General features: G+C 40.2%; 1 protein-coding gene across 1 annotated transcript; it reads left to right on the top strand.

Moving 5' to 3' along the window:
- Positions 1 to 129,993: 129,993 nt before the first annotated feature.
- LOC110962647 (cadherin-12-like) lies at positions 129,994 to 270,266 on the top strand. Its single transcript, XM_022210641.2, has 13 exons — positions 129,994 to 130,171; positions 173,376 to 174,057; positions 201,608 to 201,732; positions 203,867 to 204,036; positions 207,230 to 207,349; positions 215,020 to 215,187; positions 215,347 to 215,534; positions 227,785 to 228,038; positions 231,598 to 231,734; positions 243,909 to 244,030; positions 244,395 to 244,509; positions 253,686 to 253,937; positions 269,373 to 270,266. The coding sequence occupies exons 2-13, from the start codon at positions 173,749 to 173,751 to the stop codon at positions 269,984 to 269,986; spliced, it is 2,574 nt and encodes an 857-aa protein (XP_022066333.1). The 5' UTR covers positions 129,994 to 130,171; positions 173,376 to 173,748; the 3' UTR covers positions 269,987 to 270,266.
- The last annotated feature ends 18,092 nt before the right edge of the window (positions 270,267 to 288,358 follow it).

The raw sequence follows: 288,358 nt of genomic DNA, 5'->3' as shown, positions 1-288,358 counted from the left end.
TATAATTCTAGTTTATTTTAACCTGACCTATTGTTGCTCTATTGGTCATGCTAAGTTTGCTCTTTCCCCTTCCACTGTAGAAACTTGTGGAAACATAAAACATGCATATATTAGAGTTTTTTGTTTGTTTTTTTACATATAATTTGCCTTCCAATCTGACTGAAAATAAACACATCAGTAACCTGGAATTACCCACATGCATTAGGAATCTCCATCTGGGGGAACTTGCCACAGATGTAAACATCATGCACATCCATGTTTTTTCCTTGTTATAACAGATTTATTTGATCCTACAGAGAACTGAGAGTTGACTCTGTCCAGTCTTGGTCTTTTCTTCTGGTTGATTATGTAGAAATGAAACACCATCTCCAGGATGGCAGTGTTTTCCAGAGCTATAGATTCATTAGTTGTTGTTGCACAGCTGGGATTACTCTAATCCATGGACATGTGGAGATTTTCCAAGTCTGGCATCAACAGGTTCTTTCTGCAACAAACAGTTTCTTCCTCTGACAGCAGCAGAGCAGTGAGTGCAGGAAAAATACCAGATTAGTGAGTTATATTGTCGTTCAGGACATCCTTGCGTCTTTGTGTCTCTATCTGCATCCTCTGTCTCAACTTCAGCTACATGTAGCTCTGTCGTAATCCTCATAATGGTCCATTGGGGAATCAATCACTGCTTTAGCTGAGTTTCCAGCTTCAAACGTGAACCAGTGTGCAGAATGAATGAATCAATGTGCAGAGTTACTGAGTTAGTTGATCAGAACTCTGAGATGTAGATCGCTAACAAAGTTAAAAAAAATGGCTGCTCCAGGTGGTCAGTTAATGGTGTCTCTTTATTTCTTTGAATCTCTGCAACAAAGAGAGAGTTAAAACTTCACATGACCCATAGGCCGTTTTTTTGTGTGCACCATGTCAAAGGAATCTTTCCCTCAGTCTTTTCTGTTCTTCCTCTTATTTGAGTCTCTACTGATTAAAATGTGCCTAAAGAACAAATGCTGTGCTCTACGTATCTCTACTGGATACTGAAACGACAATGGAGGTTCAAGTGAGGCAGATGTTGTGGATAAAAGGGGTCATACACATATTAAACCACAAAAATCAATGCATTGACCAATCCTTTTTACCATTTCTGCCTGTGTAGCTCAGGATCAACTGGTCATCTAACTGTTATAATTAAGATCACTAAGCAAGCATGAATCAGTGTTTGTCAGACTGTCAGTCCTTCGCACTCTACGTTGCGTTCTATAACTGGTCAGATTTCTGCGAAAATGCAGGCAGAAGGTGTTTAGAGACAGATGTTAGTCTGCACAATGCAGCACATTCTCACTTCCAGTATAGTTCAGAGGCTGAAACATAAATAATCAGAACTGGTTGCTGAAACACAAAACCATAATTAGAATTATAATACTTATTGTTATTTATAAAGGGCTTTTCCAGAACTGTGTAGAACACGGTTTCACGTAGATAAATTCATATAAAATTGGTAAAAACAGGAAACTAAAGGGCCGGCAAGAAAAGAAAACCCGCCACTAAATAATAAAGTTCACATTAAGAGAGAAAATAATCAGTTCAGTCTAGAAATACTGGCTTGTGGTTGAATGTCTTCCTGTTTCAGTCCAGTTGCAGTTTCATGTCTATCTGGACTCATATGATACAGATGTAGTGATTACTTTGAAGGAATTTAATAAAAAATGTTATGGGGTCACACTGACCGTGACCTTAGACCACCAAATTCTAATCAGCTCATCTTCGAGTCCAAATGCAAATTTATGCAGGAGTTAATGAAATTCCCTCCAGGCATTCCTAATCACATTAACAGGACGGAAAGCTGCTGAGGTCACAGTGACCTTGACCCCTGATCTGGATATAAAACATTCTTACTTCACCGTTTTTCCTGTTGGATATTTGTGTAAAATTTTGTCATAATTAGTGTAATGAATTCTCAGATTATGGCCTAAACCGTGTTTTTTTAAGCTACATGTGACCTTTAACCTCTGACCACTAAATTCTAATTATTTCATCACTGAGTCTAACTGAACATTTTGTACCCAATGTGACAAAAAATGTCCCTCAAGCATTTCAAAGATATTGCATTCACAAGAATCAGACAGACATCAGTATGTGCTGTGGCTGTGTGGTATGCACGATAAAATAAAGATCCATCAGTGTGAACATTTTGTCCTGGCTGTGAACATCTTGCAAATGCAGTAATTACAAATTCCTGCTGACACAGTGATTAAAAGAAAAAAGTCATCCCAACTGTGGTATGTTTTCATAAAACATTCTGGCTAAACATTTACGCTAACTTGTTTTTTAGTATTCACGATTAATACAAAACCCTTTCAAATTTCAACAAAGTACCAGTGGTTTGATTTGAAGTTAGTCCATTCATTAAGTTCAAAAATGGTAAATGGTTGTATTTATATAGTGCTTTTATCCAAAGTGCTTTACATGATGATATGTCACATTTACCCATTCACACACTGATGGTGGAAGCTGCCATGCAAGGCGCTAATCACGACCCACCAGGAGCAATTAGGGGTTAGGTGTCTTGCTCAGGGACACCTTGACATGAGCTTGATGGGCCGAGGATCGAACCAGCAACCTTCCAGTTACAAGACGGCCACTCTACCCACTGAGCCATGCCGCCCCCTGGCATGTTCAGTTAGGAGAATGTCAACAGTGTATTGTTTCTGCTGTTGTTTCTATGTTTATTACCACAAAATTACATAATTTAAGTATCCTGATTAGTTACAAAATGGACTTCTTAGAAAATACAAACATACAAAAAAAAGTCCCATTGTGGCCCTACTGACAGTACTCTTTTTCAATTTTTTCTCTTGAGGCATAGAAACAGTTCAGGATAATTCCTGAATTTCAAAAGGCGTGAAAAAACTACATATTGTGCCTATTTCTTCCCTAAATTGGGCATAAAGACTAATTATGTAGCTAGTTTAGGAGAATTACACATTTCCACAGCACCTGCTATGTTTTTGTGCAGTTCTGATGGTGTCAGCTGTTTAGGAAAGATGTGCCAGTTTAGTTGAACATTTCATGTGAAATTTAACAAATAAACCCTCTTCCATATTAGCTTAGAAGTTTTTGTTAAAACAAATGATAAAGCGACAGACGAAGACAGGCTGTATAATGTGACTGTACGACTTCCAGGAGCCAAGCAGGGTGCATGATGCTGGCATAATGTTTCACCAAACCCCTTATCCAGGGCTTAAACATGAACAGTGGCAGTATACAACACAAGTGAGTACACCCTTGAGCAATGTTACTTAAATGTCAAATAATTAAAAACAGCAGTACTTTTCAATAACTGTATTATTTTCAGTTTGAGTAGAATGTTTCCTCATATGAATAATGAAAGCAAACATTTAAAAAGACTAATTTGAAACTAATAAATCGCAGCTAGAGATTAGTGAGACTAACAGAGGGGTGCATGAGGAGACAAAAGCAGAGAGGCGCTTAGGTCTGGAGGTGTTTTGCGTCTCTGCAGTTTGACATTTGAACTGAATTAGCTCCACCCTGACCAAGGACATGCTGCACTCCATTCTTCAGATTCATGGTTCACTCTGGTTTGCATCTTTGTGGAGAAGGATTCATACTGCAGCAGGATAATGAGCCCAAACACACCTCAACGCTTTGACCTGAAGACTAGAGAAGACAAATTAATGTTAGCTGTAATGGACTTGCAGTTATCAGACCTTCTATACTACCAAAGAGAAACATTCCTTACCACAAGAGCCTCTTTGGACCATTGTCACATCATGCTGAGATAACATGACTTGTAAGATTTGAACTGGTGAAGATTTGAAATGACAGCTCAAGGAATGCTGTCGTTTAAGCAAAAAGGGGCAAACACATACTGAGATATCATGTTTTCTTGATGCTGACATTAGCATTTCTAATTTGTACTAAAATCAAGCTAAATCCGAAATTGAAGCATCTTTACTGGTGGCCTCAAACTTTTGTAATCCATCTGTATTTCCAGGTAACACTACAATAGAAGTCAGGACTACTGAGAGATTCTCAGAGAGATATCACAGCTACATTGACCCTGCTGCAAAAAACATAAAAGTATTTTTCAACCCTTGTACTGCAAACCCACAGATGAGCTCCTGTAGCACAAACTGCTAAAAACTTTAATGCTGTCTATGATAGAAAGATGTCAGAACAAACGGTGCATCACAGCTTGCAGTGGCTCCATGGCAGCAGATTGGTCATGGAAAGTTCCTACATGAAGGAATAGAGGAAGGTCATATTCCTGGTCATATTTTCTTTTTCTCTTGCCTTGTTTAGGCTGGAAGAGATGACAGAAGAAGGTAAACCAACAGTGTGATGTTCTGGACAACGTTCTGCTGGGGAATACTGGGTCCTACTTTGGTACGTACCACCTCAAAATTGTTGCAGAACATTCATAGAAACAGTGCTCCCTGATGGCTCTGGCCTTCTTCAGCAGGACAATGGGGTTATTCCATACGTCACAAGATGTTCATGAGGTGTTTGACAGTTATGACAAAAAATTCAAAGCCTCCAAATCTTAATTCCAATCAGGCATCTGTGTGATGTGTTGGGAAAACAAGTCTGCCTGATGGAGGCTTTTCTTCACCACATCCAGGACTTTAAAGATCTGCTGCTAACATATTTGTGTCAGATACCACAGAACAGAGATCTTGTGGAGTCCATTCCTCAATGGGTTAGAGCTGTTTTGACTGAAATCCTCTCGGTCTGATCTCCAAATCATTGGCTCCTTCCATCGCTGTAAGATGAGTAAGAGAAATCCAGCCAGTGGTAGTGGGTGCAGCAGAGGCAGCGTTTAATTAGCTGCTTGTACATGAAAGATCCTCACTGCCTGAACAGAGGTGCTAATTGCAAGATTAATCAGATTAACCTTGGCAAAATTAGAACAGTGAAAGTTTTGGGGAGCCACTGGGGTCACAACAGCCTATAAAGGTGAAGTATCCCACTACCAATTTTGTGTTTATTGGAACTCTCAAAGTCTTTGATTTTTCTTTTTTTTTCAGTGACCAAAGAGCTAAATAAAACATAATGACACAATAAGAGCTATACAGTACTCAGCAGTGAACAGATATATTGCACCACTTTGACAGACACAAAGCAAAGTCAATGTGTAAGAGATAATTGAGTGTCAAATATGAGTATGACATATGGCATATAGGTACCTGATCCAATTGTCCGCCTGCTGTAGTTGCCAACTGGAGTGGCCCTCCAGTTCACAGCAGACTTTCTAGGGAGCAGATCAAGGGCTATTGTCACCAGGTTCAGTCTGGGATGGCTTGACGTCAGGCGTGAACTAACCGTGACGTCACCTGTTGGTTTCAACGCTGAGAAAATGAAGCCTGGATTTTGCTACTTCCTGGTCGCCATTTTGGATTTTCTGGAGCCAGTGACGCAAAAAACGTCATCAAACAGGCTGAACCGGAGAGCAACTAGGGGCAGGACCAGTCAATGGGCGGGCCAGACTGAGAGCTGAAGACTCTCTTATCCCGCCCACATTTTACCGCAGAGGCTTCTGTTGCTGTCTATCAAGTATAGCCACGCCCCCTGGCTCCACCAACTTTAACAATTTATTTAAAATTCAGTATTGATTTATTTTAAGATCGGCCACCTGATCTCTCATTTTGACCATGAAAACTAACGGAAAAAAATCCTGAGCTGTAGAACATCAGTCTTTCAAATTTTATTTTTTCCAAAAATGAATTGGGGTCTATGGAGAAAAAGCTTTTTGGAACCAACCCTAGCGGACGGCGTGATATTTCAAGTTTTTGACACTTCTGGGTGGGCTTCAATTTTGGAGCCAGATGATACGTCCATCTTTATATACAGTCTATGCTTGACGTGGAGTCAGTTAGCAGGGCGAGCAGCTTATTGCAGAAGCAACTCAAAGACATTGAGGTCTGAGGCCTGGACTGAAGGTAGGGAAGCAAGAGATGCAACCAGTCTATGGACATGATGGGCCAGTGCGAGCTGGTTAGGAGCGAAGGGGCATTGAATATAAAATCCTTGCATACAGCACCCTTCATTATGCTATCTGGATGATTTATCTTACCAGCAGAACATTTCCCAAATCAAGATTGTCCAGCTCTTCCTCTTTATACATAAACCCTACCACCCTCTGAAGACTCTAGTGCAGTACATAGATATTTACTTTCACTCAGTTAAGAAATAAGTCATCTGTTGACATAATTATGCCAGGGATTGCATTTGAATCTGCAACATAATTTGGATTGCCCTGTACTAATTATGACTGCAATTTCCAGGAGACAGGCCTGTGTGCGTACAGTTCAAATTGGTTTACATATTTTCTGTCAAATGTTGTTTTTATATGAGATCTTAAGAAGCCAGCTCATTAAAAGCCTTTTATTTTTTTATTTTTTTAACAAACTGTTAGCAGACATTGTTTCATGCAGAGAAAAGCTGTTAAACAAGCATTCATTCCAAACATGATTTTTACAAGGTCCTGTACTCCCAGCCCACTCCGGCAACAACCAGCTGTTGCAGACCAGATCTACAAAGCGGACTCACTGTCATGTCCTGCTGCTGTTCCCTCACAGTCTAACTGAGCATCTTTGTGTCTTGCAGCAGAATACGGTGCAAAAAAATACAGCATTTTGTTTCTTCCTTCTGTACACATTCTCCAATCCAGTTTGGCTCTGGTTTGTTGTGAAATCTCTCATTATTGAGTACAACTCTTTCCTCAAACCAAAAAAACCGCACAGCAGGTGTTGATGCTGGTGTCTTCCTCATAAGGCAAACGTGACTCTTCATTCCCGAACGCTCGGTGGAGGGTTGCAGAAATGACAGAGTCCTTAGTTTAGAGTTCAGATAATGATGCAGCTCTCTCTTCATCTTTGTCTCTCTGTCTTTCTGTCTGTGTTATTACATCAGTCAGATTCTCTAAAGCCATAGCACTCGCATCACAAAATAACAGCAAGAGCTACCAGCCCAAAGTGCGGCATCTTGGAAGCAGTTATGGGTTCATGGTCCCCTCTCATAAGCAGGAAACAGTGAGGCATGATGGAAGTTAATGAGCTGTCGCACTCTGTTCTCTGCAGCGCTCCAGGAAAGGGCTTAATGGCGAACTGCACTTCTTTCTATCTATCAGTCTTCAGAATATTCTCTCGCTCCTTCCCCGCTCCTTTCAATTTCATACTCCAATCTTAAGGCTGCTCTCCTCTCCAGTTCTGTCTCTCCTCCCCGTCTCATTCCTTGTCACCACCCCCTCTTCCCCCAGCTCCCCGTGTTAAGCACTCAAACTTCCCCACTCTTTCCTCTCTGACCTTCTCCCTCCACCCTCGGCATCAATTTATCTTGTCTGATGAGAGTTTGCAAAGTGGATCTCGATAGAAAGCAGCTGGGGATCCGTGTCAAGGCTCAGCTCTCTTAGCGCTATCACAGTGCACTGCCAAAGCACCACTTTTCACTTCCCAAGGATAAAGGGGAAATTGGTTTCTGCAGATGGAGTGCCAAAACTAGCTGGCAAATACACTAACAGTCCGCATGCGGCAGGTGACTTCATCCTGTGAAAATCCACAGGAAAAACTCTGGTACAGTAGGAATCAAATTAGCCTTCCTTAATTCAGATCATTTCCAACTTTGTTATGTAATCCCTTAAAGAAATGGTAATGTTTTCAAACGCATGACTTCATTTTTCATGCACAGCTAAATACTTCCAGGGTTACAGTCTGACTGGAAAAGCCATCAGTTTGCTATTATCTGCAGATTAAGGCACAGACATGTGCACCTGCGGCTACTAAAAGTCAGCAAAAAATCTTTATTTGTATCATTAGTAACTACTTTATTATTAAAATTTGGTCAAATTACTATATGTTAAGGGAAAGGTTTTTCTCATAGTGATAAACCCATAATTCTGCAGTTCCACTACTACAAAAAAATTGCTTTTTGGGCATATCAACCATGATGGGCTGCACAAAGAGCTTAATACAAAAACATGTTTCATCACCTTTAATCCATAGTAACTCTGTGTTTTTGGCGTCTTATGTCTGCATGTCTGTCATCAGGGGCCAGTTGCATAATATTAAATTGATTTACTGATAAAATAGTTCAGCGGGCCTCTTTGTATTTTGACAAATACCCTGTAACAACCCTAAATAGTTCCTCCAGGAATTTGTGATGTTGCGATAACAACAATTAATGCAACTTAAACCAGTCTCAATGAATTCTGTACAACCTGGCAATTTTGTCCAATCACCGCAACTTTTCCATAGTTTTGTCCCGCCTCCCGTGAGTTCCACCAATCATAGCAGTCCCCAGCGCTAACGTAATGCATGTACGTCTCCGAATTCACTTCGTTGTTTATGGTTTGAAGATGCAGACATGTCCCATTCTAATGTCTCTCATTTACCAACTAAAATTACTGCTGAAGACCGTGAAAAACAATTCCCTTAGGTTCTTCACGAAAGTGGAGGTAAACTGTTTTGCACCGGTGGAATACTGTGAATATTATATATGTGGAATACAAATGAAAATCATCGACTGACAAACACTTTTCTACCTCCAAACATATCAGGAGAACGGCTGAAAGGAGCGGATCACAGAGCAGAAAAATCACCATGATGGAAACTGTTGATCTGTTGGAATGAAGGGAAGTTAGATTCATTAATTGACATGACAAGCCATGAGCGTGTGTCTGTGTGAACACGTGTGTGCCAGGATGTGAAGCTAACTTTTTAAGCCACTGACAGATATGTCTAAATATGATTCATTCCATGGAAAAATGATCATTTTGTGCCTTAAATCTACCAACCACTTCATGTTAAACCAGTATCTGGCTGCTGTGTTGTTGTGTCTGGTCATGTAAATGGGTTGGAGCGTGTTAAAGATTTCATTTAGGAACAAATATTGTCAATTAGAATGTTGAAATGTTAAATGTTGGAATTATTGATGATTCAGTTTCATTTAGTACAGAAGAACAGAATTGGAATAAAAATAGAAATGCGTTGAATTCAGGACCTCGTACCGAGCAGGTAATGATGGGGCTACAATGATATGCTATAAATCCAACGTACATTTTAAAACCCCTTTCGTACAGAATAGTTGTTTGCGTTTGTTTTTTAAGAATTATAGAAACATGTCCATATTGTGCTTTAGATTGTTTGGAAGCAACCCTGTCATCTAAAAATTACATTCATAAAGACTAAACTTCATTCACAGTTTGGCTGGATTTTGTTCCAGAGCCCAAGAATTTACCAGAAGACCTCTGCTGGAGAAGGACAAGATTTTCGTAAAGAACCATTTGTTTCCTGGCATATGTGCGATCGTCACATTTATAGTGCAGCCAAACACGGTCACAAATTGTGGGCTACATATGAGGGGCTTCCTACACGAGCTTGGCTGGATGACCACTTTTAGATCATGTGCACCCCTGTGGACAGGCAAAGCATGAACTGACATTCAGAGAAGAACTTGCAGATGCTACCTACATCAGACAACAGCCATGTACCTTTGCCCTTCTGTTAAGATATCTGAGGTATTAACACATAACATGAAAGAGAGAGAATATATTCACAATGTGTATAATGTGTGTCTGCTACTTAGGAGACCCAGTCTGTGCCGCTGGAGGATGCACAACCAGCATCACCTCCACATGCAGAAGCGCATGGGGTAAGTTTAGAGAACTCCTCCCCATCCTCACCAACAGAACTGTCTCACTACAGACACGAGGGAGTATCTATTCTGCCTGCGTAAGGAGTATACTACTGTACTCAAACGAATGCTGGCCATCAAGAAAAGAGGACAGTGTACAGCTAGACCGCAATGACAGAACAATGGTGAGGTGGATTTGCGGAGTGAAAGTGGAAGATCAGATTAGCATGGACACATTGTATGAAAGGCTTGGCATCCCACGCATTGACTTCGTTATGCGTCAAAACCGTCTGCACTGGGCAGAGCATGTTCATAGAAGTACATCCTGGATAAATAAATGTCAGCTGCTTCAAGAAGAGGGGAGCAAACCTAGAGGAGGCCTAGGAAGTCATGGAAAGGGACCATCAAGGAGGATCTGCGTGCCGGATGATTGGAGAAAGAGACTGCAAGATGCCAGAAGACCGTCCAACACCCTGGAAGGGGTTCAACGGATGTAAAATCCATGATGATGATGATGTATAAACATGCAGTCTGTGTCTGATAACGCTGAGTGTTGACCTGCAGTCAGTGGGTCTTTGCATTTAGACCTGTTATTTATTTGGTTACCCTAAATGCACATATTTTGCTTTCAATACGCAAGATTAGCTTGTTGGAGAGAAATGATAAGTCACTCATCATGAAATACTGAAGGACTACCCCCAGAAAGTCCCCCTGCATGTTATCGCAACAGGTTTTTTGCACATTTCACACCATGCAGCCTGGATGAACAACACCCTCTCCTTGACCTTAACCATTTCTCGTGTCATTTTAATGCTGTAAAAATCACATCCGAGAAGGTTAAAATGCATTGACGTGAGATGTGCAATATGGCTTCAGTGGCGTCTTATTTGTATGAAATCCCAAGAATGGGGACCTGGCAACAAACAGGTCAAGGGAAGCAATGCTGGTGAATGGGCTCTGTTCGTTTCCCAACAGCCAAGCTAACAGAACTCTTCCTGTCTTTAAGTATTGTTGGGCTTGAATCAAATGACCCTGAAGGACTAATGCTTGTTCCTCAGACTTCCATAATACAAATGTATTTACATCACCTCACACCTCTGAATGTGTTCCAGTTGATCCTGGTTATAATCCGCTCTATGCCTATCCTTATCTACATTGATATGCATTATCCCCCATCCAGACATAGATTAGATATACCAGCTGTACATGTTGATAGCAGATCTCATTGATTTTCTCACACTCTACTTTTCACCGGTATGTAAATGCTGCTTCATGAAACCCAACAGTCTTTAAGGAGTGTAGCACTGCAGCCCTTCCAAGCTGAGATAGAACACATAGTAAAGACTTCATTTTTGCCTATCCATGTTCCCGAAAATTGGAATGGGACGACTTTACAGTACATCAAACATTTGTTTATATTCATTGATTATTATTTATTAAACGTGGGCCAATCTATCTAATTAAGCAGAAAGAAGCAGACAGAGGAAGCTCTTCTCTTTTCAACTTTAACTTCCTAATAAAGCCACCTTATCTTCAAAGAAACTAATTGGGAAGCAGCAAATGTCAGATCTCCATTCTGAGGCTAAGGTTCATGTTTATATTCCAAAGGGAATTTCATCTATTTAAACTTCCATGGAGACATCACTGCTGCTGGCAAATTACCAGCTGATGACCCCCGTGGAGGTTAACTTTCTGGAACAGTAACTGGGAGCTCTGAACTGGGACAAAAGAGTGCTTTGCCATGGTTAAGCTGGTGGACTTAAGTTCAGACACCAAGAGCAAGAGCTGTTCCACTCAGTTTGTTTTAATGTAACAAGAAAATGGAAGCTTGAGTGTGGATAGGCCACTTGAAATCTGGAACTGTGGCCTGATTTGGTTAGTTGGAGCCTGGAACTGGGGTTGGACCAAGCAGGGCAGAAGGAAATGTTGAAGAGAACCAGACAGAGAAAGATAGCAAATGAGGAGGATAGACGAAGCATGACGTCTAGAAACAGAATCTGAATCACACGTCAAACTGCAGGCACAGGAAGTGAGACAGAAAACAGCATTGCTGATGATTTTGTCTGATTTTGTCTTTATTTATTTACAAAATCAGACAGTCTCCAGACCCACCTCAGAGTGCGCCCTTCCGCAGTCTCCAGGAGATGAGATATTAATATCTTCGGTCCATAAGTTACTGTGGCATTTCATAATAATCCCAGTACAGGACAGGAGTCCCACTGGGTGTAACAGTACAATGAATATCACACATTTACGTTGGAAATAAATGTCCTTTAATTAGACATTGTCATGCAAAAGTTGGATTTCCCTTTAATGATGTTCAAATCTTTGTTGAGTGTTTAGTTGATGTTGGTTTCTAAATGTTTTCTGACACTCGGCCCCAAAGATTGAAACCTTCTACGGCTCACAAGCTGCAACAATTCACACATTATCAACTATCTTTGTGACTAAACTAAGATAAAAAGAGAAAAACTGTCTGATTCCTGCATCATGAATGTAAATCTTTTTGGTTTTTATGTCAGTAAACTGAATATATTTGGGTTTGACATTTTATAAACCAAAACAAGAAATGAATTAGTGGAGAAAACAATCAACAGATTAATGGACAAAGAAAATGTGTTTTCCAACATATATGGCTGAATTCCTCCAACATTACAAGATACACACAATTTAAATTCAATTTTATTGATATCAGAATCGGAATCGGTTTTTATCACCAAGTAGGTTTATACACTTACAAGGAATTTTCCCTGGTGCTCTTGGTGCAAGTACAGATAAAATAAAATAATAAGTAAAGAGATGTAAGAAATATGGTTAAAATAGATAAGGTATGTGCAGTTACTACGCAGTAGTAATTGATATAGTCAACAGAGCTGACTTGCAGTGGCACAGGCGATGCAGCAGAGGGGAGAGAAGCTGTTCTTGTGGTGAGAGGTTTTAGTCCTGATGGACCGCAGCCTCCTGGCTGAGGGGAGGGGTTCAAAAAGTTTGTGTCCAGGGTGAGAGGGGTCGGCCAAGATCTTGGTTGCACGCCTTGAAGTCCTAGAGGGCTACAGATCCTGGAGGGATGGCAGGTTACATCCGATCACCTTCTCATCAGATGATGCGCTGCAGCCTGCTCTTGTCCCGAGCGGTGGCTGCAGGGTACCAGACGGTGATGGAGGAGGAGAGGATGGACTCTATGATGGCCATGTAGAAGTGCACCATCATAGTCTTTGGCAGGTTGAACTTCTTCAGCTGCCTCAGGAAGTACATCCTCTGCTGTGCCTTCTTGGTTATGGAGGTGATGTTCATCTCCCACTTCAGGTCCTGGGAGATGATGGATCCCAAAAAGCGGAAAGACTCCACGGTGAGCACTGTGGAGTCAGAGAGCTTGATGGGAGCAGGGGGGGGGCTGTGTTCCTCCTGAAGTCCACCACCATCTCCACTGTCTTCTGGGCGTTGAGCTCCAGGTTGTTCCTGCTGCACCAGGTCACCAAGTTGTCTACTTCCAGTCTGTAAGCAGACTCATCCTCATCAGAGATGAGTCCGATGAGGGTGGTGTCATCTGCAAACTTCAGGAGTTTGACGGACTGGTGCCTGGAGGTGCAGCTGTTGGTGTACAGGGAGAACAGCAGTGGGGAAAGAACACAGCCTTGGGGGGAGCCAGTGCTGATGGTCCTGGTCTCAGAGACTTGCTTCCCCAGCTTCACATGCTGCTTCCTGTCAGACAGAAAGTCTGTGATCCATCTGCTGGTGGAGGCAGGCACATTCAACTGGAGGAGCTTGTCCTGGAGCAGGGCAGGATGCTTGTATTAAAAGCAGAACTGAAATCTACAAACAGGATCCTGGCGTAGGTTCCTGCTGAGTCCAGGTGCTGCAGAATGAAGTGGAGAGCCAGGTTGACGGCGTCATCCACAGACCTGTTGGCTCTGTAGGTGAACTGCAGGGGGTCCAGAAGAGGGTCTGTGATGGCTTTTAGGTGAGGAAGCACAAGGCACTCAAAAGACTTCATCACCACAGAGGTCAGAGCGACAGGTCTGTAGTCATTAAGTCCAGTGGGTCTTGGCTTCTTCGGGACAGGGATGATGGTGGAGGTCTTGAAACAGGCTGGAACGTGGCATGTCTCCAGTGATTCATTAAAGATGTCATTGAAGACTGGAGACAGATATAATGCCAGTTACAGGTCAAATTGTCTCAAGACGCTTTATTTTTTATATATTTTTTGTCATATTTAAAATATGACAAAGTAAGAAATTTAAACCTCTTGACTAATCCAGTTTATTATTTGGTTTTTAAGAGACTAATCAACAATTAAAATAACTTTCTCCACTAAAACTAATAAACATGAGGTCAAATAGAAGGAACAGTTTTAAATCCTGCAGTCCCACGAAGACAAGAATAAAGTTTGTGAACAAAAACTAAATCTGCTGATGGATTCCATTAAAGTCCTAATAAATGATCATAAAGTGTGATGCTAAAGGTTTGTGGTGCTAAAAATCTCAAAGTAAAGATATCAAGTTGAACATGTGGATGGAGGCTGATAAAAGTTGACCTCCCTTCATTTCTCTGGAGCGACTCCATGGATTTTAGGGATGCTGGTTAAAGACCTGTTCTTCTAGTCGTCTTCCTTCTAGTCGCTGTAAAAAGTCACTCCATCCTCGCCGACTTCAACACCTCTTCATGACAACTTGTTCTGCCTCCGACCTGGTGGAAACTCCAGAAACTCGGGGAAACCCGTCGAGACTCGGATTTTCGAAAAACTGGTCGGGCGGGGGAAGGTGTGGTGGGCGGTGGGGGAGTAGAGGGGGGCGGTGGGCGGAGTTTGGGTGGAGTCAGGGCGGAGAGTAGGCGGAGAAGGTCTGAAACAGGTTTGATGATGCTGATGAAGTGCAGCTGATGAAGCTCTGCTCAGGCTGCAGCTTACCTGTCTGCACTGCTGCAATAAAGGACACAAAAATGAAGCAAGGTGCTGGCAAGGAAAGTCTGGAGGCAGAAATTGAAGGTGTGACATTGTTAACATTACAAAAATAGCTGGATCTACCTCAGTTGCCAAGTGTGATATGGCGACACCAATGTGGCAACATTTTTGGTATATTCTAACCCTTTAAATAAAACCATCAGCTGCTGGGCTAGCAGCTGTCCAGCACTAACATTATGAGCATCTTTCTCTGCCTAAAATTAGCTGTAAATCACTGAGGGTAAAAACTGTTCCTTTGGAGGAAAAAAAATGCTAATTTGAGAGGTGTGATGTAATTTCAGGTAAAGGTTATCTTCTTTGTTCAAATGAATCCCAGGAGGGAGGAGCTCATTGCCTCAGGGTTCACTTTTTTTCAAGGCAGTCGGATTGGTTGCAGAACAAGAAGCGAATGCAGCTGAGGCTGAATTAACCAGAGTTCACAAAGGTTCTGTTAGACCATCTCTGTTTCTCTCTTCCTCCGTTGCTTCTTTTTTCTGCCTCCTGCCTCATCCTCTCGTTCCCGCACACTCGCATTTACACACATTCGTATTCTTTTAACATGTCAGGCCACTGCAGTCGGAGACAGAAAATGGCCGGTAATAAAAACGGCAGTGGGACTGTCAGTGTTTTTAATGAGCTGTAGTGTCACATAGATCTGGGGGCTTTTTGCTGTCCCCTGTGGGAAAGAAGACCTTGTCCTTTTAGTTTCATGAGAAACTTTTTAATGAACAAAGAGCTGGAACTTTATTCTCAGGTAGACTGCAGCTCGCCGTGCCCTCCCATCAGGGAAAGCAGAGTTCTTCCGAGCAGTAAAAACAGTTTAACCCGTGTTCCAGCACCGAGCTCTTCGGCAGAGATATGTCAATATATTACATTTATTTGAAAGAAAAATGAACTGGCTTTGAAAGTGCTGTATCTTAAATTCACGACTCCATTTGTGGAAGATACTGTAATGCATTCAGAGCAGAACAAATTAACATGTCACTCCCTCCTCTGTTCTCTTTAATCGAAAGGAAATGTTGCATGAAGTCAGACCGCGCGGTTTTGTGAGAACTCATTCTACTCGGCATCACCATCGACGAAATCATGACAAATCAAATCCCTGCATGGTGCTGATGTACTTACATGTTCAACGTTCAGATATACAATAAGAACAAGCTAAAAAGTGGAGTTCTACACCTCGAGGAAGCGCAAAAGAGCTGATTTTTTCTCTGCTTAAGGAGGAAAGACAGCGACAGGAGAAGAAAAGGTCCCACGCCTTGTCTCCATAAGTGCTAGAGGCCTGAGCTATTCTGGGACTGGAGCTGTGTGTTAATTTAGCATAGCTGTAGCCTGGTGAGACATCGGCAGACACACTTCAATCACTGTGCAGCTACTCTTTAATCCTAATCCTTGCCCTGGTGTGATGCAGAGACACATTTCCCAAAATACTCCTGATCATCAGTCATATGTGGCTGTGGGCAGAGACATCTGAAATCGAATCTCGTGGAGCATCGACCCTTGAGCACCTGGGTCATGCAAAACAAACGGTGAAGTTTTTCTTCTGTTTTTCTTAGAAGTTTCATTGTATCTACACTACTGTTCAGAAGTTTGGGGTCACTTAGAAATGTCCTTGTTTTTGAAAGAAAAACAGTTTTTTTCAAAGAAGATAACATTTAATTAGCCATGAATTCAGTTTAGGCATTGTTAATATGCAAAATGACTATTCTAGCTGGAGATGGCTGATTTTTAACCTCTTTGATGCACAACACGGGTCAAGAGATACCCATTTTCCACTGAATATGGGTCACTTTCAGCCCATGTTGTGCATCAGAGGGTTAATGGGATATCTACATAGGGGTACAGAAGCCCATTTCCAGCAACCATCACTCCTGTGTTTGGTGCTGGTTCACTTCAACATCCTGCTCCAAATCCTCAGATGTTTTCTACCAAAGCTCCTTGAGGTCCAATAACCTCGATATGAGGCTGGCATTGTAACCAGTCTTAGGGGCCATTTACATGAGGACCATCTTAACAGAAAACGCATAAGTGGCGTCCTGTCATTTCACGTTTAGACGAGCGGTTTTGAAGGAAATCTGCGTATATACGGTGACTCTATAGTGTGTGGAATTCGATTGGATATGCATGCCAGGCAGCTGAGTGGCGCCGTGATAAAACTCCGCCATGTCTACGCGCATGCGTACTATCTCCCTTTTCGGATCTCCGCCGCAGTAAATGTTCATGAATGGAATGTGTACAGATTCTGTACGTTTGTTGGTACGACTCCTGTAGTGTACATAGAGCTGCCAGAGTTGCTTGAAGGTACGAAGGATGGAAATAATCACACATCTTTGTTTACTTCCTTGTACAAAGCACCGGCGCACGTATGTGACGTAATCGCGTACGCGACGTGGTCAGATCTCGGCAAAGTTTTGCGTTTTGCTGTTTAGATGGAAACGTAACGGCGGAGAGTTTTCTACTTTTCCACTCTGGAGGCTGGTTTCAAATTTTGGCGTTTTTAAGCCCCCAAAACGCCGTCCTCGTATAAACGATAGGGTGTTTTGTTGAAATATTTTGACGTTTTTACCTGCAAGCATCCTCGTGTAAACGGCCCCTTAGATTCAAAGAATTAGTAACCCCAGCATACTTTCTCAAATCCATATTTGTAGCTGAAATGCAACGGAATGTGTAAAATCCTCCGCTTCACGAAATGGTTCCTTCCATCCAGTTGATTGTAGGAGTTGTGATCTCCATAATCCACATCAATAACAAAAACCAAGTTGTGTGCAGCCATACCAGTAACTGCAAAAACTCCAAAGACAGTGAGTGGCTCCGAAGCTCTTATTCAACCACATGCCATGAAAACATCCCAGTCCTGATCAAATGTGTTCCAGCCCGCTCTAATGTACGTTCTAATGCTACATTGTGTTAGCTAATGGTGCTGAAAGGCTCATTAATGACTAGAAAACACGTGTGCAGTTATGTTAGCACATGAAGAAAAGTGGAAGCTTTCATGGAAAACATGGAATTGTCTGGCCCCAATCTTTTAAACAATAGTGGACATGAAACATCCAGGTAGCATCAAGGAATTTTAAACAAGTCTCAATGATTCATTTTTAATTCAAATTAAAGCTGAATTTACCTCCAAAAATGGAATGCAGCAGTGGTCTAATGTTGAGAAATCATAGCCAAAGGCAAGCAGGCAAATGTAGCATTAAGACTAGCAGCGAGCGTCTTTCGGTAATGTGGTGAATGACAAAACTTACAGTGGTGTTTTACTTTGCTCCAAGCGCATCTCAGAGTGCTGCATTCAAAGCAGATAAGCCAAAAGAATACAACAGTCAACCCAAATCCCAAAGAGAAACGGTGTGCCATTAAAATTTTAATTTTGCCTAGAGGCATGCATCTTGTCTGTCCATCTCTCTGTCATAAGAGTCTTTCTTTGCTTCACTTAAAATGGTATTGCTCTGGTGCTTTTCATATATATTTGTGTCTCTGAAATCCATCATAAATGAACTCATATCTGAGGATCAAGGTGGGGATTCAGACTAACTTTTCTTTACATTGGTTGCACTGGTGCACTGAACTTTAAAAAAAGTTTTTTAAAAAACACATTTGAAGTGCTATCTTCTTTGCCAGTTTCCACACACGTTGGTGATTCCTTAAATTTTATTATCATTTCTCACTTCTTTGGTTTTCCGCGGTTTCATGCTGACTCACTGTGGAGATGGGGGCTTCTCTCAGCGTGGGACAAATGTCTCGGAGATATCATGTTACTTTAAAGATTCCTAAATACTCCGACAACAAATGTGTTTATCCCAGCTTTACTTTGACTGCAGTCTTTGCAGTTAAGGCGATGCATAATGTTGGCTGTTTTATCATATCTCAGTTTTTCCCACCGGTGAGAGAATTTACTTGTGGAGGCGGGTGGCACGGCGTGACCGATGTGCACGCAGAGGCTCATGCAGTTTAGAGAGTGTAACCCAGGTTGTTCTCTGAAGATGCAATTTCACGGATGCCTCCTAAATGCCTCACATGAGCACTATAAATGAAAGCAGAGCCTTTCTCTGATAATATATATCCTTTTTTCATCTTAAGTGATGCCACCTAAACCTGACACTGCTGCCACCATGTGAGAGAATCTGCAGTGTTTGGGAAATTTTTAGTCTGGAGCTTTGTTCTGTATTCCTATTATAAATCGGTCTGCAGGAAGGTGACTGCATTGCTTAAGTCTTGTTCGTGGACTGTTCTCTGCTATTATGTAGCAATGAAAATGCTAGTTTGTCCAGCAACATGAGGTATGAATCAGAGCATCCTTGATAGATGATTCTAACCGTGTTTAACACTATCCAACACCCACAACCATGCAAAGATATGCAGCAATGAATGGATGGACTTGTAGAATTTCTTTTTTTAACTTTTATTTTAAAGGTAAACAATATATAAAGCCCTTATAAATTTCCCTGTTGAGGAATCAGTGAAGCTTTTTTTTTTTCATATCATGGAACTGCCGGCCTTTTTCTCAAAAAATGAACTAATCTGACTTTTGGGTTTCATTGAATTATTCATACTATCATAGAAATATTGATGTCACATATTGTAAAGTTTGTTTTAAGATGTTAAAATATGAACAAGGTTGTTAAAAAAAAAAGAAGTGGGATTTTTCTTTCATCTTTAAAAAAAGCTTTTTAATTAATGCAAATAAAAATCTGCTCTACAAGAAAAAAGGATGTTTTCTGGCAACGATCCAGTTCGGTAAAGGCAAACTAATGACTTAAGCTCACAATCTGAAGGGAGCTGATGATTGTTTTAATGCTCTGTGTTGCAACAGCCACACATATGTTGCCGAAGTCCCCGTTCTTCTCAGGTCTCAGTTGTTCCTGCACCACCTGAAGCTATTAGTAGCAATCACCTGAGCACTCAGCTTTGAGATTCAAACATTTGCAATTACTTCAATCAGTAATGAACATTTTCCTGGGGGAAACCGGCAGGGTGCTGTTGGAGCGCTGATAATTAATTACGCTGTCATACATGTATCAAGCTGAGAGTGTGTGTGTGTGTGTGTGTGTGTGTGTGTGAGAGAGAGAGAGAGTGCAGGTGTTTGATAAGAGCACAAAGGGAAATGTCTCCACATCATTGCTTTGCAAATAAAAGGGGGATACTGGGAGGGATACAACCTGACTGATGATTTCTGTGATTTTCACCCTGGGCTGATGGGTGAGCTGGTACTGCATCCAAAAAAGAAAACCTTTCAAAATCTTTTTTTTTTCTGTTTGATAGAAGCAGCTGCAAGCAACTTTTGCCACAACATTATTAAAGTTTGTGTTGTCACCAAAGGAAGGCTAATACGTCGCTCCGAACACCCCGTAGCTTAAGATCTGGTGTCTATGAGGGCCATAAAATATGGTTCACCATGTTTTTAATGATCAAATTATCTCATTTTGTCAACTTTTATTCACCCCTTTCCTTGCATCTGTCTCCCACTTTAAAGGTATCAAGGTTTAAATACAGAGTTTGATCACGCCAGCTATGAGAACAACATTTTATTTCCATAACCTCATTTACATTGACAAAGTGCTATTCTTCTTACCTATCCATCCAGTTATTATCAGTGCAGCTGTGCACACCGACACCTGCAGACACAATATGCATGCAGTTGTTGTTCTTACCCAGCTTCGATCTGCAGGGAGGAATGCCTTCCATACATGCACGGCAGGTCGTATCTGCATATTCTATGCATCAACACTCCCACCCGTCCATGCACACAGATTCTGGGCTGAATGTCCAATGACCGGTCCACGCAGGCTCTTGTAAACTTGAAAAGATAACAAAATTTGTGGCAAACAGACTCTTGTGCATGTGCTGACTATGAAAGTATAACACTGGCCTTACAGAACAGACAGAATCCATTTTCACTCGATCGTGTCACGTAAGAGCTTGGAGTTTACTCATACAATCTTTTCATAAAAGTGAGCAAATGGATATTTTTGCACTTCAAGACTATTTTGATGAGATAGTTCCAGTACCTTTCGTCCACATGTTTGACATGTGTCCCATTCAGTTCACTGATCTCTAAACATTCAACCAGTTCACTAAAACACACCGAAAGGACTGTATGTGTCCCACCAGAAAGCAGAACAATATAAACCTTTATTTTGCTGTCTACACACTCTTCATGCAAAGTGAGGAACTGTTGCTGCTATAGTATTTGTATCTTAAAATGCACTTCAAAAAGCTGCAGTATGAGTCAACTGGATTTATGGTTCCTGAGGACGTGTCACTAACTGGTGTGGAGTCCCTGATACACTAGAATGTTGTCACATCCAACTCACATGGCTCATGGACCATTAACAACCCACACTTATATGCCTCGAGGTGCGAATGGTTCTGAAACATCCAGGTCAGGGATGACTCAGGATTTTAATGGTAGAAAGACTTTCCGGGGAGAGTTTCCCAGAAAGTCCTAAAATGACTTCAAGTGGATATCTAAAAGCAATGGTTGGAGATTTGCTCTGATCCGTTTTATTTCCCATCTATCACCCCCTCTACCCACCAAATGTCCACGCCCAGTCATTTATCTGCTTCAGTATTCTTTCTTTGCAACATCCAGCCATGTCTGGAACCCTCTCAAAGAGGCAGGTGTCGCATTGTCAAAATCTGCAATCAAGAGACACCTTCATAAATGTAAAGACAGAAGGTTAACCTCGAGATTCAAACCATTGCCAAGACCAGAAACACAAGACAATGCAAGAGAGAAATCTAAAAATGCACACCTAGTTCTGGAACATGAGTGTTTGAATAAATGAAAACACGATGAACTTGTAGCAGAACGATGGGAAGAGAAGAGTATAGAGAAGGAAAGGAAACCACATCATCTTGTCAAGGCAGCACTGTGACCTGGACTTGTGTGGCTTCTGATGAAACTCAATCACTGGTGTTTATTGATGATATGACTGCTGATGGAAGTAGGTGGTTGAGTCTTTTAAGAGCACAAAGTTTTACTTTCTCGTCAGTTTCAGTTTAAATGCTAAAACCTGACAGGACGGTGCTTCACAGTGTAAATGGATACTGACACAAAACATACCATTAAACAACCTAAGAGCTTCTTCAGAAAAAGGAAAAGAATATTCTTAAATTGTGACTAGAACTCGATCCAGCTGAGCAGCTGAAATACTTCAACTGATGGACTTGTCTGCATATGTCTGGATGAATCTGTGAAGTGCTACGTGACATTATTGATGACCGTCCGTTGCGTTTACTGACAGTAAAACCTCTGGAAATGACACCAGGCTGCTACAACAGAACAACACACCTCTACACACATCAATGGTCAGCTATAACTCTGTATTCTGCTCATTACTTAAGGACATGGTAATCACCTCCTTTCCAACTTTCTCTGATGTTTTTTCAAGTTTTTATCTTTCCTTTTGTAACACCGCTACCATATAATGTGTGCACTATTGGTGAGATTATGCGAGACAGAGGAGACTGAACACCCAAAAAATCATTTTATAGATGTAATCATACAAAAAAATCCTTATTATTGCTATTTATTCTATCAGTAAAGCCCTAATACAATTTTAAAGAAAACTATTTATTGTCTCATCTTGCTCTTCTACAACATTCATCCAATACTTCATTTGTTGAGCTGTTGCCTCACCTAGCTTTCTGTTGCATCTGCATGAACCAAACAACACAATCTGTGAGTCTTCTAGTCTTTCCAAGCCTGATATCAGGTGCAGGCCATGCCAATCTTGCAGTTAAATCTACTTATAGTGACAGTAGCAATTAGCTGAGGCACTCCTTGAGCCCTCTGCCTTTCTTTGAAGTTTCTTTGAAATCTCTACCTGGAAAAACATCCCTAAACTCAGGAACAGCTCCACAACTGTGAGCCCAAAAAGAACAACCTTGGGCTCAATGGATAAGAGACATTTTGAGATGTTTTAAATATAATAAGCCTCCTTGTCCCCCATAACCAGGTCAAAGGGATATTTGGAATTTTAATTCCGACAAATCAAAACTCTATATTGGAGAGTGAATAACAGCCTTATAAAAGAGTGGATAGGTACTTATCTTACCTTATTTTACCTTCAAATCAAATTGAAGATGATGAAACAAAAATAAATCACAACACTTTTACCACTCATTTTAGTCAAAACAACACTAGATGGCCTCCAATGAATGCAACTCACTCAGAAACCTTTAACAATTGGCATTGGGTTGTGTTTTAAGAACAGATACAGACCAAACCTTGTGCAGTGACCCCTAAGGTTAGAAAGGATTATGGTCACAGGGAAGGAATGCAGTCTTTTCCATTACACAGTGTATTGTAGGTTGCTGATAATGTTTGTGTTGCCTAAATTACAGTACAAACGGAAATTTGTGCGCAAATTCTGCTCTGTGGTGTGAGAAGTGTGAGCACCATCCATGTCTAAAGACCCGCCTGACAGTTTGACCGTCAGTAAAGCTGTATTGTATGTATGAAGTCATCTTCACTGAAGCTGTGATTAAGTTAAAACTCATTACTGAACTTGTGTTTTACTGTCATCATTTTTCTTCTTTTCCTGAGTATCTGAATGAGAAAAGAATAAATTAACAACATCTTAGAGAATAGCTATTAATGTATATGGCATGTGTTAACTGGTATGCTGACATCAGGTTTTAGGGTAAAATACCATGTTGACTACATACAGACCGTCGATGTATTACTGGATCTGGTACTCCAACATGGTGCCGAATCATAAAATGTAAACTGAGTGCATAAGCTAAAAAATGTTTAGCCCATGAACTTTACATGAGGATAATGTTGTACTCACAAAAGCAGCTTTGTAGGATCTGGAAAAGATTTACCATTCGTAAACTTTCTTTAATTAACAGAATAGCAGAAGGAACTACATGTTTACACTTGGAGGTGCTTCTTCATCTCAGCTGTGGTCTTTGTCCTCATCGGGCTGCCTGGGGATTTCATTACTGCCAAACCACAAGTGGCCAGAGGGACCTGAAGGAAGCAAAACAGTGTGGTGGGGCTGTTTTTGAGAAGTCCTAATACATCCAGGACAATGGGCAGCTGGTTTGACTGTAGACTTTATGTTTCCAGTTGAACCTCACACGAAGCACACTCAAAGTACTTTACTTTGTAAATATGAACCAACTATAGATACAAAACTTGCTGTGTTTACAGCAAATGCCCATCTTACACATGTCTGATGGAACAGTGCTATGCTATTCACCTATACACTGTGATGTAATTGCATGCATATAGCCATGAGCTGAAGTTCATTTTTAGGCTTTATTCTTTTCGTTCTTTTTTTGTGACCGACTCTCAGCAAACACACACATGGATCACTGTCCTGCTTCATACGCTGCTCACACCATGCCTTTTGTGTTAAATTAATTTGTATTATAAGTTTTACACATAACAGCAATCTTATTTTTCATGATAAAGAGCTTGTTTGAAATAATTTTCCGACGAGTTAAAGTTTAAAAAGTCCATCCTACGGAGAGTTGCACAACTAGCTGTCACTGTGAGGTACACCATGGACGGGTTTTTAGTCCATCACAGGTCATGTAAGCTCTCGCTTACGACAAATTTAAAGATCCTCAATTAACCTACCATACATGTGTTTGGACTGTGGGACATGCAAACTGCACACAGAAAGACCCCGGCTGACCAGCAGGTTTGAAGCCACAGCCCTCTTTGCTGTGAGGCAACAATTAATTTCATCAGTTGGTTCACATGTAGAAACCTGAGAGTATTTTTACCTTTAAAAAGATCTGGAAACCTCACCTAAAATAACCTACAGTACTGACAGCAATCAACCATAAGTATCTCGATTAAAGATCACTTTTATTTTGGTAAACTGTGACAATGTAACCTCCAGAACATTAACACTGTATGAGTGTAGCCCTGCAGACATAGAATAAAGATTTTAAAGCCCACATGTTTCTGGCACTCAAACATTTTGCTTATTCAAGAAGGGGGGGAAAAAAGCGTCTATTCCAGAGGTGCTGAGATTAACAAGGTTCTGGCCTACTGCGGGGATTAAAAGGATTACGTGGTATTCACAATAACTTGATGGTTAAGACAGGCATCATAATAACCTTGTTGTTATGCATGAGTTTTGAAGAGGATATTTTTGATTCAAGGACATTGTCTTGTTCTTGAATTTGCTGCATTTGAAATTCTTATGCATTAGCTGTCAGAGGGAAAGCATTGTCCTCTTTGTTTCTATAGGGAGCTATAGCAGGTGTTTTGTGCTAGAAAAGAAGTTAAATTTAGGAAAGTAGATGATTTTGCTTTTTGTAATTAGAGGCAGGAAAACACAGACTGAAAATGAAGGTATTTTGTACTGCATCGTCTTAATTACTTATCTTTATAAAACAAGTATTTTCGACAAATAGGTCTTTGAATTTGGACATTTTAAACAGGGTATAACAGTGCCTGCATAATTTGCACGGAGCTACAGTGAAATAATTTGGTCAGCAGATGCACGGCCCCACTTCTTTCTTTTTTTTTTCTGTCCAAACCATTTCTCTGCTTCCACCCACTGCTCGCCTCTCTCCCGACATCCAGACGCTGGCCTTTGATATGAGGCAATATCCATCAGAAACAAATAATATCTTTTCTCCTAACTGTTTTCACTTAATTCAGTTTTTCAGGGACAAGTGTGGGAAAGCAGCAGAGTGATGCAAACAGGAGCAACATGGCAGCAGAGAGTGTCTGTCATGCAGTGCCCTCAGCGCGGGTCTCCAAGGACTTTTGTGGAGAAATGGGGTACGTTTGGCCCAAAACACTCATGCAATGTGGATATGGTTAATCTCAAAAACAGCACAGACCAATGATAAGTCATCAGGGTCAAGTTTCCCTGAACAGTGTGTGCGGGAAGTGGAGCGCTCCCGAGTGGGAAAACAATATAAAAATAAAATTTAGTGACGAGTTCAATTTGTGTCTCTGGAGACCTCTGTTCCTTACCTGACGTTCGTATCCTCCCCAGCTCATTAATATCAGCTCGGGGACTAGCTCTGTACAAGGCTGCACAATTCAACGGCACAGCAAACAACGTCCTTGAAAAATGACCGAACATAACATGAGATTTATTAGGTTTTATGGCAGGAATATACACTGCATTAGGACTAATGAAATGCCTATAAAAATGTCTTGTGCCAGAGACTTGTATTAGAACATAAACATCAAGAAAAGCACTCAGAGATTGCATCATTTCTAACAGATAAAATCTTTAAGGCCTCTAAACACTGTACGATTTTGACAATACAAAAAGTTCACAGCTTGCTCCACTGTACGACATGAATCTGATAATCTTTGTGCATGACGTGAAGTTTGCTCTGTGAAGATTACACGATGAAAACGATCTCAGCCTATGATGTACGCGAGTCGATGTGAACTCACAAGAACAAAACTTCATCAGCGTGTGCCAATCCGAAAAAAAAATGAGAAGGAGGAGAATATGGATGTGGTCGTGTGTCAGAAAGAGAGGCCAATTTGGGATGCCAACGAGCAGTAGCATTTACTGTTATGGTCTGTCATTCAGTCGTCTGTTTTGCTTTAGTGCCGGATCAGCACGTCATTTCATCCCGCATTTCTAGTGGTTAGTTGTCACAGGTCCAGCAGCAGTCAGTGAGATGATCACTCCAAATTTGTGACAGTCAGAATGTTATGGCAGCTTGTCTTCGGTCGCAAGACCATCACACCGATCGTCCCTGAATCTGTCTTACAGTGCGACATAGGACCACAGATTTAGAACCAAGAACAAAGACATCACCACGACTCTCTCATGGTTGTTATCTTTTGTCTGGGGTGGCCGAATATCGCAGAGTCTGCAGTGGTCTTTAACAATTCATGGTCCTCAGCGGTGGATTTGTAGTAGGATCACAATCAGCTGATGTAGTGTTCATTGGTTGTCATGGTTACAGTGACGCCGTGCCGCTATCTGGCAACGATACAGAAATCTTCAACAAATCCGTGGATCCAGACTATAAGCTGCATCTCTGCCAGAATCTGATCACTTGGTCCTTGTCTCATGTTTGAATTTTTCCCTGAAAATTTCATTCAAATCTGTCAGTCTGATTTTGAGTAATGTTGCTAACAGACAGACAAACCAGCACTGATCGTCATATAAATCCACAGCATTCCTTGGTGGAGTAATAACATATACATATACATGGCTCAAAATGATGAGAGGAAAACTCTGATTTGTTTGTAGCAAGAAGCTGAGAGTTTCCTGGTTACTGCAGAGAAACCAGGGGTGTGGCGTTCTATATTTCTTTATTGCTGAGATAGAACAAATACCAAGTGTTCATGTGTGGAAAGCTGAAATCAGGGATGTCAAACGTAGGGCCCGAGGGCCAAAAATGGGTCCATGACCGAGCAAAATGAATATTTGCTGTGAAAATATTTGAAGACATTGAACCTTGTAGAATAAAATGTCAGTCAGCAGCTTCTGTACATAAGAGATTGGTTTGTTGGAACTTCATTGTTAATGCACTTCCACAACTTTTGTGTAATTTTTCTGTACATATTTTATACATTTACAAGGCAGCAGGACAACTTAACATTCTGAATAGTTTCCACTTTAGTTTAAATGGTGTCAGTTCAGGTGGTCAGGATTAGAAAACAGATGTGGAAATGAATGCAAATATCAAATAATTTCTCAATCCTGACAACTTGTTTTGATCATAAAGTGAAATACTAGATTGTTCAGTTCCAGATACCTGTGACTGAATGTTTTGGGTCTTTGTAGATTCACTATGATGTGTAAGTTGTAATGTACAAATGATAAACTGAGGCATAATACTGTGGAAATTGCAGTTATTCAGTGTTCATAATGTTTTGTAAAAAGATAGTTCATTAAATGTGAGCGATTCCAGACTGTACTTGTGCTTTTTTGCTCTTAAACAAATTAGATTTGCTGTTATTTTTATGTGAGTTTATCTAAGGTGATTTTGACACTCTTGTTAGCCCAATGAATGTAAAGCAGTTCATGAATAAATTAAGGATTTTTTAATGAATTAACTTCTTACACAGTGCAGTAAATTAAAAAAAAAACATAAACCAATAAACACTGCATTTATTTAAGATTTCGTAAGAACAACTGTCATGTCACCAGCTCATATGAGGGGCAGATTTTCATCCCTGGCACTGGAAAAAAGATGACATTTATTAACAAATCTGAGAGGAATAGTGCCAGCACTCAAAACTGGGTTATGACCTTAAACTAGGCCATCTATGCAGAGGAAAACAGAGGGGGGGAAACTGAGCTTGTCCCTGTTGCACTCAAGGTGAAAATTGTACAACCAGAATGCCATGTGATCTGCTTTATTTGCAAGGCCAGTCCTTAGGCCACTGATTAGATCCTAATTTCTGTGGATGCAGGTTTAGAAAAGCAGGAAAGTGTGCAGTTCAAAGCAGACACTGGATGTTCATTTCCAACCAATTCCAATTTTTATGACCCTGTTCATAATGAAGCTGAAAAATCTCTGAATTCACCCTTTAATCAACCCTGGGGGCAAAAAACTGAAACAGAAAAAAGTCTAGCTAAGGCTGTAGCCTCACTGCAGGACGCCACCTCTGCATATGAAATTATCAGCCTCACCTAACTGGAAACTAACGGCTCAGGTGAACAGCGAGCTAAATAGAGGAAAGGCATTAAAACCATACAAAGCAGAACAATAATTTATTATGTCTCTACCCTTTTCAGACATGGGATACTTGACATTGCTGCCTTCATCCATCTGTTTCTGTCTAATTCTGCCATTCAGAGATAGGTCAAGTTAATGTTTCTCACAGCTTCATTCAGACATGCCCTGATGGCAGACTTGCTTAGACTCCTCATTCTGTGATGCATAATAGTCTGGCTGCACTTCTGTACCATTCTGGTAAAGGAGTAAAAGTGCTCTGGCTTTTTTTCTACTCCCCAATCACAGTCGTCATGGACGGATCAAAACAGCAATTGTGTTTCCTCAAAATAGTTACGGCTTGAAGTGCTACAAGCTCTGTTTTTAATATGGATAATCCACAAGAAAGAAACATAGCAGGGATGCTTTACTGCACGATCCGAGTCCCAGGCAATACAAAACTGGACATTTTCAGTGATTTAGGTTGCTAGCCCAGATGGCGCTGTTGCTTTTTTGTGTAATAAAGTGGATTTTGAGAACAGTAAAATGCAGATAGTGGAAGGACAGAAGAAAGCAGCCTAAAATTAGGCGGTAGTGTTCTCTTAGAGTTGAACCAATCTACCATTGTCTTTGGAATTTAACCAATCAGCATCAAGGTCTACACAGCAATGTTTCTGAGCTGATCAGAAATACAAATCCCAGATTACATACTTTGTCTCCCTACAAAGGCCTTGAAATGCACAAAGGTTCAAGCAAAACAAAAATAAAGAAACAAAAACTCCAAGCAAACTACCTGTAGCAAAGCAAACAAATAGGAGGACAGTCAGAACTGCTCTTAGGGGCTCGACACACACGGGGAGCGACAGTTGAGGGGGAATGCGAAAGTCATCGCAACAGGAGATAGATTCAACACACGGTGCGTGATACTTGGCAGCGGCAGGCGACGGCGACACACAGCGCGCTGTGCAAAAGCACAGATTGCTTGTCTCCCTCACTTCTGATTGGCTGTGAAATTGGAGGGATTTTTATGTTTTCAAAGAGTTTCGTGACAGAAAAGCATAAAGATGATGAGCCAGAAGATATTGCTTGATTTAGCTGAAATTTTGCTATTGACATTGGCTTATAAAAGAAAGAAACGACCCTGGGTCCATGCCATATTACAAACTAGGAAAGAGCATGGAGAATACCACCATTTGATGCCAGATCTCAGAAAAGATCCAGAAAAATTCCGAGCCTACTTTCACCTTAGCCCTGAACTTTTTTCCAAAGCGAACCATTAATGTATAGGAGCGGACCATACTGTGTAACATGCTGTGAGCTCATTGGTCAATGAGTGAAACCCTCGCTGATTGGTTGAAGCTCCAGGCGACAGCGACAAAAGTTGAACATTTTTCAACTTTCTTGTATCGCGTCGCAAGCCAGCGGGTGCACGTCTACGTGAACGTGTGCGAATTTTCACATGCACGAATGTCGCCGTCGTGTTGTTGGGAGGGGGGAAAGCAATGTTCGTCTCGTCGCACAGCAGACATGGAAAATAGAAAATGAATGGAGCGTGACTGTTGTCGCCTCCCGTGTGTCGAGCCCCTTAGATTGCAAACTGTCAGGCCTGAGAGCTGAGTCTAGGAAACAGGAAACCAGGGAGCTGGACGACAGTGAGCCTTTGCAGCATCTGAGGACTCAGTGTCTCCTGGGGACCATCTCAAAAGCTACAGTGGTCCCTGAGAGAAGACTCCTGAAAATACTCAGAGGTGGAATTAGGCAGGAGGGTAACCAACTCAGGAGCTGGTTCTGTATGGATTCTGTATGGAGGGTAGCAGTTTGGAGGCTGTCAAGTTGGAACTAAAAGGCGTGTTAGTAGCAGAGTAGAGGCTAGTCTACAAAGAAGTAGAATCCAGTAGGTTTTTGATCTCTAGTGCTGGAAATGGCATCTTTCTTGCCAAAAAGGGCCTTGCTGCAGCTGATGCCATTGCCATAAGGCACATGCAATAGCTGTGTTCATTTCTGAGGGTTTTTTTCTTTACTTTTTCAGGCTTTCCAACAGCTACATGTTGGTGTGAAGAAAATGGAAGATGCTTGTACTTTATATCCTGCCATGTCCTTGATCCATTAGCTGCTCGGTGTGAACATTGACAGGTGTTTAGAGTGGTGAGAACAGGTAGGTGTGGACACATAGAGATAGGTAGAAGATGCACATAGATGTCATCGCTTTAAACTGAGAGATTTGCCATGAAGCTGTCTCATTTTACTCAATACTTGTTACTTCGACTCTCTCCATTTGTGTCTTTTTCTCACCTCCTCTGCTTCCATCTCTGGTTCGAGAGACGCAAGGAGAGGAATTGGGAACAGGAAGCAATTATCCCTAAAGACTGAAACAGGTTAACAAACAGATGATCAAACGAACTGGCAAATAACATGGAGAGACAAAATTGACGCTCTAATTGCTTTCACCTGTGTCTCATCTAACCAATGGTGGCAGGGCAGACCATTAAGCAGGGAAAACAGAGGAAGTAAAACAACTGGAGACATACAAAGGAAAGGATATTTTAAAAACAACAACAACAAAAACAACCAAAGATTACCTCAGTTGGATTGAAGTTAATAATTTTACAGAAGATTTTTTCAAACTAGGGCTTAGAGGGAGAGGAGTAGCCTTTCCAACACACCCATTGCCTTTAACAAGGCACCAACTCTCCAAGCCTTTGAAGAACTTATTACAGTTCTTTTGTGGATTCAAGCTCTCAGTGTCTTCAGTCTTTTCATGTAATGCCTAAATAACTTCAAAATACTGGCATCAGGGCCTTGTGGGGGTTGTTGTATTTGTTTCAGGACTCCATGTTTGTATCGCTGAAGATAGGTTTTCTGAATCGTACTGAGTTTTTGGCTTCATTGTCATATTGCAGAATGACGTCGCGTCGATCCGACACTCCCTGAATGTGAACATTTAAAGTGCCTTAAACATATGCAACGTTGCACATTTATTATGTATGCAGAGTGCTTAATTGTTTAGTTTTGACAAGTAGTGAGCGTGTTTAATCATTTCTTAATACCTTTTATGTGTCACAGCCTGAATGCAGTGCTTTGGTAAAAGAAAAGCAGATTATGTCTGTGTGAATCTTTTATTGTTGTGGTTTGTTTAGTTTCACATTCTAGTTGTGATGCACAGCATCGCTCAGCCCTCATCTAGAACAGTATACCACCATTTCTGTCTGACATATATCACAGCATAATGATACATTGCCAGCGTAGTACTACTGGATTGGCACCTTTGTTTGCTTTTCCCAAACACTGGCACTCAAGTTTAGTAATGATGCACATCCAACCCTGCAAAAAAAGCCAATTAACGAGAATCCAGTGGCAGCGAAGGTACTTAATAATTCTGTTTCTACCATAATACCTAAATATACAGCCTCTGCACTGCCCACTCTGATACCCTACTACATAATAAAAAACCCAAAAAGCTTTCACCTGGCTGTGATGAGTCTAAGAAGTAGAATGTGATTTGTTGCATGCTCCTTGAAGCAAATCATTCTACACCATGAGAAAGTGTCACACTGCTGATTCCTATGTCAGTACTTACCCAGCTGTTCAGATGTCTAATTTTAAGAGGCTGAAGGACTTTGAGTTCTTCTTCCTTTCTTTCTTAGTCCGCTAGAACATGTTTGTACTCATGACTTGACCTTATTCCAGGGTTTGATTCAGTAGGCGTCACCAAACTGGATGGAGAGCACCCCACTGTAGAGGACTACGTTAGGGTTAGGATCTCCTGATACTGCAGGACACAGTGCAAACCTTGTGGAAGCAGATATTTTTGATATTGCTGTGGGCAGAAGTGGGCAAAAAATATCAACTGCCAGGGATTTAAGAGAACTAGAAGCATGGAATCAACACATAAAGCTGAAAGACGATTAAAGCAGCTTTGTACAGTACAGAGGCAAAGGAAGGCACGTCTGACATGGGTAAATTTCCCACTTCTGATGAGCAAAGTGTTGATATACAACCGGACAAATCTGCGGCCTCTAATTTGAGGCGACACCTGCTCTGTTTTCCAGAGTCAGCGTGAGCTCGAGGGTGGCTGTCATCTGAAGCTCAGGAGAAGCTGATGAATGCAGTAGGACAATGATCTTCAACTTTCAAGTAAATCTAGATAGGTATTGGGTAAAATTTCAAAAAACCACTTAAACTAATCAAGATATTGTAGAATGACTTCAGAGATACCAAGAACTTGGCTCAACGAAAGCAGTTTTATGAAGAATATTGCGCAGATCTGATCTGTTTCTGCAAAATGAAGTTAAGCCAGTTATTAATTTCAAAGGTTTACTGATTTTCACCAGCACTGTCAGTGTTTAATGAGTGTGTTCAATAAAGACACAAATGATTGTAACTGTGTAGTGATAACTTGAACACATTGGAGTAGTTGCTTACATGAAGATCTCGTTCTAACTAATTAACATAGAAAACTTTGTTATTCCAAAGCACTCACAAATGTGGGGTGTATTCCAGTACCCATACTACCATACTACAGAGCATGCCAGAAAGACTAATATGTCTGAATGCAGGTTTTTCTTGACATTTTGACCCACAATCCTCTGCGCAGTGGAAGATATGTCTCATACATTATGGTGTTGTACTTGAGCGACACGCTTGGGCAGCCAAGAGCGCCTAGACAGATATCACACTACAGATTGTGATGACATATGAGCAAGATGGTCAAAGCTTGAGGCACTGTATTACAACTAAGTATGGCCCAACTGTATGCATACTGTATGCTACAATATGAACGTTGTATGAGAAGCTGCAGAATGTACTGAGAAGAAAATAAGCAAAGTAAAAGTATGCAAGGTGCAGGGTTGATTTTAAAAGTCTTTTTCTTCCAGATGGTGGAAAGAAAGAACCTCTGAAGTAACATCAGCCACGGTAAAACTGAAACCAGGAGTCTGAGGAGCTGCAATTAAGAATTGAAGCAGAGACATGACCAACACCACATCATGTCTTTCTCAACCACGGCATCAGCCATCTTTCCATTGCATAATTAGTCATATAAATTCCACCTTTTGCAATGAAACTCGACAGCCTAGATTGAATCTGTCCATGAAAAAAATTAGTTTGGCTCCCATACTATATCCTGCTGATTAGTTGGAGCTCCTCCTTTACTTTATTACAATTAGACTCTACTACACTGCACACTATAAACCTTTACTTTGCTACAGTTCCACACCATGTACTGTTCACACTACAAAGGTTGTTTGTTGATTTGTCACAAAAAACTAAGAGGTGTAAACATGAAGTCATGTAAGCGGAAAGTTAACTTTACTTACTGATTCACTCCTCAGTTTAAATGACGATTCCTCATCATCAACATCACACTGACCCTTTTGGAAAAGTCAAATTCTGCAGACTGACAGCAGGCTGCTGAATATTTTGTGTTTATCTTTTCAGTTGTATGAACGTTGGATTTGATCTCAAATGTATCCCATTCACATGTATAACCATGGTGACCAAATAATCCTGCATAATTATACAGATTGCTCATACAGCTGCTACTAAGATCAGAACATAGATTGATTTCATTAGATTAGTTTTTAAATTAATGTTGAAATGACATTTCCATGATCCCACTATTCTGTGGAAGGAAGAAGGCTGAGTTCTTGTCATAACGCCAGGACTAAGAGACTGGACCCAGCTCAGAACACACAGAGGAATGGTTTAAAGGGTGATTTATTGTTCCCAGTGGTGGTGAAGGACGCTTGGTGAGGATCCAAGGAGGAGATGCAGCATCTGGACCCAGTGAGGGAGGACAACAGGTGGGAATCCAGGGAAGGTTGGAGGTTTGGTTGGCAGAAACACACTTGGATGAGGAACTGGAAGGACGTGGAACAGATGAGGCAGCTGACATACTATGTAGAGGCTGAAGGAGCTGAGCAAAGGAGGTGTGAAGCTTGTAGGCGGATGTCAGGCTAAATGGTGAAGTGGAGGCTGCTGTTACTGGCAGGTATGAGACGAGAATCTGTGGCACAAGCGGGATTACTAGAAAGCACACTGGAAGCACTACACTAGAGGAAAGGTTTGGCCAAGTCGGTGCTCCGCTGAGTGAAGTCAGAATGATCTGTCGAGGACTGGAAGGTTGAGCTGGAGTCTTTACGAAGCAGAAGGCTGTTTGGAGATGGAGCTCAGGTGTGTCCAGTGATTACTGCAGGAAGAAGTGGGTCATGCATGCCCAACCTCATGCACAGGAACACAAACGAAAGGATGGGGAGACAGAAAGGACATAAATACAAGGGATGGAGCAAAGCACAGCAAAGATCACTGCGGTTTCCTCTTTTCAGGTCTCTGTGTTTCATTCTACACCTGAGATTTTATTTGACAAAGACACAAATATCTGAACTGTATCAGACATGTTACAGACTTCTTGTTTGTATTTACTTGTTTGGAATCAGAAGTGAGTGATTTTCTGGACTCACCACTTCACCGTTGTGGTTCTTAGACTCCTGTGTGTTGCAGGACAGAATATTCCTCTGTATGCAGGTCTGAGAGGTGCACACTTTAATTCCCCTGAGCACTGCTGCTCCTTTCACACACCTTCGTGTTTTTTCCTGACACTCTGGTGGAAAAAAATGACAATGTTCTTATTGTAATTCCTTGATAGCTGCTGCCCACGACAGCTGAGCAGACTCCAACTCTCAGACACTTACAGAAGACATCCATGTGTCTAGTGGTTGCGTGAGAAAGTCTTCAAAAATCAACGCAAAAAAAAAAGCAAGTAGTGATATGAGAGGACTCAGCAGAACATGCGTGTTTGTTGGCACACAGCCAGACCAATCAAGACATTTCCATTTTACTCCTTCTGTCTCTATGACAGCCAACGCCACCTGTCAGTCTCGATTGCACAAGTGTCTGAGGCAGAGGCCTCAGCTGTTTGACTCACTTCTCATCCCATCCTGTCTATTAAAGCCTCCCTTCCTCACCTGATGCCCCGCTGAAAGATGTTGAAGGACTGATCACAATTACTCTTCAGTCTGCCGGGCCTGTCAGAGGCAACAGCCCCAACTCTTCAGCCAGTCATCATCACTCACGTCCACAAAACAATACCTTACACATTCATGCAAAGATGTACATGCACAGGCACATCAACACAAATCCATGTTTGCCGGCTGTCGCAGTGCTGTGCAGTGACAGATTATGAGATGCAGTAGTGAGTGTTGCCATGGAGACTCAACAGCAAAAGGAACCCCAGGTGAGAATGAGATGTCAATTTCAAGTCTTGTAATAATTTTCCTGTACGGTCGCTGTAGTTTCATCAAAACAGCTTCATTTATTACAGTATTAAAGATAATGCGCTGGGACGGCTTCCACTGAGGAGCAGCAGGAAAAAAGGTGTTAAAGGCGGTTTTTATGACAAGTCTTTATTTGACAGTAGTAGAAAGAAAGTACACAAAAGTCATATGAATTTAATTTCCCTTCTTTAGAGAGTCGGCGAGGTAATTAAGTAGAAAATGGGAAAAAGACAGACTCTGGAAGTGCAGCAGTTGCTTTGGTCTTTAAGATCAGTGTGCTCTCTCTTTTTATTAGCTTACCACCAGGACAAGTACGAGCACCATGAAACAAATCACTCTACCTTTAATAATAAATCTGTATTCTGCTATCAAAATGTTGATCACAATCACCCTCTTCCCTGCCCTGTATCACTGTATTACTTTACCATGGACGGATGTAGGATCTATGGTGAGGACAGCTGCATCTTCTGTCTGTGTACGAGACGGGATAGAGGCAGTAGAAGTAATGATAAAGGTGGATTGTGTGTCTTATCAAGTGGCTTTACAGTAAAACTTGGAAATCCCTTATGTGACACTCAACCAAACACTTAAGGAAATTGTGTCACCCAGAATGCTTAGAAAACATCAGTTTCCTACCACCGCATTATATTATGCTCTGAACCCTTTCAACAGATCTGTTTTATTGTCTGAATTAAATTTGCTTCTCTTAAACTGACTGCCAGTCCCAGTTGTGAGCTTGGTAGAGTCACTTATAGCAACCGTGACCACAACAGCTGTGAACATTGTGTCAAAGCTTTGGGTCCATTTTGCAGGTTTCTGGAGATTTCAAACGGTTTCTTGCCCTAAATGTGAAGATCTGACTGCAGCATATTATTGGTCCTCAGAACTGTGAAGTAACAGAGTGGAACCTAATGCAGAGCATCAGAGGGAGTCATTGTTCCAGGCTTTTCCTCAAAGGCTTCACTTTGTGTATCTTTAGTCGGTAGAGATGTACGCACAGCTCTGCAGCGTCGCAAATCAATTTTCATGTAGGCTTGTATCACATCCGTTACATAACGAAGCAAATATGTGTCAAAATACAGCTACAGATGATTTCTTTTGCCTTTAATAAATAGAAAAGTGTTTCTTCTTGTTCTTTCTGAGTTTAATGAACCAACATTTGCCTTCTTCAAGTTAGACTGATCAGGATTAAGATCCACACGGCAGTTTTTCAAAGCAGTCCACAAGTACATAACCTGGAGTAGCTTTTTTCTCCTTTAAAATGGCTCTATGGTGGCAGTTCTTGTGGTCAGAACAGACAACAGACTAATGTTCAGTGTTCCTTTATGTTAACAATAAAACAGACCTTCTTTGAATGAATCCTGGGCTGTCAGGACATTTCTTTTAAGATAGCTCATAAGTACAAAATTACATTTCAGTGTTTTAATTGTAGAATTCCATGGTGATTTTTTTAGCAGACCAAATAAACCTGCAGTTCATGTTTATTCTTTACAAGTTAAAAATTGACAGATATTGGTGCGTCCATTTCTGTGGCCCCTAAAGAAACATAATCATCAATTAGATACATTTTATATACCAAATATCCATCCATCCATTCTCTATCCATCCATCCTCTATACACCACTTTATCCTCACCAGGATCATGGGGGGTGCTGGAGTCTATCCCAGCTGACTCGAGTCTGTCACAGGGCTACATATACAGACACACAATCACACTCACATTCACACCTACGGACAATTTAGAGTAACCAATTAACCTCAGCATGTTTTTGGACTGTGGGAGGAAGCCGGAGTACCCGGAGAAAACCCACGCATGCACAGGGAGAACATGCAAACTCCATGCAGAAAGATCCCAGGCCCAGGCCGGGACTTGAACTGGAGATCTTCTTGCTGCAAGGCCAAAGTGCTAACCACTACTCCTCTGTGCAGCCCTATACCAAATATGATGACCACAAAAAACTAAATGCAGTTCTTCCCCCAGCGCTCTTTGCCCTTATTCTTTGTGATCGTTTTACTGACACTCCTTTATGCACTCCTTGATCTAAGACAGGTGCACCGAGCAAGGCACAAATTTGAGAAGTCTGGCTTCTCCAGTAAATGAAGACTGGAAGTGGCAGTGTAATAACAGCAGATGTTCACTGTTCTTTGTCAGGATTTCAGCTAGCATGCTAGCAAGCTTAAAAGACACTGATGTTATACAAGGACAAAATACAAGGACAAAATATCTTATTTTTTAGAACTGATAAGTCAGTTTGTTGGTTCTGAGGGTGCAGTTCTTGCAAGACTGGATATTTTCTGTCTAAATTAAGTATAAAGTCGAGGAGTGTAAGAGTCAGTTCCTTCATTCTGATGCAGGAAGTGGTAGGCTGTTTTTTTTTTAATGTAATATCCTTTTGTTTTGCTGGATGAAGGTGCCACCGGGTCGCAGCTTAGCCATTTGATTTGAATGGAACAGTGACACTAAAAAAAAAAAAGAAGTGGCCAAATACCTATATTTTCTCATTATGTTGATATTTTCTTCAAAATATAAGTTAAAACAGATTACTCAGAGCAACTGGGCGGTGTGACAAAACTGGCAGGAGGAGGTGAATACTAAAGAAATCACATTTTACAGTTTTAAGTAATAGACTTTGGCATGGAAGCGTCTCGTTTTGTAAATTATTGTTGTAAAAGCCAAATTAAATTGACCGTGATTCAATGTGGAAAAGGAATAAGAGGAGAAAACATCCAAAGGGAAGTAGATCCTTTTTATAAGCACTGTGTAACGCCTGAGGGCCACAAACAGAATGTGCTACTGCGTCCACTGATCTGTTTGCTGGAGAAGAGCGTGGAATGTTTGGTAAGTGAGACATGCTATTTCGGTTTGGTGTTATCATTACAGCAGTCGCTAATCACACTGCTAATGTGAGATGTTGTCAGAATGATTCTACAACCAACATGAAAGTTTCAAAGGCGTTCAAAGTCAAAGAAAGTGCTGAAAAGAAGAGACGGTTATGACTTCATTTGTGCAGTCTGACTAAGAGTAGAAGGCAAGATGCACAAATAAAGGTAAGGAGAGACTTTTAATTGATGTTTGATGCTATTTTAGTATGATTTTGTGATGTCTATAAGGTACAAATGCATACATCTACTCAACAATGCTCAACATTTCAATTAACCTGACAACCTGTTGTGAAAATCTAAAAAACATGAAATGCATAGAAAATGACTCCATAAATGATTTTGTACGTGTTATTTTCAGATTTTTCGGGCCCCATGCAGCCACTTAAACTAGCACCACCTGTAATCTGCACATGTGGTCACTCCATGCCAAAGGGGAGCATAACATCTTTGTGTTTTGTAGTGTGAAGAAGTCTGAGGACTGCAAGCAAATTCATGCAAATGCAGCACAAAGAAAACCTGTAAAAGATGTCTGTGTGGGCAAAGAGTCTCCTTATCCCTGCTTACACACACAACCTGCTCCAGCTGTAAATATAATCTCACACGCTGCACCCTGTGCCCTACAGTCCCTTTATAATTGGAGCGATGGGAGATACCAGAATAGAAAACACTCTGCATTCCTTGTCTGCCACGCTGGTGTGAAGTTTTTGTGCATTGTGCTAAATCCTAATTTGCATGGTCTCCTGTAGAAAAAAACAATAGCTTTACTATAGGTGAAGTTATGCTGTTGTTGCTGCTGTTTTTCATGGTTATTGGATGGCACATATCCTCAACTGATTTTCTCATTTTGATTCCATTCTCGTCTCCTGCCTGTACAAGCATTTACGGAATCCGACCAAATTAGCTGCAGGGCCCATTTCTATTAAAAGTGTGCATATATTTCAGACGGATATTTATAAATGCGTTGAACAGGGTGCACATGCTGCTGTCTAATTCTTGTTTATTGGGTGTTTATTTTAACACAGTGTCAGGTCGCGTGCCTTCCAGACATTTATCAGAAGACATCTTGTACCTGGTTTAACTCCCACCTTGACATCACCCACCCTGACAATTCAGCTCAAAAGTTTTGTGTCAGGAGCAGAGTCAGGCCTGAACTACCTGTCCTGTGTGCTTCATGTGTGCTCTGTCATCTCCACGTGTCCATCAAGTCCGGCTTCATTATGCACTCCGACACCCTCAAACCGACTGCTATCACTTTCTGCTTCTACACATATCTGACTGCTCCAGTTACAAGTTTCTTTGCCAGTTCAGGCTTTATATGCAAAACATCTAATCATGCTGTAAAATGTAATGCTTTGTTAAAGCATAAAAAGCCGCACTAAAACCCAAAAAGCACCAATATGGTGGTTTTACTGCTAGCAGCTGGTAATGGAGGGCTGCAGGTAACGCTGGTTAATGTAGGCAATGATGAAATGTACCATCACATCTTACTTTTCTCTAAGCTCATCTAACACAGCCGATAAGCCACCAGACGATGTGAAAGAAGACAGAGGACGCAGGTGAAACAGCACGAGGCACAAGCTCTGCAGGACGTCTAGCCTATCCCAAAAAGCGGCTTCTTATTCCACCAGCTTTCAGGAACAAGAGAGTGCTGTCCTGGGGAGCCGAGCTCATGGCTGGATTAACCTTCTGAAGGGTCTCTGCTGACCCCCGGTGTGAATGCCAGCGTCATTATTTCTCACCCAGACACCCAGAAACCAACCAGGACTCGAGCTGAAAGGGTTCATTTGGTCATTTATTAGTAATTCTATGATGTAAAGATTTTCTGTTTAAATAGATTTTTTTATGAAGGCAAATGAAGAGTTCATTTGCAAAAACAGGTAACTCTGTTTTCAGAAAACTCATTTTTTTTTATTGTTTAGATAGATAGATAGATAGATAGATAGATAGATAGATAGATAGATAGATAGATAGATTAAACCTTCAATAATCCCACAGTGGGGAAATTTACAGTGTACAGCAGTAAATAGAACATATGAATCAAAGAAAGAATGCAGCACACAATGCACACAGTGCATGTATATAAATAAAAATATATTCTTCAGAAGAAGAAAAAGAACAATAATAACACAAAAAATTTATTTTTCTCTATTTTTCATGTATTTTTCTACTGAGTCAAATCCACTCAACTTCAGTTTAATTGATATTATCTCAAGTAAACAATAAAAAGAAAGTTTTCTGAAAATTTATCAAAACAGAGTTATCTGTTTTTGCAAATGAACTCTTCAAATTCAGCCTCTTTTGGTTCTGCAGACTTTTGGTGAGATGAAAAACAAACTGACAATATTAGGAAGTAGAATAGAAATAGAAAAAAACATCCATTGTCTAGTTTTAAAAAAAAAATTCTGTCAAAATACTAGCTTTCTCTGCATTTGGGAAATAAAATGTCCGTACACGTTTGACTCTATGATATTAGGAAAAAAACTGATATCACAAGATTTAGCTTTTTAGCAATATGAAACAATACAGGAACGCCACCAGAGGACTTGTACAACTCGATTTAATAACTTTGAATAAATAACATCCTGTAATCATTGAATAGAATAGAATAGAATAGAATCTTTATTTCAGACTGACCGTCAAGGTGGTCCATATCGTTAAAATAAAATACACACATATTAAAAAAAAGAAAACAGAAAATAAACACATATTTAAGAGAAAAGCCTAGTAAAGGCAAAAGCACCAATGGCTCCAAAGCCTCGAAGCAAACCTTACCGAGCTGCACCGAGGATTGCATATTACAGAGATCATGTTGTTTTCAGACGCATCAACCCTACACATCAATCTGTACATTAAATTGCGAATCACTGCAGAGCATTGAGATTGTTACTAGTCCATTTATCACAATGATTCACTGAGAGAAATTTCAGATTCAAGACAGAATATTTTAATTGGATTTAGCCTTTAAATAAAGTGTCCTGATCTAAAATATGAAAATACAGTGAGTAACACAGAAAAGTTGTGAATACCAGAAATACTATTATGTCAGTGAAGTAGTGTTGAAATGTGGATTTTTAAAAATATTTTACATCTTCTTTGAGGATTAGAGGTCACCACCTCTGGTTAAGCGTTTCTGTTTCATTTCTATAAAAATCATTGATAACAACAACCTAGAAAGACGGTTTGAGTTTTGGCACTGAAGCAGCTGACTGCAACATGCTAAAGATCTGAAATGTAAACCGGAGCCCAAATATCACAATTTAATGTTGTGTGAAAATATTCCTACCAAATCCTTTACAGTTTTTTGATTTAGCGTGACATTTTTCACAGCTGTGCTCTACCTCTGGACATTTTCTTTTAACCAGACAGGCTTCAGAAAAGGCTTTAGAACATTAAAGGTCAAACAGGGGAACTGGTAGTATGGGTTTTGTTGAAAGCCCCTTTATTAGTAAAGTCTTGGCCCAGATCAAACTCCCTCATTGCCTCTTTTTACTTGGAGAACACTTATCCAGTATCTAAACTTGTAGATCAGTAGTTTCAGCTTGAAAAGATCATTCTCAGGGCTGCTCGGGGGGTGGTTTGAATAAAGCACAGAACAAACAGGGGTTAAGTGGGGATTTGGGGGCTTTGTAGTTGTCATGGGTGCACATACAAGCGACGGTACTTCAGAAGGTTCTCGGCTTCACCCAGAAACAAGGGGCGAAACTCCCATACTGGGGCAAAATTATATACTGTAAAGTCTTATGTCAGAGTCCACAAAAACTCCAATATTTGAAGCAATTACAGAAAAATAGAATGGAGAGCTTGGAGCTGGTGTGGTGTTGTTTCAGGACAATGCTTCCATCCACACAGCACAGGTGGCAGAAGCAACCAAATGGAGCTTTTAAACTGCACCTTACTCACCCGACCCGAACCGTCTGACTTCTGTCTGTTTCTCAAACTGAAATCCCACTGGTGTGGCGGCCATTTTCAGAGCGATGATGAAGTCATCCAGGCTGTTAAGGAGCATCTGGAGGCTCAAGATGTGACCTTCTCCCACGAGGGGATAATAAAGCTTGAACATCAGTGGACCGATTCTTTTTTTTTTTTTTTTTGGTGAGGCGGAGAACCATTTGAAGCACTTTTCATATAACAACTGATCAGTTATTGTTCTGGCTCCATAAGAGCCACTTATATTTCTTTTTGTTTGCTAAAATGTGTTCATAGGGACTTTATTTGTTTTGTTGTGATGGTTTGACACTGTCCGGTTTATTTTGATGTGACACCGGAAGTGATGCTGCCGACCACTTCCTGTCTAACGGCAACAGACAACGGCTAAGCTTCTTTTGTACCTGTCACTGTGTTTTAAACCAGCACAGCCTGTAAGTTACTGGAATGATATGTTCTGCAAGCGTAAGCTTAGTACTAACTGCTGGAAGTTGTATAAGATGTTTCATGCCAGTAATTTATCGAAAATAATATGATATTAAAAGACGTTAGCATCGACGCTAATTAGCCGTTCGCTAGCGTTAGCCTGTTAGCCGGTTAGCCCTTTTTGGATGTACTCTGCTGTGTATAGTAGTCAGGAGATATTATGATTTATTCTTTACATATCAGCTTATACAAAATATTCTGTTTCTTGTTTACAGTTTTACCATTCACTCGTTCATCAAAAATCCGTGCCATGCATCCAGCAAATAAATAGGTGATAAAAGAAACAATGGTGTGGTTTATTTCTAAGGTGATGGTTATCTGCCTGCCTGGCAAAGTGCGAGGGCAGGACAGTTACCATTACTTAATGTGTATTGCATATTCATTCCAGGTAAAAATGGTTCTTAACAGAACAATATTAAAATTTATTTTGGTAACACCTTTGCCTTTCCAGACAGTCAGTCATTATTTAGCATATGAGGGGGATTTAAATAAAATTATCCATTCAGTGATGAATATCATGAGATCATATTTGCATTTTTACTAGAAAACAATGTTTTGTTTTTGTTTTTTTAGCAGTGAGGGTTTCAAAACAAAAAGTTTTTCATGATGACACATCTTGAAAGTATTTTGGTAAGAATACCAGCTGCTTTTGACTCTGTTGAAGATTTTAAACAAGAACAATCCTGACAGCTGTCAAATAATGGCATCTCTGTCGACGCTACTGATGAAGATCATTTGTTGGCTTGTGGGGCATCCTAGCGCTTCACTGGTGTACAGCGTGTAGAAAATACCATCAGTCCTGTAGATGAGAATCCTGCCCATCTCATGCATGTCTCTCTGTCTTGTCCCACTTCATTGAAAACAAGAGAAATCCGACTACGAGAAGGCAATTGCAGTAAGGTGCTCTTGGACTTGAACAGTGCAGTAATTCAGTGCTAATGCAGGGCTTTTTCTTTGTGCATCCTGGACAAATGCCACAGCCCTGAGGTCACTGGGATGTCATCCAAGGAAATCTCACCACCATTGATGTGTCTTTTTGATTTTCTAATAAAGAGACAACCTGTTCTGCTGAAACAACACACATATCTGCTTCTTCTTCTTTTTTGTCACATTTGTGAGGCCAACTGTTCACTGGCTGCTCAGCCCGGTCCAGTCAGAACACCATGGTGGGTTTTTTGGCTGCAGACGGTGTGGTCGCAGCCAGCATAGATTGTTCTCTGTGGACTGAGAAATGTCAGCCCACACATCAGCTTCAGTCAAAACCACTTGGAGCTAATTGACATGCTAATTTTGGTGTCAGCGGAGGACATTCCGAGAGGGCTGATTTAATGAGGCAGCAATAACTTGGTGGTACCTGCAGGAGTCGAGGTCAGCTTCTGTTGAATGAGAGAACAAACAGAGCCAAAGCAATTTTGATTAGTGGATTTATATGACCTCAACATATTGCTTGAGAATGACTGGTTTGACATTATATGTTAGCTTTACTGACTCCTATTGTAATGACTTCTGGAGTTGGTATTGATTTGAAGCCATTTTCACAAATGGAATAAATCATTTTGCAGCTTTATTACTCCATTAAAGGTGATTTTTTTAGACAGACCAAGACCTTTATGATTGTAGTCGGGGAATGTGTAGCTATGTTGTAGCGTGACAAAACAGGAAGTTAACAACGTGCAGCATGTATAATGTGTCGGACTCCTATGACTTCATTAAGCTGGTTTATTATCCTAACATCGGCGTACAACTATAGCAGGTCTGATATCTGGGATTACACCACAGATTTCTAAGCATCACTTCCTCAGCTGTCATTACTGGTGGGCATACTATATGCAAAAACTTTACATTTCAGTGCGTTGCGTCTTATTCTTTGAAGATCCAGCACTGTGAATATTTCATTAATATGCAGACGTCACATAAATCTGAGACATTCAAACACAAACTCTTTGCATGTTAGGGAGTTAAACACAAGCCAGAAATAAACAGTTCAGTAAGGCCATGCAGAGCAACAAGCTGCTAGCATGTCTGAAGAATTGGAATCATTTACATATCATCAAATCAAAAACATTGCTACCAGAAACAACAGCAGCTATTGAAATTTGAGTCAAGGGCAGGGACAGATGACTTAACTCCCTGCTTAAGTTGCTATTTATATGACCCTAACAGTCCTCCATTGTAGACCAAATCTAAATTTCTCAACCACCTGTGTTTCTTGAGATGCTAACGGTTTAAGTGCATTCTCTTTCCTTTGCATAAAATGTTTTAAATAGTTTGCTGAAGCAGCATCTGTGGAAGCTAGAGAGCAGAAATGACGACAAATAATCTGGGAGGTATATTTGTGAAAATCAGGAAACTTGTTTTGTGACAATTGCTGAAAACTGTGGAAGTTGTACATATGCACAAGAATATGCTATGAAATACAATACAAGAATGAGAATAGAGCATTGGGGTCATAAATAGGAAGGTTACAGGAAGTAGGGATGTGAAAAACAACCAAAAGGGCGTGTGATCCTTGGATATGTACCGTGGCTAGCAGTTCCATATCTGGGCTGCAGGAATGCTCCAACACTATAATGTGACTTGAGTAGAACCATTTAGTGTCGACAAAAACGACAAACCCTTTTTTCTTTTTCCTTCCTGCTGTCGGATTTATTCCTGTTGGTCTGAAAGCCGTCAGTTGTAATAGTGGGAGTATTTTCTTGTAGTCTGTAAAACACACGATGCTACATTCACAGACGTCTCATTGATTCCTCACTGGGGCTGTTAGCTCATCTGTCTTACTGTCCAGTGATCTCACATTGCCCATGATGAGTTGATGGAAGGAAGATATGGCTTCTATCATCTCTTCTTCATCAATCTCTGATATCAGGACCCTTTTCTTTGTTCGTCTCCATCGTGTTCTCCTTTGATTCATGCAGCAATGTCCACTGTTGCTGTATGTCATGCCAGCTGGATCCAGCATGATCAGCTGTTCCCTGGTGCAAACAATGGAAGTGTGGAGTTGCTGAGCAACAGTAGAAACGCTGGAGTCTCCAGACCAGCATGTCCAGAGATGGCACAGCTCAACAAAGCCGACAGCAACCGTCCAAGCAAGCATGGGAAGAAGAAACAACTTGAAATGGAACCAGAGCTTATATTGAATTCTTCTTTGTCCTACCAAAGCACTAGAATACTATTTGGCAACGCAGCTTACATTTCATTGAATCTGTGAGCTTTCCAACCCACGCAGAGGAGCTCCTAGTGATATGGATAATCAATAACAGAGCAGCCTTCTCCATAACAGCCCTCCGTTACAGGAATCCATCATCAGACTCAGAGACAGTACACTTCTACCTCATATCAGCTGCACAATGAATCACTCAGCGAGGCTTCTTTAGGGGAGATTTATACTGAAGCTTTCGCGGGGCAATCATTCAGACAGCAGTGTTTTGACTATCACACAGAGGTGGGAATAATCTCGAAAAGAAACGGCGGTAAATTGAACTGTCAAAGCCAAAATATAGGATGCAACTTATCATCCAGATGGAAATGCGAGTGAACTGTCTGCTTAGTGAAAGTAGTGCAGACTCACCTGAAAAACACTGCTGGTTGGTGTCAGGGGGTTGTTTGTTAGCAGAACTACGTCTTATTTTAGGTCTAAGGGAGGACTCCTTCTTCAGAGAGGTGGGTCAGATTTGTTTCACATTGAATTACTTATCTGTGCTACTTTTATTCAGTTCAAAAATATTCAGTGATTGTGATATTTCTGAAGCATATCTTTTGTGTCACAGTGTGTTTGAAATATGAGCTTTGGTGAACTAAAACGGCCTCTAATGGACCCTGGCAAAAAGAATGATGATTTGAATTTTGCCTTTATTCAATGCAGTGGCCCATGGACAAACTATAGGTCATACTGTTTAACCAAGACTGTCATTCTTCTTCTGCAGTGCAAAAACCTTAGTCTGTACACCATATGCTTCTGTAGCGGAGTTCTAGTAACCACATTTTCTAACAAGCAGGAATGCGGAAAGAATGTATACTCAAATGATTGCAAGTAAATATGTTGACGCGTAGAGTGTTAGAAAGAAAGATTATGTTGAAAATACAGGCCCCAAAGTGGAAACTCAATGCAGCAAAAGTGATGCCTAACAAATAAAGTACATTTCTACTTAATCGCACTGTATGGACATGGTTATAAAATGACCTGTGAACTCTCTCATGTTTGGGGCCGATCGACTTTGTCTATCTGCATCTCTGCATCATGTACAAGAATTCCAATAGGAACTGAAAATTCTGATCACGAGGCTTCACAAAAATGGGAAAGGACACAGGAAGCACTTTGACCGACTAAATGTGAAAGCAAACAGTAGTAATCAGGAGGTACAGAATGAGCCATGGTACAACTAACCAGGTCATTCCCGAAAATGATGCCATCGACAGTGCGCTTACTTCACAATATAACTGTGAAAAAAACAGATAGGAACTTGTAGTATCTGATCTGAGATATATGTTGGGATGTATGTTGCTTTTTAGAATAGATGTGGTTTTTTGCTGAAGGAAGTCATTTCTGTGATTAGATTGGGGATCATTATGTCCAGGTAAGGATAATTGTTCTTTGGGGCCCTAATGGCTCTTTGGTTGTCTTAATGATCAACCCGGTCTCACGGGGATTCGTGAAACTGTCACGTAAGTTTTAGTTTCGGTTTCGTGCGCACCAACTCGATTTCGTCATGTTTTTCGTGCCGCTTACCACGAAATGTTTTTCGCTGTGGTAATCACATCTGAAAGTGGTTTATACCGGCGGATTCATGACGATCTAAGCTGTCCATCGGCGTATACTGCTTGTGTGATTGCGTTTGCGGCCGCCGGCCGCCGGACATTCTTGAAATTCCTATGCAAATTGGTAAGTGTACCACCGGCTTATGGTTAGGTTATGGTTAGGTTATGGTTAGGGTTATGTTTAGGGACGATGTCATGCAAAATATAGCGTTGGATTCGCCGCGGTTTTACATTAAAAATATAATATACACATTCTTTTGAAATACGTTCTGAGTGGCACGAAAAGTCCGCCGTTTAAAATACATTGGTGTGCATTTCGTGGTGAGCGGCACGAAAAACATGACGAAATCGTGTTGGTGCGCACGAAGCCGAAACAAAAATTTACGTGACAGTTTCACGAATCCTCGTGGGTTGTTCTGTAGGGTCTTGTTTAATGACCGGATGTCTTCTAATTAGGAAACATATGTTGTGACCTCATACTTGTCCAAAACATATAAATATGAGCTCAGATTGCTGTTCGGGGAGATTCATTTGGCCGGATTCTCCCAGACAGTCTCTCTGTCTGATCGATGTTGTTCTTCCTTATAATAAGCTTATTAAGCAAGTCAGTGTCAACGGACATTTCTTCTACGCCTACACTTCACGAACATCAGAGAAACTACGACAAACTGCTTCAAACTTGGTACAGGGGTTATTAGTAAAAAACAGAGTCTCTATGATTGTGTGAAGGACGTTGCAAAGCACCAATTTCTACTAATAGTGTCCAAGAAAAATGGACATTACTTGCTCTTTAGGACAAAACTACAAGATGACACTTGATTAGAGAACATGAAAAGAAACCTGGTAAATATTGGGATGAGATTCTTCTATTGATCAACTGAGACCTAGATAAAGTTGTTCATCTCAGATTGGATCCAGAAAACATGCTGGACTCAATCTGAGATGCACACATTTTTGGTGCAGATGTGGCCAGTACTACCACAGTTAATGTCAGAATGTGATAATATAGAGCTACATGAGAGCAAAAAGACATGCAAAGTGTTGAGAAAAAAAACAATATGACTTTTTTGCATTGAGCTGTGTGGCCTGTGTTTCTAGCATAGTAGATCTAAAGTGTCACACATAACAGCAAATACTCGACTGTTCTACTTCAAAGTGATGCAGTTCCTTGAAGGTGATACCATTTGGAATCGTTTGACATTTAAGTAATATTGCACTCACTTCTGTTGTGTGATAGCGCTAAAACAAAGCCTGCACAGTCTTTACGTACGGTGTGACGCACACACAACATGCTGTGCTGAGTTCTGCCACAGTGAGTTCAATCAGTGAGTCAGTATGTCGAACTCTGAATGAAATTCTGCAAGTCTGGAGGTTCACAGAGTACTCCACAACCTGTTTTGTATTCAGTGCAAAATATCAGCAGACCCGTCAGCCTGTGTGTCCCACTGCGATCTTCAGCGTTTGCAGACACTGAACTGAATGAGGCTCAGCAGTCACAACGGGAGTTTTCAGAAACAGTGGAAAGGTGGAGCAGACCTCACCAAAGGTAGAGCTTCCTCAGCGGAAAATCACGGCTGGAGGATCCACCAGGAGCATTCTAGCATTCCGAAAGACACAAAATCACATGTGAAGAGAGAATTTGCTGATTTCAAGTAAAAACATCTCCCAGTATGACCTGACATGTTTTCTTGAAATAACTTTAAAAGTGCAGCCACAACAGACATGATCTAACATAAAAAATTAATAGAAATAGCAACGTCTTTCTTAAATCTATATTTTCTGACATGTACACCTTTGATGATATAGACAGCAAAGATAGAAACAGGAACCATGTGGAGAGAGGCAGTGTGTGCTCTAATCAGAGTTGCTTCTTGACAGCTGGAGCTGAAAAAATAGACTGAAAACCTCAAACAAACTCCAAAGCATCAGCTGAGTGCACAGTGTAGTTTTGTTTGCTCCATTTCTGCAGTGACTTTTGTTCTTACTCCTAAAAGTAGCAATGCACAATACATTAGATAAAGAAAACATGAGAGTATTGAGGTTACAAAAATATATTGAAAAAAGGTACACAAACAGTTTTTAATAATAAGATCATTCTTACTAACAAGAGAATGAAATCAAAACTACTAAAATTAGCAACAGACATAACATTCATGAGTAAAACAAAAGTCAGTAAAGATAAATACAAACACAGAAGACGATAAATTGTTTCAGTTAGCAGTTGGTAAATCATATTCTACATGTTAAATTTGAACTTTATTTCTCATCTAGAAAGAAAAAGAGACATCTGAGACCAGAAAATTCCATAACTTCAAAACAGGATTTTCAGTAGGACTTTCCATCGTAGCAGTGAGGATTTAATATAAACACGGAAAAAGAGGATGGTACTTCTTTCACTTTTCTTTTTCTTCTTCAAAAAACTTCTCTTACTGTGGAAAAGCCAAAACCATAAGCATATTCTGTGCAGAGAAACCTCCCTCCAAGAACCTCAGTTTAAAGTGTCTCTCTCCAAATGAGCATAAATTGTGTATCTGAACAAATTTTTGAGTAACGCCTTTGAATTGCATTTAAACCAGTCAAAAATCACTTTCAGAACTGACACAACCAGCTGACTCTGTTGTGAAAACATCCATATATGTGCATATCCAGCACACAGAGCACCATGCGCAGTCCTTTGGAGTGTATTTGTGTTCACCTGATGAATGTAAAGCCATTTCTAGACGCCTAATGTGCCACATTCTTGACTTCTTTAAGACGGCTTTGGTGGATTTTTAGACTAATGTTCCCTTCAGCTGTATTGAGACATAAATAAAGCTGCAGGATGCAGGCAATAAGTGGCTTTGAATAAACAAGAATAGAATGTGCAGTCAGTAACATATAATTTTGTGCAAAGAAGTAGAGAGAAGTTATGAAAAATGCATGAAACCCTTTAAGTCAGAGCAGCTCTATAACACCATGTCAAAATCAAATTAAAAAAATATCTGCACTTGTGTTGTTATCTAACAATTATCCAGTGATTCAATGAGTTAGTGTGAAATGCTCTAAGAGTGACACAGAAATGTTGCTAAACAGGCTGTTAGGGTAGCATTTGTGTCACGGTGGCTGCTGTGACGGGAGGATTCGTGTTTTTCTTTTTCTTTTTCCCTGCTGTGGGTGTGTCATCAGTCTTGCTGGCTTCCTCCTCACCTGAACTTCATCCAGTCATCAAGCACCTGTTTCTGTTTGTGATCCACTAATCATCCTCCACATTTTGAAAGCGCCACACTGATGCAGTTGCAGAGTATCTGGAGGCTCAAGATATGACCTTCAACCACAAAGGGAGAGCAAAACTTCAACTTGTAACCAAGTGTGTTGAAGTTAAATGAGATCCTGTTGAGAAAAAAAATAATGCAACTGACATTTTTTTTTGAGAACTTTTTGAAGTGACTCTATGGTAAAATAACTTCAGTGTGCTGTAGCGTACCTCAATAAAAAAGTCTGTTTGCTGTCAAAGATTAATTTAAATAGTCCTTGCACATGTTGCTGCTGCATCCTCCTGCACTACTTACCACAGATAAATGTTAGAGAAACACAGCAACATGACGTTCATGTAACAATAATGACTATCGTCTCTGTTCTGGCTCATGTTTATTTTTAAATTTACTTTTCCTTTTAAAACCCCGTCCTTGTGCAGCAGCATTTGTTAAATTAAGCAGACTGTTATGAGATGGTTGGTGTTTGAAGGACACTATAAATCAGTTAGGAAGAAATGTTTAGAAACGGACAAGAAGATTAAGCAGAAATGAAGATTTCTTATTTTTAAAGGCTTTGGAACTGGTTCCAAGTCAGAGGCCTTTAAACACAAGGCAGTTGATCCAGCGTGGTTTTTTCAAACTGAGAAAAGCGGAACAAAGATTTTAACTGATGGAATTAGTGGATATTCTCAGAAAAATGACAAAGAACTCTGTGAACATTCAGCAGTGTAGGATCAAGTGCATTTTCTAACTGAATTAGTTATTTTTCACTTGATTCGACAACAGTTTTCCTCCGTATCTGAAAATAAAAGCTCTAGATAGACATGAGCAGGGTCAAACATTTGATGTGAAACACTTGGAGCAAAAAGTAATGAAAGTAATTGTGTGAAGAAAGAGAGTCAGATGTTCAGATTGTGCATGTTTCCACCTCCACACAGATGGTCGTTTGCTTTTTATGAAATTCCTGAAAACTTCCAGAAGTCATTGATTGCAGCTCCTCTAGATCTGACCTTCCAAAGGTCTGTAAGGTCTCAAATTGTGTTTGACTACCCCACAAAAGAACATGTCCTTGGCTTAAAGATGCCTCTCTTTTGGTTTGGCTGCACAGTGGATCAGTGGTTAGTGCTGAAACCTTGCAGCGAGAAGACCTCTGGTTTGTGGCCCAGTCTGGGATCTTTCTCCAGCTTCATCCCACAGTTGAAAACATGCTGAGGTTAACTGGTGATTCTAAATTGTCCATAGGTGTGAATGTGGTTCTTTGTCTCTATAGGCGCTTTTCCACTAGCACCTACTCGACCCAGCTGGACTCGACTCTACTTGGTTTTTCCATTACATTGAGTACCACCTCATCGTGGGTGGAGTCATCGTAGCAAGGCAGCCCGGAAGTCCCTTAACGTCATTTGTGTGCAACACAAACCAACACAACAATGGAGGACATGGAGGCGATGGTTGACCTGATGCTCGGTCTGTGGCTTTTTGTCAGACTCAAGTAAAAGCCAAATTCCATGAAGAGCAATGTGCACCATCGCTGTTGACGTCACATTCTCGGATCGACTCAGCTCGCTTGGAACCCCGGCCCAGTAGGTACTAAAATAGTAGCTGGTACCAGGTACGACATCCTGATGGAAAACCTCACAAACCGAGCAGAGTCGAGCCAAGTAGGTGCTAGTGGGGGAAAGCACCATTTATGTAGCCCTGAGATAGACTGTTACTGTCCAGGTGTTCCTTCACCCTACGTCAGCTGGGATAGACTCCAGCGCCCTGCGACCCTAATGAGGATTAAAAGGTGTGTAGATTATGTATGGATTGAAGAGGATGAGAAACTGTTTTAAATTCCTCCTGTTCTGTTAGTCATCACTGAGGCCTTTTTGCTACTGAGTGAAACGCAGAATGCAGCGACGCATTAAACCCTCATTTGTGAACCTCTATCAGTCACAGACCCTCAGGTTCTTGAAGTGATAAACATTTCCTTTTCGTTGACAGCTAATTCCCGCAGTAATGATGTTGCAAGACTCTATGAACATGTCTAAGATTTGCATCACCCCCAGAGAATCATTGTTGCTTTTTTTGGTAGTTTGAATTCTTCACTTTTCAATCGCCGTCTTCTTAAAAAAATCCAAAACCAACTGGCTCATTATTTTTGTCTTTGACCCATGATACGTGAAAATTCCTCTTGAGCATAATGAGTGTTTGGTGTAATAATAAACTGCACCAAAAAATTGGCTAAAAATGTCAGGTTGAGTCTGTTTTTAGCTTTTCTTTGAGGCTTTTGGTTAGTCTGGCGCTGTACTGGTCTTGTATCTCGCTTTCTGCCTCATCCCATTCCCTCTCTTTCCCCTCATGCAGTCAGATGTCTCATCATCAGCCTGTCTCACCTGCTTTCTACTCAGATTAGACAGAGCAGCGCAGAGAAGTGAAGCTGACAGCCGGAGTGAGGAGGACGAGATGAAAAGAAGAGCGGAGGGTTGCCGGCTACAAACCCTCCTTCCCTCGATCCGTCTCCCTACCTTCGATCTCTCACCTCTCCTTCCCCCCTGCTGATGCCTTTGGTCTCTTGCCTGGCTTTTCTCCTGATGGGAAGCCTTTTTTGGCTTTGACATTCAGGATGTCAGAGTGGGGGAATGCAACACCAGACCTCTTGGTAGAAAGCTTTCATTTTTTTTTTTAGGTTATTCGTCTAAAGCAGCAGATCATGCTTTTGTGCTGGAACAGAGACAAGTAGAAAGTGCAAAAGTGTGCCTGGTTTTGATCATAAATGCAAGACATAAGGGGGTGAGTTCAAGGAAAATTGCTAATAAATGCAGTTATTATCGGGCCAGTTTGACAAAATAAGCCGCTTTGCTATCAAATTTTATACTTTCTGCTCGGTTTGTTTTCAGTCTCTCATGCATTTTTTTTCACATTTCATTTACAACTTTCTGTCTGTTTCTTTTATATGAACATGTCTCTGGTTCCTGAATGCTATTAGCTACTTTTTTTTAAAAAAAAAAGCTACTAATTACTGAAGCAGAATCGGGACAGCGGACAGACCAGCAGGAGGCTGCTGAGCACCGATGCAGGCCTCAAAACACATCGATATGAATATTCCTAAAGAAATCTAAAATCAATTAATTCAAGCCTTTGCTCACACTTGCATACTTGTGATGAGGCACCCTGCAAAATATGTGTATATTTTAGGGATTTGCTTTGCCAGGGACATTTTGTTGCGTGCAGTGTTTTTCTTATGTCCAGCAGGTGTGACATTTTAATACTGCACAGTAATCAGAAGAGATTTACAGAGAAGGGCAGGACTCTGAAATCAGTTTTTATGCGGTTCACATCAAATTCTGTTCATTTGAGTCGACCAAAAAACATGATCAAAGCTGCCGTAACTGATTTATTTTGCTACTAGAGAGCAGCAGTGCAAGATGGGGGGGGAAACAAAACATATATTCATTATTAATATAATTATGATCTTGTAAACTTTGACCAACTCAGTGTTGCTGTGCTTAGAACTAGCAGTGCACCAACAACGGTCAGACTAGTGGAGTTGAAAAAGAGAAAAGAATGTTTCATTCATATCACTACAGAACTCATTGTAAAACTACAGGCCTTAATTTTGAGTTGGTGGTGTGGTCAGTCAGCTTGAGATATGAGAGCTTTTATTAGACTCACAAAAACAGGTCAGCTGCCTTCACCACGAACACGAGTTAGGTCAGTCTGCAACATTCCCAACAGTAGTGCTGCTACACAGTCTCAGATTTTGGTCAGAGTTCACTGATTTGTTATTTGGGACCCAAAACCAAGTTCTGGGAAATGTTTTGGCAGAATATCGAGAATTTAATTTATTGTACTTTCACCCAGAAAATGTCTTACCAGGCAAGTCAGCTCCCATGGGCATATTTCCAGCAGATCCAAGTGATTAAATGGCTCCAGCAGAGGACACATTTTTCGTTACCGGGCCTTGAAAATGAAAGAAAATGCAACATTTTTCAAATGAAGGTGGCAGTGGGGCACAAGATAGCTTTTGTAAGTTTTGATGGATGTAGCCGTATTTCTTACTAAACATACAGTCTCTGGTTGACTTTTCACTGACTTCTGAGGCCTGAAACATCAGTAAAGTTTAGAATGGTGATGTGAACTCATTTGTAGATCATAAACTGATGTGCATGGGGTCTATACATTACAATTACATGTGCAGAGTTTCTAGCTAATTCCATGTTGTCTTCAGGTTAAATTTTAACAACATATTAGCCTTATTTATGTGAATTTTACAAGACATAGCAAGAATATCGATGCTGTACTAAAAGCAACAAAAGAAAACGGTCTAAGAGTCATCACTCCCTGGATTTACATAAAGTTTACTTACTGAAACGGGTTTCAGAAAAGCCATTTTATTGGACCTACTGCCTTCACTTCTTCATTGTAGTTGGTGCATGTGGTCTTGGCACCAACAGATATCATCAGATGGAGGCCACTTTAATGAAGCAGCTGTCCCACTTGGGTGCAAAAATTGTCCTGTCATCTCTTGCTCTTCTTCGGTTTTGTCGATGGCGAATCCCAGCCACCACTTCCCATAATACACATGGGCTGCATTGTTCAAGTGTCCTCCATCTGGATGTTTGGTTTGCCAAAATACGCAGTTGGGTTCATTAAAAAAAAAAGTTGCTCATAAAAAAATCTAGAAAACAAACTACCAGACCAAGGGACACAAGCTTTGTGGGAGAGCAGAAATTAATTTGCAGGGGGTCAAGAATGTAAGCAAACATTAGATCAAGAACTGAATCGCATGAAAATAACCTCGGAGGCTGCAAACTCTTGTTAGACCTAAAGAAAGTTGGAGTCGCAGTTCACAAAAACATCCAAAAAGAAACTAACAGAGTTGCGGAACAAAGTTTTATGATTTGACAAATTCGGCCTCAGTCAAAATGAAAGAGGAAACTGTGGAAACAACAAAGGAAGGACTTATGACCCGGACCACCACCTCATCTGTCAAACAAGATGCTCCTCTGACTTGGGCATGTATGGCTGCCAATAAGAAGGCCACGCTAGGGTTTACTGATGATTTCAGTGCTGATAACCCAGCAGAAGTGCACAGCAACGTTCTGTGTGCTTCCAGAAAGTGCACTGAAGCTCCTCATTCAGCAACGGTGATTCAAAGCATACAGTCAGAGCTAGCAAAGAGGTTTTCTGAGGTGGAATAGCTTCAGATGATCAAGTCAGTCACCATTGACCTGCATTGTGAGCTGAGCATGTTTCACCAGCCACCATCATGCTAAGCAGTCACATGGAGCTGGCTATCAGCTTCTGAATCTAGTTCTGAGCGTATTCAGACAAAAGGGCTGGTGTCGGCAACAGATGGCCGCAAGTTCAACAAACTATAATCCTTAACAAATATGAGGACTTTAAAACTACAATACGGGCCAAAAGCAACACAGCTGTCGTGCTGCTGCAGCCAAAACCCTGAAGGAAATCTGACAAACTGTGTGAACAGGAGTTAATAGGCTTATCAATATCTCTGCTGCATATAAGGCGCGACCTGATTGATGCTACAACCGCGTTCAAATTACTTGGATGTAAATTTCCTGTTGAAAAATGATCATTATGCAACACAAGATTGGATCAGGAGGATATTTCTCCTTACGCTACTCACAATAAGAGTTTTTAAAGAATGGATATTTAAATAGGCTAATAAAAAAATAACCGTTTGTGATGGTTTGGGGGACGATGCTGGTCAGGATAAAAAACAAAGAGAAGATGCAGTGCTCAGTAGAAAAGCAAGAAGCACAACACATTACTGAAATAAGCAAGCTAAAATAAGATCGGAATAGAAGTCAAATGTAATGCAGGCAATGATACCGACATCATACATAATACAGTAATGATCTTGCATTCAGTCTCATTCCTGCAGAGTATAAGACAGTTTTCCTTTTATCCTTTCTGCTCCAACCTTGGTGTTGTTGGAAGCCAGTGAAGAATAAATATAAAAACACATTTCAAGGCAGAAAGTGAGTTTACAGCAACTTCAGGGAATGATGTAGGAATCATGATGCCCTTTTCTGAGACAACTGATTATTCTGTAGGTGATGTGTTTATATGTGCTCTTACTTTGTACATATCTGGCTCTGGAGAGGTTATGTGTCCATCATGAATTACCATGGTGATGTATTCCAGGCTTAATTCTGGGTTAACCCTGAGGTTATATCTCTAATCCCAGACCCTGCTTCATAGTCCAGGCCTCAGATCTCAGTCTGACTTAGCAGCTGAAGACTGCACAAAGACAAAAAGAGCTGAAGATACAAGTCTGCTGATGTTTTCTGGGTCCAAGACTTGAATATTAAACATAAATACAGTATTTAGTTTGACTTTGTATTGGTTGAATTGTATTCCCTTTGTGTTTTAAGGGCTTCATCTGTTGTAAGTCTGTTCTAATTAAAGCTGAGGCTGTCATGGTACAGCTTTTCTCTTCAACTCCTTTTGTGTTTTGGTAGATTTCCTCTCCCTTGCGTCTTCTTTTTTTTCCTCCTGTTTGTGTTCTCTGTATATGTGTGATTGGGGTGTGGCTTATTGCATCCTCCAGTCAACCCACTGCAGTATTTCAACGCCAGCTTGTCACTGACTCCTTACCAAGATGTTCTTATTGACACGGTAGTCGTATCGTCTTGGCCTTGTTTTTGAGATTTCCTCGTCCTTAAGCCTCATGATCCCAATCCTCTCCAGTCTGTAATGCTCACCCACCTCTTCAGCCTCACATCACCAAACCCCTCCAACACTGCTGCAATCAGCCACTGACCCACAAGAACTCCCCTCAGATTCCTTCTACATCCTCATCATTCTTAAAAGATATTGTGAAAATAAAACCCAAAGCAAAGCTACTATATCAGTGTTGAACACTGGGATCCAGAGAATACCTTAACAGAGCCTTGGCACTTAAACAAAGCAGCCATTATTTCATTTAACATTCAATGCTCTGGAGGTCAGTGCCTGGAGGAAAGAAGGTCTTAGTGTTCTTATTACTTCCAGTGTGAGATGAATGTTATTTTCTCTTTGCTATGCTTACACATACATGTTGTGTACTCGTACACCGATTCATAAAGCTGGTCCAAAATCTTTTCTGAACCATAATCGCATGCTGGAAGAGGTCTAAATACAATCATAAAGCATCATACTAAAACTATGTCAGACCTTAAGCTTCCCAACAGCAGCTACATAAATAGGTAATGGTACAATTTCTAAATGTGACATTGAATATAATCTCACAATAGGAAGCTTTGTGTAAAAACCTGCTTTTTTTTAAATGAATTCTGTAAATGTCTAAGTACATGAATAATCTGAACGATTGGTATGGGCTGTCAGAGACAGGACAGCATGTTTTCGTGAAGCCACATGGTAGAAACGGTAGATGTTGAATTAAAGTGTTACGCTTTGCTTTATTGCCAGTGGCACATTTCTACACTCAGCTGAAGATGCAAAGAATGATGGTAAAGCATTGGTTTGCTGCTCCGTATGAGTGGCACCAGTTAGAGCTCCGTTTAACGGAATGACAAGTTCAAATATTCATTGCACATGAAGTATTTTTGAGTGTTACCATATGAGGTGGTGAAGATGGTTTTCCCAAACGTCGTCAGGTCTTTAAACTGGACCCACTTGCAGCTAAAGCGTCCTTGCATTTCGCTTGAGGCAGACTCTGTCAATAGGAAGTCTTTAGAGTATAACTGCAGGTACAGGCCCACTGAGATAATGCTCTCGTCAACTACTACTGTAGAAGAAATTGCTCTGTACAACAAGCTGGGCAACAGGGTCCTGTTCCAACAAATCCCTGTGATTTAAACCGCTTTTCATAGAATAAGCCTCATTCCAAAGAGTTTCTCCACAATTAAAAGAAAAGAAGGATTTGGGTACATTTCAAAGACATTGCTTCTTATTTATATATTATTCTAGCCTAGTGATTTGCTTTCCCTTCATTTCAGATGATCTGTGGTGCAGAATGTGGAGGGAAAATAGCCTGGCCCAGTTCATGACTCCAGAATCTCTTCCCCAGTAACTATCCCAGGGCTGTTCAGTAAGCATATGGAAATGTAAAATAGCATAGCTGTAAAAATAAATAAATAAAAAAACCTTTCACATCAGAAAATACATTTTACAGCCCAAGTGAATTGTAGCGAGATGAGGGCGATGCCTGCCTACCCTTTCTCTTGACCCCAAGCAGAGCCACAACACAAATGCAATGCTGATCTTGAATGCACAAAGGTTCACGTAGAGATGCTGTTTGACCTCCTCAGATGGAGGTTCCAGAGCCCAAACCATCTCCAAGGGGGGGGACCTGTGACATTATTGTTGCCCATGTTGTGCCTCATAACACCAAGAAAAGAGACCAAGGATGTTTGTAGAGGAGGAGGGTTGAGGCATGTTCCATTGTCCACGAAACGGCACGATCGCAAGAAATTATCCTGGCTGGCCGTTATATTCCCACCTTTATGTTTCTGGCTTTAATTAGTTTTTTCCTCCAACTTCTGCTCAGTTTCATTGAATTAGTCAAATCACAAGTTGCATATTTTGTACATCTTGAGATTAAACCAGTCTGTTTGCCAACAGGAAAGTTCATGTGTCTTTAATATTCCACTTGCATCGTTCTCCAGCATTCCAGTTAATATCTGCCCCATAGTCCCAGTTTGAGAGGGTCCTGGAAGGGTTTCAGTGTCCTGCAGATAATCATTAGGAAAAAACACCACAGTACCCAACTACAAAGGTAGGGCTTAAAGTCTCTAATGTGCTTCCTCCATTCTCCCTGAAACCATAAAGAATATTTCTGTTCATTGCTGATCGCTGAACACTGGCAGTAACTGGGTCCTGCTCGGTGACTGGCGGCTCCAGTAGGATTATCATCACTATGTAACAAAACATGTTGACTTTGGTCAAAAATATGCAAATACACATAGAAACACGTGGTTTTAGATGCTCTTCTGCCCTCTGTTCCTGAAGTGACTGGCTCTCCTTATTCAGTTTCAAGTCCCACAGGAGTAAACTGTACCGGCAGCGTTACTCTTGGTTTTGGTGGCTGCAATAATAAACTTTATGACACCGGACAGCTCTGGCATCAAGCTCATTATGCTTAAGGGCCTTCAAAGCCTGTAGATATACTCACCATTCAAAACAGTATTTTAATATTAGTTTTCTCCTGCTGCCACATCCCTTTTCTCCCCACTTAAGATGCTGCTGTTGAAGATATTTTCATAACCTGCAGGTTTTCTGTTTGTCTTGACTGTTTGAATATATTGTGCCTGAGATTTCAGCAGGTTCTATCAAAATATGCCTGCAAGCAATTTTTCTCTGTTTTTGTTTATGGAAGAACTTTGTGTTTTCTTTTGAGATGCTCACATTGTTAAGTTTTGAGTAGTAAGAGCTGCCTGGTGGGCGTGAACATCACTGCTCTCTCCTTTTACCGAGGAGGATCGATCTGATTCATGTTCAACCTCTCGGGCTGTGCAATTATCTCGGCTACCCGAACCTGTGTTGAATTAGCCTGATAGTTGAGATTGACCTGTATGGAGCCGCTTTAGCCCCGGCTGATTTGCTAGGTTCATTCAAGGCAGCTGCTGGTCTTTAATCCACAATTTTCTTACTGCATTTTGTGGAGCAGCCCCCAGGACAAACAAGAAGAGAGGAAAAAACACCAGAGACTAAATAGGAAGTGGCAAAGTTGGTACCATGATAAGTTTAGCATGAGATGCACACAAAAACACAAGTAATCAGTAAAGGAGGGGATCGATACGTTGCTTCCTACAAAACATATATGCTAATGCAAATTGGGTTGCATGTGAAAAATATTTTAAGAAAGCATGGTTGTCCATTTTAAAGCATGCAACTAAACAAAAAAACAGACTGTCAGAGAAGGCAGGCGATCAAACAGTTCAGCTGTATGTCCAATATGTCATAAATCCAATAAAACAGACACTTTAATGAGGCCATCAGGCACACAGATGAGTGAAGAAGGTGTTACAGCAGGGAGAAAGAAAGAATGGTGGACAGGCATTCAGGCAATCAGGCAGATGTTCAGGTGGTCAGGCTGCAAAAAATATTGGTATTGATTTCTTCCCCTTTGATCCACCCTGTAAACCACATCAAAGGTTCAGTCCAAGCCAGAGAGGACAGAAACAGAAATGCAATATTTGCTTGGCCTTTTTCTCCCCTTTCACTTTTCTTTTTTTTTTTTTTTTTTTGGGCTCCTCACCCCCTCCCTCCAGCCCCCATAAATTCCTGACAACCCTCAGCGTGTCGTTGCATCAGCCTATATCTGGATTTTTTCCGACATGAATGCATGCGGTTAAAGAGAAGGGAAACACTGCTGTAAGCCACTCACAGGCCTATACCATCCTGTTATTTTCGGCTTGTTTTGTTTTCGCTTTTAACGGCAGCTCGGTGTGCATGTGTGGAAGAGTTGCACTGCACTTCCATCATGCTGTTCATTCATCTATCTTTCAGTGCAATATTAGATGGAATACGTTGTTTCAATTTAGCCTGTTTGAGTGGTTCAAATAAAAGTTAAAAGCTGATAAATCAGCTGAAGAGTGTCCTGTGGATTTTATTTTTCTTTAACGAAGCTTAGCAAGAGTTCAATCAGCAGACTGGCAGCATTCATGTTTTCCAGTCGGTGTAGTCACACTTTTCCACAGCTTGCTTTTTGCCTGTCTATCTGTGGCCTGCTTTTAAGACCTCCAGTAATGTTCTGGCTCACATCTTAGGCATGTGCACTTGTCATATTTGGACGTCATGTCTTACTGTATTCCCTGTCTTACTTTGATCTATATTTCACGGTTTGGTCCACTTGTTTAGTAAATAAATGGTAGATGGTCTGCATTTATACAACTCTTTTATCCCTGAGCGTAAGTAGATGAGGAAAATGTACTCAGATTGGAGAGAGCCAGTTCAGCCTTCGGTAAGATCTTAGACAGACTCTGGGAAATGTAAAGTCTACAGAGCAGTAGTACTGTCTACATCATTATATAGGGCAAAAACATGGACCATCTACAAAAGGCAAGTCAAGGAAATTCGTACTTTTATGATGAGACACCTCAGACAAATTCTGAGTACATCATGGAAAAACAGGATAGCTAACGAAGAAACTCTGGATTGGGCGGGTCTGCCATCTGTGGCAGATTTACTCATACAGGTGAATTTATGTTGGCTAGGACATATTGAGAGAATGGGATAGAACTACTTAATTCCAAGCTCTGTGAAGGAAAGAGAATCCAGAGAAGGCATCGACTCAGATTCAAAAATGTAGTTCACTAGCAAGGGCACCCCATCGATTTAAAGCTTGATAGTTTAATGGATGCAAAGGATCGTTTTGTTGGTGATGACTGAGTTCAGCTGATGCATTGTAGAGAGAAAAGCTTAGTTGGAGATCGGCTCCAGGGCCGACAGACTGTCGAAGAAAAGGAGAAGATCACAAAAAGGATGCAGAAGTACAGGGAGGGTGGGGCATGGGAAGTGAGAGCAAATAAGTGGGGTGGTCCTGCTCCCTCAGCTAAAGATTTTGTCTCCATTTAAAAGAAACATGAAATGGAAGGACATAAGCAGGAAGAAATGGCAACTACATGCAAAGAATCGACTGAAATGGAGGAGTATGATGCACTACCTAGAGGGAATGTAACAGTCATTACCAGTTTCACAGACTGCTATGATGATGGTACTCAAAATGTTGTACAATTTCACCCATTCACAAAAGTAACTTCAAGTTCAGAGTCTTGCTAAAGTACACCTCAGCATGTGAAGGATGGGTTTGAACCACCAACCTAATAATTGGTGGACAATCTGTCCTTTTACGTAAGCCACGGCTCTGCATACCTTACCTGTCCATATGTGATTCTGTCCTTATGACTTAGTGATTATCTTTCTGTATCCATGTCATGGTTTGGTCCACATACCAATAACAGTTCTCACATACCCTTTAGAGGGTCATCAGTGGGCTGCTGAAGCCTACCTAGCTGACTCCTGGTAAGGTAGAGGGTTCACCCCGGATGGCCTTCCATCACAGTTGTAGCTCACATGTCATGGTCTGGTCACCATATCCTATTTTTGTCCATATGTTACAGTTTGGTCCACCTGTTATATGTTGGTCAACCTGCCTTCTCATGCTTTGCTCCATGTTGGTTTGGTGCTCATGTATATTAACTCTTCATAGGTGTACGCATCATCCCCTGTGTGTCATTCATCTCCTTTCACAGTTGGTAATTCTCAGTTCCTTTCTTCCCCTCCCCTCATGTATTGGTCCTTCAATCAATCAATCAATCAATCAATCAATCAATCAAATTTTATTTATAAAGCGCCTTCCAACAGCCAAAAGGAGCACAAGGTGCTTAACAGAGTAAAATAAAATAAATAAGTAAAAGCATTTTAAGAAACACACAGTTCTTAAAGGAGCTAAGCGTCAAACGCTACACAGAACAAGTGCGTTTTTAGACGACATTTAAAAACATTTAATTCAGAAATGGACTGTAAGTGCGATGGAAGACAGTTCCAGAGCTTAGGGCCAAGAACGGCAAAAGAGCGGTCACCATACTTTTTATATCTTGCCCTGGGGACAACCAAGGAGGTGTGGCTGGACGAGTGTAGAGTCCTGGCAGGTTGGTAAATTGCCAACAGCTCTGAGATGTAGGCGGGGCCACGCCCGTTTATGGCCATAAACACGAACAACAGGACCTTGTACTGGACTCTAAAGCGCACCGGGAACCAGTGGAGTGCTTGACACCAGAGGTGCAAGCAGAGGAGTGTAGAAAGAAACATGAAAAGAGTCGAGGCAACGGGCGTTTAGCAAAACGAGACCTCCTCCCCTTGGAGCCATTGCTTTAAAGTCATTTTAACATGACGTGTAGCACAGCTGCATCATCTGGCTACTGTTTTATTACAGCCTACCACTGTATTTTATCATCTCTGTCATACGAACACAACAGTAGTCATGATAACTTACAGTGTGTATAAACTTAGAATCCAATTCACAATATGGCAGAAATATTAATGAGAATACACAGATGTCATGCATTTGTGGTACAGTAATAGTACTATACAAAAGAGTTACATATATTGTGATTGAGTGATACACATTAGATATGTCCGTCCTGCTCCCATCATGGTTTGTATATTCCAGCTGTGAGCCCGGCTTCTTTTGTCACAAATGGTGAAAATATATATCTCTGATGTGTTCCTCCTCAATCCTGTGTAGTTGAGATGCATGGTAGAAGTTGAGATTACCGGGTCGCGGGTCAGATGACAGAGGAGACAAGGAGGCTGAACTTAGTGAGATGAGATGAGCCTGTGGTTTCATCCTATAGAGATCAGAGAGCACCAACATGGGCATTATCATATATAAAACAGAGCAACTGTTTCTTAAAGAGTATGAAACCTATAACCTGTATAATGGCTGTCTACGGAGCAAGTCGACCATTAAAATGTTGATGTTTTCTGTGCTGCCTGCTGTAAAAAGCCATGTAATTTGTCAAATGCCCCTGGCTAACATTGCGAGAGCACAGCCATTACCGTGTGACGCCTGACAGCTGTGACGGCTAGCCGTGAATTATTTTGAATGCCAGTAGAAAGAAGGTGAGCTCGGCCAGCCTCGTCGTTCCACTTCATTAGTTGTTCTCTGCATTCACGACAATACAATAAATGCGATCGACCTGTGGAGCACAACTAATTAGCTCATGTTGCTGGCAGCATTCTCTCTGTGCTTTTTAGCATTACAAGGTTGTCAGTTCGAGGCAGAACAGCAGGTTGAAGAACAAAAATGTCACCGCTTCTAATTCCCAGTCCAGCCAGGAGATTTGGGCAGAAAAATAAAATGGTCAAAATTTAGTGTGTTGTCCCCCAGCAAGGCAGTCACAACCCACCTGGAGTTTTTTCCTTTTCATTTATTTATTGGACTGAGCGGTGCCGTGCCCATTAGTGAGGCTCAGAACACACCAATATTTTGCAGTGAATTATTTTGCATTGGAAACAAAGTCATGCATTTTTCACAGGGGCAAAACACAGTCATATATTACATTCAAGATATTATACAGCTCAAAAAAACCAACCTTAAGAAACTCGCTTTGAAATACTGGATAAAAATTTAAATTACAAATGTGTGCATTTCTTAAGGAATGCAGATCTAAACATGTATGAAGCAAAACAGGGTATGTGGTTGTATTTCTGACATGCAATTATTACAAAAACGTGTCTCTTGCTGACAGATTTTCACACAGTTGCAATTATCTTGTTGGCTTAGCTCACATAACAGGAGATCCTTGTCAAAACTGATGTAAATTTATGCCTTCTCATTGCTTCTGAGGATGTCCGAAGTAGTGTTTTGATGGAAGGAATCCCTTAAGTCAAACAATAGTCCATCATTGCTTTAGTGCATGAGCGTGAATCAGGTTGGAAAATTTCAAGAACTTTGGTTTCTGCTCTTAAAGAAAATTTGTAACACAGAGTTGAAGCTGGTTTCTTGTGAGGACGACCCCAAGAAGGAAGATCAAGAGGAAACGTTCAGTCTCTGGGTCATATTAGAACCACGTCGGCGCTTCCAAGAGTTCAAGAAGACGCGTCTCAACATCAGCTGTTAGGAGACTCTGTTTTGGTGGAACCTCTGGAAAGAACCAAGAACTGCTTGGAGCCAAGAAACACAAGAAGTGGACATTAGAGAAGTAAAACTCTGGACTTTGGTGTGCTGAGTCCAAATGTGAGGTTTCAGGTTCCACCCACTGTGAGACTCCTTTGAGGTGAATAGTTGTCTGCATTTGCGATTCCCACTGTGAAGCATGGAGGAGAGCACCTCAGCTGACCTGGTCTCCACATTCACCCACCTCAACCCCGCTGAGATGGTTGGGGATGAGTTGGAGCTGAAAGTGCAGGAAAAGCAGCCAACAAGAGCTCAGCATGTGTGTGAACTCCTTCAAAACTGTTGGAAAAGATCCAAGTTTAAAGAATAAAGAATGGGTCAAACAGTTAACAAAAAAAACAAGGTAAAGTTGAAGAATCTAACGTTCAACAAACATTTGCTTTGTTTAAACTTTGCATCATAGTTTTAAGTTTTACTTTGGTTGTGGAATGTAATGAAAGCTGAATAAATACGATGAAAAATCCCATGAATGTGTGGGTGTGTCTGAACTTTTAACTTGTATTGTACTTTGTGCTTTTGTGTGTCCTGATGTGTAACAAAATTTTAAATTTCAAACACTGGTTGACACTGTGATTGTCAAGTTTGTGTGGTTAATAAAGGTGATTTTTTTTCTTCAAAGAATTAACTAAATTAACAATAATTTAGTTGACTATGTAACCATTATTCCAGTTGTAAATGAGCAATGCACTTTTTAAACATGCAGTGTTCCGTTAAGTTACAGTATACATTAATTCTGTGAAAATGACAATATGCTGTGTTCTGCAACAAAGTTCTAGAAAATAACCCCACTGGTGACTCTGTGAATACAAAATTTGCAGCAGAAAGCCTCTGATACAACTTGGAGATGTGAAGCTAAAAGGATAAACGCTCATTTAATGGACAGCGGTGTTGTGGGAAGTGTAGGGTAATATTAGAAAAATGTTACTAATGCCTCACTTGGGAAATGTACACACTACTGTAGCTAGCTTCAAATGAAGCACAGTAAAGAAGAACAAGAAATACAAGAGCAAAGCTAAGATAAAAATATCTAAAGACTGTGTACACCTTTGGCATGTACAAATATGCAGAGATATAGAATGATAAATATATGAACCCAAACAGTAGGACAGGCATGTTTTTTCAGATCGTGCCTATTGCTCCCATCATTTTACTAATCATCATCTTGCTACTTTCTTTGCTGCTTTGCTTTGATTTTCCAAAACTCTCCAATAGTTTAATCCCAAATCACCTGCAAACACCTTTAAAAATGTAAACCTTTCACACTATGTTAAAACAAGATTAAAAACTCTGTGCTCTTGACTGTCTTGATGGAGAGGAAACGGCTGCTATTAAGACAACTGCTGTTAATTAAAGCCTCCGTGTACCGTGGTTCTTGTTTGTGTGTATGTCACTGTCGGGTTGTGTTTCCTGTGTGCATCATTGCTACAGAGCCGCTCATTTTCCCTACATTTATAAATCAGTTGAAATGGCACACAGGAATATTGTGAAGGAAGAATTAACGCTCTAAATAGTAATGTTAATTTGAATGGTGTATTGTTGCAGTAAATCAGATTTTCAATACCATTTAATAATGTGATTGGGGTCCAGACCTGTGACTCAGGTGTTAATGATTTAATTCAAACTGTATTTACATCACCTCCCAGCCTTTATAGCTAAATATGAGACAAAGATGAAGTAAAAGCTGGTTTCATAGCTGGAGTCAGTAGCAGGTGGTTGTTTTTCAACCAGCAGCAGGTCATAGGTTTAAGGGACAGTAAGAGAACCTGCTGCACTCCAGGGAGCTCTGAACTTTGATTTGAACAGAGAACAAAACAAATGAGCTAAATTGTTCTCTTGCTTTTGTATGATTGTGCTGTTTTTTTTAACCATGCCACAACAGATGCTTATTATTAAGTGACCAAAAAGATATAAATACAAAAAAGTAGGCAAATGACATCGAACCAAGTATAGAATTTGTTGATCTTTTGTGCCCTTCTGTTTGAGCTAATTTAAATACATCTCCATAATAGTGACATGTGACCAGTTTGGGCATAAATACAGAACTTCTGGTTTTGTTCTGGGGTGTCTGGCCCCGAGGCGTTGGTGGCACATCCTTTGGGTTTAGTGGGCTGCAGGGTGGGGCCTCCCTGAGTGGAGCTTTTTCTGTTGTGTCTCGTTGATGCCTGATCAGATTGGGATCTGGAGGACAGGTTCTGCTGGGTAAGCTGCTGCTGTCTGGGAGTCCTAGCTAACCCTAACCCTCCAAATCACACAAGTAATTCCAGTATGCAGTAAAATTCCCTGCTAGACTGCATGTTTACATGTAGTTCTAAAATTATTTCAAATAGTTTTAATGTGTCCTTTGATGGATGAACAATCCCAGACACTGGCAAAGAAATCACAGAAAAGCTAAGAGCATGCAAGGACAAATTAGAATCTCCATAATGGACACAGGGCACTAAAGGCATAACACCTGACAAGCTGTACATTCCAGGACTCTAATGGACATTTCAGAGTCAAACAACAACATGGACTTTGTTGTTTGTCTGGTGGTTTGCATTGGATGTCCAGATTTATGCACATATCTTCAACATTTGACAGTGAATTCATGCCGTTTGACTCAGAAGCTTTTACCCTTCATCAACTTTAATACAAACAACCCCAGTTCCCATCATAATTCCTGTGCCACAGGTGTTGCTAATCGACGAGGATCAAACAATTAGAACGGAGAATTCTCAGTGGCCATGCTATGAAGAAATGCAAAAGTTCCTCTCATAGAAGAAGGGGGAAGCTTAGCTCTCCACCAAACACTGCTCTCCATTGTATTATGCACACTAAATAATTTATATATTTACTTCTTTTGCGCTGTGCACATAATTGCATGGATTTTTGTTGGCATTTGGTCTGCCTCCACTGTGGCAGCAGCTGCTGCACTAAGTATAAAAGAGCAGAACACCCCAGTGTGAGCCCCAGTGAACCTCTCACACATATTGTAGCTGCTGGGAACACATTTGCAAGCCTGATAATTGCTGAAAAACACATTGTACATAAATGAAATTTGTTTCTATGCTGTGGTGGTAAATAACTGTGGTGGTTTCAGAGCTTGACAAGATGTTTAAGGTTGAACAGTGACAGATAAAAAAGGACTGTGGCAGTAACTTCTCAGGGCTGTTCGCTCTGACTGCCAGCTACACTAGTAAACTGTGTTCCTTAACCTTCCATGTCACAAACTACACAGCCACAAAATCCAGTCCATTTGTTGAAAGAGAGGTTTCGTGCTAAATTTGAGGGTGATGTCATCATGTGACACCAGTGTGGAACTCCTGACAGCCTATGATGATTGAGCAACCACTGCAGAAGAAGAGATGCAGCTGAAAAACCCAGAGAAAGCTGATCAATGTTTCCAAGGTAAATAAAAGGTGTTCCAAGTGATAGTATGTATTTTAATGTAGCAGCTGCATTATGTACAAAAACAGACGACAGTATCTATAACTAGAAAAGCACTCGGAGAGCGCATACCTCCGCCATGCCGTGTGTGTGTGTGTGTGTGTGTGTGTGTGTGTGTGTGTGTGTGTGTGTGTGTGTGTGTGTGTGTGTGTGTGTGTGTGTGTGTGTGTGTGTGTGTGTGTGTGTGTGTGTGTGTGTGTGTGTGTGTGTGTGTGTGTGTTAACAGCATAACTCAAAAAGTCATGGACGGATTTTCACCAAATTTTTACAGGATGTCCAGAAGAGTAAGAATCGGCGGCCATCTCTCAATTGTCCCTCGACCTTCAAAAAAATCCTGGATCCAGACGGTGATCCGGATCACCTCCAAAATCTAATCGATTCTTACTCTTGCTCTTCCGGACATCCTGTAAAAATTTGGTGAAAATCCGTCCATGACTTTTTGAGTTATGCTGTTAACAGACAAACAGACACACAGACAAACTCCGGTGATTACATAACCTCCTGGCGGAGGTAATAAAACGAACATTTGAATTGGGTTTAGTGTGCATAAAACACAAAACATATTCAAAACAACTCTTGCTTTCACTGAAATCTCTCCAATAAGAAACATTAATAAAAATCATTTGAACAGAGGTTCTGACTTCAGGACCTAACTGACCTGTAGTCACACTCACAGCTGAATGAAACCCTCAAACACTGAGAAAACTTGCTTCTTTTGTGGAATTTGTTTCTTGCAAATGTCTTCCGAGTTTAACCTTGATAAGCTGCTGGGTTTAGGTCCCTGTAGATATGTTGCATCTTACACTCACAATGTCCATGTCTGGCTTTTTATATCGACTTTTTTACATTGATAAGAAATACAGCATAATCTTTAAGTTGTTCATGTCCGCATAATGAAATGTCTATCTCAGTATGAGCAGATGATGAGTAAATGTACAAGTAACTGCCTGGAACTTAGATTTGTACAGAGCATATTCCATGAAGAACACAACATTGTGTTGAATGACGTCAGGAAGACAGCATCAGTGCAAACCTGCTGTTGGATGTTTAACATCACATGTCCACTTCCTGTTAATTGGATTTGGATGGACTGAAGTTGGTGGGCCAAGTAAAAGGGAGTATGGGGAAGGTTAAGGTGGTATTTTGAGAGAGGTAACAGATCTTGCATCACTAAATGACAGCAGTTACAAGTCAGTGGAAGCTTGCAAAGGACAGCAAGGTGTGATTTCACATTATCTATGTCATCTTGTATTATTTTGCAACTCTGCAACCGTGGTTGTACATCCAGGACATTTCAGCAATCTTAAAGATGATGAATTTATCATCATCATAATGTGGGCAGCGTTGAAGCACTGAGAAACAGAGTTGCTGCTAGTAAAGTGCTTGGGTGCTCTCTGGTGGCAATCACAAGAAAATACAGCCCTAAAAAGCACACGAGTTGAACCAAAATGGTTTTGGAAAGGCCTTCTTTCATCTTATTTTAGTTCTTCCTCCTGAAAATAATGGCTTTAAGCTATTCTTTAAGACCTACTGGTGGTAGATGCATTCAGATTTAGATTTGAATGTCTTTACACACCAACCGACTGAGTCTTAATCGAAAAATATATATTCAGGGTTTAATACACTGACTTATTTTTGACTACAGTGAATTGAGAATTTAAATCCTGAAGATTATCAGATATTTTATTCTGAACACAGCTAAAGGGAGACAGGGAAGACAGAGACAGAGGGGACGACATAAAGCAAGGCTGAAATCTGATCCTGGAAGCTGTGATAAGGACTCCGCCTTCGAAGTCGATGGCTTGCATGCTCTACTGGATTTCCCACATGTTGTTTAACATGTTCTAATAAAATGCTTCCCTTTCCGCCCTGAAAGGTCCTATTCTGTAACGAGGCTGTTTCTATAAAATGTCAAGCGTGTCACATTCCATGAAGAGTCTCCCTGACAATGCTGTGGATAAAATGGATGTAGCAGTGCTGAGCTTCATTTCAGTGTTGAGTTTCAGCTGATACTTTTTAGAGCTGACTCAGTGACATTATTTCACAGTAAGAAGGCTCTTATTTACTCCTGGTTTGAGTCTTTGATTGGGCAACAGTAAAAATTATGTTTGTCCTGATCATACATTTTGGCTTCCAATTTGAGTAATTTAACATATGGTTCAGTTTCCCTCAATAGTACACTCTTAAGGTACTGTAGGTCAGCTGTAGTACCTCCTTACGTCACCAGATGGAGCCGCTTGCTATTTAATACTGCAGGAACAAGTGGGGGCTGACTCCTTTGCTGGCAAGCAATGAGAATTATGTGAGTCTGGTCAGTAAAGCAACACCGAGACAGAGACTTATGAGGCTTATTGACTTCAGGCCAACAAAGAAATCATAATATAAAGTGGGCTTAAACTGATTAATGGTTTTATACCTCTGACAGCCAATCTTGTGGTGGATTTTCACATTTCTGTTTGGTAAAAGATATAAAAAAGTAATTGGACTGAGAGTGATCACTTTAAAATTTACATGATCAGCCCTGATCCTGACTTTGGGATCAGGTTCAGGACATCCCTGGGAAAAATGTCAATATTTGTCACATGAGTTTCTCAGACCTCATTCTGACCTGAGGATAAGGATATTCAGACTCGAGGCCAATTCATGTTTTTTGAATGACCTATGCAGACTTTGTGAGCAGACAGTGGACATGAATTTGGTTCTCTTCATATTACAGTGGGTACATGCTGGTCTGCTACAGACGGTCATATCGCTCCTCATTTCCAACACAGAAAAACACAAAGTTCCCATAGCTGTTTCTGAAAGCCTGGCTATGACTTAGTATTTTGTACAGATTAGCAACAAAACACATCATCTTTGTGTATTAGTGTATCAGCTCTTACAGACTGGGCCGTGGAAACATGTCGGTGAATTTCCCTGATCCAGGCTATCAAGTAGCCTGTAGCTTATGTTTGTTAGCTTCCTGTCCCAAGCACAGTGGGAGGACATAGCACAGGATATCTGGAGAATTTGCAACCGTCTACTGTGTTTGACTTGCAGAAACTTCCTGCTGTATTTGGAAAGCATTTACCAATCAAAGCACCTCTAATCATGTTGCCCAAAGCTTTGACTGTCACCTATAACAATGTTTGAAAAGGTTTAGATGATGCAGAGTCACCGCTCAAAACAAACACTCATTTTGTTTTCCTAGCACTTGTGCAGTTGCCGTGTTTGCAGTGTGCACATTCCGCTTTCTAAAATTTTGGTTTGATGATTGAGCTGTAGCACTGTGTCACTTTGATCTTTCCTCAAGTGTTCCCTGTACAAGATTTCTGCAGAAATGAGGGCTTCCTGCTGTGTTTGTGCTTCGTCGATGGGTCTTCTTGTACAGTCTGTTCACAACAAGCATTTGTTTAAGGCACAGTTTGTCTTCCTGGTGCAGTGCAGACAGACAGTCCATGGAATCACACATTTTCTGCTGCACATGTTTGCAGAGGGGGTCACACAGACGTTTGCAGCCTTGGATGAATGAGGGAACTTATGCCGCATGTATCCTTGTGGAGGGAAAGCATGAATCCACTTTTATTGTATTTCAAATCTACCCCAAGTGTCTCTTACACATTAGGGTTGTTCATTTTGCTCATGCAGTTGTTACTGACTGAATGTTTTCCATGATTTTTTTCTGTTCAAGTTAATATTCAGAAAAAGGCTTTTTAGTCAGTTCAGTGCACTGCTACCATTGCTATCTCCCCTTTGTGGAAGTATCACACTATTGGTACTTTAAAACAGCGCCAGAGCCTCTCATGGGTCATTGCTGAGGAATTTTACATTCTGGGCTACTTTTCTGTTTGCTTCCAATAACTTTTGCATTTCCTCTGATCTCACAGAGAGCGGGTGACCCGTGTTATGATACTGTATCATGTATTATGTAGTAGACCATTAGCGGTGCACCCTCAGCTGTGGCTGCTCTGGCACAAATCTGCACTTCTGCATTCAGAGAGATAATTAGCGGATATGGTTCACCGGCTCTCTTCACTTACCGCTGCCTGACTGTAGCTGTGGTTATGAAGCAGCTTTGGTAGGACTGAGCTGTCACTGTGATTGTAGCCGAGCCATGGCTGTGCTTCGGTCGCTCCACTTCTGGCCGTGACGCGTTTGTTAATTGGTGCGCTCACTGCACAGTCTGTGGCTGTGTTTGTGAAATCATGGTTTTGCTGGCTGAGTGTTGCGTTGAAGCTGTTGTATTCCTGTGTTGGTCTCATAGAAGCATTGCAGGAGATTCGACCGATGCAGCTGAAGTCGGATCAATAACCATATCCAACTGCAGCTAGAGCGAGAACAGACAGTCACCAGGAGTTCATATGGAGCAGAAGAATTGCAAAACTTGTAGCGAAAGAATACAACAGTATTTCAGAAGAAATTTCCCACCTTGACCCCCGAAACGCTCCATATACAGTACTTCCTGGTGAGATACACTTTTTTTTTCACATTGAATAGACATTCCTAGCATTGCTTGATCATTTCACTAGAACACTCACCTTATTCTGTTGTAAATGTCATTACACTCATTTTACTGTGTCTTTTACAGACTGTGTGGTGAATTTACAAATTGTACAGCATTGCCAACATTTTCCTGCTTCAGGGTGCAGACAGTGTCTTTATTTTTTTTATATAAATAAACCACATTTGCTTTCTCTGCAAGAATGTTCTCTGCATGTGTAAAATTGTATCTCAAATCCAAAACTAGACTTCCCAAGTGCTAAGCAGAAAAAAATGATGCAAATACCTTGTAGAGAGCGTTCACAGAGATAGTTCTTGTAGACATGGAGAGTGTTTCACCCACATGGGATGCAATACGCAAACTAGTCAGCAAGACACTGAATTTATAACAGAACAGATACATTTTTTTAGTCAAAAAATGATGCAACTGTACTTGAAAGTTGTACTATTGACCCAGTAAATATCAAGATTATGCAGTGACCTCACTTATAATAAGACTGTAAGATTGTCAATGTAAAACTGTTTGAAGATTGCACAAATTGCACATCCAATCTGCAGGATGAAAGCTGTAAATTATTGTTCTTTCTTCTCTTTTTTTTTTATAAGAGTAAGCATGAGGAAAAAAACGTTAAATGGACTTCACAGTAGAGAATCATTTGGAGGAGGATGAAAGAAACATGGACGTTTCTTTTTATCGTACTTTATTGCAAAGAATTGTGCATTCCTCTAACCATGATGAGCCCATGCATATTGGATGAGAAATGTGCTGAAATACTTTGGGGTCAGTGTCACCAGTAACGCATTTGATCAAACATTGCAATTTTCTAGATATTTCAGCAGCAACCACTAGATGGCAGAACACTACAGAATATTAGTCTGTTAGCTCCAGATTCCCCTGTAACACCGACAGTGGCCACATTCAGAAAATGTTTTCTTCATTCTGGCACTAATACTTCATTTCATGCCCTATTGAAAGTCAGAACACTGGTAGCAGACAAATAAAGCCACTGCAAAGCAAAATTAGAATAAAATGAAATCTTCCCAAATGCTGCCTTATTTATTGGTTGAAGGGGATTCAAATTTTTCCCATTAGAGGGTGAAAAAGCTCAGCACAGTGTACAGTGACTCGGACTGTGAATGTAGTGACCTAATGATGACTGCTGAGGAGAGATGACACTCTGTCTGATGGAGTAATGAGCTTCTGCATCATCATGACAAATGTCACTGTTTCACCTCACTGGAGCGTGTGTGTGTGTGTGTGTGTGTGTGTGTGTGTGTGTGTGTGTGTGTGTGTGTGTGTGTGTGTGTGTGTGTGTGTGTGTGTGTGTGTGTGTGTGTGTGTGTGTGTGTGTGTGTTCAGAGCTGCATCTGTGCTTGGCTGCTTTGATGGCTAACTGGTTTTCCCTGCATACTGAGGTATTGTGCATGTTTGTGTGTTTTACGGTGTGAGTCAGCTCATGTATGCTCATGTTGCTAGGAGCGATCCCCTCCCACCATCCAGAAACACCTCTGACCGGCTGAGAGTCCACACACACTGACCACTTAATATCTACTATATCGGTGGACTGACATTATTCGCTTGGCGCTACATTTGCAGTTTCCAGAAAGAATTTGTACACAGATCAGAGCAGCTGAGGCTCCTGAATGTCACACTGCCAGCGGCGCTGATGGTCCTGGCACATTCTCTGGCCCCTCCATCCCACGGCTAACTAACACCAATCCCTATGCACACTCTAAATCACTTCAATCCATTTTACAATTTTCCTTTTCTGAGCAATACATGCAAAATGCAAAATATCTGCCCATCCATTCTCTTTACACCACTTTATCCTCATTAGGGTCATGGGGGATGGAGTCTATCCCAGCTGACCCAGAGTGAAGGCAGGGACACCTTGACAGGTAACAGTCTATCACAGGACTACACGTAGAGATAAACAATCACAATCACACCTACAGACAATTTAGAATCTAAATAACCGTCTGAATTTAACAACAACCACCTTTTAATGAGCTAAACAATAATAAAATGAGCTGATCAAGAAATAGTTAGGATTGTGCTCTTTATTAAGTTGGGATAATCAGGACATATTTGGTTTTTTGGCAATATATCACATTTTATATGGAAAATAACAAATTGTATCTGTGTGCAAGAAATCGTTTTTCAACAAAGTTTCCCATTACAAAAACTCCTCTCCAGGAAGTGTGTTAATTCCAGATCACATGACCTGCTCCACATGATGTCATTTCCTCCTGAAGAAAAGACTGGACAGACTCCAAGGCTTTCTGACTTATTTCATACAAGTCCTAAATGGTCTGTATCAGTGTCTCTTGGTTTAAATACGGCTGACCTGCTGCTAGCCACGCCCCCTTCGAGAAGAAGACTCTCTGTGTATGTTTGTGTTGGACAACATGGAGCAAAATAACAGGGCATAAAAGCTGACACCAATGTAATTGAGTGTGTTAGACCAAGACTTTCTATCCGTTCTAACTTTCTCTCTGAGCGATCATTACATGTAGAAATACAGCAGAATTCACAACACAGCCAGTGAGTTTAACTTATTTATATGATGAGTTTGTTAGACAATGTCACAGTTATAAAGCTGGTATTTTAGTGGCGCGACTTATTGACTTATTCACTCAAGAGGCTGGAGTATGAAAGTGAATGAAGACATTAGTAAACATTGCAGAAGTTTCTTCTGTCTTAATAACGTTGTTGTTTTGATGTGCACAAATGTATAATAACTAGAACTAAAAAGTTGTGGTTCCACTCCATGTGACACAATATTAACATAATATACGCATCACTGTAATGATGACTTCACAACCTATTCAAAAACTATGACTGAATTCGCTTAAAATTCAAAAACATTGCTTTCCTCACCAACACTTAGTCACTAGCATTGTTGGAAAGGTCAAGCTGTGCCGTTTCATTTAATACACTCCTCTCCTCCCTGCATTTAATGCTTCATATACAATTCAGTTGAGAAGTAGGGATGTAAATTTGGATGTAGAGTGGGCTCTAACAGTTAATCATAATGAAAACATCATTAGTTGCAGTACAACACAAAATTGTAAAAAATGAGCTTCACCTCGACCAGCCTGTTGCTTCCACATGAACGCATTAGTAGTAATGAGGTCATGTATAACAATGAAACAATCACAGGGAGCATTTTTCTGCATTGAGTTTTTTACTTTTAACACTTTGAGCACATATTGATTATTAGATTTCTTTCTTTTACTTAAATAACCTTCCCAGTGCAAGATTTCTTCTTGTGATAGACTAAGTTTAGTGTTTTATGGAACCAAAGGGTCTGAATACCTTTTCCAGCTGTGGCAGAGATTGTGGTTTTAGAATATGAAATGTTCATTCTTGACAGAATTTCAACCCTTGTTTTATGTTACATGCCCACTTCCTGACCTGGCCTCCCCGTTCATATTCTCTGCTTCATTTAATACGGGACACAACTTCTCCTGCATGAGCAGCGTCAATGCTCTTAATGGACGATTGGCAAGTTAGTCCCGCAGATACCGGTGGTGTTTTCTTTGTGCCTTCAAACAAGATGAGCGGACCAGCACTGTGATAAATCCCTGTTCATTTTAAATTTAAATTCTTTACGAGGGTCCAACAAACAGCCACCGGACCCCATCAGAGGAGGTTATGGGTGTTGCATGAATAAAACATCTCCATCCATTGTCTTGGCACATTGGACAAACTAATCCATTGGTAGATGCTGATTTTGTTTCTCCTTTTCATACAAGGCCTCTGGACAAGAGCACACAATTCGAGAACAATACAGAGCCTATTTTGGTTGAAACTGTTCTTAAATTGAGCAATTTCCCTCAAATTTAGTCAAACTACAGAATCCAACCAATCAAACCTCGCCCCTGTTGATTCCGAACTGTTTTGGTGCAGTTACCCTTTTTACCAGGCACCAGAACCTCTACTTTACCCGGCCTGATTGGCATTAAATATAAAGTAATCCCAACCCTAGAGAGTAACTGCATGATAAGAAAACACGAGTGAGGATAGATATGTGAATGAACATTTGTGGTGAGATGATGAACTGTTGTTTCTTCAACCTTCATGCTTAGCTGTATGTTTCATCATGCATCAGCAGTCCTTGATCTCCACATGTCTTTCTCTGGTCTCCTCTGTGCATATGTGTGCTGGAACACATGCCATTTGGAAGAACCCCTTTACAGAGACTACATTTCACCTCTGAGTGCTTATATTTTTAGTGTGGGATGTTCCGGTGGGACTCTCCCTCTCAGCCCCCTGGCATGTCTGAAGTCTTGTTGTCCTCTTTGAACTACATAGGACCATGTAGTTATGAATTATGAATTTTAACCCTCTGAACCCCAAAATCAGGCTGCTGGATGAGACTTTTTTAAAAATTATCACCAAATTACATCATTTATTGGAGCCAGAAATGGTAAAAACAGAAAGAATCTTCAGATTTTCTGTTATTAGTTCAGAGAAATAAAAAACCAACCGAAGCTTCAAATCATGATATTTCATTGCACTGTGATAAAACTACGTCTGTCATTCAGAAAATCTCCCAACAAACAAAACAGACATTCTGTGATTGTTAGAAAAACTGCAATGAGTGACTCAGTCGATCATGACAAAAATTCAGAGATTGTTTAGATGAACTGCACGTTGTGTTTACACTGAGCAGAGAGGATATGCCAAGAGAGACTGAGAGGAAAATAAAATATACTTGATGAGTGAAATAAATGCAGCATTGCTTGAAAACGGCATACAAAGAGACAAGTTGTCAAAAAGTTGATGGAAGAAATATTCAGCACAGTGAAATATCTTTCTAAAGTTTAAAGTTTCTGTGCAGAGTTGTGTGGAAATTGAAAAGTTTGTGGACATTGGATTGTGAATAGTTACATATCTATAGCAGGTACAGCCACCATTTGATCTAATAGGGCTAATGATATCGCTGTATTAATAAAGCTAAATTGAATTAAAGTGACAGAAAACATGGCAGTAGTGATAGCATCTGTTTGCATGAGTCAAAAATATGTTGAAAAGAGCAACTTTTAGTGAGGACAGCATATGTATTGAGAACATTATTTTTAAGAGCACACAAGAAAGTCACTTCTCTCATTTGAAGGTGAATATCACAAAAGCTGTATGATGAATCTGATTTATATCCAACACTGTTGCCAGAGGGCTGCACAGTGAGTTAGTGGTTAGCATTTTCGCCTTGCATCAAGAAGATCCCTGGTTCAAATCCCGGCCTGGTCCTGGGATCTTTCTGCATGGAGTTTGCATGTTCTCCCTGTGCATGCGTGGGTTTTCTCCGGGTACTCCGGCTTCCTCCCACAGTCCAAAAACATGCTGAGGTTAATTGGTTACTCTAAATTGTCCGTAGGTGTGAATGTGAATGTGATTGTGTGTCTGTATATGTAGCCCTGTGACAGACTGGTGACCTGTCCAGGGTGTCCCCTGCCTTCACCAGAGTCAGCTGGGATAGACTCCAGCCCCCCCCATGACCCTAGTGAGGATAAAGCAGTGGATAGAGGATGGATGGATGGATTATTGCCAGATCAATATATCCAATTCTTCCATACGCACACTGCTACAAAGCTTTGTTCCATCAGCCTCTGATGTACTTTGTGTTAAGTGCTAATCAGCAAATGGTACATTATCACATCAAATTAAGTTACTGCGTACAGGTGGACATTAGCATGCGGTACTAAACTACTGAACTGGAATTTTCCAGGGCTGCATTGAGGCTTTTTCCTCAATAGCACCAGTTTGCCATCCTGGGACTACAAAGCAGTGTGCCAGGCACCAGACTGCTGCAAAATAACGACAGAAACCTCCCTATTTATGAGCACAACCTGTCATTTTAACTTTCACCTTTCCACAATTTCTACTGCAAATAAACATTCACATGAAATGATGTACTGGGAACAATTGATACAGTTTGACAAAGACTCTTTTAACCTTTTTGTTGTTTTTTTTCTCATCTTTACATTTCTAAACAAGAAAAGCACTAAGCGAGCACAGTCCTCGCCAAGTCCCGATAAGTCCGCAGCTGTGGATTTGTAGGAGGATCACAATCAGCTGACGTAGTGTTCACTTGTTGTCATGGTTACAGTGACGTTGTGATGCTATCTCGCTATGATACAGAAATCTTTAACAAATCTGTGGATCCAGACTATAAGCCACATCACTGCCAAAACCTAATCAGGTGGTCCTTCTGTCATTTCTGACCTTCCCTGAAAACTTCATCCAAATCCTTCAGTCGGTTTTTGAGCAATGTTGTGCACAGACAGACAGACAACAACCGTACACTGATCATCCCATAACTCCACCGCATTCCTTGGTTAAAAAAATATATACACCAGATAAATACACAAATGCACAAGAAGATTCAGAGCTCAAACTTAAAATTATAAAAGAAAACAGCTTTGTTCTAAATGCTAAAGGATCATTACAGTGCTTTTACCAAAAACAAAACATGTGAAAAGTCTCTTGCATGAAGAACAGTAGAATTTAACAAATGATGTTCTAAAAAGTGGATTCCCCTTTAGAGGATCATCATCTCTTCTTGGCAGGATATCAGAGCTGCTATACTGACATTTGAAACTCTGTACATCCCAGAGAACAAGAGGTTTCCACTGAATAAAAGTCACCACAGAGAACTGTCAGTGCAGCATGGCAGGAAGAACCCTGTTTAACACGGATGAAAGTCGTCAACCTGATGGGCCGTGACTGTCACACTTCTAACACTCCACCAATAATGTATGATAATGTGCTCCTCACGCTCTATACGGCGATCTTACTCGATGGAGATCTTACTCGTATGGCTGGGCTTCATGAAAACAGAGCCTATAGTTTTTCTGAAAGTCTCACTAGTGGGGAAACTCAACGGAAGTGGGATGTTTTAGAACCACATGAGAACCTCATCTCTTTCATCTAAAGTTGGACACATGTATGCTCCATTTTTGTGCAGATACCACAAACATGCGGGGTTTTTTTTATTCCAACACTGCCATCAACTGCAACATTTAAACCTACTATTGTGTAAGTTAGAGCTGACTTGAATATTGACACAGAACGACGCGGGATGTCTTGTGAATATCGGCAGCAGATTTCTTGGGTCCTGTGGGTTGCATAGAGGAGTCTTCGTGCAGTGGGCTTGTTCTAGTGCATCTCAAAGATGTTTAATTAGATTGGGATCTGGGGAGTTCAGAGGTAAAGTCAGTGCCTTGGGCTATTTTTCTTGCTCCTCGAGCTGCTCCTGAGCAATTAGATTTTTTTTCCTGTGGTGTGGCAGGGTGCATGGGTAGTGAGTGGTGTTCTTGATCTGCAACAATGTTAAGGTGGGTGGTACATGTCAAATTAACATCCACATGAACGCCTGGACCCAAAGGCTTCCCAGCAGAACATTGTATTGTGACGAGATGATCAGTGTTGTTCATTTCACTTGTCAGCGGCCTTAATGCTGTAGCTGATGGATGTAGTTTCGCCCTTCCTCAGAGTTAAAACTCCACCAGTCTCTCTCTTGAGGCTTACCTAAGACAAATGAGCCCTGACTAAAGCACTTGCTATCAAAAGATGAAATATTCATGATCTCAGTGGAGTAAAGTGACTACTTTTGGCATGAAAAGAACCACAGATTCCATGAAAATGTACCAATGTATGTATGCACAAGTCTTAATATTCAAGATATTTGTGATATTCATTCACGGTCTTTACAAATTTAGCCAATTTCGTAGCTGCAAGCTCCTATGTTACTACAAATATGCTTAAAACAGCAGTGAGCATTGGACTTGTCTATGCATTTGATGTGAATATTGAAAATGCTTCACACTGGAAATGTCATAAACAGGAAGATTAAATAAACAATAATTTAGCATCTTCTCATGTTGTTAATACCAAATGTGGGAGTGTTGTCCTCACCGCTGCTGTTTATCCAATCAGAAAATGTTTCTACTTTGCTCATCCAATTAAAACAGCATTCTTCTTTTCCCTTTACATTTGTTAACCTTGACATTGTGGGTATGCAGTAAATATATCAGTATGTCAATGGCTGTTATTCACTCAAGTGATAAATTCAGACAGGCTGAGTCATCCCGATTAACCCGATCAGAATTTGAAACACGTCTGCAACGCAACTCCAGAGCAATCGCGCATGTTTGATCACCTGAGACTGTGTTTGAAAAGGCGCTCCACATATTCTCAGCTGAGGTCAGAGCTGTGTCGGGTTTCCACGAGGGCGAGCTGTGCAAACGAACATGGTGAAGGCAAATAGCCCCTTCATCACCTACTGCAGGCACAAATTGCCTCAGTTGTAAGCGTAATCCACCAAGGCTTGGCACCCTCACGCCCTTAAGCCCTTTTCTAATTGGTGCATTCTCTTGTGTGATCTGAGATTCCAGCTTGGAAAGTGTCTCCTCCACTCGCCTGACTTGCTGATAATGATGCAGAGTCTTTGCACAGCCTTTATGGCACCTTTTCAGAGGATTTTATATGCACTAAAGCTCTTCAGAGGAGCTAAATTTTGAGATTACAGTTAACTGGACGGAACCTCAATTTGCAGACGCTCATTTAGAAAAGAAACACTGGAGAAGATCTTCAGCTTTTCAGATAACTGACACACTTTATATGTGTGAGAAATGTAAAATAAACAAGCAGTTGTCGATATAGTTCTGTTTGTTAGTTGCCATTCATTGCACACCAGTGGATGCTACAGAAATCATACTACTGTGATGTCATTTATGGAATTTCCACTTGCTGAATTAGTTACATGTGATTTTTCTTTACATGCTCATATCTGTTCATTAATATTTGCTTCTGCAATAATCTGCAATAACCACAGTTTTCTTGCAAGTATTAGATTTCTTGTTATCAAGTCTAAACACTTATCCTGGCTGTTGTATTTTTTGCTATTATACTGTCTGAAAGGGAGAAAATGTTGAGGATCATTCATCAGCCTGTTTCCATGCTTCTTATTGTTATGTAAAATGTGGAACTTCAAGCTCTCTGCTTTCATTTTTAACTGGTAAAGAGGTGAGGAATGAAAGAAACAAGAACAAGTTGACACCGATGAAAATATTTGTAAATTGGAAAAGTTTTGATGACTTTTCAGGTGACCTATCTAAAGTTAATGTGTTGACTTTTCAACTGATCATTTATGCAACTCTATTAACTGGCAGCCGCCTCTAGCACCAGAGGGTTGCTGATAAAAGCGGATGTAAAGCCATGAAAATGAAATTGCAAAGACAATACGATGATGAGATATAACAGTGGGTGTCAGATCAATTTCTAGAACAAGGGGTTCCCACAACATGGTGAAACAGACGGGTGCTGATTGAAGGTAAATACAAAGGGCCGCCCCCTGTTTGCTTAGTTACAAGAATAAATTCAAATTAGTTAGTTTGCTAACAGGTTTAATGGCTTTTCTTTTACTGAGAATCCAGCCTATTGATTTGTGGCTAAGACAAAAAATAAATCACTAAGATGATGACATCACTAAAAATGGAGGGTTCTAAGCTACATGAAACTAACATGATGACATATAAAGAGGAGATTACTCAGATTATTTGAGAATGAGGTGCTTCCCCACATGAAGGAGTTAAACTTCTTCAGTCTTGTACCAGACTGAACACTGAAAATAGAACAAAATGTGGACTGATGCTGCTTCAGCAAGCTCTGTATCAGATTATTGCTGTAAAAAAGAAGAGCCTGGAGGAGAAGTTTTCAATTTATCAGTCAGCCCAACAGTGTGATTGCAGACATAGTTATAAGCAAAGCTCTACGGTGCAAATGGCAACTTTTTGGATTTTGCTATTGACTCGTGTAAAAAGAAGCGAATGCAACCTCCACGGCAAACACCATGCAAGTGTTGTGTATAAGAAATGATTGGTTGTAGTTCATTTAAAAAGAAGACTGCAGATCTGTCAGTGTGTAAACTCCAGTTTGTTCCATGAAGGTCAGAATTATGCCATGCCTATCTCATACCTTGACCTTGACACCCTTACTTTCTATGCGAGTTGTCACTTTAGTCTTGCGGTTTACTTGCAGCATAAATCCCTGAGATGACTGGAAACATCTGAGGATGATCCAGGAAAAAGTTGAGAAGAGCTGGGAAGATGATCTCCCAGATGATAACACAACCTCGTTTGGATATCAGGTGTAACAGGATGGGAAAACTGAACAGATAAAGTATATACAATAACCGTGGTTATCTTGTTTCAGTGCAGCATTCTGCTGGGAAACCTTTAGTTCTGAAATACATGTAGGTGTTATTTTGACACATACCACACCCTCTCTTGGAAACCACCACACAAGAAAACCAACAAAACTTGGGAATAGCTCGAGGAACATGACCAAGAGCTCAATGTGTTGACTGGACCACGCTCCAAAGGAACAAACGACCTGCTGCCAACATCAGTGCCACATATATATTGTTAATGTGAACAAGATCATTGCCAGAAGTTAGAAGACCAAGGGGATAGCTACTGGAGCAAGACACACTTGGACAAGAACTGAGAAAAGTGAATTTATGGAATCGACACTGATTAGGAAACAGCTGGCAGCAGGGTTCCAGCTCAATAGAGAGAATTTACATCACAGCTGGAACTGGAGAGGCTTCCACAGAGCGGAAACACGACTAAGCAGCAAGCGTACACCAGACTGACCCCAATACAGGACGGCAGTGTTCCGGGAAGTATTTTATTATTATGTACAGGTGTTATCCCACCATCCCTCAGCTGAGGATGAAAACAGCAGCCAGACAAACCTCAGCCAACCGTCAGACTACAAAAATGCATGCTAACTTCAATTTATAACTAGCATTTACTTGTGTGCTTTTTGTGTAGCTCTGTTAGCAAAAAGACACAAAGTACAGAATGAGTCCATCATCATCAGGGCTCTCACTAAATTTTTATTTTCAGCTTACGTCCAAATATGTGTTTTCCTCGGGGGATTTTTTATAGTGTCTAAAGCTGATTATTTTCAGTTTTGTTCCCTAAATGCAAAAATATATACAGCAGTGGAATTATAACAAACCTAGCTACTTGTGCAACAAAGAAATATGGCAAGAGAGTTTTTACATTTTCAGTGCAATGTCGGTTTTTATGTATGGCAGGCATGTTAGTGTTTTCTGAACCATAAATCAAACTGAAATAATAATGACTGACTGCAGTGCATTTGGGAATAAACCTGCATATGTTCTTGTGCACTGGTTCGTAGAGGAGGTTCATTCAAACAAATTTAGAAAGTTCATCTTTAACAAATTCTAGAGAGATTTTTTTTTGTTATGCAGAGAAACGATTCCATCTACAGAACACAAGATTCATAGTTTTCAATAAACTACATTTGATTGAAGGAATAGTCTCTATTGTGCTGTCTGGATGATCTATGAGCCCCAACCTCACTGCACAGCAACCTTCTATCCTCTTAGGTCCCAAACTAACCCTACATATGAATCCTGTCCCTCAAAAATCATGTTCCTGTGCAACTTAACTACATATTTCAGGGAAATGTATAGGATTTCCTACTTTAGGGACCCACAAAATACAGGAGAACCTTCAAACATGTTGTCAGAGGAACTCAAGTACCCAAGAACCCTAGGTACTTTTAGGTTTTAAACTTAACCAAAAAATGTGTGAAAATAAAACCTAAGTCTCAGAATAATGGTCTGACATTGGACAGAAACCCGACCCTCATGCAGAAACCATCAATGCAGCCAGCTGCAACTTTTTTGCACCATCTGTGCACATAAATCATTGAGAGACTTTTGCTCTGTTTTTACACCTTGCTATTACCTTGATTGAACAAAACTGCTGTTGCCCAGCAACTCAGTCCTTATGATGTTTACACCAGGGATTGCTGATCATGCTGAAACTACATGGCATGGTGACGAGAACAACAATGATCGTCCCAACAGAAATGCCAGGAGGAGAGGCGGAGGATGCATGTCCTTAAAAAGTGGGCCCAGACATCAGAGACTGATGGAAAACGGGGACATATGAGGCACATCTTCCTTCTATCATTTCTAACAATGCTGGAGTGCTGCACTATAAGATGGACAAGCTAACAGCCCCAGTGAAGAAACTCCGTGAGTGCGGCATTATGCGTCCCGCAAAAATACTCCAGATTGCATAGTTGCCATTAACGGCTGTCAGGCAGCTTGAGCTACAATTCTACAATTTTATTTAGCCGACGCTTTTGTCCAAAGCGACGTACAACACAAGCAAGAATTCAGACATAGGGAAAAACCTGTAGTAAGTGCAAAAAGTGCTTCAAGTGCGATTGGTCAAAGGTGTTGCCATCAAGTTGCAGAAGAATTGCCAACCACCTCCTCCACCCCCCCCCCCCCCCCCACCCCCCTTTTTATTTATTTTTTTATTTTTTTTAAGAGTCTGGCTAGAGATATGGAGCCGTGCTGGACTGGAAGCACCAGGCGTCTCTCACATGCAGAGCAAAGTGGGCGTGAAGGGGAGTAGACCTGGATCAGGGAATCCAGGTAGGCTGGGGCCGTTCTTGTAAATGTTTTGTAAGCCAGGAGGAGAGTTTTGAATTTGATTCTGGCTGCAACTGGAAGCCAGTGAAGGGAGATGAACAGGGGAGTGACAAGAGCTCTTTTGGGCTGGTTGAAGACCAGACGTGCTGCTGCATTCTGGATCATCTGTAGAGGTTTGACTGTACATGCAGGGAGGCCTGCCAGAAGAGAGTTGCAGTAGTCAATGCGTGACATCACAAGAGTCTGAACCAGAAGTTGTGTGGCCTGTTGGGTCAGGAAGGGTCTGATCTTCCTGAAGTTGTAGAGGGCATAACAAGATCGAGAAACTGAGGCCACGTGAACCTTAAAGGTCAGCTGGTCATCAATCATGACACCCAGGTTTCTGGCTGAGTTTGTGGGCACAAGTAGGCTCGAGTGAAGTTGGACACTGATCTGAGGCTGAACAGATGGACAAGCTGGAAAGACCATGAGTTCAGTCTTAGACAGATTCAGCTGAAGGTGCTGTTCCTTCATCCATGTGGAGATATCAGCCGGACATGCTGATATCCGAGCTGAAACTGTTGTGTCGTCAGGTGGAAACGAGAGGAAAAGCTGAGTGTCGTCAGCATAGCAGTGGTAGGAGAAGCCATGGGAGCGGATCACTGCACCAAGCTGACAGGAATAGATGTGAGAGTGCCAAGGAAAGAGGTGGAGAGCTTGGCATTTTTATTAACAACAAATGGTGCCAGTCTAGTGATGGAACATCTCTGCAGCCCAGACATCAAACTGTTAGCAGCGGGGCCATGATCTACTGTATATTAAGGCGGTTTTCACATCATCTTGATGGCCTACAAACTTCCCTCTACTATCCTGGCAATGTGATGCCAGCCTCTATGTTACTGCACCACTCCCATTGCTGACCTCATTGCTTTCTTTGTGATCTTTTGGGACTTCAATCGTGTGACGCTGAATGGAACACTTTCCATTTTCACTCAGTTTGTGGACTTCAGCCAGAGATGACAGAACCTTAACAGCATGTTGTTTACAACTGGATATTTGTACAATCCTGAGCAACAAAGTTACAAAGAAATTTCCAGGTGAGGATTAAAAAAGTTGAATTTTTTCCAAACAATGTAACCCAACAACCCAATTACGTTGTCATTTCAAGCATTTTACATCCACATTATGTCCATTTGTAATGCAATACACTTTTATCAACACTTTTTGATCACAACCTGACTGCATCTCTCCTGCTTGTTCTGAGCAAAAACGTGTTCATGGTTGCCCTGATCTCATTGGTATTTGTTTGATAGATACATGATGTGCAGCAAAAACGCGTTCATGGTTGGCCTGATCTCATTTGCAAGATAGTACAAATGCATTGTTTGCCAACAACTAACATCTACCCCCTGGTGCTACAGTAAAGAAAGGTTTGCATCCTGTTATTATTTTTAATATTTTATTTTTGGTATTTGTTTGCTAGATACATGATGTGCAGCAAAAACCCTGAGTCAAACTGTGAACACTGCTTTTTTGTCATATGTACTTGAATCATGCACTGACCAAAGTGCCAAAGCTTGCATGGTATTATCTGACATGCTAAGAAGGAACAGTTTCTGAGGTGAAAGGTCGAAAGTTCATTTTCAGCTCAGAACAAACTGGCACCTCCATGTGTCTCTGTTGTAATGATGAAAACACCACAAAGCAGTTGATATGTGATCGCCACATGGTCAAGGATTAGTGTATAACTCCCAGAAGACTTTCTTGCCGGGACTCTAAACGCCACATGAGGGTTGACGCAAGAACGTCAAAAAACGGTTCCAGTTCCTTTAACCCATACAGGGCCATGTTTCTGGAGAAGTACAAATACCGAAACACATACAAAACCCACCTAATCCATTAAAATATCGATCAAGTCTTGCGAGGTCGCATTGTCGTAGACGTTCGCCATATTGAATCTCGGCCGGTACGCGGTCCTGATAAGAGCTTCGTAATTGCCGCTTCGTTATAACGGCTAATACAGCTTTATCGTTTGAAATAAACAAATTTGGGGCCAATGTTTATATCTTACCATTGGTCGACTTAAACATACGGATGTTTGCATATTTTATGTTAATTAGCAGTCATGAACAAGTCACACGTGTTGAGCTGAGAATGTTCGGTTTCGGCTGTGTGTACGAGTAAGCGGGAACGAGTATACTCGGTCCCGGCTTTTTAAGGGTTAATGGAATGGAAAGGTGAGTAAGAGTTGACTTTACTCAGTGTTGAGATGAAATTTACTGGAAGAAAATATCTTCAAATCCATTCACTGAACCTTTGAATTAACTTTAGCCACAGACAAATAAAAGAATGGTTTGACGTAGCTGTTTGTGTTAAAAAGCAGCATCTCCTCTGTTGAACAAACAGAATGTAGACTTGAGATCTAAAAGCATACCTTGCAGAGGAGGTGTCATCACAAACGTGATGAATGGAAAACTGCTGAGGGCTATGATACCGCCTCTTCTTTAGGAGACCCTGTGGATCTTGTTAGGCACAGAGGTGATGTATTAAGAAACCTTAATTGGGGCATTGGATGATGGATTGAAAGGATTATTTTTTTTTTTGGTCATTAAAAGCAGAAGTAACAGAAAGCAAAGTTTGCTATCTTTGCTAACAGAAGAACACACCATCCAAAGGCTTGAGACACGAAGCACTGGTCGTCTTCATGGCATTATAGAGCTGGAACATTTGGTATTTGTTGAAGAGACACCAAGACAGAATCTGTAGTTACTTCTTTTTGTCATACACATCACAAATGTACATCTGGTTCGGTGCATCAAAGAAAAGCCAACAATGGGAACCTAAATTAGATTGTCACAGTACATGTTTTCAATTTCTCTCGTTAGAACAAAGTGCTGGATGATCAAAGAGATGTGGTGGATTAGGTTGGTAGTGAAGTGGGAGGGCATGCACTCACACATACTGAACAGCTTGGAGACAGAGATGCAAGACACAATGCACGAATCTCAACAGTGCTGCAAATGGATTGAGAAAAAAAGTGGTAAATGGCAGAGATGGAAGAACTGAACAGGAATCCAACAAGGGAGCTAATGGTGTCTAATTTGATGTGGCCTCACAGTTAAAGGATCGCATTAAACACACACACACACACACACATTCATTGCAATATTCAGCCACAACATGAAAACCGCCTGCCGAATATTGTGTCGGTTTCCTTTGTGGCATCAAAACAGCAGCATCCTGTAGGTTAGACAATGCAGAACTCGCTGAGTCTTACAGACATTCGGTCGATCAGGATCTGTGGATTCTGGAAGCTCAGTCAGTACATTAAGCTTGATTTCTTGCTTTCTGAGCAGTTGTTTGCAGTGTGGCCGGGCATATCATCCAACTGAGGGAGCTCGCTGTTGTCTATGCTGTTGTATGGAAGTGTGTTTGGTCTGTGACAATGTGACAATACTGAGCTGCATTCCAAAGTAGTATCTAATTGAATGCCATTACCTGAGATTTTCCTGCCAAATATTGTAATGTGAAGAAAATATCAGTTATTCACAGCACCTGGTTTTAATGTTGGAGCTGAATAGTGTATCTAATGTATGTAAAAAGCAAAGAAGGATCCTAGGGATTTGTAGCTGGATAACCATCATGGACTACTGAAAGACTCCATATCTTGAAACCCCAAGTTGACTGTGATTTGATTGTTTTTTGGGTAGGGAAGGAAGTCTGCCAGTCTTTGATGCCGACAGCTTTTTGATTGGCTACTGTGAAATTTACTGCTGACATAATGAGAACTATACATCTTTACCTCATTTTGTTTTACTTGTAAGGTTTTGTGCTGATGTTGAATAACGCTACTGCAACACTATGACAATACCCATAAGGGAAAAAATTATAAAGATTGTATTCAATGTTAACAAAGTAACTTTGTGCAAAGAATTCAATGTAAAATGTATCTTAAAGAGCATTTCCTATTTCAGTGACACAAATATTGCATAAATGTTGACCAAACTGTCCAAAATATATATAGTTTAAGGCGGTTATCCCTCATTGTGATTTCTGGTCTGACCCACAGAACACCTACAGACGAATTAATCTGATTCTTGCCCTGGATGTCACTATGACATTTATCACAGTACTTAGTGCCAGGCTGAGGCTGTTTTAGAGCAAACTACACACCACTCACTTTTAGGCTGAGTCTAATAAAGTGTTTGTTGAATGCACAAGTTGCGATGCAAAATATTCTTTAAGGAGATCATCATTCTTGCTGTTTTGTTTTTTTAATTCGGGAGAAGAGGATTTGTGTGTTATGCTCCTGATTCAGATTGATTGATTGCACAGATTACTTGATTTGTTGGTTTTACACTCAGATAAATACACAGTTTGCATTCTTATGTATCATCCACAACTGGCAAAACAGTGGGTTTTTCAGCTTTGGTGATTTTGTGTTCAGTGTAGGGAAAATAAGATACACCAGGATCCTCTTAAATAACTCTTGTGCTTTTAGAAACCTCGCCCTGCTTAGCTGTAATTTGGTATTCCACGTCACACCAACATGTATATATGTATGAAACCTCTCAGGAGTCAGCAGCATGAACAAGTAATCCCTAAGATGAATGAACACATGATATCAAAGACCTTCCATTCATTTTGCAGTTTGTCTCCTGTCTGCATCCCTCCCTCACCGACACATATTCACGTAATTTTGTCATGGATTATCATAAAAACTGCCTCCTATGTAGTGGGATTATGTTTAAATTAGCTGAATTGTATAAGTAGCTTAAACAGACTACAGGCTTTCACTGAATTCCGTTGCGTGTGTTTGTGTTGCCAAGGATTAAATGAATGTAACCTTTTTAATCAGTCAAATAAAACAAACAGGCGAGAAATGACAAAATAATTCAAAACATGACAAGAAACTTAGCGCCTGAAGAAATATGAATTCGACTCAAAGAACATCATCTGCCCTTGGCGGCATGCCATCTGCATCCAAGGACATCAGTTCCCTCTCGGGAAAAGCTTTTCCACTGCAGCTTGCCTGGTCTCCTCATCCATTACAAAACTGTCAGAAGTGTCTCCCTAGTGGGGAGAGCAACATTTGTTAAAAAAAAAAAAAAAAAGAAGAGAAGGAGGTGAGCTGATTGGCAAAGACTGATGACTGGACTTTCATGTCATCAAAATGCTTAGAGGACATGAATTAGAATTTCATTGCTCTACATGTAAACAGCAAAATCTGAATAGAGGAAAGAGGAACTGTTCCATTTCACACATCAAGTTCTGAGCAGTGCAACTCAGCCATAAAAATAGGTATGCATCTTATATCCGATTCTTTATAAAAAAAAGCAAGAAAATAACCCTCATTATGTCATCCATTTAGTTTTGGTGCAACATTGAGTGCAGTGTAATATCAACACCTCATTTAAAGATTTGCTGCAGGATGCTGGAGGTCAGAGTCCATGTAGGAAAAACATTTGCATCCCAGATCATCTTAAGGGTCACGCCACGCATCCATTTGGCAGATCTCATCCAGGACGCGCTATTTCAGTTGCTGTAGGCTGCCCAGCTTTACTGTTTCATCTGCAAGCCGCTTCGTAAGCTCTGTCACATGAGGACACCCAGACTGTCAAAGTCCTCATGACTCAACACGTCATTCCCCGTCCATGAAGAGGATCTATGGCAGATAAACTGCATTATGGATTCATAGCATCAGTGATCTGAGGCTGATGAAGCCATTTGTGAAGAAGACCCAGATTTTATCTTTGTTCCCATAACTCTGTTGGAGCCCTCTTGTCTCCAGCTGAAGCTTTGTTCATCATCTCATCATCATTTGCTAACATGAACTTCTCTGAATGAGAAGCAACATTTTCAGGCATTTTGACGAGAAAGGGTAATGGGTAGCCTCAATGAAAACATACCACCAAATATACATTTCTGCTGATGTAAACATAGCTTTCTTTGACCAAATTGGTCCTGTCTGAAACTGACTAGAGTTAGTTCAGGCAGACTACAAAGTCCCAGTACTTTGGCTGATGGCCCAGCTGACACCCTTTAGACATTAAATACACATTGGAGGAGCAACACTAGATTCCTGGACACCACCTTTAACAAGCATTCACCAGGAACAAAGTCACTGCTGTGTTTTAAGGATACATTTTCTGCATCATCTAATAGGTTTCACACAGATTTATTTACTAAACGAGGATTCACTACTGGTGGGCTGCACAGTAAGTTAGTGTTTAGCACTTTGGCCTTGCAGCAAGAAGATCCCCGGTTCAAATCCCGGCCTTCCTGGGATCTTTCTGCATGGAGTTTGCATGTTCTCCCTGTGCATGCGTGGGTTTTCTCCGGGTACTCCGGCTTCCTCCCACAGTCCAAAAACATGCTGAGGTTAATTGGTTACTCTAAATTGTCCGTAGGTGTGAATGTGAGTGTGATTGTGTGTCTGTATATGTAGCCCTGTGACAGACTGGTGACCTGTCCAGGGTGTCCCCTGCCTTCACCAGAGTCAGCTGGGATAGACTCCAGCACCCCCATGACCCTAGTGAGGATAAAGCGGTGTATAGAGGATGGATGGATGGATTCACTACTGTGCTGTAGTTTTCCACTCTGAGACTAAGTTCCATATCTTCTGGTGTAATGCAGTTTTTCTAAATTAGACATTCAGTCTCCTTCTCCTGGAGGAAAAGCCAATCACTTTACTTTTCAGCAGAGATACTGATCATCAGCTTGCCAGAGCATAATTTCCCTGTTGCTGTTTCATCAGCTGGGGAGAGGATGCTGTCGGCAGTTGGTTTCAATGCCAAAAAAGAGGTGGGCCTCAGAATATTAAACATTAAACTATATATCGATTAATTTTCAGGCATAAACCTGTGACACAACTTTGGTCTTATTTTTGTTTCTTTGGCTACCATTTCTACCAGTTCTAATCTCTATTTCTATTGCACACGAAGTGATTGCTGAAATCGACGTGTTGTGCATTTCCAAATCATTTCAATGACTTTCTACTGAGATCAAAATGAAACCATGCACAACTGAAAAAAAACGAATAGAGCGGTAAGAATACTAAGCACACTAGGATATTTGAGATGTGCTGTTTACATCCATTGCACGCTATCATTGTTTTGTCTTCTAAATAAGTTTAACTAGCCTGGAGGACTCACTCCAACCTGTCTGACTGCTTGTATTTTTCCTCAATCTGCCTTTTTTCTTGTTGTCTAAGCAAATAAAGCAGGTAAAATGTTGCTGTATTGTAAGGCACTCAGGCCATAAGTACACTACGACTCCCATTTTCATGGCTATGAAATGAAAGTCGGTATTTTTCTGACCTTGACATGCGCCTTGTTTCTTCATTTTACAGCATGATTTGAGCATTTATTCTACTGTAAGACACCATGCAACATTAAACATAAATGTTATCATGTGAAGTTTCCCAGAGACTTTTTTTCATCTGCACCCTCTGGTAGGTCACAATAAAACTAACACAAAGTGACAGAACAGCACTGTGCAAATTAGACAAACAAGATGAAGCACATAATGCAAAGTACACACAACAATACACCACACACACACCATGAGCATGTTTGATTCATTAAGAGCATCTTGACTGCAGAGCCGGTGGTGATGGAGTAGCTCTTAGATTTGTCTGTGTATGACCTGGGAGAAAACTGAAATAATGTTAGATTGATGCTTCCATAAACAAAACTTCATCAACATATAATTATTTTGTACTGTCAGCCTTGTACAAGTTAAATAAAAACACACATCATCTGTCTCCAGCTGCAGATTCAGGATGTTGTCCGTGTTCCTGTCATGCTGCTCGGCACCATTCAGAAGTAATATCAGTTTGAGGACTTCCTTTGTAGAGGGATGGGAATACTTGGATCTGTCGTGGGACTGGGGGGTTTCTGCAGTTCAACCTGAGCACATTCACTGTTCAGTGTCATCCGGGGATGCTCGACCTCATTACATCCATCTTCAGCGATAGATTATAGCTTCAGAATTCTGTCTGAACGACTGAAAACAATGACTAAAATGTTACTGTCAGCTGTAATGAATACAGACTAAATGTTGTCCATAAAATGAAGAAACTTGGAAGTATCAGATGCGCTTTAGGGTTACCAGCTCAGTCTCTACACTGTCATCCTGCATAAACAAATTTCACACCAAATAATAGGAAAAAAAGCATCAAAACCACTCCTTGAACAAGCTTTCTCTGAGCACAGAATAAACCCTAAATGTCAGATATTTTCTATTTCAGCAAAAACACTTGTCCTTTACCACATAATCTGCACAGTTCTTGCACCATTTGAATTTTCCTTGTACTTTACATCATTCCATAAGCCACCTTTTCCATCCTAAGTTCCACTCTTGAACTTACTGTGAATATTATTATGCTTATATTGTTGTTTATTGTTGTTTATTGCTGCTCATACTGTATGCTGTGTGCTGCTGTAACATGGGAAATTTCCCCAGACACGGGGAGTAATAAAGGATTATCTTATCTTATCTTATCTTATCTTATCTTATCTTATCTTAAAAGAGAGGGGAAAAGACACAGTTTGCATGCCTTCAGTTGACAAATGCAAAAAACTTCATTGTAAGTTTTTATCTCATTTACTTTGGCCTATGTTTTCATGTTTATTTTCTAAATGATATGACTGTCAAAGCACCGTTTCACTGCAATAATAACAGTGTAACTCGTCAGATTAATGAGACTTACAAACAAAACGTTCACAGGAGCTGAAGTTTAGTTGGTTGTTTGACTTTATTATAAAAACAGCAGCAGGATCCATAAGAGCATCTTCAAAGCAAGAGTGCCGTGTGCATGACAGCAATAACTTCATTAATTACTCATCCCAACCACAGAGAACACCACTGATCAGGATCTAACATTAAACCACGTCACACACAGTCACAGCTGCTCCAAAGAGATCGTCCTCAGGTCGAGTCTTGACTTCCATCACAGCTGTCAGGATTTCACTTTACTGTGAAAGTCCTTCCGTTTAGTAATGCCAAAAAATGCACAGTTTCATCACAGCTCCTCCTCTTGTGCCCAGCAAATATTAAAATCATAGACAGAGATGGCAAGAAGCTATTCTCCTCAGCCGAGGAACTTTCTGCTTTTGTGAGATCACAGATAGAGTCATAATACCTCTACTAAGATAAGAACCGCTGGGGAGCATTGTCTCTGTCCACAAAACAGCAAATAAAGTTTGCCTCAACTTTTGTTTTTATCTTTATAACTCAGATTACTTACTGGAGGTCTGGAGTGGCCGGGACCCCCTGGAGCTAATCACATTACTGCCTACATTCAACTTTATCTTTTTGAAATGAGAGACAGATAGTGGCTTTAGTTTAAGATTATCTTGAATGCAAGAGGTATCGGCTGAAATCACTTTTAAATAAGGGCCAAAAGATCATAGCTAAGACCCTGCCATCTTTCATTTCAGATCAAACTGTCGTCACGGGCAGAAGGAAATCCTCAGATAGCACGAAGAGGTTCTAACACCTCTGACTTAATACTATCGTTAGACACTGAAAAGGTGTTCAACAGTGGAAATACTTTGACTAAATCCTGGAAACACGTGACTTTAGTCCTGACTTTGTTGCTTATTAGGTTTATTGTTTGCAATAGGCACTGAACCCTTTCTGCTTCGAGAAGAAGGGAGATATGAGGGCATCACTAGGAAGTTTACTGGGATGGTTATACTTTAAAAACTTACCTTACCACGTGGATGTTCTTCAAGTGGACGACTTTGGTGTCATCCTTTCTGCTGGTCAGAGATGTTTTAATTCTGTTTGACAAAAAACTAGGACACCGTCACTGAAGGCTTTAGCTACTTGAGGATATTTATTAAAACCTCATTTAATCGTCATTTTCTCTATAATCATTTGTCCTTCCTCTAAAATGTAAACCTGAGATCTGTGCACTAAAGTCAAGCTGTGTCAATTTGTGAGGCCAGAAAGCAAGAAGATGGAATAAATGTAAAAATATGTCAGCTTTTGTAAAGTAAACAATCCTTTGCACACTGTGATACTCTAAGATGAATATATAACTAAGCATTTGCTTGATTAGAGCTTTTCTGAGCTGTGTGTGGAGGTTTACAGCCTGATTGGCTTCAGTCTGACCCTCTGATTAGTACAGTTACAGCTGTTTGGGTGGGAGATGGTACACCTTTATCCTCATCACATAATTACAGCGTAATTGCAGCCACTTTAAACCTGAGGAGACGCTTAAAGCATAATTAGCTGGAAAAAGTGAAAACAATAGTGTGGTTGCAGGGCTTTGTACGACCACGAAGTAACGTTGATCTTTTTCGACATTAAGAGTCAAATAAAATACTGATATTATGAAATGAATATAAATGGACAAGCATACCAAAATGTAAAGGTACTATATATTGTGAATAATCAGCTGGGGAAACTCCTTTTCGAGAACCAGGGGATTTTTGAGATTTTTTGCTCAATAAATGACTTGAATGATCAATGAACTCAAACTTAGTGCCATTTGTTTTACTGGTTGGTAATTTTTTTTTGTTGATTTCAGCTGCAACAGGCTGGTTTTTACATACCTGAGGAAATAATCCCATTGACATGTACACAGACGGTCAGTGGAAGCCCAGTAAGCAGTGATATTATGTTAACTTCAAGGTCAGCATTTTCACTGGTTTACATTCATTTGTGATTTAACTTTGTCCCCTGAATATCTATATATGACATGATTTACACCACCGTTCTTCCATGTAAACTCCCACTTTTATCCATGTGCTAGCATAACTACAAGGGTTTTCTAACCATCAATGAGCCTTTCAGCACCATTAGCTAACACAATGTAGCATTAGAACACAGGAGTGATGGTTGCTGGAAATGTTCCTCTGTACCCCTATGGAGATATTCCACTAAAAATCAGCTGTTTCCAGCTACAATAGTCATTTACAACCCAGTCTCACATCAAATTGTGACATAGTCACGTTTGTCCACAATGCAAAACGTTACAATCTCACAATTTGGCCCTGAAAATTGTGAGATGCTCACGTTTTTTCCCGCAATTCTTTTCTATGGGTCTGAGGAAGGGTCACGTGACTGCTTGCTGCAGGCTTCTCAAAATGAAAACATGGCGGCTATTCCTTTTATTTTCCGTGGAAAATGCATTATTTTAAGATAGTTTGGACAGAAAAAAACATTTTAATGACATTTTTTGCGAGAAATATATATAACACTTTCACATTAACCATTCAGTTATTGGAAATGATCTGTGGTTTGGTTTGTTTTTACGCTGAATTTCACTTCACGGCATTAAATTGTGACAGTGTCACATTTTGTACGTTATGCTGGTTGATTAGGACGCTGCCAAAAACGAAAACAAGCGGTGTGTTTATTTTTGTATTGTTGCATTGTGTAATTTTTTGAGTTGTTAAATCATTTTTGTAACTCTTGGTGATTACTGCTAGTTACTGAGATGTCTTCCACGGCCTTTCATTAGTTGACGCGCTTCGCTCCCTTGTTAACAAGTTGCATTTCAATGATCCCCAAGTCGCTCGTTGTCAATGCAAACAACCGTATTTATTTCCATGAACGTGCTTTTACCGCAATCATTTGTTGAGCTCATCCATGCACCAGTCAGCGCACAGCGATCTAAAAACTTTATTCCTGCCCACAACAAGATCCCCCTGTCTTTCTTTAGCCCGTGGAAGCGTCCATAGCAACCACCATAGCAACGGTGGGAAACGTAACAATTCCACTCAGAGACGTGAAAGATTCATCGTAATAACAAACCAGAGATCATACACAAGAACTGAACGAATATTGTGAAATTAAAATGTATATTTTTTTGGTGTCGCTGTAATGCCTGAGGCTTTGCTGCTGTCCGCTTTCTGACCGTGGTCGGCAAAACACGGGGGAGAACTACGTGCAGAACCTGCTGCACCTTTCTTCTTCGGTGGTGTCTGTGTAAAACAATGTCCAACATGCAAACAGCACACCTAGCGCCATGAAGCACAAAATGCAGGTGTAAATCAATGACATCTTACAGTTACAATGTCCTGTCTTTTAACTAATAAAGACACATATATAAAGAACTTTACATCAGTTTGTTTGTTTGTTTTGTTAAGATCCCCTATCAGCTTTTGCAAAGCAGCAGCTGTTCTTCCTGGAGTCTTCATAATTTCATTTGTGACAACACCAAAAAGCAACATGTACACAAAATACATACAAATCAAATTACAAAATACATAAACAATACATACAAAAATACACGTATACAATACAAATAACATGCATATACAAAACCTGTCCTAACCAAAAGCATACAACACATAATACTCCCACCTTGAATTATAAAAATAAAATGTTCTTCTTCAAAGATACCATGACCTAACAGTAATAATTAAAGAATAATCTACCTCAGAAACCAACCATAACATAAATCACATAAACAGTGACATTACAGTCACTACATTTAAGTTTAAGATTTAATTTAATGAATTATTGTATTTTACAAATTTCTATTCCCAAGCAAGCCACTAAATTAATAACTAAAATTTTGTGCTACATAATGCTCTTTTAGTTTAATTTTAAAGTTTTCAATATTCCCCATTTTTGAGAAAATCCGGATGTTATCACTCGCTCCCGACAAAAGCATCAGTTTTTTTTTTAATATTTTGGATTTCGATTAATTAGACAATGAACAAATTGACGTAATTTCCTGGTGGGTGTGTTTATGCAGCCTATTAAACACTTTTTCCCCATGAAATAAAGTACAATCCATACATCATGGTCCGGTGTTCATTGTTTGTTTTGTTCACTGACATAGTGCAATAAAGTTTTGTTTTTTAAACCATCCAGTACCGTAATGAATATTGAATGAATATGGCATCTCGTTTACATCTCTAATTAAGGAGCAAGAAATTTACTGACGTTGATTTATGATTCAAGACAAGCAGAGGACACACTGTGTGCCCCTTTAATGTCCAAAAGGCCAATTAAGGTCAAAATCTCACAGATTCTTTGACCAATTTGGACCAACCTGCACATGTTTGATATTAGGTCCTAAAGCAATACTGGTGTATGTTTTCAGACCACCAGGACCTACAACGGCAAAATAGGAGCAAAGAAGACACTGGAACAGGGGCCTTTGTTAAAATGAATGAGAAACAGTGTGAGAACATCAATCAAAGTGCACCAAAGTGCATAAAGTCATAGAACAGGGTGTGCTGAATGCTCTGGGAGCAAGTCTGCAGTGAAAACACCTTTGAAGGGGTCAAGGGTCACTAAATCTGAAGACTTCAAATGAAGGAGACATTTTGTGCAACATATTAAGTGTCATAAAAGTCATTCCCAGTGGAATTCAAGTCTGATATTGTGTGGGACTATTCAGAGCAGTCACATGAAGCACTGTATCTATTTACAAGGGTCTAGTCCCATGGGAACCTGCTTTTTTCAGCAGTGAGGCCTACTAGTAGTGATGAAGCCTGAGGCCTTCAAACATGTAAAAATCATTCCTGCTCGGTCATTTTTGGGTCTAGTGACACCAAATCGGACACACTCCTACTAGACCACCCCCTGACCTTGCATATTTTTTTTCAGAGAGTTTGCTCAAAAGGGGCCCGAGCACGGCCCCGTTTCTCACTCCACCGTTAACCCTTTAATGTCCAAATGCTTCAAAATGGGCTAAAAAGGTCAAAATCTCACACATTCCTTAATCAATTTGGACCAAACTGCACAGGTTCTATATACAGAGGCTAATGTGAACGCTCATGCACGTTTCAGACCTCCAGGGGCCCTGAAGAAGGAATGAGGGCCAAAAAAAACACGTTTTTCATAAATGTCCCTCTTTTGCTCTCATTTCTCTTCTGTAACACTCAGAGAGCTGAAACCTGGGATCTGGTACCTCTGAAACATCTAAAATCTAAATCCACTGGAACTGTTTTCCTAGCCCCTCCCAAACCGGAAGTAGCTCCAGGAACGACCTAGAGACTTGTGCTTCAAATCAATTGTTCACCAAGGTCACCTAAATCACCCCTAAAAGTTTCAGCTCATTTGATGCAAAATTACTAATTTATGGTGCTTCAATGTCCAAAAATGTGACATTTTGACCCTGCGCCAGGGGTCACAGGAAGGTCATAGAGACACCAAACCACCACAGTTCAGCTCCAAATATAGCCTAGTATAACATACTAAAAGATCAGCCCCAGGGTCCCAATAGAAAAATCTGACCAAGTGTTCATGTTGGAAAATCAGGTCTTGTTAGACTCATTGACCCTGAGAGCCTTCTGCCAGTGGAATTAGACCCTCACCCTCATTTTTTACCCGAACGGGACGAAATTTTAACCACAAGTACTAGGGCCCCCTGTGAGTCTGTATACACAATATCAGCTTCCTAGGTCAACAGGGGGCCAGATGGTACCATGTTGAAGTTTGGAAGTGTGCCCCTTTAATGTCCAAAAGGCCAATTAAGGTCAAAATCTCACAGATTCTTTGACCGATTTGGACCAGCCTGCACATGCTTGATATTGGGTCCTAAAAAAATACTGGTGTACGTTTTCAGACCACCAGGACCTACAACGGCAAAATAGGAGCAAAAAAGACTGCTGTAAACTTGGACATTTTAAAGCAGGGATCCATAGAGATTAACTCTTTTTTGAAGCAGCTTCAAGCAGACGTTTGACAAACTGTAATTTTCTGCATTTCCATGTTGCCTTTATTGTTCATTCAAAGAGTTTGCTGTTTGGTTGCAGCACAATTTCCTTGCAGTCATTGTACAAGTGGAAAAGAATATTCCATCACTGAAAAATCTTTGTTTTATTCATCATAACATCTCAGCATTTAGTCAAAATTTTATCATTAATTTTCTTTGGTGCACCTCACTGTGCTGCGCTGACTGACTCTGAAAAGAACACTTTGCCCACACACACAAAACTTATGTCTGTTTGTGTGAAACTTTATTCATTACCTTTTTTTGGCTACTTTATTGTGTCTTTAGCGTGTTTATGGTTCCTTATATATAAAGAGTCTGTATATTTTTTAATAATGAGGAGAGCAATAATGATATTTTCTCTGTAGATGTTGTGGTATTTGTTGTTGCTGTAGTTGTGTTGCTATGCTGGTGTGTCATTAACTCCCTGAAGTAGTTTCTAGTTGCTCCAGTCGTATTTTAAATCCCCCTGGGCTCATTGTTTTTACTGCAATACAAAGTTGTGTGCCTCCATTAAAACAGCACAACCATGGATAGAAGTATAGAGAACTGAAAAAATGCACTTTGTTTTTTTTTGGCCCTCATTCCTTCTTCAGGGCCCCTGGAGGTCTGAAAAGGTGCATGAGCGTTCACATTAGCCTCTGTATCTAGAACCTGTGCAGTTTGGTCCAAATTGGTTTAGGATTGTGTGAGATTTTGACCTTTTTAGCCCGTTTTGAAGCATTTGGACATGAAAGGGTTAACCGTAGAGTAAGAAACAGGGCCGTGCTCGGGCCCCTTTTGAGCAAACTCTCTGAAAAAAAATATGCAAGGTCAGGAGGTGGTCTAGTAGGAGTGTGTCCGATTTGGTGTCACTAGACCCAAAAATGACCGAGCAGGAATGATTTTTACATGTTTGAAGGCCTCAGGCTTCATCACTACTAGCAGGCCTCACTGCCTGAAAAAAGCGGGTTCCCGTGGGGCTAGACCCTTGAAAACAGATACAGTGCTTCATGTGACTGCTCTGAATAGTCCCACACAATATCAGACTTGAATTCCACTGGGAATGACTTTTATGACACTTAATATGTTGCACAAAATGTCTCCTTCATTTGAAGTCTTCAGATTTAGTGACCCTTGACCCCTTCAAAGGTGTTTTCACTGCAGACTTGCTCCCAGAGCATTCAGCACACCCTGTTCTATGACTTTATGCACTTTGGTGCACTTTGATTGATGTTCTCACACGGTTTCTCATTCATTTTAACAAAGGCCCCTGTTCCAGTGTCTTCTTTGCTCCTATTTTGCCGTTGTAGGTCCTGGTGGTCTGAAAACATACACCAGTATTGCTTTAGGACCTAATATCAAACATGTGCAGGTTGGTCCAAATTGGTCAAAGAATCTGTGAGATTTTGACCTTAATTGGCCTTTTGGACATTAAAGGGACACACAGTGTGTCCTCTGCTTGTCTTGAATCATAAATCAACGTCAGTAAATTTCTTGCTCCTTAATTAGAGATGTAAGCAAGATGCCATATTCATTCAATATTCATTACGGTACTGGATGGTTTAAAAAACAAAACTTTATTGCACTATGTCAGTGAACAAAACAAACAATGAACACTGGACCATGATGTATGGATTGTACTTTATTTCATGGGTAAAAAAGTGTTTAATAGGCTGCATAAACACACCCACCAGGAAATTACGCCAATTTGTTCATTGTCTAATTAATCGAAATCCAAAATATTTTAAAAAAACTGATGCTTTTGTCGGGAGCGAGCGATAACATCCGGATTTTTCTCAAAAACGGGGAATATTGAAAACTTTAAAATTAAACTAAAAGAGCATTATGTAGCACAAAGTTTTAGTTATTAGTTTAGTGGCTTGCTTGGGAATAGAAATTTGTAAAATACAATAATTCATTAAATTAAATCTTAAACTTAAATGTAGTGACTGTAATGTCACTGTTTATGTGATTTATGTTATGGTTGGTTTCTGAGGTAGATTATTCTTTAATTATTACTGTTAGGTCATGGTATCTTTGAAGAAGAACATTTTATTTTTATAATTCAAGGTGGGAGTATTATGTGTTGTATGCTTTTGGTTAGGACAGGTTTTGTATATGTATGTATTTGTATTGTATACGTATATTTTTGTATGTATTGTTTATGTATTTTGTAATTTGATTTGTATGTATTTTGTGTACATGTTGCTTTTTTGGTGTTGTCACAAATGAAATTATGAAGACCCCAGGAAGAATAGCTGCTGCTTTGCAAAAGCTGATAGGGGATCTTAATAAAACAAACAAACAAACTGATGTAAAGTTCTTTATATATGTGTCTTTATTAGTTAAAAGACAGGACATTGTAATTGTAAGATGTCATTGATTTACACCTGCATTTTGTGCTTCATGGCGCTAGGTGTGCTGTTTGCATGTTGGACATTGTTTTACACAGACACCACCGAAGAAGAAAGGTGCAGCAGGTTCTGCACGTAGTTCTCCCCCGTGTTTTTGCCGACCACGGTTCAGAAAGCGGACAGCAGCAAAGCCTCAGGCATTACAGCGACACCAAAAAAATATACATTTTAATTTCACCAATATTCGTTCAGTTCTTGTGTATGATCTCTGGTTTGTTATTACGATGAATCTTTCACGTCTCTGAGTGGAATTGTTACGTTTCCCACCGTTGCTATGGTGGTTGCTATGGACGCTTCCACGGGCTAAAGAAAGACAGGGGGATCTTGTTGTGGGCAGGAATAAAGTTTTTAGATCGCTGTGCGCTGACTGGTGCATGGATGAGCTCAACAAATGATTGCGGTAAAGCACGTTCATGGAAATAAATACGGTTGTTTGCATTGACAACGAGCGACTTGTGGATCATTGAAATGCAACTTGTTAACAAGGGAGCGAAGCGCGTCAACTAATGAAAGGCCGTGGAAGACATCTCAGTAACTAGCAGTAATCACCAAGAGTTACAAAAATGATTTAACAACTCAAAAAATTACACAATGCAACAATACAAAAATAAACACACCGCTTGTTTTCGTTTTTGGCAGCGTCCTAATCAACCAGCATAACGTACAAAATGTGACACTGTCACAATTTAATGCCGTGAAGTGAAATTCAGCGTAAAAACAAACCAAACCAAAGATCATTTCCAATAACTGAATGGATAATGTGAAAGTGTTATATATATTTCTCGCAAAAATGTCATCAAAATGTTTTTTCTGTCCAAACTATCTTAAAATAATGCATTTTCCACGGAAAATAAAAGGAATAGCCGCCATGTTTTCATTTTGAGAAGCCTGCAGCAAGCAGTCACGTGACCCTTCGTCAGACCAATACAAAAGAATTGGGGGAAAAAACGTGAGCATCTCACAATTTTCAGGGCCAAATTGTGAGATTGTAACGTTTTGCATCGTGGACAAACGTGACTATGTCACAATTTGATGTGAGACTGGGTTGTCATTTACCACATTAACTATGTCTACACTGGATTTATCATTCATTTAATGTGATCTTCATTGGGGAAAAAAACTGCTTTTCTTTCAAAAATAAGGACATTTCTAAGTGACCCTAAATGGACAAACACTTTTATTAAGTCAATAATAGCACCAAAATATCAAACCAGTTTGACTGACAAATATATATTTAACTCATGAAGTACATTTTTAAGCATCTAAAATATAGTAGCATTCTAGTCTTTTTGGTGACCTGTTTTGTTCAGTAGATTCCTGATAAACCTTAGAGACATGAAGTGGGAAATTTGTGTAGTCGCTGGAGGCCATCGACCACAAAAAAAGTCCTTATATTCACATGGGTCTGACAACTGATCAAACGCTGAACAGAATAATGGACAGAACACCAGTTTGGAGGTTCTCACCATAAAAAAATGTGGAATGAAGCACCTTTATTCGCTCAGCACTCATCAATCTGCTAATAAATTTTAAGCTGGAACTAGAAAGCACCAAAATTATAAAAAATGTAATGATGTGCAGTTCATGTACCATCCAATATGTTAAGTCCTGTAAAAAATACTGTATGTGACATAAAAAATCATCTTGCAACATAGAATCTGTTGCAGTCAAAACAGTGATTAAATGCAGGGGTTAAAGAGTTCATTAAATGAATTGACTAGATGCAGTTTTACAACAGGAGGACCATAAATATGAAGTCTCCACACAATGCTCCACTAGAAGGACCCACCGGACAGCTGCTTCTGATGAAACCTGAGCTGGATTTGACACTGAAATGACAGCTGCCAGCCGCACAGAAAGGACAGAATAGGAAAGATTGACAGCGCTGATATGTCTGGCTCACAGAGGTGTGACCAAATCTGATTGGTTGACCTGAAAAGTGTCAGTCGATTGACTGATGGAGTCGAGAAAAAAGTGCAGATAAATAGAGTGAGCTGTTAGGTTGGTCTTGCTTGTTGAACTACGCTACATGTGCTTAGAGTGGCAGATTGCAGGACAGATATACGCAGGACAGGTGAAGAGAAAATAAATGACTTTTTCAGTAGTCGTAGTCTGAATGGCAAAAAGGTGAAGGCAATGAAGAGAAAGTAAGATTATCACATGAACAGATATAAGCAGACAAAACTGAAGGAGATGGGTCCATTATAGGAACAAGGCATCAGTGACTGAAGACTTCAGGCTGAGGGAGGACCGATAATGTGGACATTCTGTCAAAGTCCAGAGTGACTGCTGGACCAAACACAGTCCGTCAATCTGAGTAATCCCATTTCAACTGATAGTACCTGAATACATATCTACACATAGAGCTTTATTGTGGTTAAATGCTTGGACCTCGACCTTGTACCACTGCCAAACATCAGTGTGTGTGTAAAATGACCTTGAGAGGGGTGAAAGGCGAGGCAGCTGTGTTTGTATGGAGCATTTCATACACGAGGGCAACTCAGTGTGCTTTACCAGAAACCATTAAAAACACTGGAAAACACTCAGACGAGCATAAAAAGCACAATAAGAATGATAAATATAACATAACATAGACAAGAGTAGGAAAATTGGAAATATATCAAGAAATAAAATTACAACTTGCATTATAAACAATTTAAAATAAGGAGCTCTTTTCATGCTTAAAACCAACATGGCCTTTTTACAGAAAGATTCTTGTAAACACTATATATATAACTTATTATAATGTAAATATAAAGTTCTTTCTAAAGATATCATAGTAAACCTGTTGACTACTTTCTATGAAATAAGTCAGAAAGCCTTGGAGTCTGGCCAGGCTTTTCTTCAGGAGGAAATGACATCATGTGGAGCAGGTCATGTGATCTGGAATTAACACACTTCCTGGAGAGGAGTTTTTGGAACGGGGAACTTAGTGGAAAGTAATTTCTTGGACACAGATACAATTAGTTATTTTCCATATAAAATCTGATATATTGCCAAAAAAAAAAAAAAGAAATATCTGTCATGATTATCTCAACTTAATAAAAAGAACACAATCCAAACTATTTCTGATCAGCTCATTTTATTATTGTTTATCTAATTAGAAGGTGGTTGGTATTAAATTTGAATGGTTATTTAGTTGAAATTTTAGTGATATTCAGTCATTTTTATTCTTAAGTGATTGTTTCCATAATCAGTAATTATGGAATTTGTAAAGACATGATCCTAATGAACATATAAACATTAGGTTTTTAATATTTTAATGAAAATGAATGCAAGATATATCTCATGGACTTCAAAAGTCCCTCAATTATAGACTGGCCCATTTATCCATAGGACACAGGCTAGTAGAGACTCCACAGCGACCCAAAACAGCTTCTGAGGTCTTATTTTAACCCTTAGCTAATTTAACAGGTTTAATTTACATCATTGCTTGTAAAGTCAATATTACTACAGGGAATTTTCAAGTACATAAGCCAGTGTCTCCTCATCACCACACTGGAGCAAGACCTTAGAAATCCCACCTTAAACCGACATTTCACACCCACTCAATTCAGCCTGTGAGGTCAAAGTAAATAACAGCCTTATTACATGAGCCACATCCAAGAGAGGTTAAATTCTGTTTAAAATTTCATCCTCTCTGTTGCCCTACTGAAGGCATCACGCCAGTAAATAACTTTGATACCGTCTATTCAATTATTCTTACAAAGCAAAGGAAGCAGAACCGGGCTGTGAGTCATATTTAATTTCTCATGCAGTTGTTTTCCACTGTGAGTCACACAGTGCCAAGTGTTGGTGCATGTCAAATCTGTTGACTTTTTTTTCTGTCATAGTGTTGACCGATTTAAAAAGCTGCTCATCCGATAATAAGCAGGGATGGTCAGCCGTAAAGTGAGGCAGGTATCAGAAAGAATATTTCTGTTTTAGACCGTATGGATCTTTTATTGAAAAAAATGCCACTGCCAACATACCACCACAGCATCACCAGGCCTGTGCAGACTGATGTGATGTTCACAGTGCTGCTACAATAGAGCAGCTTTAATATCAAGAAATTGTATTCAGTACAGTCAGAGGGAGTACTGACATGATCCATTGCATAATTATTATTATTAGCGTGCTTGTCCCGCTGTCTGTAGGTAGATTAAGCGGACAAATTTGATTGGCAGTCACTAGATGAAAGGGCGACCGGAGTTGTTTGGAACATTTTTGCCTACTTGTCACTACCCTGAAACAAGACTGTCAAAACTGTGACAACGACTCAAAATTTCTGAGTCAAAGAATCTCTGAAAGAGTGAGGCTTATTGGGTGCCTCTGGTCCAGAAAGGACGAATCCTATACCAGCGACAGTGTGTTTTGTTTGTGCTACAGGACGTTTGAACTGTATAAACAACAGGACTGAATGATCTGCTGCCAACGCCTGGATGCCCAAACCACAGGACACATTGAAGAGTCTTGTAGGGTCCATGCCTCAGTGGGTCTGAGCCAGCAGGGATTGGTAGTGATATTATTTTTGCCGATGCTAACCCAAACTATGCAAATATTTCAACAGCTTCTTTGAGAGGTTAATTTATTTCTGAATCTGCTTATAGTGTCTTTTATCAAGAGATTTTTTTTGTGTGTGTGTTTAGGTGTGACAAAGCTAATGTATACATCCCACAAAATCTGCTTGAAGTCGATGTCAACCTTGATATTTCAGTCTTGACTAAATTTGTCCTGTTATGGACTTGGAAAGTTCACAGCCTGGCTCTCAGATCAGGCTCTATCTGCTGCAGCTGTGAGATTGAGCTCGGCTGTGTGCTTGTTGCTAATCAGCTGGACGGGATATAAGGAGGGATCTCCCCAGCTGTGCAGTTGGTTGGTAGGTGATCTGGAAGGTTTGACCACAATCAGTCGGCCTTCTTCTGGAAACCCAATTGTCTTTGTGTCGTGTCAGGCATAGAACCCAGCAGTTCCTTGGTTTTGTTTTGGGGAATGTTTTTCTTTTAAGGGGTTTTAGTTTTTGTTTGGTCTACCACCTTGGCCAGATTTAATGGGGGTAGTGGTATTCAACCACACGCTATCCTCTTTTAGGCCACAGAACCCTGTAGCACCCCTGGTTGAAAAGGTCTCTCAAACTGATGGTCACAACCTTTATTTCAGCCTGCATGTAAACACACCGTAAGAGCTACAATGAAAAAAAAACAAATCATACAATTAATGACCAACAGTATGTTTCCTTTATCCTTTTACCTTATTTATAAACCTATTGTTGACTAAGCAGCGTGGTTTAGCAAAATGCGCTAGCACCCTCGAGTGGCTAAAACGCAGCGAATACCATATAGTCAGAGAAATCAAACTAAACACATTTACAAAACCTTTAATACTAACCTTGTTCCCTGCTCAACAGGTGCTAAGAACCGTCGTAGCCTTCCATATCAACCTTTTTCTTTGCTGTTACGCACGCCTTTCCTTTTTCTGTGGCGCTCCGTTTTGCAAGGCAAGGCAAATTTATTTATACAGCACACTTCAACAACGAGGCGATTCAAAGTGCTTTTACAAAGACATTAAGAACAGAGGATGATGATTATTAAAAGAAAAACAAAAGGAAACATTTATGAAATCATTAAAAAAAAGTCAGAACAGTAAAGAGATCAAAAACAGAAGTCAGAAAACAAGGGCAATTATTATTTGCGTCTCTCTACTTTGAAGCAGTCGCTAAGGATTATGGCAACTTACCTTCTTTCATGCTTCAAAAAAAAGCATCATTTTATAACTATAGTAAAACATGAACCAAATCAGTAATGCACAAAACAAATAAGGCCATTTACAAATCCCGTTTTCCATTTGTTTATGCTGTTTTTGTTAGTTTCACCCTTTACAGCCTTGGTTCATTTAGTTTCATCTAAGAAAAGGGGGGGGGGGGGTGAAACTTAGCAATCCACATTGCTGTATAGCAGTGAAAGACTTGGACATGCTGACAACATGCTAATCAAGTCTCCAGTCCAATGATCGCCTGATGTATTTTTAACTTCAGTCACAATCACACTTGTGTCTTTCAAAAATGTAAACTAACCCAGTTCTGAAACTATACAAGACATCCAGGTGCTGCGTCAGTTTTCTTCGCCTCCAGCAGTTTGGATGAAAGACAACACTTATTTTCTTCCCTGACATTGTGTTTCCATACAAAAAGACAACTGAACGACAAATGCACAGGCATCAAAGGCAAAAGCCAACCAAACTTTTACTCTACTGAAAAGCGATGGCTGATGAAACGACGAACCTGTGTGGGAGTATGAGTTCAAGAAAATCAAGACATTTACTCTGTCTGGCGTGATGCCACAGCTGAATCAAAACAGCTTAAAGGGTGTGTTTACTCCCAGCCCATGACTGTCTCCACTGCCAAAGCACAATAAATGAATGGAGAGAGCTCTCCATCACGATGTCAGCGTGTCTGCTCAGATGGAGGCGGTCACTTCAGGTCAAGAGGAAGAGGCGTACAACAAAGAGGAAGCAAGTGAGAGGAGGCTGGGGAGTAGAAAGAGACAATTGGAAAGGCCGAGATGTGGGGAGAGAGTGAGCAGAAAACAGGACATGATGACTCTCCTGAGGTCTTACCAAACATGAAAAGGGAAGAAATTGTGTTCTAGACTGAGAAAAAGGGAATTTCTGTCCTTCATCTTTCGGTCTACATAACACTCAGTATGAATCAACTCGGCGTGAATCAAATTGTTGGGGCGAATATGTCTTTGTACTTTTCAACAGTAATTGAATAGTACAAATCAAGATTTTTTGGGCTTAAAGCACTTTATTTTATTATTTATTTCAGGATATTTCTGGAACTGCATGAAAATTGCTCCATCAGATTTTATCAGCAAATGTGATGTATGCCTGGCAGTATTATTGCTCCCCCATCTCCACGTCACTGATGATCCAAAGGAACAGCAGGCTATTACAGTTTGATGCCAGTCCTGTTGCAGAAGTTGGACACAACAACGAGCTGCCTTCGGACTCCAACTCCTGACTTTTTTCCCCCTTCAAGGTTTACTCTGAAGCCTTTTCCATAATGGATATGACTGTCAGGTTTGCCAGAGGTTTAAATCTGACTTTTCCTTCTCCTCGATGACTTGCCAGTGAGTCCCATCTACCTAAAGCTACTGGTTTTAAAGGACTAGTAACTCGTCCTTGTCCGTTCTCCTGTTAGTAGAAGCAGTTCTGCCGTAAGCAGACCAGGATTTGGACTTCAGTTTTCTATCTGGAGATGCATGCACTGGGGCATTTTACAGTTAGTGGAAGCTTGTCCCCCATATCACCGCCCAGCTATGACCTTTTTGGAACCCTTTTTACCAAACATTACAGCACGTACACTAATATTTACGTCATGACTTTCTAGCCTGTCCATGATATCCCTGAGTATTGTCTTCTAACACGATCTTTACAGATTTTCAATGTTATCTTTGTCTTCCAAGTTCTTGATCTTTGCTCTAAACCTGTGTGAACTTGCATTTTGATTCAAATCTATCAAGCTGTTGGCAACTTTCAAAACTCTCCGCTGCAATGTCACTGATTATTTATTCTTTTTTTTCAGGATATTTTCCAACTCATTTGGTCATAATTGGATAAAATCACCCAGCTATCTCTGAGCTGTAAACATCACAGGTTATGTCCTGCAGCCATATGAGCAGTCTGCTATGAGCTCAGAGCCCTGGAGGAAAAAGCCCGACAACCCCAACACCAATGAGCAGAGATGAACTTACCTCCTTGTTGCTAAGTAACAGGTGGTGGCATTCTTCTCATACAAACCTGCCCCTGTGAAAAGCAGCGCAGCTAAAAGGTAACAGTCTGTCAAAGCACAAAGGACAGAGACAGACAGACTGACATCTGACAGGATGTCATCATTTGTCTGTGCCTTTCAAAGCCATTATGAATGTGGGTGCCGGTCGGGATCGGCTCTGCTGTCTGACCCAGTGTACCCTGACCCTATCAAACAATCGCCCCGGTGGACCTGAACCCCAACCACCAATCACAGCAGAGCATCCCATCAGCTGCCACCCATCAGCTGAATCAGTGTATGAAACAACATCCATCCATCCTTCCATTGTCAAAGTTTTGTTGACCTTTCTGTCAACCTGGAGTTTCTTCTTGTAGACTTTTGCTCTATGTGACTGCAATAATCTGTTTGTACTGTTGCTATTTTTCTTCTTTTGTTCCCAGCAGACAAAAGTGATTATTGCTCCGACTGCTAAGGGCTTTCTGACGTTTTGCTGAACACTGCTCATGTTCTTGTTTCTTGTGGGAACACAATCTCTTCACACTGATGGATCAAAAATGATGTTTGAGTTTGACAAACTGTGAGATCAGAAATACTGCCTGAAAAACCGCTACCAGCCAGTGAAGAGCTGGACTAATGTATCCCTATGAGAAACTTCAGCTTTATTAGTGACTTTTTAATAGGTGTTTGGCTTATGACTTGAAGAGATGAGGAGGTTGAATGATAAATGAATCCATGAGAAGTTTGACTGTCGTCTAGTAGGGATCGAGTGAGACCAAACTGGGTACACAAACAGCTGTTTGTCTCTTGCTCTATTTGTAAACCTCTCTAACCCCTGTTAAACACCTACTTGTTTCGTAAAACAGTGTCACTATTGGCAACCCTAAGCAACTTTACCAAAGGCAGTAAAAGCACAAGCATGTTCCCACAGTAAATAAAACGAACCATAGCACATGCTAAAACATACACTCAGGTCCCATTGTGGTGTCTTCTTCAAATGACAAGTTGCTCTTAACTCTCAAATAAGCGAGGCTCGGAATCTGCCAATATGCAGATGATTCTTTCTAAATTAAGGAATGATCTCAGTCGTAGATTCATTCGAGTAGGAGGTGAAAAGACTGTCATATTAAACAGGTATGTGTAAAGACCTGAGCAACTTTTACAAAAACCAAATCATTGTGGCCAGAGAACGATGTCTGAGAAGCTCTGGAACCGCAGCGGTGATAAAATATCAAAGGTTGGTCAAGGAAGAACAGCATACCAGCCAGATGTTTTACCAGCATGTTTTAGCTGTTCTTTAAATATTTATGTTAATCAATGATAAAATTCTGGTTGACTCCACTAAATGTTTGTATGACAGTATTCTGCTGTTTTTGGTTTGGGTTTCTAATTACTTGCTGGCAGGATGTAGATATGGGACCCCATCATTCTTAGAAGGCCCCGATGGTACTCTGGCTTATTTGTTTTGGCTGTCAGATTTCTGTACTGTTGTGAGAAATTAAGGTGTTCCATCACTATAGCTGACAGCAACCAGGACTGATATTCCACTGATTAAATGAAGCCCTCCTGCACATCTGTTTGTTTTGCATGGGCCGTTTTGTGCGTGCTGTTATCGGGTGCTGTCGCTCTAGGTTTTAAAAGTTGGTCCCTTTTATTCTTCTTTTTTTTAATTGCACAAAAACAAACTCAGGGTTGTTCACGTGTTGCTAACGATGTGAAGGAACCATTATGAGTTGGTTCAGAGTGCAGTAAAGGTTGATGGAAACAATCAGAGTGGTAGAAAAAGAAAAGATGTTTCTAAGGCTGTGCTCACACTAAAGGAGTTTTAAAATCCTAACAGATTCTGAAATTGAGTTGCATCACGCACTTGAGGAGAAACTTCACAGCCATTGTTCTCTCTAATGTCAGACATGCACACAATCCAAGGTTTGAAAATAATAGAGCATCACATATATCAAGATTATTATGCCAGACGGAGCGGTGAGAGAGCAGAGCACTACCTCATGGGAAAGGTTGGGGTGAGAAAGTGATGGGGAAAATATGGACTGACTATTCATCAGTGAGAACTGAAGGTGAAGCTTTAACGATCAGTTTTACTATCCTTAGCTAATGTGACCCTAAAGAGTGAGTGCATGTCCATGATATTGGTAATCTCTTCCTGATTCTAACCGAAAAACATCAAACATGTTTGATATGATTGGTGAGAAGTCTACAAAAATTTAAAACTCAATCTGGAGCACCTCACTCTACCAAATAATCTGGACTGAACATCTGGCAAGACTAAAATCCTCGACCAGATTTCTCTTCCAGTAGTTGGTAGGTGTAAAACAGCCTGCAACTCCTGTAGCATGAGCAAGACCGAAGAGTTATAGAACAAGGACAGACAAGACCAATGTCAGTTCTTTATATAGCAGTTTTAAAAGGCGTATGACAACTAAAATGTTTTAGAGTAAAATAAATCTTTAATAATAAGACAGTGGAATACAGAAAAAAGATCCATTAAAGGTGACTGCTCAGCCAAAGGTCAGGGTCAACAAGTGGGTCTTAAGACGTGTTTTAAAAATGGAGAGGCTATTCTCAGACCACACAGAGAGGGGAAATGTGTTCTACAGCATAAGAACTGCAACTGCAAAGTTTCCATCTCCTCTGGTTTTCATGAGGAATCGAGGAACGCCCAGGACTAACAAACCTCAGGGCTCTGGAGGGTTAATGCACCTTAAAGTCAGATAAATATTCTGGTGCCAGTCCATCCAGAGACTTAAACACAAATGTAAAAATCTTAAAATCAATAGTGAACCTAACCGGAAGCCAGTGAAGTGAGGAAAGCACCGGTGTAACGTTTCTTTGTACCGGTGAGGAGACGAGCTGCTGCAGACGGTGGAGTTCTGACTGGTCAATGCCGACGTACAGGGAGCTACAATAGTCCAAGCGCGATGTAATAGAAGCATGGATATTTTTTTCTAGATCAGCCCTTCTTGGATAGGGTTTGACTTCGGCTAGAAGCAGAAGCAATAACTTTAATTTTAGGGATTCTGTCACAGCTAGGTTAATGGACCCAGGAGTAGAAACCAAGGGGAGGAAGAGAAATACCTGAGTTTTTTTTGTTTGTTTTTTTACCACAGCTGGAAAATGGAGGCTAGTTCTGGATAGGACACTGGGAACCTGGGATCAAGGCCTTTGCTGGTTACTGAGAACCTTGGACTTGGCAGGTGTGAGCGGGTTTTTTTTTTTTTTTTTTTTCCAAGACTGGGGTCGAAGCTGGGTCTAAATCTTGGGCTTTGTCTCGTCTCCAGGAACCTCTGAGCCTGGGGCTGAGTCTTTAGATGGTAACCAAAGCCTGGGCAGAATGAGGCAGAGGAAGACCCCAAGGAAAGCAGGGCAAAGAGCTATCAAATGAGCCTGGAGACAAACCGGGCCAACGAGGTGCCAGAAAATTTCAAGCAAATCAGGTGGTCGAGCAAAAGGCCCCTGGTGATTTGAGATGGAATAATCCAAAACTTGCAACTGATTTTAGAGCCATGTCATTGTACTAAATGCCTGTGTAGAGACATAATCCTTCAACAGAAACTGAGTGAAACACTAAAGCCTTAAATCCTATTTGTTGGCCTTATTCAGTTTACATTAAGTGTACTTATCAGTATGAAAGATGTTTTTTATATTTGCTCTGTACTTGCTCCCCAAACTATTGTCCACCACCTGGGTTACAGCTGAAAGAAAAAGGCTGAAACTGTCATGCACAAGAAGAATTAGTAGAATTTACAATTGTACTTGCAGTCAAATCTTCTCATGCTCTAATAATTTGGAGGTGACACTGATTAGCCTGTTAACTTAAGCATTCACACAGTCTGACTTTTTTTTTTTTTTTGCAGCTTTCCCTCCTGCTGCAGCTATGTTACTTTAAATCTGCATTATGTGTTTAATTTGTTTTTAAGAAACCCTGTTACAATGCAGATTTTGTACAGTAATTGTTTGGGGAACATGACAAAGACTTCAAGGTGTTTACTTGACCTTCCAAATTCTCCACATCTAAATCCTATCAAGCATCCGTGTGATGTGCTGGAAAATCAAGTCTTATCTCTGAAGGCTCCACCTCACAAAATCTAGGATTTAAAGTCTTAGTGCCTAATACCACAGGGCACTTTAGGAGGTCTTAGAATTCAGGCGTTGACAATTTGGAGGTTTTGGTGGCGCAGGTTGCCACAGACTACACAATATTAAGATGGCTGTAATGTTGTGGCTCCTTGGTGTGTATTTTTTCTTTGAATATGGTGTTGAAATTAAGATGCCATGGTACATTTTGTTTGTTGGGTTAAACCAGCCAACACCGGAAAAGGAAGGCAATTAGTCAAAGTCATTGAGCAACATGGTGGCAAAGATACATGAGTGGTTCAGCATCAACTGGCAATTCATAAATTTTCTTTCCACAACACTTCTCCCTTCTTTACCCAACTGAAGAGTTTAGTTTTGCACTTATCTTTACACGGTATTGTAATGTGTTTACCAGTATGTGTACATTTTGTCTCAGGCCTTTTGCAGTGCTGCATTTTTAGTGTATCCAAGTAGTGAAGCCAGAGACACTCAACACTATATTGCTTGCAGTTTCTTGCAGTATGCAATATGTACTGTTTGACATAGCATGTAACAAAAGGTGTAGAAGGGGTTTTATTCAGACACTGTTTGATTTTGAGCACTGATGAAGCTGTTTTGCGGGAGTGCCAGAAGACTTTGAGGGTCTGAGTGCAGTTTGAAAATTGGGATTCGTGTTTACAGATGTGAGAGAAATTTCTTTGAATCTGTGATAAACCACAATAAGAGTATGGACACTCTTGACCCAAACAGATTACGAACATCATTTCACATTTACTGCCATTGCTACTTGATTGTGTGCAGCGTGAGGTCCACATACCGCCACAGTTCTCCTACACATATGCATGTCTTGGTGAGAATCCTAATCCTAACCCCCTAAACCGTAACCCTCATCACTGACAAAATTCATTCCCCTGCCTCTTATCCTAACCTCAAACAATCCCAGCTAAATGCCAAAGCCTAATCTGCCACGGATTCTAACCTGACCCTTAAAACCCAACCATCTTAACCTTCGTACAACCCTATGAAAGTCAACACAGTGCGGGAATGTACTGAAAATGATGGCTTTGCACAAAAAATGTCTACATTAAAGCGGAAAAACATGTACTTGTGCACACACACATTTTGTGCCACTTACATGCTATCTCCGTCTCTCTGATGCGTACACACACACACACACACACACACACACACAGACACACAGTCACTCCGATTAAGCCCACCATGTGTTTGAGGGATTAGGTTGTGCATCTCTAAAGGGGCGCGCCGTACCATCTGTGTAGGGACTGACCGCATAACACACACAGACACACACACACACAGACACACACACACACACACACATAAGCATCCCCCCCCCCCCCCCAACACACACACACTTGTGCTGTTTAGTCTGATCACAATCACTTCACTGTAAGACCACCTTAATTGACTCTGCAGGGAAGACAAAGTAACAAGACCGTGTGTGTGTGTGTGTGTGTTGGTCAAGACTGCATCCCAAACACACTGCACACTGTGGTGGAAAGTGCTCACAAACACACACGTACAGTGAGTGTGTAGCAAGGCTTAAGTGTGATCTACAGGCTGCTTTTAATTCATTTGTGCTGATGGAGGAGAGTCTGTATTTGATTTACTAATGCTTACTGAGATGTACCTCACCAACAGGATGTTCCATTCTATGAATGATGATGTACTGTATATGATCCGTTTGTTTACTGTGTCTTTGTGTCTGTATGTTAATTTGGCCTACTTTTTAATTAAATGCCAGCTTATCATTCTTGCTCGACTACTATAAATACCAGCATACGGGCTTTTCATTCCAACTGAGTTTGGACCCAATTAGCACACAATTCCTCTTCATTAGAAACAAAAACAAGGCAAAAATATGCAACAGACTGACAGCTAAACAATTAGCGAAGAAAACACAGACTTTTCAGGCTTGACCTATGACCTCCTCATTTGCATGCTACTCATTTATTGCATGATTTTTCACCAAAACACTGTCTATATTCCAATACTTACATTGTGTAAAACTCTCTTTCAGCCAACAGAGAACGTAAATCTTTTCTTCATCACATCAGTCCTTCATTTTTTTTTTTTTTGGCAACACCCACCGCACATTTTCATCTCAGGTTTTTACAAACTTAAACATAATTTCCCTTGAGGACATGGTTGTCTTCAGCAAATTGAAACATTTACTTTGATTTTGATCCCAGGAGCTTAAATCATATAATAGCTCCATCTGTTTTAAATTTTTTAATTTTGCTTCATGAACACACAATCTCATCATAGTTTACACAAGGTTTCAGTCAATACACTGCTCTGCGTGAATTTCCATCCATTGTCCCACATATAAAAGAAAAAATAAAGAAACACTACAGTGTTGCAGATGCACAAACAATATAGTAAAACAATGACAATTAATACTGACTGGCTTAAACCTACCCTAAAGGGATGCTGTTTTAGAAAAGTTCTTTCTAGGCATAGCCTGTCATAAAGTGAATATAGTTAAAGAACCTGTTTTTAAAAAGTCTAATTTTAAAGTGCCTGAATTCCTCAACGTTCACTCGTTTGTCAATCAGCCATGTCTTCTATCGTCATCTCACAGTGATTAGCATAGTAGGGTACAGACCTTACGGTTTATAAACAGAAACCCAACAATGCAAAGCTGCCTTTGGATTCCCTCTGAGTGATGGTGGGAAGGAACCAAAAACCCTGGAATAGAGATGAGGAAAAATGACTGACAACTTCAAATTTGATGCATTTTATGCCTTTATTATCTAAATGCCAATTCACAACTGAAATTCAGAAGCGAGACATGAGCTAAGACATGCAACACAGGTGCCCTGTCTTCTCCTGGATATGATTGGAGTATGGGAATCTGACTGATGTTTGTCTCTCTGGGTGTGCGATTTGTCATATTTGTATTCTTACCATCCCCAGCCAGTACCTCATAAATCAGTGTGACCCACCATTCATTCAAAAAAAATGTTGCCTCAGTGCACTTCTGCCTAATTGTGAAAATGTTTCAATAATGTATGACCCTAAAACCCCAGAAACATGCAGCATGCTCATCAGTAATGCTAACGTCCACACCAGTAATTACCATCTGTCTCCATAGAGGACACACTACTTCATGATATGACACCCTAATTCTGGAAATGAAGACATGATTTAAGGATGATTATGTTTTTTGTTTTTTTTCCTTTTTGAGTAAATGGTACACTTTAAGGATCTTAGCCTGATTTAAAGGTGTTAAATTGTAAAGAGTTCTTCAGACAGCATTCATCTTCTGGTAACGGGGTGTGACCCAGAGCTGTGGAACAGCTGGCCAGCTATGTACAGCTGCTGCTGTTGATCGATCGCTTCGCACAAGAGGAGGCTGCTGGAACACATGAACTGTGACCAACGTTTCTTTTCACTAAGAGTGGAACACTGTTTAAGTGCTCATCAAGCTGCTTTTATAGGGTATTCTAAAACATACCTGACAGGATTTACTTGAGGTTAACCAGCGGAGAGGTTATTTCGATCCCTGGAATTTGCTGCCTGTTACATCAAGAATTAAATCAAACTGGGGCACTATAGCTTCCATGCTGCGCTTCTGCTCAAGTCCCTTTTCATTAGCCATGAAGTCCCTGAAGATTTCCAAGCCCAGAAGCTGGAAAAGTGGTTTGTCCAGGCTGAGGCAATTTGGAAAGTGAAGTAACCTAATTTCATCGTCGTGAAGTTGAAGCTCTTACAGCTAAGAAGTGAAAGTTCAAATACATGTTTTGTAGACATGCTCTGGTCCAGGTGATGGAGCAGGCAGATCTCTAATGTGTCCACACACCAAAGGGTCTTTGGACAAGATGCTGAATCAATAGAACAATATAATGGCTAAAGAATAACGACACCAGTAGTAGTGCTCATTTTCACTGCATGGTTCAGTCAACCACTGGGGAGGAAATGTTCCAGAAAAATAAGGAATAATTCTGGAAAAGATTCAGCAAGAGAAAAAAGAATGGAAAGAGGGAGACTGATGGAAACAACAGGAGTAGTCGGGGATATTGTTGGGAAGCAACAAAACTTGCAAACATGTTATTACCACCGGGTATTTTACCCATCAGAGCAGAGTTTGAAGTTTCTGTTGAGACTGAGATTCTTAGAGTTGTTTCTTGCACTCGACAGTGGCCACAATATTAGAGGTGTGTGTGCTGCTGTTGCTACCACTAGCTAAACTATCCGTCACAAACGTACCAGGAGCTTCTTTCTTCTCTCTCATTTCCCAAGTGGTGTTGATCATTTTGCGTCCTGTGTTGTTGGCAGTTGCTCGGCTCTGAGGAAACAGAAAGCAATCTAGTCTTTGCGACGGTGGTGCCAATAGTAATCCTTCTTGGAAATGCAAGGGGGTTAGGGGGCTGTCTGTTGCCACTGTGAAACATAATTCTTATTAAATTACTACAAACATTTAAGTTATGTATAACAGCCAAATAAAGCAAGCCAGATATATTCAGAGGGTTTGCTGCATATATTCTTCTAATTCACTTTGCCAAGTAAGCTTATGGGGAAATGTAATCACTGGTGTTTATTTTCTAATGCAAAGGTTTTTTTTGAATGAAGCAAATATTCAGTTTTTATATCACTCAAAATACCTGAGGATGTTGTTGGGATGGATGGTGGGCTAACAACTTTCATGTGATCTCTGGTTAGATTTCAGCAACATAAGACAATAATCAAGTTAGGAAAGGATTGTGGTTTTGGTGTTCATGTAAAGGCTAATGTCTTTTCTGCATACAAACACATAACAAAGTTGCACAGTTTTTATTATTTTCAGTTTTAAGGGTTTATTCCAAAACATTCTTAGGATGGAGGAGATGGATTCAGAAATGAGGGGGCTGTTCAGGTGATTGGCCAGCATGAATATTTAAGTGAGTGGCATCTGAGGGCTGGTGACTGATATGTGTGCATAGTTTTGTGGGTGGCTGACTGATTATTTTGGACACAAATGAGGTAAACATGGCATCGGAAATGGCAAGGAGTGGGCTGGACTTGATGAAACGGGACCCTCTAAAGCAGGAAGAGCGATCTGTCAAAAAAGGGCAGTAGGGTACCAAAAATAGGCTTAGGATAAAAGACTGTCCCACTGTTTCACCAAAACAAAGATCTTTCCTTGACTTTAACCAACTGCTGTGATATACATAAAAGTTGATGTCACACTTCAGTGTCTATGAGCTGACTATGTAATGCAAGAATGGATAGTACAAGCAGAGCTAATAAAGCAGACTGACAGTGAATGCTTGTGTAACTTCTGGGTTTCTTGGCAGATATATTCCCATCATAATGACAAGAAATAACTCAGGTTATGCTACTGATTTACAATACAGACACAAAGCTTGTAGGAGACAGGGTTGGTTAGTCAAAGAGAGAAAGTGAAGGCTCTTATTCAGCTGAAATGATTGAATGTATCTGTTCCATCAGAAGTCTCTGATATCAAATACACAGGGTAAAAAATGTGTCTGAACACTGATATATTTAATTTGAGCGATGGCTCTCTTGGCTCTCAGCTGCAGTTCGAGTTTTCTGGAAATTCCGTATCTTCCAGCAACCTAAACCTCAGCAAAACGATTTTGTGGTTGTGCTGTGGTCTTCTAAAGTGAAAAAAGAAAAGAAAATAAAACAACTGGTTTCTTGCTTAGTTTATAGTCCAGGTGAAATCAGCTGGTTAAATCACTTAGATGCGTTTCTGGGAGTACCTGCAGTTTCTCTCAGGCTTCAATACTGAAATAAAGGTTAAGAACCAGTGTACTGAGTCATTAAGTGATGACAGGCCAATGTATATCATTTAACATCAGATGCATGATGCTTTCTAGCTCACAGCTGATTCAGAAGCAGCTATTGTGAACATGGTTTACACCAGATTAAGAGTCAGTGACGCTGAGGAAGTCTTTCACCAGTGGCTTATCAGGACAACACACACTTTATGAAGTGAAATATGAGTTCCGTTTGTTCTTGTTTCATATACTATGTACAGCACTAACAAAACAATGTGTAAAACCACTTTGTTGTCCAGATGGGTGGCAGATTAAGGGGAAAACAGCATAAGGTGTTTTAGTAAGGACTTGAGTCACCATGTACTGACAGAACAGTATTTTAGTTCACCTTGCCTTTGATTGTCCAAGTCTCTGGAATTCCACCGGAGGGACTAACACCGTTCTTCAAAAGACATTCCCTTATTTGTTGTGTAGATGCCTTTGGTGGAGATGGCATTTAAATTTATCTGTCCAAAGTCTCCAATGGATGTTCAGTTGGATTGAGATTGGGTGAGTGTGAACTCAAGGTTTAAGATGCTCATCAAACCATTCAGTGACCTTTACGTGTCCGATGGATGGAGGCACCATCATCCTGAAAGAAACCACTCTCTTTCACAGGATAAATGTGTTTGATCACAGGTTGAAGGTGATCACTCAGAACGACTTTGTACTGACCATGCTAGTATACGCCTGCTCCACAGCATAATAGAACCGCTGGATCTCCTCACTGCCTGGGTCAAAGGTCCAGCTTTTCCTTCATGGTCTGTTGTCTGTCTGTTGACTGTGTTTTCAGCCATCTGTTCCACTTTCTGCAGGTTGCTCTTCACAGTGTACAATGTGTTTCATTACAACTCCTTAGTCAATACTACCTAAACATAGTTTTTCATTGATTACCGTGTGATTGGACAAACATAAGCAGTGCACTCATGAGTAGGTTTGATTCAAAAATATTCACTAATTCCTTCTCAGTGACAGAACATCGCTTGGGCTGTAGGTTAGTGTTTTTGCGTTTGGAGTTTAAAGAAAAAAGCCAAATGCAGTGTCTCACATGCTACTTGTTCCTCATGTGTATGGTTTACTTGCACACTGAAAGCCTTTCCTTTGGAAATTTTCAACACTGGTGCAGGTATAGTGACTGAAGTTTGCTACCAAAATGATTGTTGAGTTTCACAAAGTAATTTGTAAGATGCTGCAGAATGACAGCATTGAGAAAATTAAGAAATCAAAGTCTTTGTGTGCGTCCTAACTTTCTGAAAGCAGTGAGACTCTACGAATTGTCTTAAGCTTACTGGATTGTCTGGTTTTGTTGGTTAGCTTCTGTTGTCCTGTGATATATCTTAGCTTCTGTTATACTTAAGGAACTGTGGTCATGTTCATGATGTCTTTGAACCATCCATCTTTCTATTCTCTTCAGATTGTCTGGGTATCGTCACAGTGGCAGCAGGGCATTCCGTGTGTCCCTCTGCCCAGAAATGTTTTCCAGCTCTTCTTGGGGTATCCCAAGGCAACCCCAGGCCAGATGAGATATGGAATCCCTGAAGTGTATTCTGGGTGTACTCTGGGGTCTCCCCCAGTTGGATGGGATGATGAGTTTAAAGAAAACCACCAGAATGCATCATCATCAGCCTGAACCACCTCATCTGACTTCTTTCAACACAAAGGGGCAGCAACTCTTCTCTAGATGAGGGTTGGAACGTAGATTGACAAATCAAGAGTCTTGCCTTCCAGCTCAGCTTCCTCTTCACTGGTCGGATCCATGCTTGCATTACGGCTGACGCTAAACTAATCCATGTGTCCATCTCACACTCCATCACTGTGAACAAGATGTACTTACATTTTAACAGGGCAGCAAGTTGCCCCCAATCCATAGGGAAAAATCGATTCCAAACATGAAGGTGGTGACTCTTATCCCTAATTTGATTTTGGTTTTTCCTGGACTTTTCCTTTTGCTCTGTCATAGGGTCAGAATTTGAGTTGTTCTAGTACTATGGTTTATGATTCAACACCTGTGAAAGACTTCACATTATACCACCTACACCTCTGCATGTAAAAACAACCTGAGCTTGTGTTGCTGAGGAAATTTAATCGTGAACAGACGACCTGAACGCATGACCAGTTCAGAATCTACTTTATGCATTGGTATGGAAAACAAGAAAAAGCTGAACGGGAGGTAGTTTTAAGTTGGTTCTGCTATTTACCGCAGAAAGAGATCGAACACAATTTCAAGCTCTATAATATTTTTCGCAGTCATAAGATCACCAGTCCTTGGATGGACTGCTGAGATCAATATTTCCACTTAAAATGTATATTTGTCCTTTTCACCTGCTTTTGACTTGAGATGTGAAGGTAGGGAGTGAGATAAGAAGGAATCAGTGGAGGTACCACAGGCAGAGAGGGAGGGGAAACCATGGTTGTCTGTCAATGAGATAAAAGCCGACAGGAAAGAAAGTTGGATGGAAAAAAAACAGCAAGAATACAAGAGTGAAGGTTGGAGTGTTTGTATATAGGTCAGCTGGCAGTGAGGGACACTCATCCATCAAGAGTGCATCAAAAATGCAAGAGCTGCAGCTTTTCTGATTAGCAGATAGATTAAAGACACACATGAAACGGCTCTAATCATCTGTCAAACTTCAGCCGGAGAGACTGAGCTGTGATGCTGTCAAGTAACGAAGCCACACGACTCATCACAGCACACACACATGTTTGTAAAAAGCCATTAGCAGCCACTACCAGACCTCCCAGTAAACACACAGATGCACCAGTGTGGCACCTTGTCACATGTTAAGTCTGTAATTGGTGAAGATGGGAGCCAGATGAGGGTCTTTGTGGCACCAGAGACCCCTGCAGCGTCAAGCTTTAAGACGGGAGTGGTGGATTGTGTGATGGGGGTGACTCTAATCCATGATTTAGTCTTTGTGTGTGTTTGTTTGTGTGTTCACCTTCTCCATGTGCAGTTCAGTTTGTACATGTCCTGCATAAACAATGCATGGGCTACTTTGTGTGTTGATGTTTGTTTGTGGGCACACAGGAAGTCTTTTCATTTTTTTTTCTTAATACACAAATGCACTTACGGGTGAAGTCGTCCTGTGTTTGTGCTCATATTCATGCAGGAGTCACTGCTTGTGTGGCTGACTGTCATAACAGGCACGTGTGTGTGTGTGTGTGTGTGTGTGTGTGTGTGTGTGTGTGTGTGTGTGTGTGTGTGTGTGTGTGTGTGTGTGTGTGTGTGTGTGTGTGTGTGTGATTAAGTGCTGGGATAGAGCCCTGGCTGGGAAGCTCTGGGGAGATGCAGTCAGATAGTCTCAGCTACAATACAGCGAAAAACAGCCAGCAGAGAAACAGACCGTTTGCCTGGAATCTTCACGACTGATACTCTGTCAACAGCTCTGAACTATCTTTACCGGGAGGGATGGGTGAGGCGGTGTGGAAGAGGAGGAGAAGGGAGGGAGGGAGGGAACAAGGGAATAAGATGAAATGAAAAGAGACGAAGAGGCAGAGGGAGATGCTCTGCCAGAGGAAGAGAGAAATAGAAGTTTGTGACATTTCCAACAACAGGCTGAGCTGACAAACAGCAGCAGAAGTGAGACAGAGAGAAGACGCTACATTCATAATGTATCTCATCACACACATTGTTTAATTGTTTAATTTGTTTCTCTTGATGATGTGCTTGCAACTATTTGTTCGAATTCCGGCAATGCAGTAATGTTCATGCAATTTTGTTTGGGAAATATGCTTCTGTACCTTCCCTCAGAGAGTAAGAGAAGATGATCGGTATCAGTGTGTACACGCCAGTGCAGAGATGGAGCGAGGAAATGGTGAGCTTCGTCTGCAAAAAAGATCGGAGGCAGGGTGACACAGGTTGTCTTGACCAAAGTAAAAAAATATGCTGTTTCTTGTGTGGCTGAGCCACGCATGAGCACTAAATAACAATAAATTACAGCTTGAAGACAATTTGCTTATTACGGCAATTTCTTACCCATAAAACATCTTCGTGCTGCTTCTGTGAAACATCAAGTGTCTTAGCTACAAATAAGCAAAACAGTCAAGAAATATGTAACTCTATTTTGTCTACACAAAATCTGCCCTGCTTACTGCTGAATGTTTACGTGGTAGATTATTTGGCTTCATCTTTGGTACATTTGCCATAATTTACTGCTCATAGAGTATACTTTAGTTGTGTTTTGCTACAAGGGTACCTCAAAAAGTTCTCAACGACATCCCACAAATTTTTTTGAAGCAGTCAAAGAAAAACAGAAGTGGAAAACTTTGAGCTAGCTGCTGTTGCTCCAGGACCATCTGTCCAACCACACTGCATAGGTGGCATAAGCACTCAAATGTGGCTTTTAGCTGTTGTTGTTCATGTTCTTTATTCACCCAACCTGCCAGCATCTGACTTCTATCTGTGGTCGCCACTTTCAGATTGATGAAAATGCCATGCATGTTGTTAAGGAGTTTCTGGAGGTTCAAAATGTGACCTTTCATGAAAGGATAACAAAGCTTGAACATTGGTCGACCAAATTCATTGAAGTTAAAGGAAACTATGTTGAAAAATGAAGCAGAAACAATCTTTTTCCTATGATGGTGTCTGGTGAGGCAAAGAACTTTTTAAATCACCCTCATTCTATTTTCCCTACACAAAATCTGCTCTGTTAGGTCTTGGACTCCTTGAGTTTGGTTATACTTACGGTACTTTAGTTGTATTTTGCTCACAGTGTCTGCACACATACTGTGTGGTTTTGCTGTTCTGTTTGTCTGATAGCTCAGCCTCAAAGTCTTCACGTTTACCAGTAACTCCCACTTTATCTCTTCTTGTCTTCGTGTGTCTCTTCGCCACAGTCTGTGTTGCTCACTCCCTCAAAGGACAAAACTGAGGAGTCTCATCCTGATCAGATACTTAAATTACCACCACTCAGTGTGAAGCAGACTCAGTAGCTGAAAGACAAGGTGAGGGGTTTTAGGGTAGAGTCACACTCTCTGTAGAAAACTCCTTTTGATCTCCTGCATCTGTAATCTTATTCTCCATCACTGCTCGAAGCTCTTGACCGTGCATGTGGGTGAAATGTGAAGTGACCAGCGATGACGTCCCATTTTCCTTTCACTCATGACCGATACTTGAACTGCTTGAACTCCTCCACAGTTGCCAGCTCAAATCCCTCGTGGCTTCTGATGTTGAAGTGTTGACTCTTGTCCTAACCCCTTCACAGCAGGCTGCAAAACAACCCCAGAGCAAGATAAAAGTCATCGTCTGATAAGAACAAAAAACAGACACACATAAGTCTCAAAGGGCAGATGAGCAATGCTGAGGTCCCCAAACAAGACATTCAGAAAAATCAAAGACGGAATCAATGAAAAAGGGACTCGCTGGGAAATTATTAGACATCCTGCAAAGAATAAAGGCCGGATTTTAGAGTGGAAGGCAGGTAGCAATGGACATAATACCTGACAGCTGCCCTAATAAACATTCTCTGGGGTCACCATGGTGAAGTCTTAAAATAAAATGCTGCCTGGATGAGCAAACTCCCGTTACCCCGCTAGTAAACTTGCAAGCTCGAGGAGCTGCTCCATTCTTCCACCAGGACAGAATCCACATTGCTCCTCCTGGATTTGAAAGTCAGTCAGTCAGCTAGAGCCTCTTTTCCGGCAGCAACCTGGCAAAAGCTTTCTCAGTGAAGGCAATCAGCTTGATACCTTTCTCTGCCAGTCTGCCAACACTTTCCCAAACCTTCATGCAACGCTGAAGAGGCAAGTCAGCCATGACAGCCCAACAATGCCCAGAACATTCAGCATCTCAGGGTTATGCTCATTCATCCACACCTGATGTCCTGCCAGCGAGGAACTTCCTAAGTACCTCTGAGACCTTCACCCTGCACGAGTCTGGTGAGATCTGGATGTGGATCAGGAGTTCCTACAGTCAGGGTCAGCAGTTTTTCTTCCCTTCTGACCACAGCCAGGGCTATGCTAGTTGACTAAAGTGTTTTAATCAAATAGGCATCCTTTTTATTCTAATTATTTTGGACAAAGCCTAGTCTGAAGCCGTCCTGCTGGCTCCAGCTTTTTTTGTTAATTGTAGCAGAAGCATTGTAGTGAATAAAAGTTTGTTTTTGTCTGACAAATGAAACAAATAAATTAAAAATGATTCAATAAACTAGCCGTGAGACTGAACTATGGGCTCAAAAAATTATAATTGTCATGAAAGGTCTCCTCTTAAAAAAGACATCAAAGGGTTTAACAATGTAAAGCTCAAATATATAAGCGGAGACTAGATTTGTAATTATTGTCTATATCTGCACAAAGCTAACATTTAGAGTAGTTTCTGTAGCATAAACAAGCACAACCTCACAAAAAGTGGCCAAGCTAGCTCAGGTTTAACAATCAGAACTATGAATTAAAACATTGCTTTAAGAACTAAAGAGGTGGAGAATATTCACATGCACACGTTCTAGATCACATTTTTGTGATTATGAACCTGCAAAGTGTCAGAGACAAATATCACAACTGCAACAGCTGTGAGTCTCACACATCATGGCTTAGAATAAAATAAGCGCTATAAACAAGTATTACAATGTCAGCAGTGAAGTGTCTTTACCTTCACAAAACACTCCCAGGCACATGAACAGCTCCACCACTAGGAAAAGTCTGATCTCAATGTCCTGACAGGCTGCAGTTTGTGCAACCTGCACAAACAAAATCATTCACTATGATGAAAATGCTGGATAACTGGCAGAAATGAAACACATCACAGCCTTTCTGCACATACAACATGTGCAATCGTGTACTTACTTTTCAAAGAAAGAGCTCCCTCATCTGTTATCGAGCACAAGGTGAGCTCAGAAAGTGGCTGCTAAAACTTGTTATAAGCAATCATTTGACACTGAGGTGTGGCCAAGCTGCCATTGAAGACAGTTGAGCTTCGGAGCACCATTCAGCCTCTTTCACAGTCAGCTTGCATCAGCGTTGGATTTCAACAAATTCATTGCAATCCCAAGATGCTGATGATGCCACACTGACTTCACTAGCTCAAAAATGGAAAGAGAAAAGGTGGAAACATTGAAAACGATGGTGGATCATCTGATGTTAGAGGGTTAAAAGTAGGCCAAGTAAACCAAAAGCTGAGGAGGAGGATAATTTTATCATCATGGTGTAATTCTGCTGGGAACTAGTCCAGCATTATGTTATGGTTCAATATGTGGCTTTTTAAAACAAGACATCCCTTCAAAAGATATCAGCTCACTTTGTGTTTTGCTTAGCTGTCTTTTATTTTGCAATATAATTTTAATTTTCTGAATTTGAAACACTCAGATGTTACTTTGTGTCTCATTCTTACACATTGGAAATGATACTTAATACTTCATGAACATGAAGATATTGATGTTCCTTTAAGCACTAAGTGAAGCCACAGTAAAAGTATCACTCAGTAATTGAATGTTGGGAAAGAAGGGTTGAAATGCGTTGAGATTTCACAAAGTATGGATTTAAGCACTTACCACAAATTACTTGGTTCTATTGTTTGTGACTATTCTATGCACAGAACTCAGGATTTTCAGCTACACCTCTGTGCTGCACACAGTTTCCATCATCCATCTATTTTTAATTCCAATTTGAAAATATTATAAAGTGTAAACAAGTCAGAGACTAAATGGATGCAAGGTACCTGCTACAGGCAACATTATAATAATAACATTAAATATTAATACTAATTCAGTCAACTGAACTCGGATGACCTACGCGCTGTTAAGCTCACCTGCTTATGAACACATACAGGACACCACATCTACAGCAGTATCACTATGGAATGTCAAATGATTCCAAAGTGTATCATCTTTCAATATTTTATGACTTCTAAGCTGATAAGTAGAGTGTTTTCTCTTATGAAAAGTCAAAAACAAATACTTTATAGAAACCCAATGCAACAAAAGTCAATGGGTCAATTTATAAATGAGGGACTTCTGAAGTCTATGGGACATATCCACATATATTTTTTTTAAAAGTTTAAAAAAATGCTTTTTTATGTTCATTATGATCATGTCTTTACAAATTACATAATTATTTATTCTGCTAACAATCACTTATTGATAAAGAAATGATTGGATATTGCTAAAATGTCAACTAAATAACCGTCTGAATTTAACACCAACCACCTTCTAATGAGTTAAACAATAATAAAATGAGCTGATTCACAAATAGTTTGGATTCTGTTCTTTTTATTAAGTTCAGGTAATCATGACAGAAATTCCTTTTTTGTACTACCTCAAAGTTTGTATGGAAAACAACAAATTAAATCACAAAGATGGAAAAGGATCCAGAAAGACTGGTGACTAAATAACAATATGTGCTTACACTGGAGCAGCAGTAATCAGGAACAGTACCACTGATCTGTTCTGCAGTTACCAGCCTCCCTAAATGACACCGCAGACATCGTATTATTTGCTTGATCTACCCTCTGAAAAACAGGGCAAGTGATTCAGACTTTGCACAGGGATAATCAGTGGAAATGAGTTTTCTATGATGGGTCAGACTGTGTGCAGGATATTGTGACGACATCCAAAAAACAATCTTTGCTTACTCTGCAAGATGGAGCTAAAAGATTTGAAAAGAAACATGAAAAGTATTGGAAGCACATTCTTTGGTTATATGAGACCAGGATATAGCTGCTCAGATCAGGTGTTGTCTGTAGTGTTTGTCATGGAGCTGGCTGGGACTACCACAGTGAAGCACGGAGGTGTAACGACATGAGGCTGCATGAGTGTACAAAGTGTTGGAGAAATGGCATTTATAAATGGCACCATGAATGCCTGTGGATATACCAAAATATTGGCTGACAAGACTCCCAGTCTGGGCTTGGCAGGAGAGGAATTATCCAGCATAGTAATGATCCTGACAAGACCACAAAAGAGTTTTGAAAGAAAGTGAAAAGCATGACCTGCCAGGTGTGTCACCTGACTCAAATCCAGTAGAACAGCTTTGGGGTGTTTTCTAGAGAAAAGCTGAGACACACAACCCCTCCAGCAAGAATGGCAGAACATCTCTCCAGAAATCTGTGCAACACTGGTATCCTCAGTGTCAAGGAGGATCGAGTCCATCATCAAAATAAAGGTGATATATGAGCACCGAATAAGGAAGAAGACATTTGTTGCAATGAGTTTCTTTTTTAGTGAATCTAAACTGTTGGTTCTGATTTTAAATCAAAGAACATTTCCTTCTATTCAGCTCTAAACTGGTGCAACTACTAAAGATTTTGCATTGAAGTCATTGCACTGACTTGTATCGTACACTATGACAACTTCAGCTTTATTTTAATGGCGCGACTGCAGTTCTGGCAGTGGGAGTAACCATCTCTCAATGCATGAACATGTTAAGATCCTGCCAACACAGCAAAGTAGAGTTTTAGAAAGCGGAAAAAAAGAAGCATGAATGGCAGCGAGAGACAAGCGAGAGAGGATTGCATGAAAGTATGGCCAGGGAGGGAGGGGGGGGTCAAGGGATGGATGAGAGAGAAAGAGGATGAGAGAGGGAGGGAGGGAGGGACTTATGGGGGGGAGAGAGAGAGAGAGCTGAGAGGATCCACAGAAGAGAGCAGGGAAGAGAGAGAAAAAGGCATGCTTATAGTTCAACAGGGTGAACCAGCAGAGGGAAGGAGATCGCCACTGAGAGTTGCGAGAAATATTTGGACTTAATGGACTCAGCGGCGGCTCGGAGGGACACTGAGAGGCTTGTGTGAGGTAACAGCTCCGCTTTTCACTCCTTAACGCTGCTTTCTGATGAGAAAAATGCACAAAAAGAGAGCACTCACTCCATGCCAGACATTTCAAAACTGACTCTCCTGCAAGTCTCCCTCTAACAAGGCTTTGTTTCATGTGCTGCCAAGTACGGAGGTTATTCCTGAAGTATTGAACATGAGAGGTGGGACAGTAAGCAGGAGGAGGGGGAGGGTTGGGGAGCTTCTTTTAAATCAATTAAAGAGGTGACGGCTACAGTAGACGGAGAGCTGCAATCAGGACATGTTGCGCATTCTTAAACAGGAAAATCCTCTTCACTTTCTGTGGAGGAACGTGCCTGTGGGTTAAGTAAGCCTTTTGATCAGTTTATGATTGTGTGATCCGCAGCTTGATAGCCGTTTTCTTCTCGGTGGACGTTCGGCGGCTGTTCGGGGTGCTAAGAGGGTTAGTGGAGGGAATCCGGTGGAGCAGATCGGCTGGTGAACACACAAGGAGAAGCTTGAAGGAATTCAAAAATGAAACTAAGTGTTGCACCTGCGTGTGTTCTGTCTTCACTGTCTGTTTATTCATCTTACTTTGGAAAACAGCAGCTTGTTCTGTATCATCATCCTCATTTAGCTGGTAGTTTTAGTGATTTATTGACATCATATTACACTGAGTGCTGCTTCGCAATCTTTTAACGCGACTCAGCTGTCAAATAAGAACTGTTATTTTCTTTGCAGAAACATTGAAGCCACTCTAGCATCTAACTCACTGTAGAAAATAATTTTCTTGTGCGCTTGATGTTTGTGTGGGATGGAGCGGAGTGGAGTTTGTCTTTAGAAATACAGCTCTACTGTAACAAAAAAAGGACTTTCCAACACACACTTTAGACTAGCAACTGACTTTAAGTAGAAATACAAATAGGCGTCAGTTTAGGGGGGGACGGTGGGGATGTGTCCCCCCCACTTTTTGTCAGGGGTCATTTTGTCTCCAACACATTCAAATTCTTCACATGTAAGCCGTTGTAAACCCAGTTATTTTCAGCAGTATAGAAAATTCCGACGCTCCTGAACGCACCATCCGCACTCGGCTGAGAGTTGCACAGACACGCAGCACACCTTCCTGAGGTTAAAAAAAAACCGTGCAGATGCTAAATTTGCGCCCGTGCCAAGTGGAAGCTCCGACCAGAGGCGTGCAGGGGCAAAATTTCGGCCCAGGAGAATTAGTACTATAGCGGCCCACAGACCTTTTTACCCGTATGTACCGATAGCTCAACAGGTTGAACCTCTGCCTTTGGTGCGGTCGTTGTGAGTTTGAGTCCAGCTTGTGGCATTTTGCCGCCGTTCTTCGACATTTTCTCAAAGTGCTGTGGTCTCCATCCCCCCCCCTTTTAAAAACAAACTGACGCCCTTAGAAATACATCAGTTTAAATCATGTTATCTTTCATTTATGTTTACCCGTATGGTCTAAATGATGTGTTTCCTTTGATAAAAGGTGTAATTTTGGATTTTGAAATTGTTTTAAACAATTTTTCTCAAAGTTAGAAACCGCAAAAACAGAAAAAAATACTTTCAGTGATCCTTGAACTTGTTTCTTTCTTCAGGAAAATTAAGCAAATCTCAGCCTAAAATCTTAGCAAATTAAAAAAAATATCTCTTTATTCTACATGTCATTTAAAAACTCATCAAAATAACAGCATTCACAGCAGATACTTTAAAATGAAGATAACATAATCTACGCTCCATAGTGCCACAGAGAAACCACAGCTGAGACAGCTTTAAGAAGCAGTCACCCGACAAAAATTCAGAGACTTTTTGGCTGAACTGCAGGAGAGAAGAGAAAAATGTGGAAAGAAATTCTTAGGAGCAAAACTGAACACTTGGTTAATAAAATAAATACAGGAATGATTCAAAATGCGATACAAAGGATACATTCAGCATGGTGTGCTGAGTAGCATGAATAACATCTAGTTCACGGAGGTTGTAAGAATGTAAATAGTCAAATATCTCTTGTATCTGGAGCCACCGTTTCTTCCCACACTGACATCTCTGAGTCCTCTCTACTTCTAGTCCCAGTAATGTTGTTTCTGTTGAGGTGTAAGACTTTATGTTGGAGGGAAAAATGAGCCCACGGTCGGTAAAAAGGTGACAGGAGCAGCAAACACTCAGAGTTCTCGGGGTTCGGAGGATTAACCTGCATTAATCGACTGTTTGGCCACTTGTGCACAGCACCAGAAGCTGCAAACACACCCAGGGATTAAAGTGGGATTTGTGAGGAGGGGGCAGCCTCTTTCAGGGAGTTTGGGACTCATAGCTTCAGCTGCAAACAGGTGCTACTTCTTTAAGAAAAGGTAGTTTATGAGAAAAGTGCACATTGTTTTCTGTGGACGCGGCTTGTCCAGTAGTAGTGTGTAGAATGAGACGTTGCAACAAAATGTCCTGTTATTGCATGTTGTTTTTAAATTTAAAAAATCGAATTTCATTTACCGCCATCAGTGAAATTTCAAAACCAGATATCTGAAACAAACAAAAATATCCAGATACATCCAGATTTTCTTTTGCTATTTTGTACTTTGTGTATTTTCTGTACGTTTTAGTAATTTTGATGAAAAATAAGGCTCTGTGAAGTTCTAAAAGACAAGAACACTACATCCCAAATATGCAGATCTGTTCCAAACACACAGTGAAGCCACTTCAGTTTGTTTTGTTCATTTTTAAGATTATTATTATTTGCATTTAATTACCAGTTCAGGAAGCATTTCTGCTTGTACTGACCCCACTAAAGCACAGATGTTGTCCTCATTTACAAGCACCAAAAAATATTGTTTTTTGAAAAAAAAAAAAATCAGCAAAAAATCCCCCAAATTTCTGAAAATGTGCAAGAAAAAAAAATCCTAAAAGTTTCCCTTAAAATTTTTATTTTTTAAAAAAATATTTTTTTGGTGATTGTTCTTAAGAAACATTTTTAACATTTCTTTTTTTTCCGCCAAAAAATGTTCAAAAATTTCCCAAAAATGTGGACATCAGAAGTTTCACTGTGAATTTTTTTTTTCTTCCACATTTTCAAACTTTAAAACGAGTCAATTTGACCCAAAGAACAACACAAGGGTTAAATTTATTTTGAGTTTTTTAGTAAAATTCAACTCAAAACAAGATAATTTCATGATTGTTTGACTTATCAAGATATTTACAAAGCATTGTCTTCAAACGAGTTACTCCATCTGAAATGTCACTTGTTCAGTGAATTTATCTTAAATCAAGTGGGATGAGACATTCTGACCAAAATTAAGACAAATAGACTTGGTAAGATTTGGATTTTTGCAGTGAGGAAGCTGGAGAAAAGCCACCACATGAAGGGAGAACACGCAAACTCCATGTAGAAAGATCTCAGAAAGGCTGGGACGTGAACTGGGGGTCTTCTAGCTGCAAGGCCACGGGGCTGCACAGTGCATGGGTGGTTGGCACTCTTACCTCAGCTATGTATTTTTAATTCTTTACATGATTAGATCGTTCCTTGCATTTCGTAATGCCACTGCTACAAATGTTCTGGAATTCAGCATTAAAACAGAAAATTCTTTCTAATAGTCAAAGGAAACAAAAAAAAATCCTATATATTATGATTTTCCACAGGAAACAATGTTTTGTTTTGTTTTTTTTGCTGAAAATTAAATTGTAGCTCTGATAGGTCTGACAGTGCCGGATTTATTGTGAACAAAACTTCTGTATTCCAAAGATTTCACTGCAGAAACAGTGCAGAAAAGCATTTAGGTTAATAAGGCAACAAAGGGTCACAATGACACGTCATGAGGAGTAAATAATGACGCTGTAAATTGCACACAGCCCTTCAGTGCGACTTGGGATGCTTTGTGATGCTGCGGCAGTTTAATAAAGTCAACGACAGGATTCTGCAGTTGTTTCTTCATTGTGATGCACACTCTGAAAGCGTATTTCAAGAGTTTTATGGGAGTTGGTAGCTGTGATACTGATGTCAGCAGGGTGCGATTTGGATTCATGAGGCAGCTCTGGTGGACTCCAGCCCAATTTAACCCCTGAACACACTCTGTACATCATTTTTAGTGCATTCAGCTTCAAAACGTAAGGTCCCCTGCTGCAGTTAAAAATGTTGCTAAACTGCACTTGGGTTGAGTAATTAGCCAAAGTCGTCTTGTGAGTTGTGAAAGTGTCAAAACAAGTGAAATATATGAACCAAAGTTGAGGAAAACGTTAAATACACTTCAGATATTAAGTTGAATCAACTGGTCACAGGGACAATGGCTACATCCAGACTTGCTTTCTTTTGACATTTTCTAAGTTTTTACAGTTTTTTCTTCATTTAGCATTGATAAACTTACAGTCACAGCTGTTGAAGGTGTTTAGAGTCAGTACAAAGACAATATGTGAGGCTGGTCCTGGTTACAGTGAAATAAATAAGTCTGTGGGTGTACGGACTCACCTTTGTCACGGTTTGAATAGTTAATGATTATGAAAAGAGACATCCATTTTCACACAATGCAACAAGCATTAAAGAAACGCAGCAAGTTTCCATCATGTCTGCTTTCTCAAACTACAAAAAAGAGGCATCTCTGAGGAGTTTTAACTTCTGACCTGCTGTAGTTTTGCTTCTTAGAAACTTAATGTAATGAACTGAGTGAACTCTTAGTGTTCATTCAACTCATGATTTGAAGTCAAAAAGACTCCACTTAAAGATCTTGTGCTTTTCAGACCTGAATTTTTTTTTAAAAAGAAAGACATTTTAAGTGCAATTAAGTGCAAATTAGCAATAGCCATAAATTCATATTAAGTAAAATGAGAGATGATTTGATGTGATTAAACTCCATCCTGATATTTTCCAGCCCAACAGTAGCATTAACTTTTAGCTGCATCCACCTGCCTTTACTTCTTATTGTTATCAACCAAGATAACAATTAATGAACTGTCCAGGTTGTCTCACCATTTATATCATTTTATCTATTCCCCTGACACTTAAGTATTAAAATATTTTTGCTGCAGAAATGCTATAAAATGGATTATATGGACATGTTATCTCATTATTTGCTGCTTTTGGAGGCAACAGTTACCTGAACATTGAATGACATTAAAAGGATGCCTTTGAAGCTCCCCCTGTGCTCCACTCTGACAGTTTCTTAGTCCCCTGGTCTAATGAAATGCTTGGTCTACTCAGATGTGACAAATAAAATCACTTCTTGTCTTTCTTCAGTGTCAGCCAGGTGTGAGAAGTAACTTGTCTTATTGTAAACTGCATTCTACTTTCAATGCATAACAGCAGATGACTCTATAGAGGCAGTGACATAAAAATATGAGTAATATCCAATATCAGCACCATGTTGGACTCGTCCCAGCACACCCAGTGGGTTGCATTGGGCTGATATTTGGTTTTCACTTGGGTTGTTTGTCTAGGGCCCAGTTAATTTTGTCTGTAGTCTCCATGGAAGGATCATTTGAGTCAAATGGGTTGATGATGGAACCTTGACAGGTTGTAAACCAGACTAATACAGCATTATAGCTGTATAACCCCAGTTTGTCCTATGTGGAGCCTCAAAGAGTGTCTACTTGGACTCTGTCTACAGCTCGATCTTATCTAGTGTTGTTATGAGAAACAGCTGGTATATACACCCATCAGGCATAACATTTTGACCACCTGCCTAATATTGTTTTGCTGCTAAGACAGACCCGTGGAGGTGTGCTGTGGCACCAAGACATTGCCAAACTTGTTTGTCCAGCACATCCCACAGATGCTGGATTGGATTGACATCTGCTGAATTTGGAGGCTAAGTCAACATCTCAGACTGGTTGTTGTGCTCCTCAAACCATTCCTGAACCACTGTTGGATTGTGGCACAGCACATTATCCTGCTGAAAGAGGCCACAGCACCCAGAGAATACCATGAAAGGGTGTACCTGGTCTTAGGTTCGTGCTGTGTTGTCAACTTGGTGACTTTGTCACTAAATCTGGCAACTTTCCAAAACCCTCTGGTGACTTTTTTTTTTTTGGCAAAAGTGACCAGCGACAAATCTAGTGACTTTTTCTGGTGTCTTGGAGACTCTGACATGGTAACAGTAGCCCCGGAGCAGTCCCACTGTCTGATTAGAGGAGACCCACACCACTCCATGTCCAGATGAATTGTGCATGAACACAACCGCTGCAGGTTCCGTCCTGGCATACAGAGCAGGATGTAAATGGAAATGTCTCTTCCCTGTCACACTAAAATAAATCACTGCATTCGACTCACCCAGTCAACCTTCTTCTTTATTGATTTTTTGTCTCTTCCACAATGTTAGTCCTCTCTCCTACAGCGTCCGATACAATTACATGCAAATGGAAAATTATTCAAATTAGGTGATGACACCATTCAGTGACTTCAAATGACTTTTAGGACAGCCAATAGTGGCTTTCCTTACTGAGGAGTTGGCAGCACTGGGTTTGTCAAACATCCACATGGATGGAGAACCCAAGGTTTCCCAGCAAAGCATCGCCCAAAGCATCACGCTGCCTCTGCCGGCTGGCCTTCTTCCCATAATGCATCCTGGTGCCATGTGTTTCCAAGGTAACGCACACGCACCTGGTCATCCACGTGATGTAAGAGAAAAGGAGATTCATCAGACCAGGCCAGCTTCTTCCAATGCTCCACGGTCCAGTTCTGATGCGCACGTTCCCATTGTTAGTCACTGGTCAGCATGGACGCCCTGACTGGTCTGTGGCTGTGCAGCCCCAAACAACAAACTAATGTGCTGTGTATTGTGACACCTTTCAGTGTTATTTACTTCACCTGTTGGTCAGAATGTTATGCCTGTTCGGTGTGTATGTGGATAGACTGTCCTATTTGTCTGCAAACCCTGTGATGCAGTTTTACGTTGCCATTTCCAAACCACTACAGCAGTGCTTAAAAGTACACCAAATGTATAATAATGACCAATAGATCATGTTTTACTGTATTCAGCAAAACACAATGTTTTAGCTGGATTAATTTGTGTTGCATAGCTTGCATATTTGAAAACTGAGCAAGAGGTAACGCCTTCAAAATCTGATTTTGCTGGTAATAACCGTAGCAAACATTGGAAAATTTGCACTTCCCTGAACTGCGTTACTGTTTTACTTTGAGGAAGCTGATTAATATAATCCTATTATGCAGATTCCTGCATTTAATAGAGTGACAGGCTTGACTTTTTGTCTTATTGAACTCAGCCCAGGTTTCCAGTGTTTGCTAGCCGTTTGTTAAACCAGCTAAAAATGGACATAACGGTTCTCTGACGGTGGTGTCTGCCAATTTCTGCTCCACTGTTTCAACATTTGAGGCCGTCTTGAAGGGGAAAACCGAAGCCCGAGGTCGTGCTGAGACGGTGGTTGCATCACGTTGTGTGAGGAGTGATTGCATCGACCTCCCGTGAACCCTTCGCTTCTCCTTGATTTCCTCCAGGAAGGTTAGCAGGCATGTAAGCATGGCATCTGTGAATGCAGAGCTGACACCTTGCAGGAATCTACGGGGTTGTCTGGAGTAGCAGCCTCTGAAGGTGTTGAAGGTGGAGGTGACTGAGTGAAGGGATGGATGTGGAGCGACTGGGGAGCCTGTGACTGGAGGCTCTCTGGAGCTGGGGGAGGTGAAGGCTCATTGGATGGTGGATGATCATGTCAGAGTGTGAAGCATAATTATGCAGATGTATAAATGTTCCTGCCTGTTGAGGATTACTGATGAATTACATTTTAGTGTAAACCTGCATTTGCCACTGAAAGAACACTCATACACTGGAAGAAATTTTTTTTCTTGTTTTGAGAGGGGCATTTTTTCCAAAGAACTTTTACCTTGAAATAAGTGGGGGAAAAAATGCCAATAGAACAAATGAAAAATGGCTTGGTAAGAATTCTTGAAATAAGATGTGATATTTAGAATATTGAGATCTTAAAATTAGCTGGGAAAACTTATTTTAAGCTCTATTTTACCAGGATTGTCAAATTTAGTTGTCTTAAACCTCCTGTTGTCCTCATTTACGGCACCAAAAAATTTTGCTTCTTTGTCTGAAAAAAATCCAAAAATTCAGCAAAAAAAAAAATCCCAAAATTTATAAAAAAAAATTGCAAAATCTTCAGGAAGAAAATTCCTTCAAAGTTTTGCTCAAAAGTTTTATTCAAAAAAAATAAATCCTCAAATTTGACAAGAAATAAAAATAAAAATAATTTCAAAAGTGAATAAAATAAAAATCTTTCAAAAAAAAATCCTAAAAATATCTCAACTGATTCCATATGTAGCAATAAAAGTTCTAATATTTTCTTTAAGAACATTCATTAAAAAATCTAAAAATTTAAATGAATGTTCTTAAAGAAACATTTTTCTATATTTCTTTTTTTCCATCAAAAAATCTTCAAAAATGTCCCCAAAAAATTTTGAAAATGTGGAAGTTTTCACTGTGAAATATATATAATTTTCCACATTTTTAAACTTTAAAATGGGTCAGTTTGACCCGCAGGATGACAGAAGGGTCAAAGCAAGATAATTTCAATATTGTTTGACTTAACAAGATATTTAAGATGCATTGTCTTAAAACAAGTCCCTCCAGCTACTGAAATGTCACTTGTTTGTTTTCTTTAGTGAATTTATTTTAAATCAAGTGGGATGAGACATTTTTGACTAAAAACAAGACAAACAGACTTGGTAAGACTTGGAGTTTTTGCAGTGTATAAGCAAAACACCCTTGAGCCACGTGAACCACTTTTCACCGGCATTAATAATTCAGTCTTCTAGCAGTTGAGTATTATATCTATGCTTATTTCGGGATCTAGACACATGTAAGAGTAGAAGGACAGCTGTAGTTTCAAGACTGTACACTGTCTGGTGCACAGAGAACATCTAGTATGACTGAAAAGGACCATTTTGCTCTTTATTTTGGTGTCTGGTTGGTCTACAATAAGGATAAACAGTCAGAAGTTTGTGGATATTTCAGTTGACAAACAGGAAAATGAAAATGCAGGTGTTTTTTTTTTCCATCTTCACTGGGTTATTACTTTAGTATCTTCTAATACATAGCAAGCACAATTACAAAGCTCAAGTTCCACTCTTTGATATTAACAGATCATTGCATAGCTGTGTTAATATCCATGCAATAATTGCATTGCATGGACATTAACATATCTACGCACTCGCAAATCTGCATTCAGGTCATAACTATGATTTAATTTTACATAAATTTAAAATAACTTTTTCCCTCAGCACATATTTTAACACAAACCATGATCTTTCCCAGATTGTTTTATGTCGTCTTTCGTTTATAATGGCATTATCACATCTTAAAAAAATCATATATTTAGATTTTTTTTAACACTCTATCTGTTGTATATCTCCTGTTTAATATGAATTATGCATTTTCTTCATGTTTTATTGTGTCTTTACCATATTTTAGACAGTCTTTTAGTTATTTTACCACCTGTTTCCATTTTCTTTTGTGATTCAAACATTTATGCAAAAAGCTCTTTGTCCAACACTTCAGAGGACCTTCATACAAGCAATGTGACAATGAAAGTACCTGCAGCCCACACAAGCAACACACACCACACCGACAAATCACCTGCAATTTACAGCTAGCATGCAGGATTAGTAATTAAAAGCAGCACTTTCTGTGGCACATTGAGAAGCCTGCGATGAATAAATGACATGTAAAGGTGGAGAAGAAATGAAAGGCGGCCTGGTTTCAGCTCAGATTTGCTGCTGTTGCTGCTGCTACCTCAGGGTTGTGTGGATCCTGGTGAGGAGCTTCGTGGTGCAGTGACCAGAAAAAATCAGATTTTGATGAAAGCCACTTGCAGATATCCAAACAAACAGGTGGCTCAGTATGAAAATATATCACTTCCTGTGGGTTTTATCCTATTTACACTCATTAAATACCATCCTAATTATATTAATGAGCTTTTTTTGAGAAGAAGACTCGGTAATAAACAGGAAGAGATTCAAAAATACACCCAGAATATAACAAAACATAATTATAATATTGTGTCTGCACACTTCAGTGTAAAGATTCTGGTTCCTGCTGACTTCATCCCCCAGTGGACCAACCAGATGTGAGCAGCAGTGATGTAGCTGCTAATTCAGCACTGTTCGCCTCCAGCAAGAAGAGCGGAGAACAGAGAGGTGCTTATTCATAATGGAATTAATTTTGTCGGACAAAGACAATTCAGCAGAACTTAATATAGAGCGTGACCTGACGCACACGTTCACCTCCAGCAGCAGCAGCAGCAGCTCCTCAGTCAGAGGCAGCAGTCAGATCTTTGCTGGTTACCTCCTGAAGCTCTGCTGGTGACTGGAGCTTCAGAAAATAAGTGGAGCACCTCCGGGGAACAAACTGAGCCTGGCACAGAGAGGCAGCCTGGTTCTTAACTAACCTCCTCTCAGAGAACACTGCCTGGAAAGCCTCAAAGCACACATCTCATTTAGCTGCACTCCGCTTATGGCCTTTGCTGGGGCGCTGCATAGGACAGACTCCAAGTGCACAGTGAAGTATTCAGATCATTTACTTCAGCAGAAGGTGCTTTATAACTGTGCAAAATTACTCCAGTACAAGTTTTTAAAATCTTACCTGAGCAAATGGCTATTGTAATGGAGAAAAGAAAGAAAAAGACAAAGTTCTGCTTCACGGGTTCTTCAATCTTTTGACAAAATATTGCTCTGAAAAGCATATTTGGGTGAGCTGTTGTATATTTGAACAGTTCAAACTGAATTAAACTATGCAGTAAATATGAATCAGAAGTTCTGACAGCTCAGTGACAGCCAACAACAAAGTCATCAGTCGATGCTTTTAACCTTTATTAAGCTCATATTCTTTATATATTTATGTTTGTCACTATATTATTGTTCTATGAAAACTGCAGTCGAACAAGTGCAGCAGAGTAGAAAGTCTAACATTTCTGTCTGAACTGTAGAGAAACAGAAACACTGAAATTAAATTAAACTATGCATCAGAACAGTATCTAATGTAATTATAACCAACCATTAGGTCAGACTAACAACATTCATTCTTCATTCTCTGAACATAAATTCCAACAGGGATGAGTTTTAACATTGAAAAAAATTATAAAAACCCTTCCCAATAATTTATTAATCACTACACCATCCTCAGGCTCATATGTTCATTAATAGATGAATATTTATTCTGCTTCTCAGTCAGTATGACTAAACAGCATGTTTCTACATCCTCACTGAAATGTTTGAGCACAAAGGTTTAATGAAATCAGGCTGCACTCACCTAAAATAAATTGTGCGTTTGTTACAGTACTTCCTCATGTTGACTTATTTTTATGGGTCACAAGACTTTAACCTGCCTTCTGGCCAGATTTGCAGTTTTTTCTCTCACTCATGACATTCTAAAGTACCGAATGCATTCATGTTGTACAAAATTTGAATTGGTTTTACAACTTCCCAATACATCTTTTAAAGAAACATGAAGTTTTAGGTTCCAGGAGCCGCTGTAATCATTCTCCTTAGTTGCAGTTCTTTTGTTTTTTTCCTGCTTTTGAGCGACTGATTTTTATTCATGCATTCATTCAACCTTTATTTAAACTTGGAGTACCTTAAGGTATGAAGGCCTCATTTACAATGTAGATGAGAATAAAATAGAATAGAAATACTTTATTAATCCTGACGGGAAATTCAGCTGCTACAGCAGAAAGAGTACGGTTCCCGCCGGCATAAAAACAGATTAATAAGCAAAAATGTGCAGTAAATAAACATAAACAATAAGAATGTGTTATGTAAAGGATGTACAAATGAGCAAGAGGGTCAACCTATAAGTGAGGGACTTTTGAAGTCCATGGGATGTATCTTGAATACATTTTTATTAAAAGTAAAAAAAAATAATACTGTCTTTATGTTCATTATGATGTCTTTACTAATTACTTAATTATTTATTATGGAAACAATCAGTTTTTAATAAAAAATGACTGGATGTCACTAAAATATCAACTAAATAACGTCTGAATTTAACACCAACCACCTTCTAATGAGCTAAACAATAATAAAATGAGCTGATTCAGAAATAGTTTGGATTGTGTTCTTTTATTAAGTTGAGATAATCATGACAGATATTTATTTTATGGCAATATATCAAATTTTAGATGGAAAATATCAAATTAAATCCCTTTCCACTAAGTTCCCCGTTCCAAAAACTCCTCTCCAGGAAGTGTGTTAATTCCAGATCACATGACCTGCTCCACATGATGTCATTTCCTCCTGAAGAAAAGACTGGCCAGACTCCAAGGCTTTCTGACTTATTTCATATAAAGTAGTCAGCAGGTTTACTACAAGATCTTTAGAAATAACTTCACATGTTGCTCAGTTGGAGATGTAATATTTATAAGTCTCATCCTCTAAAATGACTTGTGGTGTTTGGTTATAGGCGGCCATGTTGATTTTAGGCCTGAAAACAGCAAAAATGTGGACTATATTACAAAAAGTCCCACAATTATATATTGACGGAGGAACATTAGACCTGGACACACTAACAGAAAACTTAGACAATGAAGGATTTCTCTGTTGTGTATTCCATCGCTAATTTCGTTTATATATTGATACATTGCATAAAAGCTACCAAGGCACACATTAAACTGTAAACTGTAATTCCACTGCTAGCTTCTTGAAGTTGAACCGTACCACTCACACAACTCCCTGTACATTGTTTTGTTTAGATGCAGTGCTGGCTGGGTGTTGTTCGTGAATACAATTTACAACATTTATCGATGAAATCTGAGTAGATCTCTTCCGTCAGCCTTCCATAAATCATCTGGAATAATGGCATGCTGTCACATCAAAAGGCTGCACATGTTGTTTGAATATCACTTGAAATGTCTCTCTTGTCATCTGGTCCAGTGCAAGTGACAACTTATCATTATTATTGTTGATGCTGTGCGTCACTGCAGAGTCTCCGGAAGACTCTCAAAGGTTTTATTTATAGAGGCCAAACCTCTCATATTCTCTGAGAAAAGTGCTGTTTTCCCGTCCTCCAGCCTGGTTCTGACTTATTGCAAACGTTCCAGTCACCACGTCCTGGAAATGACTCTGCTGCTCATGCATTTGCTTTTTGAGCTCCTCATTTACGCACACTTCTGTACTTCTCCTTGATTTTCATGCATTTCAAATTTGCAGCCAAATGACATGTTTTCCATGGCGGCAGGGATGACGTCATCGTTCAAAAAAAAAGAAGAATCTTCACACTCGCCGGGAATCAATTTGGTCGAGCAGCTGGAAGTCAGACAAACGACTGAATCGCATTTACATGATGACTTCCCCACCGCAACTATAAACACTTAAACCCCATCGCTAATGATTTACAGTGTGTCGGAGACTTAAAATGAAGCATAATTGGATCCACTGGGTGATAATGCTGGAGAAAGTAGCATTAGCGGTATTTTTTTTTCCCATGACAGTCTGACAGCCCAGTAAACGTCCAGAGAGTGGTGGGTTCATCTGCTTAGGGAAATGAAACCCGGGTGAAGGCGCGAGGGATGGAAAAAAATCCTGCTTTCTCTGTACCGTGAGCTCACAATATTGAGCTTTGCTGCAGGCTGAGCTCAAATTACAAACACTTATATTGGTTGTGCTGTAATTAAGGTGCAAATAGAAGTAAATGACGGGTCTCTATTTATTGGTCTTACCTTCCTCTGAGCTGTGGGATGCAGGCAGCGGCATTAGGAAAGAGAAGAGGGCTCAAAGCTTTATTTCTCTTGGGGAGATGGAGTGATTTAACATCACCTGTACTGCTCAGTTCATTTTATTCATGTCTGAGGCGCATATATAGTGCTTAACACATTTATTAGACCACCACCCAGTGTAAGATATTCACCACCGCTGTGCTGCATTAACAGTGTTGTGGATTACCAAAATATTTTTATAAGTTTCTGTATTGGTTGATCCACCAGTATGTGCAAGCTCTTTAATCAAAAATATCTTTACTGCTAAAACATAACTGTTGTTGTTATCAATTAATTTTCAAATGGACTGTTTTACAAAAAGCAGGAGAAAACAGTAAAGTACATTATTATTTTTTGATTAAGATGTAAAATTATAGTTATTTTCTTACATTCCGTAACAGGAAAAAATAATGTTTTAGTGGTTGTATGTTACTCCTGATTAATATCTGACTTCTCAGAGAATTCCAGTGTGCTGGCTCAAATGTGGGCATAAAAATTCAGTTTGAAATTCCTCCTGCTCAAAATGGTGAAGCGTAGAGAAGTCGCTGGTTTCGAAAAACGAAAGCTAACTGAAGCAGCTGTCAGGCACCTTAAGATTTGAAGCACTAGAGAGAGAAAGAAGAGGAAAGTTGATCTTCAGTAAGAGATTAATGCTTCTAGATGAGAATCTGAGAAGTCTCCAGAATGACCTTAAACAGACAACTAAAGGAACACGACTTGAGGGGAATAATAGCTCCTAAAAAGACATTATTGAGGCCTGCAAACATCCAAAAACACCGAAAATTTGCCAGGTAACATAAACAGTGGATTGTAGATGACTGGAAGAAGGTACTAAGGACAGACGTGTCCAAGTGTAGACTCTTTGGTCAGCATCGTTGTGTTGACGTCCACAGAAAAGTTTAATGCTGGATGCATCACAGTGGAGATTCCATTATGGTATGGTGTTCTATTTGTGGAAACGGCAAATTAGTTGAAATCCAGGTATCATGAACAAGGAGTTCTACCACAACATCTTGGTGCATGATGGAATCCCTTCTAGATTGAACCTTCATACACCAAGAAGACAACGACCCCAAGCAGACTTCAAACCTGTGCAGACACCACTGGACCAAGAAAAAGGAATGTGGAGTTCTGGAACTGATGGACCGGCCAAATCAGTCCAGACTAGAATCCTACTGAATAGATTTGGGATTCATTGAATTCAAAAATAGATGGCACAAAAGTTTGAACCAAACTAAGTCTCTGGGAACAGCTTGGAACTATTTGGAAGTCAATAACAAAAGAGACTGTGGAAAAGTCCATAAAAGCAATGGCAGCAAGAATGTAAGCTGTTATCAGGACCACAGGAGGAATAAGGAATATTTAGTTTTTTCAGTTTATCTGACTAATAAATAATACAATGTTTCATTTGAAACAAATTTCTGACAGATTTCGAAAATATTTGTTTTCTCATTTTCCTTCAGGTGGTCTAATAAACTTGTTAAGCAAGTTAACAAATGGGGTTGAGTTTCTCATGCAAGAACAGCATCTTGTGAAAAGGAAGTCAGAAACATGTTCCTGCATAGAGGCATGGTAAAACCAATATATGAGCCTGTTTTGAAAACACCAGGATGACAGAAAACAAACAGGAAATCTGTCAGGAAAGCCAGACCACATAAATGTCACCATAAAATGTGTGTTTGTAATGCCAGCTGCAGGGAGGAAGAGAAGCTCTGTTTTCAGCCGGCGTTTGTTTACACTTTGACATCCTGTCCCCAATAAAGGTATAGACTAGATATGAGCACCTTTAGGTTTAGACCAAATATCACTGGTTTACTGTGATATTAAAGAGCTTTTAGGAACAGGGCTCACGGTCATCACATTTTAAGTTTGTTTTTTGACCATTTCTGAACACTTTTCTTCATGATAGACTGGTCGACATCAACATGTTTTTCATATCTGTGTGTTCAGAGTTTGATTCATATTCAACCCATGCAGCATCCCTGCCTCTTTAACTCTCTAAAGCTCCCCAAGGGATTGATTTTTTTCCTGCTCAGTGTTTACGTCTATTACAGACCACATACGGTAATTTGCAGCTGGTTAGAATGCCTTCGGAAAAGATGAGTCAAATTGAATATGAATGAATGTGTCCCTGTAATATTAGAGTCACCTGAATGGAGCTAAGGAGTCAACAGCTCGGTCAGGAGCGTGGTGGGTGTGGGCTTCTCACAAAGATGTTCCTGAAATCAACACTTGACACTCAATTAAAGATTATTGAGATTCGTCTTGAAGGGAATGTGAATGTCTGTGCCAGATTTCACAACAGGTTTCATTTCAAACAATAGTTACACTTTTGTTTTTCTTTCAGTTAGATATGCTAGATAAACAGACAGACAGATAGAACCCTTCCCGGGGTCTTGCTACATGGAGTTTGCATGTTCTCCCCGTGCATGCGTGCACTGCAAAAACTCAAAATCGTACCGAGTGTATTTGTCTTATTTTTAGACAAAATGTCTCATCCCACTTGATTTAAGATAAATTCACTTAAAAGTCACATTTCAGCAAGACGGAGGGACTTGTTTTAGGACAATGCATCTTAAATATCTTCTTAAGTCAACCAATCTTGAAATTATCTTGTTTTGAGGTGAATTTTACAAAAAAAACCTCAAAATAAGTTCAACCCTCGTGTCATCCTGCGGGTCAAATTGATCCATTTTAAAGTTTGAAAATGTGGGAAAAAAACATATTTTCACAGTGAAACATCTGATGTCCACATTTTCTACATTTTCGGGAAATTTTTGAACATTTTTTGGTGGAAAAATGAAATGTTAAAAATGTTTCTCAAGAACATTCACAAGAAAAATCAACCAAAATCCAACAAATTTTGCTGGATTTTGGTTGATTTTTATGTGAATGTTCTTAAAGACAATGTTGGAAACTTTACTGATATATATGAAATCACTTTAGATATTTTTAGGATTTTATAGAAGATTTTTATTCATTTTCTGAAAATATTTACAAGAATACAAACTTTTACAGAATTATTGGAATTTTCTTCCTGAAAGTTTTGCAAATTTTCAGAAATTTGGGGATTTTTTTTGCTGAATTTTGGGATTTTTTTCAAACAAGGAAACTATATTTTTTGGTGCCTATAAATGAGGACAACAGGAGGGTTAATACATCTGAAATTAGGAGGTTACATGAAAGCAAAAATCTATTTTTGAGTGAAAAACTACTTTTTTAACATGTCTGGCTTATTTTAAGACACCTATGACAATCCTGGTAAAATGCAGCTTAAAATAAGTTTTCCCAGCTAATTTTAAGATCTGAATATTCTAAATATCACATCTTATTTCAAGAAATCTTACCAAGCCATTTTCCACTTGTTCTATTGGCAGATTTTTTCACTTATTTCAAAGTAAAAGTTCCTTGAAATAATTTTTTTTTTTTTTTTGGGAGGGGCATTTTTTTCCAGTGTGGGTTTTCTCCGGATTCTCCACCTTCCCCCCACAGTCCAAAAACAGGCTGAGATTAACTGGTAACTCTAAATTGTCCCTAGGTGTTGTTTGTCTCTATGCAGCCCTGGTGACCTGTCCAGGTGTCCCCTGCCTTCACCCTAAGTTACCTGGAATACACTCCAGCCCCCCGTGACCTTAATGAGGATTAAGCAGTGGATGGGTGGATGAATAGATTCTTACAAATTCTGAGGCAGTTGCATTTTACATTGAACTACTGTTGGGTTGATAATCTCTTTTCTGCCTTGTTGACGTCCGCGTTTTCCATCCATCTCGTTCTCACCAAAGGGAAACATAAAAAAGACTAGATTATGTTCTCAATCAACACAATGAGGAAACATTGTTAATTAATCTGTTTGACAAGCGGCAAATACATCGATACTGCATCTATCAGTAAGATGCTCAATGATAATGTATGTTATTGACCAAAATATAGCATATACACGCGCAATACCCACTTCTAGAAACTACAACATCAATGAACTGTTGTATGATTATGCTGAGGCACTTACAGCATTTGGTGGAGATTAGGGAAAGATTGTGGTCAAGTTGTTTGGTGACTGTAGAGAGAGAGATTTGTGGACTTTACAGCATGTCACAACTAAAATTAAGCTGTTAAATTCAATAGTAAATAGGTGATGTATGGAGTTTGGAAAGGCTCTCAAAAAAACGTAAAGAAAAGCAGGGTGCTGTACTTCTATAGTGAGGATCATGCTGAAGGGCCTGAGTATAAACTACATATATAGAAGGGTTTTTGGTCCTTCCAATGTGAGAAACTTTTAGGCTCCTGGCAGAGACCTCAGGCCTAAAAAATCAGTTTATATCGAGGAGTCAACACAATAACTATGCTTAAAAAAAAGCGGTGTCATAAATATATAAAATGCTGCCTATATTTCCTGTTAAATTGCTTTTTACCGTTGTGAGGGCACCGCTGGCGATAGATGGAAATGAATGAGACAGTAAGGAGAGTTGCTCCAACTGGGGCAGCCCGCCTTGTTCCACCTCAGTGGAAGATTGATGACTTCTGGGTTTTCTGGGATTTGCACCTGTTTCTCCTGCTCTTTCTCCTCCCGTCCTTCCCGCTGTACACTCTGTTCTCTCAGCATCCTTCTTCTGGCGGTCTTCATTAGAAATCATCTTTGTTAGAAATGTATCAGAAATTCAGTTACTAATGTATAGTGCACAAAACACAGAAAAAAAACTTGAGATTTTTCATCTTAGCCACATGAATAGAAAGAAGGTATTTTTCTACGCATGTTTAGTCTTGATTGTATCATCATTTTTAACATATTGTACATTTCCAGCACACATGCTTATCATAACAGCGACATAGTCCAGTCATACCGGTCTCCCTGCTGTCACATTCTCTTCTCCCAAATACGCTTTTCATTCAGTTTTAGCCAATAAAGCCCAATAAATCCTATAGAAAAGTCTTCTCATAGCTCAAATCGCATGTTCCTTCTCTTTACGAATAGACTTCTACAATGTAAAACGTCGGCAGAAAGCTAAGAGCAAAAGCGAAGTCAAGGTGAAAGTGGCCAAAGTTAAGTGATTAATGAAAAGGTAGTGTATCTGTTAAAGAGAGAGAGGAAGAGAGCAGTAGAGTGTTGAGTATGATGCGACTCATAGTGTGGGTGAATTAGTGTTAGATTGAATGCAGCCTGTCAACAATTAGAGGACAGATTATTGCAGTCTTTTACCAGGCCTTAATTGGGGACTGTCAATGTTTGAAGACTGACAGGAGACTTCTAAGAGTTTAAAAATGTAGTTGTTACTATAATAAGAATATAACACTTAATACTCTGGTTTATATTTTCAATGGATGTGAAGGAAGATGTAGTCAGCTGTCTTCATTCTGTGGAAAAATGTGGAGAAAAGTCAGTGTGAAGTCACTATGATCCGTGTACAGTTTATAATAAGTAATATTCCATTGCAGAGAATAATTCAAGACTAGAACATTAATAAGATCTGTTATAGTAATGCTTGAATTTAAATCAACTTATATCTCTAACACCTCTGCAAAATGTCAGCGTGTATTTATTTTCCATCAGCTCGTGGTTTCACTGTGATATGGGAGCTCACCTGTCTGAGTCTCTGCAGCCCTCAGGCAGCTGCTGACAGAAAGTTCCTGAGAAAATGATGTTAGACATTTACAATCTAATCAGCTTGACAAGCTGTGGTTTATTTAATCCACATATAAACCACACGATAATGACCCCATCTTAAATAGCTCCTGATCCACCCATGAAAAACCAGCCCGATCTCACGAGGATTCGTGAAACTGTCACATAAATTTTTGTTTCGGTTTCGTGCGCACCAACACGATTTCGTCATGTTTTTCGTGCCGCTCACAACGAAATGCACACCAATGTATTTTAAACGGCGGACTTTTCGTGCCACTCAGAACGTATTTCAAACGAATGGGTATATTATATTTTTAATGTGAAACCGTTGCGAATCCAACGCTATATTTTGCATTACATCAACCCTAACCACAACCCTAACCATAACCCGGTGGTACACTTACCAATTTGCATAGGAATTTAAAGAATGTCCAAAGGGTGCAAACGCGATTCTAAGAATGTCCGACGGCTGCAAACGCGATTACACAAACACTATACGCCGATGGACAGCTTAGATTGTCATGAATCCGCCGGTATAAACCACTTTCAGATGTGATTACCACAGCGGGTTTCGTTGTGAGCAACACGAAAAACATTTCGTTGTGAGCGGCACGAAAAACATGACGAAATCGTGTTGGTGCGCACGAAACCGAAACAAAAATTTATGTGACAGTTTCACGAATCCTCGTGAGACCAGGTTGGAAAAACAGAAAGGATTAATACAGTGTTAGCTTTATAAGTCTTAATGTTGCATGTCATAATCTAGATTTATTCTCTTACTTGCTACCTCACTAAACTTTTGTTTGCATTTTTTTTAAATAATAGACTTTATGGAGAGCATGCTTATAATAAGGCTGTTTGAAAATATTGAAAGATGCAATGAAAATGTTCTGTTACTGTGATTATAAGAGACAAAAAAAAACATTCTTCATTTAAATGTAACCTCCATCCCCTTTGAAGTGGTCTCAGTGTGAAGCCATACACTGCTCCTAGTGCTCCTGCGAGGATGGCAGCGCTCCCTGGAAGTCCTGTTCCAGAAGCATGACAAGCACCAGCTCGGTACCTTTTCAACTTAAATATTTTTGGAGGAAAGGAAGATGTCAGAGTGAGCTAAATGTTGAAAAAAATGTGTTGTTGTGGCCCAACAACCTGTACGTAATCCACACAGTTGGATCAGCCAAATGCCACCATTCAAGCAGTTTGGTCAAATGTTTTCCTGTAAGCACCTCAGGAAGTTATAGTAGAACTTTGGATTCACAGTCTGACCTTGGAGGACAAATTCATGGTTCACAGCTCCATGAATGTAGAAGAAAATAAGCTCCCAACCTGATGCTGCATTCTCCAGTCTTGGAGACTTGTAGGCTCCTCCATTGCAAGGACCGCTGTTTGGTTTTTGGGTCATAGCTGCAGATCCAAACACCATCACCGGTGATGGTACTTCTTCAACATGAAGGCTGGATCATCTTGGCTGTTGGGCAACAAAGAATGCGACGTTTGCTTTCTGCTTCAGTTTGAGGCTCATGGTGAAATCCCAAACACACACCTGATGCTGATTGTGTTGTATCACGCAAAATCCTGACTTATGACAGTGACTGCTTACACCTGTTGTAAATTCTTCATCACACCATTTAAAAATATTGTCATGGACCAATCAGACGCTTGAGGCACATCCCTAGCCTCTGCAGTTAAACATCAGGTTATGCTTTGATTCGCTCATGTAGAAACAACTACATCTGGAAGAAATGGGATGCTGAATCACTGTTACACAAAGTTGTTTGTTCCAGTTGCGTCATATTTAAATGTGCTGGTTCCTACAGCCAGCGGCATCTGTTCATGACCCACCACCATTATAAGAAGGTGTCCCAGCACGGCATACAAGCTGGCCAAACAATCCTAGGAGCTTCATTACAAAGCAACTGGACTTCTCTTTTAGATTCTTGAAGATGTTGTATCTCTCATCCAAGGCTTCAGTATCAATGTTTACTGACTCATAATGTTCAGACTGTAATTCACTTTCTGAATTTTGAGGAGGCAGCAAGAAATGTTTGGATCTTTCTGTTTCTAGTCTCTCTTAGGTCTCTCTTTGGCCTATTGTAAGGACAGAGAGAATTATGTCTGAATTGTAGCTCAGGTTTGTTCATTTAGCCTTAGAGTTTGGAGCTTTTACTGGCTGAACTAAAATCAGCGTGGCTTATTCAGCCATGGTGAACATATTCATCTAATAACTATTATGTGTAGCAGTTTACAGGAACATCTCACAGAATATTATTTTAAAAAGCTTTTATTCCTAAAACTCATATTAAGGACATTTCCAAACATGAATATGCTTTCACGGATAATTTCAGTTCCACCATGACAAGTAGTTTAATCTGTTTGGAATTAAAGAAAATGTATCCAAGAACTTTCTGTGGTTGTCTGCAGAGAAGAAGAAGAAACGAGAACAAACGCAGAAGCTTTCTCTGATATGGAGTCATAAATACAGTCACACGCACACTCTGCTTATGTCCTTTTTAGAGAACATTTAATTGCCTTTCGTTCTCTTGTGGCTTCACCCAATGTCAATGAGGACCGGTTGAGCTTCTGTTGAATGCAGCGGCAGTGAAAACGAAATTAGGTTTCCAGTTTTATAATCAATTAGACACCTGTCCGTGATCTCTGCCTCACATACACATAAAGACATGCGTGGAAAATCCAGAGTTTCCCAAACGTCCAACCAGACTGTCTGACTGAAGGTTGTGTTGGGTCGTATTAAGCTTTATGACTATGACTAACGTGTCCTTGGTGTCAACCTCATTACAATCAGTTTTAACTCAGTGAATCTCAACTTTGTGAACTTTATGAGGACACCGTACAGTATTGGTTTGAAACAATGTGTTCAACAACTCTTTTCCAGGAAAGAAAACACTTCTACTTCTACACTTCTCCAGCTGCATAGTTTCCCTGAAATACCATAAATACAAGAAGAGTCCTCACCACTGACAGCTTTTATTTCCTTTTACCCAAAGTAACAGATTCATGCTGTGTGCTGTTATGCTTTTGAAGCTAAGAGTCTTTTTCTCACTTTATAGTGTTTTTGACCTCATAATCTGTGACAGCTATAATTTTTGACTCTTTACAAATTTTCCAGTTGGTTTATTTCTGCAATAAAGATGTCAGGAGGTGATCTAGATTCATTTTCAGTCATTTAGCTTTTTTATTGGGCCAGCAAACCACACTGATGAGACTTCAGAAACTCCACCATACACTTTTAGACCTAAAAGAGTTCTTCCCAAGACATGGAAAACAGTCATGAGCTTGGCAACATTTCGGCGACAAGCAACCAAAGTCTGTAAACTGTGACCAAACTAGAACTTTCTCCATGCAGGAGCAATGTCTGAATTCATGAGCACTTCATTGTCTAGTCTTCAAAAATATGGGAAAACCAACATTTTGTCACTGAAGTATCTCAGGCTACAGAGAGTGTTGTGTAGACTTTGTGGAAATACCACCAGTGGCTGCTGTCTTTGCCTTTTTGACTGTGTGAACTATGACTGACCTCTGGTGAAACAGGTTGTGCAAAAAGACTTCACACCATCCACCTCCCCGAATCGGTTCTCCTGAGCGGCCGTGTAAGCGAGACCGAGGAAAAACGGCATCATTTGCATCACGTGCTTGGTTGAGTGGACACCCTCAAGACATTTGGAGCAGCTGCGAGTGCAGCAGGGCGGAATCATTAGCTCAGTGAAGGAATCTCGAAAGCCAAGAAATAACAGACCGAGACTCCAGAATGCTGCTTTAGTGCACTCCACTGAGAGTCAGACACTGTTTGCAGAACTGGAAGCAAAGTAGCACAGACGTTAGCAGTGGCTTCTGATTGACTCCCTGACCTTCTGACTGACTTGATCTCCAGGACATTTTAAAAAGCTATTTTTCATTCGTAATGTTATGTTTTGTCCAACTAAGGGTGTAAATTCGAATATATCATAACATTAAAACTACAGACAAGAAAGTGAAAAACACTGATCACTGTATTACAATGCAATGTTCTCCTGGAGCATGTGGATGATACTGTGGCATGCATCACCCAAAAATCAACATGTTTTCATATAACTGTCATGCAAATTTGAAGATAACTATTGAAAGTTGAAAAAAATAAAGAAAACATGAATTAGTTTTGTTTCCATGAACTGGTTTGGACTGAATAAGTTAGGGTACATAGTATCCTCAGAGGATGTCAATGAAGGCTACATTACTTCACAGAACGTCGCAGAAAAAGATTAAAAAATTTAAATGTTGGTCATCTTTCAGAGAATAATAAAGAGAAGTCTTGAGAAATTGTTTTCAACTAATTTAATCATTCCTTCATGTCAGCTGTTACTGGCCATGTTTCAGGCTGTCAGACAATAACAGATGCAGAAACACTCATCAGTCATGGAACTTAAATGGCCCTTATGTCGGAACCTATTCAGAAAAGGTGTTCCCATCTCCTATTCTGCACATTAATGCACAATAACCCCTTTCCAGAATTGTCAAAACCACCTCAAGTGACCAACATTTTAGAAGGCTTTTTGACTTTGAACATCTACATTAACATTTTCTGGTGTGATACAGCAAAATTTGCATAAACGTACATTATGGAAACACTAATAATGCTGCAGACTCAGCACACCCCACATGGCAGCTACCTTCCCTAAGCAGAACAAATTACGTGCTCCTTTATCAGCAGCCATTTGGCTCAAATAGCTGCATTTAGACACAAACCCTAGTCTAGATACCAATTACACCATTTTCTAAGGAGTAAAAACTATTTCATTTCATTTCATGTATTTATTTAGTTGACAGGGACAGTGTACATTAATGAACATTTCTGTCAATGCACCAGAATTAGCTGTTTTTCATCCGTAGTCCCTGGACAGATGTAAAATAGTCATCCTAAAAACAGACAAAACATGTCAAGTGATAAAACATATAGTTCAAAGTTTATAATAATCTATAATCTATCTAGGTTTTGCTTTTCTTTGGATACCAATTCAGCCTCTAAAGAATAATACACTTTTAATTCCAAGGTTTTTAAGTGGAATACTGGGTAGTCAGTCCCACTTCTGTTAATCTAAGATGCCCCTTGAACTGTCCAAACAGCCCTCTTACCCAAGTTGGGAACAAATCTGGAACTTCTTGCACCATACAATTGAATCTAAATAGTATACTTGTTGTCTGCTGAGCCACATGAACCTTTGTTGGACTTCAAAGCCTACCTTTTTGTTGAAGAAAAAGCTTGCCTCAAGAGTAAAGCTCTCTAGGATGAGTGGCTACTCATCCATAAGTAGACCACTAATCTGTGATTGGATGGTCACCATGTTACCGTTTCTGCTTCTGGCATCAAATGCTGCCTTGTCAAGCTCCTCTCTCAAGCCTTGTGTAAAACAGACTGACATTAACAGTATTTAACTGTAATACTCATTCAGTCAAAACACAACTGCTCTGTTATTTTTTACAACATGCTCCTGTGGAAAATGCTGTCAGCTGCTGTCAGCATCTGGGACCCATAATGCATTGTGATATACTGTTAAACTTTTCACACAGAATACTAATTTATTACACTTTACAATACTTTTACTGTAGAAATAACAGCAATTTGTTACAGTGAAACTTCAAAATAGTAAATGACAGTAGTGGCAACAACCCAGCCTGCAACACCATTGTTTCCAGCTGGACTCAGGTCTGATGCTGGGGCAGCAAATCATGTTCACAAAAGGCATTTGGCCAGACAGCAGGAGTAACATTGTAAAAGTGGTTGATAATCTGTGTGTGAAGAAATGCAGTTCTACCTTAAAAATACCTGCTTTGCATTCCACGTGTTGTTGTTGTTGTTGTTGTGGGAACATACAGTTTGTGATGATGTGCTGAAGCGTGGGCAGAATCTAAATATAGACAGAAATGAAATATGCAGGAAAAGTCAGGGTGCATCTGCAAACTCTGTGAAGAAACTACAGTATGTTTACACACTTTACATTTACACACACACACACACACACACACACACACACACACACACACACACACACACACACACACACACACACAGAGAGAGAGAGAGAGAGAGAACTCTCTTCTTTGTCCTGTATCTTAGCTAAAAATTCCTGAATTGTTGCTCTGTCCTGGTAGGCGGCTGCTGAGTTTGAATTACTGTGACGCTGTCTGGGTCTTTAAAGATCACTGCAGTGGAGCTGGGACTAAATACCCTCAACACTACAACACACTGATGTTCACTGGAACACAGAGGTGTTTGTTGTATATCGTGCTATATTCTAGTGATGTAATTTTTAAAAAAAAACCTTCGAAGTATGCTGTATAGCAACATTAAAGTCAGGCGCTTGTATAATATGTAGAGTGTTTTCTAACTTTCTAACTGCATTCTTGTTAGAGACAATTCACCACATGACTGCTAGGGACAGAAAATAGGATCGTCTTCATTTTTAAATCACCAAAACAATGACTGCAAGTTCTGAAGAGAAACTCATAGAGCTAGTCTGGTTAAAAAAAATGTGTACTACAGTTGGTGTGCATGTCGATTTTGATCCATTGAATGACATTTGGTTAGGGCTAGTACAGCAGGTTTGTCAGAGGTAATGAGACATCCCAATAAAAGGGAATTACTGTAGTCCAGCCTAGAAGTTACAACTCTATGCAACAATTTTCCAGCATCACTCTGAGACAAGATGTTCTTAATTTTACCAAATTTCGCAAAGCAAAGAAGGTCGTGCTTTAGGTTTGTATTAGATATGACTTTAAGGACATGTCTAGAGTTGGAGCCCAAGGCAATGAAATCCAGAGTAACTATCTGGTTAGAAAGCAACAAGTCCTCAAACTCCTACGACCACACAGGTCGTATGTAACTTGCACCGGAATACGACCCGTGAGAGCGTATTTACGTTAGCGCCCCTACGGGAAACAGGAACGCATTACGAGATTTAATTCGCGAAATGGCTTTTCTCTCGTGAAATGGCTTTTTCCTCACTTTTGCAACACGGGTTTAGGGTTAGGGTTAGGGTTAGGGTTAGTGTTAGGTCAAAGTTTGTTCATGGCGACATTTCAGCTGAGACACCGGAGTGTCGATATTTACTCAACCGCTTGAGGTCGCTTAACGTCAAAACGTAACACTCGGTGGTAATACAGGCCTGTACAGACGACCTATGTGGTCGTTTTTTCTATGAGGACAGGCTCTTACAGTGTTTCTGAGGTGTTGAGGGTCAAATATTACAACTTTCATTTTGCCTGAATTCAAGAAAAGAAACTCATAGGTAATGCAGGTCAAAAGACATGATTGAAGTTTGAATTAATGATTTGTTTCATTAAACTTTGTAGATAAATATAAGCGGGTGTCATCTGCGTAGCGATTGATGCAGTGTCCCTTGATGGTGTTTCCTGAGGATCATCATTTACATGTCATATATTTTACATACGTTATAATTTAAACCAGTGCAATGTGGTTCCTTTAATCTTAACTGCATGTTCCAGTCTCTGTAATAAAATGCTGTGATCAGTTCTGCCAAATGGAGTCCAGTAGGACCAGTATAGAGATGAGTTCACTGCCTGAGGAGATAAGAAAATCTTCGGAGACACTCACCACATCAGTTTCAGTCAAGACATCAGAGCACAGAACGTTCTGGGTCACATAACTGATATGCAACAGCTTTTTCAATGGTTTATGAATAGAGGTTTATAATTGCTTAACACACTGGGATCAAGAGTAGACTTCTTAAGTAGAGGTTTATTCATAGACCATAAAACCCAATGGTACATTGCCTGTTAATAAAGTGCTTGATCAAATCTAATGAGGAAGAGTTAATTAAAGGAAGTGCATTCTTGAGCAGTCTAGTTGGAATGGGGTTTAAGAAGCGTGTTCAAGTTCAGATGAGGCAAGTATCGACATTACCTCAGAGAGATCTACAGAAACGAATCAGTCCTAATAGAAATCAGATCTAATGGATGGCCCAAAGCCAAAGAACTTCATTTTTCCCTCTAATTGGTACAATTTCATATGTAGATAAACTCATAAAGTTGTCACTGCTGACAGCTAAAGAAACACAAAGCTCAGCAGAGCCTTGTTAGCCTTACAGCGCTAATGAAAAACCTGCTGTTGTTCTTGTTTTCCTCTGTTCATGATAAATGACATGCAGATCTAGTTTATATTAGTTTATGTAACATTCCTCTGTGCAGTGGAGCTTCATTGATGCACTTTTTACTCCAGTTTGGGAAACATTTGTGAACTACAGAGACCACGTATTTTGGGATATCATTGGACTTTTTCCATTGAATTTGCTGACAGTAAGAAAATACTAATTATTTTTGAGCCATTCCCTTTACAGCAGATTCACAATGAAGGTCTAGTTACTAGTTTTTGTTGTTGGTTGGGGTTTATATTTCTGCACATGTTGGATCTCACTAGTGTGATTGAATTGCTGTTGAATCTCAGTGGGTTTAAGTGAATCAAGTACAGTAGATCTGCTGTTATCCTCACTGAATGCTGTTTTTTTCTGCTTGCAAAATCAACTAAAACATTTACAACATGGTAAACTGTGGAAAGGCCTGATTTACTGTGGATGAGACCAACACTCTGCATCACTTGTTGCGAAACTGCATCTGCTGGATGAAAATATTATTAGTTGCTAATGACATTAGGGTGGTGAGACAGAAAATAGCTAACATGAAACCAACATCAAACTCAGTAATAAAGTCAGAAGAAATGGCACTTCGGTCTGATTATCAAGTAATTCATGGATCTTAAACCATCATGAAGTTTCCTGAGAGCATCAGCACAAAATGTACCACTTAAATTAACATGCAGTTCAACTCATTTTTCCATTTAAACTGTAATACTGATAAATGCTTCAGTAATAAATAGGCAATTTCCATAAATAACACTTTCTAATTTTGCTGGAAAACGCTATGAAGTGCAGTAGTGTTTCAATAAAGGGTGCAAACTACAGAGGTGCCAAAGGATTTGACTCCTCTTAATAAGAAATAAGGGCCCTTGAAATGTGACAAGTGAATTGTTGGGGTGTGTCTGAAATATTGACAGTATGCTATTTTTGCTATGTATTTCTATTTTCCTGTATCCCCCTCATCTTTGATCATGTATGAAATCAGGCGATTATTCATGCATGAGGGTGATTAATCACAGATTCACTTTAGTAAAGATACTGGCGTGCTGTTCTTGCCATCACCATCGCAGCGTGACAACACAAGATCATAAACTTCACTCACTTTAACTCGAAGATCAGAAAAAGAAAACAGAGGTTTTGATGCCAGCTCCTGCAGAACAAAACAGAAGAGCAAACTTAAACCCTGTGTGGCCCTGAAACCCAGCAGCAGCTGCTACTTGTCGTCTGTTTTCTTATTCATATTCTTAATAATAGGAATAGCGAGAAATTAAAGCCAAGCCAAGTGCTTTATATGTTGTATCTACCATTTCTGATCATGAAAGAGTGATAAAAGTCCCATAAAGTCTCAAGCTTTATGATTTTTTCCACAGTTGTAAAGTTTGTTTCCTGCTGCCTTACAAGTGTTTTATGTTTAACGTCTGCAGTCATGCTGACAAATTTAGTTTTATGCACAAATGCTGTGCAAAATGGAAAGCATAAAGTATATAGTAATATTAAGAGCTAGTTTACAGACAGGTCTTAAAAGAAGACACTCAATAAGACAATTTTAGGACAGTTTAACAAAACAGTGAGGAAAAGAGATCAGAAAATCAAAAAGTGGAGCAGTAGACTTAGAGCAATATCAACAAAATACAAAACTCAGAATGTTGGTATAAATGAATTGATAGAAAACCAGTTGACACAAATAATATACATGTACCAAAAATGCAATTGCACATTAAAGGAAAAAGAAAAAAGGATATCAGTGATTTAAAAAAACTAAATAAAAAGAATAAACTGAAAAAATAACAAAACAAAAAGTCAAACCATATAAAACAAGAGCTGTGGTGTCTCAATGGTGACTGCACTAAGGCTACAGAAAAAAAATCCCCTCATGGGATCAATAAAGTATATCAGCAAGAGCAAAAGAGGTTAAATTAAAGAAATAGTGTTACAGGAAAGAAAAGCTATAAAATAGGCTTGATTCTGCAGCCTTTTCTGCTTAGCTAGGTCTTTCAAAAGCTGAGGAACCCTCATGGCAAAAGCTCTGTCACCCTTAGATGAAAGCTTTGACTCTGGATCAGTCAACAGGTCATCACCTGAAGAACCAAGGCTGCTTTAGGGATCGGCGTTTTTGTTCTACAGCTTATGGCCAGACCCTGAAAAGCCCACAATGTGAGCAATAAAATCCTAAAATCACTTCACGAACAAAGAGGGCGGCGGTGAGCCACGACTGGCAGCAATATGATGTCGTCTGTTAGAACCCAAAAGAAGCCAAACTGCTGCTCTCTGAGCCGGCTGGAGGCGACAGAACAACTTGGTACCAAAAAAGGAAGGAGTTAAAGTCGTCAGGTGTTGAGAATATTAGTGAAAAGGAATTGTTTGAGTTGCTGAAGCTTGTTCTTATTTGAATGAAACTGGACATCTTTTTAGCGCTACGTGGCGTTCCTTTCAATTCCCCAGCCGCATAAAGTGCATGAGTCATCCCTGCTGGGAAGAACAGGTCTGCATGTCCAAACATGAGATCACCTGCTGCAGTGGTACGCTTTTTGCATTTCATTGTCACCAAAGGACCCTTCCTCATGGAATGGATGCAGATAGACGACAACATGCGAGGCCCTCGTCATCATGTGGATAAGTTTACGACTGCAGAACAACATGTTTGCAGGTCTCCTCGGTGCTCCTCGTCATAAAATTTAGCAGCGCTGCCTCCGAAAACGATCTCAGTCCGGCGCCCTGATGGTGCATAGTCATCCATCCAGCAGAAACAGTTCCTCCTGAGATGATTCTGCAGTATAAACTGAATACCACCGGAGACAAAGAGCGCGGTGATGTGTGTGTGTATTAATGGAGTGGAAGGAGTGGGAGATAGGGGTGTATAAGGAATGGGTGACGGGAGAGATAAGCATCGGTCCTCGGAAGCAGCTCCAGCTCACGGTCATTCATCACTCGCAGACACATGACATAAAACCACACTGTAATCTACAATATGTGCTGCATAATGAGGGTCTAGGGGTAAGGAAAAAAATCAAGGTCAGATATATGCTAACATGATAAAACCTTAAAGCTCTCGTCGACTCAAAATGGAGAAATTGGAAGATAACAAGAGATGGTAATGGTAGAAATAGAATAGAAGGCAGCCACCGGTTGCATTTGATCAAATCTGAAGCCAGTTCTTGATCTGCTTATTTAACGTATGGTGGGAAATTAAATGTTTTTCGCATGTAAATAAGAATTAATTTTCTTCTAATCACTTTAAGAACACAAGAGGTCGTGTTGATTTTGATTTAGGGTCCAATCATCCGACATAATGGCACTAACACACTGGAAACCATAATAATTAGCCAAACTGGGATATTCTGCTGCGCTGAAGGGTTACAGAGCTTCTACCTCGTACTGCATCACTGCTCTGTAACATTCATTAACCCCGTCAGGACTCGTTTTTTTTGTGGTTGTGGGGGAAAATTCATTTGCTTCTCCCAAGGGGGTCGTGCTGCATCTGCATAAAAACAAAGAAAAAAACAAGAAACTACAAAAAGACAAATGTATGCATGCGGATATTAAGTCCTACAGTTGTTCCACTGACTGTGGAACATGTATTTTTTAAATGTTTTATTTATCTTAGAAGCAAGAGACACTAAATAATCAGACATAATGTGATATCATGGGGTTGCATGTATATAAAATTCCACCTCAGCCACATTTTGTATACCATGTCTATGCATTTTAAGCTTTTCCTGTATTATTTTAATGCTGAACAACAGTTAAAGTTCCAGTTAAAGTCAGAGAGAGAAGCAAAAATGTTTGGTAAAAACTTATTTCAAACACATTCTCATCTTTGAATTGTAGTTTTGCATTTCTTCGGAGTTGTTTTGTGTATTTTTGCAGCTGCCTTGGTGCCTTTTTGGATGTTTGTGGTATTTTGTCTCTCCTTGAGTTAACTTGACATGTCTGTGTAAAAGTTTATATCTCTTTGTGTTCAACTTTCAAATGATCCGTTGTCGTTTCGCATTTTGTTGTAACCGTTTTGTACCTTTTTCCTGATCTTCATAGTTTTTATGATCTCTTTGTATTAAATTTAGATCCTTTCGTAGACATTTTGCAGATTTTTTCCTTTTTGTAGCCGTATTATATCTCTTAGGGGTTCTTTTACAACTCCTTGTAACATTTTTTTAGTCATTTTGTGGTCAGTATGTTTCTCATTGTGAGCGTTTTGCATCCATTTTCACACGTATTCTTATTAATTGTCATGGGCCCAGCACCGCCCCCTTCCGGCCAAACGTTTCCCTGCCAATGTGTCGCCAGTCTGAGGCTACAGTTGCTGATTACTGGATTGGGTGCTGCTTAGAGCCTCACACCTGCAGCTCATATTTGCTGCTCTATAGACCGTCTTCATACTGCCTCAATACCTCCAGCCCACAAGTCCCGCCGCCGCGCTGTAGCCACGGGAGCAGCCTGTTTCCCCCAAGCCATCCGCCAGATAGCGGGCGTGGACCCCTGACGCCTTCAGGAGGGAGCGTGGACCTTCTCCCCCCTCAAACTGCCCCAATTGTCCAGCGTGAGCCCTGACTTCCCCTGAACTGTGTGAGTGCAGGCCATATGTTGGCATTTTAGCTGGTTTGGGAATTGTTTGTGAACTGTTTTGGTTGTCACCCTGCCTGACGTCTGCTCTGTGTGCTCTGACCTTGGGTTCAAATCCCCCCCTCCCCCCTCCCATAACCGTGACATTAATAGAGTTAAGCATAAATTAAAGCCTAGTCAAGTGCTTTATAGATGTTGTATCTGTCGTTTCTGATCATGAAATAGTGAAAAAGGGAGTTCCTTGCCGGCACCTGTGTTGTAGTTTGTACATTGGTTTAAGAGGAAAAATCTTAAAGCCATTGTAGTTCCATCAGTGCGCCTTTATGTTTCATCCTTCCTGTTAATTCCTGTTATTTTTTCATGGTTAAAGTTGTGCTGGCAAACTTGGAAAACAGTACATGTACTTTTAGTAATGACACCAATAATAATTTTATTTATGCAGGACAATATTACAACCAGGGGTGAAAGTAAGCCGGAACGGTCCGGGACTGCGTACCGGCAAAAGATCTGCTGGCGGTACGCCACTCTTCCACCAGTATCTATGGGTACGCCAGTACGCCGCCCGGCCTGCCTGCTATCCATAGATATCGACCGGAGTTCATTCAGCAGTACGTGAGTGCGCATGCGTGTCTACTTCCGTAACACAGCAATTGTTATGGCCAGTAGCAGCCAATAGCAAATAGGTGCGCTTGATTTATTGCACTGGGACGAGCAATAAATTACACCTGAAATTCCACACGTTCTTGTGATTGGCTGAAAAACTTTCAACAGGATTTACAATGGTTAGCATCGACGGAATGGGGTGAAAGTAAGCCGGAACGGTCCGGAACTATTACTAATAGTTCCGGCAAGAATTTAAAACTACTTTCACCCCTGATTACAACAGACAGCCAGTCAAGCCAGACAGCAGTTTGATATGTTTTCCACACACCATTTGATGATGGAGAATAAAGCTCAACATATTCCACCATCTTGGAATTGGATTCAAATTGGGACAAGGAATCATTTGTCATCTTCTGTTGTGATCCATGAGATTATGTCTTAATCTCGGTGAGTTCTTCTAGTGTGAATGTGTTATTAACTGTGTCTAATGTCACCAACTCCAAGAAACATCATCAACTTTTTATGCCCTCCCCGCTCTAATATTTCCATCAGTTCTTTCCTGCTTCAGACGCTGCGTAGATGGGAAAGTTCTCTGTGCTCTTCCCGGGGCGCTGCCTTTGATGTGTGAGTGACAGGGTCATTAATTAGCTGGTTAGTGTTAAGTCGTGCATGGAATATTACAGGAGACACCTGTCTGTTTGACTGAGAGGTTTTGCCATTAAAAAAAGTGCAAGAAGCTTATTCCAAGTGTCATTTCTCAGCCGTACTCATGCCCTGTCAGCACACTTTGGTAAACAAACTCTCCATCCGGGCTGCAGTAGCTCCGTCAGCTTCTCCCGACTGCTTACATGACTGCCGTCTGTGTGATGTATTGAGGTCGTTTACAATATTTACGTGGTCTTATTTTAATTTCACTTGCATATAAAGAGGCGCCCCTAGAATCCCGGAGTTTAATCACAAGTGCCAGAACAACCGGAGCGAGGCTTGTACTTCTATGCTGATGTGGAAAGAAATATCATTCAAGATCATCTGTCTTTTAGTAATCATATATTTAAAGGTGGAACAAGCATGCAGAGCTTTTATTTTCCCTTCTCACCGAAGCTTCCCAAGGACGGGGGATCGGTTATTATAACTAAAAATCCATTTTGAGAAGGTGGCCAAGCGTGGCGCGCTTTGTTTTCAAATGACTAAAATGGAAAGTTGTGCTACAGCTAAAATGGATGCAGCATTGTTCTGAAGCATCAGCACAGTTTCTGTTATAAAAGCTTTGGTCGAGCTGCAGTTTGGGATTTTTAAAGCGCGTGCAAAAGCATCAATCTGTAAGGATTCATTATCACTAGGCTTTTATTCACTTCATCTGCAGTGGAATTTATATAGAAAGTAGTAGAAAAAGGAAACGCTTGCAGATGATCTGACATACTGTGCATTCACTCAGTCACACATTTAGAAAATCTGATTCCTTTGTCGTATCCTTTCCCCATTAAGACCAAACTTTGTTGTCAATAAGGTATAAATCTCGTGGCACCACACCAAGCAAGAGCTGAAGGAAGATATCTAGTCTCTGTTGATGGTGTTGGGTCCAAACTTTGATGAATCAAAGGATTTTAGAGAAAATCACGCAGTTACTCTGACAGAACTTACAGGCCTGGATGTGTTTAGATCCTGAGTCATATTCACTTTGATCTGGCAGATCTTTGTAGCACTCGTCCCTTCAGAGTGCGTGTGTGTGGTTGTGTATTTAATGGTGTGGGTACAGGTAGGGTGCTGTGATTGGTCTATTTGAAGGGGCTGCTGCCTCTGGATTGAACCAGTAGATGACAGCAGCCTTTTTCAAATTTCTCTCTCCTCCACCTCTCTGGAAATTTGGTTCAGTGGTTCGGATCGACTTGCACTATGGTGTAGCTCTGTCAGATTGTTATTTGTACATAGAACGCCATAAATATGGAGCACTTAGAAGTTCAGTCAGAGTGGGAAGCCCTGTTTGTTTGCTTTCTTTCTCATGTTTCCATTCAGAAGCTCAGGTTAGATATCTGTCATTTTCTTCATCTCTTCTTTGTTGTTGTTGTTCTTCAGGAAGTTTAGGGTTGATAGAGAACGCTCTTTGTTGTTTTTAGTGTTGCTCGGCTCTCAAGTAGAATAAACTGCTACCCTGAACTTCGGATCACACCGAGTGGCTGGTCTTTCTTGTCAGTGAGAAGACTGGGGAGTCAGACAGCATGTTACATCCAGGTTCCCCCTTTGAAATAGATGTTACCAGGACACAACAGCTGGATTAGTGAGCGGCCCTGCAGAGACGGAAGCAGAGGTCCGACGGGTCATGATACCTATTTCATAGTGTGCTGTTGTTGCTGTGTGAGTGTGAAGCTGATGTGACAGGAATCTTCAGACGGCATGTTTTTATCTGCAATGTGAAGTTCAGCTGCAACTACAAAAAGATGCAAAATGGCTTTTAAGAAATGCTAAATAGCTAGAGTTAATGCACTGAGATCGAAAGTATTACAGAGCGATAAGAAATTAACAAACAGACACCAAATGAGCACAAAGAGCTGCAAAAAATCTAAATTCAGAGAGCTCTGAAGTTAATGAACAGTAAATGAAAAATGCTAATACATAAATAGACACAAAAATTAAGCACTAAGAGATGAAAATAATTAAAAAGAGCTGTAAAAGAAACCAAAAACAAAATGCAAAGTAACCACTAAAAGGTCCAAAGTCAGTACAAAGAGATTAAATAAACTACAGAGAGATGCCAACCTAACACTAGGAGCAACAAGTTAATCACACCGAGATAAAAAGGAAGATCCAAAATTAACACAGTGGAGACGAAATCATCAGAAAGAGACAAACCACGACCACAATGAGACACAAAATACCACAAAAATGTCCAAAATGACTGCAGGGAGCAAAAATAACCAAAAGGAGATGCATGATGACAAAAAGAGGCAAAATACAAAACAAACACAGAAGGATTAAAAGGTAATAAAAAGAGATGAAAGGGTGCTTTAAGGAGGTGCCAAGTGAACGCAGAGACATAAAAAGACCACAAATGCATGGAAAACTGCAACAATGAAGTACAAAATGACTAAAGAAAGATCCAAACTGAAAAGAAACAGGAAAAACAACACAAAACAATGCCAAATTAACACAAAGAGCAACAAAATGGTCACAAGGAGACACAAAATACCACATAAATGTGCAAAAATGGCTACAGGGTGCTGAAAAACAATCACAAAAAGACGCTAAACAACAAAAACAGATGATAAATCAGTGATCAGACAAAGATGCAAAATATAACAAGAACAACAAGAAAATGTCTGAAAACAAATTAAGTGGAAATTCCCTCAAAAGATTCAAAATGAATATTGGGTATGCAAAAGAACAGTGTTTAGCTTTAAAATCATGTGAAGATACACACTCAAAACTACAAAAAAAAGACCACAAAGAGGGACAGAAGACTGTCATTTTGCATTTTTTTGTGCCTGGAGGAAGTCTTTTACCGTACATGCTTGTGCCCAGGGATCCATTTGCTATAATCTCTCACAATAGCAGATCAAATGATGACATTCCAACACCTTCAAAGCCAGATGCTGTAACTGACCGCATACAGGTGGAAAGACTTTGAACAGCACTCATGAGAAGGACGCACTCAGCTGAGCATATCGACTGTAACAGCATTGATTGTACTTGTGCTGAAGCTAGTAGTACTACATGTTTGAAAGATCCAGGTCATGGAGATCTGCAGCTTGGATATCCACTCTGAGAGCCACTCCACTTTCATTTCCCTTAAAAAAATTATTCTAATACTGTGTGAGGTTGTGTGCATGACTGGACTAAAGGCTCTCTGGAGGATGCATTCACACAAACACACACTGAAGCCTCCCTGGAGAGGCATTTTTCATGATCTCTTGTTTCAGGGAGCGCTGATCCATGACAGCGTGGTCATGTGATGTGTAAGGATCAGTGGACCACAGCGATGTCCCTGCAACCTGAAGAGAAATGAGGAGATTTAGGGGGGGGGAGCACCATTTTCTGTGTCACCAGAGTCTCTGCATTTATCTTTAAGTTCATTTTGCTTGTGCATCATCAGAAAGTGCACCGGCAGGTTTGGGAAGAGAGTAAATAGAAAGAGAGGTACCTTATCTTATTTGTGCTGTTTCACTTCCACTGCACTGGAGAGAAGTAAATCTCCTTCTCAAACTGCAAATAGAATCGAGTATAGTTACAGCCTGCAGCAGCAGTTAGTCTGAATGCAAGCGGAGCTGGATTTAATCTTTAGATCTTGCTGCCACCGTTCATGTGGATGCTGGTGAGTTGGGATGGACAGCTTTTTACTTCATGACCAAACTGACAACTCCTTCCACAGCAGAGATTCATAAAACAGAATGCAGAGGTCAGGTTTAGGTTTTAACTGATACTTGTCTTTTCAGGCTGATACACATTACTTGTAATCAAGGACACTAACACATGATATTTGAAAATGATGTACATTTCCAGTAAAAATAAAAATATTGGTGAGAAAATTTATACCAAAAACTCCAACACAGAATTGGTTGAAATGCCCACGGTTAAACCTGTTGAATGAAAAGACATTTTGACATCCGTCAGTGCTGATTGGCTGTTACTCATGTTGAGTAGCCAATCAGGTGGTGTTAGACAAGATAACAGGGTAACAACACATTTTGAGATGAATTTATTTAAAAAAAGAGCAAAAACCTAACAAAATAGGCCACCATTAGGTTTGTGGTTTAGCAGGACTGTAATGATCATAAATATGTTCCTCTGTCTCTGTATCAACATGCCACCAGAAATATGCAGAAAACACACATGCAGCATTAAAAATATGAAAATGAGAAGTATTTCCTTTGACCTCCTTTTGCATTTTACAGGCTTTGAACTCTTTCAAACAGAATGACATACCGTCTGGTGTATCACGCCAGGTTTTAAGACATCAAAAGCTTCTTTTGAATCATTTAACTCCATGTTTGCACTGTTATAGTTGCAAAGTCTTAATCCATGCTTTTCATATCAAACATTACATACAAATATTGTCAGAGTTTCCCCCGTTGGAAGCTTTCTAACACATAAGATCATCAACATTCTTCCATTTAAAGTGCCAAAGATCACAAAATTATAGGCATAAAATCAGAATTTTGCATCAGTATGGCACCTCTAAAAGGCAAATCGGAAAACTGGACACTCAAGATGTGGCATCCCCAATGGTATATGTTAAAAAGAGGAATCTGGAGAAAGAAAGAGCATGAGGCCAAACAAACAGTTAGTGTCTGAGGACAAGTTTCCTCTTTGACAGAAACTTAGCAAAGAACTCATTCAGCATCTGGCAGCTTCATCTGATACCAGGTTGATCCTCTACAGTCTGGAGAAGTTTGATCAGTGGGAACCAAGAAACCACTTTTTCAGAAGGAAAATCTCACAAAGATTGGAGTGGAGATCAATGGGAAATAGAGCTGTAGGGTGATAAATCAAATGCTCAGTTCCAGTTATCAACAACCTGTGAGAAGAAGAGTTGGAGAAAGGTACAAGAAAGGAGTGGTTGCAACAAGGTGGAGGGTTTAGGGCCACCTTTCTGCCAGTGGCATGGTGGATATCAACCAAACTGATGGAAAAATAAATCATTCATCACACTACATTTACAAATAAAAGGTTAAAAACACCGACGAGCTCACACCTGAATATTATAGAAGCTGTGTAGGATCATTTGGACAGATAAAAAATATAAAAGACACCCGAAATCTGAAGAAGAACTCTGGGAAGTGCTGATGAAAGCTTTCTATAATATACCACAAGATTTACCAAAGAAAACCTCAAAACTCTCTTCTCAAGAGAGTTCCAGATGTAAGACGTGCAAAAGGAGGTCAGAGTGAACACTGAGCCTCTTCAAACCACTTGTTTTTCATTCCATATACATATTACTTGTATATTGTGTGGACAATTGGACAAAGTTGTCTGACATCAAGTCTTTGAGGACTGATTTCTGTGTAAGCAAGAAGTAAATCCAAATAAATCAATGCCACAGTAAAAACTCTGCACCTGAAATTGACGTTGGGTGCATTGTAACTGACACTGGGACCAAAATCAATCGTCAACAAGCAAAGTGGTGCACCCTGATCATGTAAACAGATCTTCAGCCCTGCCAAAAGCTCACCTAGGTTAAGTAGCCAAGACTCCGCTGTGAGCCAGTGTTTTGGATTACACATCTAATCCATTTGCTGCACAGTGTCTAGGAGAAACAGAGGTATAGATTGATTAGAAAGAGTGAGAGGACTCATTCTGGCCTCGTAAAGTGAGTGATGGTGTGTCAGTATGACCCTATTTTTTGGCGAGTGAATGAGAAGCAGTTTTTCTCAGTAATGTGAGGAAAGAAAGCTACATAACTAGAGCAGCTGTGATGCTAGATTAGGTATGGACAGGTTTTTTTTTTTCATGAGGAAAGAGCTAGAACTCCTCATACCAAATATGGCTTTTTTTCACTTCTGCATGAGGTCAAAATGCACAAACTTGGACACCAAGGAAGAGGAAGAAACTGGGAGAATTTGGAAATAAAAATCTGCGTCTCCATTCCAGGTCGAAGTGAGAGCTTAAAAACTCGTGGGGAAATGTACATTTTCTTTTACCTAAGCAGTAATTTAAATTCTATTCACAGTCATGACTCTGACAGTGAATGCATACTCCCAGCAGTGAAGATGTTTTTGAAGCTATTTTCCAACATTTAGCTGCAGCTCTATCAAATTTCATACAACAGGAAAAAAGCAGGACAATGCTTGAAAGAATTAATCAGTTTTCCAAAATATAAAGGAAAAAGAAAGCTAAAAATAACTGGTCATGAATTCTAACAGTTTTAATTTATTGGAGCAGATATGTAGGTGAATGCATTTTCTTGATTTTTGAGTGTCAGATTTGCATGTCCTCTGGTACAGTGCAATACAATGTACAAAGCAAACTTTATCTGTTAAAACTTCCACAAAGACTGGTGCATTCTGTGCCCTCTTCTTCATCACGTGCCACCATGCAACAACTGTCGCACAAATCCAGTACGCTGCCAACCTCACATGCCAAAGCCTTTTTCTAATTAGATCCCTGTGATCAGATTTAAGAACGCTGGTCCTCGGCCTGATGTGTTGGTGGAAGCGATGGCAGCCATTCACACCGCGTAAACACTTCACATCAGCTCCCAGACGCCGTGCATACATTAGAAGAAATCAAAGGGTAGGTGCAGCGTTAAGTGTTCTGTTTAAGTGTTCCGTGAAGCAGATGCATAAAGAGCGATCATCATTTTATCTCCAGACTGAGGCTGCAGCTCTTGTGTTGCACGTTTCTAGAACAAGGCAATACAAAAGCTTTACATAAGTCATTAAGTCAAGATACGAAAAGAACATGAGGGAGTGTGAAAGGCATTGTACAGAATATGACTCAGTGCAGCAGAAGTCAGCATCAACATCTTCCATTATTGAGACTTGTTTTGCTTTCTTTAGAAACTGTTTTATGATTTTGGCTTTTGATGGTTGTCATGCTGCAATATTTATTTCTGCAGACTGGAAGTATATCCTCAGACTGTCTGTCACTTCCTCGACAGCGTTTGCACTCAAATCATCACAGTTCAGCCTTCGTTCTTCACTGTCAGGACGATGCATTCACTGTGGCGGTCTGGTCCAGATTCACACCAAACATGCTGACCAAATTATTTTATTTTGGTCTCATCTGACTAAACAAATCTGCTTCTTCTCCAACATACTTTTTTCATGTCTTTTAATAAAACATAATCTTGTAGTTTTGTGCCTAACAGCAAGCAAAGTTGTTTTTTGTAAATGCTGTGCATCCAGGCTGACTCTATCCACTGTCTTTCACCCTGTCTGAGTTGCTATTTCAGGTTTTAGAGGAGTTATCTATCGATTTTTAAAGCTAGTTTGTCTAAATAGCAATTTGCAATCTTCTTTTAGCAGGAGCCACTGTTGCACTGCTTTTACTATGGCTCATTCAATACCTCCTAATTAAGAATTGTGGTTTGACTGATGGCTGCACAGTGCTGTACTGGTTAGCACTTTCGTCTTACAGCAAGAAGATGCTCGGTTCAAATCCCGGCCTGGGCCTGGGATCTTTCTGCATGGAGTTTACATGTTCTCTCTGTGCATGCGTGGGTTTTCTCCGGGTACTCCGGCTTCCTCCCACAGTCCAAAAACATGCTGAGGTTAATTGGTTACTCTAAATTGTCCGTAGGTGTGAATGTGAGTGTGATTGTGTGTCTGTATATGTAGCCCTGTGACAGACTGGTGACCTGTCCAGGGTGTCCCCTGCCTTCACTGAGTCAGCTGGGATAGGCTCCAGCACCCCCCATGACCCTAGTGAGGATAAAGCGGTGTATAGAGGATGGATGGATGGATTGACTGATTTTTAGATGTCAGGGAGCTGCAGACATCCCCTCACTAAACAAGAGTACATATTCACAAACTCTAACAAATCCACTGAAATACTAATGAACTGAGTTAATTAAGCTCAGTGGTGTGTTTAATGTTTGCTTTGATCGTATGACGATGGATCCTGTTTGGTTGAATTACTTTTCATTAGTTGTTTTGTTGACAGTGTTTCTCATCACTCTCTTTCCGAGGATGTTTGTCTGCACTTATTTATGACTTCTTTTTTTTAAAATTTCAGTGGTAGTGCTTTACAATGTGTTACTCATTCACACGTCAAATGACAACAGAGCTGCTGGGAGTAACTTTAGGGGGGTTGAACTGCCAACACTGGGCTTAGTGGACAACCTGATGAACCACCGGAGCCACAGCTGACCACACAGCAGTAACAAGGCTTCACTGGAGCAAACCAAGTGGACTGAGTGGAGAGGGGGGGTTGGGAAGTAATTCTTCTGTTTGGTTTATTAATCATATATTTTAAGTAGGATACTACTAAATTAGTATCCATATGGTCTTTCAGAGAAGTGTGTAAAGATAATTTTGTATCTTTGTACATAATGTGTATAATAGCCATCGTCTTGGTAGTAGACTCCACCCCTTCCTGTGTGGAGATGGTAGAGGATGGTGCCTTTTTATACTGGGTGGATGCTTTTGCAACTCAGTGCTGTGTAAGAGTACCTGTTTTTAAAGCAAAAATGAGGGAAAAGACAGAGCTCTGCATCAAAGTTTGGATGCTGTCTTTGAGTCCGTTGCTGCTGTGTTATCACTCAAGTAAGGAGCAAATATCATTAAAACCTCACATTGACCAGTTTCTTTGTTTCCTTTTCCGTCTTTGAAGTCACACAGATTTTTCGGGTCTTCTCGTCTCAAGCTCTTTCCACCTTGAGATTTTCTAAACTGGGGCGGCACCATGTCTTGTTCTATGTTTAGAGACCTGCAGAGAGTGGATCGTCCATCAAGAAGCTGCCTTACTATGGCTAGAATAGGTGTTAAGTTTGTTGTGCTTTATTTCTGCTTCAAATTTGGTAGAAGTTCAGTTAGGAATTTTTAGAAGAGGCTCAATAAAATCTGTGTTTAGTGTCATATTTTCAGTTTGATTAGGTGGAAGAAAAAAAAATCCAGCTTTCTTGGAGTTGTTTAAAGCTCATTCTGGTCCATAGAGTCCAAACATGTTTACCTTACTGGTGTGGAGCTGTTACTGACTGAATTTTAAAGGATGTTTTTTTGAAATTAAAAAAAAAAACCCAAAGCTTAAGGGATTAAAAGAACTGGGAGTTGTGCAGACCTCAAGTGTGCTGATGGTTTGTTCCAGATATGTGGAGCGCATCCTGCCAGGTCTGAACCGTTAACAAGACAGCACAGATTTTGACTCTAAAATATTCAGTGCTTTGCAAACTAGCTGTTAAATGTTTGTCAGTTTGTTGGCGCAAGCGCTGGAAGCGGTGCAAAGACACGGGGACTGGAGTGATGTCATCTGCTTGACTATATTCCACTGGGTTGGGTTTTTTTTTTTTTCTTTTGGAGCATGAAGCAGTTTTATTTTGGCTATGAAGTTGGGTGGTTGTTCCCTGAAAGACAGCTGTCCCCTTCAAGCACAGATTGCATGCTGTTGTCAGTGAGTGAGCCACTGAGCCACAAAATAAAATGACAGTGATTAGCAGTGAGAGCTAATTGCAACAGAGTAGACATTAGTGAGATGTGGCTTAAAAACGTCATTTGGAGTCCGTTTCTGCAGCATTTTAGAGCTGCCCCGCATGTCACAGCAAACTACAGGACACCCAACGTATTCCAGTTCACTTACTGTAAGTTCAGCTCCTGTGAGAACAAATGTGACACAGTCCACATAATGTGATTTCACTGGGATTTGTCTGGAGCATCGACAGCGCTGTCTGGTTAAACCGTCTACCAAATACCTGGAACATGTGAGAATCATACAAGGTTTTAGGTGTTCCATCTGTTTCCATCTCCTGAATATAATTACAACTGGGCTGATATTCTGAAGGGCTCCATGTGTTTGTCTGGCATAACAATAGTGACAAACAAGAATCCTAAATAGGCAGCAGCTGAACAAACTCCACTGCCTTAATGGGAGATTTCTCATTGTGTTTCTTTTTTATTTGATACCAAACTGCTTTTTCTCAAGTCAACAATGCACTTTCAACATTTTTTTTCCTTTGCTTTTTCTTCCAGGTGCTTGTGCTGAGGGCTGGCAGAAAGGAACTGAAGACAGAACGAGTGGATCATCCGGGTTCCGTTGCAGACAAACCTGACGAAAGACGTTTTACTTCAAATGCAGAACCTTTGAGGGAACCTCTGCGCTCAGTGACTCCCTCCACTAACAGAATGTTCTTTAGTGACTTCCCCACTTCAGAAAGGGAAGGATATTAACAGCTTTCCTTGTCATTATCTTGGAACACATTGGAATTTAAACATTTTCTCCGATGCTTACCTGCAAGGCAAATCCAGTGCTGGATGTATGTCTAATCTCACCCCGGGAATAAGCAAAAACTTTGAGCTTTTTACTACCTTTTTTTTCTTTTTTTTCTGAACACTATACACCCTGATGATCACAAGGGAATATGTCACTGTATTCCTGGTGGGCTCCTGTTTACTGTTGGGCGACAGCTCCCAAATCCCCCAGCAGACTTTGCTCCAGAGCAGGACTAACAGGGGTGCGGTGACGTCACCCCGGGGAGGCACAGGAAGTCAGAATGTGAAGGCGTCTTTTGAGGAACTGAAGTCCTTCGATGGCCGGATGAGGCTGAGGAGACACGGGAAGTCGAGGGTCCAGCGGATTAAAAGAGGCTGGGTGTGGAACCAGTTCTTTGTGCTGGAGGAGTACATGGGATCTGAACCTCAGTATGTTGGAAAGGTAAGTAAATATCCACCTAATCCTCTAAGCTTTCGGTATGAAATGTCTTTCTCTTAACTTTAGTGCTACTTTGACAATGCCATTTAAAATTTCTGGAACTGCTATGGCTTTTTCTTTCTGTTAATGGTAAATCGTGAAACCTGCACATTTTGGATGCCTAAAATTAAGCAATGACAATGAATTTTTCCATGTAATCAAACGGGTGGGTTGTTTTTTTTTATTCTTCCCTCTTAATGAAGTGGTGCTACATTTGAGGTTGGAAATGAGAGATGCTACATATAAACTGCTAAAATCACCTGGTTGAGGTTAAAACTAGCACTCTAAGTTAGAAGACCTCACCATCACAATTACAGTAGTAAAGACAGAGTTCAAATGAAACGGCCCCGACGAAAAGAAACGACGACTGACCGTTTGAAAAAGCAAATAAAAAGCAGTCGTCTACATACAAGTCCAGTGTTTCAGTTGCTTAAATTTCAGTTACTACGACCACTATTTGAACATCAGCATAAAGCTGCTTGAAGGCTTTTGCTGAAACAACTGATGCTGTCACAAGACTGCTAGAAGATGCTTCATGATAAAATGTGACCATAAACTGATTTCTGCTGCATGACATTTTAAGAAACAGAAATTTTTAGTCGTTCCAAATTAAATTTAAGACGGGTCCAGTTGAATATTTTTTAAATGACTTTGATGGAGGTACACAGCAATCCACTAGCGGCATCAATGGCTTAAAATGCACTTTGATGCAAAGACTATTCTGTTTTGTACTACAAGCTTTCTGAAATGTTCTGTTTACATATGCAAATGAAGAAAGCTGTAATTGAATATGCACACATCTGCATAAACACCCTAAGCAGTTTTGTGAACGTTGGAGAAAACTCTGGTTCAAAACCTTAGTTTCATTCTGCTCAAGAACTTTTTACAGAGATGACTGAAAATCTTTCAAATACTGTCAAATACCAAGTTTTTAGGATTAAATTGTTCCATAAATCACGCTCTGTGTGATAAGTGGATAACATCTTCTGTAAAACCGTTCAGAATGTAGACAGGAGTAAAACTGTCAAGTGTGGTGCATTTATGTGATACTGAAGTGTTTATTTCTTGCGCAGTGTAGGAAAAAAATAACTTTATAAAACTCAAAAAGCTAACAAAAACTTATAATACCAAATGCCAGATAAGAAGCTTCCGATGGATGAAGAACAAGTAAACTAGTGGTTTGTCTACTAACCTCATTACAGTCAAAATAAACACTTAAAATTGATTCTTACATTTATGGGTTCAATTTGTGCTCATACTATATACAAACGCATTTGTAAAAGAACTTTTCTTCACCCTATAAGCTTCAGTCAATTCCAGCCATTTTCAGTACAAAAAATCGCTAATATTTTATCTGTAAATAAAAATATGACGAGAAATACAGGGAATATTGGACACGCATCGCGAGGTGCATTTCCTTGAAAACGACCTATTCATGGATTATAAACCGACTTCAGGACATGTTTTGGACAAAATAGTTTACTGGCTTGTTCCGTCTGGATGTCCAAGGTTGGATTATGGTCGTTTTTTGTGGAATATTTTCATCTGTGTGTAATAATGAACCCGGACATGTGAGTCGCGCTGTGTGCGTTAAAGCCGTGAATAGAGAACGGATGGATGGATATTCATTGTTTGTCGGACAAATGTGTTTATATTACCTGCTGTGGTAATCACATCTGAAAGTGGTTTATACCGGCGGATTCATGAGAATCTAAGCTTTCCATCGGCGTATAGTGTTTCTGTCATTGAGCTGGCAGTGTTGTTCTATTTCGAAAAATGCTTATGCAGATATCAAAACGGCCTGCCCGCGGGCCGTTGAACCGCAGCGCATATTTCACCCAGGCTGTATGAGAGGTTCTGCGTCCTGCTGCTGCTCTTACTTTTTAGTCAGAAAACCTCCTGACGGGCAGCGATGGCAGCTCTCTCCCCTTGCAACTCTGCTTTCAAACCTTTCTAACCTCCCTTTTGTGCTCAGCGATGGGTTTTTGAGGGATGACTGGGTCAAACTAAGAGGATGACTTGTGCGGCCTCTCGCTCCCCTTTGTTGTCTTGAGTCTGCTCTCTGCTGACTCCTGCCTGCTGAATCGATGGCTGCAATGCACGGTAATTGAAGACAACATCCAAGGGGAGGAAGTGCAGCTGATAAAATAATGACCAGGAAGGATTCACAGTAAGGGCCAGCTCCAGACAACATGGAACATCCACAATTACTTTAACATTTCATGATAAATGCTTCTGGGCCTTCTCTTCCATATTCTTTGTGAGGCCACGAAGGAAAACCTCAATAATTACACTGATGTGTTCTGGAAAGGTGCAAAGAATCTGCCTTTAACTGCTCTGTAGCTGGAGGAGATATTATTACCAGCACGTCTTCTATTTCTTTGCAAATATTCCAATGTCTAGCTCCATTTGGTTGTAACAAAAACAGGGCAGCAAGTGTCACTGTGGTTCAAGCAGAAGCTAAGGAGACTGCAGGGGGGCTCCTTATGTAAAATAACAGCCTTACTCTGCATAATATTATATAGTTGTCCATTTGACTGCAGTGTTATGCATGCATAGGTAGGAGCTGGTAAACAGAGTGCTGGGACAAGAGGGGTGGCATAAATCTAAAAGTTCTGGCTTCCTGTTCCAGTGATTAAATACTGAAGGGACAGTTGTGCAGAAATTTGTGACCCTGGTCTGGAAACTGATAAAACATCAAAGATCTGCTTTTGGATGACTAAACTCGATAAAACGAGCTGCAAACGTCTGCACAGTGTTGGACATGAAGGCGATATTTGTAATAATTCTGAGACATTTTTCTCCGCTCTCTGTTTTCCAATCATCTCCCCGCAGAGGACTCAGTTGTGAGAAGCACTTTCACACACTAACTCCAAATGACATTGCTGAGAGTATTAAGAGGAGTTCAGGATTTGGCGGCGGATGTGATCGGTTTGGCCGACCGCTCGCCAGCAGCTTCCCCACCAGCCAGTAGACTGGAAACAGCTTTTTCTCTGCTGGAGGCGTCCAGCTGGCAGGCAGACAGAGACAGAGAGAGCGCGCGGGTCAGAGGCAAAGAAATCAAATAACCTGGATTTGACGTGGAAAAAGCATGTGGGCATCAGATGTGGGACAGAAAACAAAGACGGGCGTAAGCTGATTGTGTGGTCTGTAGAAACCTGGGCCACGTTCTTCATATGTGGATAACACAGTTAGAATGATGTGATTGTTGATAATTCAATACAAACCGTTACCAGTCCTTCAAATGTGGCTCAAACCCGCCACAGTAGAAGTTTATTCGGTTAGTTGGATCCTGACGTGGATCGAGCCTTTAGAAGGTGAATCGCCATCATGAAGGACATTCCAGTGACGCCTTTTAGGCCGCAGAAATGTTTGTTTTGGATGAAAACATGTATGTCAGGGTTCTCACCAGGATTCTTTTACAGTGTAACAGCAGGTCCTCCTGCATGCGCATGCGCCATAGCCTTCATTAAATCTCGCGAGCGGCCAGATGTCAGCCAATGAGCGTCACCCAGATGCTCCAAATGCTCGTGATTTAGGTCACTATTCACCATACATGGCATCACGGAAACAACAGAGACATGCTAATTGTAACCCCGAGATTGGAAGCGACTCTTAATTTTAGACAGGAACGGGTCAATCGACAGGAAAGTACAGCTGAGGTGGGGAGACATAAATTAACCTAGATAGGCACCCAGTCGATAAAAACAAACGCACATGGCGTTATCTGTCAAAATAACAGTGTAGCGTCCCTAATCACAGCGTAATCTTTTAAACTGACAGCGTAACGGCCCGGTACGCTGAAATGCGCTGGTGAGAACCCTGTATGTTATGGACGAATTATTCAATCAGTTTGGGTTAGTTCTAGCAAATTAATTTCACAATAAAGAATAAAACACATTTACATATGACAGATCAGCTAAAAATCTGTTCTTTTCTATCTGCTAAGCTAATTAGATTCGGATTTTTATGCACTTAGCTGTTAAAAAGTAGAACCAGACAACGTGCCATGTGATGCAGATTTGTTACTTTAACACTGAAATGTATGAAAGTTTTCTTGTATCATTACTTCTCATTGTATGCAGCAAATCATTTCAGTCATATGTGAGTCTATTTTTCTACTGTGCAGCTGCAGTAAAGAAATTAATTGTACTTTATTTTCTTTATTAGACAAAGATAATACACACAACATTAAATATTATAAATGTATTCTGCCAGATGCAGCTGAAAGCTCATTTACATCTGCGGTCCCTGATGCAGAAGTAAAATACAGTAGTAAGCTGTGGGTAATTAAAACTCTACACTTTGGGAAAAAAAAATGAATTAAGCATATTTAACTCCTTTAAAAAAATAAATAAACTTAAACTGGGAATCCCAAAACAAAATAAATATGCAGCTAGTTCTCGGTTATTTTAGCATAATTAAAAGCAGAATATGCAATGCAGGAAGTTCAAGGTTAAATGAAACTGCTCGATAAAATCACGGATCAGAATAAAGAATAAAGGGGCACATTATAGAGGAGTGTGGTAATCCAAAAATCTTGCTCCCGGCTTTAAAGGATATTTATCAAACTGAATGTTTGTTTAAGAAAACATATTGTTCTCATGGTTCTGTCCCAATAAATCAACATGAGCATAAGGAGGAAAGTTATTTGGAAACTGCAGAAGCCACAGAAGTTTTCTCTCAACAAAACATTTTTGCTGTTCTTGCATCATTTTCTATTCAAAAGGCTCAGTTTACTTCATGTCCAAACCATGCATCCAGTGAAAAGGCTGAACTGCTTTAGAACTCTCAAAAAACAAAACGATCAACATAAACAGATATCAGAGCAAATGAAAAGTATAGATCCCAAGGTTTAAATAACAAGAGAGTTGTTGATTTGTTCACCATATGTAGACAAACAAGTAACTAATCCACTTTCAAACTACCTCTGTTAATAAAAGCAACTTTTATCACACTGTCACATCCATAAAATTTGAATCTAAGCTTCCAGAATAGGTGCCCGTAATGAGAACATTCTTAGGGAGCCACATGTGGAAGCTTTCGTATTTAAACCTCTGACACCGTGGGTGTGTGGACTGAAACGCCTCTCTAAAGCCTTTACAGGAAAGCACACCTCATGCCACCAGTGTACCAGCCAAGCAAAGATGTGTAAATGTTCTGGTTTGGGGTTGTTTCTGGACTTCAGGAACTGAGCATCTTAGTCATTTTTTTTAAAACTAGAAAGTCTGCGTTTTATCTAAGAGTGTTTGAAGATAATGTTTGGCAATTTGTCCAGAAAGTTCAGCCAGAAGAGGACCTTTAAGCAGGATAATGATCCCGACTAAATTAACAAATCCACTGAGGAATGGCTCAAAATGAACAAATGCAGAGTTATGGAAAGATATAGTGAAGATAAATAAATCCAATTCAAATCTGTGTGGGCTTCATCACAGAATTAGATCTACAAAACGCAGTAGTGATGTCCTGACACCAAGATGGAGAGACCCTTTCATTGCCATATTTAGCTGAATAACATTCAGTTACTTTTTCTCCTGAATGAGCAGGTGGTGCATTCACTGTGCAGACAGTCAAGTCCAGCACATGTAACCCTTTCATGCACAACATGGGTCAATACAATTAAATACAGAAGCTGTAGGAACAAACATGAGCAAAATGTTGAGATCTTTACTGGCTTACACAAAGCGTTACGTCATTTTATGTACTTGTGCAAACTTCCCCTAAACACTCCTCTTCCGTTCTGGAAAGCCTCAACCCATCATCTAAAAACCCAATCAGAGAAAGCTTGCACTTCCTGTATTATCACCTTTCCATGGGCTTCTGCTGGGTTGCAGTTTTCACAGGATTATTTCGTAAATACATGAATTGATTGACACATTAGGATTTCCAGTTTTATCTTCGTTTGTACTACAATCTGATTTAAACATCCTATTGGCCTCGTTTTAACATTTGTTCAATCTCAAAATGCCACAAGACTTAAAATAGTAAGTAAACATAACAAATGAAAAAATTATACAAAGCAAGACAAACAATGGTGTATATCAAAGTGTCCAAGCTCAGTCTCAATGTTAGCATCCCTACAGCCAAAGGTGTTCCTAAAGTCCCAAAATGTTTGGACAAATAGCAGTGCTTCTATGGAATAAGATGTTATTATAAATCCTGAGAATGAAGTTCTAAAAACTGAAAGTTCTGCTTAAGTTCAGGCACAGGCCTTCGTTTTCCACGGTTCTGTGTTATCTTGGTGTTTTGAACACCCTCAGACAAAGTTTTTCTTGTTAAGGTATTTGCTTTTTGCGATGATTTCTCACCATGAAAGATATTTTTACAATGAAATATTAACTGATCGTCCTCGCTGTCATGCTACAGATGTTTTCCTCTACAGAAATGAAGGCCTTCAGAAAGTGGAGACAGGAAAGTTTTCAGACTGCTCGTAATTGAGACACCACTAATTAGTTTTCATATAATCCATATCCAATCCTGCAGGTGTTTTCTAACTGTCCACAGCAGCTGCTTTCTCTCCAGCTCTGCCAGCTCCCAGATCAGCAGATCAATCCTGAATATCAATAACCTCCAGTGGTAATGTCTTCTTCTGTAAATGCTCTTCACATAAAATGCTCATACACTGAGCATCTTGTCCAACAACCAACTTAAATGATTGGAATTAAAGTGCAAAAAGTATTGTTGTTCTTCAACACTGTGCTCAGTATTGTAGTAACATCACAGACAACATTAAAGGAGGTAAACAGATATAATTAAGACACACAGTCAGTGTTGCAGTGGTGTGATCAGCAGGTACAGTCTCAGGAATTAATCACAATCTCCTGGACTCCCCTGTGCGAAACATAAATCCTCCTTAATGACAGAGAAGGAGTGGGCTTTCTGTTCTCTCACTGGCTGCATCAGAGATGGATTTTACAGTTGAAGTCTTCATTAATGACCAGTGTGACTGTGAACGATACTCTACTCACTTCTCACAGCAACTCTGAGCAGGTTTAGTAACATTTGTGGACTGATCCTTCGTTAAAGGGCTCATTTTCACTTTCTTCTTGACAGTTTTGATGATGTGGAAGTAAAAATGTCAGTTGGCAATATTTTAGATCTCACTCTGGCCTGATGATGGGGTCAGGGACGTGTATTGCATTTTAAATTTTCCCAAGTGATTTCTTATCCACAGTTTTGCTTCTGATACAAAATCAAGCTGACTAAAAGGGATTAACCCTTTGAATCCCAAGCATTTTCTCAGTGCATTTTTACTCACTGTAGACTCATTCAGACAGTAAGGGCCACAGTTGAGCCAATCACGGCCTCCCATTTGGGTGGTAAAAGGGTTTATAAAGAGAATTTAATGATTTATCACAATTTTAAGCTTAGATTTGATCAATTTAATTGTCTGTTTTTACAGTTGCTGGTTTTGATCATCAGTGTCATTTTCACAATTTTTGAGGATTACATTCCTTTTAAACCCAGGGCTTGGAGTTCAAAGACTCAATCTTTAGTTCAGACACATTAAGTACAGAAATGTAACTTGATTCAACTAAGAAAGACCACTAATCAGTGCTTTTCAGCCATGCCACAAACATGTTAAATCTCCAAGATATGACAAATTATTTCAGAACATGTTGGTCCTATAAAAGAAAAGGTTAAAAAAAAAGTTGTCCTACAGGCCGTAATGCAGAGTTATATTTCCACAATGGTGTCCGTTTGGGTTGGCTCTGAAGACAAGCTAACAGCATGTTGCCCCTTGGTGATGACATTATGCGTAAACTGAAAACAGAATGGATAAAAATTTGCCTCCAAACTGGAATGGGTAAAGGAACTTTTGGTGTGATGAACAATCCGTGCATTTTAAGCATGGATTGTGATGATATACAGGAGGCCTAGTTTGACGACACTATGACTTTTGTCTTTTTGCGGTAGGAGGCAAGAATGAAATCACCAAAAACTGCAAAAACAGGAGTCACCCAAGTCTCTGTTAATTCCACATATTTTGATGTCTGAGTGGCAGTGAACAGCTGTAAGAGGAAGACATGCATGTGCAAAGCCGTGCAGAGAACCAACACGGTGCTGATCTAGGAACTGTCCATGGTGCTGAAACCGAGAAGTGGCTCCCAAAGACCTAAACCGAAAAGTGATGTGCAGAAAAATGACATGAAGTTATGTTTAAGAATTTCAACAACAAAGTATCTCACTTTTTTTTTTTCTTTTTTTTTTGTCTGCAAGTCCGCTCAAAAATGACACCAACCACCCATGGCGTCATTACTTAAGCTTCATGTGCAATTTTTTTCTTCTTTGTGACTGTGACCATCACCAGCCCTCATGGCAAATTAACCTATCATGTTTATTTCAAGCTGTTTCCTACATTATGCCATTGAGGGCTGTGCACACCCAAGTGAAACATAAAACAAACACAGGACAGACAGAAAGGTGAGGCATAGACAGTGTTCTAAGTATCTCACTTTTTATATGTAGTGAACTATTTGCAAAAGGTGGAAATGTAAATATAACAAGAACAGGAAATGTTATATTTACATTTCCACCTTTTGCAAATAGTTCATTGCATATAAAACGTGAGATACTTTGCTGTTACAGTCCACTTCTCAGATGAGAGACTTAAATATGTTGAAATGAACAACAACTGTAAACACTATTTGATGTTTACATGTCCAATCATGAAAGCTGAAGACTTCAAAACCTGACTTTAACCTCAGTGACTGAATCTGCATTATTTACGTCCCTCATCACACATCACTGGACTATATTATGAGCTTGTGGAGCTGTTGTTTTATGGAAAATGGCTGAAACACTGACCTCCCAATCTTAAAGATATAATTAATATGTGACGCTTATTGTCTTCTCTGATTATTTCATCATAAATGTTTAAGCAGTATTGATTCATTCAGCTATTAAAGCTTCATTTCAACTCAGACATAAGTTTAGATCCTCAGTTACAATATAGCTGAGCAATGATACAAATAAATGTCACTCAAATAAAAAGCTCTTTCCGCTGGCCGCTGCACTGTGGCCCATTAACTGGATGGCTCACAGTTATATCACTACGAATCCGTCGTCCTCAAAATGCTAAACTCCCCGTTGTTCTGTTACTATCACCAAAAGTTGTGCTGCTCTATGTGAGGAGCGAAAAAGTTGAATTCACGCTGACGTGTTCATGAGCTGTCATCAGCTGCTGCTGTAACTCATCCTGGCAGCGCAGAGCCACTTTATCTTCCAACTGAGCTCACATTTTAGAGCAATTTTAAACCATTAATTCTAATTTTCTCAATCAGTGAAAAAACAAAAAAAAAGATAGTATCATTCAAATTCACTGGGAAACAGCCAGTAAATAGCAGTTCCTGGTAGAACTGTGCTGATGGAACTTCTATAAGTTTGAGAAAATGGTCAAAAGGAAAGATTAAGCTACAAAGGTGCAGGAATTTACATTTTCCATCTCAGCCACACTCCACATCCTTCATTTGTGAATATTCCTGTCATAACTTATTAGTCTGCAGCATAGATCATAAGCTGTACATAAAATGAAACAGAAGTATTTGATGATGTAAAGCAGAGCTTTAAATTACACAACATGGCAGGTGAAAGAGGTCTCGATTAGGGTTGTCTGATAACATCGGCCCACCAATTTTATTCACCTGATATTGACATGAAAATGTAATGTGGGTCAATATTGTTATCGGGTGTTTTTACCTATCACGGAAACCAATAAAATACTGCTTGGATTTCACTGGCGTTTACCGCCTCATAGAGGAAGGGAGGGAGGGAGGGAGAGTGTAAACTGGTGTTTAAGACGGTTTAAAAAAAAAGGCATAAATGTGTCATTTTTTCCATAACCTCAGTTGAAGTAGTTTTCTTATTTTGCACAGACAGTGTTTCCATCTGAGAATGCATCCAATGGGGCATCACAATAAAGTGAGGCATGATGTGTTAATTCCACCACAGGAGATATGTGATGTTACTTAGAATTAGATAAACAGCCCACTGATATAGGAGTCGAAAATTGAGAGTTGGACAATATCGACATATTGGTAATTGGCGCAAATAAAAAGCCAACATCGGACAGTCCTAGTCTTGATCCAGCTCATACTTTAAAAAGCTAATTTTTCAAAATTTTCTTCAAAAGTTGATACGTTTTTCAGGTAAACTGCCTCCATAAACTTGGATCACGGCCTCCACTTAAACCATCACACACAGGCTGGTAAGTTTGTTTATTTTTTATGCTTTTCACCACTTTGCTAAAGAATGTCTTACTCTGGGGTGGAGATCCAAGCTTCCCAAAGGTCTTTCATCCTCTGCTGGCCCGGCTGCAGGCGGTAGCTGGGACACGTGTGAGGGCTAAAGAGGCAGTCAGACCGAATCAGTCAGGCTCGACTGGTGTCCAGCCAGCGAGGACTCGTGCCCAGGGGCTCCTGATTAATCTGCTGTTGGTGCTAATAGTAGGGTCACGGCTTGATTATCACCGGAGGAGGCAGCGCTGCGTGGAAAGGGGGGGGGGAACCACACGACCTTATGCCACTTGGAGTTTCAGTCAGAGCTTTTAGTGCTAAAACGTCTGGTTGGATCTGTGCAGGGAGGCAGGTTTAAAGGCTTAAAGCAGAGCAGGAGCCCTGTTTGCACTAAAGGAGCTACAAGTAAGCACACGCTCATCTTATCAATTACCAATTACCTCTAAGAGGCAAACAGGCCTCTTAGATCTCTACTGCCCTGCTTTCCTGAAAACGCCATTCCGCCTTAACGGTGAGTGGCATCGACTGCAGCGTGTCTTCTAAAAGTTTATTAGAGAATACGCAGCCCAGCTGAATTTAAGTTATATCTTTGCCACATTCTTGAACATAAAATGAGACACTTTGGGCACAAAAAACCATGTGAATGGGATTTTATAGAGAAATATTCTAGTACATTAATTTTAGGCAACCAAAATGCAGCATGAACAGCATTTTCTCCGTAAACTCTGCTGGCATCACACCTCCAACTGCAAACAGGGGTGGCTTTTCATCCTAATACGACTGTTTAATCCTTGAATGATGTCCACATTTTCAACATTTTTGGGAAATTTTTGAACAAAAAAGAACCGTTAAAAATGTTTCTTTAAGAACATTCACAAAAAAAATCAACCAAAATTGAGCGACATTCGCTTGATTTTGGTCGAATTTTTTTTTTAATGTTCTTAAATAAATTTCAGAAGTTTTACTGATGTATATGGAATCACTTTGGATATTTTTGGGATTATTTGAGGAAGGCTTTAAATTTGAAAATATTTACAAGAATTTTCTTGTCAAGTTTGGAGGATTTTGTTTAAATGAAACTTTTAAGGGAAACTTTTAAGGAATTATTGGAAATTTCTCCCTGAAGGTTTTGCAAATTTTCAGAAATGAGGGGAATTTTTTGCTGAATTTTGGCATTTTTTTCAAACAAGGAAACAATATTTTTGGTGCCTGTAAATGAGAACAACAGGACAGTTAAGGACGTAGATCTGTTGTATAGGAATGCAATTTTGTAGAGGAACAAGTAACTGTTGCACATCAGTGTTTTTCACTTGGAATCTGTGTTGCATGGGAGTAAAATTGTTAGATAGATACTTTATTAATCCCATTGCATATTTAGGAGCCTGTGTGCTGCTGTGGTGGCTCATGTGTTGCTTTATTAGATGACTGAACTAACTTTGCACTCTTTTTTTGAGGTATGAAGGATTGAAATTGGAGCTGTTTTTTCACTGTTTTTTTTTTGGGGGGGGGCCTCATTGGAAAACCCTGTGAAGTGGAAGGTGCTGAGCTCATTTTGCACCCCCACTGGCCCTGCAATGGCAGTGTAAGACGTAGCACATGGTCTCAGTTTTTATAATTATCAAGTTAAGATAACCAATTAGAAAGCGACTAAAAGCCTTGCTTGGGCAGTCTTACATTATCACCACAATCTTGGCTAAACTCGTTGATCTAACGGCTGCTTTTTGCATCTTAGATATTTGCTCAGAGTGCATTTCTACGGTAGTATTTCCTTGTATGATAAAAATGTCTTTAGGTAGTTTGATTTTAGGCTTTTTTGGGGGGGCGGGGGCTAGAAAACCCAAAAGTTTATTCCTGTGCTCAAAATGTCCCTGTATCAGAACGAGATAGAAATTTTAAATAAGCTCAGAATGCAGTTTTTACTGCAAATGCACGTCCAATTCAGACCCAGTCACTACAGTTGCGTTCATGTTGTTGTTGATTGTTGGACACGGATGTTGAGCCAATTAAGTGTTGTACATTCGAGTGTGGTAGGTATTCCATATCTCAATCCCTAAGCTTGTATCAGTCAGCCTGGCACTGCAGATTTTACCGTACATACCAAGACTAATGGGCAGATTGCTTTAAGCAGTGAATAATGAAATTTATGCAGCCGTTCAAACACTGAATACATGTAATACCTGTCAGTAAGGGCGTCTTTTCTCACTGTGGACGGACTGTTATGTTAAAGCTTTGGTGTGTTGCTGTTGTTTTTCATGTATTTCCACATTAGCGGCTGTCTGGGAGACGTGTGATGTGTTGAAAAGTTGGTTTATTTATAATCAAACTGAGTGTGTTGAGCAGAGGTGTGACAACCTTCCAGATTCTGCTCCTGTGGCGGCTTCACGTTGCCCTGAGCGATCGCCTACTTTGCCTGCAACTAAAACTGCTAACAAGACAAGGAACAGTTTGGTGTCAGCAGCTCTCACACCTCATTTGTAATTAGAAGGAAAAATATTTGCAAATTGATGATGTGTTGAACAACTCGACAACTTGAGACGGTTTTTGCAGTGGGATGACGGCTCGGCGTGGGGAATAATCTGAGAACCGAACAGAAGGAGCTGAGCTTTTTTAAAGAAAAAAATGTTTTCTCTTCATCAGCACGTTCATTTTCTTATGTTTTTCCAACATGACTTGTGAATTTTCACTCATTTCAGGCAACACAACTGACTTCATCTCTGTATATAAACACTGAAAAGTTCTGATTCTAAACTAAATCATCTTAGAATTGTGGCATCATCTTCAAGTTTAGAGCTTCATCTGAATTCAAAGCAAACAGGTTAGACAGACTAGACTGAAAGCACAGACCTCAAAGTGCGTTCCATTCTTAAGTTTTTTCAATATTTTATACGTTGGCCTTCCTTTTTTTGAAGACAGATTGGATCCTCCTGGGCATGGATGATAAAAGTCTGTCACAGATCTGTGAAAAGATGTTCTGCAATTCTTCTCATGATCCTTTTCAGCTGCTCTTTACTGGAGGGCTTTTGTTGATCTGCCTTCTACTTTAAAATACTCCAAAGGTGCTTCATTGGATTCCAGTCAGGGGACGTAGTTGGACAGCTGAAGTTTTCACCAACTATCATGTGATTGTTGCACTCTGGAACAATACAGGTCTAGACTTGCATGAAAGTTTGAATCTCGTCTTCTTCATAGGTTTTGTAGCCCCGTATCGTTTCACTCCCACCTGATGAACCCCTGATCCACACTCATTTATTTAGGTTTTCTCTCTATAATAAAGTGTGCAGCTCTCGTTTTCAGTTCTCTTCCATTGTGTGACTAAAGGTGTTCTTTTTGGACACTTCTTGCAGGTTCCTCTGTCTGAACAACACTGAATCCTGGTGTTAAGTCAGATTACCTAACTGTTGTTCTATGCCAGGCTGTATGCATTCTGCGTGTGTCTTCAGTTTTCACTGCACTTCCTGTTATTAATAATATGAATCTTCCTGCCCTGCCAACTACAGCTGCAGAACTGTTTTTGCTCGTTTCTAGTAGCTACCGATGCTGTTGTACTTTCTACCATCTCTGTGACATCTCACAGTCTGGGTCCTTCCATGTTCTACATTTTCATTTAGCAGACACTTTTATCCAGAGCGACGAGCAAGGGTCTAGTCATGAGAAAACAAGCTGGATAAGAACCATAAAACAAGTTCAGGTGTGATAATAGGACCGCGGTGCCTACAGGCAGTGCAGGAGGTAATAGGATTTTTTTTAATTTTTGCTCTTTGCAGTTTGTCAAGAGCAAAGCTGTTCAGTGAAGAGCTGGGTTTTAGTCTTTTGTTAAAGACTAAGAGAGACTCTGCAGATGGAACAGGGGGGATTTTGAGCAAGATGTGTCACAAGAATTTCCTTGGGGATTTATGAAGTTTTCTGTTATATCCTGTTGGTTGGTCTGGCTGATGATTGGATCCGATATTTAGCATTTTCCAGTTCAGTTCAATTTGATACTGATTACCAATGCCGATTACTGATCATTTCTCATTGGAATTTTTTTTTCTCAGTAATAATATTAGTACTCTTAAGAGATTGCTCGTGTTGCTGGTGTGTTGAACTGTCTTGTCACACAAATCACACCTTGCTGAAGTTTCATCAGCCGGTGAAAAATATGTCCACACAACACTTCTCTTTTTGTCGGCCATTTCTCCATTTTCTCCGCTTCGTCAGATTCACATGCTCCTTGTAAACGGGTGGGGTCTTGTTTTGTTTGCGGCCACAGTTCCAGGACAAAAAGGGAGATTTGTACGGACAGACAGAAACCTGTTGCCGTGTTGTTGCTAGCAGGATGTAAACACACAACTAGCAGCTCTTCTGGTCATGTGACTTGGATGGACCAGTTCAATATGCTGCGGGCTGGAGGTGTTTTGGCACAAAACACTGGCGTAAGTTACCTAAAAATATCTAGAATTAACACATGCACTTTTAGTTCAGGTTAATTAAATAGCAATCGATACTTTAATGGAGTAAACGATATCACAACGGGTGATGTGTGGGTATTGATACAGCGATACCATGGGATTGATCCACCCATCCCTAAATAGCACTTAACTCCAAAAAACTCAAGAGATTTACGTGAACTAGGGGAAAACATTGACGTTACTTCTATCAGTAAGTGTCCTTAACCTTGTACTGCCCAAAAGCTGCATTACTGGGAAGAATAGGCTTTCTCCCAAACTGTAGGTCGCCAAAGAAGTGTTTTAGGTGTACACTTAGACCACTGTTGGTCCAGCAGCCTTGTAGAGCTGCATAATACTCATGAAGCTGTTATCTTCTGTGTCTTGTTCTAGACTCTCTGCAAGTGCTTCTCCTATAGACAGGAGACTTTTGGTTTACCACGTCTTCATTATGTCAGAACTGATTACGGGCCGTCCTCGGTTTAACGTACGCCGTTTCATTGTTGCGTCAGAACCGGTTACGTGGAACTAGTTGGCGAGCGGAGCAGAAAAATGTGTAGACACGCAGCCCTGTAAGATGGCTTTGTTCACATTTTTGTTGATATTTTCCCACCAAGTTGTTTCAGTGTGAGCTAATGATTGTTTGTGTTACTGTAGTTGTACAAATATGTAAACTGACCAATACCGTGATGCACAGAACAGCTTTATTTACATTTTCACCGGAGTTCCAACTTATGGCGAAAACTGACTTGCGTCACACCGGAGGAACGGAGCTGTAAGTTGAGGACCTCCAATATAAGAGAAAAATGCAATCCTATTTATGTTTTATTGCTCTATCACCTGCAATTATTACATTTTCAAAGGTTTTTTATTTTTTAAATGCCAGGCCGTTAATGTAATAACCAACCAATATCTTATTACAATACTGGCAAACTATTACTTTAATGGCTGGAAAACTTTGTTACATTATTGACAAGTTATTATGTTGCTATAAGGTCTTCACTCATTTCTAAGGAACCCAGAGTATGGATTAAGTGGAAATTCTACTAATCTCTAAACTGGCTGGGTGTGGTCTTGCTTCCTTTCCTATCATAAACAGACATGCTGTTTTTTATTTTGGCTCTGTCCCATATACACTGCCCTGCTGCCTCGCTCCAGCACCAAATGTAGATTAATCTGCTCCTGAAAATCTATCATCCGGCATGCTAGAAGTGAGATGCAGTGGTGGTGGTGGGGGGGTGGACTGTGTAAAATGTAAAACTCACAAAGCTGTTCTTCCACTGAATAAACACCCCTGCAGTCAGTGGCGTTACTTTCTGAAGGCAGAACGGATTCAGTGCACTGTGACAGGATACACACCGAGGAGAACGCGTGCACCGCGCTCGCATCCAAACACACACTGACACAGGTTGAGGTGGAAGCTCACTAGATTTCTCTCTTCACTGGTCATCTGTGACAAATAAGGTTGTATTTTCCAGAGTGCAAGGCCAGCAGTGCTGTGTGAGAGTGCATAAACTGTCTTCTCCCACCTGGGAATAAACCCCTTACCTTCTCCAGTCATTGTCTGTGAGAAGATTAGGTATTAGCTCTCCACACTCAGGAAAGTATACAGCGAGTGTGTGTCTCTGTGCTGATATGTTTGTGAGTTTTCATTGCAGAGCATCACCAGGTTTACAGAGTCATGGTTTGTTGGTATAGCAATTACAGACCTGTAGTTTAAAACTTGGAAGATGAACTTTACTTTCCAGTGTAGCATCGATAAACTGTCAAACATGCACTACTCATCCTTCAGCGCAAAAGGCAGTGAGGGGCGACCAGAGAGTTCAGTATTCGCACTGTTCATTTGTTGCTGTACAAATTCCGACCTGAACGTTTGTAGTTTTACTATTTTTGATACTTTTGCCAATATTTTGCATTTACTGTTTCTCCAGTGTTTGTAGTTTTTCTAGTGGGCTGACTGGTTCTTCTTGTCCACGACATTTCACTGCATAGTTGCCCGTGTCTTAACCTGACAAATAAATAAATCTGAATCTGGAAGAATGTTAAACCGACAACGACAAAAAACGACACGCATTTTTATGTAGACCTGCCAAGAAATGCTTCCAGCAGTGTCCCAAACAACGTCCATCCATTCATTCTCTATGCTTCAGGTGCGGTGTGTGCACCGGGTATTATCTTGTTGGAAAATCCAGTCATTGGAGGCCGGAAAGAGTTCTCCTGTCATGATACCAGGCATTAAAAAGAAACTGAAGAAAACAGGATGGTCTACTAATTTTTCCATGACTGGATATCATATCCATACATTGGCAGACATGTTCTGTATATTCCAGCTGTGTGTCACAAGTGGGGGGGGGGGGGGGGGGGGAATTCATCCAGGACACAAGGAGGATACACCATCTGTGCATCCTCACTGCTTGGCCCTCTAGCAAGCCCTCTCCATCTTCAATCCTCTGTCCCCAATATGGTTTTAAGGAACTGGGTGGTACTTTGTTATAATGCACCAGAATGGATTCCCAGGTCACAGGCTGGAGGATGGAGGACTGAGGAATCAAGGAATCTGAAATTAGTAAAATAATGTGAGCCTGTTAAGTTACTCCCTGCACTGTAACAGTGCCATCTTGGCCCCTTTTGTTGTCGACTGTCATTGGTCACGACCCAATCATCAGCATTTGATCCACCAATCACTTTCACACTCTAATTTGGATAATGAGCCACAATCACACTGTGCATACACCAGCTGTTCCGTATGGAGAGACAGCATAGACCAGTTAGCCAGAATACGACTGCAACCGTAACTTTATGCAAGCAGACAAGTCTAGTCTAGTATGTTTTAATCGCCAACAAATTAAGTGTGAAAAAAGACCTTAAAGCAACAATACTGTGCAACCCCTAGAAATAAACCAAAGGTTTCTGTATGTGTCTCAGAATATCTAGAGTGCTCTTTACATGGATTTTATGAAATTATTGAAGTATGCACTGACCCTAAAGCCACTAAAGGCCAGTCATCAATACTTAGATTCATGTTGATTGTCTGTTGCTTCTGTCTGTTGACTACAATTAGCATGATGCTTATTAAACAGCTTGCATAGCTTATGATAATTCACCATAAAGGCAGGTCGCTTGACTATTTACATATCAAACCTTCACTTCATAGCACCACAGAGCTACTTGTGTTGCTGTCGTCAGTATGTAGAACTTGTGTGCTTGTTTTTCTCCCGGTGGGGTACATGTGCAGCTCTTCCGTCCTTTTGAGGTGCAGATATATCACCTCATTGCCGTCATTACATATGTCTGCCTGACCTTTGCAGTGGCACTTCCATCTGTCGCTGTGGGCCACGGCTGCTAAACAAAACGGCCACACCGGAGCATACTGTGAGATCATCAGCATTCAGCAGGAGACACGTGACTCTCACTCTGAAAATCCAGTTTTCAGTATTTGGGTTTAGAACTAACAGGAGCATCAATCATAAGAGAGAAATGCATGTAGATATTTAGAACTCGATGTGATTTCAGCGTGAAATATTCAGAGATTAGCCCTCATCCTACTGTATTATAGCCAATCAGGAAATAATGGGATGTATCAATCAAAACTAGGCTTCTTGACGCGTTGCAAACCGGCATCTTCTTTCCAGCTTAATTAAACACTTGGTCAGAATATCACCCCTCATTGAGGAAATCATTCCACACAATCCTCCTAATCAGTGGTGTCACTTTGCATTGTGACTGATTTTAATGGAGCCCAGACAAATATACCCGAGTGATTAAAGCTGAAGATAAAGTGATGTAAGTTGGTGTAAGGGTGCTGCTGGTTTGAGAGTCTCCTAATTAGTCGAGTGTCAAAGCTGCTGTCAAAGCTGTGTGGAGTTGATGTTATGATTTATTAATGCAATGATGCATTCTATTCAGTGTCAGATAATAAGTGCGAGAGTGGGTTTGTCTGTAAGTTTATCAGGTTGGTGGAATATACAGTACAAATCTATATATTTCTATAAGTAATTTGGTGGTTGATACCAAATGGTAAATCACAAACATGAAAGAATGTAGAGCTATTTCTCAACAAGAAACTATAATCTGAACGTCCTGGAGGGGGGGCGGGGGGCGGCACGAATATTCGGATCCATTCATCTGGTCTCTCGGACCAGAGGCAACCCGCCTGAGTATTTGGATCCATTCGTCTGGTCCCCTGGACTCAAATTTTGCTCACTGCCTTTGTTTTGTCTTCAGTTGAACTGAAGAATTCCCAAACAGCGGAAGTCTTCAGCATCTTGTCTTGTGTTTATGCAACGAAGTGAAGCGTGACGTCAGAGTCGGCAGCAACCCGGACATTCAGGTGGTGGTAAGAAACACGAATGGAGGAGCCGAGATGAGCCGAACACGACGGGATGAGCCGAAGTGGGCCGAAGGGGAAGGGAAGAGACAAGCTCTGAATATTCCTATTTTCATCTGGGGGAGGAGGGGGTGATCACATAGACATATGTGTATATGTTTATGTGATCACACGACGAGATGAGCCGATATGAGGGAAGACCGTAACGCTGACTATTCGTTCCGCCCAGTAACGTCCGACGGAGGGGGGGACGGGCCGAATATTCGGATACCAAAATTAATATCCGGATGCCGCCGTAGCAAAGGAATATTCGGATATTCGGGATATTCGGGTCCAGCCCTACTATAGATGCCACCAACCCATTATTAAGGTACAGGTAGACCTGATTGTAATTATAATGTATATTCCATTAAATGTGTGGCTCCATGGTGACCTTTATTTGTGGCGATGCTATGTCCAGATATGTAACTGACTGGTTGATAGACGGTGTTTTAACATGCGGTGATGTGTTTTTTTTCCAAGCAAAACCTGCACCAAGTTAAGTGTGCAGCATAAACATTGCCATGGTGATGTGAGAAGTGAACCACTGCTGTAGTTCTGAAAAATCAGAGTTAAACATGAAGTTACTGTGCGAACTACAAATCCTGTTCAGGCAGATTTGCATCTTTATTAAATTATGTTGCATCTCTTTGCAGTTGTTTTTGATCTCTGTAGTTGTTTTACATCTGTTTCTGGACACTTTGTCATTATCTTGTGAGTCTTTTTTTTTTCTTTGCATGTTCTTCAAGTGGTTTTGCATCTCTTTGTAGCTACTTTGGGTCTTTTTGTGGTCTTTTGGCCCTCTGATCTCATGCCATCCGGGCCCATTTAGCAGTCTATCCATCAGAATTACTTGCTTCTGATTGACCCACATGGCTTGCATCAGTAGAAGATGTACAGTAACACAAAAACTAAAGTAGATGTAGCAATGCTGAACTTGTTCTCTGTGTATCAAAACTGACTGTTGAGCTTTAGATAGGATTTTTTAGAAGCGATTTATTAATGTTAAAATCACTGGTTAATTTTCATGCATAAAGATTGCTTAGCTACTTTTCCTGAAGAAACCAAATGGTAACCCATATACTGATATGGTCCGACATTTGAAAACACGTTTTAATGTGTTCTCTTGTGGTGTGTGTATAAGTGTTTGATCGGATGGATAAATTGAGGGCAGCGGGAAAGCATCCAGGGATGATGTAGCATTTTAAAACCTGCCCACAGGCCCGATGGGGTTTTCCAAGCAGAACCACTTTATCATCACGGAAAGGACAGTCTTCTGTGATTACCCCAATGTGGAACTTACTCACCTAACAGGCACTGATTTGTTTCAGATTGCTACTCATATCCAGCTACTTCACTGGCAACGCATTGACTGGCAAGATGAGAATGGTCCCACAGAAGACCAAACATTAAAAGAATAGCAGTTCTCCCAAGTATTAGACCTATAGGGTAAAACACAACGCGGCATGAATTTAAAGTTAAAAAAGGGACTTCAAGAAATGTGAAAACACAGGTCATGTATTAGTTACTAAAACTTCCTGGAGTGTATGTCAAAAGTATGTGGCAAAGATGGTTATCACATTTCAAAAGCACAAATCATAGGTCATATTTTATTCTGATGGTGCTCTCTAATGGCTACTGTCAGTATGACACAGGAATGAACAGGGGAGAAGGTCGGGGGGGTGAATGGGTTGGGAAAACACTGGACTTTATCACAAGGGACCACTGTTTTTTTTCCTGTTTCACATCAATCATTGTTTCTTTTAATTATGACTATTCCATAACACTCTATATTTATTATTAAAACCACGAAGATTAAAAAAATGTCTCAAAATTAGGTCAAATAGCAGCGAAAACTATCTGTACTGTATTTCCTGCTGCTAGTAGGCGCACATCCAACCTGACTGCAGCTAGATATCATGTTTTACACGACAAATTCAACAGTGTGTCTTAAATCCCCAGCACTGCATGTTCCCAACATATCCTTTCTCTTCTCAAATATATATGAAGTGATTTATATTTCAGAAGCTATGTGTCATGATGATTTAGTATTTCTGTGCGCTGACCTCACATGACCGTGTTCAGCTCTGTAAGTCTTCTTCTGGTCTTATTAGCTTTTCACAGAAACATTTCAGCTTGACTAGATCCTGATACAGTAGCATCAATATTAATTTCATATTAATCTTAGGAACCCTCTGGGCCGGTTTTAGAACTCCTTTGAAGAAATATTTGGTAACTGTTGAGGGGCATCCTTTCACTTTGAAAATCCCCGTGTTTTGATTCGGTTGCTGCTTCCGGTGAAGGTTACTTTGTGAATGTGAATAAACACAGCTTTAAGTAATACTCTACGTATTCTGTGATTAATAATGAGTGAATATAATTCATTGCTTTGGGTATCGTATTATTTCATCTTGATATTGTACTTGTCAGTCTAGAAATTACTTTTTATTATGTTTCATTTTGGAATATTGTTAGAAATTGTATCCTTTAGTGTTTAAATTGTACAGTGTAAATGGGAAAATGTACTGTTTGATCTAATTCTCAAAGTGGTTAATCCAAATATTGCATTGTTTATAGTACAAATGTCACTGTTTAGTCTGACAGTGGTTTTATTTGGTTTAATCTAGTAATTAATGGAAACTGCTGTACATTGCGTGATAAAATGGTATTGCTTTGTCTAGAAGGGAGATATTTAAGCCATGAGCAGTGCAAAATGTGTACATAAAAGCTCATAAACTTTATGGCCACACTAATGAAACATACCAGTAAAGATAAGTGTAAACATCCTTCTTGATGGGGACATCTCTTACAAATCTTCACTCAAATAGGAGAAAAGAGTTTCCATTGAATACCAACCAGCTCATCATCTCACCGGGCGCCACTTTAAGAGGAGTGAATGAAGGTCGATGGTGAAGAGGTGTCAAAAGGTTGCATTCAGGGAGCGTTGCTTCGGACAAAAGCAGATGCCAAAAACGTGTAATTAAACACAACACTTTATTCAGCTACAGATGGTGTGGTGACTTTTCTGTTTGCAAGATAAAACGGAATAAACAGAACAAACATGAATTTCAAGGAAAACTTGCATGCATGCCAGACAAATTAGTCCAAAGGCCCGTATCCAAGCAGCAGGAAAGCTCACGCACTGATTAGCTGGCACTGATTAAACGCTGGCCAGTTTGCATGCTGAGAAGATGTGTTTTCCATAAACCTTGCATCAATAAATGCTTCGCTTGAGTGCTGTCCGTCTGATGGTTTTAACTTGACTTCAGCACCCTGCTGTATACGCTGGAGAACAGCATCATGATTTATTATTACATCTAATGTTGATATGAAATGCAGTGAAGAGCTGGGGTCTTGAAGATAAATCCCACCTGAGTTCTGAGTGCATTTTCACTTTGGAGTTTTACAGATCAGCAGACTATGGAGTAGAGCGCAGAGGAGTTGTTTCATTCAACTAAAGCACTTCTAAAAAGTACCGCTCAACACCTCTTGAATACTGCATGTTTTTACTGCAGGGACCAGACGTTCGCTTGGCTTGTAGCACAGGGCCCCAGCAGACTTAGTCTCTCCACTGATTGTTCAGTTATGGCGCGCTCTACCACGGTGGTATAGTGTCTGCTGTGACTGTGGAGTGGCTTTGGTACCAATCTGGGGGTCTAGAGGATGTGGGTGTGTCACTGGCAGCAAGAATCCAACGCAAGAAAATATCATTTCATTGTCCATCCAATTATCATTTCATTGTCCATCCGTCCATCCATCCATCCATCCATCTATTCTGCTCCACATGCCCGGGGTCGGTTTGCAGAAGCAGCAGACAAAGCGGGTAAATCCCAGACGTCTCTCCCTTCGGCGATGCTTTCCAGCTCTTCCTGGAGGATTATGAGGCGTTCCCAGGCTAGACGAGATATATAATCCCTCCAAAGGGTTCTGTGTCTACCCTGTGGTCTCCTCTCAGGCGAACATAACCAGAAAACCTCCAAAGGAAGTCTCCTTGGAAGCATCCGAATCAGATGTCCAAACCACCTCAACTGGTTCCTTTAGAGGTAAAGGATCAGCAGCTCTACTCTGAGCTCCCTCTGGATGTCTGATCTTCTGCTCCTATCTCTAAGGCTGAGCACAGACACCCTACAGAGGAAGCTCATTTCAGACGCTTGTATCCACGATCTTGTTCTTTCGGTCACTACCCAAAGCTCATGACCATAGGTAAGGGTTGGAACGTAGATGGATGGTAAGCTGAGAGCTTCACATTTAGGCTCAGCTCCCTCTTCACCACGATAGTTCAGTCCAACGTCCTCATTACTGCTGACGCTGCACCGATCCTCCTGTCCATCTCACGCTTCATTTTTCCATCACTCATGAACAAGATCCCGAGATGCTTGAACTCCTTTGCTTGGAGAAACGACTCCCCTCCCAACCTGGAGAGAGCAATCCTCCGGTTTCCAGCAGAGAACCACGGTCTTGTTTGTATTGTCATGACTATACATTCTGTTTGTTTTAGATGAGGAAGTAAAAGTCATGATTGTAATCTTTGGTGACACCTTATAATTCAGCCCAGGATTCTAATGTGCAATATCACACTGACCATGCACTTTTATTCTTTTTAACTGTTTTAACTTATCCTTTTTTGTGATTTTTTATTACATGTATCTTGCACTGATGGAGATGCTCTAAATCTCATTGTACTTGTGTATAGTGACAATAAATGGCATTCTATTCTATTCTATTCTACAGTGTTGTTCTGTTGCATGAATCAGGCACCAATAAAACTGGTGTTCGGCTGCAGATACAGCACAAAAATAAGGCTGTAATATGAGGTGTTGCTTTGTTGATCACACAATATGTTTGTCAGAAATTTACCAAACTTCATATTTGTTTTTCAGTCCTCTGCCCCACATGTGTTTCATGGCCTGTGGCTTTGGTTAGTTTTATTTCCTTCTCCTTTTTCCCTCATTAGTTCCAGCTGTCTCATACGTCACCTGATTCTTGTTTCCCCCCATTAGTTCTCTGCAGAAATACACACGTGGACAAAATTGTTGGTACCCCTCAGTTAAAGAAGGAAAAACCCACAATTCTCACTGAAATCACTTGAAACTCACAAAAGTAACAATAAATAAAAATTTATTGAAAATTAAATAATCAAAAACAGCCATTACTTTTGAATTGTTGATTAAAATAATTATTTAAAAAAACAAACTAATGAAACAGGCCTGGACAAAAATGATGGTACCTCTATAAAAGATTGAAAACTATTTGACCAGAGTGACATGATTAACTCAGGTGTGTCATTTAATTGACATCACAGGTGTTTCCAAACTCATAATCAGTCAGTCTGCCTATTTAAAGGGAGACAAGTAGTCACCCTGCTGTTTGGTGAAAAGGTGTGTATCACACTGAACATGGACAACAGAAAGCGAAGGAGAGAATTGTCCCAGGACATCCGAAAAAAAATGATAGACAAACATCTTAAAGGTAAAGGCTATAAGACCATCTCTAAACAGCTTGAAGTTCCTGTGACAACAGTGGCTCATATTATTCAGAAGTTCAAGACCCACGGGACAGTAGCCAACCTCCCTGGACGTGGCCGCAAGAGGAAAATTGATGACAAATTGAAGAGACGGATCGTTGGAATTGTATCCAAAGAGCCCAGAGCAACCTCCAAAGAAATTAAAGGTGAACTCCAAGGCCAAGGTACATCAGTGTCAGATCGCACCATTCGTCGTTGTTTGAGCCAAAGTGGACTTCATGGGAGACGACCAAGGAGGACACCACTGCTGAAAAAAACTCATAAAAAAGCCAGACTGGAATTTGCAAAAATGCATGTTGACAAGCCACAAAGCTTCTGGGAGAATGTCCTTTGGACAGATGAGACCAAACTGGAGCTTTTTGGTAAGGCACATCAACTCTATGTTCATAGACTCAAAAACCAAGCATACGAAGAAAAGAACACTGTCCCTACGGTGAAACATGGAGGAGGCTCAGTAATGTTTTGGGGCTGCTTTGCTGCATCTGGCACAGGGTGTCTTGAAAGTGTGCAAGGTACGATGAAATCTGAAGACTATCAAGGCATTCTGAAGAGAAATGTGCTGCCTAGTGTCAGAAAGCTTGGTCTCAGTCGCAGGTCATGGGTCTTCCAACAGGACAACGATCCAAAACACACAGCCAAAAACACCCAAGAATGGCTGAGAGAAAAGCGTTGGACTATTCGAAAGTGGCCTTCTATGAGCCCAGATCTGAATCCCATTGAACATATGTGGAAGGAGCTGAAACATGCCATTTGGAGAAGACACCCATCAAACCTGAGACAACTGGAGCTGTTTGCTCATGAGGAGTGGGCCAAAATACCTGTTGACAGCTGCAGAACGCTCATTGACAAATACAGAAATCGTTTAATTGCAGTGATTGCCTCAAAAGGTTGTGCAACAAAATATTAAGTTATGGGTACCATCATTTTTGCCCAGCCCTATTTCATTAGTTTGTTTTTTTAAATAATTATGTTAATCAACAATTCAAAAGTGATGGCTGATTTTGATTATTTAATTTTCAATAAATTTTTATTTATTGTTACTTTTGTGAGTTTCAAGTGATTTCAGTGAGAATTGTGGGTTTTTCCTTCTTTAACTGAGGGGTACCAACAATTTTGTCCACGTGTGTAGTCTTGTCTTTATTGTTCAAGAGTCGGTTCCTGTTCGGCCTGTGTTCTGTATTATCGGCCTGTGTTATTCTGTATTCTCTGCCGGATTTCTTCCTCCTGCTCATGTGCCTCTGGTTTTGTGTTCTTATTTATTTCTTCATTTATTTTTGTGCTTTTTGGTTTCACTTTGCTCAAGATTAGTTTCTTGAGTTATCACTTGGACTTTCTATTTTCTCCGGCCGGCCTTTTGTTTGCTCCCCTGCCAGCCTCTGTTACACTCTTTTAAGTAAGTTTTATTAAAGTTTTGTTCATTCACCCTACCTGTCTGGATTTGGGTCCATTCCTCATCCAACTCTAACAAGGTGTCCAGTATTTAATACAAAAATTTCCTCACTCCGCCTTATCCTCTTAGGCGGAGGAGGTCTTTTTGTCCCTGATATGTACCTCATTTCTTCTGCAAAATTACACAGAAATCATGAAGTCTGTCTCTTGAAAGTTCTTCTGTTCTATGGCACTGCAGTATGTCTGTGTTTTTGCTCTATGTAATTTAGTCATAATACGCTTTTATAAGAGTGTGAACGATTAATTCCTAACAGTTCTGTTCTGTTCTAGAAACTATTCTGTTCCTTTCCATTCCATTCCTAAAAACTTTTACTGAAACTTTACTGTAATATGGAATATAATGTTAAAAACTCTGTGGAAAAACAGTGTTTAGACACAGCCCCTACAATCTTCCATTCCCTCTGGAAGATAATTGTGGAAGTGGGGGGGGAAAAAGGATTTCACATGGTGGAACCTGCAGAGGAATAAAATCTAGGACGCTTTCAAGAAAAATCATGTTCTGATGTTCCAGATAAAAAAAAAGCAACTTAGAGGAAGGATTGTGGTCTAAAACGGAAACTAATCAAACATCATTAGCACCTATTGATAATGTTTGGTTAATTACTCATGCCGGAAGTGAGGAGAGAAGTCACAGACATCTTTAAATAACCTACTTCATTAGGACTGTTTTTCCAACTCTGAAGTAAAGCAGGCTTCAAAACCAGTGACAGGAACACAAAGAACAAAAGTATCTAATGTACAATACACAAAACACTTTGTGGAAAATTGCATGTTAATGTAAGACTCCATCACTAAGACAATAGGTCTGCGGGGTCTTTTAAAGTGCTCTGCTTTGAATGGGCTTTAAATTACACAGTTATGAATACAATGAGTCACAGTCATGACTACTGCAGTCTAAACTACTTGGAAAGACTGTAAAAGTTCTAGTTCTACGCCAGTTCTCTTTTGCAGATCTAATTTATCTCCCTCCGTTTATACAATCTGCATATAAAATCGTCTTTGCCTTGCTTTGCAGCGCTTTGCAGATGTTTCCTAAGTGTTAATTAATTTCCACCCTCTACCATCTTTTAAGAAGACCTTTTATAGTCAACAAAATGCTGAAAATTACCATAATTAATTTACATATTCTCTCCCTAAATAATTAAAACTTATTTAAAACATTAATTCTGCTCTGCAAAAGCAAAACTTTGCAGGAAAGTTGAGAAAAAAAGACTTTAGAGTTTTCCTTACCTTAAATCTCTGCTTTTCATGACTTTCACATCTTGCTTCTGACATTATCGCAGTGTTTAATTATTTCAAATCTGCATATTTATACTTGTTTAAGTGATGAATGCACTTGAAAGTAGTAATCAACATTTCGCTTCACACGTTGGTTTACACAGTACTCCTAATGGCATTCGGTGACCTCAGAGATAGATTATGCTTTATGATGACTAATGGCTGCTGGAGTCAGATAAACACAGCAACACATTGTGGAGTTGTATGACTTATGGTTGTGTATCTCTTCCCCCTGCAGCTCCACACAGATATGGACCATGGAGACAGTGTCGTGAAGTACACTCTGTCAGGAGAAGGAGCCGGGTCCATCTTCACCATCGATCAAATTACCGGAGATATACATGCACTGGTGGGGCTTGACAGGTCAGTACCATTTAGACATTACAGTAATACTCTGTAAAGAGCAATGTCTGTAAATCTTACAGCTTATTGTCGCCACATGAGGTGAGATAATACGGAAAAAGGAAGAGATACAGCGTTAGTTATTGTCTGATGCGCCTTTTTTGTTACTTCAGATTGACCTGTTCTTGTGCTGTGTGCTGTGAATCTAGCTTATGTTTATTTTTGCTGTTTAGAGAGTACAAAAAGTATCCAAAAATAGTACGTACATTTTCAATCCATTCTTCATTTCATTCATTTTTAGCCCAGTAACTTCATTAAATATACAACTCTTCCAGTTGGAACCACTACTGAAGTAGTTTTACCTCCTTAATTGCCTAATACTGGATATAAATGCAAAAACATGTAATTTCAGCATTTTTCTCATTAAGTATGCATTTGGCTGGGAACATGCTCTATATTTTTAAAACACGTGTTGATGCCAGTTACAGGAATAAAAAAAAAAACAGCCTCTTAGAGTGAAAAAGGATGGTTTTATGGTTAATATTGAATGGTAAAAGAAAATGTGGACATTTTGTGACCAGATTGACACCACCATATGACAGTTTTTGTTTTTATTTTGTTTTTCTATAAATGCAGAGTTGTACCATTGAAGGTCATATGTACATATCAATGGCACTTTGAACATTGCTCCACAGATGGGCGCAAAGGAAGCGATGCAGGAATCAACGTGACCTAAGAGCTCTTTAAGAATTAACTCAAAAAGTTCCAGCACCTGTGACCTAAAATTTGTACACGTTTTACTTAACAACATACGTATGCATCGAGAAAATAATCAGACAAATATGAGATGAGTGGGAAGAGGTGGGATGAACCATGGGTGTCCTGGTTATCCCAGTGGATGTGGAGTTTACTTAGAAACAGAGCTCTGGTTCTGTATATGACTATTTGGAAGATAGTTACTGGATATAATTACTAGTATTCTGATTACTCTGCTGTTTGTGCAGACATCTGTCATGTTTGCAAATAGAAAACAGCACATGGTTGACGTGGTTAATGTGATGTTCCAATAATAAACCAATAATAGTAATAAAGGACTTTGGTTGTGGATATTGTGCTACATATGTCACATGTTACTCATTTCACGCATTCCAAATCCTATCAGCATATCTTTGCCATTTATTTAATGACTTTAATGTCGTTCCTTTTCAGCCAGCCAATCATATGTTAGATGGGGTAATCCAGAAAGTGGAGACAAAGCTTTAATCACTGCGTCATGTTTTAACCCACACCATGAAGCTGGAAGCTCGGAAATCTCTCGTTTGCCTATTTCAGACGCCTTTTGAATGGAACTTTTACGGAGAAACGGGGATGTTGGTCGCTCAGATCACAGTGACACCTGAACCAAGTGGAGTTTTGTGCACATCAGGAGATCAGTAGACAGCCAGAAAGAACAGACTGCTTGTTTCATCTGCTTGTAAATAAAACTTTTTAACTCCATTTCTTCCTCATATTGCAGCAGCACACAACACAGGGAGTGCTCCAAAGTGCAGTATGTGTTTCTACATGTCTGCAGATTGTCAGGGATTGTTGTAAACACTCTCATTATTAAATGCAGATAAATAATGCTTTGTGATGACTGTTTTTCTTAGCTTTAACAGGTAGTACTGATGTGTGGGTGTGGGTTTTGGCGAGAACAGCACGCTCTTTTTTTTCCTCCTAGGGCATACTGACGTTCACATTTAGTCATGCCTGAAACTCTCGTGTTTAAAAGTTGGCGTGTTAAAGTCCCAAGCTCTGTTGAACCAGCCATTAATTACAACATCATCCTGAAGACATTTTTTACAACTGTATAATGTCGCATTAATCCTGCCTTTGCCAGAGCTGCTCATTCTTCACACCAATGAACGGTGACCGCTGCAGTCATTTTTCTTTTTACACGTTCGGCATTTAATACTGATCAGGCGAGAAATTACACACGTAGTAGAATATAGTGTGTATGTAGCTTTGTTATGTGTAACATCTGGATATAAAGTGAGATGGTAAGACAGCACTGTGTAGATCTATGTAGGCATATATAATAATCATGGAGTTTTGGGTTGATTTGACACGTTATTAGTGAAATTTATGTACAAGTGTATTGTTTGTTGTTTTCCAGGGAGGAAAAGTCGTACTACACGCTGAAGGCCCAGGCTGTTGACATTCATACGGGCATTCCCCTGGAGCCAGAGTCAGAGTTCATCATCAAAGTGCAGGATATCAACGACAATGAGCCACGTTTCCTAGATGGACCCTACAGTGCCAGCGTGCCGGAGATGTCCCCAACAGGTACTGCTGCTTTGGGCTGAGCTGAAGTGATGCAGATGGTATTTAGATATCAGATATTTAGATATCAGTGTTGAAAAGGCAAGAGAAAAGTTCAGCAAACAGCTTAGTAAGGAAAATGTCCGAAACATTTTGAGAGTGACAGTCCAAAAACATGTGACCGTTATATTATATGTTACTGAGTCATTTGTAGCATTTATGTAAAAACATTTCACTGCTGCAGTTGGTTTTTTATTTTTATTTTTGTAGGAATGCAACTAATCATTCAGATTCAAATGATCTGCATCTAATGTGCAATTTCTGCTCTTCATGCGACACAATACCGTTTCATGGAAAAATATCAATATTTATTTCTTCAGAGTTCAAAGTTCACACGCTGCTGATTTTTGTTAATATTTCCTAATTATTTAATCAATTCAAAAAAATAAAAATCATAAAAATGAATCATTGTTTTGCATTTGAACCCGTCAGAAACTTTAAAAAGTCAAACTGTAGCATTTTTGTATCTTTGCAAGTGTTGATTTGAATCTTAAATTTAACATAACAGAGACTTTTTTTTTTCTGTTTTGACACTTTGTAGCTCTGATAAATGCTACTAATCTAGGGGTATTTTTAAGGATACCATGACTTTCAAACCTGCTGGTGGGTTTTGATCTATTGAGGGCTAAAAGAAAGAAAACAAAAAAAATATGGTGCAGTTGTGCAGCCAGATGAAAGGTCAGAAAGCCACAAAACCATCAGGATTTATTCCCTAAGAGCAACAAATATCCACAGATCAGGTCTTCTGACATCTACAATGGAAGCAGTGAAGGAAGATTGGTGCGTGCTTTGCATGGATTGAAGAGATTATCGTCATCCCACGGGATCAACACTAAAAGGAAGAAAAGGTTCAATGCAACGCTGAAAAAAACCCAAGCCATCTGCATAAAATTTGGAGATCATGCATTATTTATGTAAGACGCTTTACATTATTTTATTTATTTTTTTTCTCCCAGAGTAACAGTTTAGAGTGAGGAAAGTACATTGTCGATTTTTGCGGACATTATTAAAAACTTTATTCTTGTGGTCATAGTAGGTGGAGGTGTTCTGGACTGCTTTTTTTTTTTTTTTCTAATATTGGAGAATTGTAGTATTCTATTGCATTAGATTCCACAGGTGTACCTATTAAAGCAACCAGTGAGTGTAATTGTGAAGCACAGACAACCACAGTTTACTAAGCCAGACTTAGTAGTCCATCTGTCTGCTAAATAACATTACTGAGAGGTAATTTAACAGTCAAGGTCTTTAGGCCTTAAGCTGTTAATGCTTCAGTTAAGGTCCAGAGAGCTCCAAGAGAACACGAGCTTGACCCCGGTACGTCTCTGCTGCACCGTAACACAGCAACAAACTGTACAGCAGATTAACCATGGCAGCAAACCGCACATGCATCCATATGATGGAAACATAATCCTGTGAGAAGCTGTCTGCTAAGAATAGATGCAGTCGTGTTGTTTCATCGTGAAGCATGAGGTTGCTGACTTCTCACAGAATCACAGTCATGCCCTGCAATGCTTTTCAAACCATATGAATTTGCATTTTAGCTTTAGAGCCTTGCTTCTGAGACAGTGGATGGCAGATACCACTGCCTTTCACCTTGAATTAGATTGAATAAATATAAGTTATTTAAGAAAAACAATGGAGGGCATCTATGCATATTTAAATGAAATCACTTTGCACATACATGGCATTTATGTTTTTTCTTAGACATGTTACAGCCATCTATGACCAACAATATCAATGAGTATTAGAATTACTGTCTAGTCCTAGGCAAGCCAAGACCAAGTTGGCTTAGTAAACACAGAGAAACTTGCAATATTTATGGATTTATGTCCACTTATGAGGTAGAATTTAGCCACAGTAGAACTTTGAGATTCGGTTTATTTATGGAATGATTCTTGAAGTTGAGTCACGACTGAATGAAAATCAATCCACTTTCATGCTTGCAGATGCCAGTAACAAAGTGCTACAAATTATTTGAAATACTTATGTCATCTGTAGAAAATGTGAAAATGTAACAAGCATGATAAAAAAAAAAAAAAAACAGCCAGAGAGCATTAAAATGGAGATCACAAAAGATTATTTAAACGATGAGCTCACAAAGCAGAAGGGAAACATGAAAGGGATCAACAACACAGCCACATGTCAAAAGACTGTTTAAGAAGAGATTTAGTAAACACTAAAGATGTCGCTCTATGATCTCAGTAGAGGCATTGTTCCACAGTTTGGGTGTTGCAATGGAAAAGGCCAAAACCTTGAAACTACCAGCCGAGTCCCATTTACTGATCAAAGAGAGGCCTCTGGACATGAGAGGCTGAGAGGTTTTAAATATAATTTGGAGCAAGGACATTTATTGCTTTGAGAGTGATTCCTAGAATAATAAATCAATGCCAAACCTCACAGGTAGTCAGTCTGAATTGGCCAGTAAAGAAGTGATATGTTCATATCTCTTAGCGCCAGTTAAGAATTTGAAATGAGCTGAATTACACCATTTTTAGAGCCAGAAACTGTGGAAAAAGCTGTGGAGAGAGCAGAGAGGAGACAAGTATGGAAAGAAATTAGAGAGATTGAGAGGAAGATAAAACATACTGGATCTGTAAAATAAATGTAGCAGGGTTGAAATATGATAAACAAAGAAGCAAGTTGTCAGCAAGTTGATATACATTCAGCATGGTGAAGCATCTTTCTAGAACTGATGTGCATAGTAGTGTGAAAAACACATAGCCTTAGTCTGTAGAGGTGGTAAAAATAGTAATTTTTTTGTAAATTGAACAGTCAAAGAAATGCAGCTTTGTTTTGTATATAAGTTATAGAACTATTACTGTGTTTACGGCACAGGAGACATTTGAGTTATCTCTACTTCTAGCCATCCTTGTGTTGTTTCAATAGAGGTGAAAGATTTTATATTGCAGTGAAAAATGAGCCCACAGCAAGTACAAATGTCACATAAACAAAAAATCCCCAGAAACTGCTTGGAGTTCAGGAGGTTTAGACAGGTTTTGCCTTCCTGTAGAAGACAAATAGCCACCATTGTCTGGGATATTTTGCATAAGCCAACTCTACATACTGTTTTTGACAGGGTTTGGGGCATATTTTCCAGTGAGAAAGTTAAAATATCACTGCATAACCTGTCCATTTATGCATGTCTGTGTTTGTCTAGGAACCTATGTCACACAGGTGACTGCCACAGATGCAGATGACCCCACATATGGCAACAGCGCTCGCATCGTCTACAGCATCCTCCATGGCCAGCCCTACTTCTCTGTGGATCCCAAGACAGGTGAGCTGAAAACGGCAACTTGTTCTCAAACTTTTTTTTATTACAACCTCCATGACAAACCACAAATGACTTCTACAGCTGTATGAAGAAAAGTGTGACTTTTCCATGAACCCACAGCTCACACTCCCAGCTATATTCACCCCCCACTAGACGGCATGAAATTCAACTGGTCATGACACAGCGAGGGGTTCAGAGTTTCTCTTCAGTCCTGCACCTGAATGCTTAAAAACAAGCACCAAAGGGACGTAAAGATTTTCAGTCTTTTACCAACGGCATCTATGCTGAGGAGTAATTACTCTGAACACAAAGTGTCATGTTTCATTTTCATCCAGAGGAGCAGCTTTCCTCACCATTCTTCCTCCTTACAAACGCAGACTGCAAAGATTCCAAATCTTGAAGCAAAAGAGCTTTAACTGGTGAAACTACCCAACTGGTAGAAGTTTGGAGGGCGTTACCAACTGTGACTTTCTCTTTCTGTTGCTTTTCCATTATTACAAGATAGAGAGAGTTGCCCTTTTGAAACTTTATCTCTTTTGAATTCTAGCATCTGACAAATCAGTATAACATCAATAAATAACCTTTACATGATTTGAAAAAAGGTGTTTTTAATGAAAAAATGTATGTAAGATGTTGCCTTGGTCTAGATCTTCGACTCCTTCTACACTGACTTGTTTTTCTGGGTCAGTTACAAGAAAACAGTGATTTCCATTAGTGGAAGGATCAACTATTTACCTGTCAGTGCCGTGGGCTGGAGTTATGGATTTGTCAAGCTGTGTGCGAGAGCCAAGAAGAAATCATAATAGAAAAAATATGAGAATGAGGAGGAGTAAGACCAACATTGTGCTTTCTTTTGCTTTACTGAGCATTTAAAACCTCACCAAAAACCAGTATGTGGGCATAGCTACACATCAGGGTGGGCTTGAAAAGATCTTAGATTCAGGCAGATGCACTGGTCTCTAGTGGTTAGTTAATCCCCTCCGCGATGGAAACTGTCGAGCATGGAGGCAACGTCGGACTGAAGATAGAAAGGGCGCGTAGCAAGTTGACAATTCTGTCTGATATCGGGCAATGTAAGGGTTCACTAGAGTCCACATGGCATAAATTTCATCATCTCATGAAAACTGAGAGTACCTACAAGCCCCTCAGTGGACTTCTGTGTGCCATTACGCTACATTCACGTTCTTAGAAAAACAATAAACAGACCACATCTGCCTTCATATGAAATCATGGATCCACTCGTTAGCGCCTCAAAGAGCAGTTTCTGGGACTCGGGGAGGTTTTTATTTGAAATTTCTCAGTTTTTATGTACTAAAACATTTTTGTTCTGTATTTTGGGTGTCACATTACTACTTCAGCACTTCTGCATTAAGTTTCTTACCGTCTCTGTGTGTCGGTTCTGATTCATAAGCCTTGGCAAGACTGCACAGGATCTATGTTCATAGGAGGAAAAACTAGATATGACCTACTCTGCATGTATGCACGCAGGACTCCAACAGACTAGACAACAAAAACTGTAAAATAGCAGCAACTATGCAATCATGATGTTGACGATTGTCCGTGTGCTGTCCAGAAGGAAACATACTTAAGGCTTAAAGCTGGAAGGATCAATCACAATGTGTTCCTCATGTCTCTGCATTGACTCTTACCACTCATTTTTCTGTCCCGATGTAAAGTTTTACCCTAGAAGTGCGTGTTGGATGACCCATGACACAACCCATGTTGTAACTGAGACAGCAACGTCACAATGTCTTCATGACAAAAATCCTAGACAAATGTCTCCAGATGTGACATCCATGACGCGAAACACCGTCTATTCACAGATGACTTAAACAACTTTCATTATCTCACGACAGTCCGTAATGCTTTAGACTGGAGGACAATAGTAGCCCCCATGTTAGACATGGAAGAAATAGTCTTTGATAGGGGCCTAAGGTGAGTACCTGCTGAGGAGACACAGGGCGACAGAGTGTTGAGGGATGTGCTGGAACAAATCTGATTCAATCCAGCTTCAACTCATAACATGCAGGGCTGAAATGATCTGCTGCTAATGTCACCTTCAGAGGTCTGGTAGCGTTCAGGTCTCAGCAGGTAGAAGCTGTTTTGGCAGCACATGAAGGAGAGATATTCAGGAAGAGTGTCGTCCTAGTTTCTGATACTGTCAGGAAGGGTTTTGCTTTATCTGAAAGGGATCAATAGACATTTTGGAAACTTGACTTATCTGAATTTTGCAGAGAGTAAAATGAGACGATTGCTAACACTTTTTTGCTACAAGAACAATTGGTGTAGCTATGATTTTTGATTTGACAATTGAATAGAAGGATGATTAGAATTATTTTGGATGGGTTTTACATTGAAAAGCATTTGAAACTAAATTTTGGAGACTCATAATGGACCACAAATTTACTTGAAAATACTATATAGGGGGTCCTCAACTTGCGTCGAAGTTTGGTTCCTACGGATCAACGTAAGCGAATTTTTGCCGTACGTGGGAACTCTGGCAAAAATGTAAACAAAGCCAATATGTGTATCACAATGTTGATCGGTACTTTATAAAGTCATGAATACCAATGACTTTCACCCATGTATGAGTCATTTTACAATAAGAAAACAGAATATGTTGCACTGTTTTTATGACTTTAGCCTTTTATTATATCTGCTTTTACTTCCTTGGAGATGGGTTTCCTTTTCTTCAAAGTGCTGCCATCAGAAGAGTCTGACTGATGGTTGGGAGCCATAATGAAGGGCAAAAAGTTAGTAAATGTAGCACAATCCAAGGCGGTGTAAACCAGCAAATGTAAACAAAGCCGTCTCATAGCGCCACATGACAACGTATTCATCTCCACTCACCAACTAGTTCCATGTAACCAATTCTGACATAACAGCGAAACATCCTACTCCATAAACCGAGGACCCCGAATTACTATTAGTAGAGTATTAATACACAGGTAATAAGTTTTTACCGAGTCCTTTTTAGGTCACAAAATGTGTCGAAGTGGTTTGGGTTACAGTGTATTTTTTATTTTGTAAAATTGGCATTGTAATTTTTACATTGAAATGAACAGAACAAAAATAAATTGAATAAATAAACAAAGCAAGCAACACAACTTCTTATAATCTTTAATACTCAAATAAAGCAGGGAAAATGAGAAATACACACTAATGCAATATTCCACAGATGATTTAAAAGCTGCTTTTAGGTGGTGCATTCTCCCTCCGTCATGAATTTTGGATCACCGGTTGTCACAGACGTATTGTTTGCTTTGCTCCGTTTGAAACTCAGATCAAAGGGTTTTAGATTTGACATTGTTTTGCTTCTCTTGATGCTGTGCAGATTTGCTTTGTTTTTTCCTCAGCAGACCAGTTTCATGCAGCATTTCATTTTGCACCGTGCATCCTGGGAGAAAGAGATTGTTCCATCACCTAAGACTTATTGTGGTTCACAGCAGTTTTGTACATGTGGGAGCAGCAGCCTTTAAAGTACACATTCATTCATCTCCACACTCAGTCCTTTCAGATGGGGAGTGCTGCTGTTGGGTGCCCTTGCTGCTCTTATTTTGAAATGTCTTTTTCTTTCTTGCTTTAGTATTGTCTGATTCTGATTCACCACGTAGATGAATTTATTTGTTTATTTTAAATTTCAGTTTGCAAATTGCATGGAAGTAAAGTAAATGTCATGGTTGTAACATCAAGGTCACATTCATACCTTTTTTCTAGAGCGTTCAACCTCGTTTGTCATGGACTTTAGCTCCCATCATGTGACCTAAATGTGCCTCCTCATGCCACGCTAACACAGGTGGTCATATATGAGGATGCACTGAGAGATGAAGTTAAAATCTCTCCAAAACAATTAGAAAATCGGGGTTGATCAGCTATTAATATTTGCTCATGTCTTGATTTTACAAAATAGTAGTCAAGCTGTCGATAATAATTGTTTTTAATTGTAATTAGTCACTTATTTTTGTCTGATAACGTCCAGGATTCTTTGATTTCATCCTAAAGTAAAGGCTTTTTTGTCTGCTGTACCAGAAATGTCTGCTCCTGTATTCAGTCTTACATTTTTCTTTGAGAATAAAAAAGAACAGACATCAATATTATCTTGAAGCAGCCAATCAGATGTTGCATGAATCCGTCAGTCTGAGCTGGACCACAGGCAGAGCAGACGGTTGTAGTTAACCAGGCAGCAGCTGCCACACAGTAAACTAAACTCACGTCTTTTCCTGCACTTTGCCTCTTCGCTGAATCGCGGACTTTCAGACTTCCACTTGATCTAGCAGTTAGCTAATTAGCTTCTCTGCTGCGACGCATTTAACAGCTGCAAATGTTGCTTGGGTGGATCACCAACACCGGCAGCAACACGTTATCTGTACATGACAAGCAGCTGCAGCACAACTTTGTTTACTTTGACGTTTGTTCCCAACTGTTTAATGCTTAGACTGTGACTGCCTGCTAGCTGCTGTCAGCCAAACACAGACAGAGACATGCCCCTCCAGCTGAGAGATAAGAGAGCATATTGATCCAGACTATTTTCCTTTTTTATAATATAGCACATTATTTTTAACGACAAAAACGGATGACTCAGTGTGATTTCAGTCGATACAAATGCATGATTACTAGTCCTAAGTGCAGCCCCGTGTACTACTGCTCTTATTCTTTGCACTTCTGCCTGAATCTGTACTTTTCTTATCTTTGCTTAGTCCAGTCAAAAAGCTTTAGTGTGCGGTAAAGTAGCACGTGAAAAGGTTAACGCAGTGAGAGAAAGAGCCCAAGTGTGATGGTGTGATGTTCAAAATAGAGTGCTGTTAAAGTTCATTTTGTACACTCTTTGACTCGTTTCTTCACCTTCACTCCTCACAACGAGGGAGACTACAGAAATTTAACAAAAGTTCCGTACGATAGCGTTGCTTATTTAAACCGACAATTCGGAAAGAGTTGTTTTTACCTTGCTGACATGTTTTGACAGCTTCTGCTGTCTTCCTCAGAGCGTCATCTGACGTTTGCTGACGTGTCCTTTTTATCACGTGGTCAGTTTGACAGATCTGTCAGAATCTGTCAAACTGACCACGCCTCCCACCGTCCGGTGGTCTCTGGAGGATGGAGTCCCAAGTGTGCGAGAGGATGTAGGCTTTCTCGTCCCGGTTCATGGTGCAGCCCGCCCGCTTCCTGATCTCAATGGCTTCCCTGATCCATCGTCTCTGTTTATTAGACTCCGAGGTTATAATCCTCCCCCCGTTCCAATCCATAACGTGGTTCTGTCTTCTGCAATGATCCGTGAAGGCTGATTTTTTTATTTTCTTGTTCGGCTTTCTCTTTTTGTGGTCTTGTAAGGCGTCCAATTCTGACAGATCAGTCAAACCAACCACGTGATAAAAAGGACACGTCAGCAAACGTCAGATGAGGAAGACAGCAGAGGCTGTAGAAACATGTCAGCAAGGTAACACAACTCTTTCTGAATTGTCGGTTTAAATAAGTAACACTATCGTATAGTATACAACGACAAAATGAACCTAATCCAACTCTTAACAAAATTTCCTTTCTTTGAAACTTTCATTTTCAATCGCCTTCAATTAACTATGATGTGTGGTACAGCAGCGTTCACAATTTGGCCGAATTTTTTAAAATTTAATCCATACGTGCACCCATGTCAAGTCTTTTTAAATGGAACATGGTGTTCACTGTGTAAATTATGGCCCCTATTAGAAGAAAATAGATCATTAATCAGGGTATTCTTTTAGGTGGGGCTACCTTGTGATGACAGATCACCGGCATGCATAGTGTCCTCTGTTTTTCCAGCCGTGCTGTTTCAAAAGGCGAACATGGGAAAAGCTCAATGCTTCAAAAGGGTAATTCACAAACCAATAGCTGACATGATGATCACTACGTCCATCTTTTAGATATACAGTCGATGATCCTCGCTAAGCATCCTGTCTCCTTGAGATGCATTTTAGGTGTTGAGACATCCTTCAAGATGGAACATTAAAACTGTTTTTCACGTCACAGGCAGGAGGATGGAAGAGGAATGAGACGAGGAGGCACAGCATAGAGAATGGATGTATTTTGCCAACTTTGTTCCACAAGGAGAATGAATTATAAAGCTGTGGACACTCAAGGAGGCAAAGTTGTTGTTCTGCTACTTTTCTCGTCCACACGTGTTCACTCGGACGTCTCAGTTACATATATGTGCAGTAGGTCATATCTACATATTCTGCTTCCATTCCAGGTGGTACACTCCTGGATCTCTTTGGTTTGATCACAAATCATTCAATTCATTTAAACCTCTGCTTTGTGTTGCCCACTGTAGCTCACAAACATCTCACGGTGAATCTACTCAACTCAGAAGTACAGTGGTTCATGAATTCAATAAAACATCACATAAACTGGAAAAAAAACGCTTAGTAATGAATACTTTTAGTACCTACTTTAAACCACTGAGAACAAAACAATGCAGAATCTCCAATCACGTGACACTAAAAAGCAATCAGTTTTCTCCATATGCTGGCAGGAGAGTGTCTTCATATAGAATATCTCTGCTTATAGTAAGAAAAAGACTGACAGAGAGCACTTTGAGGGTTCTTTTGTCCACTGCAGCCAATAATTTGGGCAGAAAAGTGACCAGATGACAATCAAATCCTGAATAGTAATTCGGAGGCAGTATTACGTTCAGAGAATTGCTGCAGTGCTACTTAGGAATGACTGTAGCAAAAGTGTTGTACATACTGTAAAACAGGCACTGATGTTTTGAACATTTAAGGGAAAACAAAGTCACACCATTGCCAACACTTCCAAGTATATCTTACTACCAACTTCTGGCCACAGCATCAGTGAATGACTTCAGTTGTGAAATACCCAATGAATTCAAAAGACCTTCATTGATTATTTAGTCAAATTTCCCTTTCTAATTTCAGGAGGTAACTTTGACAATACAAAGTTGTTTTGTTTTTCACTTGGTTCATGAGTAAAGTCATTCAGACATGCAGGAGTCAAAGTGCTTTTGGGACTTTTTCTGCTCAGAGTTTGGAGATCTCTGATTGCTTTACCAAACCTACTGTACTCCATTTTGGACAGTGTCGTTGGATTTGGGACACTTTTCAGTCATCGCTCCTTGTGGCCTGAATCTGTCAGTTTTTGCCTGAACCATTACAGTTCCATCCATTGCTTTACCCGTTTCTTCTTTGGATTTTTCTTTAAAGCAAAGGTAACACATCTGTCTCAGAATTAACAAGAATTTAGCTTTCAATCATTTTCATAACGTCTTGATTAAGTTCTAATTTATTCTTGACGAGATGCCAGAGCATTATGAAAAACATTCATCACACGTTCACTGAGTTCTTTACATAGTTTGACAGACCAACAGTCTAAAACCAAAAGAACAGGCAAAATATCACCTTTGAGAAGCTGGAGGAAGGAATTTTCAAACTGTGTTTGAATTGATTAATTGTTAGTTTCTCGCTTTCTCAATTAATTATTTTGCTGTAAATTGTTTTCTGAAAATTGGTGCCGATAAATAAAAACGGTTATTTGAGGACTGGAAACTGACTTCAGGCACTGTATTGTCATGCTGGTCAAATTCAGACTAGAATCCTAATCTTAAGTGTCTGTCTCTTTATCTGGAAGACTTAAAATCACTGTGAAATCACTTTTCAACATCTCCCCTGACACCGCTCTTCCTCCAGGAGTGATCAGGACAGCTCTGGCCAACATGGACCGTGAGGTGAAAGAGGAATACCAGGTTCTTCTGCAGGCCAAAGACATGGGAGGGCAGCTGGGGGGTCTGGCCTCCACCACCACCATCAACATCACCCTGGGCGACGTCAATGACAACCCGCCACGCTTCGCGAAGAGTAAGGAAGTCCCAACAATGATGTCTGATTGCTGATTATTTGGATGGATGAATGAGTCTTTGATTGGTTTGTCTGTCAAGATGGATGAGGAAAATTGACCTTTTTTGAACTATGAATGGCTGTTCCTTTACTTGACTCTCATTGCTGTGATTTTCTCAGGTATTTTCCATCTCCGGGTGCCAGAATCGGCGGCAGTGGGCTCAGCTGTGGGTCGGATTCTGGCCCATGATCTGGATGCTGGCAGCAATGCATGGGTGGATTACACCATTGTTCCAGGAGATGAGGGCAACATGTTTGACATCGTCTCTAATAAAGAAAGTCAAGAGGGAGTCGTGATCCTGAAAAAGGTAAATTGGCCTTCACCCCGCTGTACTGTGCCAGCTTCATGTACATAATACAGTATTAGGTCATGTCTTTTCACAAAATGTGCGCATATGACCGGCATGGGGGATCAGGTATATAATTATCTTTAGCATAATGTGTCAGTTAAACATAATGTACAATTCCGCTTCACCAGTTCAGAAAAGTTATGTCACTCTTTTACTAAGTTTGTCTTTTCCCTGTCTGACCTTACCATTTCAAAGCTGTAATCAATCTTGATTGATTTGAGCTTAATGGTGTTAACAGAAAAGCTGTTTTTAAAACTTCTGGAGTCCTGGGGTCAGCAGAACTCCAGAAATGCTGCAGAATAAGTTGATGGGTTGTTGTTGTCTTGTCGAGGACGTGGCGATGAGCTGCCTGTGGCTTCAAGCACAACAGTTCACAGTGATTTCTCTTTCCTGTTCCACCACTCTGTGTATCTGACATATAATCATTAACTTTAGTCAGTGAAAAACACGTTGAGTTTCCTGTGACTGCTTCACACTGGAATCTATCCTCTGGCTTTCAGTTTGAAGCGGTGGTACCATGCGTTTGCTTTATTTGAGACTGAATGCAGCTCTGGTGAGGCTGATATTATAAAACCATCATAATAGAAGATAGTTAATTCTATAAATAGAAGACATGTGTGCCCCATAAGGCAATCTGAGTCCTGTGCTGGAAATGTGGACTCCGTCACTCACCCTTATATTAGAGGGTCACCGAGGAAACTGGGTTTAAAATACAAGAGATTTGAATGTGAAACATCAGTGCAGCGATTTTTATTTATTTAATTTTTTTTTAACTTTTTGACAGTAGTTTATTCATGGTCAAAAAATGGTTACATGGATTAGATTTTATGTTTTTTTGACGTCTGTAATCTCTTTGATCATTTGCTATCTTATTCTGTTTATATGGAGGGTTTTGTGCATCCCTGTGACCCTGGCAGCTTTGTTTGATGCATTAGCTCCACCAGTACGGCATCCCAAGGCCCATTTGTCCCCATGGGGGGTACCAAGCCAAGCGTGATTCACAGACTCTCTATAAATCAAAGCTATAACATACAGAAGAAGGAAACCAGGCTCTCTTCCTGGAGTCAAACTGGGTTAGAGAATCTGGATCTGGTGACCTGATCGTGACCCGTGGAGCTGCCACTCTGTGCCGTCACCACCTCTGGGGAAAAGCACCAGACCAAAGTAAAACTCTATTAGGGTCTATTTCTATTAGGGTCATTCTGTATGAAATCAACCAATTTTAAGAAAAATTCGCACCTGACCCTCTCAGATTTTGCTAAGTTTTTACATACATTTAGTACATTATGTATGATGGGAAAATCCAAAATTTGAATGCTTTATTGTCATTAGTTTCAAAGTTATGGCCATTTGAAGTAGGTAGGGGGTACCCTATTATTGCAGCCAAAATTAAGACTTGAAATTTTCGACCATTTTCAGACTTCTATAACTTCTGAACAACAAAAGATAGAGATCTGACATTTTCAGAATCATTTCACAGTGACCTATAGTCCTCAGAAATGTGGAAATATTTACTTTATATTTATAATTGCATGTTACAGAGAATGACAAAGTTGCGATTTTATCCATCATGAACTTCTAAACTGCTGCATTTGGCCACCCATTACACACAAACTAATCATCATATCCATTAGAGATTTTATGTGGTATAATGTGGCTATCTAAGGACTGGATCTGTATAAAATGAAAGTGCTATGGTATGTAATGCATGAAATATGAACAGCTAAAGATCAAAAATATCTGTCCCACCTTCAGATTCAAAGGTCAGTATCAGCAATTGGGATAGGTGGTATCAAAGAATAAAAGACATCATGTGAAATTACAGGAATTTCCCTAAATTTTGACACCAAGCACAACTTGCTTCTATAAACCCTTCTATGTTTAATGTTGACCTTTGAATCCATAATGGAATGACCCATTACAAAATCAAGCATAAGATTAATGAAAGCTGTAGACAGCCCATCTTCAATCTCTGCACAGCCTATCTGACACCCTTTAATCTTGGAGATGCACTTGAGCCTGCTGTGCTTTTGTTCATTCATTTACTGCACGCCTGCACTGACCCCTAACCTAAAAGCCATGCTGCTGCTTCAACTACTGACAGGATTTCAAAAGCTTCACCTCGACCCCAGCATCCACCTGTATCTGATTCCTGCTTCTTCCCTGGGAGAGGTTAGTGTCATTGCCCTCTACTCCCTGCTGAATTCAACTCAATGTTTGCTTATGGGGATCAACAAGGACAGCAAGCACTAATGCTGTACGTATTTTATTCCAACATAAAAGCTTGTTTCAAATAAAGGCTTTTTGTGCAGCTACAGTCAATAATGAAGTGTTTTTGAATGAAGTCAGCACAATATGTTGGATATTACTTTACACTGTAGTAAATGCATGCCCAAAGAGGCTAAATATGTTATGAAATACCCTCAGATCCATGCCGTAAAAAGGCAATTTTCAGTCAGTAATAGCAATGCAATTCTTTTGATATCCTCAAATCAAATGCTGCATCCCACCGTACTGTCCTGTTGGTTCGAACCAGAGGCACATTTTGCTAGCATCAGCAGTTCACTGCTGAAATGCTGTCAGTGATCTAAGTGTGGGAGGAATGTTCTACTCTGATCCTCATCATTCTGCCTCTTAACCTTCCATTGAACCAAGCTATTAGACTAGATAATGCGTTACACACTTGCAAACACACACAAAACAGCCTTCATTTTGCTGCATCAGCCGCTGGATTCCCCTGCTTACAGAAGATCTATGGTATATAATGAAGGGATGGGGAGAGAAAAGAAAGAAAGGAAGGTGTAGAGGGAAGTAGAAGGAACAAAGGGAGAGAAATGCAAACTTCAATACAGAAGAGTTTCAGTCGACCAGCAGGTTTGAACCGAGAAGGAAGGGATTATCTTCATCCAAAAATGTATAAATAAGCAACTTTGATGGACAGAGATGAGTTCTAAGGGTTAAAACTCCTCCAAAAGAAGCCGTGTAAGGACTTGAGTAAACTTAAACTCCGTTAAATGCTTCGTCTAGAGGGATACCACCTCGTATCGCGCTAGCATACACACCCACTGTGAAACACACACCGTAACACACAGTGCATATGTCACATCAAATCAAGCCGTTCGGTATCAGAGGACCGCGGAGGCTTTTATTTCAGACCGTCCTCTAAATCGGAACAGACACGACAGCTACTTTCAGAGCACGAAACTTTGCCAGTGACGTCTATTATTTTAGAAATGAGATAAGCCATAAATCCGCGGCTCTCCACGCTGACATTTCGTCCCTGCTCACCGTTTCAAAACAAAGAGGCATTTGTGGAGCATCAGAAATAAGTCAGCGCATCAATCACAAACATTTGGCCAAATTACGCTTCAAAACTTTTTGCGTACAATATCTTGCATCTTTATTCAAAGGTACAAGGAACAGCAGAACAGTAGATTGGTATTACTGTGAAAATGTTGAAATCTATAAACTGGTAATAGTTCAGACTTGATGCATGCAGTATTTTAAATTCAGGGCTGAAAGCAGACAGAAATTATCCTACAGTATATAGATACATATTAGAATTCAGTTCAAATGGTGAAAGACAAAACAGATTACAGATGAGATACCTGATGCATTTTCCCCCTGGAAGACTTTATCATAGAGAAGCAAAATGACTGTTCACCAGGGTTACAGATGAAGGACATGAACTTTTTTAATGTGAACTAAGCTCCTGAAGAACCTTTAATTTTCAAGTTAATTCACTGCACAAAAGGAGGCCATTGAAAAAGAATCAGTAAACAGCAAGAATGCTCAGGTTGACATCCTAAGTTTGTGATTTACAGGTGAAAAATTAGCTTTGGGAAAGATTTTCAGCAGTGTCCTGTAATCTTAGATGGATGCCGTTCATTGAGGCTGATTTAATGCGATGTCCTTCTCACTAGCTGGACTGTCACAGAAACTCAGATTTCCACTTAACACTCTTGTTCCAAATGTGAAGCACTAGTGATTGTGTTTTTCAGAGATTATTCAAGTAGAGCTCCGTCTGTGGCGTCCGTTTAGAACGAGGATCACTGTGACTCTGATTAGTGGTCCTGTGGCCCGTTCTACACCTCCTGATTACTGCTTCGGTTGTGTTTAATCTGATTTTTAGTTGGTCTCCTGTCTTCCTGTACTCGTTTCTGTCTCTGAAGTGTCACTGTCAAATTTTCTTGTTCAGAAACTCTTTTCCTTGTGGAGCTGTGATGCAGACATGCCGACAGGTCCTAAGACTAGAGGGAGCTGGTGTTCCTTGGTCATTTTGTAGTTATTATAAAGCTGATTGGAAATCGCAGGTGTCTTTGTGATTTCAAGGAAAACAAGTTTTCTAATTGTGCTTTGGTGATCACAGATGTATTCACTTTTGTTTCATTGAATGTCAAGCATCAATTTTTGGTTTTTCATAATGAGACAGACGTTGCTTATGAGCTCAGGAGTGATGCAGTCATTGAGAGGTGATTTAGTTTTAAATCATTTCACTTTGAGGCAATATTTCACCAGTGTACTCATTTCTGCTGTAAACTGTAAATACCCCAGTATTTTAACCTAACATTTTAAATGAACTTTAATGTCTACGTGCTTTTGTCCAGAACTAAGCCGCAGTGTACCGCTAAGGACTTGTAATGTGCACTTCATTTATTAAATATACGTAAACTAAAAATTTGACTCCTTAATTTAAAATGTTTTGACAAACTCGAAAGCAGTTGCTCCTTGCTTCTCAACTTAGTTTGACGCCAAATTAAAATAAATCAGATTCCACACAGGTCTAGTTTGAGGGTAAAATTGAGCATGATGCAGTGATGGCTAGAAGTTGGGACTTTGCATGGCTATAGTCAGAGGATAAATGAGTTTTTGTGCTAATTTGCAGATCTCTACCACCTGTGCTGCATTGACTTCAGGGTCCTTGAAAATTAGGCACTTTTCATGGGGGGCAATGTTCAGCAGTCCATATCTCTCTAAACAATGTGCCTAGAGGGCTCCCCCTGTATAAGTTATAAGCCAGTCTGGTCTAGAGCAATACTAAATGGTGCTAAGACATTAATCTGTAAGATTTCTGGTATTTTTAACACCCTTAACCCTACTCACGAGTGTTTTTACAAATAATTTATACATTTTGGGCAAGCCCCCCTGCTCTCTAGAGACTTCTCCTGAGTGTGTGTGTTGTTTCTAGGACATCATCAACATGTAGAGAGCTTGGAGAAAAATTTCAAGTCTCTTTGAGACCCAGAAGCAGAGATATAAGCATTTTAAAACCTAAAAATTCCAGGCGAGGATTGTGGGGAGGGCATTTTGGCCTAAATTATTAAAATTTGAAAATGCCATAACTCAAAAACTACTGGGAGTATAAGCCTGTAATTTTGCACACAAAGCTTTTTTATCATGATCTTCCACCACCAGCACCCACAGTAAAATTGAAGATGGTGCTGCAACCACCTTCCTGAATATTTGGTGTTTTTGGAGGGAATAAGCCTTTTGCTTCTCCATGTCATCAGCATCTCTGGATCATTCATGGTCCTGTAAGATTTTCCAGGTTATTGATATTCTGTCATTTCCTCTCAGAGAAGCCGCTCTCAGTAATCTTTCACTTATAGCTCCTGACTGTGTTTTATGATGCATGATTTATCGTAGTACTGTGTGATTCCTCATTCAAACACCTTTCATTGCAGTACCAACAGAGAGGATGTCAGTGTGACTGTTCCGTATTATTTAAACACTCATTAGCGTCAGCGTGAACATAATGAACAACCAGCAGCAGTGCTGTAGAGGTGTATTCACCTGCCAGGAATCACTAAAACAGACACACAACACCTGCTCACTTCTTCCCTTCATTGCTGCTCTTGTAAAACTGAAACTGGGACTTCCTGCTATGTTTGTGTATTTTCTAAGCTTCAGTGTTTTAAAGGAGCACATTGAGGTGATTTTGACAGCTTTCATTCCAGGAGCAAACATATGGATACGACAGGCTATCAGAATGAAAAGCCTGGATCTGCTGCTTCCCACATTAACGTTAAATTAATTTCAGCGTGTAGGTTAATTCCCATTCGTGGTTTTCCTTCGGTAAGCTTTCTGACTAAGGACACATCTGCACACATTCAGTATTCTCCTGATTCATTCTAGTGTGAATATCAGGAACTCGTGTGATTCTTTAACAGCGGTGTGAAGAAATGAATCACAGGTTCAGAAAAGTGTTTGAAAAAAGTGCAAAAACAGCAGGTTATGTGAGAAGCAGCCCTGCAGAGTGTTCTCCTTTAGTCTGCCTACAGTCTCCTCTCAGCTGTTCAGTACAGTAAGAGATTTTTTTAATATAACAAGGGACTCATTGAATGTCAGTGACAGACTTAAATAGATCAGGAGCTGTTACAGAGTACTTCTTATTCTTCTCCGCTGTGGCGTCCCTGCAGCCGGTACAGTACCCTGCATCAATGCACAGTATCCTGAGACTTCAAAAGACAAATCAGCAAATGTATTTTTAAAAAAAATAGCGTTAGGATGAGGTAGGGCTGCGCGATAAATCGAATTAATTCAATTAATTCGCCTTTTTAAAACCTGATGATTTGAAAAATTTGCCAAATCGTAAAATCGAGGCAAGCTTAAATATACAACAACACAGATTCTTCTTCTGTCTTTCACGACTTGTGCACCGGCGCTTGCTTTCGCCTCTCATCTCCTTCAGCCAAAACACTCACACTCCCATCATGGCGGACAGAACAGCAGACGAAGAGTTGGTCGCGAGAAAAGGGCCTCATGTTACATCAATTATATGGAAGTGGTTCAGCTTTGACCAGACTGACACAGAGCAAACTACAGTCATGTGCAAGGTTTGCAAAAGTACTGTGAAAATCAAGAACAGCAGCACAACTAACCTCTTTCAGCACCTCGGACAGAGGCATCCTAAAGAATGGGAGGAGTGCTGCAGCTACGGGAGTGCGGCATGGCTAGCACTAGCCATAGCAAACAAACCGCAAAGAAACAACAAAAATCGATTAAAATCATCCAAGATGACTAAAAAAATTGAGATTTTATTTTTTGGCCATATCGCCCAGCCCGAGGATGAGGTGTATTTAGGTGCAGGCTTTTGCTCTATCATTCTGTATGATTTAGATGTCTGTGGGTCTGCTAGCTGCATCTTGTTCATCACAGCTGTCATCATAATTAAGGACCACATCCTTGTTGCTGAAACGTCACACACAGGCTGCAAACTCTGCAGTGTCATTGGTTTTACTGTCATTTGAAAAGCAGCACACTGCAGCTCTAATGGACACGGATCTCCGGCCAAACACTCTCCTCTCTTCACACCTTCCCTCTCCTTTTCCTTTCTACTGTCTGTGGCAAGATGCCAATCAGTTAAATCCTCCCCGGCTCCCTGGCTGCCAGTCAGCCCTCTTCCCTTTCCCTTTCCCCTCACTTAACCTTACAAGTCTAGGTGTCAGCCAAGTGAAACACAGAGTGAATTTTATTGATCCAGAAGAGGTTCTTCCTCTCCCTTTTTTTAATCATGTTGCTGGTCTACAACAGACAGATTGAAATGAAACTCCTTTGCAGCTCAGCTATTTGAAACTCTATTAGAATGAGATCTTGTTTTGTCCTGTTTTCTCTCATCTGACTTCCATGCCCATCTATCTTTCTGTTAAAGTGCAATGCTGTGCGTCAGACAGTTCCTCTGAAAGGATTCACTCCACTAGTATATTCAGAGAGACAAACACTGACCACAAAGGAAGATTATCAATGAGAAGCAGGTGAAGATTCAATCACAAAAGGCTGTACTTTATTCCTTTATGTGCTCAGAAATGTCTATGCTTTGGTCATTTTTACATTTTACATTGTATAGTTTATTTGTTTTTCAGTAAATAACAACTGGTCTTATTCTTCCAAGATGAAAGCATCGCCACTAATTGCTGATAAATTTCATGCCGTATCCTTTAAATGCTGCCATTTTTATTCATCGGTTTAAGCAAAAAATAAATTCTGACAAGCAATCAAATTAATTTACTGTTTGAACAAATGGTCTTCAGAGTTCACTTCCAACCTTTATCTGTGACTCATCACAGGGAGAACATTTCTGTTTTGTATGAGTAATTATACTAAATAAACTTTCCTCAGTGTTAATCCCTTACTATTTTTTTAGTAAGTTTATTTGCTGTATTGTTTTCAAGATGAGACTGATGAGCTCCAAATGAATTACTTTCCTGCATAGATTGATTTTGCTTTTAGCCAGATAGATTTAGCTCTTACACTGCATAAACTCTACTTGCAAATGTCATTCCAGTTGCATGATGGCAGCATCCATTCCCAAACAGTTTTGCCTTTACTTCTGTGGCGCTGTCATGTCAACTGTCCATAGATGGAGTCTGTAGTTCCTCACTCCAGCAGTCTGTTGTTGACGATAAAACATTTCCCTTGTGGAAGAAAACAGAGGCAACAGCTGAAAACAATCAAAGTGTGCTTTTATTCTGCTGTGCTGTTCACTGTACACTGGCTTTAGACTGATTTCAAGCTCAGAATGGTTTCACAAGGTTTGCTCATCCTCTGCACCCACAGTGAGAATCAAACCTCTGCACCAACAAGTCACTACAAACTGCTCATTCCCCGTTGGAAAAGCTTCAGTCGACAACAAACGCGCGTTCTCAATGACAGCAGCTGTTTTGTTTTGACAACAGAAGAATCCAATTATAAAATGCTTTTACTGCTGCAGAATGTGTCCTTTTCTCCATCTGCAGTGTTTTGCTCCTCATACACATCAAACATGGGGAAATCTGTTACATTTATCTCAAAGTTATTGTGTATTTGGCAACAAATATAATGTAATTCCTTTTTATATCCAGTGGTATAAACCCAGGGACTTGATTAGACTTTAGTTTAATTTTTGGTTGCATTGTCTTGATAATATCTTGAGTGTGTTTTTCACATTGTGATGTTTAGTTTTTAATGAGCAAAAGTGCTAATGCCAACAATGAGTGACGGGCTGAGTTTATCTAAGCAATGCCCCTAGTTTCTACTTTTGTGCATTAAATTCTATTTGCAATGGATTGTTTGCATAGACTGCTTAAGTAGTCTGTATTTGATCTTGGTGGCCAAATACCTGCAAGTGTGTTGAGGTTCAGCTCACAGTGACTGGCATCTTGTCACTTCTCCTGGCTTTCAGTTTAGAGTAATATGATGATGAAGGGTCATGTCAGACGACATGGAAATCTTTAGTTTAATATAATCAGACAGGATGGACGGAGGAAGCACTGGCTACATTTCCAAACCAGGAGCACTTAATATTCATCCCTACATTCAAAATTAATTTTACCTGACATCTTTAGGAAAGGGCCTGCTCTTCAGCACACCTCAGGCAGCAGTGCAGCACCTGACCCCTGTATCCATCCTTGTGTATCGCTAATACACATGGGCAGCCAAGCGTGAAGCGGCTGGGATGAGCATCAGCACCTCTGCAGGAAAACGTCGGCGTGCAGGTGGGGAGAGAGTCACCGAGTTCAAGTGTCTTGTTCACGAGTCACTGTAGACCAGAGTGAGCGATTGACAGGCAGATTAGCGCTGCGTCTGATGTGATGTGAATTATTTGCAAGTCCGTCGTGATGAAGATTGAACTGAGCCGCAAAGCGAAACTGTCAGTTCACCAGTCAGTCTGCACTCCTGCCTTCACTATAGTCATGTCTTCTGGTGACTGAACAAAATAAACGAGATCACGGGTAAAAGCGGCCAAAGTTTATTCCATAGAGTAGATGGACTTACGTTCCAGGACGGGGTGATGAGCTCGTAAGAAGCTTCAACTACAACTGCTGCTCATTTGCTATGAAAGGTGCCAGCTGAGGAGTTCATGGCCTCTAACCAGGATGCCACCTTGGCTCTTCCCTAATGAGGTATTCCCTTTGGGTCCAACTAGGATTAAATTTGGTCATTGTGGTGGTATCTGAATATTAATTTTGAGATCCGAAGTGTATTTTTGAGACAAGCTAAATATTCGGATATTTGTCATTAATTGTTTTGTCACTCTCTAAATATTAGTCGAAAAAGACTCCTTCATTGTCTTCGATTGGTCAATGTATTTGCCAAACTGTGTTCATTTTTCTGCATATCTAGTACACAACATATACATGCTTTAATATTATAAAGACCCTCAACGGTGTTCAAGAATGATTTGAAGAACATGACCAAAAGTTCAAGGTGTTGGTTTGGCAAATTCCACTGATTTCATTCAGATCAAGCAGAAAATAATGGAAAACTAGTCCAATCCATGGAGGCTCCGACCTCGCAATTCCCAGAACTTAAAGGCTCTACTGCTAGCTTCTTGTTGCCTGATCGGACAGGCGTAAGAGGACTCCTTCAGAGCTCCATGGTGTTCATGTCTTGATGGATCTGAGCTGTTTTGGTGACATGAAGGAATGCAAACAACAGTAGGCAGGTGGTTTTGATGTTGGTTCTGATTTGTGTGTGTTGTTCTCAGAAGATGCTGGGTTCACGTGTGTCTGGATGTAATGATGCTTTTCTCTCAGCATTCCTAGCTCTCCTATGGAATTCATTTTGATCCAAAGGACACTAACCTGTGCTCAAGTCATTCTCTCCACTTTAAGCGGGTAGAAGCTCCAGCTCCAGTGAAGGCGGAACATGCGAATGGTTTTGCTGCTGATGAGATACAGCTTCCAACACCGGTCAAGCTGGGGGATGTGAATTGGCCTCAGCTTGAGATAACCTAGTTTGATATGTATATGAATGCATCTTGGTACAGTTTGCAGCTGCATTTCCATATCAAAGTTGCCGTCTCCTGCGTCTTCCCTCTGTGCATTCTCAAACAGATAACCATGGGAAAGAATGGAAATCGACCCTCCTCCGTGTCCAAATCCATCAGTGTGCACCACATTCATCAGAGTGATTGGACATCAATAACCAAATATGCTGCTTTTGAAGTCTCTACCGTGAGGAATTAATATATCACGATGCAGTCATGGTTGCTATGCAACAATGGGGCAGGTTATTCTGGTGTTGGGCTTGACTGAACTTCAGGTGTGAGCGTATAATACACATTCTTGGACGGATGGGGGTGACAGAGGGCTTAGGTTTGCTGATTGAGTGCTCAGCAGTGAAGGTTGTTCCACAGTTTCTGAAGCGTTCCTTTCAGTGCATTCATACCGTGTGTTGCTGATTGTTTTCTTTTATTCTTTGCTTTGGAGCACCTGCTGACATGTACATCTCATGAATGGAAAATCAAATCTCACTGTTTTATTTACTCTACATTTCAACCTGTCGTAGTAGTAGTGCAACATGCAAACAACATGGGGTTGAAGGCAACAATAGTTTAAAGTATGTGGTTCATCTGCAGTCAGTCATCTTTTGCCAGCTGAATGTGTTTTTAATCAAAATATTTAGTCTGTTCTGTATTTTTTTTTTACAGATATTTTATATACAGTAGCGCATTTTCCTGTTTTAAAGACACCATACTGAAGACACATCAAAGAACCAAATCTCAGCCATAATACATCTATATAGAAAACTCCAAAGTGCAAAAGTACAAAAACCATTGGACACTTGACTATTAATTGTTTCTTTGGCAAATGGTTTTGAAATTTACGTGATGTTTTATTGGGATCTTTATGCAGTGTTCATGAAGTCAGAGTTATTTTATGCCAATTATAAAAGACAGAGCCTGAAGAACAAAAAAATCTGTCCGCTCAAGTGTTTATTCTTTGAACCGATGCATTTATTACATTTGTCTACATTCACCAAAAGAAAGCTGAGACCTTATCTTTTAATTGTGGCTTTAATATCTCATTATTATGAGATTTCAGAATTATGTGAAAGTATGTGATGACTACAAGATCCGTATCTTGTAATTATATTGCGTTGTACTGTGAAAGCTCCGGGCTTCCTGTGCATCAACGCCGAGGATAATCTTCAACAGAAGTCATTGTAAATTAATTTTAGGATTTTAATTTGATACCTCTACCAGTGTTTCAGATTCCTGATTTAAGAGGTTTAATATAATTACCACACATTTAACCTGGGTTGTAATCCTCTCCATTAATAAGGATTTCAGTTTGTACAGAAAATGTGCTTAATATGCGCCCGTAGCTCACTGTTGCCCAGAGGCTCGCTTACAAATGAATTGAGATGTAATCATTTCTGCAGCTCTGTTCTCTTTTAATTTCATGCCAACATTTGTCTCCGTTCCTTTGTTCCTGTGTTTCTGCAGATGATCGACTATGAAACCAAGAAGTCCTACACTTTCAAGGTGGAAGCGTCCAATGCGCAGCTAGATCCCCGTTTCCTCCACCTGGGGCCCTTCAAAGACTCTGTGACTATCAAAGTGAACGTACTGGACGTGGACGAGCCTCCTGTTTTCACCAAGCCCTCCTACTCCATAGACATGTACGAGGACACTCCTCCAGGAACCATCATCGGCTCGGTGACGGCTCATGACCTAGATGCCAGCAGCAGCGCTGTCAGGTAATAAAGTCTTCATTAACCTGTGAAATGATTTCAGTCGCACCGTTTACGCAAACGCCAATCAGCAAACAGTAAGGTTTATAATTTGCATTCAGTATTAGTGATTTTATCATTATTTAATTTAAGACGTAGCCTTCATATGTGCAACATGGTATAATTTTTCCTCACCACGCAATAAATTCTGCTTTTACATGAATTCATTTAATACATTGCTGTTTTAAATTATCTGTACAGAAATGGTTCTATGAGATTAAGAGGGCCCAATCACAGGGCAAAGGAGGCAGGCTTCAGAAACAAAAACTGAAACTTTAGTAAATTACTACAAAAATAAGTAAAGTAAAAGATAAATGAAAAATTGCAGGGAGGAGAAGATGGTTAACCAAAAATCCAGAGAGACAACAGAAGCAAGACAGAGTCAAACAAAAGGCCTTAAAATCAGCTCAAGGGTCAAAGGTAGACAGACAAAGTGGCACCTGTAAAAGGGAGAGATGACAACATAGGTGTGTTTCAAAACCTATACGACCAAACTTTACAGTATGCCAGAAAAGAAAGAGTTAAAATGTCCCAATACGTGTGTCATCATCATCATGCATTTTACGTCCATTGGACCCCTTCCAGGATGTTAGACGGTCTTCTGGCATCTCGCAGTCTCTTTCTCCAATCATCCCTGTTGTCTGCCATGTCCATAGAGAGATTTCAGGCACGCAGCTCCTCCTTGATGGTCCCTTTCCATCAGGAGTGAAAGTTGTTTTAAATTCTTGCCGGAACTATTTGTAATAGTTCCGGAACATTCCGGCTTACTTTCAGCCCATTCCGTCGATGCTAACCATTGTAAATCCTGTTGAAAGTTTTTCAGCCAATCACAAGAACGTGTGGAATTTCAGGTGTAATTTATTGCTCGCCCCAGTGCAATATATCAAGCGCACCTATTTGCTATTGGCTGCTACTGGCCATAACAATCACTGTGTTACGGAAGTAGACACGCATGCGCACTCACGTACTGCAGAATGAACTCCGGTCGATATCTATGGATAGCAGGCAGGCCGGGCGGCGTACCCATAGATACCGGTGGAAGAGCGGCGTACCGCCAGCAGATCTTTTCCCGGAACTGTGTTCCGCCACCAGATCTTTTGCCGGTACGCAGTTCCGGACCGTTCCGGCTTACTTTCACCTCTGCTTTCCATGTGTGTAATATCTCATATACATATCCCAGAATACCAGCTTGCACGCTTTTCTGACCATTCTGACCCACAATCCTCTGCACAGGGAAAGATATGTGTTCAGGAAATTTTCAATTTTTGATGAAAATAACTACACTCTCCTTGCCCAGTTATTAATTCTCCAAAGAGTACTAGCTTTGAGTACTTCATTGTCTGGATCCTCTACCAATTGTTTTTGCCGTCATAAGGTCAGGTTTGTGATGTTCATCGCCCAATAATCAGTGCCTTCCGCTGCAGACATGAATTCGTACACTTGCGTGGGTCGTAATTGCTTTTTCACATGCAGTTCATGAACTTGTGCAGTTTCCTGTCTTCGGAGTATCGGAACAGTCGAGCGATTAACGCAAACATCAGTGAGATGTCATTTGTGTATCATCAAGACATCTATACACAAGTAGATGGGGAAAAACGTCCAGCATCACATGAGCCGTTGATGTCCTGTAGAGAGGATGATAAGGAACCAGATTACACGAGGAAATGCTTACATCGGTGCTGCTGAGTAAATGATTCCATGAGCAAATGGAAAACAAAGCAATTACACAAGTAAATGAAGAAACTGAGTGGTGTCTGGCTCAGAGTTGATCAGCAAGTTGAGTTTTGCTTAAGCTTGTAATGCAGAGAGCACAAAAACAGCTTATTGCACCCTGACAGAAGAGTGATCAAAGCCTAAGATGCACTATTATGACTAAGCAGTATATCCCAGTTGTATTAATACTGCACGCAACTGTACTTCCTTTGTAAAGGCAATTGTAGTTGATACTGAAAGGAAAAGGGAAAGTATGCTATTTAGAATGCAGAGTGAATATACACAGAATGTTTCAGAGAGGAGAGAAAACACACAATGGGAGGAATGAAAACCACCAGAGACAGACAAGAAAAGAGATATTTTCAAAGTGAAACCAACAAACCGAAGGCGATGACACTAATTCAGCAACATATATATATATATATACTGTATATATTTGCTATTTTAAAAATGCATAGTGTGAAGGAAAAATTGCTCACTTTCCCATGAATTAGTTTAGGACACCCTGATACTACTGACCTGAGGATGCAAACTAGCTCAGACAACTATTTGCTGATAGTGCAACAATAACAAGGTTAGATCCTGAACTAACAGTTCCAACGCCATATACGGAGGTTATAGCCTGCCTCTCAGACAGTATAAAACCTCAAGGACAGAGAGTCTCTGCAGATTTGGTACTGGCAATGTTGGCATGTTGGTATGCTACTTCTTGTATCAATTCTCCTGAATTCAGTAAAGCCTTATTCTCAACATCAGCCGTCTGAGTCTCCTGAGTGTTCCTGAGTTCGCCTCCTGGTTTCCTCACCTGACATCGCAGAATTCTCTAACACATAGTACCCTAGCTCTTCTGCATTTAGTTAAATATATGCTTCTGTGTCCAAGGAGAGAATAAGACAGGCAAAAACCAGCCCATCCGTCTGAAGAATCGCTACATAACGATATTTAACCGTCTCTATCATTTTGTGTCGTCATTGTCAGCTGTTGAAATTGTTCAGTCGTTATTTTGTTGGTAAAATTTTGTACGTTGCATCGTGGAATTGTTGACAGAATGTAGAGAAACAGTTTTCTTGATCCATAGTGGACAATATTGTGGACACAGTTATGCAAGAGCTGTAATTATTCTACAAGTAAATGCTGAAATCAAGCAAGAAATGTAAAACATTGAACTTTGAGACAAATCTTTTTTTTTTTTTAAATCTCATAAAAAGCCAATATGTAGCTGTTCTGGAACATATTCTAAAGGGTTACTGAAATATCTTTCACTTGTGTTGTTTGGATGTAGCAAGTATTGGATGGCAATAATTGTACTACAATTAAGACATTTTTCTGTCATAAGACTTCAGTTAAATCACAATCAGGTGCCAGAATTAACAGAAAGTTGAGTGGAAAAGGTTTGTCTTACTTCAGCTCTTTGACAACCAGTTATTTTAATGTATGAGACCTTCCTGGTGGGATCTGATGATTTACAGAAACATTAATGTACCCGACTAGTGTATTGACACTTATCAATGTTGTATTTAACCCGTTTTAAAACAGAAAGGCTTGAGTGATTCCTATTCATGAGAGTCCCAGACTGAGTCAGCTGCAAAATGAATCTCACTCACCAGTAAAGTGCTGGTTTGCTGTTTTTCTGTACTACTACTCTGGTGCCTATAAATAAATAAAGAGATAAAGACTTCCTCAGCGTGCCCCACAGCTAGAATGAGAGAATTTCTCACATTTGTGTCGACAAAGCGACAACCAGGCATCCATGTGAGCACTGATACTCGTCCTCCTCTCATGTGGACTCTATGCGCTGCTCGTATCTGTGCAGGTATTCGCTGGAGTGGCACACAGAGTCTGACAGCTGCTTCGACATTGACACCGTTGAGGGAACCGTTTCCACTAATGAATACCTGGACAGAGAAGCAGCTGTTCAACACAATATCACCGTGGTGGCGACCAAACTCAGTAAGTACTGCACGACAAAAACATCCCGCAACAAAATGTACACAGCCAGTCGTATCATTTGTGATGCTATTTATGGTGAGTATTTTTAGGAACAACCATTTCAAGGTTCAACCAGAGTTTGCTGTTTTTATTGTTAAGTGCTGTGTGGCATGTTTAGGATTCTGAATAGATCTGTTTTACAGTTACTGTTGAAGTTCTTTGTGCACTTAGATAGCGAATTTATTGAGAAGGTGTCAGTGTCTGAGGATTATGAACTCGCTGCATACAGTAAACAACAGAAGGTGCAATATTACTGAAATGTCAAGTGATTCAGAGTGTGTCACCTTAAAGTAATCACATTAGTTCAACAACGGGGTGTTTGCTCTTATGCAGACTGAATCCTGTCTACATGCAGGCTTTCATTCAGACAGAGATGAGTTTGTAGTGGTTAAATGAATAAGCAGAGAAGGACATTGAAATAGTTCCGAGAGTGGATATATTTTGCTTTGTTGACACTCTTTTCTCACTATAAAGATCCAAATGCGTCATTAAAGATGTCAAGATGTCTTCAGTTTTGTTCTACAATGTGTTTGTAAAAATATGGGAAAACTAGAATGAATTGTGTTCAAAACTAGGGATGCAAATTATTGAGTAATTAATTAATCAATAGTTGTTTCATCTTATCGATCGATGATCGATTAATTGATAAGCGGCAATTTTCCTGAGAAACTGAATTTCCCTCTGAATCAATAGGTTCCTTTCCACAAAAATGCTATCTTTCTTATGAAAGAGAAAATGCAAGTCATATTCCTGAATAAAAGATTTATTCTTAACAGCAGGGAACAACACATTCACAAATGGAACAGTCCGTTGTGAGGGCCACATTCGCGGTTGCAAGTTGTGTTTTTAACTCTGCCTTCTTCCTCGCGAGGCTTGCTTCCATGCGGGTGGTTATTGTTGTTCTAGAGGGAATGTCGTATCCTGGCTCGATGTACTTTATTACCTCTCTAAACCTCTGTCCTTCAACGACATTTATTGGCAGCATGTCTGTAGTAACCATGTCACATATCCGCTGGGTAATGCCCTCTGCCTTCGTGGAGTCACATGCTCTTCGTCTCAACGCTGTGGTGATTGTAGGCTGAGAGCTACTCGCTCCTTGCACCACAACTGAATGTGACGTATTGAGGTGATAATTTAGCAAAGTTGTGGAGGAGTTGTACTTTAAAATACTTCCACAGATCGTGCATTTGGCGTCTTTGTCGTCATTAACCAACTTAAAGTGGTTCCATACCGACCTCCGTCTTGTCCTCTTCATCCTGCCAGCTTACCGCTTCTCGTTTGTCTTGTTGTTGTTGTCAGAGGCCAGCTTCTCTTGTGTTCCCGCGTGTGTGTGTCAAGGACGTCTGGCATCAAGCGCGCCCTCATGCGGGCTGGCGGGGAATTACGAGTGCAAAATGCAATTAATTGCAATTATCTCATTTTAATCAAGTAATTTCTTATCGAAATTCAAAATGTTTACTTATGTACATTTTCCTGGCAAATGGGAAAACTGCGATATGATCTACATTTTAGGCAGCTAAATAGATTAAGACTGTGGCTGTTTTCTCAGCTGCCGCCTTCAGTGTCCAGAGCTTACTTTGAGCTTTGCTTTGTCTTTCAACATGAGGTTCCACTTTTCAAACAGCGCTGCCACTTTTGATAAAATTAGATGTTTTGTCTTCTGTTTCAGACAACCATTGGTTCCCATTAATTGTCTTCATTAGCACACTCCATTAAACATTGAACATCAAGTCTCCATCAGCTTTAGATTGCATTTCCACCTAAGGTGCTTTTTTTTTTTTTGTTAGAATTTCCACCTGGCAGAACATTCCTAAATTCAGTCAGTCACAGCTCTGCAATTAACAAGATTAAGCTCTGTGAATAAGAGACAATAAAACACTGTTTCTTCATGGCCAGTGTGGACAGGATGAATGATTGCAGCAGCCAATGGCTCTCCATCTGATTTGGACGTTATCAGCCCATTAAACAGCCACTTATCACCGGATATCATTCCCATACAAATGGGCCAGCCTCCATTTTCTCACCATGATTTTGCACTTACAAAAAGGAACAAAAGTTCACATTTGGAGGCTGGAGAGGATGATGGAGATCTCAGTGGGTGTACTCTCACACGGTAGACGTAAAGTCCCATCTCTGGTCTTTCTTATGGTATTATTATTATTTTTTTTGCTTTTCAGTCAGTGGTTGGTTAAGAAGAGTCACCAAATTTCCTTGGTTAAGTTTAGGAACTAAAACAACTTGTTTAGGTAGAAAATGACCATGGTTTGGGTTAAACTACACACTGGTCAATGTTTCCCACATACTTAGTTCCATTTTTGGGTATTTTACGTGGACTTTTGCACACAAATCTTTTGAGGTTGCTTTCTGTTGATCAGAAATCAAAATGGATGAAACTGCGCCTGCTTGGCTTTCTGGTAGGTTTAGAAGGTGACTGATATGTATGGGAATGATTTACACTGAATGAGAGTCATTTAATGGGCCAGTAGCTTCTGAACTGGATGACCTCTGTCGTAACATTAGATTTTAGCAATAAGATGAAAGTGATAATGTTTAAACATGTAACAAAAAAGTTGCAATTACAAAGCCAAAGCATAACAAAAACTTGATTTTTTTAGAAACTAAATTCAAGCAACATTCTCTGTTTTGTCCATCCGAGTCCGAGCTGACCGTTTTGGGTCAACAATCTTTAATTGTCAATCTGTGCGTGTTTTTTTTTTTTAATCAGCAGTGTGACAACTGATTTATCTTTTCAGTTGAAATTTAGTAATGATATGCATTCTTGTTTTATCAATCATGGTCATATAGTAGTCTGATTTTAGTAAAGACGTTGTTTGGAGGATCTAGTGGACTCGCCCATCTCGGCCTGTCTCGGCTCAGTAGGAGCTCTTCAGCCACAATTCTGGTTATTGAGCTTGAAGCAGAGTGCAGCTTTTAGTCTGAGTGTCCCAGTAACTGTGTGAGTATGCATGAAGCAACTTTTGACATCTGCCCAAGTAATTAAGGGTGTGCATAATCTGTGCAGACATCTGCATGCAGCCCGAAAACCTTTCAGTTTATTAGCCACGATCTAATCACGGTGTAACCCTGGGTGTTCTTCAAGCTCTCACACCAGCTTTAACGTGTTCTGTTTTGTCCTGATAACATACGTACACATGCTCCAGACTACTTACTTAATGCATGTTAGACACTGATAGCCTTTGGTTGTGACTTAAATCCAGCTTACTTATATGGATTACACACTTTAACATGTTTCAGGGGAAAACAAACGGATCAAAGTACCGACGTGTGAAGCAAATAACACTGATCATGTTGCACGATGCATTGCTCTGCTGGAAAACCTTGGGTCCTGGGTTCATGTGGATGTTACTTTGACATACTACATTCACTAAATTTTGTCACCCAGCTATGGCAACAGCACCCCCCAGTGGGAGTAGCTTTCCCCTGCAGGACGATGGCACACTAGAAAGCGCTGGGGAGTAGCTCCAGGAAGACAACAAGAAGAACTAAGAGTTTAGCCAACTTCTAAACTCGCCAAATACCAATGAGGTTTAAAGAGTGGTAGAAGATCTGCCAAGTATAATATAGAATTTCTGCCAAGCACACAGACATGAATATTACTAGCATGCTGTTGACCCAGTTCCCTCTACAAAGAAAGGATTTAACAAGTCATTTTTGTGAAAGAACAAGAACCTCACTGATCTTTTCTGAGCAAACACCTTAAGCTTCATAACTCACTGTGTGAAAATCTGCATTAGTATTATTACAGCTCACATTGAGAGGGAGTGAACCAGCTATTTAGCCGTGTTTGTATTGTTATATTTGCGGAGAAGCGAAGTAATCAGTGACAATTTAAGAAAACACATTGTTGTTCTTTCTGTTCAGTAAAATGTTCAGCAGTAATTAAAGACAGCAAGCTAAAAGCACACATAACAGATCAATAACCTTCATGGAAAACTGAACTTACCTGCATTTTATGATGACTTATTGAGTCGGAAATGCATCGGTGCTTTGCTGGTGTCTGCTATGGTGCATGCTGGTTTGTTGTCATGGCTTACTGGAAACTTTTAATGGAATTTTTATCATCATTGTTATTTATTCTACCTGTGCTTTCCCTGCTGTTCAAGTGAAAATATCTGCCGGCTGTCTTCTAGTTCATAAGCAAGTCACATTTCAGGTCTTAGCTGTCTGTTAAGACTCCCCCGTCATGCTTCATTCATGCCCTATTCTATTTTAAGCAATAGAAGATATTTTCAACAAGTACTTTATTTGTTTATTGAACAAAAAATAGTACGACATCAATTAAATTTTGATTTAAACAAATCATTATCTGTTCTGACTCCAACTGACCTCTGCAGTATATTTGTTTTTGTCAATGTGTGCTCAAAGATGGGATTTTTTGTTCATATTTCAACGCAGCCATAATCGCCACTTTTTTATCTACTTTTCCATTATTGCAGACTCTCAATCATTGACAGAATGAAATGTAAAGACAATGATAATTTCAGGCTTTTATCTTCAATATTTCCTGATATTTTGTCGTTCAAACAAACGTTTCAATTTCAATCTGCAAAAAAACGTGCTGAAAGTGGGTCAACGGGCTGCTTTCTTTAAAAAATAATAAAATATCAGTAAAATAATTTGACATATCAACCTGAAATGTCACAGATAATATTTTAAATATATATAGTTTATGATTTTTTTTAAAAAGTTCAAACGAATCAGAGATGGTCGAGGTGGTTTGAGATGGAATAACCCATGGCCACTCAGGGACCTTCTCCATCTTCTAGAAGGCTCAGTAAAGCACTATCATCCCATTTAATGGCTCTCCCCTGTCACTTCATTTAATGGTGGAGCAGCCACAATTTAGCGCTTACAAAGAGGAACAAAAGTCTGCATTTGGACGCTGGAGAGGGTGGAGGAGGCGAGTTCAAGTCTGATCTCGGATCCTAATTGTAGTTTGTGTTTTCTTTTACTTTGGTTTCACGTGCTATTTTTCACACCCTTCATAATCAAGAGCCTCACTTACTGTGGATCAACATGGTGCTGTGACCATGAACCAATGAACTGTGGGAAAGGTCTCAAAAAGCCCTTATATACCACAGTTATGAGAAAGGGTGAATGTTACTGAAACAATGTTGCAGTTGTCTCGAGAACTTCGGCCAGGTGTTGTTTCCGAGGGAGAAAGATGCAACATTGTTTAGGCTCCTGTAGTGGTTGCTAGGGAAACCAATGTGTGTGTGCATGTGTGTGCACGTGCACCTCTGACAAATGAGGATGTACCTTGGCTCAGTTTTCTGCACTAATTTCAGTCACCTCCATTCATTTCTAATGGCCGGTCATTTTTGACCGGGAACACCAGGAATATTAAAAAGTTGATTAAAACACACAAAATTGCATGCAAATTTACTCTATTTATTTTTTGTGTTAACATCCACTTTGAGGACAAAGTCATGAAAACTCAAATCTGTCAGATAAAATTTTCCACATTTTTTAGAAGCAAAACTTTTAAATCGGTCAAATTTGACCGGAACACAGCATGAGGGTTAGCTTTAGTCACTGCTTGATTGGGTTTTTGGTAGCTGGATGGGGACATTTTCCAGAAGTTACACAGTTCCATTTGTCAGTGCATTAATCACACGACCACAAGACGTCGCCTAGCTTAGCCGTGTTACTTTCTTTTCTTTATGTGGTAAATGACAGTAACTGATGATAATGCACCGACAGGCATATGTGTGGATAGAATGTGTTGATAATGTACAAACCAGGTGACATGAAGGTCAGTCAGTCAGTCTAAAAGCTTTCAAGAAAGTTTGATCAGGTATTGTTGCAAAAGCCTTGAAAAACTGGATCTCATGAGGACTGCCTCAGGAAAGGAATCTGCTGCCGAGGAGAAGCTCATCAGAGTTATCAGCCTGAGTGCCACCTCAGATTAGAGCCCCCAATGTAGTAAAAATAGTGAACAACCTTTAGAAAGTGTAGATGTGTCCAAGCCTCGATTGGTACTGCAAATATTCAGGTTTTCTGTGCACTTTAAGGATGCTTTCTTTATTGTTGCTTAAAACCTAAAGTAAGAAAACAATCTCAGAAAAATTGCAGCTTGATGTGTGAATGTTACATGGCCTTTTTGTGCAGATAGAAAAGGAAACATGAGTGCTACTAAATGCACAAAAATGTAGCTACAACGACTTCAGCCCATTATTAACATGCCTGAATGATGCAACTGCCTGCATTCTGAGTTAAAGGCAGAATTCTGAATAAAAAAAACAACTCAGAATACAGCTTATTTTTAACCAACGTTAAATCACTATATGGCTTGTCTCCACTAATGCCTTGTTCTGCACCAACACCCCTGTGAGAATCAATCGTTGTTCAAAGCTTCACAGCTCGAGTTTCAAATTAAAGGGAACCGTGCTTTTACAGTTTATAGCTCCAACTCTGTGGGACAAGCTTCCTGCAAGTATCAGGAGAGTTGAGTCAATAATGTTGTTTACAAACCCTTTAACACCCACTTGTCCATTTTTGGCTTTTAAATGTCTTTTTAAATGCACTTTAACCTTTAGTATTTGTGAGGCACCTTGGAACTCTGAAGGTTTTTTAAGATTGATTATTATTGTGTTGCTTATAATAATCTTCTATATGTGTAGAACGAGTGAAACTGCAGCAGTACTAACAGCTTTGAAAAGTAAATTCGTCAAGTTGACCAAGCAGCTTCTCTCATTTAAAGTGTGTGTTTGTCCCGTCTGACATCTTGCTCGAAGCTTCTTGAAGAGGGAAACGGTGGACGAGTCTCAAACCTGGCAGCCTTCCTCATTAGTGACAATGCAGACTCAGTTAGTCACACACGGCCAATTAGAGAGTGAAAAACAAGACTTACTGAGTTTACCGATCCACAATGACTGGAGAGGATCATCAAACAGGTGTTAGAAAGGCGGCTGAGCACCAGAAATAGCAGATGGAGAGTCATGAGTATCTGCCTCCATCTAGTGGCCAAAGTTAGTGTGACAACAGGAAATGAACAGCAGCAGCATTTTGGATTTGGCTTAAGGTGGATTTGAGAGATCTAAGAAACACATGTCTGCCCTTTCCAATAGAATTTAAATTATTTATTAATTAGTGTGTTAGCAGATTTATGTTTAGCCATCAGGGACACACTTTATGATTCTAGCTACTGCTTCCCCTAGTTGACAGAACTCCATGTACTTATGTTAAGCTCAAGATACTTCTCAGTGTTGTGGAAACCTATAAGTCTTAAAATGTTGAGCTATGACTATCTCCTCATTTACCATCATTTCATTCACATTGTGTCTGATTCTGAGCTGAAATAAATGAGAATTAAAGTGGAGTACAGGCCTGTATGTCTTTATTGACCCGGACTAAAGAGCTAAAGAGGTTTTAGTGTTCTGCAGACTGTAGATCACATCAGATTTTTTTCACACGTGATTGTTGTTTGTAAAAGAAATTGATTTTGCAGAATTAATTCATTCCTAAAATCCTGGATAAAAGTGCCAGCGTAGAGACGAGACTAAAATGAAATGAGCTCTGTAGACAGGCTTTTGATGAAAGGGTGAACAGTGGCAGGCTTAAATCTGGAGACGGAACGGTTAATAAAATCTAAAATATTAGCACCAACTGTCTGAAATAAGGATTTTTATAAAAAGACAAGAATGAAATCAGCCAGACTGGCAGATGGATGATCTTGAATGAGTGATAGTGTGCTGTTCCAGGGTTTATTATGAAGTTTGAAGTAGGTCAACAAGTACACCAAGCATAGTATTTTAGTAAGTTTTATGTAAATACACTTGCATGCACTATGCTGTAGTTTAGATACTGCTGAATGCAGTGCAGCACCACTCCTATGTTGTCCTATATTGTCAGACTAATTTCTGGACAAAAATGTCCAAAGAAAGCAAAATATGTTTTGAATATTAAATTCTGTGTAGTAGTAATTATTCTTCCATTCATGAAAGCTTTGCCTGTTCTTGGCGTTGTTTGTGGTTCCTGAGATGATCTCTCTGGTGACATTTTGAAAGCGTTGATGTTCATGTCCTGTTTTAACAAGGCAGCCAGTACCAAACACAGTCTGATTGGCCTCCCCAGCCTTCATCAATATCACTCAAAAACATATATATGAAAATTGGAGGGCCGCAAATGACGAAGTAATAAAGTGATACTTGCTGCTGCAGCATCAGAGTCTTTGATCCCACTAGAATGGAGGTTGGGACTTGGCCTCCGAGTAACCAGACAGGATTTAGAGGAGTGTTTTTGCCATTTACTGAGCTGAGATAAGTATCAAAGAGTTGGAGCAGGTCTGTTGCTCTAGTATGGTTCATCCACAACCTTGAGGCTTTAGGTTGCCTTTGCATAGCTACAACTGCAGGTCAGACAGTGCTAGGATATCTGTGGTTTTTCTCTCCTTTTGACTATGAAATTGAGAATAACCAAGTTTAAATATAGTGTGTCTGTTGTTTATTAATCACAGTTTAGCTGTAGTTTATGGTGTTACAGTATAACCCGTTTCATCAGTTTAATGTTACATGGATTTAAATCAGATCCTTTTACTACATAACTGCTGCAGCTCAGAGTAGTTTCATTAGTTTGAAGACGAGGGAAAAGAAGAAATAAATGTGGAGGAAGATGAGCATAAGACAGGATCAGAAAGAGAAAGAACAAAACCAGGGAGTGAATGGGAGACAGGGAGGACAGGTGATCCTGCTGAAGGACCTCATGATGTGTTTTTGTTCACTCTCCGTATAAATTCCTGTGAAGCAACACACCATCACACAGTAAAAAAAAGATGTTTTTGTATTTCTCTGAGTTCGACATTTGCAAAGTTTAATGACAAACGTACAACTTGAATGCTATGATTGGAATAATTGTGGGGACAGTTGTCACTTTCTGTCTATTCTTTTTCACATGAATAAAAATTCAGTGATGATGCAACAGGTCTGTTCTATTTTAATGCATCCCTTATAACATTACAGCAAAAACAAGCTTCCACACTGAGCGGTACATTTCTTAGTCGTGGCTTAAACATTCCCAGGGACTGCCGGAGAAAAAGAGCTGCTTTCAGTAATAGAAGTAGTGATTTATGTTTGTGAAGTGTTTTGCTGTGCAGCAGAACAACCACTGCTTCATATTTTCTTTCAAATGTAACTTGATGGGTTGTGAGAGGTGTAAAAGCTGCTGTATGAACACAGGCTGTTGTGGTTCTCACTGTTGATCATGAAAAACAGTGAAGGAATACGTATCAACAAAAAGTCACAGTAAATATTGTCACAATATATTTGTGTCTTTTGTTGAAGCTATTTTCCTATAAAACTTTCTGAGTGTGGACTCTAATCTGAACCTATTGAGGTTCTAATGAACTTCTCCTCGGCAGCAGATGGAACTCTTTGTATTCTTGTCCTGTGGTAGCCCTCATGAAAGCCCATGTCAGAGTCAGTTTTGAGTGTTTTTTGCAACTACATTTGAAGAAACTTCCTAAAGTTGGATTGATATATATACACACACAACTCCGAAACGGAGTATTTCTTCTACTATGTTTAACAGGAGGCAAGATGTCCTTATTTCCATTTCACCATGCACCTTTGATGATGAAGGCCAAAGAGCTCAGTTTGAAGTTCATCCCTCTACTGCACTTCAGAAGAACCAGCTGGATTATCCAGATGTTGCATTGCAGACATCACACACTGACATTTGTGTTGAGATTTCACCCAAAAATATAACTGAGTCTAGCGAATGCAGTTTAGTTGCATAGAAACATGCTTTTGTGGAGACTGGATTGCAAAAACACCGGCAGTCCAGTGAACCAGTTTCTGACATGTTCATCTTCTAGGTATCATTCCAACAGAACACAACAGATCAGCTCCTTTCAAATGCACTGCCCAGCCAACAAAAAAAGTCTCTAATATTTTGTTGGACCACCTTTAGCTTTGAGTTTGGCCCTCATTCGCTGTGGCATTGGCTTCTACAATGTCACAGCATTTATTTCTGTCCAGAGTTGCATTCATTTTTCACCAAGATCTTATATTGATGATGGGGGAGTCGCACCAAAGTCTTCTCCAGAGCATCCCAGATCCTCAGTGGGGCTGAGGTCTGAACTCTGTGGAGGACAATCCATGTCATGCTCCCTGATCCACTCATTCTCAGTGTGAGCCCCATGAATCCTGGCATCGTCATCTTGGAACATTCCCGTGTCGTTAGGGAAGAGAAACTCCACTGATGGAAAGACCTGGTCATTCAGTATATTGTTTGGGAACATAACGTTGCTGAACCTGACCAACCTCAGATCATAACCCTAACCCCTAGAGCTGCAGGGTCACAGTCTCCTTTTGTCCATCAGTTTCCATTTTGATCTCTCTCTGACATCCTGATGTTTTCTTTTTGACTCTTTTAAGCTCTAGTTCCTGTCTGAACTTGCACATGTACTGACGATCGCCCGTCTTTTTTTTCTTTTGTAGAAAATATCTGTACTACACAAATCTGGCTGTAGTCACGATGGGATAAGGTCTCTTTAAGATCAGCATTTTGCATATTGTTAGTCCAAACTGCAGTCAAGCAATTTGTTCTAATGTGATCTAGAAATGACAGATAAAGTATTCCCACTTTTACAATTACGGGTGTTGGCGTTTTTTTGTCCAAACTCATTTGCTCACATTTATACACCGACAGACAGTTTTTATTTACTCTTCAGAATAAATCTTCTGGCACCGTGGTTTTAACTCGACAGTCCCCACAAAACCAACTTTTAATGTATGAACTGAACTGTCGAACTCAACGCTGCCAAACCGACAGAAATGCATCCTAAAATGATTGAATGCTGTACTGTTTGTATTCATTTCTGTTACATTTAGCTCTAAACAAGAGTCTGGTGTCACAGGGACACAACTGAGGATAAATGGAAGGAAATACATCCCCTGTCAAAAGTTTCAGGACAGGTTCTAATTTATTTGAATGAGAAAGTGTCCTAAAACTTTTGACAGGGGGTGTAGATGCATGGATGGTTTTAATGCAACTTAATGAGTAGTAATAAACACTTGTCAGTAGTTTTAACATTGAAGATCAGGGGTTACTAACCTTCTTTGCTCCAAGAACTAATTTTAAAAAATGAAAATGGCTTAAGGCCAGATTTATTCATTTACGTTCATTTATTTAAGGAACCAGGAGATCATCTAAATATTCCTCTGTGTCTCTGGTTCTGAATTTAGATTTTAATATTATTTATATCAGAATATGAAGCTTCACAAAGGGATGTTGAATTGAATTTCAACGCTTCCAGGGCTGCTTGGTGAAGGTTCAGAGTTTTCAGGTTCCAGGAATGCTGTGAATGCTGCTGAGATCCAACTAAACAGGACTGACACTGACTGGTCATGTCCCATTCTAACTGCTCCAATGGCTCTGTAGAACCAACACGAGCACTGACCTGCTGTGCTCTTTCTGCAACAGGCTGGTAAAATTTCTGCCTCACTTTTAGGGTCCTTGAGTAGCATTTTAGCACCGCTGTCACTGGCTCTTTTCCAATCCCGCCACTGGTGAAGGATTTTCTGTTCTTTAAGACGTATGCCTCTGCTGGTGCATTGGCCCCCTCGACAGTTCAGAGAATGCTCTCTTATTAACCTTGTTTTCAGCTCCTTCTCTTTTTTTCAGTCCTGCTACCCACAAGAAAGTCCTCTGTAGCATTGCTGGCGTTCGGTAAAGTGACGTTCATTGTGCCATCTTTTACCGGCTGAAACTTTTGCTCTACAGCTGAGGCACATAAATGCTGTTTACAACATTCAGAATTCAGTCCCTTGTAGAAAATAGTATGTTTTCTGGGATGGGGATGCACTGACAGCGGCGTAACCCATTTTACTGACAGCTGAATGGCAAATGTATTTGACTGCATAACAGTTGAAGAAGGTTTACTATGTTAAGTACATTATTTAATCTTTGGGCTGTGCGTACTGTTTTCTCTGAAGCCAAAAGGTGAGCTTCTCAAAAACAGGTTGTAATTGCGTTTGATTTGAACTGATATTCTGCCTCGATGTCTCTCACAATGCGGCGCTCACACTGATCAGCTGCCGGTATTTCTGATGAACACATTCAGCTGCATCACTGACTGTCTAATCATACATGACTTCTTGTTGACTCTTCCAGACAACCCTCTGCTGTCCGCCAAAGTTTCAGTGACAGTCAATGTCTTGGATGTGAACGAGTTCCCTCCTGAGCTGGCGATTCCTTCAGATACGTTCGTCTGTGAAAACTCCAGAATTGGACAGGTAATCTGAACTGGATCTATACATAAAGATCCTCAGATTATATTTCAAGAAAAGGCCAAAAACTCTGATAATATGCATACCTTTTTCTGATTATTTGGCCCTGTGTATTTGCAATACCATAATTGCAAAGATATGAATATATTTGAAACGTGAATTATGTTAAGTTAGTTGTACACATTTGAGAACACTCTGGAGCTCAAGTGGCTCAGATGTCCTCATTTCAGGGAGGAGGAAGTAACTATTAGTTTTCCTTTCTCACATTTTCCCTGCAAACCAACAGATTTAAACAGTATGCTACTGACTCACCAACTTTCCACTCCAGGATTCCATTATTTAGTATGCTGATCATGTTGTCTGTGTTCAGGTGATTCAGACGGTCAGCGCTGTGGACAAGGACCTTCCTCCTGTCGGCCAGAGGTTCTTCTTCAAGTCCCCCAAGGAGCTCCGCAACAGAAACTTCACCGTTCGAGATTTTGGAAGTAAGTCAATGAGGGATTAAAATGAATGAGCTGACTGGAAATGATCAACCGAATCAGCAGCTTCCCTCTCCTTTATGGAGTTTTACAGAGCGCTGTTTAGGTGTCTGTCTTATTTCACTCTCAGTGCATCATTTCTGATGGTCTTCAGCTTAAAAGTCCCATTAATCTGCTGCATATATAATACCTACCTGACAACTAACAGACAATCAGACACATGCAGAGAGTACATGGTGTAGTTCTTACCAGCAATCAGAGTTGGTAGAGACCAAAAATAGAGCTAAAAGAGTGCTAGCAAACTACAGTTATTGTAGGCTGAAAGTCCTACCTTCAGTATGATCCTTACAGAACCTGCCTGTGCTGTTGGGCCTTGTCCCCACTTTAAGTCTGTCTTGCAGTGACTATAATCAAGTGTGTGAATAGTTAGTGGCAAACACATTTTAAAGCCCTTTAGAACCTAAAGTTAAAAAATAATGCTATATACTGTAAGTGTGGACCATTTGCCATTTTACTGAGAAGTTCAGAGCCATATTAGAAGTCATGCAGGCAACAATCAACATCATAAAATCTGAATAATCCACCAGATTTGACAGTTTATTGGCGTCTTTTGAAAATGTGAGGGAAGATGTTACTTACAGAGAGAATCACACAGAAGAGTCAACTGAACATTAGTCAACTGTGCTCCAAGCTAAAATACAATATCTGGAATGAGGGGGGGGGATTTGGGCAACAAAATATTGACCCGGAGGCAAAATCGAGGCACGACTTAATGCTTGTCAATCTGTTAAGGGAGCAGAGGCTGACAGTGCATCTGCCTTTCTGGAAGGACGGGTAGCAGAGGTGCTGCAGCTAGCATCATTATTCTCACCTAGGACTGATATAGTACAGTTTCTAAACTATAAGGGCCAGGAGACAATGAGTATAGCAGTCAAAAATCCTGTATACTGAAAGACAACGCTCATGGTGGAACATAGAAATACAAATCTGTATTAGTATGGAGGTTATACCAGCAAAATAACAAAACAAGGACAACTCCAGCACAGAACATGATGAAAATGGGCCACATACAAACAACAAAGGTTTACAAACTGAAAAGTCTTTCGTGTCTGCATATACATCTATTAAAACTCCATAACGTATAAATGCAAACAATATTTTCCTTAGTTTTAGTGCAAAAGAGTACATTCTAAAATGGTCATTTGACAAAACATTATGAACGGTTTCTTAAGAAAAATAACATCAATGTCAATAACATCATGATCAAAACTACAAGTGTCAGACAAAAAAGACAAAAACAAGACAAAATATTACAAAAATGAGGCAGAATACGACAAAAATGAGGCACAAAACGACAAAAGTGAGAAACAAAATGAGAAAAATGAGACAGTCAACATAAGAAAAACAAGAGACAAAAAATTAGACTGAAGAGTTACAAAGTGACAAAAAATGGACAACCAATACAAGCAAGACAAAAAAAAGACACAAACGAGACAAAAAATTACAAAAATGAGAAACAAAATGACAAAAACATGAGACAAACGACAAAAGTCAAACTACAAAAGACCAAAAACAACAAAACAAGACAAAATATTACAAAAGGGAATCACAAAACAACAATGAGCAATATCACGTTTTACTTCATGATCCAAACAACTTGTCGTGGTCTAGAAATTATTTTAAATTTATAGCTTTACAAATTTACAATTTGCAGTTTATGTCTTCTCTGGAATTTTTACAAAGTCGAGCCTCTGGAGGTCCGGTTTTGGCCCACAAGTCGCATGTTGGACGGCCTGGTTTAAAACAACTAAACCACTGGGTTAAAGTTAACAAATGCTCAGGGGTTAAATGTGCTGAACGTTAACCACGACATCCAGAACTCATGTCCAACCTCAGATTTTTTTATGCCATTTTCTGTCTCTTTCTAGACAGGTTTTCTCTTCTTCTTTCTTCTGTTAGCTAACTAACAATGTATAAAATTTTGCAAAACTACTTTTAAAAACATACATGAACTATTGGAGAGACAGGTGTGCACTGCATCTGGGACTCGTGTTCTATCATCTACTGACGAGGAGCTTCACTGTAACAATATTTCTTGACATTTCAACTTATTCATGTGCAGAGTCACACTCAAACCAGTGGGAGGTTGAGAGTGACTCCTGGCATCACGACAAGTATGACAACTTTCCCCCCGGCGTCCAACCAGCAGTGTCAGAGGAAATGCAAAAATAACCGCCTCCACATCACCCTGGTGTTTGTAAAAGCGTGCCTTTTTCAACCAGACCTACCACAGAGGAATGATGTTGTGCATCATCTTCTCATCCCTGCTGAATGTGTCCGTCCCTGTTGCCTCTGAATGTTGCAGTGGGATAATCAACTTCAACACATCCTCCCCTGACATTTCCTATTCTCCCCTGCAACACCTCCCCAGCAAGCATTGTTATATTTGTGTGTGTTTGTACCTTTACAGTCAGCGTCACATCTGATAGAGTCAGACACTCAGGCCTGCAGCCACAGAGGGGAACTGGAGCGTATGTGTGTGTTTCTGTCTAGGTGTGTGTGCGGAACAGGAACAAGGTGCCTTAATGGTCTCTACATTGTCAGGTTTCATCACCGTCCAGCAGGAGGAAACGGATCCTTTCTGACATTCAAAGACACACGCGTGCACACACATACATCATGCTAAAAAGCCTCTAAATCTGTAGTTTGAAGGACAGGAGCATGTTTTTAAACAGTGTGCTCTCAGTAGAAGCTGTGCATCCTCTTTTGGCTCCAAAAGGGTGTCAAACAGGAACAGGAAGGTTTCCATAAACACCCCAGTCATTGAAGTTTGAGGTCATTTAGATATTGGCATCCAAATGAAGAAGGGTTTCACATCTTCCAGAGCTTATGTTTGTGAAATGGAAAAAAAAACAAAACTTTGCAAATCGCTCACAGATTATTCAAACAACTGAGCAATATGCAGCTGCAATGATTCAACTGCACTGAGAATGTAGGGCTTTTTATTTAACTTTGTCTGATTATCTAGAACTTCTATGAATGCATATGAGCTGAGTGGCATCAGCAGACAATGAAAAATGATCCTAGGTGTCTTCTTATTCAACCCTTATCAAAGAGTTAGCAAACATTCCTAAGATGAAGGAACTGTCTCAAAAGTTAGGAGAAGAAACTGTCATTACACCAAAAACCCTTTTAGTAAAGCTTTCCAAGATACTAACAGTTCCACACTTGTTTAGACTGAATGATTCTTTCCAGAGGGCTACGATATTTAACCTAAAAGATTAGATATCTCAGTCATCCAGGTCAAGGTAATACTAGTGCTTCAGCTAAAGACAGCAGGACTTCTCTTCCTGGTTACTGAAGCCTTTTCACCTCTCATCCAAGAGGCTTTCTCAGTTCTAATTAACTGTGAGGCATTTATTTTCTACCCCAAATCATATGGCTAATGGCCTGGTAACAATCCAAAGACTCAAAGTGTGAGTGGTTGTGAAGCTGCTTCATGGGGGATGGCATGAGGTGTTAACACTGGTGAACATATCACCTGCATCATAAGTACCTGATAGGTGGTGTCATGTCCATCTTCTTTGTCTAGAATTTGCTCAACTAGTTCAACATGCCTTCATTTACTCTGCTCTCAAACCATCTGTCTTCTCTGTCCAGACCATGAACATTCCTGTCCTCAAAGTGGTGTCCTTTATCCTTCAGATGCAGGTGGGCTGCTGAGTCTTGTCCTGGGGTTGCTGATCTGCTGTGTTGAGCAGTGGTTTAGGTCTATGTATGAGTATGCACGATCCTGGCTGTACTGTACTGCATTCACAGCATTCCTCAGCTTGTGTTTGGCTGTTTGATCCTTGGGGTCGAGCAGTTTTTGTCAGTGTCACCGGGTCTGCAGTGAACTGGTCTGTTGTGTTTAGAAAAAATCCTTCTAAGTTTCTCAGACAGACCAGCTGTGCTGTTTTCCTGTTCTTCTTTTCTTCTCTCTTTTGATTTTGAGCTGGGTTTTTTTTTTTTTTTTTGGGGGGGGGGGGGGGGGGGGGGGACTGTTTTGCTGACTTAATAAGGCTGTGTAGGTATAGCCACAGTTTCTAAGTGCTTCTTATTACATGCACTACCATTCAAAAGTTTGGGATCACTTAGAAATGTCCTTATTTTTGAAAGGGTTAGGGTTTGACTATTTCTAATGACTATTCTAGCTGTAAACAGCTGATTTTTAATGGAATATCTCCATAGGGGTACAGAGGAACATTTCCAGCAACCATCACTCCTGTGTTCTAATGCTACATTGTGTTAGCTAATGGTGCTGAAAGACTCATTGATGGTTAGAAAACCCTTGTAGTCATGTTAGCACATGGATAAAAGTGGGAGTTTTTATGGACAAAATGGAATTGTCTGGAGGACCCCAAACTTTAGAACGGTAGTGTAAGTACTCCTTTTCTTTTCCCTCTGTCTTGGTAGGGACGTTCTCAGCCTGATGTTTAAGGGTTCTGGTACTGACAGTCAAACAGTAGGTATTGGTGTGTTTGCACAGATTTCCAGTAAACTTCATTATTGAGCCTTTCCTCCAGCTCAGTGTGCACAGTTCAGAAAAAGGTGAAAAGAAGAACAGAGCGATCAATACAAGCTATTAAAGGACAAGGAAACAATAAGGTCTCAGGCATAAAAACCTCATTGCACTTTATTCTCAACCAAAAAAAACACACCAGAAGTTTATCTGAATATGCAAAAATACAATAAAGGAAATAAAAAAAACCAGCAATATCCTGTACAGGTTTGTGTTTTGGGGAAGAATGGTTCACAAATTGCTTTTGAGCTACATTTTAGTGCCTGCATTCGAATCCTGGGGGAAAATTTTAAATACTGACTATGGAGGTCTTTGGTGTGGCTCAATGTTGTGTTCCCAAACATCGGTCAAATATCGTTTATTAAACTGTCTTTGAGTTTACCAAGGCTTCCACTGATATGTTTCCATTAAACTGCCTTCACATCACAGGAATGTCTTGTAGGTTTCAGGGGTTGAGTGATGTTGACTGCAGCGTTGTCACAGCTGTTCTTGTTGAGTGCCACGTAGAACCTCTGAAAATGTGTAAAGAGAAGGTTTTCACATCGCATGTTGCTTGACATCCTTGAAAACGTGTTTTATATTAGCATACCCGTTGATACTCGTCCTATTTGTAGATAATCTCTCTTTGCTTTCCTTTTCTCTCTCCCCTCACTCCAACCTCTGCTGGAAGTTTTTCAAACACAATTCTTTCGCAGAGTACTTTCTGAGGGCATGTATTGAGGTCAAAACAACAAAATTAATGCATAAAAGAAGATTTTGAATAAAAATATTTGTGTGTTTCCTACTTGGAAGGAACTAGTTAGAGGAGACACAGAACAGGCAGCAGTTTGACATTGAACCAGCAGGATGAAAACAGGAGAGAGATTCAGCGACCTTCAGCTCGAATTTTATTCTCCAGAGCAAAAAATGATATTTTCTTCTAGTTGAATTTATTTTTACTGTAAGAAAACCAAAAAAACAAGGCTAAAAAATGACTGAATTTTCCATGCAAAGGCATCTCTGTCCTCTTGTATTCTAATCATGTCGGTGAGAAAAACATGAAAGCTGCTCTTCTGACTTTTTGTGGAATATTTCATCTTTTCACTTTGATGATTTCACCAGCTTTACCCACTAAAGTGTTTTCCCGTGTAGAGTTTAAAAATTAAAGCTACACAGTTTATAATATCAAAGGGAATATCTGATGTTGGTGCCGCTCAGCAATCACCCGAGAACGGTGACCGTGGAGCTGATCCCGTGACACTGAGATGAAAAGGCTGACATCAGAATGTGGCCTGTACCGTTAGCTTCAAATGCTTTCCAAGACTTGTGTTAATTTAATACAGTTTTGATGTCCACTGCACTATTTAAGCACTTTTACTGATTGTCTTGGTACAGATATCCTGTGCCAATCCCACAGATTTGTATTAGGGCAGACCTGGGCATTTTTTAATGAATACATATCAGATCAAATAAAACTGATCAATCGAATATATTTACACCCCCTGTCAAAAGTTTTAGGACACTGTCTCATTCAAATAAAGTAGAACCTGTCCTACAACTTTTGACAGGGGGTGTATTTCATCATATGGATGTGATCAGGGCAGGACTCTGATCATACATGTAAAGTTTCAGGCAGATTGAAGCATGTTCAGGGCGTTTACACAGCATTTGAAATTTCATGGAGAAGGATCAAAATTCCAGAGGCCGCCACGGACACACCCTTTGACTTTGGAAAAAGATTTTAATAACTTTGGATCATTAAGGCCTCCTGTATGTACTGGCCCAATTTGAGGGGAATTGGAGTTTCCCCCTAAGAGGAGTTGGCTCTAGAAAAAAATGAAAAATGGGCAAAATCTGACATTCAACGCAAAATAGCTCACTTCCTGTTGGGTTTGGAATGTGGCTGTCACTGACTTTTTTGTTCAGCCTGATGTGCTCCATATGTGTACCAAATTTGGTAGATACACCCCCTGTCAAAAGCTGTAGGACAGGTTCTACTTTATTTGAATGAGAAAGTGTCCTAAAACTTTTGCCAGGGGGTGTATTTATTTACTGAACTCTGCTGTGTTTTGTCCACCTCAGCTTGCTGTTGTTGTAGTGTGCCGTTCTCATTCGTCATAATGTCAGCATTTCAGTCTAAAGTAAAATTTGGCGGTTTTATGTGAGCAGTGCTTTCTACCAGATAATTGTTTCCTTCTGACAGTAAACACACAAAGTCAACAGAAGACTGCCTAAAAGAACCTTCCTGAAATCTGTTTGTCAAGTAGAACAAGCACAACTTCACAATTCTGGAGAGTGTTCCTGTTGTCTCAACAACTCCAATACACTGCTGAGCTATTTCTGTAGCCAGTCCCTTAAAAAATCCCATATTGTGCCACTTTTAAACAAATGTATCAAAATCTCACATTTCCCCACAGTGTATTGTTAATGTTTCAGGTCAAATAGTGCACAGAGGGTTCATTTCACCGTGACTAGGGCAGTTTTAAATGGGCTGTTTCATTCTGAAAGCCATTGAGCTGCTGCTGTTCCCGACCCCTTCAGGAAGAAAACTCTCTCTGCATCTATGATTGACAGAATTGACAAATTGACTAAATTTGTCTCCTCATTTTACAGATTTCACAGCACATGCGTTGCTTTTTAATCATGTGCATTTTGACTTTGTTCTGTTCTGTAATCAGTAGTTTAGCAGTGCAAAGCGGGATAGGGTTGATGTTTACGACAACCACAAAACACAATGAATATGGATTTTCACCATATGGAACCTAAGTTTTGGACAGACGCCAAATTAAAGTACTCAGTGAGGGATCAGGGACCAAAAAAATGATCAGGACATCCCTTTATCCAGATAAATCTACTTTTTGAAGCCACAGGCCGTTGCACATTGGAAGTGTACAAACAGAAGATTTAGATCCAGTTTGATGTAGATAACATGACCTTTGCCTTTCAGCACCTTTGCATTTGTCACAGAGGGGACACACTTTGGATTACATGCTGGATATTTTGGCTTTTGACACATTAAACTGGATTAAGCAATGGTGAGGACAGAAAGAGGTCGAACTGAGAAGTTTGAGTATAATGCAAGTATCTTCTGATAAAGACGGTTCATAGTCGTCCTCCCACGATGCTCTGAGCTAATCCATGTAAGGTCATCCACCGTGTCAAAGAAGGCTGAGCTGAGTCTTCTGTGAGATGGATTCAAAGAGAAGAACTTGTCAATAATTGTTGTGTCTGATGTGGGCGAGTTGGACAGATGAGGAAGTGCATAACGCCTTGCTTGTAAGTAAATGAAAAAAATCAACTTGGGAGGGCTTTTTTTTGCTGAACAGTTTGAACGATGCTGAGGTGATATTTATAAGAGAACTTTGAAGCTTGCAATACCCTTCCTGTGCCATTCCTGAGATACAAACTCCCAAAAGGATGGTTTAATGAAGCGACTGGATACAACTAGACTCACCAGGAAAAAGTAGTTCCAGCCAAAGCATCCATACTTTAAGGAGCTCTTAACTGCTGGGTTCCTGATTTATTTAATTGAGGGGAGACAAAATGTGACTCCCAGCAAAGTAGATATGGAGAGACTGTTGTACAAATACATTTCCATTGAAAATCAGTCAGGACAGTCAGCCTGGCAGTTGAGAAGAGACCAAAATGAATGGTAGTACAAGTTGGCAGAATCAACAGTTTTGGGAGGCAGCTCACCGGTAGCTTTGGCTTTTTTAAGGTTTGTTGAGACGAGGTTACTCAAATCAAATGGAATAAAGATTACATGGCCTGAAAGGGGCACAAAAACACCAATGTGGTGGTCATTTGTACCAACTTGATGTGTCCCAATGAGAGACATGGACGACCCCTGTGTCCATGTTTGTTTAATCAAATTTAATTAAGTAATACATTTTCTTATATATATTTTTTTACAATTCTAGGGATCTTACAAACTGTAAGCTTTCCCACAGAATGAGGGTTAAAGTTCCTTTCATTCCTTTGGTCCACACCTTAAAGCTTTCCTCTACATATGTCTAAGTCCTGGGTCTTCCTCTAGATGTCCTGTTGCATTTATTTTAACCAATTAGTCTGAATTGAACTAGATAAACAGTGATCTTACCACAAGTTCTCCAAAAAAAAAAAAACTAGTAAAAAGACATGAGTGAACTACACTGTTGGACTGGATGTCATGTTTTATAACACAAACACTATAGCTTCTTGAAAGTTGACCCCACATGCACGGTTCTGCTGCTCCAAATCCTCCCAAGAGCACCAAGTATGGATTAATCCAACCCTGAAAATAGTCCATGCACCATTTCCCTCTGCTTGAGTTACATGTGGTAAAAGCATCAGTGTCCAGCTGTCTTAGGAAATTACTGAGGATGTTTTTAAAAATGGAACTGCACCTGGGAGTCATTTTTAAGTCTGAAAATGTTGTCAGGTAGCATGTGACACTGAATTTCTTGATCATATGGTCACATCAGGGCAATGCTACAATGCTAATGTTGCATTCGTTCATCGTTCTATTTATAGATGTAGTCACTGATCATATTTTTCAGTTGTTTGTTTGATGGCAGTCAGTCAGTAGACATATTTACTATCTTGGATGTTACCAGAGGTGTAACATCATCCTCTGTTTTTCTTGTTTGTTTTATTTAACCAGACAACACGGCCGGCATTGTGGCTCGGCGTTCAGGTTTTCAGCGGCGGCTGCAGGACGTCTACCTTCTTCCTGTTGTGGTTGAAGACAGCGGTTATCCCGCCCAGAGCAGCACAACCACCGTCACCATCCGAGTGTGCTCCTGTGAGGCCGGAGGCTCGCTGCTGACCTGCTCGGCGGAGGCTATCTTCCTGCCCGTGGGCCTCAGCACTGGAGCTCTGATGGCTATTCTTCTGTGTGTGGCTTTACTGATGGGTAAGCTTGTCTCTCTTCTGCTCAATATAGTGACATATACACACACCAAAACACTTCTTATAGGACAAAAACTGGCACATTATATTGCACATTTAAGCTTTTTTGGCCAACCAAGTTTCAGTCTGAGATTGTGCTCAGTGTGTTGTGACCCTGACAGTAAGTCTTTTCAGTTATGAACAGTTGAGAATTGCACAAGGACTTAATGTTTCTGTAACAGCTTGTTGACCTTTAAAGAAACTTTCAAGAAATGCAGGTTTTACCTTAAAGTGTGATAGAATTTAGCTTCTCGTCATAGTTGACATTTATTTCCAAAGGGTTCTGGCTTGCAGCTGATGATAATAAAGGGAGTCATTTTATCAGGAGTGCCCATTATGTAACACTAGAGGGTGCCAGCAAGCCACGACGAGTCTCTAATTACCACAGGGAGGCGTGGAAGTGTTCACTCAGAGAGGCTGGTTCCTCATTTACTCATTTTTTCTCTCCCGTTTATTATCTCATTTCATTTATGCTGCTGTTACCAAGATTTCTAGTTACATAACCGGCTGTCCCACCACAGCGAAAACAAGCAAGGTCACGTGTGCACGGCTCTTATTGTGTGTCTGAGTGTGTGCACACATACCCCCTCTTAAAAGGCACGTGTGTGTTCCATTAAGGATGAAGCAGAAATGAAATGAAAGCAGCTCTTTTTCTTGCCCTTTCAACTGCTTCACCTCAATAATGAAAGAAGCATGTAGGTCTCTCTGTGTGTGTGTGTGTGTGTGTGTGTGTGTGTGTGTGTGTGTGTGTGTGTGTGTGTGTGTGTGTGTGTGTGTGTGTGTGTGTGTGTGTGTGTGTGTGTGTGTGTGTGTGTGTGTGTGTGTGTGTGTGTGTGTGTGTGTGTTCTGACTGATAGCATGTCAAGAGAAGAATCACAGTCTCCTGAGGGCGTTGCGCTTCCTTTATTGGTGTCCTCTGTAGAGCGGGAGGATAACTGAAAGAGGACATAATGGAAGAGAGAGGAGAGGATGGGCTAATAGCTGCTAACACAAAACATGCTCTTTCTTTCTTGTGCCTGACAGAGAGACATTCTCAGTGGCAATATAGCACTTTGCTGTAGGGGGAGAAGGGGGCAGGTATGAGGGAATCCTGTCATGGTGTAAATTAATTAAGTGGTACTATCCTAGCAGAGACTGGTGTGTACGCTGACATGTCTAAAAGGAGTATGTTTGCCCAAATAAGCTCCCTGGAAAAGAAACGATGGAAAATTGCCACTGTGTGGGCTGGTGGTCTTCTGCTTGGCATCTCCTATTGTTTTATTAACCTCTTGTTAGCTCTTGTTACCTTCGGGGCAAACAATACAAGAGGAGTGGGCGGAGAAACCAGCCAAAAAGGAAACAAAAATGCTGCATCGTGGTTGGGACTAATTCCAGACAAGTGAAGCCCATTGAGACCAGGATTGAGCACAGTAGCAATTAGTTTTCTAAGAAAGCAACCTGTAGATTATGTTTTAGATGATTAATCATGAGATCAATTGCCATAGTGAAGAGAATATAAAAAATAGAGGAAAATAACCATCATAATTTGTTATACTGCAAACTTAAATTGCTTGTTTTGTCTGAATAAAGGCCAGCTCATATTTTCTGCACGTTTTTCTGTGAGTCTCAGCCAAAGCCGTCATTGAAAGAGTTGTAATTGAGATAGTCACTGCTGGGTTTTGGAGGTGCTTTGATTTGTTTTTGTCCACAAACACAGGTAGGAGGTTCAGAATTCTCGAAAAATCCGCTGTATGCAGAATGAGTCGGGCATAATGACGATGCTACGGCCCAGTAACCAGCAGCTGTATCCTATAAGATCAAAAAAGTGCAGGAACCCATTAATTGTCCATAGCAGTACAAAACCTACAGTACCGGTCAAAAGACTGGACACACCTTCTCATTCGATGCTTTGTATTTCTGTGTAGTGCTAAACATGACCTGGTTCATTGGTCCTGTTCTACCCAGAGTGAAACAGCCCCAGATGGTCACTGATCCACCCCCATGTTTTACTGTAGGGGCAGATAGTTTGGTTTGGAGCTTCTCCAGGCTTCCTCCTAACCAGTAAGTTGGCTGGAGTAGGCCTCTTATATACCCTGGGAATAAAATTAAGCTGAAGCACGTCAAATAGGACATGAAGTATTATGGAATCAGCTGCAATTTTTGTCATGTTCATCGTATTCTTCAGGTAGTATACCAGGCATTAAAATGAACAAGAAATTGAAGAAGGGGTGGTCTAATCATTTTTTCCATGACTGTATGTTTAGTTTATGGTGATGTAAGTCTAAATGTTTGACAGATTTGCATGACAAATGACCTAAAAAAAAAAAAGAGTATTCCGTTATCAAAATTGTTGTCAGTTTATTAGTCAGTTCATTATACCAGCATAGATCACAGAGGATATTAAAGCTGCAACTGTTTGAACAAAAATAGATTATATTTGTGCACAAATGACAGAAAAGAAAAGTGTTTTAATGTGGGATTTTAAAGGATGGCTGACTCCAAAGACAGTGCTGAGCTGATAACTTCACCTTTGGTTTTCTGTCAAGATTGTGACGCAGCTAGACAAGTATTCTCCAAGGATGTGTGGCTGCGTTCACGCTTAGGAAGGCTCAGAAAAGTCTTAGCACGTTGGATGTGAACTTTGATGACCCTGAAACACTTCCTACCCTGCGGTTGTTAGGAAGCCTTTGTAGGTAACTTTCTGTTTCTGTCACCTAGACTTGGTCAAAAAGCTCCGTACCTCTTTCAGGCATCTGCTGCTGGAGCTACACAGCAACCCAAGCATAAAGAAGTGAGTCACACATAACCTTTTCCAAATCAACAGAAAAGAGGGAAAGTTGAATTTTTGAGGTCGTAATAAGCTGAAGGCAATATGACTAAATTATCCTTACCTGACAACAAACTGACCATACTAAAATCCAGGAGAAAGATCTGCACAAATGACTCTTTATGTATCAAACTAAGTGATCTATTACAACTTGGGTTTTATTTTTGTGGCAGCAGATATCCTCTCTGTTGGAAACACTGAGCCCAGTAAATGCACCTAAAATCATTTCTTTGGAAAACTCAGTGAGAGCACACAACTGCAGTAAGTGCACTGGGTCAAAGGTAAAGCTTGAAGCAAGAAGTGAGTCTTCAAACTACAACAGACAGTTTGTGTTGTCACTGTACTGTTCAGCTTCGTTGTGTTTTTCAGATTTATAGCTGCTGGTTTTGTTGACAAATTGTCACATTGCCTGACTTCTTATGTTTGCTGCCTCGACTGATTTCTTTGTGCAATTTAGTCATCCGATATCAACAATTGATTACAGTCAATCCTAAAGTCTTAACCCTTGCAAGGTCATGTTATTATATATATATATATTTGCATGTACAGCCATGTTTCTGGAGGAGCACATATACTAAAACCACCTAATCCATAAAAATATCGATCAAGTCTTGCGAGGTCGCATTGTCGTAGACGTTCGCCATATTGAATTTCGGCCGGTGCGCGATCCGGATAAGAGCTTCGTAATTACGGCTTCGTTGTAATGGCTCATCATTTGAAATAAACAAATTTAGGGCCAATGTTTATATCTTACCATTGATCGACTTAAACATCCGGGTGTGCGCATATTTTATGTTACTTAACAATCATAAACAAGTCGCAGGTCAGACTATGCCGTGAGCCGTGTTGGGCCGAGAATGTTCGGTTTCGGCTGTGTGTACAAGTAAGCCGGCTTTTTAAGGGTTAATTTGGACTCTCTGATTGGTCCCTCGCTGTCCTAAAAATGAAGAGCCATTATCCAGTCCAGTGTTTTGGTGATCCTTCCATCCACCCCAGCCTCCCCTAATGCCACTAGATGACTGTGAAAAATCAGGTTTTTGGGGCATTTTCTGAAACACCCGAACCTGTACCGACTGATAGAGGTTGCTTTAAATTGTAACTATTGCTCTTTCTAATAGGATACAGTCTCGGTTGAGTGTCAGCTCTGCTAGTCCTCCTTTAGAAGAGTTGTGGAGGTCAGCGGTGTCTAGATGACCTTCATTATGGGGCCTTCCAGAGCAGTTTGGCAGGATCTCCTGATGTGCAGCTGCAGCCTTCCAGCTGATATTTGCTGCTGCTGTTGGCTGTGCAGTGAACCTCGTGGTCACACCTCAGACCTATCCCCCCCGTTAAAGGAATCCACGTCTTTGCACCGTTGAGATCTTAACAGAAAGACGGGATCACCTTCCTTTAGTAGAACAACTGAAGTGTCTACCTCCTCCACATGTAGTCCACACATAATGCGGTTTCCCAGGTAACAAGTGAAGGTGATAGGTTCTACTTTCACAACAAAGGTGAGGATGGGGAAGAAAGTCATCAAACCACTGTACCTTGGTCTTTCTCCAGATAATTAAGAGGCTGGGTCTGCTTGTTCATCACGCTGAGTGCTAATCACACCATCACATCAAAATCTTAGCCACTACCTTCCTGTTTCCGTCTCAAATAAACATGTTGTTCTCTGGTTTAGGCCACATCTGAGACTTGTGACCAAACAACAGGACCCTAAATAGATTTGGCAATTTGGAAGCTGCCAGACTCACGTCCACAGGAACAAGTGGACCAGTGAAGAGTTCTAATTGGATGTGCTGGCCTGTCTTACCGTCCCTGAATAAATCCATGTATTTCATATGTAAATGGTTTTCACATATTTAGCATAAACATGAGGGTTAATTGATAAAGTGTCAACTTTCCTGACTATCATTTGCAAGAATGAATACCTACATTCATTATGAAGGTGCTTTCTCAGATTTCATGATTTGCTGCATTTTTGATTTGTATCATAGTTAATTGAACATTTTTCACTTTTACAGTGTGGATCCTACTATACAGGACATGTGAGGATGTCATTTGGAAATGTTTATGGGAATTTGTTATGTGATGTTGTGGACACATAGGTAATTAATCACCACAAAATATTCAGCAGATTTAAGTGTACTGTAAAGAACTGCAGCCTTTTAATGGTGAGCTTCTCGTGGCCAAGCAGTCTGCCCTATTTCTCACTTCTCTTTGGCTCAGAAGGTGCTGTACAGAGTGTTTGTTTCTCGTGTCAGAAAGTGGCTTTTCTGCTAAATAACACCCTGCAGTAATTTACCAAGCCAACAACCCCACCTCCTACTCCTCTTCCCTCAACCCTAAATAAATCCTCCTCTTATGCTAACACAGCGTTATTCTCTCACCTGCAGCGCGATACAGTGCCACCGCTGATCCCGCCGACTTTATTTGATTGTACAACTATCAAGTGACACGCTCCAGCAGACAGAACGCTGGCTTCAACCTGAATGACAAATGGAGTCAATAAACGGTGCACGGCTTCAGCTGGAGTGATTTTACAGACAAACTGCAGACTCTGTCCTCTCATTCAAATTCACTTTCGGTGCTGTTCTATCTCGAACTGTACTTTTTCTTATTCTCAATCCCCGCTTGTGTCATACTGTAAGTTCATCTTTCCTCCGGTAGCAAGCGGTTCACCGAAGAAAAAGCCACAAGGCAGTTTTTCTGTTCTCTCAAAGAGCCGAACATGCTGAAACATCACTATGCTCTAGTACATACCAGCAGCCTCCATTAACTCAGCCCCTGGTATACATTATAACCTTGTTTAGTTTCTATAGCACATAGCCCAGGGGGACGTTGTTGTTTTTCCCCTCTGTGTGCTGATGGGCTTCACAGATCAGAAGATTGGCTTTCTAATGGGGTTGTAAAGTTTCTATGTAAGGACCTCATCATGCTGCATCTGCATGTGGCGTTTGGAATGAGGACTTTCCAGAGCAGATGGGTGAAAAGATCGTGTATTGATCATGAGATCTTTGATTACTGGCTCTCTGGCTTCAGTCCAGTACAGTCTGTTCTTCCATCAGTTGTTGTTGTTCTAGTGTTATTTGAAGGCAAAAGAAGAAACAAGTGTTGTGTTAATAGGCAGCCTACTGCAGAGAAGCCATTCTGGAAATAGAATGGAACAGAATGATGTTAGTAAAGCTGGATAAAATATAAATAGTAAAGATAGAGTACTCTGTTCAACAATACTGACATTTATTCATTGATGGAAATATTTGAGTTATTCTGTATTTAAAAGACTTGACATGATCACGAACACATCGATGACAAATCAAAAAACATATGTTTGACTGCAAAATTTACATTTAAACTGTAGCACAAATCATAAAATCACAATATGACCTGGCATTACATAGTATATAATAGTAGTTTTGCTTACAGGACTAGAAAATTATCACAGTATTCATCTGTTAAAAATGATACGATTCACTGTTTTATTGGTACTTGAGGACATACAGTGTTTGAACATTGTACTCCTGTGAATTTAAAACAACTGAACAGTATGTGTGTGTGCAACACTTAAAAAGGGAAAATGCATGATCACACTATGGTACAATAATTTGCCTCTTTATTCCATTACTTGTTCTCATGTTTTAGATTTTTTTTTATCATTTCTAGACAGGTCTTTTATCACAGTGCTAACTTTGGTGTACTGACCAGTGACCACTCTGTGTATCTCACCATAATATGACAAGATGTGACATATAGCAAAACACACAACATAGATATTACACACCATTTGATAGACATGTGATAAACTCCTCAGCCCCACTGCCTGTTGTTTGTTTGGTACGGTGTCAGGCCTCCTCCTTTAGCAGCTTTTGTGACCTCAGTTGGTGGTGCTTCCCTTTCTGAGATGCCTCTTTGGTTTTGTTATTTTGTTTGGATTGCTTTCCCTATTTTTCCACACATGCACTCGTTTGCACCGTTTATCCTACTGACTACACAAATGGGGCCTCGCATCACATCTGTGGCAAAAAGACAATGTACTTTTTTAAAACATAATATACATATAAACTGTACACACACAAAACATACAACAGTTTGACAAATCATTCTCCCCATTAGCTTATAATAAGTTGCTAAGCAGTTCTATTAGCTCTCACTCATTATGTAAGTCTGTCATCTGTTTGATGGAATGAGGTCAACATCTAAGAACTTCTTACTTCATGATTCAGAATTGAGTGTCCTGAACTTCAGCATGCAGGCTTTCAGAACTTTCTCATTTCTTTTTTTCCTGCAGATCCACTGCTGTTTGTTCTGACAGGCAGCAGACAGAAATTATTTCGTTTGTCTGTGATGACTAAAATTAGCAGCGAGGCTAAATGCACAGATTTTAAAGAAGATACATCTGTCTCAAATTAAGTGAAAAGCTACGCAGGAATTTTAAGAGAGAGAAAAGTCTGACAGAAATACCAAACTATGTTAAACTCGACTGAGGATTCATGTCTTTTTCTGCGTTACCAACCGTCTTAACAAGACGTCAGCGTATTAAAGTGAGATGCAGAAGGTAGAAAAGGCCTCACAGGGCACTTTAAGCTCATTGATTGTCTGGTTAAAGCAGTTTTTTTCTGCACTATTAATTCTATAGACGTAGACATGGCACACCATGGACAGATAAATGTGTCTGTTATCAAATGCAGAAGAGACAATAAGGGAGTTAAATGCAGACAATAGGATGGAAAGAACTGTGAGCGAGAATTTCTAAACAAGACATACTTAAAGGGCTATGTGTTTGTATGATTTATATTCTGATGGTATGGATTTTAGACTTTTCCTGATTATATTATCACCCTACAAGTTTATGATAAGAACCCATGTTTTATTTATTGCAGCTTGGTTTGGAAGAAATCGCGTCTTTTTTCTTTATTTTCACCTTTTTTTCACGACTAAGTGTGAGTCTAGCTCTAAATATGGGGGGATCTGCAATGTTTTGCTGCTGAATTGGAGGAGGAAATTCAACAGTAGTTTGTAGGGACATAACTGTCAAATTCACTAAAAAGTAAAAGAATTTTCTAAGCCACATTTTTTCCTGATTAGTTTTCTGATTACCATGCATTTAAGTTTTTATACAATCTGTTTTAAACTCTGTAACTAGATGTTTCTATCAAAATGCACTTTAGGTGGTGTGTTATATTTCTCCTTTTATGTGATCAAGAACACAGTTTTCTACCCCGGGCATTTTTATTCAAATTTTCTGTTGGGCGAATGGTGATGTTCAGTTGTTTTCTGCCCGTCTGTGTGTTTCCACTGGGACATCTACAGCCCCTGTCAAAAGCTTTGAGACGGGTTCTCATTTATTTGAATGAGGAAGTGTCTCAAAACTTTTGACAGGGAGTGTAGCTGTGGTGAACTGCCAACTCTGAATTGATCATAGGTGTGAATGTAAGCGTCTAAGCAGTGGGTGTAATGTAATTGTGTGTGTCAGCTCTGAGATTGACTGTCTGGGGTGTATCTGATTTCAGCTGGGATTGGCTCCAGCCCCTCTAGCGAAGGCCAACAGGGAATATGTGGTGGCTGGACGGATCAGACGTTTTCTAACACGGTTGTTGATCTTTTCAATTGATGATTCAATCGGGAGAGTTACCCACAGAACCTGCAGGAGTGCTCCAACTGTCAGCTTTCTTACTCTTTTCTGACCATTTTAAACATGGCTGCCAACTAGATTGCTCCAAAAGGGTTGAAAAAGTTAAAAGAAAGACCAACAACAGCGATGGGTTGCATGGACTCACGTGATGCTCAGGTCTTTTTAGCCATGCCCGATGGGTACGTCGGCGGGGTTATTGCATTCTGTGCGGTATCTGGCTGGGTAAGTATGTATGTATGTATGTATGTATGTGGCTATGTCCGGTCCAATATCTCTGCAACCGCTGAAGTCAGGATAATCAAACTTGGCACTGAAGATCAGTCTAAGGTCCCCTGCTCAGTTGTGGAGTTACAGGTCAGCAGATCAAGTAGGGAGGGAGATACGTACGATGATCAAAATTGATACATATTGCATCAGTTGTATAGGGAGGACAGGGTTTTCGCCAGCAGAGGGTGTGGTTCTGTCTTCTACTGAGGGCTCATCTAGTTGTTCACTGATTTGATTTTACATTTTGGGGTAACTCTCCACATTTTTGTCAACCCCCATTCCCAATGTTAGATGCTAAGGCAAAATGCATACATGGTCAAAATTGTGTTGTCAGTTTCAAAATAGGCTGCGACTTATTGCAATCAACTAAAAGCTAGCTGGTGACACAGGCTTAGCTAAAAATAAAGCTAAGCCCTGCTCCTGATTTTCCCCTAGTTGTGTTCTGTAAATGAAAAATATGCATTTTGATGAGGGGGCATTTTGGTTATTCTGTTTGTTATTTCCCATAATCAAATCAGGCAGCGGCTCAATTACCTCCAGCTACTGTAAAGGCAGCTACTTTAGCAGCTCTCATTAGCTGCCATCTCATTTTTGACACAAATAAATGTGATTTTTCCATTTCGAGCACCCTGCACCCTCCCGCAGGGATCCCATAGTTATCTACATTGATTACACTGCAGCAGAACAGCCATCACTCCGTTGTGGTTCCTCACCGGTCCCCCCTCCAGATAATGGATGTGATTATCCAGAGACGGCCGCTTGATGTACCCGTTCAAAAATACCAATCAGACGAGACATCAGTATTCTACAGATAGACAATATGTCAGAGTCTGCTTATGACGCCTGCTTAATTGGCTTTAAATCACCAGCTTGGTTGCTCTTATCAGACCACAGAATCAAAGACAGAACAGATGAACAACCTAATGTGTGCTGCAGTTTTTTTTTTAAGAATTTGGTATCTCAGAAAGTTTGAGAAAGACTCAAGTGTGTCAATTGTGAGAGTTTGCTTGATTTAATGAGGCAGCTTGTAGCTTCTGTATCGTTCTGTTGTCTCAACCTACCAGCAATTCAAGTGCTGTTCCAGTGTTCACACTACTGTTACTACTTCAGCCAAAAATAATTATTTCACATCGGCTTACAGCTTAAAGTATCTGTGTCAGCATATCCCAAAAAGGTGTTCTACTTCAGCGGAGAAGATGGCTGAGGCAGTGACCTGAGATGAGGTCAACAACCAAGAGGTTTGGTCTAATTGTAAGCATTCTGGTTTTATTTAAAGCGTGAATGCAGTAAAATATAAGTACAGCAACCTCTGCTGAAACAAAAACAGATTTCACTTCATATCCTTCTGTGTTCTTTTGATACAAGCACAGAAAAAAATCCTCTAAATAGGATTTATGGAATAAGGCGCACAAATCGTTGATTGAACTTCATCTGCATCAAACATCAAACACTTGATTAGCTCAATCAAAATGCTCAACAAGCTGTTTTATTGCCAGCCATAACTAGAATTGGTTCAAGCATACTGAAAAGGTCAAAAGTTTGTAATTGTCGGTCAGACAGACGACACAGAATGTTTATCAAAGTGGACTAGTAGACGTTGTACTGAACTTTAATGGTCTCATTTTCTGCAGCAGGTCAGTCAAGTGCTGCACATGTTGGACAGAATGCCTTTATTAAGCGTGAATTTTGAAATGTGTGAAGTAGAGTTGAGTTCTCTGTTTTAAAATCTTGTCTTCTTGTCCTTTTTGTTTATTGTTTAATTGTTTTAAGAGTCAGTCAGTGCTCAGTTGTGTAAGTTATTCTAATCTTTGTCTAGTAAGCCATTTAATTAGAAAGGTAAACAGTTTTTTAATGGTAAAAACAGGCAAAAGGTGAGTGCATCAGTGGATAAAAAGAGGTATAACGGGTGCTCTTCAGGATCTAGTGGAAAAATCCGTTCAAACAGAAAAAGAAGAGAAGTCTGACGCACTCCGAGTTCCTAAAAGTCCTTTAATAACTCATGGACGGCAGTTTACGCGTTTCGGCCAGCACGAGGCCTTCATCAGAACAAAATACAACACTAGGGCACGGGTGTGCCTGATAAGGGCTGAAACCAGGTCACATGACCACATCACATGATACAAGACATCACTATTTAATAATAGAAAAGCAACATTAGAAATACGGCGACAATAGAAAGACCAGAAGAATAAGGTAATCATAGACAATACCCATGTTTCCACAGCACCCTATAAATCGAACAGCTATGTACAGCAAAAGATAAATCTTCAATGACCCTCAAACCTAAAGCAACAGAGGATAGTATTCACACAGTACATCACTAACAGGCAGTGTAATAACAAAGTCAAAAATTCATAAAAACACTGAAAAATCCACCTCCTCATTGAGGCCTGGAAAAACAGTAGCTTTTAGAGTCTCAATCCAAAAAGCTTCTCTTTGTGCCAAAGTTCTTAGTGTGTCACCACCTCTGTTGGTTTTGGGGATTACTTCAATTGCCATCACAGTGAGTTGGTTGGGGTTACAACAAATAGAATTTTTTAAATGTTTGGCAATCGGGTAAATGAGATTTACAGTCCTTATTGCATATTTGTGCTCTGAGAATCTGTCTCTCAGTCTCCTTTTTGTAAGTCCTATATAGAAACAACCACATTTGCAGTCCAAGTGGAAGACAACATGAGTAGAATTACAATTTGCAAAATCTTTACAGTGAAATGTTCTGAGTCCAGATGAGTCCTTGAAGGTGGTAGATTTGTTGATGTATGCAAAACAGTTTTTTTTTGTTGTTGTTTTGTTTTTTACTACAAATGTAGCAGGTTGTTGCAATAGTTGCTGGTTCTGTGAGGACGTGTTCCTGGTGTATCATGAAACACGTTCGAGCTAAATTTTCCTGATGAATGAAGAAGGAAAATGACTTGATGCAGTGTTCAATGTCAAGTTTTGTCTTGGATTTTGACTCTCAGAACATGGCACATCATGTCATTAGGATCATCCAGGTGAAGCATCTCAATGGTCTCCAGTGTTGAATTAGTCTAATTCCACTGTTAAAGACCACAGATTACCTCACATTACAGACAGATAGCACGGTGACGCCACAGGTTCTTCCCGTCCATTCCTAAACTATTGTTGTAGCTATGTGAGGTTTACTTTATTTCAGACACAAAACAGGTGCTGGGTTTGTGAGGCATCGTAGCAGACTCACTGTTGGAGGATTTTTTAACCAACCACACTTAACTGTGATTGCTTTGGAATGGCACTTCCACCGATGGACCCTCTGGAGTTAGACTGGGTTGTGCTTGGAATGGAAGAGTTGGTTAAGCTTAATTTAAATCACAAAGACGCCAATAATTAGCCTAGAACGCTTGACATGACAACATAATTACCTTTTCTATCTGCTCTGCAGTAAAGCGTAAGAACTTTAAACTCTTTTTTTTCTTTCATCTTCACTATCTCTGTTGTTACTTCACTCTGCCTTTGAAGAACAAAGCTGCAGGTGAGCATAGGGCTTCATTTAGCAGCTAAACAGCAGGGTTAGAGTTAGTGGTAGAATAATGAGTGGTTGGGGGTGTTTGTATCCGGATTAATAGATTAAAGATTCTAAATACTCAAGTGAGATTTTGATAGTAATGTGAGTGAACCAGACCTTTACATAGCCCATGTGGAAAAAAGACTGCTGTGTACCTGAATGGGGAAAAAAGTTGCTGTTTTCAGCCTGTATTATATTTTAAGGTTGCTCAAATTTGTTTAGGATTGTAGTTTGTTCTTCTTGTGAGAAATATACAAGTCTAGACCTATCCGTGTTTGCTGCTGGTCATTTATGTGCACACACCACCCGTTTATATAAACATGCTCATAGCTACATTCAGAAAGCCCAGGCAGACTCACCTTTGATAATCAGCTTTGTGTGGCCACTTAGAATGACTGTAGTTGTTTAGTTTTGTGAAGCCATATGACTAAAAGACACACTGGGTACGTTGAACTCGCTCCATAGGACAAGCCTGAGGTCATAAGGGTGAGTACGATGGATGCTGTGTGCTCCCAAAAGAAACTGTGAGATTTCGAGGGAGCAGCAGGGACCTTTCTTCTAGCCTTCTTCAAAGCTGCTCAAGCTCCATTTTGGCAGCTCATATCCCTCACATTCAGACTCCAACTGAGAGCACAGCAGATTAGCCTGCGTCTGACCTGAGAGAGAAGTGTCATCGTTTTAGACCCTGACATCAGGATACTTCACGCTGCGCTTTTTGTTTGTCTGCTTATAGAAAATACATGATGGCACTGCTGGGGTGTGCAGATTGTGGTAACCAGAAACCGTTGGCAAACACTCAGACCGTCTAAACAGCTTAAGAAAACTGTTTGACCTTAGTTTGTACCTTGTTCTTTTGGTGTTTTTTTTGCACTCATGAACTTGTGCATCATCCCAATAGATTGATTCAGATATTTTCAGTTATATCTTAATATATTATCCAAATACGATTCAACCCCTTGTCTCCAATCTTCTGGAATGACCTGCTTTGTCTGCTGCCTCTGTGACCTGACCCTGGATAAAAGAAAGAGGATGGATGGATGGATGGATGGATGGATAGATGGTATCCAAATATCTTTGCATAGTTTCGGGAAGTTAGCATCTGCTGCAATCACTCCTCTTGTTGACAGTGACCATGAAGAAATGTTTTCATTTGAAATTTGAAGCCATAGTCATGTTTTTCTTGATTCATTAATAGGTGCCTGATTTGCCTGTAGACAGATCTGGAGTGTTAACTTAACTGTACATCCGTTGATTCTGTCTCACAAGTTTCTTCAGAAGAAAAATATAGGGATTTCCTTGAAAAACAAAAAGGCCACAATGACGGATGTAGTGCAAAGAAATAATATTACAGCAACATAATCCATATGACTGAGAGTGTCTGCAACAAGCTCGACTGCTGCTGACTCACCGAAACTGCAGGTTAACTTACTTTGTGTTGTCTTATTCAGCGTGTTATTAATGATGCATCATGATTCTCATGCTGTGGACATCCATCACGTCCATCTGCAGTGATTTTTGTTTCTTATCTCCTTTGCCTCACAGGTCAGCACTGATCTGAGAGGACACTGAGATTCAGCAAAATAAGAAAGAGCTAGATTTACAGGATCAAATCTACCAGACGATATAAAATCCTGAGTAAACCCTGTATGAATGCATAGCTGCTGCTTCGCCCTCACCCCTGGGCATTGTCTGTCTGTTTTACTGATAGTTTGTAAGTTGGATTATTTAAAGAAAATGCTGTGCTATGCTATGCTATGCTATGCTATGCTATGCTATGCTATGCTATGCTATGCTATGCTGTACTATTCAACTTTCTAGTAGTCAGTTATAGTCAGTTATGTTCAACGGCGACTCCATTCAACTTTTAGCAGAGATGAAGCTACGTGGTTAAAGATTTAGGTGGCTTAATTTCGTTCTTCATATCCACAGCAGACAGCCTTCCCCTACAGAGCTATGATCCCAATATCTTGGAGTTTGTCTTAGATTGCCAGAGGAGTCAGAAGATACTGAAACAGCCTCAATCGACAGAAAAACTGCAGCAGCGCATCTAAGATATTGAGCAACCTACCTGCCAAGTGTTGTGGAAAACTGTGTGCTGAGGAGGACTGGTGCTGTTCTGAAGGCAAAGGCTGCTCACACCAAATATTGATTTCATTTAGGAGTTTTTCTTCTTTACTGCACCTTGTATGAAATTCAGTGGATTTTAAAAAAAAAAACATTACTTTGAAAGCATCCTCCATTCACTGTGAATTCCTAAAGCTTGTTTACAGTGCTGTGTATGGTTACCTTTTCCCCTATTCTTTCATTTATCCAAGCTTGATTTAACCAAACCTTTTAAAGTTATTTTTATTAGACTTTATTTAAAATGTTGAAAATTTGTTTCAGCCACAGACCTAATGACATACTCACGTAACATTAAAAAGTGGCTTTTGCACTGAACTACCAATAAAGGTATGTGAAGTGCAGTGCACTTGTTCTGCCAAAAGTTGGACTTTGTTAAAATGTGATCCAGGCTGTGCTGACCTTTGTGGGGACAGCCAATTATTGCTGGCCACTGCTTGAAGAAAATAAAGCTTTCCTAGTCACTCTGAGTTTCTAGGTAACACTTTTACCTTATTCTTTCCATACTGAATCCTGAGGAAAAGACAAAACAACTACTCTCTTGGCAAAATACCAATGTGCGAATGGAGCTGCTAGCTTTGTAACAATTACCCTGAACAAGGCTCCGAACTGCAGTGATGTACTAGCTATTAATTTTAGCATTGGAGTGAAGATAGCATTATTTAATACAACGCTATGAGAACTAAATTGTGCTCGAACCAATAGAAAACACAGTACATATGCATTAACGCTTTTACAACTGAAAAATAATCAAAAAGAACGTTGCAAAGATGTGAGGAATTCTAAGAAACTGGGAACAAGCTTGCTATAAATGCTACAATTTGAGTAGTATTCAAACTTTAACAAGTATGAATCACTCTGTTGGTATCAAAAAACTGACTGAAACACCACATTTTGCTTTAAGAGCCTTTTTCCTGGAATCAAAACCTATGCAGTTTGTAGTAATCATTAATAATAATTAGTACAACTGTACATGTGGCCTTAAATCAACAAGTCAGGAGCTTACGAGGAATCAACCAGGCCTTTTCCAACTAACCCATCATTTCATTCTCTTTGTGTCTTGCAGTCATGTCGGCTTTATACATGGGGCAGAGACGCCACAAACAGAAAGAGACTCTGATGACGTCCAAAGAGGACATCCGTGATAACGTCATTCACTACGACGATGAGGGCGGCGGCGAGGCTGACACACACGCCTTCGACATGGGAACTCTACGCAACACACACTCACAGCGCACCAGCACTCAGAGCAGCAGCTCCAAGAAGGAGAAAAACGGCTACGGCAACGGAGTTCTGCTGCACCTCAGCAGTCGCTGCGACGACGTCAGGTCACCTGACATCCATCGAGAAACAGCCTGCGTCATTTCCGCCATGAACGGCAAGGCCACACTTCCCTCCCGAGGCAGAGTGACTGAGGGTGATGCAGAAATGATCCGGGATTTCATAGAACACCGGCTGGTGGAGAGCGGCCAGGGTTACGCCGCTCCGCCCTACGATTCACTGGCGACCTACGCTTATGAGGGCGAAGGCTCGGTGGCCGGATCCCTCAGCTCCATCGAGGAGTCGTTTGTTATTGATGAGTCGGGGGATTTCAGCTCCCTTGGTGACTGGGGACAGCCGTTTAAAACACTGGCTAGCATTCTGGACAGACAGCCGCCTACACTGTCAGAGGAGAGCTGAGAGGAAGTTGGACAGCACAGAGATGTTCAGCAGCCATGTGGGGACTAGCTCACTTTTCTAGACTTGTTTTTTTACTGTGACAGGCACTGGCTAGAGTGATGTAAGGACGTTTAAAAAGTTGTCAATGTGAGGTAGAGTTGTGGACTGGTTAGCTAGAGAGCAGAAGATCTAGCATCAGGTGTGTGAAGAGTAAACTTGATAGCTCCTCAAAGTGCCTGAGGTATTCTGTGTTAACATGTATTTTAATTCATGTTACTTAATAAAAATATGTTCAACGAAAGTTTTGATTTCAAAATATTGTCAAAACATCCTCAGACTGGGTGTGTTTGCATGGAGGAGTGTCGAAATCAGCATTCACCTGCATTCTCACCAGCCTAGAGGACCATGTAGTCAGTTATCATTGCAGATGTAGACTTTGGCTGAAAGTTTGTCATTTCTGCCGTGCATTTCATGTAACATTGTCCTCCATTTCCACTATCTGCATGCTACCTATTCAAAATCCCCTTTACCACAGGAAATGACAACAACCTCTGAGCATCAAACTACATTCTGAAGATCTGAAGTTTTGTAGAGGCTTTGGATTGTCCAATAAGGTGTGTCTGCTTAGTGTTTTTAGTAAAAGTTTGACATTTGAATGACAGTGCTCGTCTTCATGCAAGCCAAAGTTCTACTAAAACAAATTCTTCTTGACACTATTTTGCAGGGGCGCCGTTGCTGCATCCTGGGCTTACTGCCATCCGAGATGACTACGATGAATTTGAACAAATGCAAAGCAACCAGAGCATCTTTACTCCTATGGGTGATAAGGAGTTGTAGCAGTGGATATAGGTCTGACCAAACCAATCCTTTTGGCAGCTGCAGTGTAAGGTTTCTCATCTTAAGTAGAATAAAACCACAGGTTTTACTAATATTTCTGCCCTTCTGCTATATCTTTTAAGCTTCAGCTTGCAGCCACACTGCCAATGGAACCCAAAGGCTAGTTTGCAAGACATCATCTCAGGGTCAAGTAATGCTTAAAGATCTCTAGCAAGCCTTGTGTATTCTCAGAACTAGTGCTAACTGAGACTTGGTCTGTGTGGATTCTCAGTCATCCAGGTCATGGTAGTCCTACCAGCTTCAGTGAAATGCCAGTGAATTTCTTTTTTAGCTTCTTGAAGATGCTTCACCTCTTTCTCTTTCAGTTCTGAATCAAAGAACTGCAAATACTTTTGCTTTTGTCCTTTTGGTGGCGAACACAGTGGAGCAGTGGTCAGCACTGTTTCCTTAAAGCAAGACGGCTTGGGGTTGGATTCTGCTGACTGGTTGGAATGTTTCTGTGTGAAGTTTGTATGTTATAAAGTGCATAAGGGCAGATGCTTTGGTTTCCTCCTCACAGTTCAAGACAATGCAGGTTCGGTTGCAGGAACTGATGACTATACATTTTTGATACAATCCATGTGAACATAAATTAAAGCTGCAGTAGACGGCAATCTGGAAAATGCCAGGTTTAGAAAATGTAAAGCTCCTAAATAATCAAACTAAAAGCCAGATAGATAGATAGATAGATAGATACTGTATTAATCCAGAGGGAAATTTAATTCAGCATTCATTTGTGACCTCCATCTGGATTCAAACTTTCTGCTTTCCCAGTTGAACTTTGTTGCTGTTGTGAAAGTTCAGAGAGGTCGGGAGAGGAGAGGAGGCAGACACAGAGAGACACATTGGAGACTCAGATGTCTTAGGTTGTGAATAAGGTTTTCTGAAATTAGGAGAAGTGACACCGACAGAGCAGCAGTACATGCAAGCAGTGCCAGCATCAGTTCTGAGGATTCTCTCTGATCTTTGGGTATTTGTTATAGTTGGGAAATGGGGTCAGATTTAAACCACAGACCATTATGGAGACTACTCATCTGCTTAGTCATGTCAGAATAGACTATTTCTAATATTGACCAGAGCAGAGAGTCTTGGCATGTCTTCCCTCTTAGAGTGTCTGCCTGTCAGAAGGTCATATTAGGGCAGATAAGGGTGAAGAGGGGCTCAGGCCTGCAGAGGTCGAAGGGGAACAGGGACCAAAGGTGGTAACCTGCTCTGACCTGTAGAATAATTTAGGATGACATCAGCTAACAGCTGCAAGAAATATCTTAGAAAGAGGACAGAGTATTTTTTTTCCTTCACAGTTGCTACTTATAATATCTCCACTAATCATTGAAAAGATCTGTGGTTCTTTAAAGTCTGCCATAGGGCCCATGCTTTCTAAAACCTGGAAACGGAGCATGGAGGAGAAGTCTAGCTTCCTCTGAGTCCACTTGAATTACAATATGCTGAAGGGTTAGGTTAATGATGCCGACAAGATACTGCCTACCTTAGCTTTATGGATTATCTGTCTCTGTGATAAACCAGTAACCTTTAAAGGATGTACCTTGTTTCTCATCCGGTGTCAGTTGGGATAAGCAGATTTAACTAATGGATGGATGGATAGCTAAAAGCCTAAAATAAAAGCTATTTCAAACAGCTGAAACAAAGCCACCTGGAACCTTTCTCTTTATGGTGTAACACTGGCAGTTCACTTTAGTTTTGGGTTAAATGAATGGCATTCATATTTGTCTTTACATTCATCATACAGAGGTTTAGGGGGCTGATTTAAATGGTAAAATAGTCATGTTCCGTGTAGCCATTGTCGATAGAGGGCTTGCTTTAGGTCAGCATCATCCATCATTTCCTGCAACTCAGCCAGCATTTCTTTGAAGAACCAAGTCTTCCTTTCTCAGAGTTGAGAAGAATGAATGAGAAGAACTTTATTGTCATTGCACACTTTCATATACAATGAAATTAGTTTGAGCTGCCTTGCCAAAAGCATCTCAGGCTGCTGCACCTAAAGCACGCTGCCTGTCTTTGGAAAAAGGAAAAAAAAGACATTAGGGATGGGGGTAGGGATAGCAGAGGGTAAAATGAAAAAAAAGGTTCGATATACCAAATAAAACCTCCAGTGTTGGGAAATTCAATTTGAGAAGGAACCTGAAAAAAGTCACTCTCCTGTTTCTCACTCATTTCACTGTTAATCCTGCATGTCGGCAAACTCACTTGATTTGGATGTTATTAGCCTATTAAATGATCCGCATTCAGCACAGAGGTCACATGATCATGTTGATGACCTCTCTATGAGCAAACTAGCTGGAAAAAGTGGAGCTTCGTAATAGGTGGTAAACATAGCAAAAAAGCACATTTTAACTCAAATTGCAATTCTTTCCAAAACAAAACAGGCAATTTCCATGCCTAAAGTCATCCAAATGCCAAGTGAAAAACAGCAAGTAAAAGCAAAAGTTAAAGCAAGTCAAAAATAAAACTGCATTTACTGTTGGAGAGGAAACTTGAACTCGTGTCTCCTGGGAGAAGGTTTGCTCATTTATACCTCCTCCATCCTCTCCAGCTTCAAGATATGCTCTTTTGTCCCTCTTGTAAGCGCTAAACCTCAGCTGCACTCCCAGTAAAAGGGGTGATAACAGCCTACTGAGCAAACTCGAAGGTGGTAGAGGTCTCTGTCTGCCTACATGTGGAGGAACTATGTGTGATGATATGCCTATTGAATGGATGATCAGGTGGTGTCATTTGAATAAAGTTTTATATGAATTCTGTGTATCAAAGAACCCTTATCCTCTATCAGACAAGCTTCTCTTGTAGCTTAGTCACAGAAAATCAGAAAGTATTCCATCAAGGAGCAAAAAGATTGCAACACACTGTGCATGAGCTGATTTGTACGTTTGTGTAAGCAGATGAGACTGCTGTGTACTTGTAGATTCTAATTTTATATGAGGGGGTTAGAAGCAGAGTGGTCTAACCCCTAAAAAATCCAAAATAAGTTTCATATAGTTTCTGTAATATTTTATGGTCTAGATTTTGTGGTCCAACCCACAACCCAAATTCAGGAGGTCCTCAGTTTACGACGTCCTCAACCTACGGCGTTTTGTCGTTACGTCGGAACCGGTTACATGGAACTCATTGATGAGAGGAGCGGATGAATACTTCATCACGCGGCGCTGTAAGACGGCTTTGTTTCCATTCTCCGGTTGTACTCCACCTTGCATTGTGCTGCATTCACTGACTTTTTGTCCTTCATTATGACTAGCAGCATAAGTCAGACTCTTCTGATGCTTGGAAGAAAAGGAAATGGAAATGCTATAAATCAAAATAGCGGACAGGAAGTGACAACTGTCAACAGAAAATTTCAAAATGAAGGCTTTTTCAAAATAAAAATGCAGTGATAATTCTGCCTTAAGGCCAACGCACCATGGAAGTAAAATCAGATTTAATAAAATGCTCTGAACCCAATCACCGACCAACATAGGCATTGTTAGATCAAGTTGTAGAAAGAGTGCAACATATTCTGTTATCTTCTAGCAAAATGATTCATTCATGCATGAAAGTCATTGTTATGACTTTTATGAAGAACTGATCAATATTGTGATGCACCTAACAACTTTGTTTACATTTTCGCAGGAGTTCCGACTTACAGTGAAAATCGGCTCGCATGAATTTGTAGGAACGGAACTCTGATGTAAGTCGAGGACCTTATTGACTTCCATCAAAACCTATAAAAAGTAGGTCAGATCACTCTGTTTCCAAACCCATCATATACTGTGCAGTGCTCGTCTGCCAAACTCAATATTAGCTGCTAAATATTAGCATTTTAGCATTCCTATGTTAGGGTTCATCACAAGGCATCTCTGTGCATCACTACAGCCTCTCAGCACTGTTATAATCATTGGAGACTCTTGAAGATAATCTGCAGGTGAAGGGTTCTGGGAGGCATTTGTAAATTGTACCTTCAGAAAACAACCTGGATTACACTCTTCCCCTCTCAACTGCATGAGTCTCGGCATGCACATCGGTCACGCTGCACCTCCCACCGCCTCAAGTAAATTCTCACCCTGTAGGGAAAAACAGAAATTGGATAAAACAGCCCACATTTTGCAGTGTGTTTGCTGCAGAGTGTGGCCAAAGCACAGCTTGGAGCATTGAAGTTTTGAACTAAATTTTTCTAAAACACTTGTCTTGTGCCATGTAAGGTGCAGAGCTGGTGGAACAGTGCCCACATCCCTGCAGTGTTTCAGCGTCAGACAGCTGAAAATGTATTATTTGGTGCAGAAAGGGGCCGTAAAAAAATCTTGAATGGTCCTAAATTATATTTTGCTGCACCTAAATGAATAAAGTTAGACATACCGGTGCACCCAGTGTGAAAAGTTATTCCAGAGGCCTGCATGTACTTAAAGAGAGTCTGAAACCACCACCAGACATTATTCTGAGGCAAATAAAAACAGTTAAACAGCTGGGAGACCGTTTTGTTTGTCCCTCGGAAATTGCCAAATCAATACCCGTCTATGTGCATTGAATCCATCTTCTCCTCTGCGGCTGCCGTGATGGAAAATAGATTTTGTTGATTGCTACGGCGTAACGGATCACCTCAGACACCGGGGATAACCTTCACTCTATCGAGCCCTGATCTCAGCTGTGACAATGGATAACACTCCGCCTGGCAGGACAGGGTCAATTCACTCCCGAGTTCATTTTGATCTAGACGGTAAATTACGCCTGCGCCATGATCGTTTCAATCAGAACATGCCAGGATGGGGAAAAGATTGATCTATGGGATGTTAAATGCCTTTGGATTTATATTGAAAATGGAAAATCTATTTCCCAGCTGACTTCATTTCGCAGCAGATGAGGCACGAGGCGAGTTTTGATGAAAAGGTGGAGGACAAAAAGCACAGCGGGGGGAGGGGAGGTGTTGTTGGGTTTTACCTGCAAATCAGCACAGCAGACGTGTCAGAGTTTGAAATGTTGATTTACTCAGATTTGTTCATTCCAGAAAAAAATACTTCAGAGTTCCCAAGCATTTGGTTTTGTGCTTATTGAGCAAGTGCAGCTCTGATGCAGCGGTAGATCACACACCGTCCTCCTGCAGAGCAAAGGAGCCAGTGAGGCCTTAGGTTTTTATGGTGGGGGCCTTAGAATTATTTTTTAACATTTTTTTATATTGCAGTAGATTCAAATTTAATAATTCAGTATTTATATGTTAGAAAATACCATAAAATGACTCATGTAATCATGGCACTTACAATGAGGCTCAGTTGATATGAATAATTCTGAGGAGAAAATGTGGTCTGTTATTTAAAAGACAGCTGAACTATGCTGAAGTCCTTCTAGTTAATTAACAAACACTCTCAAGCTTTAGTCAGCCATTAATTCAAAATGCCTGGCACCATGAATAGCAGCACAACGCAAAAACAAGCAAGACTTGAACAGACATTTTATTCTCCTCTCCTACATATCTATTAAATAATATTGGCAAACACACAGTAAGATGCACCCAATGTTTTTAACCTTCCAGTTGTGAATGGAAGACGATATGGGAAAACAACTTAGAGAAAAAATATAACTGCTAACGAAATATAATAAATAAAGATGATGATTGTGGCCTGCTTATGACTAAATGGTGTCTCAGAAAAGCCCAACTGGAAACAGTCCAGAACCTGCTTGGATTTATCCAGCCTGAGGTTTTCAGGGTTTGAACTGCTTCATTCTTCAAGATGAGGGTTGGACGGCTGCCATCCAACATTTTGGTAGCTGCTCATGGCTGCAGCTGAAATCTGAGTTGTGGTTTTGTAGGGTGGTTAGTGCTTCCTGTTTGATTACTAAAACCTACAAAACAGCTGGCGGAGAGTCATTCCTGTGTGGCTGTGGCTTCTAATTGTCCTTTTCTACTTGGTAAACCATTTTACCCGCACAGAGAAAGATGGTTGCCATTGGGGGCAGAATATTTAATTTCAGCATCGACCCTGTGGTTTGCAAACACGTAATAGTCGCAGAGCAGAAGGTGCAGCGTCAGCTAACGCAAAAAATAATCACTCCTTTTTTCTGCTTGGTACAACAACAAACATCACACAGTTCTGATTTCTTATGACTAATCTACAAGTGAAGCCCCTAGGGGGAAAAAAATTACACTAACTTACAGGTTTTTGGAGACAGAGTTTTTTTAGACGCTTTGTATTAGAATACAACATTTGTTGACATGCAGGTTTCACATCTGCACTGCAAAATAAGTGAAGGAGTGGAGAGACACAGCAAAGTGAGGTTGCATAAAGGAAGTTGTAGGGCTGCACAATTCCTGAAATAGTAATCACAATCATGATTCTCAAATTTAAATAAACATGAGTGACTGTGATGCTGGCATTTAAAATGGATCATTAACCGAAAACAGCCCATTTTAGCTACAATCAAAATCAGGTGTTAAAACTTCAGCTCTTTTCGAGGTGCTTTTAGTGACACACCTGTCAGAGATGCTGCACTGCAATAACAGAGTGCAGTGCATTTACTGAGGAGCTGGTGGTTTTGTATCGTCAGCGTGTAGATGAGATATCGCCCAGCATCCGCTACTGTGCTTACAACATCGGTGACCAGAATGCCATTAATGACTTGATGCATCCAGAGGCTTCTCTGTGCACAACTGTCTGACGAGCTTCGATTGCAGCCTGCATGTGAGGTGTTTTGGGTAAATTAGGAAATAGGTTCCTCCACAACCTTAGATTTATTCAGGGTTTGCTTCTCTGTCATTTGGGATCAAAGGCCCAAGTTCTGTAAAATAGGTTTGCCTGAATTTAGAAACTTTCAAATGGTTTTCAGACCTGTGATTGTTTGTGTTTTTTACCTCAAGAAAAACATCTTACCTCAGAAACCATTTTAAGAGTTTAACATCTCCAGAAATATAACTTCCACGGCCATGAACTATGATGAGAACGGGAGATTTAAATAATTGAATCGCTCCACTAGAGCCTAAAGTTTTCATTACTGGCCTTTGAAAATGAAAAACAAAAAGCGACAGCTTTTCTATCGACTGTCATATGGAGGCCTCAGGATGTTCTTATAAGTGTACATACATTCATACATATATATATATATATATATATATATATATATATATATATATGAAGAGTTCATTTGCAAAAACAGATAACTCCATTTTGATAAATTTTCAGAAAACTTTTATTTATTGTCTACTTAAGATAATATCAATCAAACTGAAGTTGAGTGGATTTGACTCAGTAAAAAAATACATGACAAAATACAGAAAAAATAAATTATTAGTGTTATTATTATTATCTCAAGTAAACAATAAAAAAATGAGTTACCTGTTTTTCCAAATGAACTCTTCACACACACACACACACACATATATATATATATATATATATATATATATATATATATATATATATATATGTATATGTATGTATGTATGTATACGTATGTATAGATATAGATAGATAGATAGATATGCATGCTGTTATGCTGTTGACTAAAAATGCAGTCTTTGGTGACATTTCACCAACTTTTGAGTCCTCCCAGGTTCTAGATTTTTGCTGTGACAACATAATGATGTGGGCTCACTTGTCAGACCACGTTGAACTGATGGGGCGTGTATTATGCGTGTACAAAGTTACAAGTTGCTTCCATCTTGAGTTTTTGTTGAAATTTTTCATGTTTAATTCACTTGTCACCGGGGAAATGTTTAAAAATATATCCTCACAGATTGTCTGTCCTTTATTAAAATCGCTGAGCAGAGCATGGGACGTTAAAATCAGCCGACCACCCCCAGAGAAATAAATCCCGTCTAAATGGAGACTTTAGACACGGTCCAGCTCCAGCAGCCAAACACCACATCTGATTATTCCCAAATTATAATTAGAGAATAAACCTCTTGAGATGAATCATTTTTGTTTTCCTGGGGATCCTCAGACAGAAAAAACATGGAAATTAGCAGATAGTTTATCAAAAGTTGTTTAATAGCGATGATAATAAAATCTAATTATCTAAGATAACGACATAAACACACACAGAGTTTTGGCCTTTGAAGGAAATGCGTTTGGAAGAGTGTGATTTATCTCTCCGGGGGAGTTCTAGCTGCTCGCAGCGCTGCAGCTGAACACCTTTCTGTTGATATTTGGTGCTTTTAGAAGCTTCCAATTTCATAATGAGAAAGAAATCAGGAGCTTCCTAAATTTGCTACATTATTTTTTCATCACAAGGCTAACTGAGGACGTGAATCTGTAATTTATGAAAGTTCCATTCTCTGCTGCTGTCATTTCAGTCCCATGCCCAGATAGCAAACTATGGGTGAATCAATGTTGAATCTATGTTGAGACCTAACGTAGAAATTATACAGAAAGCGCAAGGTTGATAAAATGTTGAGTCAATGTTTTCTTACATAGATTACATGTTTGCAAACATAGATTCAACATTAATTAAACATTGACCTGTCAAACATTTTAATTAAACCAAAATACAACGTAGATTCAATGGCATCTTTTAAACACAAACTTCAATGTTGACAAAATGTTGTTGAATCAACGTTGATCCAACCATCAGTCTTCAACCGTAACCACAATTCAACCTTCTTAACCCTAATTCAACATTGATTTAACATCTTTTGCTATCTGGGTAAAGTGTGATTTATGGTTGAAAAGCAAGCGTTGACTCAACATTTTATCAACCTTGCACTTTCTGTATAATTTCGACGTTAGGTCTCAACATAGATTCAACATTGATTCACCCATAGTTTGCTATCTGGGTGTGGACATTTCTGTACAGTCTGCATCACACTGTGGTCTGTTTGCTGTGGATCTTTGTGATTTTGTGTCTGTTTCTTTAAAAAAAAAAAAAAAAAGCAGCTGTTTGCTTCTCTGCAGTCTAACAACAGAATAAGAAGAGAATAGCAGAGCTGTATTCCAGCCACAGTAGCAGCAGTGCTGGAATAATTCTGGCAGAAGAGGTCTCACAGGGCACTTTAAACTTATTGACTGTCTGGATGAAAAAGCTGCCTTTGTTTTCTTGCTCTCATTGGTCACTCAGCAGCGAATCGGACGAATCCCCAGCAGAGGACACATAACTCTGCTTGTTATCAGAAGAGGAAAATAATATGATTTACTATTGCCTTTTCTTTATGGCTCATTGTAGTTTCCTTTTGCAGCTCTTCTGTGTCTGCTCAGAGTCCTGCTGGATGACTGAAGGCAGACGCTGCTGCTGTTTGTGGATCTTCTCTGCAGAAACATCCAGCTGCTTCTCTCCACTCCACTTAAAAATCTCTTTCATCTCCAGTTTGCGTGGGCTTTAAATTTCGAGCCCTTGAGCAAAGGTAAGAACATTAAAGAAACACGTCTGAGATCTGTGGCTGGAGGAGTGGAGGGAGCGGCTGATAAATGTGAGCGGAGGAGCACTTGAGTGAGATTTACAGGAGTGTTATCCTGCAGGAGGGAGCTTGTTAGGAGAGGTACTCTGTGAAGGAATTTGGGCCAATGAACAATAGATGAATAACAAATGTAGGACACATGCAAAGATGATGAAGCCTGAGGGGGAAAGAGACAAAGAAAAGGAAGAGGGATATATTCCCCACATTTCACTCTTAATGTATTCAGAGTCACTGAAAAGATGATAGAATGCTGACATGTTTTCTAGAGCTTCATGTGAAGGAATTGTCAATCAAAATCCAAACTTTCTTCGTGCACAAGCTTGAAAGTGGTCATGATTATTGAACATTCACAAAATATTCATGACACCGGACTTTCTCTGAGAGGTGGCATATTTTAATTTACTATTTAAAGAAAAATGATAGCGCACCTAAATCTGTGTCTGAAGAACGGCAGAACATCTGTCCAGAAATTTGGGCAGTCCTTTGATTCTCCATGTTGAGGACAATTCTAGTTGAGCCTGTCATTTAACATGAAGTTGGACATACAAATATTTTTAAAAAATACTGAATTTGCATCTCAGTAATGGTTACATATTTCGATTTGGTATCAAAAAGTCAGGTGAGATAGTGAGGGAAACACTATACCATAATTAAATGTTGTTGTTGGTGTTTTTGAATGAAAATGTTTGAGTGTAAGCGTGGTTGGGAAACAGAGAAATACAATGGAGTCGTGGTGAGGAAGCAAATCCACTTTGGAAGTTTGAAAGAGGGTTGGTTGGTTGGTCGGTTGGTTGCCTGGTTGTTTGGTTGGTTGCCTGGTTGATTGGTTGGCTGGTCGGTCAGTCGGTTGGTCGGCTGGTTGGTCGGCTGGTTGGTCGGTTGGTTGGTCGGTTGGTTGGCCGGTTGGTCAGTCGGTTGGTTGGTTTTTTTGGTTGGTTGGTTGGTTGCTTGGTTGGTCGGTTGGTTGCTTGGTTGGTCGGTTGCTTGGTTGCTTGGTTGGTCGGTTGGTTGCCTGGTTGTTTGGTTGGTTGCCTGGTTGATTGGTTGGCTGGTCGGTCAGTCAGTTGGTTGGTTGGTTGGTTGGTTGGCTGGTCGGTCGGTTGGTTGGCTGGTTGGTTGGTTGGCTGGTTGGTTGGTCGGTTGGTTGCCTGGTTGGTTGGCTGGCTGGTTGGTGGGTTGGTTGGTTGGTTGGCTGGTTGGTTGCCTGGTTGGTTGGTTGGCTGGCTGGTTGGTTGGTTGGTTGGTTGGTTGCCTGGTTGGTTGGTTGGTTGGTTGGTCGGTTGGTTGCCTGGTTGGTTGGTTGGCTGGTTGGTTGGCTGGTTGCTTGGTCTCTAAACTCGGTTTTCAGAATTTCAAAGACTCATTTTCGCTTTTATTTGTCAATGTTCACAAATTCAGTATCAAAAACTTAGAGCATACATATTCAGCTCAAGTTAAAGATTTAGATTTAACATCCAGGACACCAAGAATAAGCAGTCAATTCTGTCCAACATTCAGCCAATCATGATACACTTCTGGGGTCATGTGACAATGATGCATAAATATTACAGTTATAGATCTCCTGTATTTAATTCTCCTTTTGTTTTGTAACACTAAGCAACAGATAAGTTGAGTTATATCTGATATGTTGCATTTTACCCAAATTTAATGGACACTATTGGTGCAGTGACTTGATTATTGTGATGAAACAAATCAAGACTGAGCAACTTGCCTGTTCTACCTGTCAAAGCACTTTGTGAATGTTCTTCTGAAAGGTACTATACAGATAAAAATATTATTATTGTTAGTTATTTTCTGCAAATTCAGCCACAATGATCCATCTGGACATTCGTTTGACTTGTTAACATGTTTGAAGACTAAACACCTAAATGTAAGCTATGGGAGTAATAATCAGATGAGTTAAACTCAGCTGACAATCTCACCTAATTACACTTTGTTAATACTACAAGAAAAGTTTATTTAAGTTAACCGATCAGATCTAAAAATCTCTTACAAACAAGATGCACTTAACAGAACAGGTTCCTTTTTACCAAACCACAGAACAAGATGCAGTCAGTTTGATGTGTCCTTAAATATTTCAGTTTGTACTTGAAGTGCAGACAACTTTTAACAGTTATTTGAACCAAACAACACAACTGCAGTGTAAAACACAGTGAACTGACATGTTAGACAGCAGCACACCGACTGTGTCAAACAGCCGTGAATATTCCATCAGCCATTCCTCCTCTGATACAGCACGCTTTAATTCTTCTACAGAATAACAGTTTGTTCCTCTGAATCCATTTAACACGCAGAGCAAAGACCAGAATTCCACTTTTGGAGCTGAACACACAACCTCAGCCCGTGGCATTTTGAATATTGTGGAGAGAACTCTAATGGGACTATATTTAGTGAACTCAGCATGATCTCCAGACTCTTAAATTGGTACGATATCGAGAGTTTTCAAACTTGAGGGCTGCTTCCATAATGAATCTATTAATCTGCTGAGCACAAAATTGCAGCATTTCTTTGCACTAAATGTGCATCAGTCTTATGTTTATCCTAATTTAACAGATTATTTCTCAGTCAAAATGCTTTCAGAAATACTTTTCGCTGAAGGGAGCCATGATGACGACATGCAGATAGACAGAACAAGACATACAGCCCCTGTCAAAGGTTTTAGGACACTTTCTCATTCAAATAAAGTAGAACCTGTCCTACAACTTTTGACAGGGGGTGTATCTACCAAATTTGGTACACATATGCAGCACATCAGGCTGAACAAAAAAGTCAGTGACAGCCACATTCCAAACCCAACAGGAAGTGAACTATTTTGCCTTGAATGTCAGATTTTGCCCATTTTTCATTTTTTTCTAGAGCAAACTCCTCCTAGGGGGAAACTCCAATTCACCTCAAATTGGGCCAGTACATACAGGAGGCCTTCATGATCCAAAGTTATTAAAATCTTTTTCCAAAGTCAAAGGGCGTGTCCGTGGCGGCCTCTGGAATTTGGATCCTTCTCCATGAAATGTCAAATGCTGTGTAAATGTCCTGAACATGCTCCAATCTGCCTGAAACTTTACATGATCAGAGTCCTGCCCTGATCACATCCATGTGATGAAATACACCCCCTGTCAGAAGTTGTAGGACAGGTTCTACTTTATTTGAATGAGACAGTGTCCTAAAACTTTGACAGGGGGTGTAGAAATGTCTGATGGTTGCAGCTCATTTTATAACCACGTTCATCCAATTAAGCCATTTAGGAATCACAGGTGTAATTAGCAGTCACAAGTTTTCTCACTTGTATACCAGTGATAAGAAGTGTATTAATTTTTGCTGCATTTAAGTTTCTAAATAATTTCTTTTTGATTGTTCATAAGATGAACGTCTCTAGTTTCGTATTGCACAGAGGCATATTCACTTCTGTTGCATACTATATCATGTTTTTGCCACCTGCAATCTGTGGCCTAAAAACTGTATAATGTGGAATACTTGAAAGCTTAAACTATTCAGTACAGCTACTTCAGAGTCCTTTATATACTCCTGGTAGTTAATGCTCAAACCTCTTGCCACTACTTTGTTTTGAATTTTGTTTAATGACCATCTCCTCACCAGGCCACTCCTGACAAGCAAATACGTTTACTTATCGACCTTCCCAATTCTGCTGAATGTTCTGTTTCTTTCTAAAAATGCTGTTAAATAATTCTCAGCAAAATATTTGTGTTTCTGATAACCCTTCTTAATACAACCAGAGAAGGTTTCCCCCAATGTCAGGTCGAGTTTTTCAGTCCTGACGCTTTTCCACCAGGTTGGTTACTTCAGTATTATTTGCATTATAACAGCTGATTAAGACAAAGTAGTCTGATTAATATGAGCAAGTTCTGCTTCAGGAAGTTCAGTTCAGGTTTCTGTATTTGCTTCATGGATTCCCCTTTTTATCACGAGAACCCAGAGTGTGAAAAAAGACCCAAAGGATTTCTTCATATTGGAACAGGTGAGCTCTGCATCAAAAGCAGTCTGTCCAGTGAAGCGAAGGGAAAAAAAAGCCTCTCTGATGGGACTGGAAGATGGCTCCTTTCATGTCTGTTTACGAGGTTACATAATTAAAACTGATCTTTGAAGCTTATGAAATGTGCACATACAGTTTAGTGCTAAAACATCCAAGCTGTTTCTCATAGTGAGGGGTTTAATGATTAGTGCTGGGCTTTGTTTTGTTGTGGTTTAGCTCTACTGAACACTTTCAGACGGTCCAGCCAATACAAATGACTGTGGGGTATTTCGTTGATCTTAAAGTATTTCTTGATGGGGCTGGTCTCATATGGACATGTATCACATGATGGAACAATACATGATGTTTGCAGTCATCAGCTAATACCCGCCGGATGAGGATAATGAAAGTGTCAGAACTACAAATTCCACTGCAAAAACTCCAAATCTCACCAAGCCTGTTTGTCTTATCTTTAGTCAAAATGTCTCATCCCACTTGATTTAAGATAAATTCACTTAACAGGTGACATTTCAGCAAGATGCAGGGACTTGTTTTAAGACAGCACATCTTAAATATCTTGTTAACTCAAACGATCTTGAAATTATCTTGTTTTTTTAACCCTCCTGTCGTCCTGCTGGTCATGTTGACCCATTTTAAAGTTTAAAAATGTGGGGAAAAATATTTCCACAGTGAAGTCTTCCACATTCTCTAAAGTCTTTGGGGAAATTTTTTAACATTTTTCGGTGGAAATAAAGAAATATTTAAAAGAATGTTTCTTTCAGAACATTCGGAAAAAAATCAGCCAAAATCCAGCAAATTTCGCTGGATTTTGGCTGATTTTTTTCCGAATGTTCTGAAAGAAAATATTAGAAATTTTACTGATATATATGTAATCACTTTAGATATTTTTTAGGATTTTTTTGGAAGATTTTTATTCATTTTTTTTGGAAACATTTACAATTCTTATATATTTTTCAAAAAATTGTATTTCTTGTCAAATTTTCGGATTTTTTAAAAATAATTTTTTAGGGGAAACTTCTTACTGAAGATTTTTGCAATTTTTTTTATGAATTTAGGGAATTTTTTGCTTAATTTCTTTTACTTTTTTCAGACAAGGAAGCAATATTTTTTGGTGCCGTAAAGGAGAACAACTGGAGGGATAAGACACCCAAGCTTGACAATCCTAATAAAAATGCAGCTCAAAATAAGTTTCCCCAGCTATTTTATCTTACCAAGCCATTTTTTACTTGTTCTATTGGCAGATTTTTTCACTTATTTCAAGGTAAAAGTTCCTTGAATTAAGTTCTTTTTTCTTGTTTTGAGAGGGGCTTTTTTCCAGAGTCCATCAAATGAGGCTTCTGAGGAGCTGAAACACACATCAAACTACACATTGGCTGAACATCTTACTGTAAAAACTACATCAAACTCGTAGTCTAATTTTGTGAGAGATTGGTTACCTCTAAATATAGCTGAACATCTCAACACTCCAAAATATTCAGAAGCCTTTTTTTTTCTACACTCAGTTCTGGAAAGCTTTAATGTCTGTCGCAGTGACAGGATTGTAGGCTTGAGGCGGGCTATCAAAACCCTGCTATGCTCAACAATCCAGCCCTCAGAACATTTCTGTTTCTTTCAGTAGGTAAACAAACACTCTAAGGTGGCATTTGTGCCCACATTTATGGATTTTCAACCCAAAAGTGACAGCATTTCAAATACCAGTGACATTTCTACCCCCTAGGTGGGTACTTTCCACACTGTGAGGAATTCATTTCCGTCGGGTTGATTGGCAGACTCCAACAAATTTGCATCACGGTGTGTGAGTGTATTTACACTATAGGTGGCTGAGTACTGAAATAAAACCATAAAATTTCACTGGATGGTGTTGTTCCCAATCGTGGGAGTCTTTTAGTTCAGCAGAGGAGCAATTCAGAATTTCCTCCATTAGGCGAATGCTCTAAACAACTCAAAAAAATAAAAAAAACTGCTGCAGAAGAAGAGCAAAAAGCTCGCCATGTGTTTGCCGTCTTCCCCAGTGATGATACCGATTCAGTAATCATCAAAACAAAGCCTGATTTTCCACTGAGATAAAGATTCTACATTTGAAGCCATAAACATTAATGACCGGAATAACGTGCAGTGCTTTAGTGGCTATAATAATAGTTTTAGTCAAAAAGGAAAGTTAAATGAAACAACATTAACATTCAGTATAACTGGTTTCACGGTGGCCCAATGTTCCCTGTAATGTACCAATGCAGCATATTATTACAGTGTTACGAGAAGTCAAAAGCAAAAAGAATATTTTCCCAGCGCTGGATTAATTCAGACAGTCAGGGAAGATACCTGCAAACCATGGTGGGTCAAGTAGAAAGACTGTACTTGGCTCGAGTATTTAAGGATGATCTAGTTGGACAAGTCAGAATGACTATGCAAGAAGCTGTATGCCCATTTTTGTTATGCCAAAAAGCGTATTTAGTGGAATTAGTCAAATGAAGAGAAGGTATATTAGCTTTATTTCAGATTCTTAGTCGGTTGCTTAGTGGAGCCCTTGTTGAGAGTCTGAGGAGCCAGAGGATCTATCAGTCCTTGACTTGTAATGACAAGTCTTGACCTGCCTTGCAGACCTGATTGACCAATTAAGGTACAATGAGTTACTGAAGTAATTTCCAATGTACTGAAACTCCTTTGCTGGAGGCAGAAGAGAAAGGTCTCGGTTTACCAATCAATCTACGTTCCAACCTTCACCTACGGCCATGACCTCTGGGTTGTGAGTGAACGAATGAGATTGTGGATAAAAGCGATGAAATGAGTTTCCTCAGTAGGGTGACTGGGCTCAGTCTTGGAGTCGGGGTGAGGTGATCAGAAAAGGAGATCACAGTAGAGTCACTGCTCTTACAAGTCCAAAGAGGACAGCCGAGGTGGTTGTGACATCTTATTTGGATGTTTCATGGGTTTTCTGGGTACATTCACCTGGGAGGGGACACTAAATTAAATCCTGAACTTTTTAGAGGAATCTTCTATCTCATCTGGTCTGTGAGCTCTTTGGGATTACCCAAGTGGATGTGGAAAAACCCTGCTAGGACGCTCTGCTTCTGTGCCCGTACTTTTGATAAACTGAATAAAATAGATGCAGTTCAAAAGTCAATACTTGTGTTGTGGACAACTGTTGTGCATGTCTCAGTGATCCTTTCATTGCTATCCTACTTTATCACTCTATCTTTCAACCCCCCATCAACATTTAAAAAGCTTCTTTGTAACGTTGCTGCTTGGATCAGATTCACTTCGGACATAAACATTTGCTTTAGTAAGGTAAAGTAAGTAAAGTAAATTTTATTTATATAGCACCTTTCACAGACAGAGAGCCACAAAGTGCTTCACAGCATGAATAAAAACAACAATTAAATACACATAAATAGTCAACACTAAAAATGAGATCATGCTTTGTTTCATTACTAATTGAAACTTATGTGTATAGTTTGGGTAATTATTTATTTTGTTATTCAGAGATACTGCAGTGTTGGAGAAACAAAACAACATAGCTAAAGTGGAGAATTTCTAGAAGTCAAAGAATCATTCAGGCTAAGTTTATGCATACTAAACACTATCTGCTAATTATAAATGAACTATTCCACCTCAGTTGCTGGTCAGAATGAAAGTGAGCACCTTGGAAAGGTTTCGTCTAATCCGTATTTGCACAGCAAATCTGTGAGCAAACCTAGCTAAATAGAGCAAGTGCATCTGTAAACTGTGCTTGTAGCTGACAGTTTGCTTAATAATTCAGTTTTCTCTCTTTGTTTTCTTGATAAGATTGTTTATTTACAACCCGTCAGATGGTCTGACTGCTGATGTTTCGGCAGTGTGAGCTTATTATTGTTGTCTGAGATCATCACTTGTTGGTTGCCAATCTATGATGCTTATAGAAAGGATGGCCAAAGCTAAAAGGCTCAAGGTATAGTAAACCTCAAGTATTATGTGTGTTATAGGTTGCTCTAATTTGGACTTTATGAGAAGCTTTGACGTCAAAGCCTGTAGAGGAGAGAGAAAAAACAGCCAGTATATCTCATCTCTGGCTTCCAATCACATATCTCAGGCAGTAAACAGACTCAGTTATGATGAAACGGACTGATGTTTTCAGTTCTGCCACTGATGGGTGGTCAAGCTTTCATCTTCTCTGCTCTCCTCAATAGAG

Source organism: Acanthochromis polyacanthus, chromosome 9 (genome assembly GCF_021347895.1).
Source record: "Acanthochromis polyacanthus isolate Apoly-LR-REF ecotype Palm Island chromosome 9, KAUST_Apoly_ChrSc, whole genome shotgun sequence".
NCBI classification, from domain to species: Eukaryota; Metazoa; Chordata; class Actinopteri; family Pomacentridae; genus Acanthochromis; species Acanthochromis polyacanthus.
The sequence above is the reverse complement of the archived record's forward strand: the minus strand, read 5'-3'. Positions and strand labels throughout refer to the sequence as shown.

Coding starts and splice junctions, on each gene's coding strand:
- LOC110962647 (XM_022210641.2), top strand. CDS start 173,749: ATGATCACAAGGGAATATGTCACTGTATTCCTGGTGGGCTCCTGTTTA. Junction 231,735..243,908: donor CGTGGTGGCGACCAAACTCA/GTAAGTACTGCA, acceptor TGACTCTTCCAG/ACAACCCTCTGCTGTCCGCC. Junction 244,031..244,394: donor AAAACTCCAGAATTGGACAG/GTAATCTGAACT, acceptor GTCTGTGTTCAG/GTGATTCAGACGGTCAGCGC.